We start from the raw sequence: 252848 nt of genomic DNA, 5'->3' as shown, positions 1-252848 counted from the left end.
TATTTTTTTTTCAGGGTATTTTTATTCAATCTTGTGCTTACAGTTGCTCAGCTGTTTACAGTAAATTAGCCTGCAGAGCTCTTAACTTCCTATAGAGCAGAGGCAAAGGTAAAGGCAAAGGATTAAAATTCATCCATCCATCCATTCATTCACTTCCGCTTATCCTTTATCAGGGTCGCGGGGGGCGCTGGAGCCTATCCCAGCTGTCATAGGGCGAGAGGCGGGGTACACTCTGGACAGGTCACCAGTCTGTCGCAGGGCCAACACACAGGGACAGACAACCATTCGCACTCACATTCACTCGCACATTCACACCTAGTGGCAATTTGGATTATCCAATTAACCTATCCCCACAAGCTGCATGTCTTTGGACGGTGGGAGGAAGCCGGAATACCCGGAGGGAACCCACACAAACACGGGGAGAACATGCAAACTCCACACAGAAAGACCCCGGCCTTATGGTGGAATTGAACTCTGCCAGAATTAAAATTATGAATGAAATTCTTTCCGTCCCTTCAGCAAAAGAGGATGAAAGCAAGGAGCGAACCCTGGAAGATAGACAACTACCCCCTAAACAAAATCAGAGGGGAATATATATTTTAGGAGCAAAGAAATCCTGTCTACTCTGCACCTCTCCAAATATACCATCGCAAAACTGCACCTGGTGCAAAAGCCCTCGATCTGCAGGCTATAAGAGTAACAGCTGTGACAGGCAGCTCCTGGTATACCTCCATTCTCCTGGGAGTAAACCAGCTGCTACAGATGTTAGAGAGGCAGATAGACGTAAGAGGTGAGATGCTTTATAGAAACCTACAGAGAGATTATGATGTTGAGTGTGAATTACAATCACTTGTGGAGTGGAGTTTTTCCTAAAAATAGAGTTCCATCCATCAGCAGCAAAAACAAACAAACACAAAAAAAAACATGGAAAAAATTCCTGCCAGATCAAGTGACTGTCACTTATTCCACACACTGCACGAGAAATAAAAAACACTGATGTGATGTGTATATCTACACAAACTAGTTAAAAGCCCACGAAACAGCAATGAATAAATTAAGCTATCAAACACTGTTAGACTTTTATTTGTTTATTGCTCTTAATTAATATTGCTGTTTTATTAAAGCAGTATCATACACGGTTATATTCCTATACTGAATATGAAAACTTGGCCTCCATTCTCATGTCTGTCACCAAATCACAGCTGTGCTGATAGTTACTATGACAACACTCCCTGTTCAGCTTAAACAACATTTGGGTAAAGATTAAAATTAAACCTGTGGATAGAGTGGTTAGTCTTGAACTACATATTATACACTGATGCCCTTCAGCAGCTGCTCGCTAACTGTGACACTGAAGCCACTGACCCCGAGGTTGTGGTTCAAACTTTTTGATCACTTAATCGATTTAAAGGTAAAGAGGAAGGGCAATTTGACACTCTTTTAAAAGTATCGTATCAAGAGGAACAATCAGTTTGTGTCTGACATGAAAAACAGCTTCTTCCGCTTCACCTCACACACGTACAGGTCGGCATCCATTGCTGTCACATGACCGAAAGCAGCAGATACTTGCGTTAGCAAGAGAGAAACTGAGAGCGTCTAGAGAGGGCCCATCTTTGTATGATGGGGCATAATTGAGATATATGACCAGTGCTTTCCATTTAATTCTACTGACTGAAAAATCAATTCACTAATCCAGTAATTCAGCATCAGATCGCCTGTTTAAATGCCACAGTGATTAGTGTAAAAGCATTTTTTTTTGAATGCGAACAATACAGATCCTACAAAGAACAATGATGATAGCAAACATGTCCTTAACAGAACAATCAACATGTAATCTAATATACAAGACACAATGTTATACTGTTTTTGTTATTATGATATTTGAGATCTGAGCACTTTGATGTTGTGAGACATTGCATGTTTTTTTTAATTATTCAGGATAAAAAAAAGGGACAATAACATAATATTTGTTGTCTGTTTATTATTTGTGGTGTCAAATTATCAAATGAAATATTGGCTTTTTCAGTGGCTTGGCAGCATCTTTTAGTGTCGCTAAATCCCATCCTTGTCTGCCTCCTGTTGTCTGCATTTTTCTGGCTGTTTTTACTTTTAATTATTTGAGCTTGCTAGACAGCATAAACCTACCAAACGATGTGTAAGTAGGGTTGCAGCAGTCCAAGTCTGCCACAGACACAGCAGCAGAAAAACACCCTCAGTCCTGTCTTCTTTCCTTTTTTTTCTTCTGAGGGCACAATGGCCCTTGGTTTTGCTGATACATACAGAAAGCTTCAAAGTTAGATGATGAGGACACCCGACACTCTACAGCACAATACCTGCCACCTATGCACTCTGGAGGATTTTGTCATTTAGTGTCTGCTTGTTCAAATTTGTATATATTTTATTTTTCTGATGATTTAATTTTAGCACCCAGATGTAAAAAAGAAAACAAAATGCATTAGCAAAAACTGGTCTCTGTCTTTGTGTATAGCTTCTCTGTGGTCCCAAAGCTGTGCATCAGTTTATTGTCTGTGCTTGCTGTTCGTGTACATATGTGTGCATGTCTGTGTACATGTTGTGGTTTGTGTAAGTGTGGGTTGTCTCTGTCTCTATGTTCCTCTCTCAGTGGGTGGTAACTGTTAAACTCTTCCATTTGCTGGGATTACTCCTCCAGTCAGTCCTGTGGGAGCAGCCATCAGCCCGTCATCTTTCAGAGCAACACTATACCTTCTGAGGCTTTAATCCCTTCTTCCCTCTCCTTCCCCTCCTTTTCCCACACTCAACCTCTGAACCTCATCTCCAATTTTCTTTTCCCCCCTCCTCTCGCTGGCTTTTTTTTCTTTTGCTGGGGCTGTCAACTTTTAGCTGAACTGGCTAAAACTCAGTGGATGCAGCAGTGATTGCATTAAAAGCTGTGATTTTACACCTTTTAAGATGCTACTGTTCTTAATCCTTTTAGGGAGAAACTGTCGGCTTTTTAGCACTAATCACCAAACTCATAAACAAAATGCTATAGAACAAAAAAACATTTATTTCATTAGTATTAAATATGTGCATTAATTTGTTAATCGTTACAAAATTCGTAATAATGGTCATATTATACAATAATATCTTGAATGCTGAAACTAAACTTTGCCTGTAGCACTATAGGCTAACCCTGTCCAGTACGGGCAACCCGGGGCTAGATGATGTGGATTTGAGATGGCTGTTTGTTACAGATAAAGAGTGATGCAGTGAGACAAGCACAACTGGAGGACAAGAAAGGGTCTAATTCTGTCTCTGCAGCTTGACCTGGAAACAACCCATACATAAAAATTTCTTAAATGAGCAGGAAATGTGTGTGTGTGTGTGTGTGTGTGTGTGTGTGTGTGTGTGTGTGTGTGTGTGTGTGTGTGTGTGTGTGTGTGTGTGTGTGTGTGTGTGTTTTATGTGTTATTAAGTGCAGGAAGTAAGTGGGTGAGAAAAACGAAGAAGAAAAAAATAACCCCTTTTAAAAAAAGGTACCTCCTGCCTGTGAATCTAGCTGCTGTTCTTGGCAGAGTGCTACATGCTGAATGCTATACTGCAGAGATGCTTACAATAACAATACTAATAATAATCAGTGTTGAATGACTAATATATATCCTCCTTGTTAACCTGCCACAGGTGTGTGTGTGTGTGTGTGTGTGTGTATTGGGTGGTTGCGTAGGAGAAGTTTTTGCAGGTGCTTCCATTGGGCAGCTACCAGTTAGCTATCTAAACCATTACTGAAATAATAATATATATGTTTGTAGTTTTTATCAGTATAATAAGGGTTTATTATTCTGTCATTAGGCATCCTTTCATTGTCTTTGAGTTCTTTCTCATCTACCTTGCTGAGCCATGTTACGTGACATATTAGCACTTTGACAGGATGTCACATCTGAATCCATTTAAAGCCTTGTCCAAGAGTCCCTGATGAGTAGTGAACTCTTTTGATGTTTGAGGCTGTAACCACACAAGAGTTTGAGCTCATGGGTCTCATAACAAAAGAGCAGTCTGGTGTGTGTATGTGTCAGTGTATGTGAGACTGTATGGGGCAGTGGAAATGATGCTGTGCAGTTTAGTGCTCATGAGGTTGTGACGAGGTCAGAAGGTTATTTTGTGTGCACAGTCATCTGAGCCCCCCCCTCCCCCCCCCGCCCGCCCAGATGACAGACCTACATGGTGCATTGTTCTCCATTTTTTGCTCACTCTGTCTTTGGCTCACTCACTCACACACACACACACACACACACACACACACACACAGACGTCACGTATTATTTTTTGCTGCCGCTTGTTGGTACGTATTTATTTTACAAATAAGCGTAAGTAAGAAAGCTGAAGTAAGCCAAAAGAACATAGAAACAAATACAGTGTTTTCACCCCTCCCCATGTCCTGCTATCCCACATAATTGTTTTTTAATCCAGCACCATAATTATCTCCGTTCTTGGTTTACATTGAAGGTTATTATTGTTGTGAGTATGATTTCATGTATTTACTCTGGTGATTTGGGCTGAGCTATGCTGAGTGACAAGTGATTATTTCCTGTCTTTTGATCGCTCAGAAAAACTGCACATAGATACCCACAACTTAATTCTGCATCTGGCTTAGTCATCTTGGAGTATTAAGAAGAGTTTATCCTGACTAAACATTATTAATGATGCACTGTCTCTTCAGGTGCCCTGTGTATATTTTAATGGATTACTATGTGGATACAACTGGCGTCTCTACTGTATTAAAGCATCCCTGTTTCGTGTAGACCTCTGTAGAAAGATCTCCATCTCTGCTGACTCTTCCAACACACATTACATATTTCTTTCCCTTTGCGCACTAATTGACTATTTTAGTCTCATCTCAACCCAGATTCGTGCTCCTACCATTGTGTCTTAAACCCACCTGATTCCAAAATAAATTCATGTTGACTGTAGTGCCCATCTTGTTTAATTTATCATGCTGTTTATCTCAGTATAAGCTACAAAAAGACATATAGTAAATTAGTTTAGTGTAGTAATGATTTTGTAGTGTCTCCAGGGAAAGGATTTGTAGTGGTTCTGCTGTGAGGGTCTAACTGCTACTTCAGTGTGTTATCTAATTAAGGGCTAAACATTGCTGCCAGTGTTTTTCAGTGAGTGCTTTATTAGTATGGACTGAGCTAGCTGTGTGAGCTAACTGTAATACAGCCCATAAATTTACAAAGGGAATCAGGGATTTACTGATTTACTCCAAGGCAGGCCATCAATGCCTCTGTGTTTATGTTTGTCTTGTACTGATTTTGAAACTGTTTAAAACTACTGGGTCTTTATTCTTAACATGACTATGTTGCTAGCTTCCACCTCACTTACAAAGAATTATTATGAACACCCTACTTTTCTGGGCAATCCAAAGTTGCTTAACTCAACTTCACGGAGTCTTCGGCAGATTTAACTGCACTGTGGCAATCGCACACTCCTGCATCTGACACAACAATGATGTAAATGACTAACTCCATTCTTTTAGACAGCAGGCAATGGGCTTACGGTCATGTTTGTCTTTGCTGTAAAAGCCTATTAACAAACCGTATAAGTGCAGCAGTGGTTTAGGAGCAGTAACATGAGAGTGACCAGAATAAAAAGAACAATATATAATGTTCCTGTTCGATAACCACACCGCAGGTAATGAACTAACCTCTCCCACATGAATATTCATTATAGACTCAAAGCTTTAGGCTAATGTGGTACTGTGTGACCTTGCAGTCTACGGGAAATAACCAGCTAGCCCATTAGTAATTGTTAACATCAACTCACCAGTATATTTGCTCTTTTTGTCCATCTGCTCCTAGGGGCTATCAGCTCCTAGGCTGATAACAGTGAACTAGAATTCATTCACTTGCAGCATCTAAAATAGAATTGGAAGCATATGTGCATCGCATCCAGTAATGTGGATCTTTATAGTGTTTCTTTTTTGTTGTTGAAATGATTACATGCATATACATTTATTTTATTGGTTGAGATGAAGATATTTGTCAAGAAACTGAGATAAATAAACAAGTGAAGGTACAGTATGTGTGCTCTATGTGCATACATGGTTGCATGTTGGGGTGTATATAACCCAGTATACTTGACAAATGGAACAACAAATATCACATTTTTTGCCAAACCCAAGATATCCAGCGTACGCGATATGAACAGTAATCTTTGAATTCAGCTGTCTCATTGCCAAATGTTTATAAAATCAAGCACCTAGCCATGCAGTCTGCCTTTACAAACATTTGTAAAAAAAAAGAAAAAAAAAAGGGGTTATTCTAAAATGCTTACTGAATTTAAGTGTGGTACCAGTGCAACGAGACAGTTTGTTAAAGTTCTTCCCAGTAGATAATTCACATTCACACATGGTACTGCTACAAAGTGAAAGCATTTAGGAACCACAGCAACTCAGCCATGAAGTCACACACCAGTATTTACATCAGCACAAACAGAGTGTGATGGGAGCTTCATGGTACAGGCTTCTGTGGATGAGCAGCTCCTGTGTATGTGTCATAATGTTAATCACTAGACAACCATGCAGTCTAACTACTGATGCTCACCTTATTTTAAAAGTCCAGTCAGTCAGATCTGTTGTCACTATTCACGAGTGAAGTTGTGTCTTCCTCTGTAGGCACGTCCATGTGTCTGTCTATTCAACACATGCTTTGTCCACATACTGCTCTACATGTGTCTTTATAGTGATGTCCCCTGCTAATGGAAAATGTAATAGAGACTAGCTATTATGACCCTAAGCAGTGGAAAGAGCAACCAGTAGCTAATATGACTCCTGGAGAAAGGTAGAAGGCCAGGAGGAATGTGCTATTGTGGACCAGCAATGCATGCATTATTCAACAGTTCTACTCGCATGGCTGATGATAATGATTTTATCAAATCTGGCACGGTGGATGTTGGCGGGTTGGGGGTGGGGATGTGCACTTTTTTTTTGTTCCCTTTCCAATACAGTATGTTCATGAATTTCAATATGATATGTTTGGCAACAGAGATGGCAGGAACCATCAAATGAGAAACCGATCTCATCCCGTCAGCTCTTAACTGATATTGCCACCCACACATACACACTGTGATGACATCTGATAAGGATCAAAAGGTGGAGTCTATTGTGCTGAAAGGCCAGCTCAGGTGGGGTGGAAGAGAGAGGGGAAAAACACTTGTGTAGTGGTGCTCCTACCAGCGTTTATTCAATAGAAAACTCAACTGGTCAATGGGCTTTGATATTCATTTACCCTGCCCTATCCTAAACTCTGACACACAGCTGACAGAAGACTGTGTGTGCGTTCTTATTACACAAAGATCCCACCAGATGATGAGTGCAGACAGAGCAAAACAACAAAAAAACACACCCCAACATCCTGATGTTTTTGCAGCCCCCCTACTTCTCTACTTGCATAACATTCTCCACCTGCAGTTGTTGTTTTTACCAACTCTGTTTTCTACTTTTTCAAACATGCCATCACATACAGTACATAACTTGGAGTTATCATTAAACTACTGACTAATTTCTTCCCACTCCTTGGATAATTGCATTACAGTCCAATAAAGGAATGTTTGGGTTGGAGTGTGGGAACAGGTTTCTGTTCATCCTCCAGGACCGGCTACTTCCTGTCTCAGCCAGTTCACAGCACGACACTACCTTCCCCAGTCATGCTGTTAGATAACACGGAAGACTGGGAAGATAATCGGGTCTGATGTGTAGACAGGGAAACTAGGAGACAGATACATAAGTGGACGTCCATGCATACAATCCTACGCAAAGGAATTATGTCATGCAAGAGGCACAGCGGTGGGATGGTCTCAGTAAGGTGCTGAAATGTCATCATGTGCCTGGGGGGGAAAGTGCTGTGAATGCATGTGTGTGTCTGTGTGTGTGTTGTCTGTGCATTATCATGTAATGACTTTGTACTTGTGACTGTCTCCCCTCTTTCCCCTGTGGAGACTGTATGAGGTCCTTTTGTTGGGTAGATCTGTAACCTCTCCTGGCCTTTGTCCTGACATGTTTGCCTGCATAAATGCTAGACACCTAAACACCAGCTATTTCAGTAACTTCACAGTGCAGAAAACAAAGACAACAGGGATCATTGGCCTATTATATAAATGCGGTTGTCTTTCCTCATAAATGTTCTGTTTTTGGTGATTAAGTTTGGTAATATTAAGAACTCCGAGAGCTCTTTTGCCAGACAGTAAAGAGCAAATTATCTGCAGACAGAGAGACAGTTACTGATTGTTGTAGAGTAATTTACGCATTTTTCTTACTGGGATTTGCAGAAACACTGAGCATATTTTGAGATGGAAAACTTTCACTAGTTCTGGATGAAACTCCCCACTGAATTTCCCGCACAACCGACAAATCAAAAATGTTCCTTTTGAAAAAAATGCCTGAAGGATATTACTTTCTTTCTTGATTGTGCTAAACCTGGTTTTAGCTCCATAAAAGCCCAAACGATCATTTCTTTGCATTTCCTGCTCTTTGATCTTGGCATTCCTGTTTGAATCTTAAATGAATTAGGTTAAAAAAGCATAAAACTATTAGTTACTAAAGAATAAACGAGGAGCCAATTGGGAAATACCTCATTATTGATACTGCTCATTATCATTTCTCAAATCCAGATCCAGGATATATTTAAAGATAATTATTGTTTGCCAAAGAACTGCCTAGAAGATGCTATTGCTGAACCATTAGGGAATAATTGGTTTAAAATATCTCTAATCAATCTAATTCCCCATTTTCTAAATGAATCACACCTGAATAACTCAGCAATAAAAATTAAGTGGTACAAAACAATACTCAAGATTACTCCAAAGTCAGTTGTTCTTTTTTAATGCTCAAGTACTGAGAAACTACTGAGTATGATTAATGTTTTTATGACTTAAAGTGATGCAAAATGAACTTTTTTTGTTTACTGCCACTTAGTTTTTGAGGCAGAGGCAATCAGTATTAAAACTCAAATACAGTGGGCAGTTAGATCTAAGTTTTACCTAATGATTCTCTTATTTAGTGTCTTACATACCGGTAGTTTATCCCCAGTTAATAATCAGCATCTCTTATGAAGTTGTACTTAATGACTTATTAGGAACTCATTGATGAATAATTCTTTCACAGTTTTGTTTCTTGTTCTTGGTCTCAGTAATTATGAAGTATTTATTATAAGGTGTGTCTGTGTGTGTTTGCTTGTGTTGACCACAAGGCAAATAGCTATCCCATATATGATGTAGTCCTGCAACAGTGATTTGGACTTTGAGGGTCCACCGTAGATGATGTTAATCCAAGCTGACAACCCATTTCAGAAGGCTGCAAAGGTTCAGCACCATGTTTCTTGATATTCAAAATAGTCAAATTGAGAGAAAATAGTCAAAAACATCAGAAGAGACTTAATCCTTTTTTATTTGATACTTGAAATAAGAATGCTGGCTGGGTTATAAAATAGTAAATACAGAAATGATGGAAGAAAAGACAAGATTGCAGCAGAAGCATAACATGAGCAACAGCAGCTTGTGCGAAAGGCTTCAGAGAGACAGAGAGTGAGAGAGAGATGCGTTTTTCATGTACTCCATCACGCAATATCTTCACCTTTCTATTCAAAACCACATGTGCCTTGCAGGGTATTTTACTTTTCTAAAGTTAGCTAGCTGATAAGTATTTCCTGCTAGCTTACCATCAGTAGAGCGTTGGTTTGGGCTATCTATTATCTTTCCCCAGAATTACTTACTATATCAGCCTATCTTTCCTTGCAGGCAAATATCGTTTTCTTGTGTGTTTGTGCATGCCCATGCTTGTCCACCCCACTCCACTGTGCCTTTGTTTGTGTTTAGAACGAGTCCAGAGAGCCAGCAATTAAAAAGAGGACTGGGACATTTAGGCTTAGAGGCACAGACCCAGCATACACGCTGGCAAGCCAGAGGAGGCGAAATTGGAGCGAGAGAAAGAGCGAGTGAGCTGTAGATGAGAGAGGGGAGAAGGAGGGCTGGGTTGGAGCGCATGTGGGAGAGAGAAAAGGGGAAACCAGAAAAAAAGGGGCGGGCTTACACTCAGTACACACACACCCTCCACTAAGCCTTCAGTCTGGTGTAGGCACGCAAAAAGACAGCAAGTATCCGAGTATGAGCTCTAATGTGTCTGTGTGTGCGTAAAAGCTGCGCTGGAGTCCGGGAGACGTTTCACTGATGCAAGGATTTCCCTCTTTTTAATTCTTGAAGAGGACGCACACAGGCTGTGTTTTTACCAGTTCAGGGGATTAACTGTAACACGCACGGGGACCTATTAAGTAAAGGTAAAGAGACCTGTTTCTTGTTTTGAGGACGTTTGGTGAGCTTTGTGAGAGGTAGAAACTGTTGCCTATGGTGACTGGCTTTGTGTTATGTGTGATTAGATAAGTTACTAACTGTGTGTAGCACGTGTGCGTCTTCATAGAGTATACGATTTGTGGCATACCTGTGTGTATGTGTATATGTGTGTTAAGATACACACATATACAGTGTGCAGTCCCACACATGGTGTGACTACTCTTCTTTGCTAGTACAGTATAGGCTCCGTTACTGTTTGGGGGATGCCTTTTTCTTTCTTCCGCTCTTTAGGTTCTCTTACACTTCTTGTCACACACAAATTGAAATAAATACACGAGAATTGCACAGAAAGCCCATTTTGCTTAAATGCTAATCCTGCATGGCCATTTTATGTGTGACGATGAAAGGAGCTTATCAATCATTAATTTTCTGTGTTGGGACTTTGCCTAGTTTCCCAGTGGTGCTAATTTAATGATGATAAAATACCTTAACAGCTCTGAACCCACAGCACCTGGCAGTGCCCTTTGAGCTGTGGCGTTTGTTCTCTAAGAGTAGGGGAAACACAGTGAGGCGTGTTATATCCAGTGCATGTGTTTGGTTGTGTGCGTTCACATACTGTAACAGATCTGATATGCAGAGTTATGAAATTTCTTGAGATAAAAGTGTGATTACTCTCATTTCAAGATCAAAAGATCAAGTGCTGCTTTCAGTAATTATGGCCTGTCAGAAGCTTGTTAGCATCTGCTCTGTGAAGAAGCATAAAAAGCACTCAGTCCTCGACATTATACCGTCAAAGGTTCACGATGGAAGATGTAGAAAGACAGATTCACTGAGAAATTTGGATAAAGACATCAGCCTGCTCTGTGCATGTGCGTATGTGTGGGAATATTAAGAGAGGAGAAAAGCAAAAGCAAAAGAGTGAAGCGGAGGATGAGACTGGCAAAGAGGGAGACTTTAGAGCTACTGAAAGTCTTGAGGGAACAGCAGTTAAAGGCAGATTGGTACAGAAGACTTAGCAGAGTTGCAGTAGGCAGCAATACATGATAAAAAAGTAGGGAAACATTGTAAAGTAAGGGAAATACAGAAAAATTGGTGGGGATTCCTCAAATATCCACTGTCATTTCCTACTGAACACTGCAGGCATATTTAGCATCTGTCACTCAAACGTGTGTGCATTAGAGGAGGTGTGAGGTCTCAGCTGTGCCAGGATCCAGACAGCAAAAGAATTACAGCGGATCAAAGGGCAAGTAGCCTCCGCTGTCCTTTCCTCCACCCTTAAAATCCCTCTTCGTTGCTGGGAAGGAAAAAAAAAACCTTTGGTGGTTGGCTTGAGATTTTTCTCAACACCAATTATCTACTCAGCAGAGACCATGTGAGGAATCCTTTCATTTTGCTGTCATTTTGTTGTTTTGGGACCTAATAGGGAAAGCAAACGCCTCACTGCCTATCAGCAGTATTTACAGTAGATGGTTTGATATCGGTGTGGTTGTTTGATAAGCCAAGCAAAGGGCTTACCCCAAAAGATATCCCTGTTATATAAAGTCAAATCATAACAGCTCAGTAGGCAAACTTTTAAAGAGACTGTTACACGCCTCTCTTCCACAGAATCCCGATAAGAGCTGTCACAGCACATTTTTGAGTCAAACTGTAAAACAAAGAGCTCTACAGCAAATCAATTTCCCCGCTCTGCCTTGTAACTTGGTGAAAAACTGTGTTCATTCTGTTAATATTTGCTTTTCTCTCTTTCTTCTGATGACTGTTAAACCAGATCTCTGTGTCGCTTTCTTGTGTTTTCTTCACCTTATCTGTCTCGCCTTCTTGCCACAATTCAATGCCTCAGTTGCCATGAGGAAGTTGAATATTGGCAGGGTCTTTTGAGGAAGCGATCCGTGAAAGGATTTACAGTGACAGATAAAAACTGGTGTGTGTGTGTGTAAGCGCATATATATGCGCACACTTTTGTTTATATATATATATATTTATTTATTTATTTATTTATTTATTTATAAAAATGACAGACTTTGCAAAAGCTGGGGGAAAAGAGGAGGGATGGAGCCATTATCCCATTCAGGTTTTTTTGTGTCCATTTACTGTGTACGCAAGCGTGTGCGGGGAACAAATATGTGCACATCCACACAACCACACGGTGCTGTGTATACTGTAGGCTAATAATGTGTGTGAGCATGAAGGGGGGATGGGACTTTGTTAAGTGAACCCTCTGGGTTGGTGAGTGTGTGTCTGTTTGTTAAGGTGTACATACTGACCCAGATTGATACACTTGCTCTCATGCTCTATCAGCTCACTTTTAAGGCCTGTATGTGCTCAGTTCAGAGAGAACATTGAATTTACCGACAGCTTGGATAGGTCTTAATCACAAAACAAGTTAACTTAACAATGACGAGTTTCCTTTGGGGGAAGAGAATTTTGCTTTCAGATGTAGTCCATCTCACGTGACGACATTAATACATATTCTTTATAAATGCACTGATACGTAGGTATCATTAGTGTATTAAATAAGAGTCACCAAATCAACTATACACTCTGATCTTTTCATGTAAATTTCAGTTTCCTGCATACATTAAATAACAAATATAGTATTTTTCTTCATCATCGTCTGTTGTGTGTTGTCTACTGCAGTGAATAAATCTAATAATTAAAGATATAACACACACGATGCAGGAACGGTCTTTATATGTGTCTTATTTTCTAAATTTACCTTTTATCCCTCTTCCTCTGTGGTCCACTCATTTCTGCTGTTAAACAAATGTGGGGCTTATGCTCTTCCCCACCAACCCCACCACCATCCCCACATGCAATCAAGCTGTTTAAATGTTTGTGTTTCAGTGTGCGCCTCTGGGTTCTCTGTGTGTGTCTTCTACGTGCGTGTGTGTTCATGTTTCTCACTGTCTGTTGCCGTCATTTGGAGCCAAGTAAGAAGAGAAATATCGCTGAAGTCTGTTTTGGGAAAAGCAAGAGAAAACTGACAGCTGAGGGTGGGGGGAAGTTAAAATGTTGTTTTTTCCCTCTCTCTTCTCTGGCTTCACTGAGTTTCTCTAATTACGCTGCTGGTTCAGTTCCGGCTACACGCAAAAGCAGAGGGAATCCCTTTGCAATGCAGATTGTAGCAAAAAAGGCCGTAGCTCTGAAACCAAGCGGGTCAAGATCAAGTGGATGAGATGAATCTGTGGGTTAGATGAGTTACAGAACAGGGGAAAATATGTTTATGCTGCAAAAAAATCAAAAGCAAAGATACATTTTTCAAATATTCCCCCAGCTCTTCTTTCTGGATAATTTAACTTCCTCAGTTGTATTTAATAAAAATGACTCTAATAAAATCTCGTAATGTCATAAACCGTGCAGTGGGGGTTGATGGGTCACACATGTTTCCCTATTAAAGTTGAATAGGTTGGAAATCATTTGGATATCACATATACTGCGTACACATCTGGATGTTTCTGGGCACTTGTGAAATATTTGGAAATTATGAAATGCGTATGTGACTATGCGTGATTATGTCATACTAACGTCTTTGCTTTTCCATTATGAAATGTCACTAGTCTGGTTGAGCAGGACTACTTTGTTGTTACCTAAGCACTGCAGATCAGGTGGAGAACATTGTCCCAGACTCCTTAACATTAACCCCCTGATGAGAAGTAAAAAAAGCAGAAGGGATGCCTCTAATTTGTAACGGGGGTCTAAGCAGGGGAGGGGTGTCTCACAGTTGACATGAGCTGGCATGTGCTCTCATCATTTCCTCCCTTTTGTCTGTTCTGTCTGCTGATGAATTGGGAGTTTCCTCCTTCCTTCCTTCCTTTACTCCCTCCCTCATTCTCCCATGCTTTATTTTCTCTTTGTGTCCCTCTTTCCGTCTCTTGCTCCATCATGAAATATTTCAATCCTTACTCTCTGTGTGACAGCATTACCACCCTTGTCATGTCTGCCCATTATCTCTGATCAGTGTGGTGTTCCAGCCCACACATCAGCTCCGGATACCAGCTGATGAGGTTGGAAACACGTTTGCGTGTGTGTGAATGCATTTTAGCGGTTAGATTTTATTTTCTAGGGCACCCTCAATTCATAATATGTATAATTTGGTATACTTTGCGATCAGTCTCCACAGGATGTGTGCAGTGTGAGATTATACCTGTCCTTCTAAAGAATATAGTTTCAAAGTGTGTGGTTTCATGGAAAAAGGAAGCTTTGCTTTGAGATAACCTGAACAGGAAAATGCTTTAAAAGACCTCAGAGTGCGAGAGAGGAAATGCACGTGTGTGTGTGAAGTGCTGAGTAGGGATTTAGAGCTAGTATTACTGCGGCAGTGCAGAGAACTTTTTCAATGACTGTGTTTATGCTTTGTTTGCACTGGGAGATTTGGCCTTCCTGGGATCTTTTTTTTGTTTGTTTTTTTATCTCTGATTGGAAATCTTTACTCTCCTGTTTGGAATCTGTTTCTCTGTCTAACTTCACACTCACTGGCTGTATAATTAAAGCACAGGAAACAGGCCACTTAGCCATTGTCTCTTCTCTTTATTCCTTCTTCGGCCCCATCGTTCTCCTCAACCCCCTCATAAGAGCTGGCAGGCGACTCAGTTCTCATCACACAGTCGCACTTTACGTCCCTGCCTGTTGACCTGGAAGTGATGCAGTGGGATATTGCAAGGCAGTCTGAAAAGCCTGTGTGTGCATTTGTAAGTGTGTGCAAATATGTACGTGTATGTACAGTATGATGTGTGTGTGTGAGAATGACAAAAGCAAGGGCTTACAGGCAAAGCTGCATGACTTTTCTTTGTTCTATGGAGCGAGTTTCTTTGGGGTAAGAATAGAAAAAGCTGTGATGAGTCCTTTATGAGGTCTCTTTCATATTGAGTGATTTTGTTATTGTCCTGTGGTGTGTTAGCTTTTAGGCACGTGAACGTGTGTGCATATGTGCTTGCGTGATGTCAGGTTGTCTTTGTTGTTCTCCCCTCAGGCTGGCACTCAGATGTCGGTCGTGTGGAGCTTTTACAGGTCACTAATGCACTGACAGAGGAGGATCTATTCACTGTAGCCACTCAAAGTCCAAACAATAACCCCCTAGCTTTAGCCTGCACAAGAGATCAACTCCAAGGAAATGGACCCATTGACCTAGATCCAACCCCATCCTCCGAAGAGATGCCCCGTAAGTGACATGCCGTTGATATCCTCATCTCAACAACAGTGTTGTGTTTGCCACAAGATATCTCATCCCCATTGGCTCGAATCAGGGTATAGTAATGTGAGGATCCGTGTTCTAACAAGCCCACTGTGGTTTTCTAGTCTTCATGATGTTTATGACAGGTTTTAGAACTGATAATCAGAAAAAAAGAAAGATGACTCAGTCGTGCATATAACCATTAGTTTCAACCCTAGACTTATTTTAGTCTTCCTGTGTGTGGGAAACTGACCTGTTGTCTACTAGAATTACTGGTGTGTGTGGTTTTCAGCTGGTGAAATTTGCAGAACTGGGCGTCGGTCCCCTGTGTCATTCTCTGAATGCTTCACACCTTACTGCCACGCAAGTTGTGTTTCTGTTCCTGCATGAGATGAACAAATGGAGAAAGAGACCACAGTTTGTGTGGTGATAACTGAGATAAACAAATTAGATCATATTGAAAATTATAGTATGTGTGTTGCAAACCTAGCCTTGAAATTCCAGCTTATATTTTCAGCTACTGCCATAGTTTTGTGTTTTTATTTTCATGTTATTTTGAACGATCTCGTCTTCTAATTCCTTTGAATAGTGTATAGGTTTAAGTTTCCCAGAACTAAACTGTATTGTTTTTGGTGGTTTGTGACCTGTGTTGACCCGAGAGCCGGCACAGTGAGCCGATGTTTGCCTGTCACATTCTTCCTGAGCATTTGTTACCCCTGTCCCTCGCTGCAACACATTGTCTCCTGTGTCTCCTTCAAGCTAAACTTTGTTTGCTATCCTTGCTATTGACTCAGGTGCACGGATGCACTAAGATAACTTCCAAATCCTGCTGTTCCCCTCCCCCAACTCCCTCAGGCCTCACTCTGTGCTGCCCATTCCTCTGCTGCTAACATATTTCATTACATTACCTCTGACAGGTTTATACTTTGATGTTTTTCCCCGCTTTTGTCTCAATAGCGTCTCTTCCCTTAATTTTTAATTTTCGCTTTCTAGTACTCCCACGGTACCCACTAATCTACGCCTTACCTAGTTTGTTGTTGTGCCAAAGCCTCGCTCTTGCTTTCTGGTAATGATTAGGGTAGTACTATAGCTTTAGCAGTAATCTTAATTAAGTGATAACAGTGTTGCTTTGCGTATTATTAACTCTCTTGGCATTACTCCGAAATGTTGAATCATTTTCAATAATATAAGTAAACTTGTACTGGTATAGTTGTAATAATTAAAGATTAATCCTGCTGTTCTTGTTTCACTGAGCTCAGGCGTGGAATTAGCACAGAAGGCCATTTACATATCTGGGTTAATAACCATTTTCAAGCAGGTCGTGTAAACTCGTATTTGTTAGAAAGACTGGATCCTATAAGTCCTGTGTAAACAACTCAGTCAAAGAATTACATCAATGTGGATAATCTCAGTTTGTGTGCAAAGATTAATTGTTTTTGTGTTTAATGTGCATAACTCCCATTTTCTGCAATCAACTTTTATTTTGAAAGGTAATTAAAGACTGCAAACATATTTGAGCTTTTTCATCAAAACAGTAGCAAACTACCAGTTTTCCTGGAACAATTGCTCCCATCATTTTTAGAGACAGTGGTTTGGTCACCTCCTAACTCACTGTAACACACACAATGGCCTCTTCAATGGCTCTCTTTTCTGATAGTCTTGCAGTCATGTCATTACTGACAACAAATCGGGTCTGTTCACGTCTGGCCTACTTTGAACTGACACAACATCCATCTCTATCAGCCCCTCAGGACCTATCAGCACCACTACACCTCTTTACCTCTCGTGTCTCCTTCCGCCTCAGCACACATCATTCTCATTTGTCTACCTGTGGCCCAACACTCGATTCCACCAGCTCCCCGCCGCATTAACAGCCTCTCATCCCCCTTTCACCACCATCATCATCTTTTTTTTCAGACTCTCTTGCCTCTCTCGTCTCATCCCCCTGTCTCAACCTCCCACCTCAATCAGTCTACCTTTGCCTAAAACCCTCTTATCCCTCTCTCACACCCACTCAGCCGCTCTGTTTTTTCACCGTCCCTTCCGCCAGCACAGAGCACAACAGAAGTATTACCCGCCAATTTGGCTCCATTGAAAGCACTTTGTGGTTGTCTTTGACTGTTGATGTGTGTCAGTGTGTGACTTCGTGGCAGTGCCGGGGGTTTGACTTACATTTCTGAAGATGCTAATATAAAGATTGTTTGGATTTGGCCATGATTTTTTTTTAACCTCGGTGAGGTGATCAGTTCAGACTTTATTCGTCACCACAGTTTGAACCCTTTTAGGCAAGCTTTCTTGTAATTTCAGGAATAGTTTTCCAGGCTTCTTAAAGGATATTCAGAGCTATTATCTGTGTGTTCCCTGCCTTTTTTTGTTCTCTGTCAAGATGAAAATTTCCCACACTGTTTGATTAATGGTAAGGTCCGAGCTCTTGGGAGGCCATCACTGATATTTATGCTTTTACTGTATTGGCAGTGTGTTTGGGATCATTAACATACTGAAAAATAAAAGTGCTGCCAATCAGATGCTTTGCAGATGGTATTGCATGTGTTAGTAATTTCAATTCAAGTCAGTTTTGACAATACCACTGACTAAAACGCAGCCTCAAACCATGACAGAGCATCCGTGTTGCAGATAGCTGTAGATACCTCTCTCCTGACCTTTCCTGTTTATATCGCTGATGATTTGAACCCAGACATTTGAATTTATCACTCTGTAATTCCTGTTGTTTTCAGCCAAGTTCTGGTGTCTTTTCCGAGTTAAAAGTGTATTCTTGACAGCTATCCTTGGACTGAGACTGTTTCTGATGAGGCTTTGGCAAACTGTAGATGAATCAGCTGACGGGCACGATGCATCTCTCAGGTCAGATGTTTAGTGGAGTTTTTCCACCAAGTTTCTGAAGGTCTTGACTTTTTATCTGGTGGAGATAATATGTTAGGCCTGCCATGTCTTCTGCTGTCTTCTTTCTTACAGCTCTTTGGGATTCACCTTGGTGCAAAAATACTATTATATGCCTGTCAACCTGTGTTATCGTTGCATTTTTTTGGAGATATAACAAAAGAATTGTGGATAAATTGCACATTTCTGCAACAGGCTCCTAGTAACAAATCACCTAGGGGGTCAATTTCAAAAAGATTATTTGCTGTTGTCTGTTATATCTGGTGATCCCTTGAGTTAGGTTCCATTTATGATTCATAGATCAGTGTTAAATGACTTAACAAACAAACAAAGACAATGAAACTGAAAATTAGTGATTGCCAAAAGATTCAAAACTGTGAAAGACCTACAGAAAGACTGGAGAACTATTACCCAAGAACTTCTTTTAAAATCATTTGGAAGTCATGCTCCTTGGAGGCATAATATTTGAGACTTTTGTATAGTACTGTACTTGATTAAAAATAGTAACAGATTAGTTGTATTTTTGCCTCGTCTTGACTCCAATTTTTAGTTTAATGCGTCATTCTTTTTTCATCTTTTTCTCCTTCTTTTGACTCATCTTCCTCCAACATGTTTTCACGCCCATTTCTTTTACTCCTCCTCACATATTTGAAACAGAAAATCACCACATGAATATTCAGTTGATTGATTTTGATGACTGCGAACCGATTGTCTGCGCAATCACCATCTCATCAGGAAGGACGAGTGAGCGTTGATTGAGCAATGGCAAAAAAGGGGATGATTTATTAATATTTAACAAACCGCACACGGTAGTTTTTCACGTGCCAGTCAGTCCGCTACAACATGTGGTTTTGACCTTATCATGTCACATATTAACCTACAACAAGAGTCTGAGTTGGATGTAATACAGAGATATCTTGATCTTCTAGTGTAAAAGCCTTGCATTGTAATGGAGGTTAAATTGTGGGGTTTCCTGACTTTGAATTCATGCAGCGACTCCCGATAGTTGAGGTTGTAGCAGTAGCTACTGAGCAGAGCATCAAAATCTACACACTTTCATTGACTCTCTCAGGGCTCCTCGCTCAATGGAGAGCGGGAGGTAGAAGAAAATCTTCTTTAAAATATGGTAATCCCTGACTGCACCCTGCTGCAGAGACAGTCAGCTGAAATCTGAGTTAAGGAGCATATAGCGTAAGCTCTTAGAAAGCCAGAGGAGCGTATTTAATGAGGTTAGTGACACTTGAGGAGCCAAGCAGAGTGAATTGGCTGACAGTGAATTCCACTGGCCTTTATCTTTTTTTTTAAAAACATGATCCTCGGTTGCCACACTGACCCCAAATCTCAAGTCTTTTACGTCACATTGCCAATCTGTGCTACATTTTTTTTTCTAGCTTTCCAAAAACATTTTTTTAAGGAATTGTTTTGTTACTACTAAAATAAAACCCAGTCTAATTTTCTCCGCTTCTGTGTTAGAGGATGACAAGCAGTGGGGAACATAGTGAATGAATAACAATCATCTCATATCCTTCCACTCCACTTTGTTCTGTCATCTCTGCGTTTTGCTTCTGTGGTCTCAAAATCAAAGCCCTCTTCAGGAAGGAATTATCATTTGTCCCTCGCCAGTTAAAAGAAATTAATGTTTGATTTAAGGAGTCGAGACTCGTGCTTGCAGCCACACACTGTTTGTGTATCTGCATGTGTGTTTAAGCTTAGAATTGGGGCGCGTGCCTTGTCAGATCCCGGAAGGATGAATAGAAGCTAATCTCCCTCTTCCAGGGAATTCTGCTGGTGATGTCTCAGGCAGTCCTGTCTCAAAAGAACTGTGGGAGTGCGGCGGAGCGTGCACTGCCGTCGCAACAATGGTATATTTTCAAAAGCATATCTGACTCTTGTCTTGGCATTAGATAGACGTGGTTCCTCCTCAAATGTGAACAATGTGCCCACCTATGTTTGCAAACAGATGCATACTTGTGAATAACCCCAGTGATTCTTATTCATTTGGACCAAGAGGCTTCCTGCACCCAAACATGCTCTTATTTTGGTAAGTTTGGTGGTTTGCTAACATGTGGTGTGTGCAGGTGCGCATGGAAAAAAAGAGGAGCATAGAGATCCTCTGATAAGGCCTTGTTGTCACATTCCCATGGCAGTCTGTCTGGACTTGTTTTTGGATTGAATTTTCCTCCAATAGTAATTCCTTTTTTTTAACTCCCCAGAGTAAGCATAAAACCTCACTCCGCCAAGTGGGAGGAGAAATGGTAACAATTCAAAGAATGTGAGAGGTGCAGGAGAAAGGCCTCAGGGAAGGGTGATTCCAATAATTACGTCATGCGTTTTAGAGCTTCGTGGGGGGGGTGTTGTAGTTTGAAGATGTAAAGAAAGGTCAGTCAAGCTGGGAGCTTTTCTGGTTTCAGCAATGTTTAGCATAGTCACTGTTGCAGTCTTTAGCAGAGATTGGATTTATTTCTTTTGAGCTCCTTTTTTAAGCATCATTTTTTAGGTTTTTGGATGAAGCACATCTAAAGAGTGTCTTTAAGGGCTTCAAAGCGGCCCAAAAGCATGTGAGAGACTGTTTGCCGCCATAGAAGTAAATTTGTAAAATACTATGATGTCGTGATGAGTTGTTGTCTTTAACAGTGAGCTCAGTGATTCACTTGTGAAAATTCAGTGTCTGGTTGCAACATTTTCCAGAATACAGTCAACACAGTGACGAGATGAAAGACAACAAGTGACATGTTTTGTTTGGCTTCAGTTGCAGTACAGTGTAGAACTACATCAGCATCACGTACAGTTTGCGTCTGCTGAGCTGAGCTGTGTGTCACGTAGGGCGGTGCTGTGAGACAGGTGCAGAGATGAAAAGATTGGCAGGGGAGAGTAGGGTGTGTCTCCTTTGAGTGTGTTCTGACAGGCCTTTGGTATTTTTCCAAAAAGTGTGAGTGCATGCTGTGACTCGGAAAAACCAGCTCTCATTTCTCTTGGGATCCTGCAGGTGTGTCTGACTGAAAGTGTGCGCCTGCCTTTATTCCACAGTACTCCGCCGTGTGCCACAGCAAACTACGTTCATGCGTTAGGTGATAGACGTGCGGGCCTATAGGTGTTGAGCAACTGATTAATGCAACAGTCACAATGTGGCACAATGAATGTGACAGCTCCAGTAGAGAGCTGTTATCGGCAGCGCAGGTAAAAGGAGCCTCCAGTCCCGGTAATCCTTGGCCCTGTGTGGTTTGTAGTCAGACAGATGTGAGTGCTGCTGTTTGTGACATATTTAGACAATGCTTACCTTTTTTATCTTCAGTTGTGGAGATTAAATATGGAATTTTGTTGTCTCCAGTTTTCTTTCTTTGTCCCCTCTGTGTGTGTGTGTGTGTGCATGTGTGTGCTTGATTGCGAGTGGGCATGTGTGCATGGTAATGATGCTTTGGCGGCTGTTGCACGGTGCGCCGTGGTAATACACTCTCCCGATGCGTTAATATACTGCGAGAATGAGAGGCTGAGAGAAAGAGAGCGAATAATTATGTTTCCCCTTTTGTCTCGGCTCCCTCAATTAAGCCTGAAGAGAGGCAGACTGAGCACATGTCTACTTATCCACTTAAAGCTCAGCAACAATAGGACCCCCCAATTTCTCTGACTTTATCTCTCCCTCTCACGCCGTCTTTATTTCTTCCTCCTTCCCATTTTCTCACTTTTCCCTATCAAACTTCTTTTCATACCCCAGTATTTTTTTCCCCTCCCTCTCTGTCTGTACCAGACTCGACCTCCCCCCACCCCTCTTCATGTGTTTCGCCTCCAGCCTCGCCTCACCTCTCAGCTCTACAGGGGTTTAACAGAGAGCTCTCCCTCCTCTCCTTGTTACCCTTCTCCCTCTGCGGTGCCTTGCTGGGGGGCACCGGGAAGAGGAAAAATGAAGAGACTAAACATTTTAGACTGTACACTGCCAGAGGAAAGGCAGTGGTTTGATTTCCCCTGTGTTTTGTCACTCAGGATTGTGTTGTTTGTTTGACCCCTGTGCATTTGTGTGTGTGTTTTGCACCTTCCCGACATAGCCTGTATGTTATAGAATATATGGGTTTGCAAAAAGGATGTAAATTCAGTGAAAGGGTCATCAGTATTTTTGTGTGTTAGTGATTTGCATTTACTCCACATGTTTATCTATCTATAAAACACTCCAGCTGAGACAATGAAGTCCTGTTTTTATAGTAATTGTTAAAAATGAACCAGCAGAGGAGCCATAAGCCCAAAATGAATATTCAGCCTATTTTTTTTAAGGTGGGTGGGGGGCAGCATGTGGGTCAGCCTCAGTGGGACAGAGGGTGTAGGAGAGATGAGATATAAAGGACTCCATGAGAGGCAGGAGAGCTGTATCAGGGTCAAGTTCAGCTTATGTAACTGCTTCCCACAGCTGGGGTTGGGATGCGCTGCACTAGCCTATCTCGGATGCGTTTGCACACATGGTGTTGTGGTGCAAAGTCAGAGTTGAAAATCCTCTTTGTAGTTTCCATCAGGTTTCTGATCAGATGCCTTCACTTCTCTTATTGTCCTGTTTACTTCTTGTTATCTAAAGTCTCATTTCTGTGTCATTTCCCAGAACTGTAACACGGTTGACTTATTGTTTTTGTGCCCCAGAGAATTAAAAAAAAAAAGATTACTGTATATAGAACAACAACACTAATAGAAAAAAATAGCAGCTGCAGTCAAAGTTTAGTAAAATTAAGATTTTACTTAAACCTGCAACATAGACCTCGGGGGAACAATTGATGCTTTTGCATTCGAAAAACAGGTGACTCACCAGATGTGGTATCTCAAAACTGATGCTCCAAACAGTGCGCTAGTGGCCATATGCTTTGAAAGCACATTGCTGTACATGGCAACACGAGGGCTTTCTTCCATCATTTTTCTGCTTATTGGCTTATCCGGCTGCAGTCAAATGCGTTTGCAGCAGACTAACTACTGGGCAAATGTTCACAACAGCAAGCATGTTTGCTATTGCATTCCTTCACACTATACATAGCACATTATGGAAATCTCGGTCTACTCTGCGCAGCTCAGGGCTGGTATTAGAGAAAATTAGGTCGTGTTGGCATGGATCATTTAATTGAGTCTTAAGCACAAAATCGTTCCCATAGCTTCTTTCATCTTCTGTCATTTTGCTGTTGGTGTGTATGTGTGTGCGCTTCTCTTTGTCTGCACCGAAATAGGGGGTGTTTCCCAAAATGTTTTGTGCACACGCCGGTACACGTCTGCGTGGATTTGGTGGGCAGTGAGTTTCAGGGTAGAGTTAGAAGAAATTGTGGTTGTTTGTGAGTCCCCCCTTCCCTTCCCCCCAAAAAAACCCTTCAGGCTCAGACAATACGTCTTTTCTTTGTTTCTGATGAGCTGTTTATATGTGTGCATTTGATTATTTCTTGTTTCTCTGTCTTTTTTTTAGTCAAACTGCATTATCTTAAAAACCATTGTGATTTATTCCCTTTTATCATCCACATTCATATTCTACAGACCGTCTTATATTGCACTCTTCACAGCTGCCTTTTCAGCTTTACTTGACCAGCTTTATGTGACATACTGGGCAGGTACTCCTTCCTTCTACTTGTCTTCTCACTTCTTCTCTGTGTGCGTTTGACACATCAGGTCACTTTGAAGTTGTGAGAGCACTGCTAAAGATCTCTCTCTCTCCTTGTTTCTGTCAGGGCAGACTGACACCACCGTATGAGGATGTGTGGAGGATTATGGGATCGCAACGCTCTGATGCGGGGAAGCTGGTGATGTGGCTGCTTAATCATCGGTAACTACAGTTTTCACACTTTAATGATGCACAAATCTCCAGAATTAATCGTTTTTTAAGGACTGATAGACTAAACACAAGCAAAAAAACAACTACTTTTTAAGGCAGATTTTTTCACCAGTGTCTTTGCAGCTCGAGCCCACACTGAGAACCTGATGGTGTGGGTTTGATGATGTGTGACTCTCTGAGGACAAACTGATCCGACAGCCTTTGACTCAGCACTTCCATGTGCTTGTGTAACAGAGAGATTGAGGTGAAGTGGGCTGCTGAGATAACTTCATGATGAAAATAACACAGCTCTAAAGTGATTTCTTTGATTGTTTTGATTCTCTGTGTTGGGAATATAGCTAGTGCATAATTTGAACACTGCTCAGGGAGAAAAGGCGCTGCAGTGCATTTGTGTTGGAGTTCAAAAGTGCACTGGCAGAACACTTAAATTAGTCAGAGTTGAGAGATTTATAACTTCAGCTATTTAATTTTTTTGAAGATTTTATAGGCACTTAGAAAAGCAAAGAAGATTTTGATGCATTATGAACAGCAGGCTGGGATAAAATGGAAAAGCAGGAAACTTTTAACAAACCTTTTATATAATGTGCGTACACATCCAAGCATGCTGTGCAAATCAAATGAGACCACTGATACTTTTGAGCCGTAAGTTTTAATGTGCCATCAAACCTCTCATGCAGCACACTGATGGACCTCATTACCAGCAATTTAAATCTTGCAGAGGGCTGGTTCAAACCTTTTTACTTTTAGAAGTATGGCACACAAGGAATATTTGTTTAAATGTTTTGACATTGCAATTAAAAGACAGATTTGTCAATTTAATATTGATTCAGAAACAAGTTGTATATCTAAACCACTGCTTTTGCCAGTTGTGAGGTTATTTTTCTTCTTTTCTTTTATCAAAATCGACTGACCTTACATAGATAGATATTCTAGTACAGAATATCTGACCAGGGGTCTGGCACCTGCTTTGAGTATTTGACAGTTTTTGTAGTTGAAATGAACACATTTTAAGGCTACTAACAAAATCTCAAGGCCAGACGCCTCCTTTAACAGAAAGGACTGATTAAGTTTTTTAAATCTTTTTTAATTTTCTTATTTAATTCAAACTCTTTCTTCTTTCTTTGATCTCCACAAAGCAAGTCATCCATGTACAACAGATGGCAGATATGCGTGTTGTCTAAAATCTGTGCTGCTACTTGTGAATTTGACACTGTTCACTCACCATTAGATAGGACACCAGCTCCCATTTATGCAATTTGTGTGTGCTAATGACTTTCTGTGATTCATAAACTTTGTGCATACAAGTAAAGATGCAAATATATTATCTTAGACCGTATGATGTGGCAAACATTACGGAATAATTTTAAACTACTTTTGTATCTGGTTTCTGATCTTTTAAGAAGAAGTTTTCTAAATTATGTAATATGCAAACTTTATTACTTGATCCACAGTTGAATCATGGGAAACGTGGAGAGTCAAAATGGAGAGAGTAGTATCCATGGTGATGTGCCGAGACATCTCTCCCGTAAGCACACGACCCGCTCACTCCGTATCTCCAACAAGCAGCAAATCAACCGCCGTTCGAGGCACTCTTCCTCAGTGAAGCAGAATCACAGAAACTCTGAAGCCTCAACCCGTTCCTCCAGCACCCCGAGCATCCCTCAGTCCTTGGTAGAGAACGGACTAGAGTTTTTCAATGCAGCAGATGAGTTTGACAAATTTGGCATCAACCCTCACTGGACCCAGCGTGTCGCTATGACAATGAGGCCGGAGTCCTATCAGCACGATGATGACCCCTTGGCCACGCCGACTCCCGAAACCTCAGAGGCAGACACCATTGCCCAGGATGGAGGAGAGGACTCAACGGGGGAAGGGGACACTATTGGAGAGGAAAGGTTCCTGCAGCAAATGACTGAAGGACCCCGAGAGGGAGCAAGTAATAAAAAGAAGCGATCAAAGTCAGCAGACATGTGGAGAGAAGACAGCTTGGAGTTTTCTATGTCTGACCTCAGCCAGGAGCATCTGACCAGCACAGAGGAGATGGTCGATGGAGGAGAAGAGGAGGAGGGGCAGTTTAGATGCCCTAGAGGCAGCAAAGGCAGCACAGGTGAGAATGTACACAGAAGCAAAAGCATCATATTTACCGGTAGATTGTATAGACCTGCAGAGAGCATGTGTAGTTTTCTCATGCACACATTCAGAAATGTAGACATCATTAGTGACAGGATATGTGGGGCCTATGCTTTTATTTGATGACTTGAAGTCTTCACCGACATATTTTCTGATACAATAGAATTAAAATATATTTCAAGATTTCTATTTGTATTATTTAAAAAACAACAACAAATAAAAGCAAAAGACAAGACAATGTAGCTGTCCAAAAATAACGACAGCTACACTGGTGATGGCTAATAAGTGGGGGGAAAAAAGTTCTGGGGAACATGTTCAAAGCTGTTGATTTGATTCAGTGAACAGGTGATGAGGGGGAGGGTAGTGGGAAAATTGCAGGCACTCACTGAGCAGGGAGAAAATGATCTGAGAAAATCTGCTGATTGAAGGTTAGCTGCCGTCTATCAGTTGCAGCAGTTCAACTGATCACAGGGTTGTTAGCTTAACTGGTTTTGTGCAGGAGCTGCAGGGGTTCAGTGTGACAGCAGGCGGTACCTGGTAACTCAACCGCTGAAGGTCTAAGCACTGCCATAGGTGGTCGTCTCATTCAGAATAATGTATGGGTTTGCCTCACACACACACAGATTCATAATCACTCAAGAAAAATCACAGTTTCACTGAAGGACACAGGCACATATGGAGAAGGTCAAATGTTTCAGAGGTAACTGAAAGTACCTGACAGTAATCAGAACTCATCTTGCCCACAAATACACACTGTGCTCTGCAATAACCACCTGTGTGTGTGTGTTCCAGGCTCAACTGAGAGGGCATCGTCTCTGGACCATCTGTGCAGCCAGCAGAGTCCGGGCTTCAGGGGGCAAAGGAGCCGTTACATAAAAAACTGCAGAGAAGCCGAGTGCGACGGAGACGGGGAAGTGGAGGAGGGTTTGATGTCTCCAGCAGAGGATGATGGTGGGGGGTATGGAGCTTTCACGCTCCCCTGCCGACGCTCACACTGCCTTTCTGAAGGCTTGACTGGGCTCGGTATTCCGGCTACACCTTGCCCTACCTTCCAGGGACGACGCGCACAGACTACTCAGGTATTTCATGAATATATATACCGATAAGTATTGAAAGCAGATGGAACAGGACTAAGGGTAAAAGTCTTCTTGCTCTATTTTTTTCCAGTATTGGAAAAAATACAGACTTCTAAACTTAGAATAATAGAGGACTTTGTTTACCAGTGCTGTCCAGGAAGTTCAGGGGCATCACAGACATGACACCAGTTCATCAAGTAATTAACATGTTGTTGACAACCAGCGGAATTTCCTGTCTGTGCTCTGGACTGGTGTATATGCATGTTATATCTTTGCAAATCCAAGCATCCAAGCATGTTTGTATATTTGTGCAGTTGGGAAGAGGATTACACAGAAAGATAGTCAGATAGAAAGTCACCGTGGGACTTCTGCTCACATACTGAGCTTTGAACGACAAAGACATTTTGAACTTTGAACTTTATCTAGAGGATTTTCTTTGTCATCTTACTAAAACAGATAAAATCAAAGAGTAAGAGGAGGAAAGTAAAGTTTATGTAACGTTCATGCAGGTAAACATAAAAGCTAAATTAGTAGAATAAATAATAACATCCATGCCTCCCCAGTTGCCGTGCGTCACTGATAAAAACAAAGTTGCTAAACAAAAAGTACCAAAATACTGAACCAAGCTTTTCTTTCAATGCATTCCCAGAACCCCCAAGCACCCTTTGATAGAGATCGCCATAAGTGCTTATTATATATTCATCTAGTCAGGCTGAGGGGGTTGTTAGATATAAATAGACTGACAGCACAGCGAAACAAAAAGAAAGAACAGAGGGAGACTCAGTTTGGTGAAAGCACAGAAAATTTCATACTCAAAGTGGAAAGCCTTTTTTTTAAATCAGAAATTCATACAAAAATGAGCACAAAAGGATATTAAAGTGCACTTATGCAACTGCCAACTCATGTATACAAACAAAAGTAAACCCAGAAACCGCTTGTGCAGCCTACGCTGTCAGTTCTGTGTGAAAGAATTAACTTCTTGTGTTATGCAGATTGAAGCTGTTACTTCTCTGTCTGATTTTGTACAAATAAATCAGTTTCCGTCCATTAATAATGCTTAATCTGTTTCTACCCTGTTTTTCTGGATGACAGGACATCTCTGGTGTTTTAGGCGAGGGGAGCGAGTATGGCGACAGTGGAATTGATGGCGTTGCCCCTGAGATAGATGGAGAAGGAGAACTGCTCTCCCGGCGGTGTAAGGCCATGTCTGCCTCTTTTTCAGTGTACTCAGCTACAGAGAGCAGTTTTTTTAATGGCAGCGACAGTGGGAGCAGCAGCGCTGGAGGAGTTGACGGAAGAGGAGGCGAAGGAGGCAAGGGGGGAGTTTATGAAAATTTCCGGAAGGAGCTAGACAATCAAGCCTGGGTTAGTTACACTTTTCCTATGTTATTAAAATATAGGTAAATTCCGTGTATTTCTAATTCCTTAATCTTTTCTCGTCAGACAAATCGGGGCCGAGACTGCACAGAGGAGGCAGGCTCTGCTGTAAGTGATGAGCAGAGTAGCGGCACACTCAGTAGTATGTATCCGCCTGACACTCTGATTAGCTGTGCACACGGCACAGTCAGGAAAGCAGGGACTCTGGCTGTGAAGAACTTCCTGGTTCATAAGAAAAACAAGAAGGTGGAACCTGCAGCGAGACGCAAGTGGAAACAATACTGGGTTTCTCTGAAAGGTGTTGCACAGATTTTCAGCACTATTATCTTTAATGTTTGTGTTGGATTTTACCTGCGTGTGACTGATAGATAGGCAGAAACTGTAAGGCAGCAGGTGTCCATCCAGCTTCAGTCTGAGTACTTTATGAATGCATAACTAAGCACAATTGTTAGTACATAAAAATGCTTCTGCACCTTTACTCTTTTGGCTGCTGCCTTTAGGGGTCACCACACTGGATCATCTGCCTCCATCTTACTCTATTTCTAGCATCCTCCTCTGTCACGCAAACCAAGCATGTCCCTCTTCACTACATCCATGAACTTACCATGTGGTCTTCCTCTTTCCTTCCTGCCTGGCAGCTCCTTATTCAACATCACTTTTCCAAAATATCCTCTGCACATGGCCAAATCATCTCAGCCTTGCCTCTGGAACTTTATGTCCAAATCCAACCTGAGCTGTCCTGCTGATCTACTGATTTCTAATCTTTCTATTCTTTCTCCTTCCAGCAATAAAATCTTAGCATCTTCAGCTCTGTCTCCTGTGTTTGTGTCTGTTCCACCGTCTCCAAGCCTTACATTATAGCAGGCCTCACTACTTTCCTGTAAACCTTCACTCTCAGTCTTGCTGCTATCCTTATCTCACACATTACCCTTGACATTTGTCTCCACCCACCCCACCCTATGTGCATTCCTTTCTTTAACACCTCTCTTGTGCCACATATTTGAGTTGGCACAGATTTTAAGTTGAACTTGCTGGCGCAATCCAACCGACACTAGCAGCTTCCTGGCTTGTGGCCTCTGTGGCTGGGTTTCAAATGCTTCTGCAACTAAGAAAATAATCTTAATCTCATTCAGATAACCAACCCAAAGCTGTTTAATCTCTACACTCTCTTTGCTGTTAAACTACATTCATATAAGCTTTAACACATTCCCTGCCCTTGGTTTTCACCTCTGCTGTCCTCTCTCACGCTCTTCAATACAGCCTTGCATTTTCCTCCCCTCAGCTTCATCACAATTTAATTTTACGGCGAAATCCATGCCTAATCCAATCCTGTCCTGTTGAAATGCATAAGATAGAGCATCTCTTCTATGCATCATGCTAAAAATAAATCAGTCTTATCTTCATAATGTAATGTTATAGGTTTAGTTGTACTGATAGCAAAATAGGTTCATGTATTAAACTATTACGTTTTATAATCGTTGTTTAAATAAAGTTCAGGGAAAGGAAGGATGTTTAAATTGATTTAAGGGTACTTATTATAACCTCTGTAAAAAAACAAAACAAAAAAAACATATTTTTGTCTTTTTTTTTTAAACTCCTTTCTTTTTGTGCGTTCTTCAAGGCTGCACCCTCTTCCTGTATGAATACGATGGCCGTTCAGGTATCGACCACAACAGCGTTCACAAACACGCGCTGTGGGTGGAGAACAGCATTGTCCAAGCTGTACCTGAGCATCCCAAGAAAGACTTTGTCTTCTGTCTCAGCAACTCAGTGGGAGATGCTTTCCTCTTCCAGGTGAGAGAAGCACTGGAATTTAAAACATCGGCTACTCTTAAAGCTGAGTTGGCATGACAATATTTTATGCAAGTTAAAGTTAAATCAGGTTGGCATTAATGCATACAGGTTCTGTGTTTTTATATCCTGTCTTTGTTATTTGGTGCTACTGTACATACCAGCATCAAACATAAAGAGAAACAGGAAACTGGAAGCTATTTTCCTCTAGGGGATTTGCGTGTGGCACACCAATACATGTTCATCATGTGCTGGAGATAGGCAGCCCTGTGTCCTTGTGTTTATGTTTGACATGTTTAAAGGCCACGCTGTCACACCGTGACAGTGATCCACCAGACTGACCATTGTGTAATATTAAAATCTGTCTATTTATATTCATGACAGCTCTCCTCACTGACATTTAATTCATGAATGGGAAGAAAGTAATAAAATGATGATGAGATTATAATGACCATTCCCTCCCAGAGGCCGATATTGGAAGTCATGATTAAATTCTTTCAGCTGTCAGTTTCTTTATTTTATCTGCTCACTATCGTTACTCACTTTGTCATGGTCCCTTCCTTCTGTTCAGACATCAGGCCAAACAGAACTGGAAAACTGGATCACGGCGATCCACTCGGCGTGTGCTACTGCTCTTGCTCGGCAGCACCACAGGGAGGACACCGTGCGATTGCTGCGAACTGAAATCCGCAAGCTGGAGCAGAAGATTGATATGGATGAGAAAATGAAGAAAATGGGAGACATGCAGTTGTCCACTGTCACTGATGGCAAGAAGAGAAAGACCATACTTGAGCAGGTATGGGGTCAATCGGGTGGTCGTTTGGGGCTAAAAGTGGAGCTAAGTGTCAAGGAGTCTGACATACTGAAAGCGGTCAAACAGATTAAAGCTGTACATGAGGTGGTGGAGCATTACAGAAACAACACCTATGAGACAAATACCCTTTAATTTTGTCATATTATTGCAAATTAATAACACTTTATGCCCATAAAATGCGACTGTAGGGAGGTTTGTTATCTCATAGCTAAAAACCGTCCTCACCTCTTTATCTTCCAGTTAATTTGAATGAAAACACCTGAAGGCAGTTTATAGATGCACATCATTGTGACTTAAACTGCACCGACACTCTCCGGCACTGAAATCATGGCACTAAATCATCTTTACAGCATGCCGTCATCCAGGCAAAAATGCTCTAAAGCAGCCTTTCCAACCAAAAATGGTTTCACTTATTCCAGCTGGCGCTCATTTAGAAACACATGCGAGTCCACTTGCACGCAGTGCATGCAGACACATAGCACACAGGTAAACCTGACTAATCTTTTTAGATTCAAGAGGTCTTTTAAGAACATTGCAACTTTTTCAAATCTTTTCCAGAACCCGTTTTTGTTCAGTTTCAAAAGAACATTGATTTAGGCTTATTCCATGCAGGATGTCTGGAGTTGCTGGTGATGGTAGCCAGTACTGACTGGAAAATCTTTAAAAAGAAAAAAAGCCTAGAAGTGTGGTCATTAACAATAAGCCTCCTTGTCCTAGCAAGTCTTTGCAAGTCTATCTGTCTTTATACTGGTGTTGTTGCATAATGCTCTTTCTATTTCTTGTTATATGTAACATAAAAGGAACTAGAAAGCACTTAATCCTCATCAAGTAAAAGAGCTGCAATTTAAAAGGAAGCACTTTGATTGCCTGCTGTAAAGACATAATAACTGAAACTGTGGCATCAAAGAAGAAAACAAGCCTCAAGCAGGGTTTATGTCATTGACTGACTTCTTTCAGTTGAGTCACGGAGCTGCCAATAACGATATAGTTGTGGGACAAAAAGAAAATGGGGATTAACCACATAGATAAAGAAAAATAAAAGATCAAAAAGTGGAAAGTGTGGAAATATAATGACATACAAAACATATAAGAGTTGTTGCAATTATTTGTATGATAATTATATTCATTTATTTTATCTGTACATATTTATGTAAACCTTATAAATAAATCTGAGGAGAGGTGAGGGGAACAAACAAATGTGAAAAAACATTAAAACTTCTACTTCCGTAATTCTTTATATTTTTTAATTGTGTTAATATTTTCACACTTCCACATAGGTGACCACGGGAACTAATGCAGTGTTAAGTCTAGTTTTGTGTTTCACTGTGAGTGTGTGTCCCCGTGTTTCACCTCCCACGGCCCACCCTGTGATACATTGCACGTAGAACAGCAGGTCACCAACTGGTGGGGGCTGTGTTGGTGAGTAATACCTCTCCACAGGGGCTGCAGTACTCCCACATCTCACTTCTCCTGAAACAGCCGAATAACCACCTAACACAGCGTCGGTTCTTTATCTTTTTATTTTTTGTTGTTGTTCTCATTAGAGATAAAACTGAATAAATCTGGATCTCATCAGCAAAGTTTGTTTATATTGCATAATCATAAGCGCATGACTTTTTACTCTGTAATCTCTGCTGCTTATAGATCTTCTTGTGGGAGCAGAACTTGGAGAGATTTCACATAGATCTCTTCCGCTGCCGCTGCTACCTGGCGAGTCTGCAGGGCGGTGAACCTCCCAATCCCAAACGCCTCCTGGGCTTCGCGTCACGTCCCACAAAAGTTGCCATGGGACGACTGGGGATCTTCTCTGTTTCTTCCTTCCATGCACTGGTATGATTAGACATGTTTAGTGCTGGTATCTGACTATTCACTCAAGGTGTTTTTCAGGTTGCGATTTTTCTAGTAAACTCGATCAGAGCTCATGAATCCAAACCTGAAAAGTCAAACTCACGTGTCTCTACATGTTCCGTGTAGAGATTGCATGAGAGGTTTCCAACTGTCGACCCTCAATAACAGCCCAGCTTGAAGAGTGGGTGTGTTTATCTGCCTGTGAGTGCCTTGTCACATACGCCTACTGAAAGCAAGAATTTCTGCTTGCCTCACAAATGTTCAAAGAAATAGATACTGCCATATACCCCAAGGTTATGAAACAAATGAACAAACCAGGTATGCTGGTTTGATTCTCAGGCCCAAAGTTAGCATGAGCGCTGTAAAGTGGAGTGAGTTTTTATCTGTAACACGCAATTAGCCACAACATTAAAACTGGTGAACAAGTGAATTATAGCAATAATTTTCTCATTATAAAGATTTTGTTTAAGTGATGGAATTTAAGTAGATATAAGTAAGTGCCAGCTCTCAAAGTTGATGTGTTGGTAGCATCAAAAATGTGAAATGAACACCTACATTATTTCTGCTTTCTGTCATAGTGATGCATGCAAGTTTTTTATTCTAAGTGTGCAAAAACAGCTGTGACTCTTAAGCCTAACACTCAAGGCTAAGGTTACATAGATGGTTGACCTTAACAAGATGGGTAGAGATTCAGACTTGCGAAGCAAACACACACCACATATTAAAATGTATCACATACACGCTATCCTAAAAGCTTGAGAGAAAAGTGAAAGCAAAACATTCTACCTATAAATCCTCTCTGAAACCCAAGTTATTATCTCAGTGCTGCAGAATGTACAGAATGAAACCCAACCTGATCTCTATGAGATTGTGTGTCATTGAGCTGTAAGCTCTGCGTAGTATCATCCAAAGAAGAAAGAGCAAAAACGAAGAGCAAAACATGGAAAACGTTTCTCTACAGAGCAGTTTTATACGAGCAAGCTAACGGATATGCCAAACATACACTAGCACGCACACACAACATCAAGCACTGACAGTGTTTTTTGTGATTGGTCGATCAATACAAACTCTTTTAGCAAGCTAGCATCCCTGAGGCAGTTTCCCACAAACAGGCTTAACACTCTCTGGCCCTTGCTCCCCCTCCTTTTACTGCCTACACCCTCACTTCCTTTGTTTGTGTCTCGCTCCCTCAGTGTCTTCTTCTCCTTATCTGCCATATTTTATACCGTCCTTTTTTATGTCTCTCCTGTCCCTTTCATATTCTTTTTACTCTATTTATTACCACATCCCTTCTGACTAATTTGAAATGTCATTATTGCATCGCTTAAATATGATAAATGTGGCATATTTATAAGGAGAATCACATTTATAAATACATGTAACGCAAGACTACAGAAATGAAATGAAATGCAATTAAAATAATTGTTCATGGCTACTAATTAATGAATTGCAAAAATATTCAAATGAACTCATTTGTCTTGCCTAAAGGGAAATATAATTGTTCTCTCTCTCAGCTCTGGTATTCAAAGTTTTTGGTCACAAAAGCAATATTTCTGTTTTTTCCTTCATTTACTTTCTACAGTAGATTCGGGCTGTAATAACAGTATAAAGGCCTCTCATGTGGGGAATGAGAAGATGAGTCTAAAAAGTGGTTTAAAATGTTATGTTTGAAGTGTACGTGTCTGATGTCTGATCAGCTCTATACTAGTGTAATGCATAGTTGCTCATACTATTTGAGCTCTGATTTAACCCAGAGAAGTCAAAAAACGGGAACGAAAAGTTTCCCTGTGCCAAGTTGTAGGTGACTGAAGGAGATTAGAGGTTGAAAGTATTCAGTAGCTGCTGCAAATGATTGCTTTTGTGTGTCAAACTGTTTTTATTCGGGTGTTAAAGGTGTCTGTTTCATTTCTGTTGTGTTTTCTGTAACTGTCACTGTCACAGGTGTCTGCCCGTACAGAGAGCAGCATGAGAAGGCGGAACCAACCTTTCCCTCGCACCTTCAGTAAACGTCGAAGCCGTTTCTCCTCACTCTGGGGTCTGGACACCGCATCTAGGAGAAAGAGCAAAGGACACCCTTCAATTGACCAGGTACGTTTGACTTTGAGTGACTTTGCAGTGCTTGATGTTTAATTGAAATCTGTAAAATTAGATTTTGGTGAATAAATACTACTGCAGCTAATTATCTGCTTTCAGTAATCAATAAAAAATATTGTGTGTTCGTAAGTTTACGCTTGAAACTGCTTCTTGGTGTCAAAGTAATAACTATACTTATGTGTGTTTTAATTTTGCGGTGCTTTGTGTTATTGCAGGTGTTTGCTGATGGGGCGGAGCCAGTGAGAAAGTCTTTGCAGAAGGTGTTCGAAGACTCCTCCAGTGAAAAATCTGTAAGCTTTTAACTCTGTTTGTGTAAAAACCTACATTTAGATTAAATTTTGTTGTCGATGTAATATTTTATGTCTGCCCTCTTTTAACATTCCAGAAGATGAAGCAGTTTTGCTGTTTCTGCTGAACATTAAGTAATAGTGCAGCTGAACGTCTCCTCACTGGGTGAAATTAAGTGCTAAATACATATAATCCAGTATCAGCTTGTTCCCACTTCTGCTGTACAGTGCAATCATTTCCCATCAAGAAATTAAAGGGAGTTGACAACCACATTGCACCATTTACAGTAATAACCTCCCTTAGGCTAAACATGAAGCTCCTCCTCCCTTTATTAGTTTGGTATTCACCACAAATCAGCAGAGTTCGTGTGGCTGTGGACTCATTTCTTCTCATTGTTTGCTTTTTGCATACACCAAGAGGAAAAATCACTGGAGCATCAGATGAATCTTTGTTCTTGTATAATGGGTAATGGGCTTCTTAAGACCCCGAGGCCAGCTACATCACTAGATTTTCCACCTCCTTTCACTTAACTAAGATCCTTTTGGGGCTCTGGCTCTTTGCAGGGTGGGTTATCTAAGGGAAAGCACAAAATCCCTGCACCCTTCTGCACCATTGAGCATTTCTTTGAGGTCGTTTTTAAAGCCCTTGCTTTAATATTTTCAGACGTTTGCTTCTCTCCTCAATGAAGAGTGATTGGAGACATTTGCAGACTCATAAAGCTTTAAAAGCGGCAGAATATCTGTGTCTCTCTCAGCGTCATTGGACAATGCTCAGGTTTATTTGTGTTGAATAAACAATCCTTGTCATCTTCTGCAGCAGTTTTTTAATATTCTGAGCAGTGTGGACAGAGTCCCTTTATTTAATTTGCTTCAGGCAATTCCATCTTTATCAGTATCAAAAAGGCTATCAACTGGAGGGATTTTCTGTCTGCTAATCCCACAGAGACAAATTTAATCTGATATGTTCACATCATTAGTGTTCTGACGTTTCAACAAATATGCAGACATTTGCTACCATAGGACTCGCTGGTTTCACACCATCTGTGTTCTCTTGTAACTGCTGTACTGACCACACTTGCACACAATTGCAAATAATTAGCTATATATCATAAGAAAGAAAAACATGTTTCCTAAGACAACCATATCAATGTAGTTTTCCAGTATGCGACAAATCTATATGAATTTTAAGGAAAAATGTCCAGTTGCACATAGGTTGTATAGGACAAGCCTGCTGGATCCATATTTTATGAGCACTGGTAAAAAGCACCAGAGATGAGGAGAAGAGAAAAGATAGGCTTTAGTCTGAACCAAGCAGACAGAAGCTAAGTCTGCAGCAATAACCTGCTCTGGCAGTGCAGGCCCCCAGTGGCACAAAGAGAGATCAATTTTTTTTTTCCACCCACGCCAGGCTTCAGCTGGCAGTGTATGGGATGACTGTAAAGAAAAGCATAAGATGTAACGTGCTGTAGTTGGCAGTAAACTAGAGCTGGAAATGCTTTATCAGTGGCAAAGATTTTCCTCATTGAGCATTTCCAGCAAGAATAGCTCCAAATGTTCACATCTGATTGACTTTCCCAGCTTTAATTTGCTGTTTGTTCTGGGGAATCCCTTTGTTAGCATAAGCTGGAAAGGAGAGTTTAGCAGGGATCTGAGAACCCCGCCGCCCCACACACACCATCACCACCCTCCAGCAGAGGCATCCTAGATAGGCCAGGAGGGGAGCCAGATGGTGCTGAGCAGGACTGGGAGTTCAGGGAGTTGGGGGAGGTACTACTTACAGGCCCCCCAGTCTGTTGTCTGTCTGAGATAATGTGTGCGCGTCTGTATTTTGTTTGCGCATGTGAATGTAGGCCTGTTTGTGTTTGTGAATATAAAAATGTGCTGTTGCATGTAGTTTACTGTGGCTGTTTCCCTCTTTGTTTCACTTTATCTCTACCACGCAGATTCACACACAGACACACACGCGTACAGATACAGCCAAGTCGAAGTTCATTTCGACAGGGACCACCGGGCCTGATTGTTAACTGCCGGCAGATTGTATGGCGTGAATGAAAGATGGGGAGGAGAGAGCTGATGGAATGATGTACAGATAGGGGGAAAGGGCACCAGAAGGAGAGGCAGTGATTAATTGGAGGCTGGCGTGATAGAAGAATGAAAGAATAAATGTGGATGCTGTTACTCGATAGGTGGAGATATATTACAGATGGGGGGAATAGAAGCCAGCAAGGCGGCTGACAAGGCTGCCAGATTGTTGGAGGTCAGACTGATGGGCCGAAAGGTTACAGATTATGCTTTAAAAACAGTAACACACCCATAAAAATGCAAGTGTAAGCTATATAACATGTGCTACATGCAATGCAAAAAGCTTGTACTGCAGTACAAGTGTCATTACTGAATTACTGTTTGTGAGTTTCACGATTGCATTAAATCTGCCTTGTCTGTTTATGCTTTCTGCCACTGCAGCTGCTCAAAGATGCATAAACTTAAACTTGCTGAGTGTCTGTGCTTGTTTTTATTTTCAGAAGGAGAGAGAAGCTTCTGTGAAAAGTCTTCCTCAGCAAAATGTAGACAGTGATATTTGGGTTCCTGAGTACCTGAAACCCTCCTGGGTGTGTTTGCCAAACAACCAGCCCATCCTGGCCGTCATACAGCCCGGCGAGACAACACTGGAAGTCTTGAACACTGTCTGCAAGGTGGGCCATTAAAAACAGCATTGCAAATATTGCATTACCAGAGACTGCACATAAGAGAAATGCATTTTACACAGTGCACTGCATATAATCACCAATGTAACACTGATGTACTTTAGACTGACAGTTTGCAAAGTGACAGACTGCACAATGTTTCCTCTTTTTATTGCATACACAGTAGCACTTTATAATACTGCAAATTTTAGTATTGATCCAAAGTAAATACAGGGCCAATATTGCCAATACCAATACAGTCACCGATACTTTAAACCTGTAAAGGCAGCTGAGAGCATTATGTCATGATTCATGTGATAAATCATCATTAATTAGCAAATTCTCAATGGATTTTATGATCACTAAATCATTTGTGATTTGGAGGTTTTGGAAGTGTGGCTGTCTGTCACCCACCTCCAATATGCAGCTTTATTACCTGCTAGCTTGCAGACGCAGAATGACACACACAGCATTCAAGCGGCTAGGAATGCAATTAATTCTTCTCAACAGCTTTTTCAAAACACGGGCAATCCCCAAGGTATTAAGAAATTAGACACAGCCCTGTAGAGAGGTCAGAATACCATTAAGTTATATGAGGAAAATGAAGATCTGCCATATTACTGTCAGCTGTCATTGTTGACAGCACATTGATGCACATTATCAGCGGTTCATATACGGTCTTCTTCAATGTACATATATGAATTTGAATGTAACCGAGTTCTTTCAGTTCTACTTCAATGACAGTTATCACAGAGTCACAGATCTTTTAATAATGCTCTTACCTTTCAGGATACACTGTATATTGCTGTCATTCACAGTCCATCACTTGTTTTAACTTCATTACCTTTTCTCCTTAATTGGCTTCAGCAAGAGACACATAATAGGCGTAATATTGCCTAATGACGCATATGTGCATGCAAGTCACAAACGTAACAGAGTGAAGCAGAGCATCCATCATCATCATCGTCCATAATTTTGGACCAGCATGTTAGACAGCATTCCCCAGCACTATTATTAAAACTCAATATAGGGAATGTCTTTTTGAATAGAGTTCCAGTCATTTGTTGAACTGATGTCAAAGTGGACTGAAATTTGAAGTATCTGTGGTAGGCGGTGGCATAACATTTTAATGACACACTTTATGTTGGTTTCTCTTTACCTTTCTCCTTATTGCCAGTCACCAGATACTTTAAAGCTTAAACATGTACTCGCATGTACAAGTAATATGTTCTTGTTGCCCCCAGACCCATAAGATCGATCCCTCTGGCCACTACCTGCGTTTGAAGGTGCTGGTTGACAACCAAATACTTTATTATGTTCCCACATTTGAAGAGGACATCTCCGATCTGGTGAGGAAATACACACTAAGCCACATTAGATATATATTTTTAAGTAATAACCAGGTGAATATCCTAGGTTTAAATATCCATATAAGTTAATCAAAGACATGCAGCACACATTATTATGCTGTTTGTGTGATTCTAAGTTTATTGCAGTATGTTATTTGGATTTGCCATCTTCTTATTCATATTGTTATTGTCAGATATGGATGAATGCTTGTGCATTTTTCATGAGTTGGTTGCCGTTTTGATTTGCCGTGCATACAAAATCACCAGGATGGAAAAGAAGCACTATTGCATAAACTATAAATTATGCAAAGTAGCATTTCAAGTCCATTGTGTGCACTACGAAGTCGCCGTTTGTGTTTGTGTGCGTCTGTTTATCATAAGAACAGTCACACTCACTGAAAGTCCCCACCACCACCGCATTATTCATCTGCTGTAAACCCCAAAACAAATCCTCTTTTTGATTGCGCCTTGTAGGTGATACACTGAAATCTTTCTCAAAGCGCAATCATTTTTATAACTCGCTCTTTTCCTCAAGAGCTCTTTTATCTTCCTGCTTTGATCAGTGACTCATTTCACCCGCTTTCATCCTTAGTCTATGATATTACGTTATTATTTCTCCTCAGTGAAGGCTACTACACACTGCGGACTTCTGTTCCTGTCTGTTGCTGCATACACACAGCTGTGTCCATGTTCTAGGCTTTTGTGAGCTCAGGGTCTCGTCTGAGCACCCACTCACTTCATAGCCCTGACCTGGATTTTGACCCCACAACCTTCAGATACAATTGCTTGGCTAAGGAGCCAGAATAATACATGAACCTGTTCATTTCTTATTAATAACAACAGCATGACCTTGACCTTATCTGTCCAACAACACTGCTACCCATCCATTTTTCCCTATATATAGATATATCTATCTCTATTTGTTTGTTTCTCTTTAATTACAATTATTTATTTATATATGTGCTGTTGTGTGTTTACAGCTCTACAAAGAGATTGAGATTTATCCCAAAAGTACCAAAGTCGTCCAGTTTGACAAAGCCGAGTTCTGCAACAACGGATATGGTATGCTTATTTCTGACAACAGCAGTCAGTTCTTGACACACCCATAAATTCTGTTTCAAATTGATTTTCTAATGGACTTCATCTAGTCATGCTTTGTTAATGAATAAAAGGGAATTACCCAAATGAAGGGCACACATGATATGGAGTGGATTTAATTGCTGTGGTTATACAGCAGTTTACGCTGTCAAATAGAAATATTTCAAAGACGACCGAAGGAATTAAATGAATTTCTCTGTGTCTAACTATCTATGTCTGCAGGTTTTTCTGTGGCAGTTTTAGAGGAGGATGGGGTGCAGCAGCTCCAAGTTACTGAAGTGAAAGCAGGAGGAATGGCTTCAGCGAAAGGTACACATTTTATGCATACGTTGACATGTGTAAAGGAGATTAACCCGTTACTGTAGCACACTTACAAGTGATGCTTATAGAGAACGCATTCCCAGCCAAGAGATGCTAGAGTCAAGAACAATGGCCAAAGTGATGTTTTTATGCTTTTATTCTGAAGGCATGACGTTCCAAAACCTTTATCCATAAAATAAAAAAAAACAAACAAACCATAAAAACAAGAACAAAGAGATTTTATAAGGCGTTGATTTGTGGCTGTTTTCTATTCTACTCTCTGCTTTGCACTGCTGGGTCTGGAGATCAACCCCCCCCCTCCCCTTCACCGGTCCCTATCTTCTAACTGAGACAGTGACACTCTAATGGGTTTGAGTTTGAGAAACATATGGCTGCTTGGTAGATACAACACTAATGTATAGAAAATAACATGCCCCAAAACTAAGCCCCAGGGTCAGACCAAGGTTACTCAAGTGTGAGATTGTGCCCTCTAGTGTATTAGCAATCTGAAAGCTGCTATCTTAGCAGGCTGCCAAAAGACACAGGACTCAGTTGATGTTAGAAGTAGAAAAAGATTGAAGCATCCACATACGACAAAGCATCTTATTGCAATCTGGGCACGATATTCTGCTGAATCACAGAGTTAGATGCAGTTTAGTGGGTCCACATGAACACTGTGATGAGCCTGTGTGTATGTGTGTGGTTTATTAACAGTGCAGAGAGTGAATGGGGAATTGAAAGACATCACGCTTGATTTTCTGCAGGGTACATGCAGAAACCAGGCCAGCACTGGACAAGGAGCCCCAAAGGGTCTATTTCTCTCTCACTCCCGCTCTCGCTCTTTCACTGTAATTCCCGTTTCCCCTCCTCACACAGCAGCACACACAAAGGCACATCCATGCATTGCACACAGGCATACACACGCAGCAGTATATGACCAGAGGGGTTATCTCTCTCTGCCCAATAAAGCCTCTGCTACAGCTGACACTTCACATTTCAGACAACTAGGTCATAACTTAAGGCTAAATGTGTGCCTTATGCGTCTATATGTATGTAACTGTGTGTTGCTGTTCTATGAGAATCCTACTGAATAATGTCTCTGCTGTCTCTGTTGCAGCAAATAATTTAAAATGAGACTGAAATAGGAAGATAAGCTCATACTCACAGATGACTGCAGTCAAAACATGTCCATAAATCCCCTTGTGTGTTACTAGATGAGATGAGGCTGCTGCCACATCTCTAAACAGCTGTCACAGCCAATTGGGTTTATTGATAAGGTTAGCTGCTAATTGGATTGCTGATTGAGTGATGATTCTCAATTAACAGAATGGGGCACAGGTGCTTGAGAGGAGGAGCAGCAAGACAAAGAGCAAGGCCCAAACTGAAGCTATGTTCCAGTGTTTTGTTTGTTCACCTATTGTACCATGAAGAACGTATACACACAGTGGGCAGGACAGGACAGGAATAGACAGACATTGTACTTTGCCTCTTAAACCCACCCCGTCTTGTTAGATCAGTATTTGCCTCAGGCAAGCAATCATAGAAGGATGCATTTTTGATGTGATGGAACACATTTGCATCTCGGAGCACCTGATTAGTCTCCGAGGTGCTGCTGGGAAGTATGGTGCAAAAGTTTTGTTTACATAAGTCATCTGTGAGCAGTGCTTTTGAGCGGCCCATAGGAATTCTGCTGTTGGTTGGATGTTTTTTGGGTCATGAACTCACAGATAATGCTTTTACTGACTCTGCATTGTTTGAAAACTTTCTCTACAATAATTTATTTCATATTGACTTTGTTTCTTAAACTGTTTTTTACCATATGCTTAGTGAAATTTCACATTTGTTACATTTTTTTGCCCGATTCTCTGTCAGGTTTGAAAGCAGGGGATGAGATTCTGTTACTTAATGGTAAAGAGGCATCTGCCCTCCAGAAGGATGACATGATGTCTGCATTTACAAACCAAACCCTGACCTTGAGCATCAGCACCCTGCCCCAGTTGGATCCTCGGATGGTGTGCTCCTGTCCACCCCGGCGCTCTGATGTGGAACAAAACCTAGCCACAGACATTTTTTCCCAGAGCCAAGGTAAGGTTTCCTGTCCCAAAAGATTTGGGGATCAGTTGAATAAGCTGTTTGCTTTTTAAAATAATCTATATGTAAGCAGTTTTTCTTAGTTGATATTTATATACTGACATATTTACTTAGACATGCATAGTTCTGAATGAATGACAATAAAGGAAAAAGAACAAAATGATTCTTCCTTTTTTTGTCCTTAGCATTGCATTCACATATCTTGTGTTGCGTGATCATTCACCCTCTAAAACCCAACTTTCTGTGGTGAAAAAGAGAGGTTTCAGATACATCTTTTGCATGCAGTGAGGTGAACAGGGCGATCTACTAATTATGCATGGATGCTGTCTGATAACTAACCTGCAGGCAGCCGCCATCCTTCCTTTGACCTGCTCTTTTTATTTGTGCAAGGGCATCATTTGTATTCCTTATAAACCAGGACTTGCAATGCGCAGCCTGACAAGCTGGCATTGTTTGGAACTCGGAGCAATATGAATATTAATATGAATCCTTCAGCAGCGTGGAGCTGTCATCATGCAGGATATGCCATATGCAAAGGGTCAGATGGAGAGAAAAACACTTAAGCAGCCAGATGGAGGTTATTGATGATGTCATGCTTTGAGGACACAGGTGTATAAAAGAGTTCTTCAGCACAGAGACTTTAAAATGGAAGGAATAATAACTAATTTTACTAAACAGTGATATCATAATAAGAAACACTAAAGGTTATAGGAATCTTTAATTGCTGTCACTTTAATCCAACACAAAGAGGATGCTATTAAATTATTATTTTCATTAAAAAGTTACGACTACATACTTGTTACCTTTTAAAAATCAGCCAGACTCACCCAGGCTCTCAAAGTAAATGCAGATGAAGTGCACAAATAAATGAAAGCAGCTTGGTATAGGTATGTGTAGTCTTCTTTGTCAGCTTTGCCTTTTGTCCTTTTTGTAGAAGACATCCTGGATGATGTGTCAGGTTTGCCACTGGAGAGCCCAGATGATACTTATGAGGAGGAACCTTGTCTGCCCTTGCAGAGCCACAGAGATCATCAGGAAGATAAAACTTGCATTGGGACTGGATACAAAGTAAGATATGTTTTACAAAGCCACAGTTTCACACACCAAGCCAGGTAAAAAATTCAGACATGCAAAAATAACAGGGTATTAACAGTTTAGCCCAACAGAGGATGTAGTTTTTGGTGCTCAGTGTTTGATGTTTTGGCAGCTTTAGTCTTAGCTTTCTTAGTCTTTGATTTGTTGCATTGTCATCTTGCAGCCTGACATCTTCGGGGACATTTCTTACATTTCATGCCAGACAGCAAAGGAAAACACAATCATTTGATCAACAATCCAACACAGGCTGGATTTATGTTTGAACAAATTTCAGCAGTCGCTTTGCTTTCATGTTTTATATAGGAAGAGTTTGCCAAACTAAGTCTGAACAAAGCTAAAGGGTTCAATAGAATGAGTGCTGGATCAAAAAATTCAGCAGATACGAGAAGTGATTGACCGGCACACCAGTAAGCCGTAGCATGATACATAATGTGCGATGTTTTTCCTCAGACTTCTAAAGAAAAGATGCACTATGATCTCATCTCCCCTGGGTTACAATTGATCAAACAATGTAAAAAATGCATCACTATCTACACAATCAAATGTATCCAAGTTATATGTTATATACAAGGTATCTAGTTTAACATTAAAAAAAACCATACACCAATTATTGTTTGTATTATATACAGGACTATATACAGAAATAACACTATGGGCAAAATTACACATACAAAAAAAGGTGTGTGTAAAACGCCACATAACAAAACGGCAGTGTGGCTATTTTTGCAAAAGGCTGTCACAAAAATGTTGTAATATCAAATTTCTTATTCATTTCTTTAGGCATGCAGTGTGTTTCTCCAGAATAGTTTGTCTTTCCCTCTGCGTGAATGATTTATTATCTCAGCTCCTACAATATCCAAGAACATTGTTTTGCTGAAAAACTCACAATTAGTTGTTTCTGATGCACACTGTGGTATTTAACTATACCTTTTTAATGAGCTAGTGATTTGCTAATCTATGCCAATCCATAAGGATATGTATGCATGTATATGATGCAGAATACAAACTGACCTTCTTTATTTTGTAGTTTCCCACATGGGGGTCACTGAATAACTGTGAAATGGCATTGTTGGCAATGACCACATGGGTCATTTCCACAGGGGGTCACAATGACACAATGATCCGCTTCAGTTTCTTTTAAACGTGTAGTAGCAAGACACAGTTAAATATGTACAGACACACAACAGTTGATTTATGCTCTTTTTTTGTGTAATTTTTCCAGATCCTGTTAAATGCAGGAACGTGTGTGGATTTTCTGATTACTTTGCTTTGAATTGTTTCTGCATGTCACATGAAACCAGAAAAAAAGTGTTGGTCTAAAAAGATGGGAGATTCTCAGTGGATTTTCTGTTGTCACAGTCATAATATATATAGGGCATATATAAGCCCAACATGATGGTTACAGTGAGTCTGTGAATCCTACGGATTTAACACTGTAATCATAACCATATTCTTCCTCCGATAACAGTTTTCTGTGGTGCTGACAGCATATTGCATTAGCAGCACTGTATTCATAGCAAAATGTAGTGTGTATGTGTCTTGGCACATTAACAGATGTGCACATAGTACGTGTTGGGTGCGAGTGTGCGTTCTGGAACACTGAACTGGAGACAGGTGAGTGAACAGCATCACTTTCTAATTAAGATTATGTCTGGACTGATCAGGGTCGACGCAGTGATTGCTGGGACAGGCCGTGTGCCATCCACTCTCCCTCTGATATGCTTGTCACTTCCATTACCTTGGCACTGTCTGATAGCCAGTAACCACCGGAAACATTTTTTCCTTTTTTGGACCAATGTTGATAACCTAGGCATGAACAAAGAAGAAAGGGAAGGGACATCGCTGTATTCACTCTTCATTTTGTGTCAATGAGTTTCAATCTCAAGGGAGAGCTAATGGGTGAGGTCAAATGCAGCTTCAGTGAAGACTCCTCTGTGATTCCAATGTGCCAGTTTTAGAAGTGAGTGAAATACTTAAAGAAAAGCTTGCCTTGCTGCTTGATATAGAGGAGACTCTAATTTGAACTCATGATGAAAGAAAACATTTAGTTGAAGATGCCGCACAAAACTTTCTGAAACTCTTCGCAGTTTTTAATTAACATTGAAAATTGCTTTGCCGTTTTAACCTCACAGTTGTTCTTCTGTGTATCTGCTGTATGGTTAAATTCAGTAATCAGTCAAAACTGGGATCCGAAATATATGGCCAACAAATCCAAAGCCTTTTCGGGGAATCGACCTCTTTCAGCCACACAGCCATACAGACTAATGTACTTGACTAATCGGGATTGTTTATAAGAGGAAAAAATATTCACTGCAAACCAGTAAACAAGAATAGAACACAAGTGTTAAGTCAGTGATCTTCATCTCACCTTTGTGTCTTTCACCTCCTGCTCTCGTCTAACACGAGCTGTCTGATTTGTGCCCTGCTGCTTTTTTCCATCCTTTCCTTTCATCTTTACCTTTGCTGTACCCCTAATTTCCTTAGATTTTTGATTTACTGTCATATTATTTTCCACATTGAGAGCAACAATGTGACCATGACCATCAGACACAGCAGCTCTTTTCTTTTCATCCAGCACCTTTATCTGCCGTCTTGTTTTGAATGCCCTTTCTTTCCTTCTGTCCTTGTAGTTTCATTCTGATCTTGGGTCTTTTTCCACCCTCCTCCTCACGAACCCCCTGCTGTTCATTACCATAAACAACATGAGGATGCCGTTGGCACTTAAAACAGCCCCGCTCCCTTAGCTCTCCAGCCGGCTGTGGGCACTGACCTTAGCCTGAACACTTGGATGCTCAATCCAAACTTGCCACAGACTGCCAAAACTGTGGCATTTTCTTCAAAAACAAACACACATTCACCCAAACTATTTGTCCTTTCTTTATGTTGATCAGCCTTTTGTTTCTCAAGTCTCCTGTTTGGAAAAGCTTCGAAGTGCTGCGGATTGCGTCTTACCTCATTTCACCCAGCGCCTGCGGTGCCATGGTGGCAGAGGAGTGAGGAAAACGAGGCAAAGTGGGACAATTTTAATTATCCCCACATTCTAATTACTCCATTCTCCACAGTGTTTCACATCATTTAGTGGAGATAAATGAGTGTCTGGCTAGCCGGGGGATATGGGAATGTTCATTATTTTAGACAAAGCACAGAGCAACCTCCCCGCTATGATAAACCGACCAGAGAAAAAAGCGCCGATTTCTCAGGATAACGGTGATAGTAGAGATGTCGGTGATTGCTAGTGTTCTCCAAGGTGTAGTCAGCCTCACTGACAAGTGTGATAATAATTTACAAATGTCTAATAGTTTGGCTTGAGGGCATTTGAGATAGAAAATACATTATTCAGTGTTTGAAGGGTGGTGTGCAATTTTTATCAAGGTTTGTTTTGATTTATTCTTGATGATATAATTCCAGTTGTTCATTTGGAGTTAGTCTATTTGTTTAATATAATTATTATAGCTTCTGGCTATTATGACTGTATAAGGGGCACAAGTCTTCAGTTATGCTTTCACTTGCCCCCCTTCCCTCCAATCGGGCCTTTTCACCTTTGTCTCAGATGCTGTTGTTCTTCCACAGTTTTCCACTGGAGGGAGCACTGTGCTGATTTATGAAGCCTCTAAGGCAGCAATAATCTTCACAAAGTCAACACTGAGGATGCAGAAATAACACATCAATTTGTATGTTAGTGTTAGAATATTTTGGTAAACACACACCAAGAAAACACATTCTTTCTGGTGGTTTTCCAAAATTTAAATAAATTCAAATGTACACGACTTAATCCTCTAATGCTGTGTTATCAGAACTGGCTGGTTGCTGCTGTTTAAGGGAATAAAAAAAGTGCCTCTAACTTTTTTCACCCATTACAACTTTGAGTTGAAGCCTGTAGTCTGCAAATCCACGGCTCTGAATTCGAAATGTTCCTGTGCAGATTTATGAAGACTCATGTCGTAACATAATCATGCTTTCAGATTATATGATTTAAGTCTCTCTCTGTATATCCCATCAGTCCTTGCAGGGATTTATGGATTTGCATGTTTTCCTGATCTCCAGTGAAATTGAACTTCAAGACATATCCTCCTTTCCTTTCCTTTCCTTTCTCCTCCCTCCCTCCTTCCTGTCCATGCTCAAATATTGACAAGTAAATGCTTGTTCTTTTAGACAAACACTGTGCAAGGAGGCATTGGAGGCACGTCCGTAAGAATTGCTAGACATTTCCATTTACTTATACGTGTGTGTGTGTATTGCATGTCAAAATTCACTGCATAGCTGTGGAATGATGTGTGTGCTGTGCTTCTGTGTGCCAAGTGTGTGGATATGAGCAATCTCTGGTTATTCTGGCTCTCGCTCAGCATGGTTTCAGCTGATGGGTGTGAGAGCAGGTTTGTGCTTGCCTCCATGCTCCTCTGTCATACTAGACTTTCCTCCCATTCTGTTCCGAGTCAAGGATATAGTACATTTAGTCACTGTGCTAATAAGGACAGCATGTGCTGGACTTGGAGAAAAGCTGCTACTCTCTTTCTCCACTCCAACTGTTGTTTTTATAAAAAGGATTAAAGTTTATCGTTTATGTGGAATATACTTATTTTTTGCCATTTTCAATGTTCAGAAAGAACTTATTCTGACCTGTGTGACATAGTTTCTGGAAATGGCAAGAACTGGTTTGACTATGGGATGCATAGTTGGTGCATTAGGGCACAAACTTTTTCTGAGTTGGTTCCCACGTGTTCTTTTTGTCGTTATTCTAGAAATAATTGCATTAACCACGGTATTTCTTAAAACCCATTTCCAAACGGAGCGCAAGTTCAAATACAAGCATGTAGTGACATAAGTCTTTCTCAGCAGTGATGAGTGAGAGAGAGAGAGAGAGAGAGAAAGAGAGAGAGAGAGAGAGAAGGCAGATGCCTGTTGGAGTGTTTGGCTCCCACCACCCACTGCCTCTTCAACACCCATTCTCTCCTCCCTCCTTTCTCCTCCCATCTCTTCTTACATCTCTCATGAGGGTGTGAGGTTTGATCTTGTTATTTAATGTTTTGTTCTACGCCGCCTGCCACCGCTCCTCTCAAACACCTGGACAGAAAAGTGGAAGAGGCAACGAGTACAGATACGAGGCAAAGAAGAGAGTGGAGACTGGCGCTCAGGGCAGCATGCAGAGACAGCCGGTGGATTGAAAAAATAGAAAGTGATTGGATAGACGCTGTAGGATAAGGTGACATGGGAGTGCTGTTGTTCATTGCAATCTGTTCTGTTCAGTCTGCCTAATGACCCATTTGTTCAGCTGCCACAGTAATGATTTTACCAGCTGCAGTGTTTTGCAGAGCAGGGTGAGTGTTGAATAGCAGGCATCTCCTTTAGCACTTCTGATCAGTTTAGCTGGACAAGTTCGGCAACTCTACATTCTGCACAGGGCAGGAAAACACAGCCTTCCCGGGGCAGAGGAAGAGTGGAAGCACTCTGGAATTGAAAAGCAGGACAGGAAATGAAAACCTGATTTCTCGTCGAAACTTCACCTGCCAGGATGTCCGCTTTTAGGAGAAGAAGAAATTCTAAGCCACCGACCGAATCCATCTATGACATGTTACAGCTGGTGAGCTGTGCACTCTTGTTTTTGTGTGTGTGTGTGTGTGTGTGTGTGTGTGTGTGTGTGTGTGTGTGTGTGTGTGTGTGTGTGTGTGTGTGTGTGTGAGGTGGCTTGTGTTGTGGATGCAATCCCACAAAGGTTAGTGATAATGTCATGGTATTGTACCAGCAATGCTAAGCTTATGCTTAGTGCAATCCCTAGTTGTACAACCCTTTTTAATATTTTATGTAATATTTGTATCTTATCACACATTTTGAGTGTATGAGCTACCCTTTTTTTTAGACATTATTATTATTATTATTATTATTTACTATATCGTGTTTATATCTCAGTGGCATGGGGAGTAAAATGGCATCGATTCTGAACAAGCTAATAACTGTTATACTGCACATTAGAATCTGCGATCGAAGCTTGCACTTGTTTGTTTTGGGGTTTAAATAAACCCCAGATAAATAGTCATTGAATCCTATTAGTTATGCTCTTCACAATTTTCTCTATGCCACTTAGATTGCCAGTGTGAAAGTTAGTTATTGGTCATGGTGCGGCATCATGTTGCCATTCTTCTTTTCCTTCCTCGTTCCCCATCTCTTGTCATCTGTCTCTGCCACTGCCCCATCTGCCACTCAGCAGTCAAGGGCGAGACCTCGCTTTTAGGGCCAAAAATGGCAGTGTCATTGCTCTGCTTGTTGTGTTTAGAAACACGGAGGAATTCTCACTGCACAGATCGCAGCACATTCATCCTTGCATGCTTTTCCGGTCCTTAGTATTCTGTTTTCGGTGAACAAGATTTAATGTCTGATAAAACTTGTTCTCGGCGATGTGTAAGGTCAGTTTGGGGAGTTTAAAGGGTCTTTATTGTGGATATGTTTTTTTTTTATGCGGTTATTACCTTTGTAAGCAATGTAAATTATTTGGATGCTACACAAAATTCAGTTACCTGTGTCATTTTACTTGTATTCAGACTTTTAGTTCATTTTGTGGTAAGTGTTTATTATTGTGACTGTAGTTAGTTAGTGATAGGAGGACTGTCGATAATCTCTTTGTTTGCCCAATTCTGCTGTGCAAACAAGTGTGTGTGTGTGTGTGTGTATAGCAAACTTGCAAAACTGGTTTGAATACCACAATGGAAAATTATGTTTGTCATTGCTGCAGTCCAGCAGGAGACAAGGCATTGAATCAGTAAAGACAAGCCACTTCCCCAGCTGACCAGTTTATGTAAATCAGCTATCAGCAGCACACAGTGAGGTGTACTGCCATATCAGAGATTACAATAAGTAAACACTTTCACTGAACCCATAAAAATGATAGTTTTGTAACATATGTTCTCAAAAGCACTTCTGCGAGTAACACTGGTGGCATCCCGTTTAAGTAAATGGCGATTGAAATAGGATCAAACCCGCTTTGTGCTGCCTACAGATAATACAGATTTAAACTTGCATCATCAATCAGCTTGACACGACTCAGTTTGTAGTTTTACTTTGTGATGGTTTTAGTGTCTTTGTTTGTCCCTTAGAGTTTAAATTACCTGTAGTTTTCTTCTCGATTACATTCTTTTGCCTTTCTTTAAAGGTTGCTTTATAAATGATTAACATGTACACTGGAAATAAACAATAAAGGTTCAGTGTCATCTCTGGACAGGAGGACTGGTAATTAATGAGATTTTTAGAGTTGAGCTCCCTTATAGTTGGTGTTAGTAAGAGACTCTATAATATGCACATGTACATCTATTTTTTTCTAGATTTCTCAGAAGAACTCAGTCCTTGTGACAGCCTGCCTGGGCTTGCAAAGAAAACTATTGAACTCTGGGTTTGAATTCAGAGACACCTCTTTACCTACAGGAAGTCTGTTGTAGAAAGTATTGGCAGATGCTGGAAAGACTCATAACCACTGGTGCAGCAGGGAGACATGCTGCTGTATTACTTGTAGAACATTTGATTTTTTTTAAAAACACACTCAGCCTGTTGGTTTGGATGCTGCTGCTTTTTCACTTTGTCCATTTTTCAATATGCAGCACTCTGTTGTGTTCATGTTCACTCCCGTGAGGCTAATAAAGAAACATTTTGATGTAAGCCTATAATATATAATATATTCTTCTCAGTGTTTGGTTCCAGTGTGTAATGTTATGGATGATGTGTGACATGTGTTTCTGGTCATTACTAAACAAGTTCTAAGAGTAATATCAGAGACTGCTGGTTTTATAGTTGCAGAAAAGGAGCAGGAGGCGACAAGTCCCTTATTAGGTCTGCTAACAATTTGAATCTAGCAGGTTTCTTCATGTTTGGTATGTCTGTGAAGGTTCTCAGTCATCCAGGCCATTGTAGTCTAAGGAGCTTGGAAAGAAAAGCTTCTGGACTTCTTTAAGTTGTTTGAAGACGTTTCATATCTCATCCGAGAAGCTTCTTCAGTTCTAGGGTCAAATGGTAGAGAGTCCCAGTTTTAAACCCTGTGGGAGTATCCCCCCAAGAGGGACAATGGACCCCCCTAATGATCCTCTACCTAATCGCATGAGCCAAGGTGTCAAAATGGGTGTGGGTCACAATCAGCCAAGGTTTCGGGTGGGCTCATTGTGAAACCTAACCACACCCTATCATTTCCTGAGGTCAGATGGCCCAGGATGTGAGTGGGCGTTAAGGCGTCTGGGAAGGGATCTCAGAAATGGATGGCAGACAGTTCGTGTCGCAAGCCACCGCCTCTGTTCAAAGATGGTCGTTCACAGAGGACATAGATGGCTTCTTTCTCTTCCTCAAAAGAGGACCCTCATTTGACCCTAGAACTGAAGAAGCTTCTCGGATGAGAGGTGAAACGTCTTCAAGCAATTTTAAAAAGTCCAGACTCTTTTCTTTCCAAGCTCCTTAGACTTCATGTTTGGTGTCTTTGATACATAGCAGACTGTAGGAATGCGTTTAATGTCTTGTTAATGATGAATGCGTACGTCTCAAAATAAACCTACATATTATAGTCATTTAGTTATTTTATTAATTTTTGTGAGTGGTTTTTAAAGCGGTCCCTTAAAAATTCTGCATGCTCTGCTTCCTTTTCTTTCTGAGCAGAGCACAGAGCAGGTCACTGTTTTCTGCCGCGGCCTTCATGACATCAATCCCCCCGAGTGCCCGATGTCGTCGTCCTCCTCATCGTCTTCGTCATCCCTTTCTCCAAGTCCTGTGTCGGTTTTACCACCCACAGCAGCCGCGGCCACACAGAAACAGCTCTCCCACGCTGACAAACTGCGCAAGGTCATCAATGAATTGGTGGAGACGGAGAAGACTTATGTCAAAGTGAGTACAGGGTCTCTGAAGTGTTCTTTGAGCGTGCCGCAAGAATGCAGCTACGGTCTCAGACTCACAAACGTTTTGCCAAGTGTGTTCCTGTGTCATCGTTGCTGAAATACTTTTGTGTCAGTGTGAGTTATGTTGAAACCCGCAAGCGGTTGACTTCTTTCCATTCTTTAAAATCTTTGCAAATGATTCATTAAATAGCCTTCAAATCAACAGACACAAGACATGCCTCATTCCTCCTCGAGCATCTGATGACAGGCTGATCTTGTTTATATCTGTCTCATTCAGGATCTGAACTGCCTAATAGAGCGCTACTTGAAACCTTTGCAGGAAAAGAGCTTCCTGACTCAGGATGAGGTACTCTTCACTTGATATTTATTATCCAAGAATTGAAATAAACTGCTTAGATACCATAACCTATACACGATTTTTGCTCGAAAGTAGTGCTGACAGTGATGTGTGTTGCAGCTGGACGTTTTGTTTGGTAACCTCGGAGAGATGGTGGAATTCCAGGTGGAGTTCCTACGCACGCTGGAAGATGGAATCAGGCTGATGCCAGACCAGGAGAGGCTGGAAAGGGTGGAGCAATTTAAGGTGAAGGAATGTTGATTTTAGACCCAACTGCTTCATTTGGCTTCAAATCCTCTAATTATTTTGTCTCATTTAGGGAACACTCCCCCCTTGGTACTGCTGTTTGTATAACGCATAATAAAGAGCTTATGTTAATCAAACAAAAAAAAAAAAAGTTGAGACTCTTTCTTATTTAGCAGCTTCTCAAAATTGGAATTTCCACATAATGTGCGTTGCCATCATTTAAACGCGATCATATAATCTTATGATTGTATGTTATGCTCGTCTGTTTTTGCAGAAGGTGCTGTTCTCGTTGGGTGGGTCATTCCTGTATTATGCTGATCGCTTTAAGATTTACAGCGCCTTCTGCGCCAGTCACACCAAAGTCCCAAAGGTCCTCGCTAAAGGTAAAAACATTAACAGATTCTTGCCTCATGCCAAGCATGCAGTCACCCCTTACTATTTTTAAAAGCAAGTCTTTGCGTTACCTTGTGCCTTACACAAAATAAATCTGTGTTTAAATTTCCGCTCCTCCAGCAAAGACCGATCCAGAATTCAAGGCCTTCCTGGCTGAGAAAAATCCCAGACAGCAACATTCATCCACTCTCGAGTCTTACCTGATCAAACCAATCCAAAGAGTGCTGAAGTATCCACTTCTGCTAAGGGAGCTCTATTCTCTCACTGACCCGGACAGTGAGGAACACTACCACCTGGATGGTAAGTATCCTTTTTTTCATTGAGCATTTAAAACTGTGGTGAAATGGTGCATCATCGTCTACTCGCCTGCTACATAGAACTTTGTATATTCAGGATATGGTGTTGGTGAATCAATGATTTGGGGTTTTAACTATAAATATTTGCCCCATGTAGTTGCAATTAAGGCCATGAACAAAGTTGCAAGTCACATCAATGAGATGCAAAAGCTTCACGAGGAGTACGGCGCTGTTTTTGACCAGCTGATCAACGAGCAGACTGCTGATAAAAAAGAGGTAGAACACATTAACGTATCAGCCTTAAGCCCAGTGAATGATCCTGTGACTTATTTGCTTTTTTTTGTAACATGTTTTTTTTTTTACTTTATGCATCACAGGTGGCTGACCTCTCGATGGGGGATCTTTTACTACATTCTACAGTGGCATGGATAAACCCTCAAACCTCTTTGGCCAAGAGCAAAAAGGACCCGGATTTAGCTGCTTTTGGTACGGTTTTATGTAGATTTTACCACCTGAAATTCAGGCTGCCGGGAATACCTCCTTACATAACACAGAGATATACCTACAATATGACAGAGTCTCCATAAAGTGGGGATTTGTTGTACTGATGTTTAATGTGATTACAAACCTAAGCTGATCAACTGTCTACATTTTGAGTTATCATAGGTTTCATTTTCAGCCTCAGCTCTTCTTTATGAATAATCAAAAAAGGTCAATATACAGTTTGTGTCTTTATGCACAGGATAGATTAAAAACCTGTGTAGACCAAGCATCGCTAATTCTAGTGCACTCTGCCATAGATGCAGCTGAAGCTGGAAGTTTGCATAATGGACATGAATGTCATTATTATATTCTATTTTTCATAATTTTAACAGGGTTTTTTTTTCATGGGGCAGAATGATTGTAGAACAAGCACAATTAATAGAAATCAACACCCACATAAGGGACTGCAGATGAAAAATTGCTGTCACATTTACACAATGGATCCAAGTACTAATGCTAAGTAATGTGCCGTCCTGTTTTAAATTGAAATGACGTAAATTTAGATTATTAATTTAGTGGTGCTGAAAGCTACTTAACTTTACTTAATGTCCTTGTTCTTAACTCCCCTTTAGTCCTCACAGTTCACAGCTAGTAGCTTCTCTATCGCAACCCTCAAAGAGTTAATTTGACAACTCTCATTGGCTCAATTGGCACACAGTGCAACGGGAAAGTCTCAGAAACTCAGTGTAGATATGACTGAAGATTAACACAACTCAAGAATATCTCTCGGAATAATCTACAACCCTCAGCGCAGAAGAACTTGGTTCTGATGGTCAGGATCCGTAAGAGGAACCTGAGTTTGCAGCTAACTGCACTGAACCCAGTATAAATTTGAGGTCAGATGAGATAAAGAGACTGGGGGTATGTTGGAGAGATAAAGGTGATGCATTCAACTCAATGAACACCTGCAGTGATGGATGAACAGGGCTAGGATAAACATTTTAGAACGGTCTCCACAAATGATGGCAAATATGTGGTCTGTCTGTGAAAGTTGGGTATTTCCCAGGAAACTAACAAATTTATTTATGCTGCCAAAACAAGTTGTTTCAAATATGTGACCAAGCAGAAGCTGTCATGTATGTAATAAACCACAACTTTTGCACCTTTTTTTTTATGTCAAAGATGTAAAAATATCATCCCAGAAAATAAACCAGTGTTGCCATGACATTCTTGTTCATCATGAACATTTCTAAACTTATCAGAGGAGCTGCATGCAGTTACATTTTTATGAAAGAGCACTTGCTCTGCATTTATGAATACTTTACTGTTTCGTGTGAGGCTTTACTGTCAGGCTTTGGTACTGCTCGGTGCTTTTTCAGTTAATGGGCAAATGGACCCAGTCATGCAAACTGGGATCTTTACATTGTTTTTCACTTTTTGGGTGAAGTGATTATTAATGGTGTGATATGCAGTTCTCACACACCTACTCACAAGTGCCTGGGATGTGTTTTAAAATGCACTCAGCTGAGACACTTTTGACAATAAATATTACATCTGCTTATTATATGTGCTTTCTTGGGCAAGGCGACAGTGAGTAGAAGTTGCTTGTTGCACAAAGAACAAATGCAGACCCTGTTAATCAATTCTCTCACTTCTTTTCTCCCCCTCTCTCTCTCTGCCCACATGCAGTGTTCAAAACAGCAGTTGTATTTGTCTACAAGGACTGCTCTAAGCACAGGAAAAAAATTGTAAGTACCTTTTTTGGACTTTTAATTTTAATTGCATTTTAAGACACAGTGATGGAGGGTGCACATCCTCTGAAGTGCTTTTAACGTGTTCTCTTTTTACATTGCATGGGGGACAGAAATAATTAGGCTAATGTTTCATGGTTGTGTGAGGGCAGTTATTGGCAGCTGCAGTAACTGCGTGTGTGCACGCTCCCCATAGTACAGTATAGTAGATACTTGTGTCTGTTCAATGAACCTTCTCTCTCCCTGCACTCTGATGCTCTCTGCTGTCATGTTGATGCACTGCAGCGGTTATGCATTAAATATCTGACCAGTCTCTATCTTTCAGGGTGCATCTCATCGCGGGTCTGGGGGCGATGAAAAAGATCCCATCCGCTTCCGTCACATGATTGCAACCGATTCTCTGCAAGTCCGAACCCTCCCAAGTGAGTATATTTAAATATACTAACATGCAGCAATTTTTAATATTTTCCCTCAGGTACTGTTAGCATTTTGAGGACTGATTTGGAGTTTTACATAAACATGAATGGACTAATTACACCAGAAACACATGGATTTAGTTATAGCATATCTTCAAATGTGCAATAAAAATGTATTATTTGACCATTAGTCTATAATGTATGAATGTGTTGGACAACAACTGGAACCCCAACATATCAACATTTTTTTTTATTATTATTTTTTTTAGGAAGAGTAGCGATAAGCTCAAAATTTACATTAATAAAAGTGTTTTCATGAAGAAACGAGAGAAAATCATGATTTTCTATGTGTTAGAGGCTATGACTTGTTTAATGCATTAATTAATTTATCAGGTCATCCAAAAACATCCACTAGATTATAGCCTAACCTTAAAGTGCCTAAAGCCATAACCAGACTATTCCAAGGCAAAATTGCTCTTTTTTAGTTTTTATGCCAAGATCATTGAAAAGATCATTTGCGTGTTACCCTGTCCCCCAAAATAACCGCGGTTATAAATCAGCATTTTGTGACAGACGCTTAAGATGCTTTGGAGGCCTGTCAGTGATGCTGCTTTCCTCTCCTGCAGAAAATAAATAACCTTTTGTAGACACAACAGATAAATACTCATTAGTAGATCTGCATGCCTTCTTTCTCACATCTTCTCTGTGTCCTAAGTGAACTTTAAATCACCCTCCGGCGATTCAGCCCAAACAAGGCTGTTTATCTGCCTAATGGCCTGTTGTTAAGGGAAAAGAAATTGATGATGGAAATTAACTGAATACTTCTGCAAATGTATTTCACATCTTTTCTCTTCTGGGCCTTTCTCAGACTCAGAGGCCACGGCGGACTGTGAAATTGTCCACACGAGGTCTGAATCTGAAGGAAGACCAGAGAGAAGCTTCCAGTTGTGCTTCAGGTAAAACTGCACATACAGATTCAAAACGTATGAACATGAATAATAAGGTTATTTGTATAGCACTTTTAAAAAAAACAGTTCAAAACATTATATTTTTTAAATTAAATGTACATATTTATACATGTTTCACAAAGTCATGGTCATTTTTTCCTGCATACACACAAAAGGCCACAGATAATTGGCAAAAGATTGAAGAAAAGAGAACCTATAGAAATTATTTTTAGCAGTCTTTCAAAACTAGGCACTGATTCAGCTGACCTGGTAGGCTGAGGAAGAGCGTTCCAAAGTTTAGGCGCTCTGGTTTTAAAACAAGAGCATGAAACAGTTAGCCGACCCCCAGCAGTTACAAAAATGAAGATTGGGGAGGGGGGAGTTAGAACCCCATCAAACTGAAGCTACCTCTCTCTTACAATATTTTCATGGTCTTTCATGTTTTCTTGTCTGATCTGCAGTTCTCCAGAGAGTAAGAAGGACTTCCTGAAAGCAGTTCACTCCATCCTTAGGGAGAAGCAACGACGGCAGCTGCTTAAGACAGAGTGTCTTCCTCCCAGCCAGCAGTATGTCCCATTTGGGGGCAAGCGTCTTTCTGCTCTTAAAGGGGTGCGGCCCACCATGAACAGAGCAGGTGACAGAGTTTGAATATATGTTCTGTTTCAATAGCAATGCAGACAAACATGCTTAGGCAGTAACAGATTGATTATAGTTCTGTATATTACTTTTTATTATAAATGCATCATATGTTGGCATTAGTTAGGAAAGACAGGAAAAGTCTAATTTGATGTTTATTTCAGTTAACTAAAATCTTCTCAGTTTAGTTTGGGTTGAGAGTAATGACCTTGACTGGTGACGCCTTCCTGTCTTTCTCTGTTTAGCCTCAGCTCCATCTCGAACGCTAGCTCGCAGGCGGTTGGTGAGGAACCGCATCACCATCGATACCGACCTGGTTTTCCACGGAGACAACAACAACAGCACTCATGAAGACCCCTCGTCTCGTTCTTCCCGCCCTTGCTCCAAATCCGACTTGTCTGATCAACTTCAGCCTTGCAAACCTCAGGGAGAGGACACGGACCGCTGGGTGGAAGAGCAGTTCAACCTGGGCTGCTATGAAAATCAATGTGAGGGCACCGATGTCGGGCAGGTGAAGGAGACGGACATTTTGAGCGACGACGATGAGTACTGCACGTCTGTCCGAGCCATGTCGACGAAACTGGACAACCTGGAGGAGCAGATGAAAGGACTGAACCTACAGGTCAAAGACATCAACCTGAATGGAGGAGCAGAGTGTGAGATCACGCAGGAGGAGGACGCTGATCGAACAAAGCATGGGGATGACTCCAGTTTGGTAGACTCCATAACTTCCTGCGGTGCCTCTCTCCCGAGCAGTGCAACCTCAACTTTAAAGGTCGCTTCCTTGAAGCAGTGTGCTGTGGAGGGTGCCACAAACCAGGACCACGATGTCATCTGGGTGCGGCGGGACGACTTTGCCAACAGTGACGTCTTCTGATAGATGATGAAGATTATGTAGGATAATGTAGGAGTCAAAGAAAAGGTGTGAGGACAGATAAAAGCTTTAAAAGTGTAGAATTTGGGGAACCTCAACAAATCCTGCCTGTATCTCTGCACAACCCTCTCCTTCCACCTCACCCACATCCTCCCGTGTTCTGACAATCCTGAAGTACTGAAGCACCCAGAGGGGGGAAAAAAGTAACAAGGAAGTGCAGGTAAACATATGAGGAACACAGCACTGGATGTGCACGCGAATCAATGAGCAAGCGTGTCTTCATGTGGATAAACATACAGTAAGTGCATGTGTGCACAGACACAGAAAGTAAAGGCAGCTACTGCACCACGCACACATTTTACAGAGGAGACATCACCACTGAACTGTGACCTTCAGGCCAAAAAGTCTATTTTTCAACACAGGAATGTGGGTGTTTATATTTTTCTGACGTTTGTATTCGAACACTCAAGGGCTGTGTGTTACTTTTTTTCTCCGTTTTTTTTCTTCAGGGGCTTTTGGCTTAACGACTGCTGCATAAAGGACGGTGACATCTAACTAGCTTTATTGTGCTTTGTAAAAAAAATAAAATATTTAACTTAATATCAGCTACACAACAGTGTATAATCAGGAGAACAATAGAGTGCTGTTGACTTGTATAGCTGTATAAAAAATATCACTGTCTCCTCTCATATCCTTACCTTGTTCTTTATTTAATTACTGCCTTCAAAAAAATACTGTAATTTTTCAATGTTTACATCACATACAGATGCCCAGTGTTACAAACTACCTTTTGTGTGTTTGCTGCCAGAAACAAGCTTCTATTTTTCCCTTTGTGTGAATGATGAGTCTTTAATTGTGTTTCTCAAATAAAATGTCTTTTTATTTTGGTAACTAATTGATTTCATCAAGTCCATTATTATTCTGGACTCTTCTTTTTTTTGCCACTGAGGCCATGTCGTCGTCATGTCTGTGATAAATACCAGAGTAATTTCTATAGTCCTGTTTACTTGAATTGTCTCTTGTGTTTGAAAGGACCATGTTAGTGACTGTACTATAATTTGAAGGGGGGGCCGGTCATGCAGTTGACCAGCTTCACTCAAATACAGGACTGGGCGATTCACCTCCCGTCAGGGGTCACAAATTGAATACTGATCATATCCATTCTGCTCAGTATTAATCAATAGTTCCAGCTTCTCATGTGGCCCCTTGAGGAAAATTATTTGCCCACAACTGCTCTAATGGATTCAGACGTCATCCTCAGCTTTCATCTGTTGCGTTGACTTTTATCGTGTGGCATTTTCTATGTATATTTCCACTTCTGCGTTACTACCCCTGTCCACCAGGCTGTGCTGTTTCACTTTGTCGTCACAACAATAACAACCTGCTGATTGCTGTGCTCAACATAGTCATGCGCACCTTAATGGATGTATCGAACAAGCACTTAATACCCAACTGTTTGTGTGTGTGTGTGTCGGGGGGATGTGTAAGCAGCTACGTTTCAGAATGAAGGGAACATGGATGGAAATGATATACTCTCTTCTTAATTCTGTCTTTTTAATGATGAAGCTGGTTTCTTAGATTTTAGCCAGTTGGCTCAGAATGGTCAGTACGGTCTTGAGACTGAGGTACAATCACTTGTCCTTGGAAGCAAATGACCTTTGACCCCCGACCCCATCCCTTTTGTACGTTTAAAACTGTGGAGCATTTTTGTTTTTTTTTTAAATGTAAAAATAAATCTTTTTCTAAATGTAGTTTGGTGTGAATGTTCCATTTCTTCATTGTCAAAGCAACTCATTTTCTGCAACCAACAACCACAATTTATTGTCGCATTATCTGTCGTAATTAATTTTCCCCACAAAGAAGCTGTACACACCAATTCTGTTTAAAATGTATCCTTGTTGTGGATACAAGGATACATTTACCCGTGCTTCTGCTGGAGTGTCAGGGATTCTACATGTGTGGCACAGAAAAAAACTTTACAAGGAGACGACTCTGCTCGGTATTCATATCAGACGAGGTCCCCCCCCACCTTTTTTTTTTTGTCCAGGACCATTGCCCGAGGCCTATTTCTGGAGACGCAGGCTGGTCATTTTCCGAGTTAATTAAGTTTGTCTATAGGCTGTTTGTCGGGGCTCCAGGTTGAGCTGGCTGGTTGTCTTAGATCACTTGGCTCCCATATTTTAGAGAGCTCGCAAACATCCTGATAAACAAATGTCATTTCTGATGTGATGGGTTTTTGCTTGAGGCTTGCAAGATTGTGAGATGCCAGCTTGTTGGTGTCTTTGCCCGTTTTTAAATGTCACAATATTAAGCAGTAGCCCAGAGTTGGCAAACCCCATGGTGCTTTCAGTCAAGTAGTGGACAGATGAGTTTCCTCCACAAGGTAATAAAAATGATTCTCCACCGGAAGTCATTATGATTGAGCCAATTCTCTTTCAGGGATGTTAAAACGCATTACACAACAATTCGTTATTTTTGCTGCCTTGTGAGAGTCATGGGACTGAATGGGAAGGCATCCAGTGATCCAATCAGATACAAACCTCGTTTTTGCCTGTAGTGAGAGATAATCTGGCCTCTGCCCTGTAACCTGAAGATTATTCTCCTCTCATCAGGACCGGTGGGGAGAACCGCTGCCAATCCATCTGCCATGCTCCTTAATCCAAAGCGACTGCAGCCAAACTAGCAAAAACGAGCTGAATCAGACCGCGAGTACCTTCAGAGTAAAAGCTTTGAAAGTTTGACAAAATTAATTCTGATTACCATTAGGAAAAAAAACAAACATGATTCAGTGTGATTCCAAATAGTTGATTGAAATACGGTAATAAATGTCAAAATCTTTATTCGAACGTTCATAAATATCGTCTACACACTTTGGGTCAATGCAGATTTTTAAAACAAGCAGAAAGAAAGAAAGAAAGAAAGAAAGAAACTCCATCCATTGCCTACTACGTATTTTTGCAAAACCTCCACGACGAGGCAGGTTTGAGTTCTATTCTGAAAATGCTCACCGGAAGCTAATTGAATTTAAGCTCGCTTGGCCCGACTCGTGCACCCTCACTCCCCTCTGGCATCTGCATCCTCGGAGGCGCACGGACTCTCGTGGACGCGTTTGCTGTAGCCCACCGCAGCCAGCTATGTTAAGAAGACGTGACTTGATTTGACTTTGCATGTGAAAGTTGGACACGTGGAAATTGTTGTCGTCGTCTTTGGTTTCTTCTGCGCGATGGAGTGATGCAGAGTGGGATCATCAAATTGGGAATAAAACTTGGGTTGCGCGCTGGCATGGCGCGTCAGGTGTGCCCGGGCTCGTTTAGAAGCTGCTTCTGTCTGTCATGGTCTCGACATTTGCCGTGACTTCGAGAACGAGAGGGAGAATAATGGAAGAAAGAAAGAGACTTTTTGGCTATTTTCTTTTCGCGGCTCAGCTCTTTCTGAGCTCCACGCAAGTCCTCAGAATCGGTAAGCGCAACAGTTTACGCACGGTGCTGATGTCGTTTCCCTGCGTTTGTAAATTGACTGAACAGTCAGGACGAAAGTCTAGCGTTTGTGTGACCTGTTTCATTTTCCCTTTGAGATTTAAGAACACTCTGGGTCTGCGATGGCCGTTTTGCATCCGAATTTTCAGCCTTTATACACATCGAAAGTGATTGTGCTATTATTATTAATGATTGGGATTAAGCTTCACTGAGGGTCAATACAAAGGAAACGATTACCGTACAGCTTCAAAAAAATACTTTGACAACTTTGCTCGCGTATTTAAGGAGATCGATTTGCCACAGATTCAGTGTTTTGCATTTTCATTACTATATAAACAGCAATGTGAGAAAGATAGTTTACATAGAAATCAATACAAGATAAATATCCCCTCTGACTAAAATAAAATTAATTTAAACTCACACCTCTGTTTAATTCATCATCTTCACTAGACACCAACTTGCTGGTAAATGTAATTATATAGAAAGTCTTGAAATGCTGCGGATCAATGTGTTTTTAATTACAAATGCTGCAGTTCTGACAGAAACAAACTCGTGAACAGTTGTTTCACCAACAGTGGGTTTGCACGACGTTTCACACAAACACGTAAAAGTAATAGATTATTGATTCTTCTCTGGATGTTGTCATGGCTTCACACACTCTTGTTGGAGACATTTTCATTCAAAATATGCCCGCCAGTTATTCTCAATCCTGCTGTCATCAGCTTAGTAGAGGTGAGGAGTCAGAAGGCTACACCTAGATTTGATTAGACAGGAGGAGCTTGGTGAGCACTGAGGGCTGTGTTCATTATCCAAGCATATCACTTTCAGGCTTTGAGTCAGACCAGACTCGAATATGTGGATCTAATTGACTGAATACATTTAGGATTACTGTCACTGCCACCCATTTGAATCTTTGGTTTTAGCAATAGGCTAAAGGAGTTATTTTATTTTATATTTTATGCATCTAAAGAATAAATATTAAAGTTCCATGGTGTTCAGCCACCCTTCATTTAGTCATATTTTGCTGGGAAAATGGAAACTAGATGCAGTGATTAATTGAATTATCTGCAAATATACCTGAAAATACAGTACTTGAGAAGTCTGTGCTATTATAATGAGCTTGAAAGTCTAATTTTTGGTGTGAAAACCTTTATGCTTGAAAATTTTTTGTAATTTCTGTTAGTAGTCTTGAGAAATAGTTTTCTGGGCTTCTTGAGAAGTATTTTTTACCCAGGTATGTTTGTTTTTTTACTGCATTGGCAGTGTGTTTAGGATCATCATCATACTGGAAAAAAAAATAAATCATTGGCTTCCTCCATGTGATGGTACTTTCCTGTGTTCATAATTCCATCAATTTTGACAAAATCTCCAACACCACTGGATGAAATGCAGCACCAAACCAGACAGTGCCTCCACAGTTTCTATGGACTGTTTTCCTTCTTTAAGAGAGACTTCTTGACAGCCACCCTTCCACTGAGATCATTTCTGATGAAGTTTTGTTGATCAGCTGAAGGGTCAGATGCATCTCTCATGTCTTATGTCAGTATTTCTCCTATTTCTTAAGGACATGACCTTTAGATACTGTTCATCTACTATAGATAGATTTTAGCCCTGCAGTGTCTGTTCCTGTTCTCACTTTTTCAGTTTCCTAATATTTTTAGTGATACTACCAAGAGATTTGCCAAGTTTTTGTGTAATAGTGCTCAGGGAATCATATTTTCGGTGAAAAATACGATTTTATCCCTGTCAAACTGTGTTATCTTTGGTATTTTTGTAAACTCAACAGAAGAATTTGGAAACAAATATGTTTTTGCAACAGACTGCTAGAAACAAAGTCCCTAAAGACACTATTTAAAACAAGCTCTTTGCTAAGTTGTCTGTTAAGACAAGGATTAAGGATTCTGTAAAGAACTGATAAATTTTCCATTTTTGTTCTGCTTTAACAGCCACACTGTCTCTACTGAAAAGCCCAATCTTGTATGTGGCCTGATGTTTCAAGTTTCCACATTACATTTGTAAATTTTATATTGGATCTACTATGTATTTAAGTTGTACAGTGAACCCACATTTGGTAAAGAGGCACTTTGGTTCTTCTGCAGATTAATTGGACAATATTGTCTCTTGTGTCAAGCTCAGCAAAACTATGCATCAGTCTACAAAGCAGAGGTTGCATGTTTAAGAAGTGAAGAAAAAATAAATATGAGACATTTCTGAGTGTTGGGGGTGGGGCCTGGGTGTTATAACAGGTTGCTAAATGGTTGATTTCTAAAACAGAGCTTACATTAGCCAAGTGGATTACAACCTGTCAGCTCCAATTATTATTATCTTTTAATAATCTTCATGCCCACACATTTAAATTTTGTTTTGCATGCACAGCATTGGTTCCTGTTTGTTGTGAAGTCCAGCTGCACATGCACATGGTTTTATCATCAGGAGTGTAGCCCTTGGTTACACATTAAAATTCATGATAATTCAGGACCGATGTGTTCAGTTTTGGTGGTTCAGACTTCTTAAACAACACAAGCCCAGAAATAATTCACAACTCCAAAACATTTACATACAGATACTATCAATGTCTTTGTGTGTGTGTGTGTGTGTGTGTGTGTGTGTGTGTGTGTGAGAGAGAGAGAGAGAGAGAGAGAGAGTGAGAAGAAGAAGGAGAAATCAAAGAACTGCAACGTTTGGCTCCAGGTGTTGCCATCTATTAAATCGATTTGCTAAAGCTGAGCAGGAGCTGTAACCTACATTTATAAACAGAGGACCTGATTAATATTATAGATTACCTGATTTTATTCCAACACTTAAGAAAAGCTATTAGGAAAATGAATGAATGTCTTCTCGGGCAAATTACTTCATTTTGGCACGTTATTGGCTTCTCTTCGTTGGCTTCATTGTTAAATCTAGAAGTGCATTCAAAAGCTTCTCACAAACAAAGTTTTAAATAATGTGACTCCAACATAAAGACCTCATAGTATTATATCATCCCAACAGAGAACTTTGCTCACTGACGCCAAGCTTACTGATTACTGGATTTCCAAAAGTAGGAAGGAAGCCAGAGCTTTCAGCTGTCAGACTCTTCTCCTCTGGAAGCAGCTACCATGTGGAGTACAGACAAACACGCTCAAAACTTTTAAAATTGTATTTGTTGATAATTCTTATATGTCTGGATCAAGTGACCCTGAAGCATCCTTATTATGCTACCATAGCCTTAGGTTGCTGGAGCACACCCCACGATGCAATATGCATTAGTTGCCTACGCCTCTCATTTCACTCCTAATGTCATTAAATTTTTTCTTCTCTCTTCCATAATTTGCATCTTTCCCTTTTTTTCCTCTTGCCACAGCTGGTTGAGGAGTAAGGGGAAAAGAGGCACTGGTCTTGCGAGAGGTTTTTGTTCATGTTAAAAGGGTTTTTTCTTCCCACTGTTTCCCCAAGTGCTTGCTCATAGGGGATCAGCGTAGAGTGGGGCTCTTGGTTAAAGTTTTCTCTTTGGTGCCTTGAAGTGTTATATAAATACTATAGATAGATAGATAGATAGATAGATAGATAGATAGATAGATAGATAGATAGACTATGGCTAAATGAGCTCTGTCAGAAACACAGTTATCAAGTAGGTAGCCAGTATTTTTGTCCTTGAGACATAAGAAGAAGCTGCAGACATGAAACTACCTGACTGACCTTATTTATTTGTATGTATTGATCCTCCAGTCTCATAAAACTCAGGATTGCGAGTAATAAAGTGGCATCTGTACATGTCCAGCATGCTGGCAGAGAGACTCTGTCGGGCATGATTTCAGCTATAAACATATGGCTTTCATATCTCAAAACCAGGGCCAAAATATGGCAAACGTCAACTAATAATTTATCTAAAGTCTCCTTCTTAGATGTTTATGTATTTTAAATTTGTCAAATATAGAGGATGTTGAGTGTCTTGGCTTTGATTTTCGAGATTTCTCTCTGTTACTAAGCAATATCAGACATCATGACATCATTTGACCTCACAGAGTTTTTGCACTTGTATTGAAAATGTTTTTAAAAAACTCGCTCGGTTGACACAGTACACCATGACTTCACTCCTTGCCCTTTCGGTGCCCTTGCAGTAATTTCTTGGTGTTGTTTCTCTCCGTGTCTCCCTATTTTCTCTTTCTCTCCTCAGTTTTTACTTCCCCAATTGCACGTTTGCCTTGTTTGCCCGTCACACAGCTCCCTTGATTTGCTCTTGAGAACAAAATGTTTCCTATATTTTTCCTCAGCCAGAACGACAGTGCGACACCTGAGGCCCCTTTTATATCCTCCCAGATGTATTTGCTCTTACCTGTGGCTTCATAGCCTGTCCAAAGTGTGTGGCAATGACTGTTTTCAGAGTAACTGATGGCTGTAGTTTCTGTCATCGTGAGCAAAAAGATGAACTCTCTTACTCATCCAGCTCAGTGATCTTTCAGAAGTGTTAGAAAGCGCCACCTTTCATCTACCTCTGGTACTGAGTGGCAGTTTGACGTCTAACTGCCCTCCGGTGACTCAGCTACAGTGTGTGCCAGACAAACTTCTGCAAACAAATTAGGACTGGAACACCCGTTTTAATAATCATGAATAAGAGTAGAGAAGAAGACAAGAGTTAATGAAAGGCTCTGAAAAAGACAATAAAAGAAAAAATGAAAAATATAGTGTCTTTTACAGTAAAGTAAAAATGGTGAAACACCTTAATGGATGTTGCTGTTTCCCCCAGTATTCATATTTATGTGGCAAAAAGGCTTTTGACATGTAAAATAGCCACACTAGATTTTAGTGGCAGTCCCCAGGACAGCTTGTTACAGCTTTAATGACTATACCGGCTTCAAAGAAAATTGATTTCTGCATAAGAAAAGAGCGCTAACCCATCAAAAACAATCGTGACTGACCAATAAAATCATTAAAATAATGACTGCTAATTTGTAAGGGTTACCGAAGCCACATTATTTGGCTGGCTTCATGTCTGATGAAAAATCGGTTAAATCGATCATCATTTGGAACTGTGTTGCATAAAAACAAATTGGGACTTTGATATACTGCAACACAGCAGACTAAGCTTCCCTCATTTGTGCACACAGTTTGTATCCAGATTGTGCCAGAGTACTGAAATATCTCAGTAATCTTTATGCAAATGGCAAACGAGCTCATATTGTCATCAGATCAAACGTCTTTTTGATGAAAAAGGAGAATCTTGTGGCAGTTCACTAAAACACATTGTTAACGTCTTGGGTTTTGTCTCTGATCTGGGATTTTTTTGGTATCATATTATTGGTCATTTTTTATGGCATCAGAATGATCATTAAAACACTGCTGAATAACACCCATCTTAGAAAAGCACTAATTTTCTCTTAATAAATTAAAAATAACTTAATTTTATGTTTATAGTCACCCTTATCTACACAACCGCTGTTCAAATGCATTTATAGAGCCCGTAGGTCCCCTGAAAACCTTTAACGTCCATTTATGTGCCAGGCAGAAGCGCATTCCTGTGACAAATTATTCTTCATTATTGGGATTGTAAACGAATGCTTTTAGTGCTCTTAGTTACATGAATTCATTTGCAAGGAAAAACACCTTGCTTAAAAAAATATATAACTTTTGTAAGTGCAGCAATCATAAGCCACAGGAGAGTTCAAGCTGCTCTCCAAGAAGGAATCACACATGACGGATGTAAAACATAATTGTTTGTAATTAGAGAGCAAAGTGAAGATGGATCATTCACAGTTCTTCATGCACCGACACAAACATATTTATCTCTCCACAGTGGGTTGGTGAAGACGCTGATCAGGTCTGCATGGCAGTCTGGCACAAAGATCAGATTTATTCTTGAGTTTTTGGAGCATCAGTGGCTACTCAGACACACAGTTTGTGCTACTGTTTTCCTCTGATTATAATTGGATTTGGTGTCATTTATAATGATTTATTTTAGGGATCCACCAATTGTGAAATTCTATGCTGATACTAATGATTTGCTGGGTAGAGGATTCAATTTGGTTACTTATTTATTTATTTTTGATATCAGATTATTAGATTTTGGCTATTTTTTAACCCCATTATGCAGCAGGGGGAAACAAACAATAGCTGACCTGTTTAAATGTGACTGTGAATTTTATGCGGGTGCGTGGGAATCTGTGGTGTTTGTGCTCAAATTAATATTCATTAAGCATGCACAGAATGCTAACCGTGGTTTTACAGATAAGTCATTTCTTATAATCCTGGAGTGGGCATTGAACCAATGCAGACCCAGTGAATACCATTGTTCACTTGGATTTGAAAAGCCTTTGTGTTGCATTTATAAGTGAATGCACCAATAACACAGTTTTTGAAATCCAAAAAACATAACGACTTGTGAAGAAATTAGTTTTTTCTAATTTTAAAGTCCATTTCACTGAGATTGAGATGACATAATTATAATAATTAATAATATGCTTTCAGAAATGTTCGTAGCTACATCCCATAAAGCCAAACTTTTTCTTTTTGCTTCTTTCTTTTTTGAGGATTTGTACAAATTGAAGCGATAAAGCACAGCTTGATAATTTGTATGTTTTTACCAGAGTATTATTCAGTTGTTTGACTCTTTTCTGCCTTTTTGCTGCTCGGAACTTTGATATTTTATGTACAGTATGGTGTAAAAGTCTTGAGCGATCCCTCATTTCTTTATGTTTTGCTAGGAAAATGGGAAATAGGTGCAGCAATTTGTTATGAAATGCATGTATAGTCCAAAGCTCTTCTTTTGGATGTTTGCTGCCCTTTTTCCATTCTCTATCAAGATGATGGAGGCCAGTCCATGACTGACAGTGTTATACTGTGTGTAAGTACGTTTTTACTACATTGGTAGTTTGTTTGAGTGACAACAAAGTTGTTGCTAATAAGATTTTGTGACAGGCTGCTAGTAACATAAATATACCAGTTAAAATGTAAAATTGTTGCTTGAACAATAAAATGTCTGTAATGTGCAGACACAACACTGGTTCGTCACTTTGGTTAGATTAGGTTTCTTTCATAGGTCAGTCTTAAGTGGCTTAAAAAGAAAAGAAGGGAGAATCCTCTGAAAATGGTCAGGTACAAGGAATGGACAGAAAACTGGTGAAAAATCAACCAATGACCAAAACAAAACTTTAAAAGATATCCAGAAAGCCCGGAAAAGTGTTGCTCAAGACCACTTTTAAAAAAACTTACAAGAATATCCGGTTGCTTGGTGCACTGAGTGTTTCTTGTTCTTACACACCACTCTTCATTTACAGTCATCTTTAGTTATTATTTATCTCTGTCTCTCTTCCACAGTGTGTCTTTTGTCCTGTCTCTCTATCATCACTCCCAACTGGTTGTGGCACATGGCTGCTCCTCTCTGAGCCTGGTTCTGCTGAAAGTTTATTCCTTTTAAAAGGGAGTTTTTCTTTCCCACTATCGCCAAGTGCTTGCTCAAAGAATCTTTGATGATTGGGCTTTTCTCTGTATTATTGTAGAGTCTTTACCTTACAATATAAACCATACAGCAGACAACTGCTGTTGTGATTTGGTGTCATATAAATAAAGCTGAATTGAATTGAATTATTTAAGGTATTGCTTCTCTTCTGTATGCTGCCTGTCACCATATCAGCATTAATATCATAAAAATTCAAATATCTTTACAACATCTCAGCTATAATTTAATGTGATTTTGTGGATGTAGTGAAATCTGCCCACTCCTTAATTTATCTCAGGCTGTTGTTGAACACCATCCTTGGAGCTAAGCTCATTATCTGCTTGGCCTTGACCAACACCACACACAATGTGGTGAGCTGTATTGTGAAGCGTGACAGCCTATTGATCAGTGATACAAAATCCCTGATCCACAGGGTATTATTATTCACATGTTACAGTGCTGTTTATTTTAAGACATGCAAACCTGTTAACTTGCATTTGAAAACCAGTAAATCTGTAGAAATAAAAAATAAAATGCCCTAAAAATGTTATAATGTTTTTTAAATTTCATTTTGTTTTAGGACCGGGCCAATAATTCAATATATAGATAATAGAACGTGTTTTAAATCAAGAAACTGCATCTGCAGTCGCAGAAAATTATCCTGATTATCTTTGTATTATTACAGGGTCTCTTTACCTTACAATATAAAACGCATCGAGACAACTGTTGTTGTGGTTTGATGCTATATAAATAAAACTGAATTGGAAAAAGTGAAAAAACCTACTAAAAGACTAACAGTTACTTCTGCTTTTCCTGACTGCGGTGCCTTGACTCATCTCAGGAACTCCATAGCCTTTTTTATTTCTTGCCCTTTCACACAGTGGAAGTAATTATACTTTCATTTCATCCGCCCTTTGAATTCACCCAGATCATTGGATGTTGATGAGGAGTTTAAGGGCAATTTCTGTCTGAACAGCATTGTTTCTACGACGTTATATGCAGCTTTGGGTCTCTGCAGTGTAAAAGTGAGAGTGGAAGAACAAGTACTTATATGAACCATCCTTCCTGTGTGAGAAGCAATAAGTTCAGAATGTCTTTTATGGCCGGTCACAAACTTTCGATTATTTACCTCAAGCTCTTAATATTCATCATCATTATCATGCGACCATGGCAATTTCAATTTCCTTCTCTGCTTGTAGAAAACTCAGGCTGAAGGCAGTGAAATTTTAACTGTGCGCATAATGGATTTACAGCGTTTTTATGACTCAGAGATATAGCTTGCGTAAAAAGAAAGTAAAATCTGACCAACATTAATGCAGAAAGCAGAGAATAGATGGTGTAATTGTGAAGAGGCTGTGTTGTTGTTGTTGTTGTTGTTGTCTTGTTGTTGATTTTTACAACAAGTATAGGACTTCAACCTGTCTATACCATCTATTAAGGAAAAGAAGTCTATGTTTTGTCTACTTTAATATCATCTCCTTATATTTTGACATGGCACATTTATCTCATAATTCTGTTCTGTCATTGTTAACTGTTAATAATGTTTTCATTCATAACTTTTTGCTTGTCAATTTGTGCTTTACTATTTAGTCCATTCATTATTATTATTATTATTATTATTATTACTATTGTTATTATTACTATTATTATTATCCTATTATATTCTACTACCAAGACTGGATGAATATTAATGACTTACTAACATTTTTAACAGCTTGAAAAGGTGATAATATTGTGATGATAATGTTATTAAGTGCTTATAATGCCAAAATTGTTTTTTCTAGTCCTACTGGCGTTGCATCTCATCTATATAACATCTTTAATGAAGCTGTTACCGAGAACAAAGCACATCTTGACTTTAATTCACTTCAGCTGCTGACTGAGGTCATGATGTTTGCTCCTCTGGTGGTGGTTTCCTATGTTTGATCAAGTTAAAATAAAGTGAAACTCAGTGCAGTAAAAGTGGTTTGGTGCAGAACACGTATGCACTAGGTGCGGTCTTTTGCAGCTGTCTCCTGATCTCAACACAAATGATTTCTTTTTAACCTTCTCGTCTGTCTCAATGTTCAGGTGGGATTTTTGAGACCCGAGAGAGCGAGTTAGTGAGTACGGACGAGCTGGCCTTCAAGTTTGCTGTTAACAACATAAACCGCAACAAGACCCTGATGCCCAACACCACTCTTACCTACGACATTCAGAGGATCAACCTCTTTGATGGCTTTGAGGCTTCCAGGAGAGGTAGGGAGTTTTTCTAAAACGCTGACTTTAACTAGTTTAAATGCATACGTTTTCCGCAAAATCCAAAAATGAAATGTTACTGGTAGATTCAGTATTTATCAAGCACATAAAGAACCACTAGCTTCTGGTTAAGAATCTGGTTAAGACGGACATGTTTTTTTGACCATTTACTTGTGATCACAATGAAAATAATAGCAAGCTATAATTCTGTCCTGTAGCTGGAAGACAATTTACTTTTTAAATCAAAGTCTAATGCTATCCCTTTAAATTACATAACCATTTTAACACTTGAATTTGGAAGCACATCAACAGTCTTCACCTGTAATCAAGAATCATCTGATTGCAACAATCAAATCCATCCAGCTGCTTTTCTGCTGTTCTGTTTTTTTCCACTAGTGTGTGACCAGCTCGCTCTTGGGGTGGTTGCTGTGTTTGGCCCCTCTCACAGCTCCTCGGTTAGTGCTGTTCAATCTATCTGCAATGCTCTGGAAGTCCCTCACATACAAACACGATGGAAACATCCATCGGTGGACAACAAAGACACCTTTTTCATCAACCTGTATCCGGAGTACACCGCTATTGCCAGGGCCATCCTGGATGTAGTCACGTTCTTCAAATGGAGGAAGCTAACGGTGGTCTATGAGGACAGCACAGGTAGGCTCTGTTAGCTGTTGTAGCTTTTAAAATTTAAAATCACAAGCACTTGATTAATACATTACTTCAAGGATTCAAATGTGAAGAAGATCAAAGAGAGCACTTTTAAGATACAGTCAGGTGGTTTTGGATAAAGTGAATTTGTCAAAGCTATTTCACTATTTTTCAGTTTATCTGTATGCAATAAATCAGTATGCTCAAGGAGAAGATTAGCCAATTCTACTGAGCTAACAACAGCCACAGTCATTGTGATGTTACCTGTTGCTGCACAAAGTCCCATTTTAAATTCTCAGTTTTCTCTTTTTGGGCATCATCACCTAATTCTTTCGAGCCAAAAGCCAAAAAACCCTCAAAAACCTAACCTACACAGTTCAATGACTCAAATTAGCAGAGACTAAGTGTGCTAAGTCATTGCAGCCACTCCCTAATACTGATATATGATACAAATACTTTATATGATTGGTGAGTTTGAAGAAAAGAAAAAAAACTGCTTTTCAAATAACTTTAATGACCAAAACTCCTGTATGCACCTGACTATAAATATTTATAATTCTGCCATAATGGTCTTTGCTAATGGAAACACCTGCAAGTGTCCGTTTGAGTAACTGCAGTATTTTAGTATTTGGAGCTTGGGCCATGAGTTATGTATGTGTGCATGTATTTTATGTAATTTGTTTATTTTTTTGCCCTGGACGTTTCTGCTTGACTGCACCTCAGTGATTAATCGCTCACAATATCTTATTTCCGTTATGACTTTGAAAAATAACTTTTACACCACGTGACAATAACCAGAAGTGCTATAAACATTTATCATCCAGCTGTGAAATATGAATATAGATATTTGTTTAAAAACAAAAAAACATAGTTTTAAGTTTCAAGTTCAGTGTTTTAATAATATTTGACTGAAGACAGCATTTTATCTTTGATTTTATTTCCTCCTGTAAGGCTGGTTGTCAACCTTAAAATGGCATGGCATTTAAAGTGAAGAACTGAGAGGGATAAGAGGTCAAAGGAGCTAGCTGGCGTTTTCTGGACCTGGCAACATATTCATATGTCATGGTCGTAATTACAAAATAAAATTCTGTCTTACAAAGTCACCTCCATCGCGTTGGCCAGTGAACCCAATCTGTGACAGGGCACCAGGGCCTCATATCAGACAGCTGCCAATGTTCCTGCCCTCTGACTTCCAACTGCAGACATCCAGACCACAACACTGATAACCTCCACATCCTGCGGTTTCCCATAAACAGCAACTGCCCACAACACAGAGAATATGAAATTCTGTTGCTAAAATGTCATAGCTTATAGATTTTACAAAGATTTATTCTTCCTGAAATGTCACATAAACACACACCTGCGCATTTACACTCTATTGTGCATGTACACGTTCAGGCTACAGGAAAGCAAGGCGTGCGTCCAGCTTATGTAACAGAATAGCGATCAGTCTGGGGAGAAGCTAAAATGATGTAGTGTATGTTTTGTATCTGACCACAAGAAGGAAGTAACAATTAGAATTAATGAGGGGGAAAGTATAATTTACTGTTTTTAAATTTTTTTAAAAGGTCTGATGCGGATGCAAGAATTGATCAAAGCTCCAGCAAAGTTCAACTTGAAGATCAAGATCCGCCAGCTGACGCCGGGTAACCAGGATGCTCGACCGCTGCTTAAGGAACTGAAGAAAGACAAAGAGTTTTTTATTCTTTTTGATTGCTCCTACCGCATGGCTGCTGAGCTCCTTAAGCAGGTCTGTGCAGTACTTTATCTAAGATTCATTTCAGTAGTTTATTTGTTTAGACCACGGATTTTACATCACATTTATTTTTTTGGGGGACAGGGGACGGGACGGTGCCCCGTGCACTGATTCCTACATACAGAGAGCTGAGATCGTCTTGCATATTTAATAACAACATATTTCTGCTGTCCTGGTACTTGCTGGGTTTCTCACACTACATTTGTATTATTTGCTTGTGTTGTTTCTGTATCCATTGTCTATTATTAAGTAATAATCAGTTTATTTCTTTTTTTTATCCAGATAGGTTTTGGTGTCAATCTTACAGAAACAGAAACTTAGAAAAACTTTTATTGTCCTTTTTATTCAGCTTCGGGGAATTCAGCTATTTAATTCATACCTAAAGACTGATAAATTTGATGAATACTCTTAAAGAAAATGCATGATATATTTGACGTGCTGTGCAAGAGAGAAATGACCTGCCAAATTACTTTGTTATCAAGCTCCTACATTAGCTGCAGCACTGGAGAAATCATGATATTTAAAAAAAATAAATTGTTTGGCAGTTTCTTTTTCTTACTTTATTTTTTCCTTTGTTGCAGCTTTCATCAATGGGAATGATGACAGAGTACTACCATTTTTTCTTTACAACTTTGGTGAGTTAGAAAAATGCACAGCTGAAGTTTTATTATAGTTTTTTAAGGTGATAGTAGGCAAATAAGTAAAATAAAGATCTGCGTATTCATTTTTCCTTTAACTGGCTTTTTAAATTTACTGGTTACACCTTGAACCAGTCCTTACATTTGTACATAACAGCACATCCTTCCTGCTATCTTGCACCTTTACCTTCATCTTGCGTCTCTTGCAGGATTTATATGCCTTGGATCTCGAGCCATACCGCTATAGCGGGGTCAACATGACTGGTTTCAGACTGCTGAACATTGATGACCCTTGGGTAGCATCTACAATGGACAGGTGGGCCATGGAAAGACTTCAGGGTCCCAAACAAGAAAGTGGTCTGATGGATGGAGTCATGACCGTAAGCCCTGTTGCTGTTATTTTACATAACAAACACCTGCACCTGCAAAAAGCCACATCTGTTCTATAAGCTGCATCATACAGTTGCAAACAAAAAAGTACGAGCTAACATGTAATGCTTTTTTAAGCTTAGTAAGAATTGAAATGCTGATTTTCTCAGTTATATTCATTTCATTGTTATAGCCAAACATTATATGTTTTGCACATTTTCCCAGAGGAACTTTTAGAGTTTTTAGAGCATTTTTATCTGCAAAACCTGCTCTCTTGGTTTCATAATTTAGCTGTTTACAACTGACATTTAAGTGCAATTTTATTACACAAAAAAGCAACTTTCTCTCACTGCATCCTCTACAGACAGACGCAGCTTTGATGTATGATGCCGTGTACATGGTTGCTGTCGCGTCCCAGCGGGCCACTCAGATGACCGTCAGCTCCTTGCAGTGTCACCGCCACAAGCCTTGGCGCTTTGGTCCGCGCTTCATGAACCTTTTTAAAGAGGTCAGTGTTAGATAAGTTATTGGGAACTTAAAAAAACATGCAAGATCAGCAGCATGGCTTAAGGAGCTTCAATTGCCTTTAGCCTAAACACGATGCATTTTTGATGCATGTTTGTAACAGATGCCTCAGATGCAAACATAAAAATTTACCAAAACTGGGTGTCAGATCATTTCTTCTGATATAATATTTTATAGGTCCCTTCTGACAGTCTGCGCTTTGCCTCTGAAAGCTCGCAACATGAAAATACACGGTATTTATGTACTTATAAGTTTAAAGCGTGCGGCTCAGCCCAACAGTCAGACTTGATGCCTACAGACAGAAATGAGGCCTTTGATGCACGAGTGTTTTGATCTCTTAAGTCTTAAATCCAGCAGAGGACCGTTGCCTGCCACGGAGAAGGAACATTATCATTCAGTCGCCTCACTCATATTTTCCTCTTCATGCCCCCCGTCTTCCTTCTCTCACACTTTTTCTTTATCTTTTCTTTTTTTCCCCAGCATCTTAGTGGCTCTCCTCTTCAGCTTCTCTTTTGTTTTCCGCTGCTCATTTTTTGAAGCATCTGTCCTCATGTGCTATTCATCACTTGATAATAGCCTTTTCGGGGGGAAAAACCCAAAGTGATATTTCTCTCACTACACTCAATTAAAAAGCACTGCTGACAAGAGAGCACAGAATATGAGGACACAGCTTTTATTTCAGTGACAGAAATCAAATCCTGGGCACTTTAACCCAAATGTTATCACTCTCCTCTGGCTATTGTGTGTGTTTCTGTGGATCAAATGAGCATATTTCTATTTGACATGTCTGAACACTTTTTTTCTTAGTCAGCTTTAATCAGGAAACACAGAACAAAGAGCCACATTGCACACTTTAAATGTTTTAGACATGTCCGTTTCTACAGTTGTGTGTTTTTTGTTGAATTTCTTTGAATGATGCTAGAAAATTACACTTCTGGCATGCATCAAAAGATTGTATTCAGTTTTTCTCATTATAAATAAGTAAAAGGTGGAGTGAACTTACTTTAACTTAGTTTGTATTTTTAGTACGCAGTTAGAAAAAAGGTTTGGGTAGATCAGAGAAAAATGCACATTTTGTGGATTTTGGCCCCAAACAGATGTTAAAAAAGAGTTTTTTGTTAAATGTGCATGAAATCTGCAGACAGATTAGAAACTGCAAAAGTCAGGGGATGACTGTTCCCACAGAATGTCACAAAATCATATGTAAGCCGGGGTGGTTTTGCAGACAAATGCTTTGGACAGATGGAGTTAAAAGTGAGCTCTTTAGCAAAAAAAAACAAAAGTAGGTTTGTGAAAAAACAAAGGGGAGAAGAATTTGTCAGAAGGACAAAAATATTATGCTTTGGGGTTGTGAGGCAGCCTGAGGCACAGGAAACAGTGCAGAGATAGAGGGAAGAAGGGATTCTACTAAATATGAGTAAATTCTGGATGCAAATGTGTAGTCGGTGAAGAAAGTGAAATGAAAACAAGGCTGTCTGACAGGACAATGATCTAACACAGACCTCAGACTCCACCATCAACTACTGCTAGAAACACAAGCTGAAGCTTTTGGAGCAGTTCTTACAGTCCCATGATTGAACAAATCTGTGGGTAGATCATAAACCTGTTGTTCCTAATAGACAGCCCTAAAAATATCTCAGCACTTGACGTGATCTGCAAGACAGACTCGCAGACAGTTCCTAAAAAGGCGACACATTATATGGTTGCATGTGGTGCAATTATTTTTAATGTTTGTGAAATAAAAAGGAACAGTCCATTAACATTTCAATTTGAAGTGCTATAACTGTAGGGTTTATATTTGTTCTCTTCTCTAATAAAAAAGAGGTGCCAGATGTACCTCCATCACAGTCTGTCAATAATCAGGACAAACAAGAAAAGAATGGTATACATGCAAAGCAAAGGGAATCATCCAATAGGAAGTATATTCAGAAAAAGGTAAAATATTTTTGGTTTTATTTGATTAAGCGAGAAAAAAAATGTATGCATATAATTGCTTTGGCTATTTTAAACAAAAGCTTTCATGCGTATTGAGACTATACAACCTGTTGATCTTCACTTGTTGTGATCCCGTGAGCCTTCAAGCTTCCTCTCTTCTTGCATGGACCTCCTTCACTTCTCCTGCAAGCAGCCTGTTCTAGAGTCCGACTTCCAAAGGTCTGGATAGACGAGGAACTCAGATGGTCTTCCAATTCTCCGTAAATCTCTCTCTCTCTGCCTCTCCCCTTTTTGTAGGCACAGTGGGATGGACTGACAGGGCACATTGTTCTTAACAAGACAGATGGCCTGAGGAGAGACTTTGATTTGGACATCATCAGCCTCAAAGAGGACGGCATTGCCAGGGTGAGCACAGAGGCCTGGAACAGCCAATTACAACGCTCTCATGCTGCTTTCGCACTGGCTTATTCGTTCCATTAGGGCATGTGTTTGTGTTTGTGTATATGAGAGACAGAGCGAGAGCGAGAGCTGATTAGTCGTTTAGTTTTCTGTACTTACATCCTTTTAAAACACACTTACTAGTTGTTTTAGATTGTCCAGCCATGAATATTAATAATGCTGCACTAACTGATTATTAATTTCCACGCTGTCTGTGCTTCACGTTGCTCTCATCACAATTCCTGAAGGGTGTTGTGGAGGGCGGAAGCCGCCTCACGAAAAGGTGGATCGAGGTTTGTGCCAGTGCCTTGTTTGGTGGAAGCCTTTGTTGTTTGCCCCCTCTTCTTGTTTGCCCTACTCTCACTCTACATGCCGTGCACCTTGCTGCTCCCTGCCTTGTCAACTTTGTCTCTCTTCACTGATTTTGTGTGCAGCAATGCCATGTGTTTGACGTTTCAGTTTTTCCCCTGTTTGGGTGCAGGCATTGCTTTGACACTCGTCAAAACTTTCAGGAAAAAAGGTACAAATTTACTTTGTTTAAATGCATATAGCTGTACCTCCATTAGGATTAGGAAGTAAGTGCTGCAATTTCACATTCTTTAATGGCAGGAAAGACGTAAGCAAATATATAAAAATAGCTCTCTGTCAGCTACTAAGCTATAATTTGCTTCGCTATTAGATTGCCTTCATACGTACTTTAATGGAAATCATGCAGGTTACACTCAATAATGGCCACATGTTTTTGAAAAATGATATTCACTGAAATTTTTCTTCTGAACACCACTAAAGAGGACTCTAAATCACATATTCAAAGTGCAAACTTTAAGCTTTAATTCAAGAGGTTTAACAAAAATATTGAATTAAAAATTTAGTGATTAAAACTGTTTTTATACATAGTCCCTTCATTTTAGAAAGATTAAATATAATTGAACAAACCAACATAACTGTAAATATAAAGGTTGTTTCTAACATCTGGATGAAAATCATTTGCAATCAACAATTGCCTAAAATCTAGAATTCAATTCAGCTTTATTTCTATAGGCCCAATTCACAACAACAGCTGCTCAAGGAGCTTTATATTGTAAAGACCCTACGATATTTAAACGAAAGAAACGCCAATAATTATATTATCCCCTATGAGCAAGCACTTGGCAGTAGCGGGAAGCTATTTTTCTCTTCCCATCATTCTGGTATAAATGCATCTTTGTTTTATTTGTCCAAATAATTTGTTTCACAGCTGTGCAGGCCCCTTTAGATGTTTTCTTGCAAAGCCTAATCTGGTCGTCTTGCTCTTGAGTGTCATAGATGGTTTGCACCTTTTTGTAAAGCCCGTGTATGTAATGTTATACCTACCACCCTTTAGGGTGTTTTTGACTTGGTTTGATGTTGTGAAGGGATTTTTCTTAATCTTGGAAAGATTTATGCTATGATCCACTTTAGTAGTCTTCGGTGGTCTTTCGGGGCTTTTGGTGTAGCTTGTCAGTGCCTTCTTTTTAAGAATATACCAGGTTGTTAATTTGACCACTCGTTAAGTTTTTGCTATGTTTGCAATGTTTTTTCAGCCAAATGATGGACTCCTTCACTTCACTTGCATTAACACATCTTTGGACCTCATATTGAGAGTTCAAGTGACCAGTTACCAAATACAAGTGAAGCACTTTGAATCAACTCTAGATTTTTAACTTGTCATGGAACAATGAGGGAACAGACCTCACCTGGTCATGAGACTGGGTTGTTATTTGTCCAATTAGGTTTCAGTTTCTGAACATGGGACACAATGTATAAAAAATGGCTGTAATTCCTAAACAGCTAATGTAATACTTTGGTTAAACTTCTTGAATTGAAGCTCAAAGTCTGCACTCCACTGTGGTGCTCTACAGAGGCGAAAACACAAAAATGTGCCATTGTCCAAATACCTTTAGATTTATTTGTACCAAAAAGAATCTGATAAGCATAAGCAACACCTCATCTCAAGTTTAAAAACTTTAAATCTATAAAAGGAGTAGATTTACTTTCCTGGCCTTTGATTGGCACAAAGAGCAGAGTTATAACACTCTCCGGTGCACTGATTATACAACAAATCAACTTCATAACTCCATCCAGATTCCTTTCTAGTTTAAATTAAGTTCAATTTTAACAGCAATTATGCAAAAGCAATGCTTTGATGATTGAAAGAGCGAATGTTCGATTCATTCATAGCTTCTGCGTCTGTCTCAGTTGTCAGACAGGTATGTAGGCAGGCAGGAACTGCCAATTTGCAAAAGCTCTGATTTATTTGTAATTTTAATTCCATTCAATACCTTCAGTCCTCAAAAGCCTCACCTCAGAGGAAATGCCACTATATAGTAAGCACATCACATAAATTGCCTGGCTTTATGGTAATAAAAAATGAATTATCAGTCCGTTGCAGTTGTGTTAGTTCTTGGGCACTGGAGTGTTAAATACACTCTGAAGAGGATGATGAGACAAAACAAAGTGAAAGTATTTTTTTTTTAAAGTTGTTGACTTCCCTGAAAATATATTTTTTTTCTCCTCAGCTTTCTTGGCCTGGCTTACTAAGTCTGTGGTAACGGTTTTCCACTCTGATTTGGTTCTGGATGAGGATGAGCGTTAGGATTCACAGATAACATTTTCCTCACAGCATATATGAGCCAATTCATGTCAGTTTTTATAGCACACTTAGTTGTTGGGAGCTCCTCTGGTGTACACGATAAAATTGCAAGGCTATACACAGAAAATCCATGACTCGGGGGTTTTAAAGATGCTGGCTGCATGCGGTACGGATGTCCTAGGCTATATTTTAGGATTAATTTCATTGACTTGGCTCGATTGCTCTTTTACCTAAACTTCAAACTGTGCAATCATACTGTTGATATTCGACAGAGGAGAAGCAGCCCTCTACAACAGCATGTAACGCAAGCTAAATGATGCAAGACCAAACAATTTTAGACCAAAATACTCTCCACATCTTTAATATTCTCACTCTGACAAATTATCTTTGAGATTGAGGACAATGCAATTAATTCAATCCATCCCCACTCACAGTGTTCCTCATCTGCAGTGTCCACAGATAAGACAGATTTATGGTCCCTTGCAAAAAGTAACTCGGTGGAGATATGGAGTGCTTTTAGCGAGGTTATAAGTGAACACATTTTCCATCAGTCGGACTTGGTTAACAGAATAAGACAGAGTGTAATGAAGAGTGAAAAGCATTTCATCTTTTGGAATAGGTAATCCCACCCAGCCATTTTCAGAAAAATAAATTGTAAAAATAAGACTGTACCTTCTGCAGAGCTCAGTTTAATGAGAGGTACTGATGCGTTCACTTCTCTTCATCCTCTTAGGCAGTGAATGAACGGAGAGGGCATTGTTTCTGAATAAAAATACTAAAAGGCACATTTTTGTTCACAGAATGACTCGCCAGAGGAGAAAAGCTTATCTGGCACTTACTTTAGTTCTATTAACAATAAGGCCTAATAATTTAATGTTCTTAGCTTCATTCCAGACCTGTCATGACCTTTGTTAAAGCAAAGGGAGTTGAAAGGTTAAAAAAAATCCAGCTGCCAGACATCTGTTGTAATCTGATAACTGTCTGGATTATGCCGCCTGGTCTGATGATTAAGACAATCTCATTCACAGTTACCATGTTGTCCTCTCTTCCTCCCAACCCTATCTACCCTTCTTTTTCTCTTGACTGCTGGTGTAATTTCCCTTTCACCACTACTTATTTAAGTTTACTAACTGAATTTTTTTTTAATTAATGTTTGGTTTTGATATTTTTTTTTGTAGTTATTAGAAAAAAATGGTCAGAAATGTAATAAATCCAAATTAATGCAAAAATAATTTCCCAAAGCCCAGCGTAATATCCTCAGATGTCTTTTCATGTAATGCTTTTCATCATTTAATTTCATGATCACATAAACAAAAAAGACCAAAAAAAATCCCAACAATTCTTATTGTTTTTGGGGTTTTTTTTATCTTAGATGAAGCATAATTGTTAATTTTAATTAAAAATGACTTTTTTGTCACGCTGCTAGTCAACTAATTGTTTCAGCTCATTGTTAAAATGACAACAGGGAGAAAAATAAATTGTTTAGCAGTTACTGGATGGTATTGTTGTAACACGTTTGCACTGTAGTTCTACTATTCAGTATTATATATTTATATATTTAAACTGGGCTTCCCTTTTGCTGTCAGCAGCAGTTATTTCAGGTTAAAGTAAAGGAAGTATTTCAGTAACATATTCAGTACTGTGCAAAGGTCTTGATCCATCCCACATTCCTTTATGTTCTTTGTATTGAAACATGTTCAAACATGGAAGTAAAACAGGACCAGCGTTTTTATAGTTCTCCCAAACTTAAAAATCAATTCTTGATACGACCACCTTTATTCTTCAACACGCAGCCTGAACTCTCTTAGGAAAGCGCTTTTGTAATTTTTTGTCTTAAGGAATAGTTCTCCAGGCTCCATTATAGATATTCAGAGTTCCTTGGATGCTGCACTTTATTCTGTTCTCTGTTAACATGATCCCACACTGCTTTAATAATGTTGAGGTCCGGGCTCTGGGGAGGCCAATCCATAACCGATAGTGCTCCATTGTGTGTTTTTCTATCCAGTTTTGATTTTACGGCATGGCTTCATCTCTCAGCATGAATCATTGTCATGCTGGAAAATGAACAGTATATGGATCAAATGGGGACCCAGATGGATCTCTCAGGTCCTGTGTCAGGTCTTAGCTGGATTTCTTTTCCTATTATTTAAGGGAAGAAATAATGCTCATCTTCTGTAGAAAGCTCCTCGGTCTGCCACATCTTCTTTTGTCTTCTCCTTTTTCATCTGATAGCTTTTTGAGAATCAAGTTGTTGGAAAAATACTATTTTATATCTTTCAAACTGTGTTATCTTTAGCATTTTTGTAGCTAAACATAAGAAATGGAAACAAATGGTATGTTTTTGCAACAAGCTGATGGCGTCTAAAGATATAATTTAAATTGGGTTCTTTGCTCACATGTATGCTATGTGTATACACAACCCTGGTTCATCCCTTGAGTTAGGTGTCATTTTTAATGCTTGAATGATTTATAGGTCAGTGTTAAGTGGATAAACCAACAACAAAAATAATTTATCTAAAAACAGTCCGGTACAAGGACTGCACTGAAAATGAGTGAAAAAGCAGCCAATGTCCAAAGAAACTTTAAAAGACCCTCAGAAAGCCTGGAGAACTATTCCTCAAGACCACCTTTTATAAAAAACTGCTCAAACGTCAAGCATCTAGGTTGCAAAATACAAAGAAATGAGGGGTGGCTCAAGACTTTTGCACATCACTGGATGCTACTCAAATACGAGTGCTAACTGATCCAATAATTGTCATAATGAAATTGTTGTACTCAAAATCTGTTTGGTCCAAACTGCTCCTTCAGTTTCATATTTGCTGTATATAAAATTACATTTTTTAGCTCTTTGCCCAAAATCATCAGAGCAAAGCTCAGCAAAGGGAAATGCTGTAGAATAGTGAATGAAGCAGAAAGTTGAAAAAGAGGCAGTGTCAGGTCTTTAAACCTTTATACTTCTTTTTCATTTTTCTGTTCGGCGAATCAGAAAATATGATTAATATGCGGTGTGTCAGAGCAAGTTCTATTTTCCCATTAAGATCTGGAGATTAAATCAACTTCGTTATTCTTTATTTTTCTGAAATAAGTGGGGTAATCAGTCAGCTTATTTTCCTGCACAGGTGATCGCTAATCATAAAAACGCAGCGTTGTTTAAAGCTTAAACAGAAGTAAAGGTCTATACGCTGCAAAACAGTCTTACACAGAGACTCCAGAAGGTGTCAAATGTAACATCCTGTGTTTGATCAAAGGAGCAAATGTGGTTCAATAATTCTGAAGCCCTGTTTGCTTTTGCAGATTGCTGTGTGGAACTCGTACAGGGGGATGAACCTGACGGAGGAGTCCAGGCGAGACAAGAATAACAATGTGACAGACTCTCTGGCTAACAGGACTCTCATTGTCACCACAATACTGGTGAGTAGGAAGGTTAAACAGAGGACAGCATAGAAAGAAGAAGGGAAGCACATATGAGATATGGTTAATGTAGATAGGGGGAACAATAGATGGGAATGCAATGAAAAAGGAGAAGGATACAAAGACAGAAAGTGGTGTTTAGGAGATGTGGCTGCACAGTTTTTGTCTCATTTTGTCAGCACAGAGCGAAGCCGATTCTTTATTAATCCCGTCCATAAAATAATTTGCACGTGCTCATGCAAAGGATCTTCAAGCTAAAATAACAAAACTAGTTCATTTAGGATACTAAGCATAAAAAAGGGTCAGAATAAAGAATATACCATAAAAAGATGAATGTTTTGTTTTACACAGGAAAATCCTTACGTGATGTTGAGAAAGTCAGACAAGGAGCTGGTTGGGAATGATCGCTACGAAGGCTACTGTCTGGACCTTTTGAAGGAGCTCTCAAACATCTTGGGTTTTACGTATGAAGTCAGACTGGTGGCTGATGGGAAATATGGAGCCCAGAATGATAAAGGAGAGTGGAACGGGATGGTCCGGGAGCTGATCGACCATGTGAGTTACTAGATAAAGTGTAAACCCCTCAAATTAAATTGGGAAATAAAGTAGAGTAACGTTTTCCACGGTTGAATTCACAGATTTCATTCAAGCCTGTTTGCAGGCCTTGTTTAAAGACCAGTACAAGCTTCTTTCTTTGATAAAAAATCAATGCTCCCTCTGACTATATTAACAAGGCTTCTAACAAAAACAAAGCTATCTGACCAGAGTTATGAGCTATAAATAAATATTACATTGCTTTCTAACAGTTTTCTCAAGTAAAGAAAATCTTTTAACGAGGTGTATTCATCATGTGAATACCTTGAACAGTGCTCACTTTACCTGCAGTGAGTTACTTTTGTTTTGGTTTTTTTAGGTTGCAGACCTTGCCGTGGCTCCCTTAACCATCACCTATGTCAGAGAGAAAGTTATCGACTTCTCCAAGCCCTTCATGACCTTAGGCATCAGTATCTTGTACCGGAAACCTAACGGCACCAATCCAGGCGTGTTCTCATTTCTTAATCCCCTGTCTCCGGACATCTGGATGTACGTGCTGCTGGCCTGCACAGGGGTCAGCTGCGTCCTCTTTGTGATTGCCAGGTGAGAGGATGCACTGATGCTTGAGGGGACGAGCTGAGATGTGATGAACTGTCCAAAGCCCCAGCTCAGCTCTGCCACACTCTTCTTTGGTTACTAAGGAATGCCACCACAGAGCTTTTTAGAACAATAAAAAGTGGGCGAGCCTGACAAGAATCACAAATCAGCTGTGATGTTTTGGCTCGGCTGTATTTTAGCAAATTTCTGCTACTCAGAAATAACGGAGAGTGTGCTTTTAGCCATCAGCTGCCAGAGTGGATTTGATTGTGGCTGTTAAGTAGCTGGGAGTAATTGCAAACTCTCCACCTTTTTCTACGGTAGTACGAAAAAGAAATCTGCCAGCTGGTTGCACCTTGCAACCTGTAAGTGACAATGAAAATGTGAGACTCAAAATACGTGTTTTGCATTCTGTGAAAGTGCAGATTGCACTGAAGCACTAATGGGAGCCTGTTTTAATGTGAACTGCATGACTGAATTATGATTACCTGCAGCACACTGGTTCCGTACTTCTTTTAATCTCGCTTCCTTTCTATCGTTGTCTTGCAGGTTTACTCCTTACGAGTGGTACAACCCACACCCGTGCAACCCGTCCTCGACTCTAATTCAGAACAATTTCACTTTACTCAACAGTTTCTGGTTTGGAGTTGGAGCGCTGATGCGGCAAAGTAAACTCTTATTTTTATATAGTCGGTTGATGAAATTGTATGTTGGCTGTCAAATTAACAAAATGCTTTGGTATGTACGGTGTCTTTGACAATCATGAAGAATGTGTTTCTGTTCAGACACCTGGCAAAACGTGCATTTACCAACATGTGTGTGCTTTAAAATTTTTATACTATTAGTGTGTCCCTGCAGTCAGATCAAATCGGAGGCCACCTGGATATTATTCATTTGGGGCTCTATAATCATTGACTCACTTGGGAAACAACCTTCACTGCAGTTTTTGGTAGTTCTGCAGTGGCTTTGTTTTCCCCCCAAAAAATAATAACCTAAAAATATTTGTGCATTCTTAAATTCTTTTTTAAAATATGGTTTTCAGCTCAGACAGATTTGATCTCACTCTTTGTACACTATGTACCCAGCAGCACACAGCAGACAGACAGTTAGCACAAAGCTGGTGAACATAACAAGAAACAACTATTTCACTCTGGGAGAGACCACATCAGTTAAATGTTTGATTTAAATTTATCAGGTTAGGACACAAACACACACAAACCAAAAATGCTATTGTTTAAAAAGTTAAAACTTTACTAATAGAAGCAGAAAAAACTGGGGTCTTACTGCAGAGCTACAGTAAATGAAAACCCTGCACAGCGGCTCTGCTGTGAGCTGTTTAATGCCAAACATCAATATTTTCCTCCTATTTTCTTTGAATGGCCTTTCCATGTATCCTGGCTCCAGTTCACATGAATTGCATCCAAACCCTATTATAAGAATTATGTTGCACATCATAGAGACTTTATCTCTCTAAAGGCAGGAGATTTGGGCAGGCAAAGTCTGACGTGCCTGATTGAGTGGTCAGCAAACCTACTGACAATATCAGCCGAGTGCAAGCCAAGTGTAACTATCAGTAAGCTATGTGTGTAATTTGTTAGCTCTTTAGAAAGGCAGAAAATGAAGAGATGAGCAAGTGGGGCTCATTTTGGATTCGTGCAAATTTCAATGTTGGTTTATTTTCTTATCTGTAAATCAGATTGCCGATAACGCTTTAATTACATGTCTCCTGCTGCACTGATTCCCTTTCAGCATTTATCAAAAAACAAGCTCAGGCAGGTTTTATACTCTCCGCACTGTAAGCTGCATATGCACTGTATTCTGCATATGAGCTTTTTGATGCTGTGGGTTCTTCTCTAGAAGCACATTTAGGGATTCTTTTCACTCAGAGTGAATAAAAAAAACGAGCACAGATGAATCCAAACCTCAAACCCTAAAAGTGGCAAATGTATTCTCCAGTTATCTGAATATGTTTTCCCCAATTTCCTTCAAATAAAAATATAAAGCACTTTGCTTATTTTGGTGCTTAGGTGTTGCACTTCATTACTTTTTACATGTGCTGCTACATTTTCTTTACTTTCAGCTTTCCTTTGTCAGATCTTCTAAAGTGTACCATTGTATTTACTGTGAATCTCACAATTAGGATTAAGAAAAAATATTGCAATTAAGAACAATGTAAATCGGTTTCTCCCATCTTTTAAACATGCAAACAACACCTATTATTATTCTAGTTTCACTATTCTGATATTAACAAAATGATTCCTGCATTATCAACATGTTTCTCACTCTCCCTTTCTTAAACCTTTACCACATGTGCTCGTTCTTAACCCCTTGGTTCTGTTTTCCGTGCTTCCAGGCTCAGAGTTGATGCCTAAAGCTCTATCCACACGTATAGTTGGTGGCATCTGGTGGTTTTTTACCTTGATCATCATCTCATCCTATACGGCCAACTTGGCAGCCTTCCTCACAGTGGAACGAATGGACGCACCCATCGACTCAGCAGATGACCTGGCAAAGCAGACCAGGATTGAATATGGTGCAGTTAGGGATGGATCCACTATGACTTTTTTCAAGGTAAACCTGCTGTAGTGTCTAGTATGAGGCTTTTAGAAATATGTGACGCAATACATATTACATTATATAATCTGTCTTTCAAGGGCTTTTCTCTCTCTTTATGTTTGTATTAAGCTGTTGGTCCTGTGAAAGTACTATATGTACAAACTGAATATGTGGTAATGCTGCTGGAGAGGAAAGTGATTTTTCACACTGAATGCAAACCATAGATATTTGATTTTTGCATCCTTTAAGAAAATGTTTTGTTATCTTTCAGTAAAACTAATTGCTTGCAAAAGGCTGTTTGTCCATCCATTTATTTTTTTCCATTTCTCTCCAATTCGGGGTTACATGCGGGCAGCAGGCTATACCAACTGTGCAAAAAGCAGGATACACCCAGGACAGGTCACTATTGGTTAATCACAGGGAGACAAAGAACCATTCGTATCTATTGCCAGTTATCCTAATGAGCATGTCTGTAGATTGTGGGAGGAGGCCAGAATCCCCAGAGAAGATTGTCAGCTGGTTGGTGGATTCAAACCCAGGATGTTATTGCTATGAGGTGAACTGTCACCCCATAGCAATAACATCCATAGCAATATTTCATATTTCTTAAAACTATGAGGTTTTAATATATTTAAATACATAACTCAGGAGTCACAGTACCAACCAAAATTAACATCAGCCATTGGGCATAGCCTTAGTGCCTCAACACTAAATTTGTAATTTACCTTTGTCAAAATGAGTTTATTACAGTTTCTCAACATAATTCACGGGAACAGATACTTCTTAAAATCATATAATTTCCTTTCTGTATCATCCTGCATTTTTGCCAAAATTCTGTTATAATGAAAATAAATAAAAATAAATAAATAAATAATTTCATGGCTGGTGATGTGAATCCATCAAGAAGGATTGTATGATGGGAAATGGAGAAGATGCATATCGAGAATTTGGGAGTGTCTGTGTTGAAGTATACGGTAATTTGTGAGTTCCTATTATATAATGCATTAGTGTACTAGTGTCCTTGGGTGGGCTGTCACTTCCTTGCCTCACAGCTACCCTCGCTCTGTGCCTCCTGTGGCTCAGCAGGGGTGATCCATGCACGGCTTTATCCTCCCAGATTGCAGCCAGTGATTATGGCTGCCTCGATAGGAAGAAGCAGGCTGTGTTGATGGCTTGAACAAATTGAATCAGCTGGAGGAGATTTAGAACACAGCTGTCCCATTTTCTCTGACTGAGCAAAGCGAAACACACACTCACACACATCGACTGAGACTCCCGCTGAAACACAGTCCCACACAGCTTGCTTGTTAAACTTGTATGCATTTATGGAAGCGTTGAAATCCAGTTAAGCACATATAACTGCGCTTGTGTAGACACGAACGCACAAAGTCTATTTTAAACACTGTACACTTTTTATTAACTTTTGGCTGCTTTGCTCCTTAGAAATCAAAGATCTCCACTTATGAAAAGATGTGGGCCTTTATGAGCAGCAGGAAGAACACCGCTTTGGTTAAGAACAACAGAGAAGGTATCACCCGCGTCTTGACAACAGACTACGCCATGCTGATGGAGTCCACCAGCATCGAGTACATCAGCCAGAGGAACTGCAACCTCACACAGATTGGGGGTCTCATAGACTCCAAGGGCTATGGAGTAGGAACACCTATTGGTAGGATGAACAAGAAAGATGTTTATGCCTCAACATCATCTTTGTCACCTAGCTCCGAATGAAAAGCCCCTGAAAAAGTAAAGAAAAAAGTCATGTAGAGTCACATATTTTGAATTGAAAACTCCTTGTGTTTGACATATTTCACTGCAGCAAGACTCATTTCTTATTAAATAAATATATCAATTAAAGCAAGCCATAGACAATTACTGCATATCTTCAAGCATAACAAATTAAATTCTGATTAAAAGATCCTGGTGGTCTTATTTTACTTGAAAATATTTTTTATAGAAACGTCTGTAAATGAATGTTTTGCATGAGAGATAGAAATTTTTATTTCATTAGGAATTTGCATATTTTTCTCAGGAGTTCAAGTGCAGAGCAGCTACCCTTTATCCTCAAAATGCAAATACCCTTCCATGAGAAAGCTCTGCCAGCTGTAAGGCTTTAGGCCAGTTTGTTAGAATTTGAACTGGAAGCAGGTCAACCTCTGCACTTGATGTCAGGACTGTTGGATGTTTACTCAAGCAATACTTAATATATATCTCTCTTTCTTCTCTTCTCTTATCAAGATGCAAAGGTATTGCAACTGATGTAGGTTTGAAACCCTCCGTCAGAGATTCAGGCTTATTTGATAACAGCAAGCCAACCTGACAAGCCTGTTAATTTTCACTCTGCTGCTCCTGTAGAAAACATTCTGCATTGTTGAAAATATTAAAGGCCACCACAGAATGGAGGAGCATCTGTAGCATAGTATGACAGAGAGGGCCAATAAACAGAAAGCCTCCCTGGGTAGTTAAGTTGGCATTAACTGTTCTTGTACAGGATTTTTCTAATCCAGTCCAGTTTGATGTTGACCTATTATTTCTCTGAATTCAGTTTTACTTCCCTGCTGGCCAAAAAAGCACAAAAATGAGATGTGCATAGAGTGGTAAAAGCAAGAGAAATGACAAACCATTATCTAGGAAGGCCAGACCAGGAATAGTCTCTCTAAATACTTTTTTGCTGTTGTAGTGGAGTGTAGTGGTTTAGTGTGTTTGGTAGGATGTTTTTTTCAGAGCACGGGAACTCGGTACATGGTCAGGTTTAGGTTAAAGACATCCTTAAGAGATAAACACAGATGAGCGGCTCACTGCTTTAGGCTAAATCCCTCAGAGCAGAGGCAGCTGTGCCCACGCTGTGCTAACAAGTTAGTCCATTCAGCGCTTTTCTCAACTGATCAATAGGCTCTGATGGAGTAAAAGTTGTGTATGAGTGTGGAAGTATAGTAGGAAAAGAGGGGGGATGCAGAAAATAACAGGAAATAGTGATTATAGGGTGTAAGAGTTCTTAATACTGTTTAAGAATTCTTAAACCTTATATACATATATATATACATATATATATATATATATATATATACATATATATACATACATATATATATATATACAAAAAAAAAAAAAAAAAACACCCAGCACGCCCCTGCGGGCGGTTTATCCTTCAAGCTCGGGTCCTCTACCAGAGGCCTGGGAGCTTGAGGGTCCTGCGCAGTATCTTAGCTGTTCCCAGGACTGCGCTCTTCTGGACAGAGATCTCCGATGTTATTCCCGGGATCTGCTGGAGCCACTCGCCTAGCTTGGGAGTCACCGCACCTAGTGCTCCGATTACCACGGGGACCACCGTTACCTTCACCCTCCACATCCTCTCGAGCTCTTCTCTGAGCCCTTGGTATTTCTCCAGCTTCTCGTGTTCCTTCTTCCTGATATTGCTGTCATTCGGAACCGCTACATCGATCACTACGGCCGTCTTCTTCTGTTTGTCTACCACCACTATGTCCGGTTGGTTAGCCACCACCATTTTGTCCGTCTGTCCGTTTGTCCACTTCATCCTGCAGCATCTGGACTCCCCAGGAACCTACGCCAGGATCCTGTTTGTGGACTTCAGCTCTGCCTTCAACACCATCCTTCCAGACCATCTCCAAGGCAAGCTTTCCCAGATGAATGTGCCTGATCCCATCTGCCGGTGGATCACTGACTTCCTGACGGACAGGAAGCAGCATGTGAGGCTGGGAAAGAATGTCTCGGACTCCCGGACCATCAGCACCGGCTCCCCTCAGGGCTGTGTTCTTTCTCCTCTGCTCTTCTCCCTGTACACCAACTGCTGCACCTCCACCCACCAGTCTGTCAAGCTAATCAAGTTTGCAGATGACACCACCGTTATCGGACTCATCTCGGACGGGGATGAGTCTGCCTACAGGAGGGAGGTTGAACGTCTGGTGTCCTGGTGCAGCCACAACAACCTGGTGCTGAATGCCCAGAAGACAGTGGAGATTATTGTGGACTTCAGGAAGCACACAGCTCCACTCCCCCCCATCATCCTGACTGACACCCCCATCACCTCTGTGGACTCGTTCCGCTTCCTGGGTACCACCATCACCCAGGACCTGAAGTGGGAGCCCACCATCACTTCCGTCATTAAAAAAGCCCAGCAGAGGATGTACTTCCTGAGGCAGCTGAAGAAATTCAACCTGCCAACACGGACGATGATGCAGTTCTACACTGCAATCATCGAGTCCATCCTCACCTCCTCCATCACTGTGTGGTACGCTGGAGCCACTATCAGGGACAAACAGAGACTGCAGCGTGTTGTGCGCTCTGCTGAGAAGGTGATTGGCTGCAGACTCCCATCTCTGCAGGACCTGTACACCTCCAGGACACTGCGGCGTGCAGCTCGGATCTCAGCTGACCCTTCTCACCCTGGACACAGTCTGTTTGACCTGCTCCCCTCAGGCAGGAGGCTCCGGTCCATTCGCACCAGAACCTCTCGCCATAAGAACAGTTTCTTCCCCTCTGCTGTCGGACACATGAACAATAACCATATGACTGTTCCCACCACTAACACATGACCCTACGCTGTGTTCACTGCATCATTCCATGTTTGGCACTGATCACCACCTGCACTCATGTATATATCATGTATATATCTATCCACTTAGCACTTTTAATTCTTATTCTTATTTTTATATTTTTATGACAGTATGTTGCACTGAAGCACCGCAGCAATTTCCTAATGTTGTAAACCTCCTCAACATCTGGCAATAAACCCTTTCTGATTCTGATTCTGATTCTGATTCTGATTCTGATTCTGTATCTGGAAGTCCCACAGGATCTTAGCTCGGTCATTCTCCACCACCCTTGGGGGCATCTCCCATTTTGACCTCGGGACTTCCAGGTTATACTCGGCACAGATGTTCCTGTACACTATGCCGGCCACTTGGTTATGGCGTTCCATGTATGCCTTGCCTGCTAGCATCTTGCACCCTGCTGTTATGTGCTGGATTGTCTCTGGGGCATCTTTACACAGCCTGCACCTGGGGTCTTGCCTGGTGTGATAGACCCCAGCCTCTATGGATCTTGTACTCAGAGCTTGTTCTTGTGCTGCCATGATTAGTGCCTCTGTGCTGTCTTTCAGTCCAGCTTTGTCCAGCCACTGGTAGGATTTCTGGATATCAGCCACCTCCTCTATCTGCCGGTGGTACATACCGTGCAGGGGCCTGTCCTTCCATGATGGTTCCTCGTCTCCCTCCTCTTTCTTGGGTTTCTGCTGCCTGAGGTATTCACTGAGCACTCGGTCAGTTGGGGCCATCTTCCCAATGTATTCTTGGATGTTCCTTGTCTCATCCTGGACTGTGGTGCTGACACTCACCAGTCCCCGTCCCCCTTCCTTCCGCTTAGCGTACAGCCTCAGGGTGCTGGACTTGGGGTGAAACCCTCCATGCATGGTAAGGAGCTTTCTTGTCTTTATGTCAGTGGCTTCTATCTCCTCCTTTGGCCAGCCTATTACCCCAGCAGGGTACCTGATCACGGGCAGGGCGTACGTGTTGATGGCCCGGATCTTGTTCTTACCATTCAGCTGACTCCTCAGGACTTGCCTGACCCTCTGCAGGTACTTGGTGGTTGCAGCCTTTTATATACATATACATATATATATATATATATATATATATATATATATATATATATATATATATATATATATATATATATATATATATATATATCTCGCGTTTATTGGCCATGTATATGCACAGACACATACAAGGAATTTGGTTCCAGTAGATGGTGACTCTCAAGCACAGCAATGTATATCTCAACAATGTAAGCAACACAATTCACCCACACACACACACACACACGCGTGTGTGGATATATCAAAGACTGTCGACTAGTTTTACTCAATAAAAATGTACAAAACTCTGTATACTGCAATGTAAGCTCCAACAAGGCAAAACAACAACAGAAAGGACAAACAAGGAAAAAAGTCTCCTTAACATCTTCCAGAGCTGGTCAACCTGAAAATCCCAGTGTAGTACAGACAAAATAGTTATTCTGGGAAATCTTGTTTGCAGCCCGTAGCCATGTTCCTTCTTTCTTCGCACACTAAACACAACTCTTTTGCAGCACTTCTCACAGGCCAAAAGGTGTGACACACTGTTCTTGCACGCAAAAAATACCTTCCAAATTTAGCGGCTGGAGAAAGAAAGATATTGGCAGTGTTTAGTTTTTAGAATTTTTAGTGTCTTGTCATCTCAAAAGGAAAATAAGATAAAAATGTGCACAGTCTCATGCAAGTGGTGACTGCCATCATGTTCACATGCATGTGGGTGGAGTTGCAGCTAATTGTTATTATTATTCCTGTTCTGCTAATCAAATTATGGTGAATCAGGTGGAAAATAATCTTCATCACTTAGTATTACAGACTTAGATCACTCAGATAAATTCTGCTTTAACATGAGAATGTGCCCTCCCCATCACACAGGAATGATTTTTTTTAAAAGGGCAGACGAAGCACATGCAGGACATGTTTTGACTTGCATGTGACATATTTTTTTTGCATGTTATGTCTGCAAGGTTATGACTGAGTCTTATGTCACATAAAAGTAAGGCTCCAGTTCTGGGGACTGTTGCTGTTTCTGAAAAAAAAAATACTACTTCAGAAAAACACAATAAATATTTATATCCAATTTAATAGCATGGATATTTAATGCTAGATAATGGTATTCGTCAACAAATAATAATGAGCAAATAGTGGCATATAAATGTAGTGATGTAAACTGTAAAGATTGACTTTAAAAACTTTTTTCTACCCTCCCTCTCACCAGGTTCTCCTTACAGGGATAAAGTGACCATTGCCATCCTTCAGCTCCAGGAGGAAGGGAAGCTGCACATGATGAAAGAGAAGTGGTGGAGAGGAAACGGCTGTCCAGAAGAGGACAACAAGGAAGCCAATGCCTTGGGCGTGGAAAACATTGGCGGTATCTTCATTGTCCTGGCTGCCGGTCTGGTTCTCTCTGTGTTCGTGGCCATTGGAGAGTTCATCTACAAGGCCCGCAGGAACGCCGACATAGAGGAGGTAAGTGAGGTGATGCTATAAACTGCTGTGTGATGATGCGAAATGACCAGATTAAAGGTTACATTTTGCTCTGAGTAGAGGGTTGGGTTTTTTTTTCTTTTCTTTTTTTAGAAAAGACCTAGTTTTTCTGTAGATCGTTTAAAAGCAGAAGTGATTAACGTCTGGAAGTATGCACTGACAACGAGCAAAATTTTGTTCAGTCCTTATTCTGCGTGTTGGAAGTTATGTTTTTTTGGTGAAATCAATGGCTCATCTGAGTGATATTACTCAAATTAAAATTTGCAATTGCTGCTGGTGTCTTGGCTAGACAGTCATTAGAATGATTTGTGACTTATTGCTTTGACACAGTGAATGCTGGGTTTTGATACAACTAGAAATTGCAGTCAACTAAAACACAAAGGTCTGTGTGGGGTGTTTTTTTTATATACTACAAATATCAGTACTGGATTATCCTTCAGTTCACATGATTTTAATCTTCTTTTTGGAGGTAACAAATATATTTCTCAAGAAAAGCATACCATTTCACACGTAACAAAGGCAGTATTATATCATGAAAGATCAACAATGCCATGCGCATGATTCGTGTTTTCAGTCTGCCTTATTTTTCTTTCTTTCATGTTGTTTCCATATTGTTATTTATTATCAGAATATTTTTTTCAAAGTCAGTTTTTCTGTGTTATCTTTTCTCATCCATCCCTTTTTTTTCTTTGCATCAGGCATTTTGTTTCTTTTATGGGGTGCAGTCTCGTCAGTTTCAGCGCCGTGGCTCCACCTCCTCCTCTGGCACTTCCTTATCTACAGATCTAGAGAGTGGCAGGCTACTGGGCGATGACACTGAGTAGCCATGACAACACAAATACAACACATGCTCACTCTTATTGATAGGTTTGTAACCGGGTGTCCTTCTCCCTGCCACTGTTCCCAAAATATGCCAGCATAGCTAAACCTTCAACCTTCAGCTTCACCTAATCCTTAATCATTTCTATAGTTGACCCTTTTTTCCTTCAGCGTGTACCTGCAAAGTGCTTGTTTATTTCCAAAGTGCTCCCATCACCCTCCCTCATGCAGAGCTTAATAAAATTATATAGTTCTCTTGAAACTTAACAGTACAATTTCAGTAGTTGGGTTTACAGTACTTGCAAGTGGTTTCTGTGCAGAGGTGACATCGTGCTGGCGTGTCTCTGTGATGACTTGCCCTCCCCTCTCATTTGTATGCTGTTTCTTATCTGTAAGGAGCAAATTAATGATTAGAGCCTTAAAATACAGCCTCCGTTCCAGAAAGCACTCAAAATATTTGCACATTTTTGGTAATGTGGAGTCTAAAAATCCTAAAAATTCAATATAGCTTTAAATTATAGCAACTAGTTTTACAATGTGCATTAAGTGTGGCACTATAGGGGAGACCGGGGATAGTTGTAACATGGGTCAGTTGTAAGACTTCCAATTTCTCCAATCAGGGCCAAGTTTCAAATGATGTGATTCATCCTGTACATGCCCAATTCAGTTCTTCTATCACATGTGAAAAATTAGCACATTTTGGCAAACACAGACAATCTAAGAAGATAAATAGTATTTTTTTAAACTTTATTTCAATGTTTAATAGCATTATCTGCTTTGCAGTTAAACTCATCAAACTTAAATCATGTTATTTGTATGTCTATGGGGATATATTCTGTGTAGGTCTTTAGTGCTAATGTTTTAGCCGTTGGCTGTAATGTTAGCTAGTTCATGGCTATAGGAGTCTGGGTCATTTGTAAAAGCAAAAGTCTGGGTTAGTTGTAACAATAATGCAGATGTTACAACTTACCACACTACTACTTTAACTTATATTAAACAAGTTGGGGCAATGACATCAGCAGAGAGGTTCACTGGTCACCTTTGTATATGCGGTTAATGCCATTGGCAACACAATTCCTCCAATGTTTGTGCTCCCACGCATACGTTATGCAGACCACTTTGTCAGAGATGGGCAGTAGGAAGTATTGGTAGTGGAAATAAATCAGGATGGGTGCAAGAAACAGATTTCCTCATCTTTCTGAAGCACTATGCAAACCACACCAAGGCCATGAAAAAAAGTATTTCTTCCCATGGACATTGCGATGGAATTGCAATACTGGTACACAACTACATTTTTTCAGCTTCGAGAGGTCTAGCTTATGTTCAAAAGTTGGTGCAAGAGTTGTAGGTTAGGCCCACTGAGCCAATGAGGCCAAATTCAAGGAAGACCAACCAAAATTAATGAAATATTCAGTTGTTGAAAATTCCATAATTTGTTTTAGGGGTTGGAAAAGCTAGATTTCTGCATTCTGTCACACACATAGCTACATAAATGGCTCTAAGTGCATTCAGGTGTTGAATAACAAAGATTACATGTTAAGATTTTGTCAGTATCCTTATTTCATTGCGTTACATTTCACCCCAGGATATGTTACAACTAACCCAGACTATGGGGTTAATTGTAACATTTCACTCTTTGTGTTTGAGACCATACCATGTAATGAGTAATTGTGCTGCAGAGAAAATAGCTGCACTATTTAATAGCAGAGACATGTAAATACTTTGCATTACATTTTGAATCCACTACCTTAAAAGAGCTCCAAGCTACAGACAGAAATGTCAAAAATGTTACAACTATCCCCGGTCTCCCCTACTGATGTTTTCTTCACTCTGGTTAAGTACCCTTTCTTTTGGCAGTGTAGTCTCAGTAGACTTTTGTGTATACTCTCAATGCCTTTTGGGAAATCAAAAGATAGGAAAACTTATTTGAATATTTCCTCCTCATTAAGCTCATTAGTAGACTGGTTTGGTTGGCTGAGGTTAGGATAGCAGTGACTGAACAATGTATTGAGTTAAGATGTCCCTTGACACAAATCCGGGGCCAGAAGTAAAGTCGTCCTTTCATTAATAACTTATATTACTGCAGAGAATTCTCAGCGAGGAAATGATGGATGGTATTGCAGAGGAAAATAATTTTCACTTTATCCCTGGACTGACCTTGTGTTCCTTTTCTTCTCTGAAAGGCAGTATGAGAGTGAATGTAATATTCAGTCAGATAAAGCAAATATTAACTACTACTGTGAATTAATAACTTTACTACTGTTACAGGGCATACAGTCGGTGCATGCAACGAGTGCATATCCTATAACCTACTTAGTAAATTGATAAGATACTTAAATTATACCAGAATGAACATTGTATTTAATGTATGCATATCCAGTGATAAATTGGTGTTTTCACAAGTAAAGTAAATATAACTTTTTTGTTGTTGTTGTTGTAATCAGGTACGATTTTGTTTTTACAACTAGTCACCAAAAAACTTGAATTGTCAGTTGTTCAGGTCAAAAAAGAAGAAGTTTTTTCTGGTATTCATAGGAAACCCATACTAGATCAAGAAGCCCGAAGCCCAAGGATGGAACAGGAAGGTTTTCTTCTATGTTGTAAAGCTCAGCAGATAAAAACTGGATGACTTTCTGCTGTGAATTATGATTTCATGAGCACGTCATCCAGAGCAGGGCAAAATAAAAGGCAAATAACTGCGATTGAAGATTAATGTGTTCAATGCAATGTACTGTTCTACAGATTCAGATAAGCCTGAGGCTTTTCATTTCAGATGGCCTTCTTTTTTATAATTTCAAATGATTACCATACTATAAATCCATAGCTCCCTGCAATAGAATGCACAGCAGACACTGTGCTTTATCTCTCATGTCAGTAATTGGTTTTCATGATGAGACAACAGAGTTTATAAATGTTTCACAACTCTTTCAGAGAAAATTTACAATATATGTGAGTTTTCCCATTCCTGGTCATCTGACTCAAACCAGTTCTCTAATTCATCTTCACCCAAACTCCTAGTAGCATGTATCTACTGGAAATCAGTTTATTTTGGTGTCTTAACTCCGGCCTTTAATTGTTTATCTCTCTGGCAGTGTGTGTCTTTTAGTGCCGTGATGGAAGACTTGGGGATCTCCCTGCAGTGTTACAAAGGCATCCGGAGGAGGTCACGACCTCACGGCAGTGCGAGGTCCGCTTGCATCTTCTGTCAACCCAAACGTACTTCAAAGAGGGAGGGAGCGAGACGAGATTCCAACACTTAAGCTTTGAATCAGAAAAGAAATGGAAATGCAGAGACTGGTATCTGATCATTTTCCAGTTCTCTTATTTTTTTGTGTGGGCCACCAGCAGCTATGACGTTATTTCCTGAGCACCTGTAGACTGCTTGTGTATGGATAACGCATCAAATACTGTACCGTAAATGTAGTTGACAACACTGTAGCCTTGTATCAACATTAATAATGTTAAAACAGGTGATGACCGCAAGAATGAAATCCCTGTCATAGTGCAAACCATCGATGTTCCCTCATGGCTGTAGTTTGGGTTAAGGCGTCCGCAGAGTTGAATCTGCAGACTTTATAGAACCTCCCATCGTTTAATGACAAAAATTCACTGATTTTAACAATAAAAAGACTTTTGCATTTTTTTAAATGGTTTTAAATGATTTCTTGCTCTTGTTTCTTGCTGGCAGCAGTGTGTGTGCGTTTCTTGTAGGCACACACTGAAGTAGCTTCAGGGAGGATTGCTGAGCCAACGCTGACCTGCGAAAAGAGATAACGACCTCTAAGGAAAGACACAAACACACCTGCTGTTTTATAGCCTTCCAGTACCAGCATCTCAAACATCAATCCTGACACACAGACACACACACAGACTCCTTACAAACACCTGTGATCATGATGTCATCCCGGAGATGGATCAGAAAAAGAATATAATACAGGGAGAATGGAAGGACAAAGTGAAAAGGACGTTTTATAATGCTGTAAGCTGTAAGGAGGTCAAAGGCAAACACAGTTTTTTCCTTCCCTTGAGAGTAACAGTCTTGTTTTTCAATAAGCCTCCTTTTTTTCATCTTGTATTTGTCAAATTTGACAACGTGAGGAGAAATCGTGTCTTCCAGGAGTGACAGTAGATCCCAGTGGATGTTTGCATGCCACAATGAGATTTGTTACATTTAAGTACATTTTAAGCTTGACATACACGCTGCAGTAGACCCATCAGCAGATTTAGAATTTACAGCACCAAGCCTCAGACTGAACCATAAAATTAATAAAAGCCTATATTTTGGAAATACAGAATATTCCCATTAGTATTCTTTATAAAAGCTTGGTTTTAGGGATGGAGGCTTATGACAGCTTCATTTAAATTTAATATTGTTTGACTACTGTACACATTCAGTGTGTCTTTATTCCCCTCTCTTACGTACTCAAACAAGAGAGATGTCTCAACTGACAGGTGAGGATTATGCTGATGAAAATGTTCTTAGGAGCCTCAGCAGTATTATCTCTCAGCATTACTAACTAATTCACGCACCCCTGCTGGAACTCTACTCCTGAGGACACGGTGAAGGATACCAACTTTGACACTTGACACACATCAAACGGATACCCCGGCACAGCACTGATTAACATATGTGACAACAAAGTCTTTACTGACAAATCCAACTCTCATTCCCCTTTTGGTCAGTCCCCACATTACAGTCAAAACTTCCCCATATCAACTTTTGTTCCTGTCCTCTTGGACTTTTTTTTTAAGATCAAAGACTGAATAACCAGCTCTTACCCAACCTGTGTACTTTTCATGACTGTGTCCTCCTTTTACCATTTGAGGCTTTCCACTCACCTGCCCTGAACTCTAGCTGGGTGTGTGCTCTGTCCACCTTTGTGCCTGAAGCCATCTGCTGTTCCTTTCTTTCAGTTATTGTATAAAAATTACTGCACTCGGTTTTAGAGTTAACTCCAGAATATTACAAACCAAATGATAGTAAGGAAGCAATTCCAAGGGGACAGAAACTAAGACAAACTGTTAATGGATCATCTTAAAGTTTAAGTCTTGATAATGTCAGGACATTCAAAACTGACCTTCACTTCCCTGATCTTAGCAGCTAATGCAATGACATTTCAAACAGGACAGAGCACTAAATGCTGTAAATAGCTTATAAATTGTTGGAGTCAGAGGTTTTGTGCTGTCGTTTCTCTCTGTAGACTCTGTATGCTGGTTTGTGTGTATCCTGAGAGAATTCAACCAAGCGTTTCTTAATCTCTTCATGTAATGAGTTTTCTCTTTTTTGGTATTCAGATTAATTCTGGGATTGGGCTCAGTCCAATGTAGCGTTTGGTTGCCCCTAATCTCCTAACCCCATAATTTTTAATCAAAACCAAAGGCAGTATTTTTTTTTATCATTATCTAATCCATCACGAATGAGGCCATGGATTACAACTCCAACCTTGGCATGCTGCTAAACTGACCGTTATTGCTAAGCCAGGATGACCTCACCTGACTAATGCTCTGTTGTCTCAGGCTTAAACTCTTTGTCGCAATGATCTCAAAGCACAGAGCTCTCAACCTGGGGAGGTGAAAGAGAGATGTGGAGACATGAAGGGATTGTGGCGTCTGTCTGTTTTTTCTGTCAGTAAGTTTGAAGTTGTGGGGGAAGAAGAAAGCTGTCAGAAAGCCTTCAGAAAACAAATTTAAAAAAAAGGTAAATTACAGAGCCTGCTGTTTTCCATTCAATGCCAAAATGGAGAAGTAGAATGCACTTTCTCTAAGGTGGTTTTGAGAGTCTTTAACAAAGAACAGGAAAAACTCAGCAGGACAAAGTTTAGATTTGATTTCATCACATTTCTGGAGAAAAGCTTGTTTCTCACCAATTTAAGTCCTTCAGACCTGTCAGACTTTGTCCATGTATTACAATATAAAGCTCTTAACTGTACATGCAAGTACAGAAGGCCCAAATCTAAATAATGACTGCGGAATAAAAGAGGCACAGACATTTGAGTGCGTCCCATCCATCACAATGTAATGAACAGTCTCTGGGGCTGATAAGGCACATCTCTGTCAACCTTCCTGTCAATGAAGACAAACGAGAGGGAGGAGGACTCTTAGAGGCGCAGAGCATTATTTATCTATCGCCTTCTGTTTCTCCCTCCCTGCGCCTGCCTTTCTCTCCTGCTATGTGAAGTCCTGGCTGCAAAAATTCAGGGTGAATGCTGCCATCTGCTGGTGTGCAGGGGAACTGGGCTTGTGAATAAAAAACTGAAAACTTTTGAAAACCTCTGCAGTTCTTACACAGGACGTTCAGTTATTTATTTATTTTTTCTTAAATAGACTTTGCAGACTCAAGCTTTATCTGTCGCATATTATAAATATGCTGGGATTTATAGTTAGCGTCCGATTTTGGACCCCTCTTTATGCATTTTCAGTAAAGTATTTTACATTTGAAAGCTTCATTAAAAATGGTTTCTCTCTATGTCTAAAAGGCTTTTTGGCTTTTAAATGGTCCCTATGCTACTGGGTCACAGCACAGATATTTCTAGATACACAGTTTTCCCTTTAATTCTCTGACAACGATAGGATGACGAAACCCCAACTTTTAATTTGTATCTAATGCAATAAAAAAAAAAGAAGCATATATCACTCTAAAGCACAATGTAATATTAACTTAACCCTTATCCACTACCAGTATACAAAACACCTAAACAGTGTATCACCTAACCCTTTTAGGTGTGAGCTGGAGGCTACTGCAACCCCATAAATCAAAATATAAACACACAAGGATGCCCTGTTTTGTCGTCCACATGAGCTATCATAACACGAGATGCTCGTTCTGAGCAACTGCCTCACTGCACAGCTATTGCAAAGCCCAACACCATCCGAGCGGTGTGACCGTGTCACTCATAGCAGTGCCGCAGCTATGGGCATTTTTGCGGGCTAAAGTCATGTCATCTGAGACTTTTAATTGGGCCCGGGCCGCCACAGGGGGACAGCGGACGGCATTCCTCCTCTGCCTGCGCCCTGTGTTGCTCTTCGCTGCGTGGCTCTGTGGATAACATGCACATGCCTGCGCAAACATGAGCTGCTGGAGTTCCTCTGACTGTCACTAATGTATTGACGCCTTGGCTACGTGCTGGAAAACGTAAACTTTGATAATTACAAAATAATAGAGTTATAGTCTCAAGATAGCGGAGGTAAGCTCTCGAAGAGACAGTGGTGCCATCTTTGCTGGGATTTGCGGATTGACGGCTGAGACGCCTTTCTTCTGAAGAGACCTCAACATTGACCTCACGGGAAGCGGACCGAATCGGTGTTGAGGACTCACACTGCTACCTGATTTAAAACTTTAACACTGACTTTTCTGCGTCGAATTCTTGCTGCTTCAGGTAATAATGACTTGTTGGCACAGACGGTGCATTTCAACTATTGGGTGCGTGCAGAAGAGGTGCATATTTATGGAATATCCTATAGTCTCCATCACAGTTTTGATTATATAACGTATAATACGGTTGCATTTAGATGCATCACCTGTGTTGATCTGTCGCCAAAATCGGACCTTCTGTTTCCCTACAGAAGGACGCATTATGGTATGAAAGAATGTTTCTTTGCAGTAGAAGGTCACTGAGGTGTGTTGGCTGAGACAGTGAGTGTACCAGGGTTAAAGCAGGCAAACGCACTGTTATAAAAAGCCTGTACATTCACTGGAAAGCGGAATGCAAAATCCAGACCTCAGAGCCAGTCTGTCAAAGCTCCCAAATTATTTAATCCCACAGCTACTCCAAATGCATGATGAAACCGACGGCTGTGTGCCTGTATGTGCGTGTGTGTGTGTGTGCTCTGATAGGGCTCCTTTGTAGTGGTTTTAATATCAAAGGGTTTGCTGTACACCTGCTGAGTTCAGTGTTTAGTTTCTCTGGTGAGGTAAAATCACATTAATATGCTGGGATAAAAAAAAGAGTTTGTGCGTTCCATGGCAGATAGAAAATTTCTAGTTCTACATTCTTGGTCTTACTACCGATTAATCTGCTGATCTGCTGAATAAGCTGAGATGTGGAAACAGTTAAAAAAAATTTATGCCTTTGAATTTCTTAGACAGAAGGAGACATTTAAAATCAAGAAAATGCAAATTTCACATCACAAAACATTGAAAAGATGGAAACTGCTACATTCACGAAGCTGGAAACAGTTCTTTCAGTTAGAATCTCTGAATTTATTAACAGTCTATTCGGATTTCTTTATTTCTTATTAGCTGACTAACTGTGTCATTGTAGCATCATCACTTGTCTCTCACGGGGTCATTTGGCTTGTGTTAACAGCTTTGTTGTGTGCCTGTGACCTTACAAAGGGATAAATGATCACCTCAACCAGAAGAGTGTCTCCTGATAAATCTGAAGTTAGAATTGCCTTCAGCCTTGATGACAACTCAGGTAAACACACACAAATACATACTGTAGGTGCACACTCATATTATGCTTAGTTCACTGAATTTGGAAAGTTACTTTAAAAATGATAACACGTTACCGATAACTTCTGTTGTCAATGTAAGCAATCTTTTTAATCATTTCAATAATTTAACAGTCACTTTATTTTTTATAACAAATTATTTTCATTTGTGAGAAAACAGAAATAACAACAACAACAACTTTCAGATGCTGTAGGCTGTAGTCTAGGTGTTTCCTCGGGTTTGCCACAGATGGTGTGCATGTGGGCCTGTGCAGGTGCTATTCCATCAGGGATGGTTAAATGTGAGTTATACAGCTGTCAAATCAAACCTTACCTTTACCACCCTTACTCTAAAAAATGCTGACTTCATGTATAGACAAAAGTGTGAATCTGTTATAGATTGAAGAGTTACATTATCCTCCAGTACGGTCAGTGCTGTATGTTTCTCCCAAGAGCTTAAAACACACTAAAAAGCAGCATAAGAACAAATATATATCACATTGTCCAAAGCTATGTATCCACAAGGTAAAATAACACAGTTTTATGATGAGTTTATATTTTCTGGTGCACATCAGTACTTCCAGTGTGTGTGCATTTTCATTGTTTTGAGGTGGTTGCGTGCCTTCCAGTTTTTATGAGCTTGTAATGTGTAACCTCGAGCACAAGTCTGTGAGCACCTCTGTCTCTACTCTCTAGAATGATCAGTGCAGATGACACAGAAAATGGCAGGAATTGTGGCTCAGCAGTGCATAGTGGGTATTGATTCTGGAGAGTATGCCAGTGTTATGGTTATCTATCAGCAATTTGTTGTCATTGTACAGACCTCAGTCCAACACTACATTACAAGGGCACTAACTGTGGATGTGCCCTCCAAGTGCATTACTGAGTACTATGAGGAGTACTATAAGCTAAGGAAATTTACATCACTCTAATCATAGCAAATGCACACATATGTTCAAATGCTTCGGGTATAGCACTGGCAGGTTGTTTAGACCATTTAGGATTTATATGATTGGCAGGTGGAGATTAGTAGCAGTTTGGTGCAACAGTTAGCACTGTTTCATTTCACCAAGAAGGTCCTGGTTTAGAGACTAGCAGCCTGCTGTGTGAAGTAGGCAAGTAGGTTCTCTCCAGCTTCCCTCCATAGTCCTAAGACATGCTTGCTAGGTTTAATGGTGTGAATGTGACTACCTGTGTTAGCCTTGTGATGGCCTGGCAACCTGCCCAGGATTTAAAGCACCTCTAGCCCAGTTACTGGTGGAATAGGCTCCACCTCCCCCATGACCCTGACTTGGAAAGCAAATTTTCATAGAAAAGGCCAAATGAAAAATTGTCAAAATGTAAGCCTATCTGTCAGCCTAGCTACGATAGCGATGCACTCAAATGTTTCCCAGCTTTGCTATTTCATTTTCTGGAAGGAATCCTCGCACAGCCGAAAAACTGCAAAGTAATGGTAACATGTTAAATTCTACAAGTACTTGGATTACTGCACCTGTGTAATCACAAAAATTTGAATTAATAAATGTAATCAGTCTACATTTATCTCACGGTAACTGTAAACAGATGTAAATGTTTACTTTGTATTTTTTTATGCAACTCTGTTAAATTTAACAAGCACAACACCAGCTATCGAATGACACACCCACAAATCTGTGTTGCAGTATCCGAAAATGAAGTTAACACATTATTTTGAGGATAGTTACGCATATAATTACCTGAGCATTCAACACCAAATAAATCCCAAGGTTCAACTTTCACTGCATTTCCAGTATGTGGGGAACATGTGAATGATACAACCCGCACACCCTGTGACTTTAACTGTCTTCATTCTTCTACACTGTAACTGAGACAGGTGCTCTCTCTATTTCTGTATGACCATAGCATATTAAAGAAAGAAAAAAATCACATGGGTTTGTGTATGTGCAGCTGTGTGCTTGCATGCATCTGCATGCGCAAACATATACAAGTCAGCTGATAGTCCGTATAATATTCCATCATTTATTAGTACAAACATAAACAGTTGTCTTTGTCCCTAAGTAACACACACATACAAACACATACACTACCTATGGTTCTAGGTGCTGTCTGTCAGGATATTTTACTGCAGTGGGGCCAGGCACTGGGACAGCAGCTGCAACTATGCAATGCCAGAGTCGGGTTTCCTCTCTAATACTAACAGTGTCCCGCTGCCTGATTCACTGTTCAGCTTTTAGAACACTGGTCTAAATTTATAAGCAGTTAACAGTTCCAGTCCAGCTCCACCCTCTGATCCCCCCCAATCCCTTGTCTTTCTCTTAGGAAACAAGATGAGGCCACAGAAGAAAGCAGATACTCAAATCTGTCTTTCAACAGAGACCGATCGTCTCATGATCATCTGCTTGTAATTCAGTGTCTCTTCCTGAATTATCATTTTTTTCATTATACTATATCAATATCCATTATCATTCATATCCTCCTGATAACTGAGGAAAAATGAATCTTCCCATTGAATGTTTTTTGTGATTTCCTTTCTCTATGGAGCTAAAAGAGGCCACCCAAACGCATGAGATATCAATGGAAAGACCAGAGTGTCCTCTATTTAGTCCATCTTATTAGGATAGCTCAAATAAGTCAAAAGATATAGACCAAAAACAATTGTTTATTACAGAGGACATAAATGAATAGGCTGGTTCTCAGGAGGATATTATGAGGATAATATATATGGATGGATGGATGAATGGTCACAGAGGTCGTAGGTGTAGCTCTGGAGCTGCTCAGACTCTAAACCTCCAAAGTCCAACTTTGGATCTTCCCTTGGCAATCATGTTGTTGTGTCTTTGAACTCATGTTTCTCAGCAAGGGGGCTAAGAGCTGTGCTCTGTTTGGGGATCATCCCCTAGGCCTTTCATGGCTTCATGCCTGGCATAGTTATAACCCCACACTGTGTCAATTCTAAGCATGAGAACTGTATTTGTTCCACATCATAATTGCCCCCATGGTTTTTGGCAGGCCCTCTAATTCTCCTGCTTTTAGAAGGTTGCATCATCCTGGGATTCTCCACATGTGTTCCACAACTCCAGGGGGCATTACTATCAGGGCAGAAGCTGGGGCAGACAACCTGTCTGTTTCTGTCTGGCTTCCTATTTATCTAAACCACTCGCTGTCTATACATCTGGTCTGTTTGTTCTGCTTACTTTGTTTGTCCTGCTTACTTTGTTTGTCTGCCTGCCACATAGATGTCCCTCTGTATTCTTATCCTGCCTGTCTTTCAACCTGACATCTCATTACTCCTGTTCAGTAAGAGGACGTGGCTCATTTATAAGTGCAGCGCTATGTTGCTATGTTGTGGTGTCATACAAGAGACCCATATAGTGTTTCAATTTTGGCCATTTTATGAGCCGGAGGAAAGCCTGTAGAAGAAGTGGTGCATCCAAGGAAAACACTGTTATCTGTCTTTTTATGGGAAAAGTTATAAAAAGTTAGAACTAAAAAAGCAATAACAATAATAATATTGACACATTTCTTACTTTACTGGCACTAAATTTAGCCATTAATGTTACCATGCAGAGTTTAAGATTACAAGTTTTCATTCACACTTTCTTTTTTTTTTAAGAGAGGCCTTGTGCTTCAGACTGTCCTTCACCAACAGCAGGTGAAATGATAAACCGTGCATTGTTTGTCTTGAAGGTTTGATCATTTAGAAAGTTCATACAGGTCTTGATTTTGCAGTTGTTGGAAAATTATTAGTTTTGTGCAAATTCCAAGCTTCTGTAGATGAATTATGATAGGACCTGATATATATGAGCATCGGAAGGAAGGAAATCAGCACTGGGTGACAGTGATCAGTAACAGGAAGAGACTTCTGAGAGAACTGGGCTGGTCCTGCTGTGAACAGCTGGAGATGAGGGGGAAGAAAAGATAGAAAACAGGAACGGTGAGGAATCATGAACAACTGCAGAACAAAATGCAAACTATGGGAGACAGCAGACAAGAAAAGTGTAATCGTAAAAGCAGAGAGGGTGTCTGTCTCCTGAACCCACACTGGGAGCTGGTTCCACAGGAGAGGCCTGATAGCTTGATAGCTGAAGGCTCTGACTCCCATTCTACTTTTAGAAACTCTAGGAACATAAAGTAAGCCTTCATTCTGAGAGCAAAGTAACACAGTACAGTGAGACACTGAAGATATGACGATACGTCATCATTCAGGGATTTCAACAGGATTTTACAGGCTCAACCGAAGGCTTTTCATTGAGGTTTTAGAACAGCCAGATAACAGGGAATCACAGTAGTTAAGCCTAAAAGTAGGGTATACGTATTAGTTTTTCAGCATCACTCTGAGACAAAAATATTTCTAATTTTATCATATTTTCCATGGATAAAGGCAGGTCTAGAGATTTGTTTAAAGTCAAATGACATATCTTGGTCAAAATTACACCAAAGTTGAGCTCATTCATACTTTTACTTTTACTTCAGTGTATTTCAGGTGAAAATGTTGTAGGTTTCGGGCAATTAAAATTATCTGACATCTGCAGTTACCGCGGTTACTTATTTTTAGGATTTTCAGCTAAACGTATAACTTCTCTGAAGAAGCATTTTACATATTGGAATACTAAGCAGTGTAAATTCATATCACCATCTCAGATTTACATGTGGTATACAGTATGTTAATGCATCATTAATACAGCAATTAGCACTAAATAAAATACACAAAACCTCTGTGCTATTCTGAACAGTTTTTTTTATCATTTAAATTCTTTTGTTTTTTCAGTTTTCTTTACAGTGTTTTCTGTTTACATCTAGTAGACTCTAGTAGATCTATACTTCTACTAGGTGGCAAAGGTAGTATAAAGTTTTATATCATTTGAAAATCTACAATTTCACTGTGACAAGCTTTCTTTTGCTATAAATGTATTGTAACATTATTTTGTAATGTTACAACATTATGTTGCGCAACATTGTAACATTTTTACTCTAATTAATTCTAAATGAAAGATGTCTCAACAGATGTAAAAGATGTGGAGGACCTCTCCCAGACTTTCCCAGATCTTGAACAGCGGCTACAGGTATCTGTTCACCATGCTGCATCCTACAGCAGTACTGATGCATTTGTTTGCAGTACAGCACACAAGAGGATGAATACAGCAGAAAATTCACAAAGCTAAGAATGTATAGCACTGCATGTACATTTCATTATATTGCTTTACTCTCACTGTTGTCATTGTTATTTGCTCCATATTGTACAAAGTTACATCTATAAATACTACACAATTTCTCCGACAACATTTTTACTGAGGTAAAAGAAGCAGATCAGAAAATATGTAAAAAATAGAATAGAAAATAAACAACAGTTAAAAAGAAAAAAACATACATTGGACATTGCTGGCTACAAATAAATTGGATACTGCTGGGATTTTCCTTCAAATCTCCATTGTAGTCAGGGAAGCAGTTGAATCTTTAAATATGAACCAACCTGGGTTGTAGTAATCAACCTCTGTAAATTGAAAAAACAAAACAAAAACCCAATTCACTCTTTGCCCTCCCCATACGGTTAGTGTTGTCATTGAATTATCCTTCATCGAGTATCATTGACACGGGGCACATAAATTGTATGTGGAATACCAAAACAACAAGAGTATCAAATGATAATGGTACCAGACCATTAAATATAGCTTTCAGACAGTGTACTATTACACACGACAAGCAAAGAAGAGGCTTTGGAAAGTTTGGAAAGTATTTTCTTGTTTACACAATATACACATATTAAAAAGATCACTTGTGGGACCTTCTGCCTTATTTAAGACAGGATTTTAGTGGTTATAAAAAATAAATTTACTCAAGCTGAAAGAATTAAATTAATCTAACTGGCTGCTAACTAAATGTTCTTCTCAGATATGATGATTTTAAAGCAGATTTACTCTTTTGGACTGTTGTTGAGACAGCCAACAACAAAACTGACGGCTCAAATTCCAAGAAACTGTAAAGGACATGGCGTACCATACTCTGATATGATTTAGAACTAACACTTCATCTCTCTCATGTTGCATGCTTTACATCTTTTATTTCTCTCTGACCTTTTGCAGCCAGTGCCTCCTTGTGTGTCTCTGAGAGAGAGCGTTCAGGTGTACAAGGAACACTGCAGGATGGCAAGAGAGTTCCACCAGGTCAAAAATGAGATTGCTGTGCTCGAGGATCGCAAGTAAGGCACTAGTACAGTCGCTTCCATGTTAATCGCAGCAACCCTTTTAGGCCATGTTAAAATACAAAGTCAGGGAGCTTCGACTTTGCGCAGCGTATCTCACTCCAAATTAGAGTGCCAGGACGTGTACTACTGAGGTCGAATTATTGCTTAAATCTCTCCGAACTCTCCAAAGATTTAGGAGTTCAATTCCCACTGTAGCATTACATTCACTAAAAATAGAACTGCAAGGTATTTTGGATCAACATGTCCACCAGATGGCACAGTTAATAGCCTGTATACAGTATTTTGCATGGAAACCACCAAGAGCATTTCCCTTAACATGTTGTTTTAAAAGGTGATAATTTAAGACTTTCAGGTGTATATTTCTATTTTTTTTTTTAATCCTTTCTAATTTTGTTAGAAACAGCATCAAGCACATGCGAAAATTACAGTGTGCTAGGTTTCTTTGATTAGTTCAGAATCATCTACTGGGAGGATATTACATAAAGTGCAGCTCTAGTCAGGTTTAATTGAACAAGAACTATTGTAAGCTTTAATACACAAACTCATTGTATGTTGGCATAAAAGTGGGGATGTGTTACACGCACGCAGTTGACAATGCACCCTGTGTCCCCAGCAGCTGCGGGTAGTTTTAGCAGTGGGATTTTCATGGGCCTTACTCTTACCCCACCACCACACCTACATACACACACAGACATGCACTGACACAACCGAAACCACTTCACAGTTCCTAAATACAGAACAGCATGCGGACTCCGACTTAGCCTTGAATCTAGACGAGGTGGGTAAGGCTGGTAGAAACTCCTGTTTCTTCACGCTAGCAGTCGGAGACATTCACGGTCACATTTATACTACACGACAATCTGCTTTGTAATGCTATACTATAAAATTTGATATGGTGACTTAACTTTAAAAATGTGCACACTGTTGTCCTCAAAAATAAATAAATACCTGCAGAAAATGAGGTGCAAGTTATACTAATTTATTTTGAGTTTGCAGTAAATAAGTTACATGAAAGTAGCGATACACCAAAATAAATGAGCCTGTATACTTCTTTAAGTTAAATACACTTTATACAACCAGCCCTAATTTTAGAAACAAACTCAGAAAATCAGTCCACATGATCTAGTTTGGTTTAGATAACCAAAAGAACTTAAACACTATATTTACATATTGTGTTTTAAGAGACAGAGATCTCATGTTGGGTTACATTCATGTGTTAGATACAACATGCACATACAGGAAGAACCGGTTTTTAACATATGAGCCACAATCCTGAACATGAGCACTAGCCAGGACTCCTTCAGCTCCACAGTCATGGACGCCTGCTCCACTTAAACCTTCACAATCTTCTAAACCACACAAACATATCCATAAAAAACAAAATCTAAACCTGAAACAACAACAGTACTTATTCAAACACTACTTATCAAGCTTAATTTTAACATTAACACCCCCATGAGTTCTGTCATTGAAGAAGTTTTAGAATCAGTATATGTCGGCTTTAAAAACTATTGCAAATTAAGCTAAAAGCTTTCATTGACATTAAGTCAGTACTTTGTGTTTACGGCATAAGATTTTCCTGATTTTGAAACTTCTCATTAATAGAAATGTTTTTTTCACCAAAAGGAGGATATGCTTACTCTCTATTCTGAGCATTAAGAGAAATACATCATACAATACTTCCTTTATGGGGAAGTGCACACAGAAAGAGGAGGGCTTGAGACATACAGTGAAGTTTTGCAAGGATGACTACAGGAACAACGCTTTAACACAGTGGGGAGGGATTTTCCAGGACGTACTGCTCCTTTTAGTCATTCTCAGACAAGTACACACTAGTTTGATGGAATTCATATTTCATTTACCTTCCAGTTTCTAGATCATCTCTACGTTCAGTGTTTTTGTTGCCAGTGGATTTAGCCTTATTCCAGTAAGATACACAAAAAGGTTCAAAGTTGGTCAAAGGGAAATACAAGAGTTTAGAAAAGTTCTTTGACTAATATTGGGGCTTTGGTTTTTGTTGGGTTTTTTTTTTTTGCGTGTGATGAAATCGTGACATGGCAGATTATGCAAGATAGAGGAGCTGACAAAACTGGTTTTATAGCCGATATCTCAGACAGTGTGTGAGATATAAGCTCACACACTGTGAGCTGATACACACTGTCACACACCCCCAATTTTTTATAAACTTTGGTACACAAAAGTAACAAACAGATGCTTTAATAATAAGAAGTTTATTTGTATGTATAGCACTTACACATGATTTAAAAGTACTTCACAGTTTAGATTAAACTACCCAGTAAGAAAGCGTTCATGTCCCAACATACAAACTCGGTTGACACATACAGTATTGCTTTAGTTCATACACACTACCATACAGACAGGTCAATTGAGATATTAAGCCTTTGTGAAACATCATATTGTAATACTGCAGGAACCATAAGCACTTTGCTCTTTTTATTCAAGCAACAAAGCATCCTAAAAGTTTTGCTTACTAATTCAGATCAATTTTCAGTCTGATTTAGTCTAAGGAACTGAAAAAAAAGAGTGTGGCTGTACATGCTTTCATCATACTTTGCATACTTTCGTACTTGCATCATATTTTCAACCAGTTTCTTTGTTTGTGGCTCACACATTTTGTTCAGGAAATAAATTGTGCAGACCTGTTTTAGAGTGTGATCCAAGGCCTCAGTGTATACCAGAGCTTCCCTAATACCAGCATTTCAACAATTTAAAGTCCACTACTACTCTCAGTTAAGTATGCTTCTCACTTAATGCTTTTATCCCATTAAAACTCCTCACTCTACCTGTTGTGGATAATACATATCATTTTTCTTTTTTTTTTCTTTTGTTGCTGTTCTGTAACCTAATAGTAGCTGTAATACAACACTCACATACATTCATAGATGTCAGGGCGTTACATGTAGTACCACATTGTACACATAGCATATCCATGCAGTACTGCTGACAATGTCTTTCAAAGTCCAAAGGCTGTTCGTTTTTTTTTTCGCCAAAGGAAGTCAGATCACGCCGTCTAAACCTGCTCTACAGTGTTTCAGTTCGGGTAGCTTTATTGAGGATAGTATTTATATTTGGTTTAGGAGGTTATTGTGAGCCCACAAGGACTGGAAAAAGCGTTCCAGTGGGCAGAGAAAGATTTTATTTCTGTATACATCATTACTCCTGAAGAAAACATTAGAAAGGGATGAGGTTTTATTGAAAAGAGTAGCTCTCGGAGGTGCCATCAGTATTTTTTATGTTATTTAATAGAATACAAAGGATAGAACAGAGTTTATTTACATCTTCCAAAAAACGGATGCATTCTCCAAATTTAAAAGAAATCTATTAAAAATACATAGGAGCGGGTTTGTGGTAGCCACCATGTTCCTCTACTATATTTGAATACGGTGCCTGGAAAGGACATCTCTCTTCCCGCTCGTGCTGTTTTACATATGTGGCTAGAGACCAGCCACATACGTAGTAGGCAGAGGAGAAGTCAAAGGCATTTGCGTGCCATGCAGGGACATTTGATCCATGCTTGCACCTTCAGACTCAAGATATGAATCATTATACCTATGTTTTATTGTCAGAGGAGTCCCCGTTGTCTCTGTCATAAAGGACAGAGACAACACCACTGGCCTCTTAATAAAATATTATCCTCTTTCTACCTCTTCCTTCCAGCCTAATCTCCCAAATTGAAGTCAGGGCTCTAACACATAAAAACATGCATAAAAATACTTATTTATTCCCAATATTGTCGCAATTACTTATTGTCAGTAGCTTAGACAGCTGACAACAGGCTAAACAACAACAACAACAGCTGATTATAAGCTAACATTATACCAGCTAATGCTAGGATCTTAAAAAAAAAAAATCACACTTTCCCACCGATAAACAAATTGATTAAACTCTCACATTGTATGAGAATTTATTCACTAAATCCCAGAGTGCAACAAAGTTACGTCCACTTCAAAGACAGTTTCACCAGTCCTGGCTAATAGCAACTAACATTGGCTAACAGAGGCTAATATTAGCAAAAACAGCAGTGTTACTGACAGAAAAATTCAAATATCCACAATAACTCATCTCAGTATGAATGGTCAACAATGAGCTCCGACTCATTGACCTCTATTGGATTCCTTTCACAAAGTTTTACAGCTTTTTCCAGTGTAAATAAATGTGGATGCATTGACAGCTGAAGTAAACAGTGGACTGAAAATCTACACAGATAGTTTTCCTCTATCTACCGAGAACCACCGATATGAGGTACAGGCTAAATTTAATGTTTTGCATCTTTCTTGGCTGATTAAAACATGTTTGTCCTAAACCAGCCACATAGCTAGGATTATGACTGCAATCTGAATCCTACTGACATTTAGCAGTGAAAAAATTTACACACTGTAAGTTTAAGTTAATAAACTGTGATCTTTAAAACATTTATTTTGATTTCAATCCATTTCAGTGCCATCATGACCATGAAGTCTTTTTGTTCAGGGAGCCAATAATAATGTACTTATGCACAGATAGATCTTTGATCTGTGGCACATAAGCCTTGGAGCACACAACATACTTTGTTATCTGCATTTATACCAGTCATCAACAAACTATATTTTCCTACATGTGGAAAATGTTGTAAATAATACACAGTATTTACTTCCACATAAAAATGTTAGTTATTTTTTCAGGTCTGTGAGTGATTTCCCCTCTTGGTCCTTCCTGTGAGTTTGCATTGTTTCTGTGTTTATTTTGGCTCCCCCCCCCCCCAAGTAACCAAAAAGCTGAGTACTCGAAAATGCTCATCAGCATGAATTTGAGAAATCTGACTTTTCCATGAACTGGTAACCTTTCCTGGGTATTTCCCTGCCTCAAATCGAGTTTATTCTTGGATGTCAATAACTGGCTGTTAACATTTTCCCATTCATCCATTTAGGCGCAAGTTGCTGGCGGAAATGGTGGAGGATGAGAAGGTTGCCATGGAGATCGCCCATTTGGAGGAGGAGTTTCGGCGTCTGACAGAGGAGAACCGCACCTTGGTCACAGTCCATAAAGAGCGTGCTAAGCAGCTGGAAAGGCTCTGCGTTAACAATCGAACGAGGCAAGACTCCTCGTGACCTCGGCCAGAACCTAAGACCACCAGACTCTAAGCTGACACTAGGGCCAGGAACCAGGAACAAATACTCAGCTAGTGCTCGTTTTACGCAGTCACAGTCTGTGAATCAGCTAATTACACAGAAAGCTGTGGTTTCTATTCATGTCTGAGTCATTTGTTTGAACCACATACATGCAGTTATCAAGTTGTTTTAGTGATTCCACCAAGCTATTACACACTGCCAGTTAACTGGGTACTGCTTTGTCTCTATATGATTATGCATAACCCTCCTGGTTGCCAGTGGAAAATCTAAAAATACAATATTTCCATACATAGTCAGTTGCTGTGACTCTGATATCTGTCTTAGGTCCGGTGGAGACTCAAATGTTTTATCTGAGATCTGCTGAGGGAGCCAAAGGTGGTACGATGTGGTCCAAGTATTTTATTTAAGGAGTGTTTAACCTCCTCTCCCTCTCTCCTACACCCAGCTCATGGATGAATGTTTCACACACTGTCAGGCATCTGGAAAATATAAGTATTTGTGAAGAACAGAAATATAATGGGTGACTAAGTATTTCACAGTATATGCTGCAACACAACACTGTAAGACTTGTACATTTTCTTTTTTTTCTTTTTTTTTTTTGAGGTAGTGTATGTAGTAGAAACAGGGAAATGTACAGCATGACGAACTGTTGGTTATTGTCCTCATACAAATAAAATGTGTTTTATTTTGACACTCGCATCAGTTCCCTATTTTCATTTCTCCAAGCCAGTGTTATGTGTGTGTTTTTATGTCCATAGTGATTACAAAGAAAAGGGAACTAGATTGTTTTTTTTTTATGTCAAGATTAGATCATTCTGGAGTTATGAAACTGTCACCTGATTGGCTGGTTTGACTCTTGACAGGCTTCCCTGTTTCTCCAAATCATGTGATATTAGAAACAGCACTTTGTAGTTTTACACTGCTGTAGCTCCTCCATTCACTGAGGCTGTCCCTTTTCTTTACAGAAAACCCATTGTCTACAGTAACATTCACACCATTTGTCTGACGTTATGACCTTTCACCTCCTATCACAGCAATTTCATCAGTATTTTCTTGGCCAGTAAAAGTTGCTGACACATATAATTATATTAGCTATTCAGATACTGTTTGATGCATAATAATGATAATGTGTAATTATATGGGGCAGCGGTGCTCAAACAGGTGCCGTGTGGAACCACTGGAGGATGGAACACAGACAAGTGGGTGAAAAATATGAAGTGAAACTAATGTGATTTTTTTCTTTTTTGGGGGGGGGATGATAACCAAACAACATTTTGCTGACTGAATCTTCTTCTCTTTTTTTGCAAATGATTCATGCAAATGGTTGTGTGTGTGTGTGTGTGTGTGTGTGTGTGTGTGAATTGGGCACTGAAGAAAAAAACTTAAGAAACCCTCCTCTAAGACATATAAGGGTGCAGAGTATTTTACACCAAACATAAAGCCTACCATAAACTAGTAAAAAGTAGATTTAAAATCATTCATAAAAACACCCAACAGGAGTGGAGTGTAAAACACAAGGCGTGTGGTGATGCTTAAAGTAGAGCCATGTAACTTCAATAATGAAAATAAAATGCAATGCAATAGGCACAGCTGTGACAACTGTTCAGTTCCTGTACCCCTGCCAGCAAAGGTTTTCTGTGCCTCTCTCTGGTACAGACGCATTTGCACTGAGCTCACACAAACACTTGGTGCTTTTAAAAACTGCAGCATATGAAGCAACACGGACCTGCTGGGAAACAATAACCGTCAGATTAGTCCCTCCTCCCCCTTTTTTTTTTCACCAAGAGGTGTTTGTCTTTACGCTTTGTTTTTTCTACAACAACCGCGTCTCATAATTCACTGTGTATGCAAATGGTTGAGTAACTCCAGGTAACCTTCAAGCCAAAGATACACACGGAAAACAATATCCTGTTTAAACACGAGCTTCGCTTCCCAGCCTGCCCCTTAATCTGTGAATTGTCCGCTCAAGGTACGTGTATAAAAGGATTTTCTGGGGAAACAAAACTGTTGGTTTACCAAACAGATCTGAGGGTGGGATTTGGTAAGGACGGGAAAACTGCTTGCTCATCCTTTATCAGCAAGAGTGCATGAGTCAGCGCCGCTCTGATACACCCAGGGTTGTTACAACACACATAGGCAAGCACACAGACGCACACTCCCTCTATGCCTCTCCCCCCTCCTCCTCTCTCTCTCTCTCTCTCTCTCTCTCTCTCTCTCTCTCTCTCTCACACACACACACACACACACACACACACACAGGCCATATGACTGAGTCAAGCTTAGATTTTCGTTTGTAGCCGACTCGCGATAAGGATTTATGGGAAACATAGTCCGGTTAGACAGCATTCCATGTAGAAAAAACATGTGTGTTAAGCTTGCTGGGACTTAGTTACACACCCTAACCAGCGCGGAAATCTACTCCAGAGTAAGACTAAGGTAGGCATGCTTTCGTTCCTTTGTTTGTTGTTGTGTTGTATTTTATGAAGTAACATTAAAAGTATATCATGATGTTGTGACAGAAGGGAACTGGTGAACTCTGACGGAGAGACTCTGTGTGTTTGCTGTACAAACAGATATCTATCGGTGGCCATGTCTGCCCCACGGTCGTCTGTGTTTACATTCGAGTCCACCGCTCATTCCTCCCATGTGCTGAGCTCCCTGGACGAACAGCGGCGGCGGGACGTGCTGTGCGATGTCACGGTGGTGGTGGAGGGCCAGAGTTTCAGAGCCCACCGCTCGGTGCTCGCTTCCTGTAGCGAGTACTTCGCGCAGAGGATCTCCTCATTCACACAACATGGGGCGGTCGTCACTCTTCCCCAAGAGGTGAGAAATCACGTCGTGACGCCACAGAGGTCGAAATTATTACACATGCACAAGCTCGTGATAACAAAATGTTTTCTGAAAGTGAAGTGAGAAAGGCGCTTGTGAGGCTCGTTTCCTGACAGGTAGTCGCAGAGTTGGGAATTTGTTTGTTGTTGTTTTTTTAAATAATAAATGAGACCGACTGTTGTTTTAAAACGCACGGAAGCGCCAACATATTATCTCTGGCGTCAGTGGACAAATCCATATAGGAAAGATCAGGTCAAACCGGTTAGTGGCTAAATTTTGGTTAAAAAGTCAGACTTAGAGTACTTTTTTTATTCAAGTAAAACCTGCTTTCATAGACAGTCAGAGACTGTCATCATGTTAACAGTTAATCCTTTTTATTTCCCGAAACTTCTTTAGTTGGCATAAATCAATCTATTTTCACATGTGGACATACAGTACTTTTCCCTTCATCATCTACTCTTACAGGAAGTACAGAATTAGGCAGAACATGCTCTTTTTAAAAGAAAATATGTATTTGACCTCTTTTACAGGTGACAGTCACTGGCTTTGAACCCTTGTTGAAGTTTGCCTACACGTCCAAACTACTCTTTGGAAAAGAGGACGTCCTAGAAATCCGAAACTCGGCGGTCATTCTTGGCTTCAAAGACCTAGATGAGGGATGCTTTGAGTTTCTGCTCCCTAAGTTCCTCTCCACCACCACCAAAGGCCCTCCTCCATTCAAGAGAAAGACCTGTTGTAAAGAGAAGAGCAAGCGGCCACCTTCAGAGGAAAACAGCAACACAGACTCTGACAGCGTATTGTTGGATGAAAAAGAAGTACAACCAGTTGCTGAGTCATCATGCCAGCGGGAAGTGGTTCAGGACTGTAACAAATCAGTGAACAACAAAGTGGGAAGTCAGAAGAGCACAGACACAAGTGCACTAGTAGCTGAGGGAACAAATGACAGTTTTATGCAGTGTCCAAAGTATCGCAAGTTCCAGCTAGCTTGCGGGAAGGACGCTTCTGTCACAGAGAAGAGCCTGGTCAAAACAGCAGGGGTCAGGAATGACTGTGTCATCTCTGACTTGCCGTGTTCCAGCAGTGCAAACAGTAAGAATGAAACCAAGGCTGAAATCTCTGGAAATTCAGTCTTAAGTGGCTACAGACAGAATAAAGGAGGGACTGATGAGCCATGGAAAATTCAAATGAATGATGGGAAGACAGAGAACTGCTTGGGCAGAGCGACAGCTCTTATGGTTAAGAAGGACACAAATGAAGGAGGGGGCAAATGGAGCGAGAAAGTACGAGAGAATGATATTGAAATGGACGAAGGGCTAGAGGGTGCAAGTGCAATCGCCTCCTTGGAAATATCCAGTGTCCAGTCAGACTCCTCAGAGTCAAGCGCAGTGCTGACTGAGAGGTCATCAGGGTTAATGCTGCACCATGGCCCTCAAAGGGCCTTGAATGAGGGTCCTGTAATCTGTAGACCACTGAGGCAGGAAAGGTTTTGTATGGACATTGAAGAAGTAATAAGCCCTATTGTACGATGGCCAATCTCCAGTCAAAACAAGGCAGAGGATAAGATAGAGGGAGAGGGGAAGAGGGTCGATAATGCCTTTCAAGAAGCAAGAAAAGAAGGAAGCAAAAATGGAAGAGTAGCCTTGCCTGTAAATAATATCACTGCGGAGAAGGAAATGGCTGAGAGCCTGGCACGGCAGCTGGGATCTGATATAGACCACTCTCAGCTCAACTTTCATGACCCCGAGGGCGGATGTCCCACCAATATAGGGGCCCAATGCCCGCAGAGCACATCATTAGAGTGGCCGAAGCATAACACCCCCAAAACAAGCTGTCCCCTTTTCCAGGATCTGGACCAAAGGAAATATTCATGGAAAGGAGAAGGGCTGTCTGAGTGTGAGGGGGCATCTCAGTCAGGTGTGTCCTCCTTTAACTCGGGGGAGGACGGCGACTCGGAGACAGAAACGGAAGGAGACAGCGAGTCCTCCGCAATAGAGAGGGCCAGGCAGGTGAGAAGTTAAAATGAATCTCTTCTCTTCTCCTCTGTCCGGCCCTGCTAAGCCACGACACCTTCTTCTGTAGTTCACGTTGTTCAGAAACTGCAGTGCCTTGAGAAGCATCACCACCTTGCCTGTGGGTGACTTCACTGTGCTTGTTATAGATACCAGTTTTTGGCACATTTTATCATATTCAAATTTGCTTTCAGGCAACAGAAAGGAGAGTTGCCGTGGAGGCTGGTTAAAAATTCACCCAGCTGCGTGTGCGTTGGGACCGTGTGTATGCATCCAACCAGCTGGTTCAGAGTCCAGTTTAGCTTATATTCACAGCTCAGCCTGTTGAGTTAGTAATAAGTGTGAGTCAAACAACAAGTCTGAAGAAGCTCTCAAGTCCAAGCTGACCACTCGGATTGGACAAATAAGGCAGTGAGTGTGCAGACGAAGCTAAGGTCATTTCAGAGGAAAAGCTTTTATTTATAGTAGATAAAACAGTACATGGCTGATACTGTTCCAATATTTCCTGTCCCAGTTTAGCAGCAGCAGGTTTTTAGAGTTAACAATTAACACCTTGGTAAAAATGTAACTCCTTGTTCACTTTTTTTTACCCGTTTACACCACTTACAGGAAGTCCCACAAGGGACTTTGAATAAAAACAAAGTAAATGAATTAAATTAAATTCGATAAATTAAAATATGCATAGCCATAAGAAATACACACTGGCCGTAATCATTTCATACCAATAGAGAAACAGTTATGTTTTTTCTGTGCCATCCTGTTTTTTTGTGGGTGTTCCCATACTCACATGTTATCTAACTTCCAGCTTTCTTTGTTTATTTATCAAAGCCTCTTGTAAGACAAACAGAGACAGTCCTGTGTTGTGATGTTGCGTAAAGATTTAAAAGTATGTCATTAAGGAACACTCTTTGTCTCATTGAGAAACGATGTCATGTAACATTTTCTTCTTCTTTTTTTTCCTGCTGGGCTTCTTCAGGTGCAGCTGCCATTCTCTGTAGACTGGATAGTGGAGCTGAGCCGAAACGACTTCCAGCAGCTGCTAAAGCAACATGCCTTTACGCGTGAACAGCTGGACTTTGTCCATGATATGAGACGACGCAGCAAAAACCGCCTCGCAGCTCAGCGATGCCGCAAGAGAAAACTGGACTGCATATATAATCTGCAGTGTGAAATCAACAAGCTGGTAAGTATGTTTTGTTTTGTTTTTTTTAATCAGTAAATTTATCCAAAAGATGCTCTCGGTCGTGCTAATCGGATTGTGTGTTTTGTGTATGTGTATCACAGAAGACGGAGAGGGAGAAACTGATGCTGGAGAAGAGCCAGTTGAGCCAGCTAAAGTTGAAAACGTGTCACAGTGTTTCTGCTTTATGCCAGAGGGTCTGCAGTGAAGCAAATCTACAGCCAGAGCAGCTGCAGGTGTTAGCCAAGTACACCTCCCCAGACTGCCCTCTGTCCTCTTTCTGTCCTCACACAGACACTCTTCTCTCACAGCATGGGTTGCCACTCCAGCCATAGGTGTCCTCTGTGGGTGTTGAACAGTATATGACAAATGAGGAAGCTCCATGAAGTTCCAGCAGGGACACAGTCACTGGACAACATTGACTTTAGATACAGAACAAGCACACTGATATGGCGATACAGGGTGTCAGAGGACTGCGGCTCCTGAGGTTTTTTATTTCAAACTGATTTTGAAGCCTTACTGTAACCCTTCTCATACATTATCTGAGGGCCTTTACTGTGTATTGTGGCCTGTGTGCAAGCTCCAGTATGAAGCAATGGCTTTGCCAAGTACGATTTTAATTGTAATCGAAAAATTAATTTGCAAATAGAGGACCACAATCAACTGCATTTTTATTAGCTACCCTTTGATTTCCAAATGTATATCGAGTGGGCGGGAATGTGTTCCTTGTGTTTAAAATCATTTCGATTGTCCACCGGTTAGAAGTCCTTCGATGGTGTGCTGTAGCAGATGGTTTTTTTTAACACTGTAAATAGCTTACTATAGTTGAATGTCTGGGGAAGCAAAGCAACACAGTCAGGGAGACATTTATAGTTTTAACTGTAACCGAATGGGGACATACATTTATAACATGCCTCACTGCCTGACTACCTCAGGATGATGTGTACATACTTTACAACACAGGTCTCAGGTGTGAACAAGACTATTTGGCCAAAATTACCTCTTGCCGAGGGTGTTGGTTCAGCCCTCTTACTCAGAGTTAAACACACATCAGCATTTTGGACCAAAACCACGCAACTCAACTAACAAAACAAAAAGGACTTGACATAGTGTGGCATGTTTACCTTTTGTCTGGCTCTCAGTTTTCTGGCTGTCATTGTGGTTTTATATCATCCGCATTCCACAATGACACAGCTCTTTTAAACTGCAAACGCCTCTCACAGTTTTACTGTAACTCAGTGAAACACACCTCAGGAATTTTAGCTGAGTCTTTAGCTCCACTGTGTGAACAAAGCACGCCCGTCTGAGGAAAGGGTGGAATTAAAATGATTGAACCAGCCTCCATGTTTGTCTAACCTTTCATTAAATGGAAATATTGTAAGTTATCCACAGCCGATAAAGTTATCTTTATCGTTCATATCTAAATTATTGGAAAAGATCAATAAGCACGCAATAAATAACGCAGTGATAGATTCAGATGTACAAACTGTTTTATGGTTGTCTTTTAGACTTTATTCTAGCAACTGCACTTTTTTTTCCTCTATTCAGCATTCCGTTTATTAATCTGCTTTCTGTAGTGTTTAGCATTTGTTGCTTTGCAGCTACTCTTCTGGTTTTTCTGTTCACTATTTGCTGTTATTATATGTTTGCATTTATGAAATTGTTGTCACTCATAATAATCACCTGAGCGTAGCTGGACTTGAACTGATTAGTGTAAAATTTGATTTGAACAATAGTGTAAATCAGATATGCTGAGTAACCACACTGTGTTTTCGATGACAGTAAGCTTTGAGGGACGATGACAAAACAATCCTTTGCTTTCGCTTTCAAGCTGACTGCACACTGCACAAGAAATGCGCGATAACTTAGGTGCGTATTGCCCTCTAGTGGCAGTATGTGTGTTTATGCAATCATTCCACTAAGTACAGACGAGTAGTTTGTACTACATTGAGCTCTTCTATTGATTGTGTGTGTTTTTTAAGCCATGTTCCAAAAGTACTGTTTCTTTCTATGAACTTTTGCAAGTGCATTCCCGATTTTTCTTATTTTTAGACCATATGTAAAAACAAACCAAAAAACCCCAATATTAAACTGAATAAAGAAGCATAAAGTTTCCCAAACAGTAAAATATGTTTCTTTGTCCTTCACTTTTAATCCCGGAAAACATCAGTAACGTTAATGAGATGTAATATTTCTTAGCATGTATGACAGATAGCTGAGCTTACGGGGTCTTCAGAGGACTCATCTTTCAAATTGGACAGACATATTAATGATTTATTACTACACTACATTGTTAATATTAGTCCCTTTAAATTTGTAGACACTCTCTACCACTTTGTCTCACCTCTGTGCTTTTTAATCTTCAGCCTGATCTTCCTTTGTTTTCCCCTCTTTCATCACTGCCCCTTTTCCCCCTTTTTTCTCTGTCAGGAGGCTGATTTAATTAGCAGCGTCTTTATGTCATCTCTTAGTTTTCTTTTATGTGAGCAAAAACAGCACGATAACACTACACCAAGGTTTTTTAATTGCAGCAATAACAGTCATTCTCGAGTGGCTGCACTTTTCTTTCTTTCTTTCTCTTTGTCTGCAGAAATTGGACAGCTTGGAAATGCACTGAATGAGTCATATTTGTATACGACCCCAGTTTATTGCAAGTAAAATATAAATGTAATTCATATGAACTGTTTCACTTCTCGGTCACTAACTGGTATCTGAGTCTTGAAGTAAAAGCAGCTGCAATGTGCCTAACGTTACAAGAGGTGGCTCCACATGAACAATTCTTGGCAGTGACCACAGGGAGAAAGGCACTGTCAGATCATCAGACCAAGTCATTTTTGTGATCTCCATACTCCTAACTGATTTATCAAACTTGTCACATGAGATTAATTAAGGTAGCTGATTGTGTGCTAATAAAGTACAGAGTGATCTGTTTTAATCAGTGTGAAATGTTTAAATGTTTTTTTTTAAAGCAGTTGTGATGACAACTTCAGCGTGTCTGTTGGTTTACCTGCACTGACTCCTTGGTAACCTTTTGTTGCTGTAACATTTAAGTGTCTCTTCGATCTTCTCTTACTACCACCTTCTCTCGCTTCCTGTCTCACAGAGAATATATGGACATTTTCTGTAGGTGGATCTTTGGCAGAGCCCGAGAGCCACACAGTGTGCCTTAATGTGCTCATGATTCCAAATTCCAGAAATCAAGAGTTAAATCTACCCCATCTCTCATCACACAATGAGTTTAAACTTTAAGAATAAACAGAGAATGAAATAAAAATGGCCATTTGTTTTATTTTGTATGCCATATTTTGTGACTAATAACCTCAAACAGCTTTTCAGTGATTCATTTACAGATTGGTGACAAATTAAAGGAAAAAACAAACCCTGACCTGTTTACAGTCGAGGGCTGTTTTGCTATTTGCGGATATTTTTCTGGTTTGATTTGGGATCTTAAGCATCCTAAGTGACAGAAATGCCATGTTGTGTTTCTATCCTGCCCCCTGAGAGCACAAGACAGCACAAGAAGGGTCAAATGAATGGTATAAATATGAAAATTATGATTTAGATGTTACAGCCTTCCAGAGTTAGACAATCCTCTTCACCATCACCATCAGAACATCAATTGGAGAACATAAGATTTTTCAGGACACCTGCACAAAGTAGTTTCCTAAATAAAGAATTGTGTTGCTGGAGGTTTCATAGAGAAAAAAATACAAACCATTTTCATGTGTTTTGGACTTCCCCACAACTCCAGCAACACTGGTCTCAGCTAAAGATAGCTATAGGAAGAATATTTAAGATAACAGTCCCCTTTTCTTTTGAGATCTTATATTTACGTTTAAGAGCAGATACACTGGATGAGTTTGAAAACAAATATCTGTACAAAATTTAATTGACTCCGACAAGAAAATGGTGAAAAACTGGATTACTGTAGTTCACGACATTTACATGATTGAGAAGCTGACATTTATTTTAAGACAGGAAAAGGAAAGGAAAGGAAAAGGAGCAATGTTTAAATCTTGGGATCCTGGATTGACGATGTATTATCATTTAGAGCAGATACTTCCGCTCTCTACTTGCTAACCTCCTCAAAGTTATGTTAATATTACCTTATTTACTTACTTTCTTCATTGGTGTTGGGTTTTCATGTGTTACCAAAGAAAATTATAATGTGAAAGCTGTTGTGGTGTGAACAGCATGTACATCCCTGATTCCAAATAAAAATTTAAATAACAACAACAACAACAAAAGATCAAATAGGTGTTTATCCTTTGGAAAAATATATTTCCAACCCTAGATTGCTGCTCCGCAGATTTATAGACAAAAGACAACTGAACCTCTTCTGGCTGGAAGCACATGGTAGCCCAGTGACTTTCTTTATCTTATTTTGTCCTTTGTCACTTTTCTGGAAATCCTGTTTCGTCAACATACAACTTGATAGTTTTCAGATGACTGAGCTCTAAAATGCTTTGATGCTTTCTTGGTAAGGATGCCTTAACATGCCACAAGCAGATGACCTAATCTTCTAAACCCTCGGGCAGAGATTAATCAACAATCATGTGGCTTCCTTATGAGAATCTTAGAGTCCTTACACACACACACACACACACACACACACATATACAAACTCAGTGTCTAATTTTTATTAAACTAATAAAAGTTAGACACTGATTTTCTGTTCACTGTCTTACAGTGGTCCTCAGAGTGATCAGAAAATAAATGTTTGTTCCAGGTTAAAGTGGATGAATAAAGTCATTGTTTTATGAAGTTTTATGAAAGTGTTAGAAAAACAGATAACATGGTTTATACGCGTTAACTGATTTCACAGCTTTAAAATAAATACACAAGTACAATCTGCACACAGCATAACAACTAAAGAAGTGATGTTAAGTCTTTCTTTGCTTCTCAAACACACCATACAATGACTTCTCACAGCACATTTTCCTGTGCCTGTAAAGTGTAACGCTGCCATTCTGATATCATATGAGAGATGCATGATGCCAGACGCTCTCATGATGAGCTAAAAAATGTGACATTTTTCTGTGGAGAGGCCCTTGTTTAAATCCACCCTTATGCAAGCTGTAAATAACCAATAAAAACTCACACTACCACATGACACTGCCATATAAACCTCAGTCAGCTATGGAAGCAACCTTTCATAGTACATTTGCAGAAATGCCAACAAACCAAACAATTAATTTAATCCAGATTAGTGGGCTGATCCAGATCAGGATATGAGAGCTAACTTAAATTTATATCAGGTCAAATCCTGTCTTAATTCACAGAAGAAGAAGAAAAAGAATGGCATGAATTTAGAGGCTAATACTAGCAAGTAGTACACAGGAGCAGGCTCAATGCAAGGCAACTGGACAATCAGGTTAAGTACTAAATCCCACAGTATGTAAAAGATGCTGTATACAGTATCTGCATAATGTACCTAATGTATAAAATGTAAATCAAAGAATAGAAGAAAGCAAAAGGGAAAAAAAGCAGAAAACATACAAAAGAAAAACTTCAAATAGCTAAGCAAGTAAAAAACACAGTGAAACAATAAAAAGAAGAGGAGAACAGGAACAAGGATGCAGAGATTACAGAAATCTGCCTATATGGGTATGAGCGTTGATGTGTGCCTGCAAACAGAGAGAAATAGCTTCACAAAGATGTTGGAGGATACTCCAAAAAGACTCCAGTTACCATGGATACAAGGGGTTAGGTTCTGATGAAGAAAAATTACATACACAGACACTTAATAATCACTTCTGATAAAAGTGTGACTCAGGAGGTAGCGTGGGCCAAACTAACACTGTGAAGTTCTGGTAATCGGAAACTGATGGTTTGGTCCACGGCTCCAGCTGAAATGAACTGAACTGTCCTTGTGAGTAAGATGCTCTGTGAGTGTAGCTTGTAGTGTAAGGCACTGTGAGAGATCAATAACAAAGCAGTCCATTTACCATTTAGATGTTATAAGCCTAAAACCCAGTGTTTAGCAGTATGACAACCACTCCCCTACTATTGACAAAGACATGTCTGGGAAATCTTTGACCACATAAACTTGAATTGCTCCAGCACGTCTGTTCCATGGCCATAAAAGTCTGTTTACACCAAGCAGGCTCCAGGATGTTTGTGTGCCTAAAATATTTCACTCCACTTCTTTGCAGCTTCTTGCCACAACCAAACTGTTACTACAGATATAACCAACAAATTAAAGTTCGTTAGTTGTGTGACAGATTTGAAGCAGTTTATCTTGATACATTACCCAGTGTTAAATACTCAAAGTTAATTATATAAACAACCTATTTGATTTATTTTATTTATTTTTTAAAAAGTGAAAATTTCACATCATTAGAAAATAGCAAAAAAATAAATAAATAAATGGGATCCTCTGAAAGAGGTCAGTACTGTTTTCTTTGGCTAGTGCAGAATAAAATTAAAGATGTGTATTTGCATTGAGTCCTTTGGGTGTGTTGCATCAAGCGTATCGGGAGAACTTTCATACCATTCATGAGGTGAAGATGTTGCCAGTCTTTTTCAAAGCGAGCTGTTGTTGTAAGAGTAAAAATTTAATTAGGTTAAAAAAAATAAATAGGCAGAGATGACCAGAGATTTGTGTCTATGCTCTCTGGCTCAACACACCACATCGTGACGAAAAGCACAGACAGCAGTGTTATTTCATTATTCCGGCAAAAACTTCACACTCGCAGCATGGCACGTTACAACAAAAAGTGTTAAATAAATGAGCAACTTCAAGTGACTTCAGTCTGCAAGCTTTGGTTTGCTCCTCAAAAGCGCAACAAACTAAAATGTTCAACTCTAGTTTGGACCAAAGAGCCTAAACTGTTCCAATCGTTTCATAGTACACACCACCACTGCTCCCCTTTCCTTGTAAGATTCAGATGGCTTTGCCTCTTAGTCCTGCTGTGCATCCATTCTTTTTCAGTTCTCACACTGATCTGTCCTTTCATTATTTCAAGCAGCCAGAGCAGCTCATCTGCCTGTTGGAGTTGAGCTGCGGAGAGATGGTGTCGGGTACCACAGTTTTCAGGATGTCGTTTTCTGTGGCCATGATGTGCTTGACTAGGAAGTTTGCAGCTTCACTGATGTTGAGATTGTCCTATATGAGAGAGAAGAACTCATTAAAACAACGTCCCAGTTTTATTAACCTTGTGTCAGAACACTAACAGAGCATTAGAAGCATTTACAAGATCCCACCTTTATAAATGTGACCGATCGGACTGCTTTTACCATCACAGAAACACCATCATGTATGTACGTCTTTAAATAAATGCAGTAAACGTTCTTCTGGCTGCTCCACATAAGGAGTGGGTACATCTGTTTGTATAGTCTACCTCTGACACTTCTGGGCAAATCTGCACCTTATAAACTTTGACCTTTCAGAATGTCGAGTCTTGATGCCACAAGCAGCTCCAACACGTCAGTGTCAACAGCAGATGTGTAAGTGCATGCAATATTAGCAGAATTCAATGCAGCAGCATAAAAGTAAAACAATTTTATGGCGTTCTTCTGGAAATGTCGACAAACACACCGAGTACTGAGCGTGAACATTTTATTTAAACCTAGTAATTTAAATGGTCAAGATCGCAGAACACCAAATGCATGTATATCATAACTACAGCAAATTATATGGTGCCTAAAACACAAATTATCCAGCACATTAAGCAGGTAGAAAATGTATATGTCATCAAACTGAGGTTTTATAATGCCCACTCAAGAACAGAACTGAAAACAGTGGGGTTTTGATTGGAAGCAGAACTCCCCGTAGGATGTGGGAGTTTTTGAACACCAGACAGTTAACAATAACTTATGGAATTTCTTCTAACCCTGCACTGTAAATGTATCTCATGAGCATATAAAAGCCCAGTTAGCTCTATGGAGATGATCATTTCTGACTAAAGTGACCAGAGTGTGACTCAGAGATGGCTGGGATTCTTTCAATCCTAAACAGTGCTTATATTTTGAGAAGTATCCTTAGTTGCACTCTTGCTCGGGGTTGTATGTGTTTCTTAAATGGTTGCTCTGGGAAGCAACTGATTACTTTAGTTTGGCTTCTCTTCTGACACTCAGGAACAAAGCTAAAAAAAGCTCTGTTTCAGTCAGATAAGACTATTTTAAAATGACTGACTGATTAAAGGAGCACAATATAGTCAGCATTTGGCATCTAGGCTCTTGGCTCATTATTCCCTGCTAATATATTATATGTAAAATTAGGGAGAGATGAGTCAATATCCCCCAGGGCTTACAGTTGGGTGCTATGGTGCTGGTGGAGAAGGATGCAGGGAAGCTGTGGCTACATGTTGGTGGGAGAGATGGGAACTATAACAGCTTAAAAAGACTTCCAATAGGAAGGGTGTGTTTGTTATACGATGTTAGGAAAATGAGGTATGTTCTGTGTTTGTTTAAGAATCTGTTTCATTCCATACTTCGGAAATGACTAGCAAACTGTAGCAAACGTATTATAACTGTACTTTGGTCGCACCTTGGCAGAAGTCTCAAACCAACCGACAAAGCCGTGGTCCTTGCAAAACTGGTCCATTTTAATGCCATTGTTGGTCAGCTCCCTGCCCTGGTCACACTTGTTGGCCAGCAGCACGGTGGCGATGCTCTTTCCATTAGCCAGCATTAATTTAGAATCCAGATCTTCTTTCCACTTAACGACAGCCTCAAAGGTTGTTGGCCGTGTCACGTCGAACGCTATGAAGGCCCCCATGGCTTCACGGTAGTACACTCGTGTCATGTTCCCAAAACGCTCCTGACCTGTGATTCACAAACACAGACAAACACGGAGATTCATTCATTCGTAAGACAGCGTTGTTGTTGCCAGCATCAGATCCAATGACAGATTTTCATTGTTCTTCCTGCATGTTTGCAGCAAAACAACTAATACAGCTGACTGCAGTCAGCAGTGCCTGCATTCCCATGAAACAGCACATTCCTGTAGTCTTACCATCATGTCGCACATAAACATATGGCCAATGTGACTGCTTGATTTGCTTAATTTAGACATGCAATTTGCAAGTAGGTTAAAACAGCATTTATCCCTGTACGCATGTGAAAAATCTATATGGAAGATGTATGCACGTGGATGTACGTGGGTTCATCTGAGCTTGTGCAAGAAATGAAAATTAGAGGAGCAGGTTAGCTGTTAACAACACATTCCCTCAGAGATGCGTGATGCTGTCTAATTTGACTTGTTGGTCCGGAACAGAGCGCGTAGGTGTGTGCATCCTGCTTGCTGTGCAGGAAATGTCCTCTCAGCAGAAAAGTTAATACTAATGGATGGATGAGAGGCCACTTCTGGCTTTAATAAAAGCTCTCTGAGAAAGACAAAGTGTTGCCATTTGCCATCATAAGTAAGGGGAAATTGATAGCTTCCTCCTTTCGTGCAAGGCTGTATATAAATAATTGCCATTGTGTAAGAGAAGTCACAGACAGACGTGTCACATTTGTCACTTGACAAACTGTCATTCAGTACGCCTAGGGTGCGCTTTAAAGTTTTGCATGACTTCCAATCAAAGCATATGAAATGTATTCCCCGCATGATGAAAAGAGGATTAATGTTTCACTCCTCAGTGCCTATCTGCCCATCTGGATTAATTCAACCAGGTAGACAAACTAAATCAGATGTGACTTACTATATTTACTTGACCCTGACATAATCATTTAATTTAATGAAGAAAAATTAAACCCATAAGGCATGTACCTCTGTGTGTGTCTCACTTTGCTTGTTGTGACTGAGTAAGGTGGTTTTGTTTTTTATTAGGGCTACAAAACACTCCTGTAACTCCTTTAAATCTCCCTCACATGGCTCTAATCACATGATGCAACATCATACCTTAAATGAATGACTGAACAACAGTGTGCTGGTCTTGTCTAAGCAGTGTGTGTGTGTGTGTGTGTGTGTGTGTGTGTGTGTGTGTGTGTCAGAGAGCGAGAGAGAGAGAGAGAACGTGGGTTGTGTCAGATACCAGCTCTCCACAGTGACAGTGCATCTCTATGTTGTGAACGTTTCATAAATATAGAAGAGTCATGCCTCGTTGTCACTTAGAAGATACGTGTTATCTACCCAAAGGATCTTTTTTTCAGGAACTAAGCAGCACTGCTACAAATTTTCTAACTTTTTCTTCCTCCACTAGTTCTTTTACATTTCATATTTTAAAATACCAAAAGGAGGGAAAATGGTGTAAACGGCGTACAATACAGATCCCTTACACCCCCCATAAACTTTTGTGGAGGAAAAGCAAGTTGCCAGTTTATTTGGCCTGCTGTCACACCTACAGACAGATACAACACGTAACACACACTCAGCTTCTTCACTGCCCTACCTGCAATGTCCCACAGCTGGAGCCGCACCGTCTCTGAATCCCAGTTTAACACTTTCAGGGCGAAGTCAACTCCGATCGTAGCCCGGTAATTAGTGGAGTAGGTGTGGTGGACGTAGCGCCTGATGATGGAAGTCTTCCCGACCCCCAGGTCTCCGATGACCAGCACCTTATACAGGTGCTCTTTCCGGAGACTCTGCATACCATTGGAGTGTGAAGGATAGTTGGTCATCCCACCTGTCAGAGCTCAGCAGCGGTAGCAGTTTTCAGTAACTCTGACCTGGCTCGAGTGCGTTCCCCTGGTCTCCTGCGTGTCTTTCTCCGCCCTCCCTGTGGCGAGAGTGTGTGATTGCTGTGGGGCTGTGTTTGGGAACTTGTGACCTCGCCTCGCCACTCCGATGAGACGTCAGTGAAGTAACAAGACTTTGCGAGTGTCTGTACTGCCCCTTTATACAACGGGTTAACCGTTTACGTGCTGGCATCACAAGTTCGTCTGACCGTTAAATATTAACGAAACTATAAGCACTAACTTAACAAGAGCAATACCCGAATCTTGCTCTTAAAGAAAACAAAAATTACAAAACAGACACTGGTGCCGTTTTGTATTGCGGTAGGGTAACTGAGGATAACTTTTAATTAAGAACATCACGGTGTTCTAAACATGGACCAGCCAAGGAGCAGAGGTGGATAAGTGAGTCTGTATCAAAAATACTCTTAGTGATTAGTTTTAGCCAGTTAACAGAAACGGATTTATTCTGTAACTTCAAATTTGAACCACATTTGAATTGGATATTCATCTGTTTGGGTAGTTGCTATCTGTTCTCTGGGGGAATAAAACAAACAAAAACAAGTGCTGGCATATACGTACTTAGGTTGGTTGCAGAAGTATACAATGGATGCAATAATATTAAATGCTTTAATAGGATCTACATGGATGCATATGCAGTGAGACTGTGAATCTACTGTACATATGTTCCTGCAAACCCAGCCCTCATGCCTTCAAGCCACATTATGTTATTGTGTGAATATAAAATAGTCTGGAGGAGTGCGAGAATCATCAAATGCCTGTGCGTGAGCTCAGCCAAGAAATATATGTTTGCATTTTTATAGCAGTATGGATAGGAGGCTCAAAATAAATAAAAAAAATTTTTTTATGTTGCACAGCCTTTTAGAGTTTTCACATACTGAGCAAACGCAGAGCTTTATGTTGCTTCAAAATATTACAATGACAAAACTTTTATTTAACTTTACAAGTGTATAGTTTTAATTTCCCTTTGTATTGCTATTTGACCCCTTTGCAGAGTACAGCTGCAGCCTGCATAGCATTGACAAAACATGATACTATTTAGCTTTCTGTCTAGCCATAAAACAAAATAACAAAATACAGAGAAGGTTAAATTCTTAAAAACAATATCCATCATATTCCTGGTTTTTGATCATTTATTGCTCACACGTGTATTTACAAAAATGGCACAAACATCAGACCTAAAATACTATGGCTAAAATAGTTGCAAAGCTAATTGCTTGTTTGTCCAAAAGCCTCTTGTAGCCTTTGTTTTCTCAGAAGAGATAATTATACAATAAATAATTTTAAAGTGTTTTTGTGGATATTTTGTTGACTCCATGTGGGGGATTTTCACATACTACTCTAATTCAGGTGTTTTCAGTCCCATTGCCACAGGTCAGTGGTGGAACTGAAAAATTTTATATGTGTGCCACTCTTGCCCCACATATAAAATTTTTCAGTTCCACCACTGACCTGTGGCAATGGGACTGAAAACACCTGAATTAGAGATTAAGTGATGTAACCCAATACTTTTGTCCAGGTAATGTTTCTATATGAAGAATTTATATGTTGCAGAAATGTAGCATTTGTGGTTTATTGGTCTGTAAAACGTAGTAAATCAGAAATACAAATTATAATAATAATAAAAAAAATAAAAAAAACAATTGTGGAAATTGGATCAGAGCATATACAGGATTATTTACTCAGGTTTTATGTACTTGTATTTTATTTAATTGTTGGTTTATAGCTCAAGGTACTGAGAAATATATTAAAATTAAAAGTAATTGAAATCATCAACAGCTACAACTGCAAAGCTATACACACAAAAATAAATCAACAATTGCCACCTCATTCAAAAAAAAAAAAAAAAAAAAAAAAATCCTGAAAACACCTTTAGACAGAGATACATTTGCAAAACTTCTGGTTTGTACTGGTTTCTAATTAGTAACAAGAGAAGACATGGTTTAAACCCTATCCCTACTATTACTTTACTTTTCAGCTAATGAACTGACATATTTCATATTTGAATCTGTGTCAAAGATGGGGAAAGGCTCTGTTGTAGTCTTGCTCTACCTTGCAGCTGTATACTTGACTAAAGCTGGAGGGAAATTGAAAGGAGGTGGTAGATCCATCCTAGGAAGAGACAGAGCACAAATATTGACTTGTGGCTTTGTTAGACAGTTACTTAAATCTATAAAGCATGTGCAGGTATTGTATGCACATCTATTGGCTATTTTGACAGATATCACTATTTTTTATGTCTTTCACAGAAAAACCAATGTAAGCAGGCATAGGACATTTAAATGAACAGATAGTAAGACTTTTACCCGTTTTGATTTGAGGCTTTGATTTTATAGTTTAAATGTCGTTTATTATGACACAAAGAGGCAAAGAGCAGCAATGAACTGAAGACGCTCACCTGTCTTCAAACTTGTGGTTGCACTGTGACCACAAACTCTTTGCGCACACGTTTGCTTCCTGTGTTGACAGTCAGTGTATAAACCCCTGCATTAGCATCAGTCACCCACCAGAGCTCCAGAGATTCAGTCTCTGACAACAGTTCATCATTCTGGGGCAAAGCATGATTATGTAGCACATAAAAACCTTTTATTTTGAAAAGAAGTCAGAGTTAAATTCAGTTTTAAATTCCAAGTTTCCTTTACCTTGGTCCATCTGTACTGTGCGTTTGGAAATGATGTGCAGCGAATTGTCACATTTTCTCCATTATGGACTTTAACAGTGCCATTCACATCACATGTTATTTTAATGTCATCTATTGAGGAAAACATGAGATTAATTAGATTTGTTGATCACACAAAAAAAAATGTAAAAAAAAATAATAATTGAATAAATAAAAATCAACCAATTGAGTGATGTGAAAAGCACATTTTTGTAATATGTCTTCTGCCAGTGTTGTGATCACAACATCCCTTCCGCTGAACAGAAGAGTGTGTTGTGTCGTGTGTTATGAGACAAGTAATATGAAAAAGAAAACTGTCTTTTAGCAGAGCTCCTAGATGTGTTCTTTTCGTTCTTACTTGGATTTGCTGAGTAAATAACTGCTGAGATTGGCAGAGACTGAGTGCTCTGATGAAACCACAAGTAATGTGAAATATTTACAATACAGCATTAGATAGAAAGATGTTGTGTATTTCTATTTAAATATTAAATCCTGGGTGGTCTACAAAGTCTGGTTTAGGTACTTAGATATGGCTTTGTGTGTACTAGGTTCTCTTACCTTTGATTATTAGCTGTGTTTTAACCTTTTTGGATCCATCAGGAAAGGTGGCCATGTCACAAACATAGATGCCTTCATCCGATTTCTTCACATCAGAAAGTTTTAGATGGGAACCCAGGACATCTGTACCATTTTTCTCAATCTGGATGGTAATATTTTGCCAGAATAGATGGAATCCATAAAATTGGCTGTACAAAACCAGCTTTGTAGTTTTATTTGTTTCCTTACGCCATTCAATGCTAACAATCTTGTTATCAGTAGCACTTTTTAAAGTGCAGGGTAAGGAAACATTCTGGCCCACTACAGCTTCCATCTTTTCATAATGGAACAACTCAACACCCTGGATCCCTGTCAGACACATCAGATAGTGTTAGAAGTCAATATTGGTATCGAATACCCATCTTTGCTGATTCATCATAACACGCAGGCACGCACAAAAGGATATATACAGAATATAAAGAATTACCTTGACTGATAGGAGCAAGGAGCAGAAGAGTGAGAACCATTCTCAATACATTTCCAGTCATTTTCAAGGTCCCGATACTCATTATGGCCAATCAGGCTGAATGTATTGTGCCTAACTGAGGAAAGACAGAAACGATACACTGCCTGTTAACTGAGGTTTGAAAACCGGGCAGCACTAGCAGGATGGCTTGTCATTACACGAAGCCACACAGAGACTCATGTGTGTATTTCTGAAGCTTTGTGATTAAAAAAAAGTTAGTTAGTTGTGACAAAAAGACACAACTAACAAATTCAGAAAGCTGTTGATGTTTGATTTCAATTAAAACCACCTGTCTAACGTACATTCATGCTTCCTCTCTTTTTGATCCTCTAGTACAGGGGTGTCAAACTCAAATACACAGTGGGCCAAAATTCAAAACTGGAACAAAGTCGCGGGCTAACATTAATATTTACTGGAAAAAAAAAAAAAAAAAAATCTTCCCCCAGATATAAGAATGAATTTTTTCTTATGGACTCAAACAAGTTTTGCTGAAAAACTGAATATGGAACAAGCAAAGCTTAATACTAAACAAATATATATAAATATACAAGCTGTATAATACCAGTAGGCCAGCTCTAATAGTAATTTGGTATGGCTTCGCGGGCCAGAGTTAGACACCTATGCTCTAGTAATATTACTGACTTTCTCTTTCCACTGTCATGGTTAGTATGGCCATTTGAGGGGTTTGTCACTTGAGTGTAAAAATACAGCTATGATAAACATTATTTGTATACATCAGTGTATGCTTTTCAAAATAAATAAATATAAATATGCTAAAAACAGAAAGACAAAGAGTTACCCAAAATCAAGGTTTTAAAAAAAAAAAAAAAAAAAAAAGTTTTCACAGAATCCACAGATCTCAAGCTCAAGGGAGAGAGTCATCTGGGGACTAATATTGTGAAAGCTCTGTCACCTTTAGCTCTCAGTATTGTATGAAGCACAGCCAGCAGGCCCTGGCCATATCAGCTCAGGGACATGCTGGGGATGTATTGATGAAAATGTTCACTGAGGTACATTGGAGCTCGTTCATGCAGAGCTCCAAAAGTCAAGCTCTGGGTAGTTACCCAACAATGAGACTGTGGAGACTAGTGGCAGACGGGGACGGCTATACGGTGGGGGAAAGGGGGCAATGCCCTCTTAAACAAACGTCCTGCCCCCTTAAGTCAACTTTTAGAAGTTGAGAAAGAAAATAATAGATTAATAATAGATTACCCACAAACTGAACATGGACAAGATTTACTACAGTAGCTGAAAAATCCGCTTGAAAAGGCACAAACGAGATGATAGGTTTCACGTGTCGTTCGTTCTTTACCTCCGTGCACTCTTTGTACGCAGGCTACCACAGCACCCCCAACTAAACATCCTGCTAAACGCATCTTGCCTCCGCCTTCAAGTTGAACTGAAGTTGATAAAGAGCCCATGTAAAAGTATTGTGGTTAAGTTAAATCCAATTTATTAACCTACCTCTGAGATGAAGTGCAGCAGCGAAGAACGTACTTTCTCCTGTTTGACTACGGCAGGCAATGAGGTGCGTTTATTGTCTGTCTGTCAATTTGAGTTTCCATGAAACCGTGATAAACAGGTTGTTTTTTTTTTATTACTATGCCAACCCTTTTTAGTTTTTTAAGTACTGGCTATATTGAGAGGTCTTATTTTATTCTTACTTCATTTTGAAAATTTATTTGAATTAGGCCATCCAATTAAGATATATTTTATGTTGTTGGTTGTAAAGATCTGGATGGATATTTTATTTTAGTCTTCTATTTCTATTCTTTTTATTTTTCAAAACATTGTGAATTCTCTCTCTCTCTTTTTTAGAACCTACCCTTTTTAGTTTTGTTAATATTGGCAAAAGTGTGAAGTGTTATTGTTGGTTTTGAATATATTCGATATAGGCTATCCAATTGAGGTAAATGTCTTTTTTCTTTAGTTGTTAGAATCTGATGAGCAATGTTTTATTTTATTTTATTTTAGGTTTTTTTTTTTTGCTTTTCTGTTTTCCCCCTGACGGTTTGCCACCTTAACGTGGTCAGGGGGTTTGCATGCCATAGTGACCATAAAAGCTAGACCATCAGTAGCTTAGCCTTCAGGTGGGACACCCAAGTTGGTCAGGTCTTAGGGTAGAGGCCTGACAAAGTGCAATCCAATTACATGACAAAAACAGTTATCCAGAGTAGGACTGCCACGATATTCGACTAGTCATGATTACGTTGACTATCAAAATCGTCAACAACTAATTTAATAGTTTAAAGCTTTATAAGATCCTGAAAGACGCAGGAATAAGTAGTAGGATTTAAGAGTGTAATAACGGACTGAAACAGAAGATAGCAGCAATGAATGTACAAAGATGCCAGCTGCCGTTAAATGCCAAAGAAGAAGAAGAAGAAGAAGCAGTCTCTGGTATCGTAGAAGCTGTGTCCAAATTCAGGGTCTGCATCCTGGAGGCCGGATTTGAAGGCTGATTACGTTACAGCGAAGCGACGAAGGCTGTCCAGATTCAAAGGCTCCTCAATATGTGGCCGACAAATGTGTCCTCTTTTTCCCCAGATTTTAAGCATGGGTCTGGTGTATCCTTCGTGGCCCAACCTATCCCAGAATTCATATTGCGGCCCAGCCATTTCCAGTTTCCAGCAATGGCGGCAGCTACTTAGTTTTAATATTACCCTTTCTGGGTCACAAAATAAACTTTCAAGATATTTTTAAGAATGTAGCTGTGTAAACTTCAAATATCTGCTCGATTTATCAAGATATCACATATTTGCAAAAGTGCTCCGCCGTTTTCGGAGACGTCTGTTACCCACTAGCTTGATAGCTAGCTGGGGGTTCAAGGCTCACTAGAGCCGGCGAACTCAGGTTAAACATGATATATAAGTCACTCAGATAACTTCAAAATGTTATTGTTTGTTTTTTTCAGTCAGTGTTTTATTTGTTCTTGAATAAAACGGTTTGGCTGAGATTAAAGTTATAGTTTTCAATCAGCTGAATAAACATCAAACAGAAAACCGATTAAACAGAAGTGTGAGATGGTTGAGAATTTACTCCAGTGTCCTGTTATAAAAAGAACACACCAGCACAGCTCAGGTTTGCAAAATTACATCTGAACAATCATCTCTAGGAAAAATAACCTGTGGACAGGTTAGATCAATGTGGAGATGTTTGGCCATAATGGTACCACATATGAAAGAGAAGCAAAACGTGTATATCGACACAAACACCTGATAACAACTGTCAAGCACGGTGGTTAAGGACTGATGATTTATGCTCGTTTTGCAGCCACAGGACTTGGTAAACTCCTCTGTACATTCTACAGTCAAATGTGGGGCCACCTCTCCGACAGCTTTGCTGAAATTGGCTCATGCCAAGACAATGGTTCAAAGCACAGCAGCAAATCCACAACAAAATAACTGGAAAAAAAAAGAATCAAGATGTTGCACATTTCAAGCCTGGACCTCAATCCAATGAAAATGCTGTTAAACCTTAAGAAAGCTGTCCATAAACAAATGCATGCAAACCTTGTAAAGAACAGAAGAAGTGAGTCTTGGATATCTGAAAAATGTCTGGCACTCACATAATCACTGTGATTAGTGAATATGAATTACTGTCACTATTATTCCCAATTCTCTCATCATTTACAGTTAAATGAAAATAAAGAATAATCACTGATTTTTTTCTTCCAGAAAGAAATTAACGCACAGTAACCTGCATTCCTACTAAAATTTAGGAATGTAGTGGAGACTGGCTGCAAGCCAGTTAGAGCCCTAAGAAAGCTGTTTATTTACTTACTTTACTTTAAGCTTATTATGCTCCAACTATGAATAAACCTTGCCCGCTATCTTTTGAACTCGTAATCTCACTATAAATTTTTGGACTACAGTGTATGGCATACAAAATTATATCACGTTATTTAATAAAGAACGTCCTAGAAATGCCTTTTCCCTTAGGTTTATAAAGTATTGCAGCATGATTTGACAGAAAGGGTGCACACGATCCAGTTTTCAGTGTTAAAAAGAGATGCGACTCATTAAAACATTGGTTCTCCAAACTGTGGAGCAGCCACCTAATCCAGTAGGGAACAGAAACCCACCATAGGGATTTGGTCAGCCAGAGGAAAAATACACTGTGGAAAAAACTCAGTTGCCAAACCAAAACGACAATAAAAACATAAATTCCTATAAAATGATTGCCATTTGTTAGTACTAGTTGTGAGTTATACAGAGATATTACATTTTACTTCAACTTTCTAAATATTAAAATTTAATCACTATTGTCATATTCATTGTGAAGCATTTCTGCATTCCTTCATTGTAAATAAGAGCTATTAACAATAATTTACAAAGCGCTAGTTTTGAATGTAAACCTTTAATGCAGTAGAAGACCAAGCTGTGAATTAAATCTGCAAATCGGATAAAAAACATAAGACAACCATTCTCTAAATCATGTCAGAAAATAGTGGCATATATTATAATGAACCTGCACGACTGGTACAAGCTGCATGCATGCATATGTGGCGACTATCCATGAACATTTTTTTTTATATTGAAAAAACATACTGCACATTTCAAAAAAACATTAACGCATTCCTGTCTGTATGGAAAAATCAGACAAAAAAAGAAGCTAGGGACTGAAGCCAGACTGGAAATAGTAAAAAGAAAAAGGTCTGATAACCAGACATATGTTAGCTACCATGTCAGTATAATCAGTTACGTCTTAGAAGCTGAAAAGCTGCAAACCTATGAATCCATATTATTCTTGACCTTAAACTTCAGAGAGGCAAAAGTGCAGACAAAAAAGAAGAACAAAAAAAAAGCATACCAAATGAATTAAAATATTCAGGCATAAGAAATTTGAATAGGCTTACAGTAAGATTTTCAGTAGCATATTTTACATAACCACAAAGTAATTCAATGCACTGGCACACATATAAGTAAAAAGCAAGGCTTAAAAAAACTGTTTTTTAGTAGAAAGAAAAATCTGGCGCAATTTAAATTTGCTTCTCTCCTCCTTAAACTAACCTTAAAAGCACATCAATATCACTATTAGTATTGTTACTGTGCTACTGTATATATTCATAATAGTATTTTGACATTACGATATTAAAAAGTAAATCATTACAAACATACCTCAGAGAGTGTAAACAAATCCTGACATCATGCAAACTGGAGACATTTTGATCCGCCACATGACGACAGTCATTCAGCACGTTACAGCTGAACACATCCTGAGGTGGAAGATCAGTTTGGTCCACTACAGATCTTGAAACTTATACATTCAACTGAGTCACAACTAGATCAAAGAATTAAAGAAGACATCCAAGTAGTCCGAACGCTGTTTGTGGGTTAGACACCTGATGAACGCGTCCACTGGGAAAATGTCTGACTTCCTTGAGACATAAAAAGCTTCTGTCCTCTTGGGATAGGAGGTGTTTGATCCTCAGTACATGAAAAAGGTCACTGAGAAAGAGAAAAACCTGATGGCTGATTTGCAGCATTTGACCATTTTTCCCCGTTTAGCATCAGGATACAAAATGCGCTCTCATGTCTTTTGTGATTGGCAGTAAATTGTTTGATTTTCGCATAAATACCTTCTTGCTTCTTCCTACAATCTGGATCCAGCGGGTCTCACAATATTACATGTTAGGGCAGTTTTTCAGTAGAAAAAGTGCATAAGGTCAACAACAAGCAATAAAAAAACACATTTACTCTCTATGTTAATGATAAAAGATAATGAAAAATATCCAAGTAAAACACAATCATATTTGATGTTGGGGTTTTGTAGTAATTTTTAATTTTTCTAAACACCTGGAGTCCCTAGACCAATAGCCGTATCAAAGTTGTCTTTGGAGTTTAAAACTGAGTTTGAAACATGTCAGAAAAGCAGTAAAAAGTCTTTAAAATGCCCTTATTTTTTATTTCAGTCCAATTTTTTAAATCCTTCTATTGGTATTCCTCTCTAAGTCCTTCAGTACTCAATGAGGTCATGTGTGGGTGTGCCCAGTCGCAATCTGAAAATAAGCATCTGTTCATTAAAAAAAACCTTAAACATTCATAATATCCACACGAAGAAAGGCATCAAAGAGATTGGTCCAGTGGGAAGTTTTGTCTCTTGGAGTTTAAAATACTCCCTGGATAGAAGATTAAAAAAGGAAAATAAGTTGTGGGAGGGGGGTGCAGGTTTAAAGAGAGGACGAGCTCTGGCTGTAATGTCTCAGCAGCAGCTGGTCATATTCAGCCTCAGAGGCAGGGGACAGGGAAGGGGGAGAGCTGCCATTGGAGCTCAGAGATGAGTCTCTAAATGGAGAGGGAGGCGTCAGAGCCATGAGCTCCTCCATATCCTTGGCCCGTCTGCTACTCACGCAAGTCCCGGCCAGGTGCTCATAAATCTTACCCGCTGGTCGATTCTCGCAGAAACTGGAGACAGCTGTTACCTCTGCATATGTGGTGACGGTGGAGGGTGTCTGTCTGTTCCTGGGCGCGAGGTACTGAGGTGGACACGCCGTGGTGTCTGCAGTAGCAGCAGGCAGAGCAGTGGTGGAGGGTGGGCTGACGGTGGCTCCCCCTGGCAGCATCATGGTATTCAGCTCACTGATGTTGGCAGTGAAACGGTTAACCACACTACTGATCTGGTCCATGATTGTGGTACCCTGAGTTTGGCCGCCAATCATCCCTATGCCAATGTCACCCACTCCTATGATGCTAATGTCTCCATCATTCAATGCACCAACACCTTGGCTGTTGTCCCCGCCCCTTCTTCTCACCCCAGCGGGGTGCTCGGGTAAATAGGTGGGTAAAACTTCTGCATCCTCGGCATCCTCTCCTCCCTGATGACACACCGCCTTCGCTGCATGCTGACTGATGGTGGGCAAAGGTGACTGAGAGGGTGTGCAGGTGAAAGACTGAGAAAGCTGTGGCTCTTCGTACTGCTCCTTGACACCGTTGTCTGCTGGTGTATCCCCATCTTTAGAGAATGGCTTGATGATGGCTGTCTGATTTGCCTCGACTGGATCCTTTTTCTTCACGTGAAATGACATCCTCTTCCACAGGTTTGGTCTGTATCCACGCTCATTCTGTGTCCATGTAACTGATTTCCCATTAGAACTGAAAATCACATGAATGGCAGTAAGTAATCTCATACTTATGGTGTAATACTGCAAGTTGTCAGTAAATATGTAAGTATTTGGTGTAAATATCTGTAATTTATTTCAACATCACACCAGGGTTTTTTTTTTTAAACTATTATAATCCATGATGAGGGTCATGTTCCAATTCCTCTCACGAGTATTTCTACTCTCCTATGTTCTATCTTTTGCCTGCTGTGTAATATTAAGTCTCTTTGCATGTTCTTTTATCCTTCCTCGAAAGAGAAATCCTTAAAGGCAGTGGGGATCCTTTGGGAGTGCGTAACCCAAATGAGGTTACATACTCCCAGCTCTGGGAGCAGTTTTTCTTGGCTTCATATTCAGCCTGTTGCAACAACTTCTGCTCTACATGTATAAAGCTTAAAGAAGAGATGTGGATGGCTGTGCTCTTAGCTGTACTATATCTAAGCAGATCTTCCATATCGTTTGATGGACTCATGAACAGAAACAACTAAAGAAGGTGACTGTATTTTCTTTTCCAATCAGCAGTTAGTTAAACCTCCTATCCACTGTATCACCCCAGCTGTCTGTAGCTGTCCCATTTTAGCTTCAGCTCAATCACATTTTTATCTTGTTGTACACTACGGGGCGATCGTGGCTCAAGAGTTGGCAGTTCGTCTTGTAATCGGAAGGTTGCCGGTTCGAGCCCTGGCTCTGATAGTCTTGGTCATTTTGTCCTTGGGCAAGACACTTCACCCGTTGCCTACTGGTGGTGGGCCTGGTGGCGCCAATGGCAGCCTCGCCTCTGTCAGTGCGCCCCAAGGCAGCTGTGGCTACAATGTAACTTACCAGTGTGTGAATGGGTGGATGACTGAATGTAGTGTAAAGTGCTTTGGGGTTCATAGGGACTAAGTAAAGTGCTATACAAATACAGGCCATTTACTATGGCACTGCAAATGTGGCGTGCAACTCCTATCAAACGTTATTTATTTATCGAAAATATCATTGGAAACTGTGCCAATATGGTCTCATATTGCTTGTTATTATAAATTAGCAAGCACTAAATATAACTTTCATTTTAAAAACATAAATTGATTCAAAGATTTTATCTCACAATGCGTCATTATACAGTTGCTAATGGAAAAAATAAGCTACTACTTAAGGAGTTCACTCTAGTTTAAATGCTATGGAGAGTAGGAAACACTTTAAAAATTCAAAACAGAGGTAGTCCTACAGTACATGACCTCATTTCATCTCATAGCCATACCACCCTGAGCATGCTCAGTCAGTACTTGGATGGGATATCACCTGAAAATACAAGATGCTGTAGACTTGGGGCATGTGGCTCAGGTGGTAGAGTGGGTTGTCTACCAGTTAGAAGGTTAAGCCAAGTTTATCATATTACAGTCATCAGAGTGTGTGTGTGAATGTTAGACACAGCCCTTGAACATAGACAAAATGTTAAAGCTATTGATTGATAGGCTCACAGCTATGTTAATAAAATCTTTGTTTGTTTGTTTTTATCTCTATATATATACGTTAATGCCAGCTTGTACCTTATGTTGTCCTGCGTAGAGCCACGACGTCGAAACAAGTTGGCCATGCTGCTAGAAGATTTGCCAGATTTGGCAGCTTTCTTAGCATCGCCCACATGCATGCGCACAACTGTGGATGTGGTGAAAGCGCTGCGGACATTTTTCTCGGGCTTGGCGAGCATGATGTAGACCTGATAATGGAAATGAGCAAGAAGGAAGTGTAAAAAAAATGTGTGAAAAGGGATAATGCCAAACCAAACAGAAAATCTTTAGATTTTTAGGTTGTTGTTTTTTTCTTTCTTACCTTGGGGACAAACATGCAGCAGAGAGCCACTGTGGCACTGAGGCTGACACTAAAGCACATGGTTATGATCTTGTAGTTGGAGCCAAAGTAAATTGGAACAAAGGCCAACCAGATGATACAGGTGGTGTACATGGTGAAGGCAATGTACTTGGCCTCATTAAAATTAGCTGGTACATTACGAGTCTGTGTGGGAAAAGGGAGTATGTACATTTTAAAGCAGGGCGTGGTAAAGTAAAACGAACAGTACACAGGAAAGAAAAGTGAGTAACAAAAACATATAAAAGTAACCGAAAATCTTAGTAAGCCTTGCATTATTGACTAATGCTATGTTGAAGTACCTTGAAGGCGTAGAAGGTGCAGCTGAGGATAAGCAGGCCATTGTAGCCCAGCGGTGCTACCACCCCCAGAGTGGTCAGATTGCAGATCAAGTGCACCTCACGGATACTGGGGTAATCATAGATCACCTAAAGAAAGGAAGAAGCTTCTCTAGTTGTATAAATAAATGTATATGACCATTCCCCACATTACAAAGGAAACCCGCACATACCTGTGGTGGCTCTATGATGAGAAGTGCCACAATAATCCCCAGCTGCAAGAGTATGAGTAGGAAGGCGATGACCAATTGTGCGCAGGCGGACATAAAACGCGGTTTCTTGGTACAGATCTTCTTTTTGCTGCCTGCCAGGATCCGTGCTATGCGGTTGGTCTGGATCAAAAATAGATCAAATGGTTATGCAGGCTTCAATTACATCGACTGTGGAGAATACATCTTGCACTGATTCATGACAATAATCCCCTTCCCAGTTCTTCAGCAGCAACCTCAGCCCACACTCAGACCCTCAACTTCTACCATGCTTCTCTTACAATTGGCTATCATTCAGTCTCTGGAGGTGGCTCTCCCAACATTACTCTAGAGTTGCCATTCTATTTATGCTTGAAAACATAAGACTACAACAGTAGATAAGCAGTTTGATAAAAAGTGGTTTATAAAGAGAAATTTAAATGAAATTAGAAAGCCCTTGCTCTGTCAAAATTATAAAGTCCTTTAAAGTCAGTCATTTGGGACTCATAGAAAAAACATCTTCTTTGAGTAATTTCGTCTTCCATCCCCTGAAGCTCTCTACGCACTGCTCTTGAGCTAAGGCCACATGAAGCTTGGAGGTTTGTAGCGACTGACTCTGCAGAAAGTTAGGGGGGCTCACTGTGCCCCTCAGTGTCCACTAACTCCAATTTTACATGGCCTTACACGTCATAGCTGTGTTGTTGTCATTCTCAATTGCTACCACTTTCATATAATACTGCTTACAGTTAACTGTGGAATATTTAGTAGTGAGGAAATTTCGCAACTAGTCTTGTTGCACAGGTGGCATCTTGTCACGGTACAACGCTGGAATTCACTGAGAGCGACCCGTTCTTTCACAGAAGCAGTCTGCATGCCTAGCTGCTTGATTTTATGCACTTGTGATGATGTAAGTGACTGGAACACCTGAATTCAAGGATTTGTACAGGGAAGTGTATACCTTTGGCAATATAGTGTTGTACGTTTTGCAGGCTTGTTTTGATAACTTCTTAACCGTGCAGCTCAATTCCAACATGTTGTTAAACACTGAAAGTGCCAATGAGAAAAAATGTGACAGTGACTATTACTGTCACAGTAACTACACTCTTTAGTATACTGTATATTCCACAGGTACAGTTAGGGATGGGAATCGAAAACCGGTTCTTGTTGACAACCGGTTCCCACTGTTTCAATTAATTTGAATTGTTTGTCATTTTTGCAAACAATTCCCCACGTTGCAGAGCGTCATGTACCTGGCAGGAAACATGGCGCCTAAGCGGCACAAATGTTTGGTTATACTTTACGAGAACGGATGACAACAGGGCGACTTGCAATACTTGAAAAGTAGATATTTCATTTAAGGGAGGAAACACTACGAATATGCAAAAGCATTTGCTCACAAAACACGCGATGACCTTAAATGAATGTCGTGTTTTTAATTCCGCTGCCTAGGACTCGTGAATCTCAACCCAGCAGCAGCGGTAACGGTAGCACATCCTTTCCTGTTAATGCGGCAGGTAAATAATCATCTAACATTGCATATTATGTTAGCGCGATCTGCCTTATTACAAAACCTGCTATTACTCTGCATTGCATTTTGGTGACCATGATGAGAGAGGCAGAGTCTGGTTGGCTCAGATGCTGGCAGTTCTCGCTGCAGTCTACCGGTAGCGTCTCCTTTTAGGCCAGGATAGACGAATGTCACCGAGCAGTGACTAAGTTTGTGGTCAAAGGCTTGCATCTATTTGCCACAGCAGATGGCCCCGATTTTGTGAATGTGAATGTGTTTAATTGTAGGCAGGGACATTACTGGATATTCTTGTGTAATTGCTACAGAATAATTTATGTTATACTTTGTTATTGCTACAGACAAATACTTATTTTATTATTTTACATTCACAATTTTTTTTTTTCTGGGGACTCCGTGACACCCCATCGAAGAGCCGTAGGCTGTGGATCTCTTAACATCTCACTGTTGGGTTACTCCTAAATTTCTTGTTCAAAGAGAAGATATAAAACAAAGTTCTAAGCTAATCAACCTGTGTCTTCTCCTTTTTTAAAAACAAGAATCGATAGGAGAATCGATAAAGAATCGAATTGTTAAACAGAATTGAAAATGGAATTGGAATCGTGAAAATCTTATCAATTCCCATCCCTAGGTATAGTAGTGATAGAGGGATGGTGATATAGGGAAAATGTGATCAGAAGTACACATATAAATTTGATTTTGAAATTTCTGATCTTAAAATTAAATACTGTAGAATACCTATTTTAGTGCTTAAAAGAACAAGCTGATTTCAAATGCAGCTTATACACAATGAGCACCTGTTTTAACCCACTTAGTTTCATAGGAAGTGAAAGAAGACGCTAACGTGCATATAATTTATGTGCTTGTTCCCCTACCTTCTGATAACTAAACAGAAAAAGTACCTTGGTGACGAGAGCAGAGTAGCTCATGGCAGGGGACAGTCCGATTCCCAGCCGCTGGAGGTAGCAATAGACAATGTGCGGCTTTGCGATAAGACTGAAAGTACACAGGTAGCCCAGACATATTCCTGCCAGAATAATGTAGCAGAGCTCCCGACTGGATGACTTGACCACAGGAGTGTCCCAAAACCTACAGATAAATGAAACATCTAGATTCACATAGCTGATAAAAGATACGCAGAGCACCGCAGTGACTGTTTTACTTTGTCTAATTAAATGTTAGTCATACAAAAGCATGAGACATTCAATACCGCAAAGGATGTATTGTATATATCACTAACAACCAGTTGCAAACAGGGACATCAGACTTTAAAAACATCTACAGAGTCACAGTAAAACACCAACAGTAGGTCAAAATAAACTGATGTTAGCCCTTGCTAGTCCTGAATATGTATGTAAACATCCTGTGCATTCATAGTTAAATGTATAGATACTGGCTCCAATTACTTGATGAAAACAGATGTAACAAAAAGTGTAGCCATGAGGCCCAGGCAGGCAAAGACTACAGCAGCAATGGGCTCTGGATCCCCCCAGCGGACATACTGCACTGGAATTGGCTCACAACCTGAGGGGTGCAGAGAGATCATGATTAGTGAGAGAAAAAACATGAAAAGTTTCATTCAAAAATTTGATGCATTTGTAAGCGAAATATTAAAACTAGTGTATTTATGTATTTTCATGAAACAAGCAACAGACTGTAGCTTACTCCAGCAACAAATTTTCACTCATGTTGCAACACTGTGGGCATCAACAATGTAACTGTTGTGTGTAAAATTTAAGAAAAAATATTTTTTTCAAACTACAGAGGAAATAAAATATGATAGGACAGTTTACAAAGAAATCTGGATCTAGGTCTCTTTATATGTGAATACTATCTCTGTGCAGTAGTGTGTCTTTGTACAGAATGCTAGGGCTGTTAACGGATGTGGTCCACCGTCACTGCGGTGGACCCAGATTTCGTGGCTCCTCTGACCGCTGCGGAAACCGTGTAAGTGTAAGTGAAAGTGCCACAGATGAAGTAGTGCATACCAGTGAGGTCATCTGTGGGCCAGGAGCCAAGCTCACAGGCTCGGCAAGTGTACTCATCAAACACGAACTCGTTCTCTTTGCAGGGAGTGCAGGTCCAACAGCAGCTCACCTCTCCTTTACGGATCACCTGGAGACACAGACACACCAGTATGAAAGACTGGAAAGGTCTCAATGCTCCAATGACAATTTCCTGTAGGTAATCTTACCCTCTGACTGCTCCACATGCTAAGAAAATGAGAATTTGTTCACCAGGGGAGCAAATGAAGAAGAAAAAAACGTCCAGAAGGTAATTGAGTCTCATTATTAACAAAAAACTTTCCTCACCATAGCAACACGTATATGAAGAAGTGTAGCTGGAAAAGGAAAAGTGGAAGTGCGGAGGGTTAGTGGTTAGTGGTCTGGAGTTTTAATCAGAATTACTAAAATTTTTGTGCGGAGTTTCCCATTTCCTTTGGTTCTGCCGCATCCTCTAATAGTGCGAAGGTAGGTTGCCTTTGTGGGTGAACATGATTGGGAATCTGTCTGTGTAGGTTCCCAGTCATCCAGGTCATGACAGTCTAAGGAAAGAAAACGACTGGACTTTCTCAAATTTCTTGAAGACGTTTCACCTCTCATCCAGAAGAGCTTCTTCAGTTCTGAAACCAAATGGTGGAAAGTCCCAGGTATTTAAATCCTTGTGGCACCACTTTTAATCATGTGCCCCACCACATGAGCCAAGATGTGGAAAAAAAAGCATGGGTCACTACCACAAGATCTGAGCGGGGGTTGAGGCCTCTGGGTAGGAATCTCAAGACTGCACTGTAGGTGGTGACAGTTTCTCTATCCGTTAATGGTGGTTCACAGTGGACATACATGGCCTCATTTACTCCTTTTACTCCCGGTCCAAAATATGAACACTGGCATCCTCAAAAGAGGGACCTTTACCCTTTAGATGTACAGCTGAGTCTTGTCCACTCCAGGTGACTGTTTGTTTTTTCCAATATGGAGGTTATTAACAGTCATTAACACAAGCATAAACTTAAGAGCAAATCTGAAATGCTTGTGAGAGGTGATCATATTCTCGTTCTATTTCTTTCACTACATGTATTTTTCAGCCACTATAAGAAAACTTACAAACCTATAAAATGCCATATGTTGTCATAGCTCTACAACGATTTCCCCACAACAGTTGAGAAACGGTTTAAAATGTAAATAGTACAAATTTAGAAAAAAAAAAGATTATGTCAGTTTCAGCATTTTGATATGTTGTCTCAGTACAATTTTCAACTAAAGATGGGTTTGATTGTTTTGCATTGCACTTCGCTTTGCATTTCATTCAGCATTCCAACAGGCTGCTTCTGTAGCGGTGCACTGCTGCACATAAACAACAGGGTGTCAGAAGTAAAGAGGGATTCATATTAGAACTTAGGGGAAAATACTGGAGAGGGACACTTCAGTGTTCTTCGTGATTTGAATTAGCTAGAGGAAGCTTAAAAAGGTCCAGATGGGAGATGATAAAAGCTTGAACAAAGAGCTTTGCTGAATCCCTGGCAGAGTACTCGAGGATCTGACTGGACCAGTTTTAGAAATTGTGAACCCGTGGGATCAATTTAAAGCTGCTGTGTGGGTCGTGTTTTTCGAAAGGTTTCTTCATTATAACTGTCCCGAGTTGTCTGGTCTGTGGTTAAATGTGGTCGTATGGCATCATGAATTATGAGTGGCATCAGAAAGAGAAAATGTTCATAATCCACCCTTTAGTTTGATGCACACATTAAAATCAAGTCATTTGCATTGTCTTTTGGTTTGATATATGATCTTGTCACGATTGTGTGTACAACTATTGCTACAAACTGTAAAAAAAAAAAAAAAAAGCAAATACATTATAGATTAAAATTTTGAGTATTAAACCTTAGAGGTGTAACTCTGGCCCTTGAGTGTGCTGAACGGGTTCATACCTTAATCTGTGCCTTCTGGCAGGGCTCAGAGCAGACTGACTGGATGATTTCACTGTTGTTGCTCCAGATTTCTTCATCATTCATCTTTAGGCCACCCTGATCCCAGCTTCCCACATGGATGTAAGCGTATTCATCTTCACCTGTCTGCTTGAAGTTCATGATTTCATACCTGAGGCAAGCATGCAATATAAACACACATTAAACAGCAATTTATGCTTTTCCTGCCCCCTTTTTTCTGCCTTTGCCATCTCAGGCCTTACCTGCCGGGTGAGTCTCCATTCTGGTCAAAGAGGATGGCCTCCCCAGATACACCAGTAAAGTTGGTTTTCATCAGGAAATCTAGCAGCTTGCGACCATCAATGGGACGCATGCTCTCACACAAACCCTGTGGAAGAGAAAGTGATGTCACTGCTGTTACAACTGATGTGAAAGCACTTAAATGTTTTCTGTCAGTCCTCATACCTTATATCCTGGACAAAGTGCTTGTTGCATGGCATGTAGGCCATAAGCCATCGAATAAATGGCATTTATGACAAAGCCCATCTTGGTGTCTTGAGCATATTGATGCCGCAGAGACTCTCTCCCTGTGGACAGAAAGGAGATAGACAATAGAAAACCCTTGTAATGATAGTATTTTACTGATTCGTTAAAAGTGTCTAAGTAGGTGTTTTACTAACAAGTGCAAGTGCGGTTGTAAGCAGTGCTCTCCTGTGGATGTCCCTTCAACCTGCACTGGAAGCGGTGCTGCCAGAACTCGGGGAACCAGGGGTTCCTCAGGTTAGCGTCAGGCTTCAGGTTCAGGTAGTAATCATCAAACCAGGTCACATACGCCGACTTTAACTTTATAGTGATTCCCCCGGCTGCTTCCTTCTGGTAGCCGTTAGTCACATCATACCTGTCAGCCCAGCCATCGCTGGACAGGAGGAAGGGAAAATTAGAAAAAAGTGCAACAGCTAGTTTAGGTAAGTACTGTTACTATTAGGATGTTATTCTTCTTATTTTTTAAATTATTTGCTTCATTATTTATTTTTATTATTTATTCTTTTTATTTCATTTTTTGGCTTATAAATGTGAGTATAAAGTATATAAAAACATAGCTAGTGGGACAGCTAGTTCCCAGAAAGCATTCAACGGGTGTAGTGCACACAGCAAGATTTGCTAAAAACTTGTTATTGCCTGTTATCTGTTAAGCACAGCTGGAAAACTTGACACTTTACACCAGAGAAACAAATTGAAAAGGGCTACACTGCAAACTGTAAAAGAGACATCTCTTTAAAGAACCATTCAGGACTATCAGATAAGAATTATTCCTTAAACACACTAGTACAGCAAACCTGGAAATCGAGTGTGAATGTCAGCGATATAGAACCCTGGTGCTTTTCTGCCAAGTAATGCTTTTCAACCCCTACCTACCTGTAAATATATATGGATTTTTATATGGATTTTTCAAAAACTGCCCAAGGGCAAGTGGCATCTTATTTCACAGGTAACAAATATTTTCCAATTTTCAGCAAAACTGACAAATACAATCATCACACCAGGAATCAAGAAACTTATGAAATTGATTTTTAGATTTCTGAGACTGTCACAGCTGAAGGAAATTATCTGCAAAGCCCACAAACAAGAAGCGTGATCATATTTTACTTCTGTTATTAATATATTTTCCTAAACTTGTTCTATAGATTCACACTCCTTCCGAGTTTGCCTCAAAAATAAATCTGGGTCAGTGTTGCAATAAGCATTCATATGTTTTCCTATGAGCGCTTGCATCTATGCTTTTAACATGATCAGATCGTGTTGCCATGGCAACTATGCAGTGTTGAACTGCTTCCCCCTCCTCACTGCTTGCAGATATCTTGTAGTGGATTTAGAAAGTAACATAACACTGAATTCACGATGGAAGGGATTTTTTTTTTTTTTTTTTTTTTGCTGAAAATCTGTTGTGTTGATAATAATTTATTGGCACACAATTGCTCAGACTGGAAGAGACCAGAGGTCTCTTCATAAATGAATGACTGAAATGAGAATAACATTTACAATGATGACTCAGATAAGCCAACACAAGACTTACAAAGTTATAAAAAATAAAGCATTTTTTAAGCATTTTCTATTGTTTTTGTTTTTTTTATTTCCCTATTTTATTCTTTAATTAATTTCTCAGATTTTAACAACTTGCATCTCTGCACCAATCTGTTACTATTCCTTTAAATCTAACTGTCAAGGTTCATAGTATATTGGAACTCAAAATTATGACAGAAAATATTTATTTTTGTTTGGCGAAGGACCTTAAAGGTCCTTTTTCTTAAAAAATATAATCCACCGCCGAATAAACTCCAAACAAACATCAGCAGACTGCAGTGTCTACACATCAGATGTGGTGTTTTTTGAAAAACACAGAGGTCTTGGAGTCAATAAGCTATATCTATCAGTGAACTGCTTGAAAAGATTTCTACTCCCATCTATTATTATCTCTCCCTCTGGATACTTGTCTACAGTCAGAAAAAAGGCAAAAAAAAGAAGGGTGATTACACATCCACGCATGTGCATACATGTAAAAATGCACACTTCACTGACACAAACAATTGCACTCTTCTAACTGAAAAAAAGAAGTCATTTTTGAAAACTTCGCTAACCAAGCTGGAGTTACACAACAGTAGTGTGGGTGGATTTTTTTTTTTTTTTTTTATGAGAGTGAGGTAGGAGATCATTTCATAACTCATCCTTAGAGAAGCAAGTACAGAAATGGTACACTGGCATGAAAAAGGCAGAAATGGATATGAAAAGCATGGAGGGCTTTGACTCTGGATAGTTTGAATCACACTTGAACGAGAGCTCTAAAACCCACACATCGACCTTGGAGGGCAATATGCTGTATGCAGCATGTTGCTACACCACCTACAGCCTGAAGACTCACATAAACGTGCAAGGATGTGCATTCACAGACACACATACCGGTACACACACACAGATACGTTTGAACACACATCGTTTTCTTATTTCACTTTAAAATACATGTATGAGCAGATTTTTATGAGGAAATACTTTAGAACTCCTCACTTCTATAAAACAAACTTGAGGCCACAAACGTTCCCATATCTAAAATCTGAAAATTTAACAAAAAACACATACAAAAAAAAAAAAAAAAAATCCAAACCAGCTGTCTGACCAAAAGAGAAAAAAAAACCACTCGTCCCACAAACAACCAGTCCAATGCATCACACCAATTTGCAGGTGAGAAGCCAGTCGGGGGTTGGGTTGCTATGCTAACACTAAAAACTCCAAGTGATTAGTTGGAGCGCTTTGTAAAGGAACTGATGGAGCGTGTGTGTCATGAGTGGGCAAAGAGGAATATGCAGACAAAACAAAATAAATGAAAAATAACCTTTTATTTGGTTCAAAGACTAAAAATGGCCCAAACTGGAAAATCCAAACTCAGACATAAGCATGTGGCACATGAGGGACCAAACACAGAATCACAAACAGAGAGAAAGACTTGACAAAAAGATCCAAGAAACTAGAAGGGAGGACAAAAGTAAACCAAACACAAAGAATCAAATATTAATAACACAAAATCTAAATCCTCAAAGCATAAATAGTCACAACACGATTACTAATCAAACCACAAAACTTTAAACTGAAGCTAAACCAGAGGGTATATAAAGTAACATTTCAAATGGCAAAAACTACAGGCCAGAATCAGCTCTGTAAAATGTAAAAGCTAATCTATCTAAATGAAGAGCAAGACACAGGTCAACCTCAAACAGTGGCCATTAACTTATTAAATTATTTTGAAATTCATCCAACAGTACACCCAGTCCAACATAGTTGGCATTCCCACTTCTAGACCACTAATGTGACTAAAAATAGGGAGTGTACTTATATAACCTTTTGCCTTTATATACAAATGTGATACATTTTCATTTATCCATAGATATCTATCTACATGAGCTCAGTTTTGGCTGCTGATCAGATGCAGCTGTATAAAACAGGCTTAAGTACCTCAGTTTAAAAGCATCCAGTCTAGGCATGTACTGCAAGGTGACAGATCTTTCAAGCTAATGAAAATGATCGTTTGTGGAGGCAGCTAACAAGAAATGCAAGAAAAATGTTGAGTGACGTTAAATACACATCACTGAAGGACAAAACTCATAAAACGCGTGCTCATTAATGCTTGCATGAATGCATCAAAAGCAACAGGAGACAAATCTGACACCTCCGCAGTACGTTTCGAATCTAATCACCCTCATAATGAGGGACATCTTAACAAATTAAGCACAAGTTTTAATAATGAGCACATTTCAACAGCACAGCTACCTGAAAGCTCTGTATGGATAACATAGATGGTAGAACACAGTGTTTTGCAATATGTAGTTCAAGGTTATTTTATGTTTCCTGCTGTCAGATTTGAGCGACAGCCTACATATGTGGCTCCTAATGAGGAAAGGCATTTATAGACCACCAGGGACAAGAGCGAGCCAGAGAGCTAAACCTTAAAATAAAACATGTTATTCTCGGAGAGAGTGAAACCTCCTGCTAAATCAACCACCTCTTTCTGCTTGTTTTCTCCCCTTGTGTATCTAATTGAATGCTTTCCTCCCTGCTCGGTTTTCACAATCTTTGACAGTTTCTTCATTTAACGTATCGTTAGAATGATCTATGCATTAAACATAGGCCAAATCAAGAGCAGATTTGATGTGGTATGGTGCGAGATCTCTCATAATGATGACTATGTTGTAACATACTGGACATCAGGAAAACAATGCTGTATCTAATGATTAGACTACTCAGATTTTCTTATAAAAGGGAAACAGAGTAACTGGAATACGTTGGTCTGGCACTATTTACTGTTGTGACAGCTATATAATAATAATAATAATAATAATAATAATAATAATAATAATAATAATAATAATAATAATAATGTATGGATCTGTTACCTTTTTCTCTATATGAAGCTGCAGTAGCAGTAGTAATTAAAATTGAATAAATGTTAATATAGTCACAACTGAACTAAAAATGTGCAAAAAAAGATGTAAAGAAAAAATACCTTTGATTCCCTAAGTTATCCATGATGTTGATGGATGCAATGAAAACACTGATGATAGCAAGGATAATGATGATGTTGGTGATGATGACAGGAAGACAACAAATCAACAATCTTCTCTTGATGGTGGATATCAGAAGAAAATCTGTATTGGCAAGTAGCACATGATACTAAGAGGATTTAACAGCTTCTGATAAAAGCAAAAACTCCAACAGTTAAGAAATGCAGTCTAAAGAATCCTACATACCAGAAGTCGCCACTCACCTTCCGACGAGGACGAACTCTCCCACTAGGCGTTGTCGTCTCATGGCCATCAGTATCCCTCGGACTGTCATGCCCTCACAGAAGCAAGCCACAACCCTGGCTTTGGGTAGATGGCCTCTGAGTTTCTGCAAAAGCTTGTCAAAGCTTTGCTCCCCTGCATTGCTGTATATCTTGTCAGAGTGGGCAATGCAGATCCCTTCTTTTGCTGCCATGTCTTTAAATGCCTCCATACCGCTCTCACCATAATTACCTGTGGAGGTAACCACATGAATGCAATGGTGTTCATAAAAACATAAAAGCTGGGGGTCTGTTAAATAGTTGTTGCTAACTTCTTCTTCTTTTGACTGCTTCTTATCCCAAGCATCCTCCTCTGACACAACAACTCTTTGAACATCCTCCTGCAATACATGCGCAAGTCTTCATCGTCACATTACCCCAGTTCTTGAAAATTGCTACCAGTACACTTCTTCTCCATTCCTGAGGCATTCTACAGGATTGTGTTTAAAGATCTGGCCAAAAAGTCCACTGTCATCTCTCTTAGACATCTCCACACCTCCAAAATGGTGCCAGCATTTTTTCCATTCCTCATCCTCTTCATAACTGCAGTCATTTTTTTCTTACTAATCTTCTGCACTTCCTGCTTCACTGACTATCTTCCATCTGTCCTCCTCCCTGTGACATTTTATTCATCAGCTTTAAAAGTACTCCCACCATCTTCTCAGCAAACTCTCTTCACATGTTAGTACATTTCCATCTCTGTCCTTAATCATCCGAACCTGCTGCACATCCTTTCCAGCTTGTGTATCATTCTCATCTAAATTTCAAATTTGTCTCTGACTTTTCCAACAATTTTGTTCACATTACTGTACAACAATTGCTTCAGCATCTTCATTGTGATGTTTCTAACACATTTACTGCTTAGCCCAATTGTTTTTAGTGTGCTGACAGATACAGATGAATGTATGAACACTTGCGTAATGCCAGCGCAGCACTTGGGAATCTGGTACATTTTCCCCCCAATTACAGGAATTGTCAGGGGTTAAACTTCCCTGTTTTTGCTAGAAATCAGGTCACCTACTTTCTCATGCTTCGCGAGGATGCTCTCCCTCTGACACTATTTGAAATATTTTTTTCTATCTCTACACGTGAGTAACGTTGCTTGCGTTCTTGAGTGGCAGCAGCAACAGTTTTAAATTGATTTTCTGTGCTTTAGAAATGATTAAATTCTCTGCCATTCATACTAGTGATGCTGTATTTTATATACACTAAAATTGCTTTATACTCTTTAATGTTTCTCTGTGTTTGTTCTAACTTTCCAAGAAACTGGTTAACCTTCCATGGGTCTGAGAGTCTAACTTTTAAAAGACTAATAATCAAAGCTCACTCCATTTCACAGATATTTAAAAGTGAAGACAACCAAGGATGAATATTATTTATATATATATAACTTTCCAGAGTGGCGAATGCCTTCTTTAGCTGATGTAACTGGTTCACAAAATTGTGGAAAACTGTTCAGGTAATATATATATATACATACATAGGAAAAAATCAAAGTGTACACATGTAATTACATTCATGAAATAAGAAATAGAAAGTCATCTGGATAACCCCCATTGTGGACTACATGTTAAAAAATGCTAGAAGAATAGATGTAGTGTAAACATCAGACTACTTTACAGTACCCTGGAGAAGAAAATTCAGCATGCAAAACACACTTACTTTAAATCCTCCCCTACAGTAGATTGGTAATTATACTAAAAAAAAAAGAAGAAGAAAAAAGGAACAATCCTGCCAAAATCTGGCACTTAAGAGCGATTTATTTCAGAATTGTATGTCCTGGAGCCACTGAGACATTATAAAAGAGGCAGTAAATACATGGAAACCCTTTTGAATAAAGATAAGAGTGATGCATTCGGAGTATATTTTCTTGTGATTAGTTAATGTTTGTTACACTGACGTTTGCTTTTTGGGGAGTATTGTGCATCGCAGCCTGGTGTGTCATTGTCGCCAGAGGACAACAATAAATATGAAAGTTTATTACTTTATTGCTGGAACATTAAGTAAAGTTATATACCTGCTGTAAGAATGTTAGGCAGAAACTTAAGCATTAATGAAATCAGGGGACAACGCAGCCTGATACACAAACAGTTCAAAGCTTGTGACAATGATCAATTTATATTTTTTTAATGATCAGTTGTACATTAGCAGACAATGAATTTGCCTAAAAAATGCACATTGATATGTTTGTGGGCGTGGATGTAAAGACAAAAGCACATTTTAGAATTATTGCATCACAAGGCATTTTGAATTTTTCGATATATTCAGCTAAGCTCCTTCTGTTGTGTGTTGTGCTTTTTTTACACCCCCTCACAGGTAAACTTAAAAATGCTTGAATCAGATGAATGAATGGGGAGTCACGTGCTTCCTGATGACTAAAACGCTTTAAAATAGATTCTTCAGATGCAACTGGAAAAGAGCTGTAGCTGTATGTATATATGTGGTCTTTGGCAGGAACAGAATAAAGCAGAATAACAGAAAAAACCCTAACACTCTGACATACACAGTCTTACCTTCAGTGTGTATTGCAGACACGTAGCTCCAGTTGTATCTCTTGACAATGTCCACCATTGCTCTGGCCTGTTGCATATCTGATGGTACTACTCTCATGAAGTATTTATACAGGCTCTGTTGGAAGGAATTTACATGATCACCAGTCTGGCAGTTTAGCTGGCTTATCTGCATGCAACAGCTCGTCTACTAGTTTGCATATTCATTCCTTATAATCTTTACACCATACCCATCGCTGTGCGCTAGCTTCAAGCAGATTCTCAAAATTGAGATCGCGTTTTATCAAACATGATGTAAACCAAGCTGAAGTTTTTAGATTGGTTTGTGTTTTTGTATTTTACATGAAATTCCTTTTTATCAAAACAAAAACAAAAAAACTCAAAGCACTAACTGTTTTTTTTTTTTTCTTCCCTGCCACACTTGCCACGCATGTCCTCACACTTTGATGAGGACATGCTTACTGCTTTGTTATTCAGTGTGGATTTAAAGTTTGCAGCTCTGTTGTTAGCGAGTTTGTTGACTAGCCTTACCTTGTCACTGAGATCCATGCTGGTGGCTGAGTAAGCTATCTGTGGGATGTTGAAGAGCTGGAGGAGATTTTGCACCTGGATGGCCACAGAGCTGGAACCTGGTCCAATAAGTCCCACAATAGGCTTCTTCCCCTGAAGAAGCATGCTCCCTCCTTCTGCCGTGCATCTGCCCTGGCTCTCCTCCTCGTCGCTGGACACTAGTGTGTCCCGAATAAACTCAATACTCTGTTCCAGTGCCACGGCAGAGTGCCAGCACGAATCCCTGGTGTAGAAAGACTGAGTTAGCAATCACACTGTTTTGGCAGGAATTATGGGAACATGAGGTGAGGATTGTACAGTCTGTGCTTCAGTGATTTTGAGGAAACCACTACACAAAGACAATTTCAAAATTCCTCAGAAGTCTGGAATTCAATGTTTAGGAAGTCTGCGCTAATCAGAGCAGATCAGTGTCTTTTAAGGTCTTTATAGTACAAAATTCCCACTTTGTTTTCCATGAGCTGTGTCAGGAAACACAAGCAGGTCATCACAAGCAGGCTTGCTGATGACTTCAAAATGTTGCTTTTAAATACTGCATTTACTTCAAAAGAAACTACAGTCTACCCTTACCTGTCATGCTGCTTTTGTGGCTTAATTCCTCCAGCTACGGTTCACTTGCTTGCACTCAGCCATCTTCAGAGTCTATTTGAAAGTTTGCTTGGTTCTCCTCTGATGCCTATAAACACCTCCCCCATGTACTTTGATACTGTCTATTCATTTAAAGCAACCAAAGTTTAGAAGCCTTCTTAAAATATCTTTCTGTGTTTAATATAATATTATACTTTATCTCATAATGAACCAGTCTGTAAGCCAAACCATCAGTTGAATAAAAATTCTTCATTGTGTAAATATTGTGTAAGGCTGACAACAATGTCCTGCTAAAACAAAAAGACAACACAGTGAGCCCTGTCAGTGCTGACCTGATCTCGCAGCCCAGGCTGATGTTGGGAAGGATGGTGGGGTCTGCATTAATTCGGTCCAGAGTGTGCATCATGGCTTCCACTCTCTGGATCCCGTACTGCTCACGGACCGCACCACACTTTCGCTCATGGACCTGATCAGCACAGATGGATCATTTACATTTGTGACACTAACCCCCTTAATGCCTAGTGTATGTGATTTCCCCCTTTTTTATCAATAAATTGCAAACAAAAAAATAACAAATGCACGATGGAGCAAATATGATACAAATTAAAACTCATATATGCAAATATTAATATTTTATTTGTTTTAATTGTCAGAAGGTTCAATAACCACTCCTGTTTTGCAAAATTTAAATTTTCTGGCGTTTATTTTATGACTCAGACTTTAAAGGGTTACACTGAGATGTGTGCAAGCATATGCACATAAACACATCAAAATGTACCTTATCTGCAGGTGGTTGGTGGTGGACAGAGAACAGAGCTCCTATGATGATATCACCAGGGATATGTGCCAATACCCTTCTCTCGTTGTTCTGGGCATTGACCCCAACCTGGTCTTTCAAGCCCAGCCAGCTCACATCAGTTCCCAGCAGCACAGCCAACGCTAACAGCCGCACATTCAACTTCAGGATGTGTCCCATCCCTGTAGTCCTCGTTACACCTCCCGCCATCTTCTGACCACTTATAGCTGAGGTTCAGCTGAGGATTTTGCGTTTGGCATTGTGCTTGTAGAGCCAAGGGCAAGGGTTGGATTCCTGAGCAAGAGCATTATAGAATTATTTTAAAACATAAAAGTTCAGACAGCATTTTTAGGCACGATGAAAATGAAAAATGTTTTCACTTTTTCTATGACATCCAGTTGCTGTCTGTGGCGCTGAAACGCCAGTGCATCCCGCAACTTGGGTAAAACTGACATAGAGCCAGGTGTTTCAGTGGAGTACTATAACCTACTTAAAACTCGGAAATCTCCTCTGCTTTAATAATTCATCAACAGCCACAGAGTGCTTCGCATATGCAAACTAAAAGATAGCTTCAACCTACCTTATTTCTGCCCGTGCAGATGATATTCCTTCCGAGATCGTTTCCATCACCAAGGAGCAATTTTTTAACAAATAAAAAGCGCGGCGCACTGCCTGGTTACAGCACACTGCAAATAGCAGCAGATAATGCCCGTTATTGGAACATGCTTGACTTACTGACGCACACGACAGCCCCCCCTCCTACTCCTTTACCTCCTCCCCCTCCTCCTCCACCAAAACAGTGGAAAGCATGGAGCATCAACAGAAGGTATAACGATGGAATTCTTCTACAGGGGAGCTACTTAGACGCACTATTAAAAGACAAAAACAAACGCGTGGAAGGGGGGGGGGGGGGGGGGGGGAGGATGAAGGGAAAACAGAGGTGGGAGATCATCGGCGTGCCTTCGTGTTTTAATTGTTACCACCTTTTAATGAAATCTGTATAACTAGACGGCCCCCGCTCATTTGAAATTTTAACAGTTCATTTCCTCTGATTATATAAAAAGAAGTTTTAATAATGAACGAAAAATGATTCAGGCTCATGCTCTTGTTTTTTATGAGTAATTGTGTTTTGAGCCCATTCACAAATCACCATCTCAAAAATACTTTACTTAGATTTGAAATTTAAATTCGTCATTCCAAAATGAGACCTGGCTGGAGTTTGGACTGCATGGAAAATGACAGTATCCACAAGAGAAGAGGAGATGAACTGATTGTTTCTTGGAATTCAACTGCAGCTTTTTCCCTCTCTTGCTTTAGGGCAGAATTTTAAATCACAGGTCTTATTTCTACAAAACTGACACCTCTCTCTGTTTCACTGCATTTCTTTTAATGACATTCTGTTTTCGGAATAATAAAAAGGGAAGAAAGAAAGAAAAAATAAACCTGTGGCGTTACCATGCAAACCAGCCTGCAATCTCAATGTTGGAAGTAGAATCCAAGACATCCCACAACTTGTGTGTTGATCATTTTCACCTCAACAAAAAGGGCGTTTAATATGCTGTTTTTGATGATCTTCATCATCTGCATCTGAAAATAGGGGGAAACGTATAAGAACGGTGGGATTCCCTAACTTGCTTAGGGAATATAAATGTGAAAAAATAGTCACAGATTTGTTTGATTTAGTTACTTGAACGCAACACCAAGCTTTAAGAGACCACACTTTAACTATTCACCTTAAAAAAACAAAAAAAAAAACACAAGCCACGACGTCAGAAGCCAAAGGAATAGATTTTGATGAGAAGATATTTTGTAAAATTCCATCTGAGCAATCAAAATCCAGAAATGAACGCTCTCATATGTGTACACAGGCAAATATAGAAGCTAACCTGTTCGCTGGTGTCCGATTTTGGTGTTTTCCTGTACATAAAGACAATTACATCATAAACTGGTAACCTAAACGTGCAAATTGGCGCATTAAAAATAACCAGATTGCAGGAAATTAAGTCTTTGATGCTCAAAATTATCCGGGGGAGGATTTCCCCGGATAATTCTGAAAGCCGTGTAAATTTGTCCACCCCCATTTAATGTCGCATCCAATGCACAAATGAAACCTATGCACACATATATCTAAGTAACTTGCAAGTCACAATCACCTATTTACATCTTAGTAATTTCACCAAAATATGGGTGCATTTTCTACAATGTGTCAGTGAACTCGAAAAGAGTATCTGCTCCTGAGCTGAGGCTTATTTGTTGCCTTGGGAGACGGGCAAAAAGAAAAGGTAGGCCCAGTGAACGAGCAAGACGATATTTATGGCTACGTAACGCCCTCTGGTGGGGACTCGCTTGTCGACAAGGGTAATGTCCCAATCCCGTGAACATCACATGAAAATTTTTCCGCAAAGTGAAAAAGTTGAACTTTCCAGTGAAGTTGAGATAGCAGTGGAGATAACACAGACATTTACCGCTTCTACTGAAAGAGCACAATAAAGCTTTCTATAATATTACCACAATAAAACAATTGCTTATGGCAGTTATCTTATCAGCTCGTCATATGAAGTCTCCTGTGTTGTGCACAATGGATCGTGACACCGGGTTCAGAATCATACGACCACAGATATTAAACGGTAAAAAAATCCACAGGGGACTTTTTGGAGAATGCTTGGTTACACAACAGTCTACATATAAATAGCCTACCACATACAAAAGTAGGAGGTCTGTTTTTTTAAAAAAAAATCATATATGCAATGAAAATGTTCATCTTTAGTGCATAATTTGAAGTTATTGGGTTATTTAGCAGTTATTACTCACTGATTTTCATTCATGTCACAAAAAGGAGAGAAATGACAACATGAAAGCAGATAAAAATATGAAAATGTGTTTTTATGTTTGCTTGTCTTTGTTCATATTTCTCCTGTGGTTTGGGTACTGTCATGGTGAGTTTCATCCCGTAATGGCAGGGAAAACTGTTCATTTTAGTATGTGAGTGTGTAGATCATGAGTTTGTTTTGTTCTCACTATTAGGGCTGTGCACGCAGATAGAATCTGAAACACATAACCTGTGAAAATAAAGAAGAAAGAACACTATTCTGATGTAAAAGTGGGCATACAGGTTTACAGCCCCACAGGCCATAATTATTTCAGTTTTACATCACTAAAGTCTGCAGGCTGTAGGCTAGATACTGTTAATCCCATTCAAAGTCTTATTTTTCATGGTAGAGTGCATAACCTCCCCCACCCCCATCCCCTGAAGTGAGGTGGAGCAGCATGTGACTGCCTCTACAAAAAAAAAACTGGTGGGGGTAATGGGCGAGGATTTAAGCCAAGAATTCATAACAGTTCTGGTTAATTTCCTGGTCTTGGTCTAACGTGAAAGATTGCTGTAATGTGGTCTCTGGAAATCATTTGTTTTCTTCTGTGTTTTGTACCCAGTTATCAACAGTTCCCCCGCTTGTGCGCAACTGAGGAAGCCCTGCGCACCAAGGAGTGCTGCCCGCCTTGGGAAGGAGACGGCTCAGCCTGCGGTGCCAGCTCGGGCAGGGGCACCTGCGAGGATGTGGTGGTCTCTGCGCAGCCCGACGGGCCGCAGTACCCCTTCTCGGGATTGGACGACAGAGAGAAGTGGCCCTTGGTTTTCTACAACCGCACATGCCAGTGTACTGACAACTTTATGGGTTTTAACTGCGGGGACTGCATTTTTGGCTACTTTGGTGAGAACTGTAATGAGAGGAGAGAGTCTCTGAGGAGGAATATATTTCACCTGTCCAGGGCGGAAAGACTCAAACTCGTGTCCTACTTGAACCTGGCCAAGCAGACAATTAGCAGGGACTATGTTGTGGTGACGGGAACCTACAGGGAGATGCAAAACGGAACCAACCCGATGTTTGCCGAAGTGTCTGTGTATGACGTGTTTGTGTGGATGCATTACTACGTGTCCCGGAATGCGCTCTTAGGTGGGCCGGGGAATGTGTGGACCGATGTGGACTTTGCCCACTGGGCGCCCGCATTTCTCCCGTGGCACCGAGCATACTTGTTGCACTGGGAGCACGAGATCAGGAAGCTGACTGGAGACACGAGTTTCACCATCCCGTACTGGGACTGGAGGGATGCCCAGGGCTGTGACGTGTGCACAGACGAGCTGATGGGGGACCGGAGCACACAGGATCCCAGTCTTATCAGCCCCGGCTCGGTCTTCTCATCCTGGACGGTAAACGCGTTCACTTGCTCTCACTTAATTAAAGACGAGACAACCTTTCTTTACGCATACGGCAATTTTTTTAAACATAAAATATACAATAATCAACTATACAACAACTGCAATAATACAATACTGCTTTTGCAGTCAGCTTTTGGTCTCATACAGTCAACTCGGAGCAGGACTATTTTCAAAGTGTTCTAATTTCAAACACATTTTCTTTGCATGCTCTGTACTGTTTACTGTCTGTCTGCATCCACAGGTCCTGTGCTCCCAAGCCCAAGACTACAGTGCCAGAGGTGTGCTGTGCGATGCTACAGAAGAAGGGCCCCTGCGTCGTAACCCTGGAAACCACAATCGCAATTTAGTGGAACGACTACCAACTTCAGATGATGTGGAGTTCACGCTGAGCCTGACCAACTATGACACCGGACCAATGGACCGCGGTGCCAACATGAGCTTCAGAAACACTCTGGAAGGTCAGATAAGCCTGACCACATATACAAACCCAGACTGCAATTTACCTCTCTGCACTATTTTTCACTATCACTCATACAGTCTTTGCTTTTACTGCGTTATTTTGATTCTCTGCCTGTCTCTGGGCACCTGAAATGTGTAGGCTGCCCTCGATTTCTTTGGTTATTTGCAGTTCATTTTGAGGCCTTTGAACTGATTTTTGCACATACAGTGAAAATGAAATTTGGTTAAAATTAACCTCAAATTGGGGTCTCCAGTGTTAAAATTCACTCAGTAAAGTGCATCACAAAACCCCCCCAAAAACTAGCCCTTCTTGGGTTTACTAACATATAATACCTGTGTAGGATTAAAGTACCTTCAGGATTACAGCAGTGTTTTGCACAAATTCAGCTGTCATAGAAAGAAAGGGACTACTCGATAAACATTTACAGAAATGTGACAAAATAAAGGACAAGTTTATCAGGTTGTTCGGACATGATGTTCCACCCAAACTGCATCAGTAACTTTGACTGTAAAAGCATCTTGAACCTTACTAGAAGGGATGGAAAGATATTCCCTTAATGAGCGTTTATGGTGATAACATAAAGCTCTGTCTGGCAGATTGGTCCAAAATCCTCAATAGCTGTGCAGTTGTGTTGAGAGCTGTTCCCTGCAAGGGCCACACCATATGATTTACATCATTTTCATACTTGCCGAACTAGTCAGTGAGCCCACATAGATCATGGAGAGTGCATTGTCATCCTCTCTTTTAAAATGTTTCATAAAATGTGATAACTCAGAACAGTTTATCACTGTTTTGCAGTGATCCTTCCTCTTAAGGAGACAAGTGGATAGACAAACAGATCCACAGGGCTTAAGGTTTAAAATTTATCCGTAAATGTCCTTTGACTGGAGCTGTATAGCTATATAGCTATAGCTACATTTTCAGACTTCTGCATTGAAGTGACATGACTTATGTAAATAAAAACAGAATTAAATTTTGTGTAACATCAAAAACCCAACTACATGCTACTATGTTTGTCAAGCTGATGAGACACTTTTCATTTTATAGGATTTGGAGACCCTCAGACGGGGTTGGGAAACAGTTCTCGTTTGGGCATGCATGCTGCTCTACACGTGTACATGAACGGATCCATGTCTTCAGTGCAGGGCTCCGCGAACGATCCCATATTTCTGCTTCATCATGCGTTTGTTGACTGGTGAGAGACAGAAACACCTTAAAAACACAGAAAACCGTACATTTGCACTCAATGCTTGAACTTAACACTGGTACTGTATTTGTTTTTGTCCCTGTTAGCCTTTATGAGCAGTGGCTCAGGAGGCACAGACCATCTCCATCCCAGTATCCGGAGTCAAATGCTCCTATAGGGCACAACAGCGAATACCACATGGCACCAATCCTACCTCTGCACAGGAACAGAGACTTCTTCATTTCCAGCAAAGACCTGGGATATGAATACACCCACCTGCTAGATGCTAGTGAGTTACCTTATGATCGCCTATGCCAGTCCCTTCTTCTTCTTATTCTTCTCGTCTCCACTCATTGAATTTTGCCCTTAGGGGCTTAGGTCATTTACTTATCTTGGTTTATTGAAACCTAAAAAGTAAACTCTACTGTTTTGCCTACTTTGACATAACCAGCTATGTCCTCTTTGCAGGTCAAAAGCTAGCAGAATCATTGCACCCTTCCCTCGACGAGTTGCGGGACGTGTGGCCGTGGCTGCTTCTTGCAGGGCTTTGTGGAGGAATTTTGACAATAGCCATAGCTGCTGCGGTCGTAACTACAAAACGATGGTACAAAGGATCATCCTGGTTGCGTGCTAGACGCTGGAAACATGCATTTGCTCTCCCTGAAAGACAACCACTTATCCGGAGCAATGAAATAGAGGAAACCAACCAACATAACTACCAAACAACTATGTGAAGGCAAAGCCTGTCTAGCTTAGCCTTATCGATCTATGAATTTTAATATAAAAGCACTGTGAATTTTTACTTTGAACTATATGCTAACTAAAAACAACTTCTATGATATCTGATATTTCCAATATATTTAACTGTATTACAAGTGGGAATAAAAACCTGTGCATGCAGTAACTTTCGAAAATGGATTATGGGCCATGTTAAGCTTTAAACATGTTCCTCCTACAACTGGTATCTTGTCAAACTCTACCAAGAAGATCATTTCTGACATGGTCTTTACAACGTTTATGGATTTTTTCAAGGGACTGTTCCACAGTGACTCGTCACATTTATTCTCTAGATTTCATACAGTTTAGTTGATTACCTTGAAAATCAGGTCTGGAGTGTGTTGCGTCAGCCATATGTACACAAACATTTATTATGGTTTATTAAAAGCATGTCATGTGCATATATACACAACTGCAATTCAGAGTAAAGAGAAAAGCGTTTCGTCAGAGCCTTTTTTTTTTCCTTGTTATGTTTATGTGGGAGTTGACTGAACCACATTTTGATTAATGTTTGAATTGATTCATGTTTGTAATGTGAAAAATGTTTTTTGGAAGAGAGAGAGAAAAAGTTTTATCTGCTTAAAAGTGAAGAACCGAGACTTCAACAGCAACGGGATTAGGTTCAGATTTCTAACCTATGACGAATGCAATAGATTAAAAAAAAACACAGTGACATTTGTAAAAGTCCTTGCAATTCCAAAAGTCGATGCAGTTCAAAAGCTTCTTTTGAAAGGTCACACCTACTTTTATCTAAAAAAAAAAAAAGCCATTCAGCTTCCCATACTCGTTCACTCATGAAAGAGCGTGAGATTAAAACAAAACCCTGTTCTGCATATGTTATACACCCATACGCCAATTTATTAGGTACACCTATTCAGTTTCTTGGCAACGCTAATATCTAATCAGCCAATCACATGGCAGCATATCAATGCATTTGCGGATGTAGAAATTGGTCAAGATGTCCCGTTTGAAGTTCACAGCGTGCATCAGAAATGGGTGGAAGGAAACATGAGTTTAAATCATCTGTGTGAAACAGAAATATGCTTTTGTTCTGTAGCTATGAGACTGAATGTACACTTGCTGACCACTTAAATAAGGTACATCTCTTTATTTATTTATTTTATGCATTTAGGCATTTAGACATAGCAAAGGTGACCTGCTGAAGTTCAAACCGAGCATCTGAATGGTGAAGAAAGGTGAAATAAGGATTAAATGACTTTGAATGTGTCATGGTTGATGGTGCCAGACATGCTGATGTGAGTGTTTCTGAAACTGCTGATCTACTGGGATTTTCCCTGCACAACCATCTCTAGGCTTTCCGATGCTTTCAGAGAATGGTTGGGAAAAAGAAAATGAGTTCCAGTGAGCTTTGCTAAAAAATGCCTTGTTGACACCAGAGGTCAAAGGAAAAGACTAGTTCAAGCTATTAGGAAGGTAACAGCAATTTAAATAACTATATTACAAAACAGGGTATGCAGAAGGGCACTGCTGAATGCACACGTTAAACCTTAAAGCAGATGGGCTACAGCAGAATAGAATAGAATAGCCTTTATTGTCATTGTACAGAGTACAACGAAATTGGAGTGCCACTCCCTTGGTGCAAGATTCAATAATAAATATAAATGTAAAATATAAAAAGTACAATAAAACAATCGCAAGTACTCAAACAATAGTAAGTACGATATATACAGGATAGCAGCATTAATATAATGACAGTATGAATAGCAGCATGATATAATGGCAGTGACGGTATGGTATAGCTAAGCAGGTTCAATTGTTTTTGTGCTTATTTACTACGGTGATAGCTCTGGGAAAGAAGCTATCCCTGAATCTGCTTGTCCTGGTTTTATGTGACCTGTACCGTCGGCCTGACGGTAATAGTTCAAACAGTTGATTGCTGGGGTGAGAGTAGTCCTTGATGATATTGCCAGCTCTGCTGAGGTACCGAGAGTTTGCAGTGACCTCCAGGCTGGGCAGAGAGCAGCCAGTGATCTTCTGGGCTGTGTTGATGACCCTCTGCAGTACTTTCCTGTCCGCAGCCGAGCACCCTGCATACCATGTTGTTATGCCGTACGTTAGGATGCTCTCTATGGTGGCTCTGTAAAATGTCACCAGCAGCCTCTCCTCCAGGTTGTTCCTCCTGAGCACTCTCAGAAAGTGGAGACGCTGCTGGGCCTTTTTTTTACCACCGCTGTGGTATTTGCAGTCCAGGAGAGGTCATCAGAGATCTGCACGCCCAGAAACCTCATGGAGTGTACCCTCTCCACACAGTTCCCGTGAATGTAAAGTGGGGCCGGGTCTGCTCTGCCCTTCCTGAAGTCCAAGATAAGCTCTTTAGTTTTCGTGGTGTTCAGTTGGAGGTTGTTAACTGAACACCACTCAGTCAGTCTGTTGACCTCATCTCTGTAGTCCGACTCATCCCCCCTTGAGATGAGTCCAACCACTGTGGTGTCATCCGCGAACTTTATGATGGTGTTTGAGAGATGGGTAGGGGAGCAGTCGGATGTGTAGAGCGTAAACAGGAGGGGACTCAAAACACATCCTTGTGGAGACCCGGTGCTGAGTGCCCTGTCTGAGCAGCAGACAGGGTCACTGCTGTGAGCCAAGAATGGCTAGTTTTATGTTGGCAAACTTTGAGTCTATTAGTACCAAGTGATAATTGTTCAAATACCACAGCCTACCTGAGCGTATCCACCCTCTGATGGACACTTCCAGCAGGATAACACATCTCATCACAAACCTCAAATTATCTCACACTGGTTTCTTGAAAATAGCAACGCGGCCTCAATTTAATAGAGTACCACTGGGATGTGGTGGAATGGAAAATTCACATTATGCTTGTACTGATGCAATCATGTCAATATGAACCAAAATATCAGGAGGGTTTCCAGGTCCTTGCTGAATTTATGCCATGAAGAATAAAGGCTGTTCTAAAGACAAAAGGTTTATTTAGCAAGGTGTATATGTTAGAATTCAAATTGCGACACCAACCATAGACAACCACTCCAGTTTTAAAATTTAATCTCAGAAGTTTATTTTTTGGTCAGACAAACTGGTTCCCTTTCCTAGAACTTTACTTTTCCATTGCTTCTCCTTTTGCCAAATAACACTTCATACAATCTAAGCCTAGACACATGCTTTCTAGCATAGCATTTTATGATACAATATTTTGCTTAAAATACTTTGTATTTAATTGGCATTACAGTACATTCTCATTAAAACCACACTACTTTGTTTTGACAAGAAATAAGATAAATACAGTATCTGAAAGCAAAACTTGTACAAAATTTACATCGAGTGTAGTGAAGTAAAAAACATAATTTGGAGCAAATTTACAATTTTTACTGAGAAAAGTATGGATAGTTAGAGTGCATCTCCAAAGTATATCTCAAGATAATTCAGCTGTGATAGTTCTCGTCTCACAATTGATTCAGAATACATTTCATAAAACACAAGTTTGGATAACATATTGATGTAAGCGGACAAATCAAGACAATCCGGGGGCAGCTTTTTGGTCTGATGTATTAAATTTATGAAAAACAAAAATGATTTTATTCCTGAAAATATGAGATCTGGTCACAGCCACGGTCCATTAGTGTGACATGGGTCTGCATGGGTGTGAAAGTGAGCAGAATTAAAACTGACAACTTATTTTAAGGCATGATGTAATTTTCCAGGGACTTCAGTGCAATTTAGCTGGGACTTGACTGGAAGCCTGCTGAAACTCAGTTTTTAAATCACTGTGGAAAAAAATTATAAAAATAAAAAAAAAAATAACGAAAGATTCTGTTACTACAAGTTGACCCCCCCCCCTGAAAAAACCCCCCCACAAGGGAGGGAGGGAGAAAAATCAAGTTCTTTAATTTGAAAAACAAAAACACTGATGTTGACAAAGAAAGGCTAAAGTTAAAGAGGTAACGAATTAACTGTGAGGCATGTGACCTTGGGTTCAGTTAAACATACACACTGTGTCTTTATTTTCAATCTTATCAGTCATCTTCATCTTCATCTTCATCCTCACTGTCAGATTTTTTCTTCTCGCTCTCCTTGGGTGGAGCAGGAGGAGGAGGAAGGTCCAGACGGGCCCAGGACATCGCCTCGGACTTCTTCATGGCTACCTCGATCTTGGCCGCCATCATGTTCACCAAACTTTTACTCACGTCTATCACCTGCAAGACAAAAGACTCCGTTAACAAACAGGGTGCAAAAGAAAAAAAATAAATAAAAAAAAATTTAAATTTGCTATTTTTCCTGTTGGTTTCAATTACATTACAATTAAAGAAAATAAATGAGTTCAAACTGAATGAAATGTAGTGCAGACTAATAACATAATAATAAATAAGACTTACTCCCCAAAGGCTGATTTTCTGCTCAAATTCCTTCTCTCCATCAAATATAATGTGTATGTCGAGCTGAAGGAGAAAAGCAAAAAAATCAGCATTAGATAATAAGAAGGAAAAAAATCCAAACCCAAGATGTTTTGATATGAAGAGGAACGATCGGATAGACTCACCGTAGTGCTGTTGGCATCCACATAGCTTAGCTCTGGGACTGCATTCTTGGCATAGATAGAAATGATGACCTGCGTCCCAGTCTGGTGCCAGTCAAACCGACACGGGACCACCTTCTTACCCTGTAAAGAATTTTCATACAAGACAAATGTTCAAATTCAGCTCTTCAGCTCTTCAGCCTCCGCCAGCAGACACCACTAGATGGAGTCACAGGTGAGTTTCCTTTATGCAAGCCTGCACACATAAATGATTACTTGCTGCCAAGCTGGCACACCTACCGCATCTTTTTTCCTCCATAGATGTGTTCCCTTTGTACAGCCCTCTTGAGAGAGGAAGGTATTAAAGTCTGAGGTTTTCCTTTTACAGCAGCTCCAGTATTTCATCCTGGAGATGCAGGAAAGATATAACACCTGCTGGATTTTTAGCAGTCAATAACTTGTCACTCAAGAGAAAAGGTAAACAAGACTAACAGGAGAATCCTAATGGTGCCTTCATGTTTCTTTTACAGAGAGCAGATCTAATATTCCGCATTAATGTAAGAAACACACATTTGGAAAGGAATCGGGTGAATTTAACACTCTCTACATAATAATTTGAAAACACGATCAGTAATACTAACCCTTCGTGAAAGATGGGAAATCCAGCATGGTATAGGCACACATCCGAATCACTTGCAGGTCCTTCAAAACTCTGAGGATAACAAGAACAGTTGAGCCCTCAACAAACACAAACACTTTTTTTCCTTTTTTGTCAGGCGAAAAAAAAAAATGCAAATGAGGCAATTAGCTCTTTTTTAACCATTAAATGTCTTGAGTTCAAGTTTTAGAATTCCAACTTTGTTACTTTAACTCTTGTTGAGTCTGAAGGCGCCCAACAACAACTTCCTCAACTGTCCTGCTTATAAAAATCTAAAGCTCAGCGGGGGAAATAATTATTTGATGCCCCGCTGAATTTGGAAGTTTGCTCACTGAAAAGAAATAAACAGCCTCCAATTTTTATAGTAGTTTCATATTTAATGGAGAGAGACAGAATATCAACCATAAATCCATGGAAACAAACAAACAAAAAAATCCCACGTTACATAAAAGTTAGAAGTGATTAGAGTGTAATTCTAATTAGAATGTAAGTATTTTATTCTGATACTGTCAAATGTTGGACGAGAACCTCCTTCAATCAGCCAGAACACTGAAGATGAATAGCTGGTCTTTATACCCCAGTCCTATAGAAAATCTATGGAGAGAGCTGAAGCTTGGAGTTGCTTATTAGGAGCATAGAAAACAAAAGGACTGAGTTTCTGTAATAAGGAGTGAGAGAGAGAAAAAAAAAAAAAAAAAAAAAAAAAAAAAAAAATCACTTCTGAGATATGTGCAAACCTGGTGACCAAATACAGGAAACATCTTACTGCTGTGCTTGCCAACAAGGGTTTTTCCACAAAGTACTATTTCATGTGTTTTGGGGAGATTAAATACTTGTTTCACCCAATGACATTCAAAAACAATTTAGAACTTTGATGCATTTTTTTTTCTGGAAATGACAGTCTCTTAATTTCTTTGCAACTCAGCAAACGATCATTTCCACTGACTGTATTCTGTAAATACTATTGTAATAGTCTATGTACCAATGTTTTAGAAAAATAGTTCCTGCTAAAAGTCCAAAAAAGTACCAATCCAGGCTTCTACAAAGACCCAATCTTATGGATAAACTAAAAGCAAGAAACCCTTGAGAAAATGTGTTGTGGCTTTCAAGCAAACAAGTTAAAGTACAATTATGTAAATCACTACAATCCCACTCTAAGCTTCTACTACGCATGTCAATGACAATTTTACTCACAATTTCTGTTCTAATCTTAGAGTTTCTGCTCTGACAGACCCGATTAGCTTGAGCCCCCAAAAACTTAGCTTTATATCCATCTCAGAGAAAATGCAGAGACAGAGGAAAAAGATCCACTTCCCCTTTTTCAGAGAGCAGTTTTGCAATACAATTTATCACGAACAACTTGGAATTACACATATACTTACAAAGAAACAATACAACATATGAAACAAATGTGACTTCATACGTTAAAGCTGCTGTTAGTACTTACTTTAGTACAGCCTCCGTTTTTACAGGACGTTCCAATTTTGATCTCGTCACTTTCTTCCTCTATAAAGAGAAAATAATTGAGCCCATGAAGAAAATTATAAAACAGTACATTGACTCTTATGAAGCTTTAACTCAAATTCTATTATGTGAATGACACAGACGATGGCAGCTTCCCAGCAGAAGTCCTACTGACACCATCACCTTTCTGTCTAAAATGTAAAAGGTAATGAGAGAAACAGAAAAATATATAAAAAAAAAAAAAAATTCAGCTCTTACCTTTTGTCTCTTCAGCATTTTCAGTTAGTTTAAGTTTCTCCAGAGCCTGCTTCAGAGATGCAGAGACTTTATGCTGCAATCTCACCGCTGGCTCATCAGGACTATAACAACAAATATATATTAAAATACTATAAGGAAAAAAAAAACAAAAAATGTGCTTCTGTGTGCAGTAATCATTTGGAAGGGTAATTTTTGGTGCAAACCAATCTAGGATCTATACTCTGCTTGAGAAGGGCTTTAATATTTCAGTGTTAAGTGCTTGAGCCTGTCCACTTTCTTTTAACAGTGGGGGAAACCACCCAGGTTATAAAACAAAACCCCAAACCTTGGTAAGAACACTTCAGAGTATCCCGTTGATGCTTAGCTTAGCATTGAAGATTTAAGTCCTAAAAATACCCCGTAAACAGAGCTTATTTTTCATGACAATTTAGTTGCCTTGACTTTAGATTTAACCAAACAGTAATCCGTTCAGCCTTAGGTCCAAGTGCAACACAGAACACACACACACACACACACACACACACAAAAAAAAAAATGACAACACAGAAACATGATGCCTCCAGAAATGGCTATTGCTCACATGAAAGCATTAAAAAACATAAAAATATGGCTGATGCCAACCTTGGTCTGCATATCGCCTCCTGAGGTTTCGGTGCAGAGATGATGTACTCATTAAACTTTGGCTTTTGGTCCTCTAACTCCTTCTTTTCTCCTGAAGATGTCACATCTGGTTTCACCGGCTCAGGGGGCTTCTCTTTGTTGTGGGGACCTTTTGTACAGCCCTGTGAGGAGAAGGTCACCGTGTTGGACTCGCACAAAATAAAAGCTCAGGCTGTTTTGGCCATGGCAAAGGTGCCAGTCAATAACTATGAAACAACAGACAACAGAGACATCACCATGGAGAATAGAGCAGAGAAAACGACTAAGGTTAAACAGAGAACTTACAACAATGCTGAGGAAGTCTGAGAAGTCAGTAGTTCTTCTCTTGCAGCAGGACCATCCCTGAAGGAAATAACAGAAACATTAGCTTTGATCAAATAACAGGAAGAGGACACAAGCTAGCTGTGCATTTTCGGGTGCTTCACCTTCAAGGCATCGTGGAATACTGGGACTCCTGGATGATAGGTGCAGCCATCTGTGAAAACAAAATGCATCTTTGATTAACTTTGGGGAGAAATCGTGTAGTTGTGGGAACAATGACTGTTTACAAGTCTGCTCTAAATAGCCGCTGTGGAAAAGTGTACGTTTGTTTTGAAAAATGCTGACTGTAGTTGTAGAAAAGTAGCCTGAACGCTTTAGGGAGCTTTATGTAATGATGGGTAGTTTGCGGTCAAGTTTGGCCACTCAGAGTATTTATTAAAAGGTACTCAGAATGATTTAAAGACATAATGCAAAAAATTTGAACTGACATTCTAATATGTGCATATGTAAACTGTAGGATTAAAACAACAACATATATACCAATAACTACAAGAAGTGTTTACCGGAAAGACAGAATGGCATGAACATCCTTAGTGTTCAAAAAACAAATTTTTATTACTTGAGCAATCTACAAAGCACAAAGTACAATATATACATACACATTTAACCAATATATTAAAATGAGTATGAATAGTTGAAAATAACAGATTTGTGATATATTTTAGTCACACTACCATCATCATTATTTGAGGTTTTACTGTAACTCGTATTCTATTTTCATCATCTACTCTTTAAAAATAAATCGCTGCAGAACGAATAAAGGAAATTGGCTGGTGGGTACCATAAATCAAGCATTTTCCCTGTAGTACAGCCGGAGCTGTGCCCAATCTGTGCTTCCTGACTTTGACACACCTTTTGCATACCTCTGAAGGTAAAGATAATATACTCTACTGTTATGAGAAAAGCAGCATCCCATTAAAATGGAAATCAGACTGGACTCCTACACAGGGGGTGTACACAATGTTAGATTACTTGAGGATAGAGGTGGACCATTCTAAAGAAAGGAAATAAGTCACTTTGAGGTTTCTGTCGTGGGAGCTGAAGACAAAATTGCGATCTTGAATTTTATTTATTTATTTTTCAATGTGGCTTCATATAAACACGAACAACACATCTGTTACAAGGAGAATGGCGTGGCTTATAATGACAGCGATCGTCTTCCTACTCCACAGTATTTGTGGGTTTTGTAAGGTGACTGAAAATACACATTTTTTAAAGAAGACAAAAAAGGGTAGAATTTAATTAGTTATCCTTTACATGCATGAAATATTAATAATCACAAATTCACCATATGTCAAATAAAAACTGGACTTTAACTGTATAACAGGCTGGAAACACCAACTGATCTTTGGGCCTCCTTTAAATTTGTAAGGTCTATGTCGTAGATCTATATTTTGCTAAAATTTAAAAAAGGTGTTTGCATGTACCTCTTCTGGGTACATGCAAACACATCATGTTTGCCTGTGTAAAATGTCCTGATTTCTAACTGGTTGCTCCACCTGCTCTCGCTTTCACATATCGATGTTTAGCTGCTGGCAGTGAACACTCTGGGCTCAAAACACAGTTTGGCTTCCCTCAAGGGTAAGCCTGGCAGTCAGAAAAAAAAAGATAATGATAAATACATTGCACTTCTTTTCATTCACTGTGTGTATCGCGGAGGACGTAGTTTCCCCCTACTAATTTTACATCTTTGACTGTCAAGGGAAGACATGCGGGATATACAACTGCTTATTGAAACATGCTCCAAGTACAGAAAACACTATCAAATATAGAAACCATGTAGGCTAACCAGCAGATGGAGTATCATCCGAGTTATGAGAATGATTATTAGTTCAACTTCCAACATCAGGGTCAGACAGCCAACCTCAGTAACCCCAAAAGTCACAAGGGAGCTCATCGCTTTTAGTTGGTGCATGTCAGAGTGTTATCTGTGTTTGTAACCGATTTAATCACAAATACGTTTCATAATACAGAAGCACTTGTTACCTAAATGTGCATGTATTTACTTGTGTTTTAAGGTTAGCCTCCCTCCCCGTTGTTGTGCTGGTATTTCTTAAGGCTTTTCTTGTATATATTTTCTTGCACACTGTGGTGGCGACTCTTTTAACAAGTGGTTAACTGCCTACTGGTCCCACTAGTCCCTTCAGTTTTCTCTTTAAATTGTTTGCATTGATTATGGAAAGCAGTTAAAAGCGAGCTAGCATCTACTTTCTTCTAAAGCCAAGTGGAAAAGTTCAATGATTCACAATAATTAATAATTCAGTCACATAATTACCAGCCGGATGAACTAAGATCACTATAAGGGATGCCGAGTGTAAGCAAGTGATTAAAACTTCCAACGTTGAATTGAAAATGTGACTGCCGCATTCACACTACTTGTATGGCTACACATGTAACGTTGTATACGTGAATAACGATCTTTAGATACTTTATGTGGAAGAAACCGGCTTTCTGAAACTTTAAACCGCTTACAGCGTCCGCACAACCGTCCCGCAAAGTCTAACGTTGCCTTTTAATCGCAAGAGCTTAACATGCTAACTACAGCATGATAAAACTAACTCACAGAGGGCCCATGTGTTATTTACCAGATATAAAACGAAGGAAACGAATGAATTAAGTTGAACAGCTAACTGACATAAGGTTAGCAACACGGGCCCATCGGGCCTGCTCACGGTAGAAATTTCCAGATGATGAGAGGTTAGCTTGCTAACACTCAGGGAACATACAATGGACATCGATAGTAAAGTAAGACCACTCACCGGCTGGGTTATTTTCTGGATCAAATCGTTGTCCACATCCCTTATTATAACACAAAACAGACATAGTGACTGATGGGAGAAGTACAACGAATGATCAGATTTCTAACTAACCACTACAGAGCTCGTGTGTCAGAGAGCTCGCCGCCGTTTGCTTTAAGGTGTTGAACATTACACTTCCGGATGTTGTCGGCTGCACTCGGCAAAGATCGGCGCTTGCCCGCCACCACCTCCAGCCTGTGAGCGCACTCCGGTCCCACACAGGCGACAGCTGATGCTGGCCGCTTCCAAACTTGCAATAAGCGACATCTTCTCTGGTTCACATCTCTCTCGGACTTTAACCTTATAGAAAACGAATGTAGAACTTATCTAATCTTAGTTTGGTTGTAACTATTGCAAATGCAAGCCGGGATAGCCCTCTGCACTCAGGCTTACAGTTATCAGGTGCATGGAACGGGGGCAATAGCTATATAGTTTTACGAGGATAGCTGCAGTGTACTAGATAACTGCCTATCGGGATATATCTAAAGGCTTTTTTTTCGCGCATCCATAAGCGGCCATTTTGCCTTTCTTTCTTCTTTTTTTTGTAATTATTGAGTGAGAATGGGACAGGATTTAATTTCACTGATTGCATCGGTTTCATCCAAAGGTAGGTCACTTTGCAATGTGTAAGTGAAGTCTGTACAAATGTATGCAGCACCGGTACTTAAGCGACACACTGTAGCAACAAAGTGTAAGTTAATAAACTCGTGGATTTTGCACAGAGACGCGTTTCACTGGATTACTGCAGGACACGATTGTGCAGATCTCCCGGCATAGCCTCTCAGCAGGGATGTTGATGTTAAATCGCTGGATTGTGATTGAAGATTTATTTATTTATTTATTTATTGCTGGTACAGTCCTATCTATAGATCCGATATATTTCAGTGTTTCTCGAAGTTGAGTCATGATCATGTAGAGACCTATGGTTCAGGTGAATGGCACGGTATCTAAAGCAATAGTTAAAAAACAGCAATAAAAATTTGTAGGCAACAGAAGAAGAAAATATTTTTTTAACTTCTTTGTTTTTATTATTTTGCCCTTTTTGTTGTCTGACACTTGTTAAATTGGTTTTGAATTGGTTGTCTGTGCTTTCACAATGATGTGTTTGTTGTAATTATGTTCTACTTTCTGAAAATATCACAGCCCTGCTTGTCTCTGTTAAAGGAGTCTTTATTATTATGACCCCTATTATTTTATTTAGATGACATGATGTGTTTCTGTGAGACTGTGCAAATGAGCTGTGGTTTGAAGTTGATTCGTTGCTTCACAGCCTTTCTCATTGTTTCAATGCAAAGTGTGAGCATCATCATATCAATGTAGTGATAATAACTCCCTCTAAAATGTTTTTTGTGCCTGATCATCCAAAGTTTTTTTTTTTTTTTTTATCAGCAGAACACACATTCCTACTGAATGACCAACTAAAATCAAGTCCTTTATTTTAATTGTGATTCTTTCCAAATACAGGGTGACTGGATGATGGGATAGTGATGAAGCCCAATCGGTGGGGAAATATGCACCCCCTGCCCAGCTTCTCTCTTCCTTTCCTTTTTATTTTCTTTTTCTTCTTCCTCTTCATATGTTTCCACTCAACCCGTGCCCAGCTTCTGACAGATTCTAGAGCAGGGCAACGCTTGCTGCTCTTCACTCAGCCTGCATATAATGTGTCCATTTTTGAGAACTCTGCTGCAAGAACCTATACCAAAAGTGAGGCCAAAATGGGCATCATTCTCGGGCCACCTTGGTCTTTTGAGATAAAATACTCCATTGTGTTGGGAGACAGTGAAGGCATCTTTCAGGCTGAAGATTTTGTAATGGGAGATTTTTGTTTTCTCCGCATATGCACTAATGGAGGTAGTGGTGCTATACTGAATCGGGAAGTACAGGATAATTACACTCTGACAGTTAAGGCCTCGGCCCCAGGAGGCCTAGAGGCTTTAACCACTGTTTATATCAAGGTCTTGGATACAAATGACCTTCGACCTCTATTTTCCCCAACTTCCTACGCATTTGTTGTTTCTGAGAGTGCCCCTCTGGGTACCAGCATAGGACGTGTGACAGCCACAGATGCTGACGTAGGCTCGAATGGAGAGTTTTACTACTTTTTCAAGAATAAAATAGATCTTTTTGCTGTTCATCCGACGAGCGGGGTCATCACCCTGACTGGTCGACCAAGGATGGACAAACAGGACCGATTTGAGCTGGAGGTACAGGTGGTTGACAGAGGGATGAAACTCTATGGGAACAGTGGTATCAGCAGCACAGCAAGGCTTGTACTAACTGTGCAGCGAGTAAATGAATTTGCTCCCGTTCTTAGTGCAGTCGCTGTTGTTCCATCGTGGGAAGAAAAGAATCCCGTGTATGCAGTAATTAATGTGGAGGACAAAGATGAAGGGATATCCGGAGATATAGAGTGGGTGTCCATCATTGAGGGGGATCCCTTCGAGCAGTTTGTGGTTGATCGTTCGCCTGTTGGGAACGAGTACAGAGTTAAAACGTCGGAAGCTGTCAGCTGGGATACATTCCCCTATGGCTGCAACTTAACATTTCAGGCCAAGGACAGAGGTATGCCTCCCAAGTTTTCTAATACCCAAATTGTTCAGTTGTTGGTTACAAAACCGGACCCAGTGATGGCGAGTTTCGAAAAAGATGTTTATATAGTCACGCTGAGTGAAATCGCTCCCCCAGGCTCTGTTATAGAGGTGGTGAAAATATCCCCGGCTCCTCTGAGAGTCAATTACAGCTTCAGCAACCCTTCAGATCCAGTGTACTTTGATATAAACCCTTTGACTGGAGTTATTATGACCACCAGGCAGCTTACAAGGATATCACAGGATTTCATGGTGATGGAGGTAGTTGATATGATAAGTGAGCAGCGAACAAGTGTCCAAATTCAAATCGAGGATGCTAATGACAACTCTCCAGTGTTCAACAAGCCATTCTACAATATTGTCGTCAACGAGAGCGTACCTGTAGGCACTGTTGTCCTTGTGGTCTCTGCTGTGGATGATGATAAAGGGGAGAATGGGTATGTAAGTCACACTATTAGTGGTGAACAGTCTCTTCCATTTAGCATAGACCAGAAAACAGGGGAGGTGAAAATTACTAGAGATCTGGACTTTGAATCATCAGATGATATCTACACTTTCGCAGTGCGTGCCTCTGACTGGGGTTCACCCTACAGAAGGGAGAGTGAGGTTAATATCACCATACGTGTAATAAATATCAACGACAATCAGCCTCTTTTTGAGAAGGTTTCTTGCAGAGGGATGATAAGCCGTGATTTCCCTGTCAACCAGACTGTTGTCACCTTGTCAGCAATTGACATGGACGAGCTAGGACTAGTTGAGTACAAGATACTCTCTGGGAATGAGTTAGATTATTTTAACTTAAATCCAGACTCTGGGGCTTTGTCACTGAAAAGATCGTTAGCAGTGGATAGTTTAAAAAGTGGTGTATTCAACTTCAAAGTTGTTGCAACAGATGGAGAGATGTTCTCTGATCCCACATTTGTGAATATATCAGTGGTGAGAGGTAGGATTCCCCCCAGAGGGTTCAACTGCAAGGACACAAGGGTAGCCCAGCTTTTGGCAGAAAAAATGCTCTCAAAGGCATCTGCTATGGCTAGACCGAGACCAGATGAGAGCTACACAGATATTTTCTCTACAAACAAACAGCCTCCACAGTTTGAAGCCTTGCCTACAAGCATTCTCGTGAGAGAAGACCTCATTCCCGGTGCCAGTGTATTTCAGGTGCGAGCGCGAGATGGTGACACAGGCTTTAATGGTCGCGTTCTCTTTTCCATTTCTGATGGTAACAAAGAAAACTGCTTCAATATAAACATGGAGAGTGGGCTGATAACTATACTGCGGCCACTCGACCGTGAACAAGTGGATCGTTACTTCCTTAATATCACCATCTATGATCAGGGCATTCCTCAGATGTCCAGTTGGAGATTACTGACAGTGATCATTGAGGATACAAACGACAATGACCCTCAGTTTTATCAGGACAGCTACTCTGCCCTTGTTTCAGAAAACTCAGCCATTGGCATGGAGGTTATAACCATCACTGCATTTGACAGAGACATGGGTCAGAATGGACAGCTCTCCTATATAATGCTCACCAGTGTTCCTCAGTTTGGGATTGACAGTGAAACTGGAAGTGTATTTGTTGCTAGCCAGCTGGATAGAGAAACATTTCCAATATTCATATTGAAGATTGAAGTCAGAGACATGGCTGAAAGAGGCACTCGAAGGTCCTCAGTGACTACTCTAAGTGTAATCTTGGAGGATGTCAATGATTGCGCTCCAGCTTTCATCCCTACCAGCTATAGTGCTCGAGTACTAGAGGATCTCCCGCCCGGGACTGTGATTACCTGGGTGCAGGCTCAGGACCCAGACATTGGACCTGGAGGACAAGTTCGATATTCCTTAATCAATGACTTTAATGGCACTTTTGAGGTAGGTGATGACACAGTGTGAACAGAATGTTGCACACGTTAAGATTTTTTTTTTTTTTTACATTTATTGAAGTATAGATTGTTTATGATGTAATTCTTTTTATAGATCGGTCCTATAAGTGGGGTATTGAGAATTAGAAAGGAGTTGGACTTTGAGAAACAACAGTTTTTCAACCTGACGTTGCTTGCTGAAGACAGAGGAATCCCCAGCCTTAGGAGCCAGACGTTTGTGGAGGTAGAGGTGCGTAGCACACATGCTCAAATATTCTACATCTCAGGGATCACCATAGCAGATCATCTGCCTCTATCTCACCCTATCCCTAGCACCTGTCACATCAATCCGCTACATGTCCTCCTTTACTTCATCCATAAATCTTGTGTGTGCTCCTAACTGGCAACTCCATATCTAACATCCTTTGTAAAATAATTTCATCATCCCTCCTCTCCACACATCTAAACAGTCTCAGTCTTGCCTCTCTGACTTCGCCTCCAAACCGCTTAACCGGGCCTGTTCCTTTGACATACTTTTTTCTAATCTTGTCCATTCTGGATACTCTCAGTGATCTTCAGCTCTGCCACCTCCAGCCCTGCCTCCCAAATGCAAATAATCAATTTTGTCAGCTTACATTATTATCAATAATTTGGGGTGTTAAGGTTCCAGTCTTTTTGTTAGTGCCACCGTCTCCAAACCATACATCAAAACAGGTCTCGCTACCATTTTGTGAACCTTCCCTTTAACTCTTATTGTTATTCTTCATTGGCAAATCACCCCTGAGGCTTTTCTCCACCCACTGCACTCTTTTCTTTACCTCTCTTGTGTGCTGTCCAGAAAAAAAATCCAATGATCAATTTTGTCAATTTACATTATCATTGATGATTTGGTTGGTTATTTTCAAGGTTGCAGTTGTTGACAAGATGTCCAATTGTATTTTTTTAGATCTTTCTTCCTTTAATTCTTCGCTCATTTTTATGACACTGGTTAGATAGATGATTAAATGCGTGACAGCATTTAGCTCACGGTACATTTAACTTCCAAGACAGGCAATAACACGTACAAAAGTGAAATATACAGATGGTCTACTGATGCCACACAATTGCACATTACAGATAATATCACACAGTTTTTCTGTCATAATTAATGTGCACCATTACATTTCTTCAGGTGGTGGATGTCAATGAGAATTTGTATGCGCCTTACTTCTCCGACTTTGCTGTGAGAGGCTCAGTGAAGGAGAACTCTCGTGCAGGAACAAGTGTCATGACTGTCAACGCTAAAGATGACGACAAGGGACGAGATGGCGTGCTGAAGTACTCTATCCAAGGTGGCAGCGGCCTGGGCACTTTTACGATTGACGAAGACACAGGTGTGACACAAGATCAATTTCTAAGCCTATTTATGTAAAGTGAAAATCCAATAACCCATAGTGCCATGCTTAGAATATCAACATCTAAGTTTTTGCATAGGAAATATTTTCACATGCCTTTCAAGATGGCTTGCTTAGGTTTTAATTTGATTTGTTTAATTGTAATTTGTAGAGAAAGTATGGCCACTTGTCAGTTCTTGAGTCAATGCGAAAATGTTTGTTACAGAAAGAAATTCAAAGAGCGTGCGAGGTATAGCGACAGTCACTGTGTTAATGGGGCCTCACGTGGGAGCTGTGTACTGGGAGATCATTACTGTAATGAGGGCAGCATGGCAGCCACATTGGCTGGGCCTCAGGCCGCTCTGTACAACTCATCCAGTGCTGAGCGGCTAACATTGATCAAGGCTCTCCTGCACAACAGCCCCGTCCTTCCCAAGTACGGAGAAATCACTATGACTTATTTAAGGAGGCCTGACCCAAAATAAGCATGCACACTCCAACTTTCCTGCAGTGTGAAACTGCTGCTGAAGACATGTTGATCCAAACAAGAAGCCATGACTCACTCACCCAGGGATAAAATGAATCAAATACCAAATGTGAAAATAGGACGCCTCATTTTAGTGCATATTGGGTCATGTACTATAGCTGTGCAACTTAAATTTTAGTCTTAACTGTGAGTATTGTCTGAATGTTAGGGGCTAACTACTGAAGATAGCACAGATACAAATGCACAAAACATCCACAGTGCCTCCCCCTTCCCCAAAAAGGTGCATGTCATTAAATGTAAAACTTGAAAATTAATAACATGAGCACATCAATAAGATCTTACAATTTGCTTTTTTTTTTTTTTTGTTAAATCAGATAAACAGCTGTGTTGTGGGCACATGGATGTATGCTTAAACATTTATAGCTACTGTCATCAATACTTTTTCATGAAAACCTGAAAAAGTGTGACTAAGAACTCTTTCTTTTCCACCAGTCATCATTGGATCATTGCAGTCTCTGCTTTTGTCCATCATACTGAAGCTTTTAAACCTAACAGTTCAGTGTCTGTCCATGGTGCTGAAATGCTGAACCTTCATGCTGAAACCAGACCCTCATTTGCTCTTCCCTACATATAGTGAATGAGACTTAATATACTTGCAGGTAGTGAGCCTTCGCGTTCTCTCTCTTCTTCACATGGCAGTTTTTTTCTAATCCCATCTTAAAATAAATATACAGCTTTTGCAGTAATCGCTGTTGTTTATATTTTATTTGACACATCCATATTTTAATTTTGAATAGGAAACCTAGTTTCCCAGAGTTAGTATTGCCTGTCAAACCATTCACTGCATACATGAATAGTTTTAAATAAAAGCCACCAATCACTGTCTAAGCAGATGTGGCAAAAGTAAACAATACAACAAGGACAGGCGATGATCATGTTGTGATCATCATGCTATTAGAAAACTGTGCATTAAATAAAATGGTTAATTTTTGTAATTGCAAGCTTTAAACAGCTACATTTATATATTTGCATACTCTATGTATGCTGTGTACTCATCAGCAAAGCAGTTTTACAGTGCATGTACTGATCCATACAAATGCCTGTAATAGTATTTGGGGTTTTTATTCCCTGGAGTATTAATACCTCAGTAAGGAGCATCAGAGCCAGTGAGAACGTTTACTGAGTGTAGATTTTCCAGGGGAAATCAGACTGCTTGTTAGAGCAGAAAGTGAAGGGAGAGGGAAGTGGAAGTGAAGCGAAGAGAGGAAGGAAAAGCATGCAGGGGAGTCAGGAGTACATAAAAAGTGTCAAAAGAAAATACAGCTTTCTTCCTCCCAGACCTATATATATATATATTTTAATGTCTTCTGGAAAGTTTTTCTTTTTTTAACTTAGAGTTTTTTTCCCTAAGCATGTGAAATGCTAATGCCTTTTACTATCGAAGGACACGATACAGTAAGAACATGCCAAGTTTTCCCTTATCATCAAGTGCTTCATTTTATCGTGTAGAAGTCAGCGTTGTCAGGCACGGACAGAGTTGCACTGCTTTGTACTCCCACCATGCATTTAGCTGCCATGTTGAGTGGCTTTGCTCTGGCTGCTTGTCAATCTGTGGCTCTTAGTGCCAGAACTAAATATGTGATGAGAGAGTGAGATGGACAGTGAGTGAGAGTGAAAGGGACAGAGAGAAAAATAGAAAGAATGAGAACTCTCTTTTGTTTAACCCGTCTCAGCTAATGCACCCCTTACTCCCACCCTCACTTGTAGTTTGTAAATCAGCTCTTTGATGCATCATGCATAGCCCATGACACCCCTATTGTCAGTCATAGCTGCTGTTAATGAGTGCCCTCTTTTCCCGCGTTTGATATTTAGATGTTTAAATGACTCAATCATACGTGGGTGGAAAACACATGGGCTAACAGAAAAGAAGACTGATCTTCTCTGGCTTTAAACCTTAGCTCTCTTGCACTTTGAACAAAAATTTGTATTCCTGTCATTGGTTTGGGTGGAAAGCAAGCCCTGCAATTTCTCATTGGACAGCTGTCAAACGCCACTGCTCCTCTATTAGTGGGTTTGCAAGCTCCAGGATTCGTCACAGTCAGGATAAAGCATTCTTTAAGTTACAGGCAAACACTTTTAAAAAGCACTCAGTCTTCATTTATTAAAATGAATAGGCCATATATTTTTCTGATGTCCTCTTTTATAGCACATTCAGAGCTATTCAGTTGTGTCTCAAGAGAGAAATGCACACAATATTTTGTCATCAATCTTAGGATCAATTATTTGATATGGAGACATTAATTTAAAAAATGGGATCACAAAACCTGTTTCTCAAGAATGGGGATGGTGAATAGACGCGGCAGATGGATGTAAACCCAACCAAACGCTGAAGTTCCAGATTAGAAAATGTGCTGTGACCCTTCAATTTTTTTTTGTTCACTATTTGAAGTGTGTTATTTATGGTGAGAATGGATGCTGTCGAGTCAGATTTATATTGAATTCACTGAATAGTGCCTGTCGGTCTTAAAGTTCAAAGAGCTTTGGAAACAGCCAGCTCTGTTTTCCTTGTCTCTCTGTCAAGCTGTCTGACAGAGATGAGGTTTGAAAAGGACATGGTCAAGGACGACAGGGTAAGGGTGTATCTTAGCAAACACTTTTACTATGCATTGTGCGTGTCCTGGGCAGCGGCTTAGTCATAATCAGACATGCTGCCACTTTCTGGTGAAACCAACGCACCCATAGTCTGATTTATTTGTGTGTACCTGGGGATGCAGACCTTGTGGATGAATTGAAGGCAAAGTTATGCAACAGATCTGCCGTATGACAAGCTTTCTTTCCTCCAACACCACAAACAAATATTAAATATGTCTGAAAAGATAAATCGCTGTCTTTTTCAGCATATTGAGAAAGGAGAACTGATGTCAAACTTGTTCTCGGGTTTCTTTGAGTACTTTGTTGTAGCATTGAGCATGATACTCCAGGGGTTGGAGTTCCTAGAGTTCCTCTTAGAGTTTTGACTAGAGGCGTTCATTTTTTCATTTGGTTAAGTGAAATGATACCCAGTTTAGCCTCATTTTTGCCCCAAAAGCCAAAATTTCTGCTATATATATATACATGTGTATGTATATATATAAAAATAATGAGCTTATATTCAGATTATGTACGGATGATCTCATGCACTTAAAAGGGTTTAAAGAGGTTTTTCTGCTCTTTGGTCTGTGCAAGAAAAGAAAAGAAATTATCGTAAGTATAGCCATCTGAGAGAACCACTACTTGTGTTTCAGACCATATTTTCTAAGGGGCAGCAGGAAGCTGGGAAGCCAAAACACTTTGTCTCAGAAAGTACCGTAGATAAATTGAAGGGCTGCATCAAGGCACAGCATAAGATAAATAAGGAAATGTGAGTTAATGTACTGCTACTTTAGTAAAGTCTGAGATTAAAACATGGAGCTGGAAATGAGCATAGTAGATCACCTTTTCCTAGCACTTCTTTAGTTATCTATAAAGCAGCAGCTTTTCTTTTATGGTACCTACAGTACTGTGCAAAGTCTTTGGCCATCCCTCATGCCTTTATATTTTGCTTCCAAGGAGCCAGACCTATAGTTTTTAAAGTTGTCTTAATCAACAGTTATGCAGACTTTCCAAAGGTCTTTCAAATTTTTTCTTTGGACGTTGGCTGCTTTTTCACTCACTTTCAGCCCAGTCCCTGTGACCATTTTCAGAGCAATGTTTATTCTTGTCTGTTAAACTGCTTAACACTGGGCTACGACTTAATAAGCCTTAAAAAGGCACCCAGCTCAAGCGATGAACTAGTGTTGGGTTTAAACATTAGACAACTTACTAAGGAACCAAGTTTAAATTGTATCTTTAGGAACTTTTTAAATAATGATGCAAAAATACATCATTTGTTCCCATTTCTTTAGTTTAATCTACATAAAAATGCCAACAGTTACACATTTTCACAGCCATGAAATAGTGTTTTCTGCACCAACAATGTAATTACTAAATAGCTTTTAGCTGAAAACTTGGCATATTTCAGTATGGTGTTCAGTGTTTCCTTATAAAAATGGACAAGTGGAGGACAAAAGAAACATCTACAAGGCATCAACAGTATCTGAATGTTATGTCCTTTAGAAATAGGAAAAAAAATCTGGATTTTTGCAATGTACTGTAAATGGTTGTGGTTATAGAATTTTTTAATGATTAGGAATTTAGCATCACAATAGGCTAGACCATCCAACTGCCAATACTCCTGTGCAGCCATTCTTATATAATGAAGAAGATCATAACCATGAAATAAAAACATTAAAAAACACAAATTAAATTTGAGCTTGCTCACCTGCCCAAGTTCAGCTTGTGTGACAGCTTGTTGGGTTTAAATGTATGTAAACCTAAGCACAAATGCTGTGCATGCTCATGCTGTGCAGGCTCTCTATGTCTCAAAGGAGCCTTTATTTAACAGGAGCTTGCAGATCTGGTGAGAGTTTGTGTTCCTGAGCTGAAACGTTTTTTCAGCCTGCGTGTTTCTGTCTGACTTGTCTTTATTTTTTACTGATAGAAATGATACTGCGAGTGTTAGTGTTCTTTTTTTGGATTTCTGCAATGTATACAATGTCACACTAATGTAACACATGCCGTTGTGTTTCTACAATGTCATACTCTTGGGAGCAGATAGAAAAGAAACAAATGAACCCTAAAACTGTAGACCGTGTGTGCACGTGTCTTTTTTTAAATGGTTTTGTGAAAAGTCCTGGATGACAGATTTTCTTTTTTTTAAAAGTTGTGTCCATGTGTCAACCATTGTAAATATTCTCTTTGTCCCCGAAGAGGTCACCAAAACTGTCAGCTACTCATTTTCCTTAAGGCCACTAAGCACACGCCAGTCAATATATGTGAATGTCTGGGTGTCTTTGTGTGTGCATATATATGTGTGTGTCTTTATTGGTGTAGGGCAGCTCAGGGTGCATTTAGCACTAAGCAAATAGCAGTGGGAGCAGTTTGGTCAGTTGTGATTAGCCGTAGAGAAGCTGAAACATTGAAGGTGACTACAGTGGCACCACTAATGCCTGTGAATGTCACTGAAGCCAGGACACAAAGTTTTAGTCTAAATTTGTGTGCTTGCCTCTGGAAACTTAGTATTCAAAGACATTCCTAAGAGATCTTTTAAGGATTGTAATGTATTTTACAGATAACAGCCAGTTTCTCTCTCTCTCTCTCTTTTTCTGGCACTCTCTCTCTCTCTCTCTCTCTCTCTCTCTCTCTCTCTCTCTCTCTCTCTCTCTCTCTCTCTCTCTCTCACACACACACACACATTCACACACACCCTTAATAGATAAGTATTCAAAGCCAGGTAAAAACTGCATTAATCTTTCTCTCTGCTTCAACAGGGGTGATTTACACTTCTGGTATCCTGGACTGTGAGACCAAAGACTCCTACTGGCTGACTGTCTGTGCCATGGACAGGGGGGTTCCACCTCTGTCAGCTTCTGTTGAAGTCTTCATCCAGGTATAGAATCCACTGCCTATTGAATCATTCTGTTAAATACATTTACCCACAGACTTTTATAGCATTGAACATAACAAGCAGATAATTTTCCCTTGTAATTTTAAGCCTTAAATGGATGTCACCATTACTAAATACACCTGGTACATGCTGCTGGTAGCAGTTTGGATGTCTTTTTGTCGTCAGAACTGCCTTATTTCTTGGAGACAGAATCAACAATGCTCTATTGGACTGAGAGCTGGTGACTGTGCAGGGCATTTGAGTACAGTAAACTCATGCCATGTCCCAAGAAACCAGTATGAGATGATTTGAACTTTGTGACATGGCAGAAGATGTGATCACTGTGATCATAAAGGGATCATCATCAGTCATCATCAATACTCAGAAAGGCAGTGGTGGTTAAACTATGTGGTGATTAAACTATGCTCTGTTTGTGGCCCAAGATATACAAAGGAAATATCTCCAAACCGTGACACCAGCAGTCTAAGCTGTTGATACAAAGCAGGGGCGTATGCTTTCATGTTTTTTAAGCCAAATTCTGACCCTGGTGAGGCCATACGGACTGTAGCCTCAGTTTCTGTTTCTTACATGGCTGGAAGGGCCCCAGTGTGGTCTTCTGCTGCTGTAGTCCATCTGCTTCGGCATTCAACCTGTTATGCATTCAGAGATGTTCTTGTATCCTTCTTTGCTGTACGGAGTGGTTATTTGAGTTACTGTTGCCTTCCTGTCAGCATATCATTTTGACCTTGTCTACATGCCTTAATGCATTGAATTGCTGCCATGTTTATGCCATGGCTGATTGGATATTTTCATTAATGAGCAGCTGAATAGATGTACAAAGGGCCAGTGAGTGTAGATACAAAACAAAAAAACAAAGTTCAAGTGATCTTTGTATGCCAAGTGCCATTAGATGACTGGTACAGCAGTCTTAGCCATCACTGAGCTTCTGTAGACAAGAAGTCTACAGGGTAAGATTGTTTTATATTCAAAATATGGTTTGCCAATGTGTTACTCCCTTAATTTCACTTCCAGCATATCCAATCGCATTTTAATTGAAAGTATACCAGTTTTAGGTCATTTCAAGTTTATCTGTGTATTTATTGTACATGGAAAAATCATATTTAGTTATACAGGGTACAGTTATGCACTTTTTATGCGTAACTTCTCGTTAACTACATTAAAATTATGTCAGGTTATAAACTTTTCAGCTTTTTTAACTGTAAAAGTAGCTTATTTTTCAATGGCAGTCACTGATAAAAGTTTACAGCCAGTCAACGTTACCCTCCAGGGTAATTTTGATGTTTATACTATAAAATTCTTGTAAAGCATTACATCCAAACAGTATGATGCCAAACGAGTGTGTTACTCTCTTGATTTCTGTACTCAGCACTCAGTCTGTAAGCAAGAGATACACTGTACGGGAATTCTCTGCTTCAAGTTTTTTCTAATTTATTTGCCCTTAAGTTTTTCCACCGTCTAAACACTCAAATACACACATAGTTGCTACATCACTGCTCCCCCTTTGGGGAAGAGTTCAGCTGTGTATAAAAGGGAAAAAAAAGACAAGCAGCCTTTTCTGGCTTCAGGATATCCACGTGTGGTTATGTCAGTGGGTGCTTTACTCCCGGCCTATTCATCACATGGAAAAATGGGGAGATTAATCAGGCACAGGTGCTTCTGTTCACCGGCTGAACTGTCTTGGCTCTCTGTGCCTTCCAGCAAATGCTCAATCAACCCACTGCTTGCCATAAATATTCTAGATCTATGCTGTTAGAAGGGAAATTAATTTGGAGTGTGACATCTTTGACATTTTCTGGCAAATATATTTCCATTTTGTGACTGATAACATATCAACCCAGACCCAGACTGATTAACAAAGATACTAAAATCACAACAGAGCAATATTACAGTGCGTGCAAATTCAGAGGGCTACTATCCATGTAGTTGTTGCCATTCCAAGATCCAACTCAAATGATGAATATTTATCGCCTTTTTCTCCTCTTTTTCTCCTCTTTTTGCTTTGTTGTTTCATGTCTTCTTTTCTTCTTTGTCTCTGCTCAGGTAGAAGATGTCAATGATAATGCTCCCCTCACCTCAGATCCTATCTACCACCCGACTATCATGGAAAACTCTCCAAAGGATGTGTCAGTCATTCGTATTCAGGCGCAAGACCCCGATCTCACTGCTATACCCAGTCGTCTGAGTTATCGTATTACTGCCGGCAACCCGCAGAATTTCTTCTCTATTAATCCAAAAACAGGTGAGGTAGTGTGTGATGTGGTACTAGTGGAGTGGAAAGGAATGATGAAAGAAAGAATGGCCTCTCATAAATGCGCTTCAGGCATTTCATTAACAAGCTGGGATTAAACAGAACAACAGATATTACACAGATACGAGCTGTATGACAGAGAACAAAGAAATGAACTGTATCTCGCGTAACAGCTTCTTCTACCTGATACTCCTCTGAGCTATTCACATGTTCTATTCACAGCAGTTATATTTGATTGCTTTTGATGATATGTATTTAAATGTTAAGCTGAAAAGGTGTAGAGTTAAAAAAAAAACCTGATGCTGGCTAAATGTTTGAGGAGTATTACTTTCAATTTGGAAATAGGATTTATTGAGATAATACCAACCCCGACAGAGGTTCACCATAAGCTCTCTATTAGATATTGGATCAGTGGAGGGTTTTAAACATACTGGGCTTATGAAATTATGCCCAGATAGCCTGTTGTTGTTTATTAAATTTGCTTAGAAATGCATGAGAAATTAAAGTCAGTGAATGTGTATAAAATATTTTGTGAAAGCATATTGTCTGCGATTAATTGAATAATTTTACTTCTATGCCAATATACTGTTATATTATAATATATCTGTTTGTGTGCAGGGATAAATTCTAATTGCGTGTTAAAACATGCTGATTTATGTATCAGTCAGTAGATATTTCATTTTTATGCAGTTTAATTGGATTGGGATGAGTGCATTTTTAAGGTGCGCCACTAATTTGGCATTGAACTCTTATAAATAATGTCAGAGTTGTGATGGATGCTTTGAGAGAGAATCAAAATAGAAACAAGAAAAAACAATCTTGTTTTGGTAATGGCGCTTATATAGCCTTGAGTCATAGACTGTTTATAGAAGACAGACGTACCCCCACCATGCTGTCAAACATTAGATTGTTGGCTGCTGTATTGGACCCAAGAAGTATTGAGGCCATCGTTTTTTGTGGGGGGTTTTTTTTTGTGAAGGAAAGGTTGAGAATCAGCTAATGATACCCATGAATAGCAAGCTTAGTTAGCAAGATTAATCTACAGTTCTTTATGATGTGAAATAGGTTATTAGTTTTGGCTAGCAGGAAAAATAAGCATAGAACCAAAAATTTTGACTGGGGATGTGTGCAACTGGTTGACTCAAGGTTTAAATGTTGCTATCCTTGCCAGTCAGTGCCAGAAATACTAGTTAATTAAGTGTACAATTTTAATTCTACAATTGCAGTCAGCAGGGCTGATGGTTGAGCCTCCATCTCTCTAACTTACTTTGTGAAAGAAAGTTGTAAACAGACGACAGTTGTTTTAAATGTGCTGTTCTGCAATACTTTAATACAACAAGAAAAAAAAGTTGCCGTATGTTAGGCTTTGTCAGGATAAACTGGAGTATAATTACATTACAAAAGCTAGGTGTACCATATTCTGCGTCTGGATTTGGGTGCTAGCATTGAAAAAAAAAAAGCAAGGCTACTGCAGCTATCAATGCTATTAGCCAAACTCTATAAACTAATCTGACTTTGTGAGTGTGCACAATGGTATACACGATGCAAAGTTCATTTAATGCATGATTTGATCAACAAAGAATGTAATTAACATTTTCATATAGCTCCTAAAATGCACATGAAATATTTGTTAGGTCAATGTTTAATTTTGTCCTTTCAAAGAAAAGGACAAAATATTTTAGAGTTTAAACAAGACAGCGCTGCAGTTGTGACTAAAAGTGACCATTCCGGTGACTAAACATTTCTTTGTGCTTAAAGTAGTAATACGAATAAAGACAAAACCTGTTATTTGTAGCAAACCTTGACTTGAGGTTTTTATGAAAAATGGATGCATGACTTTTGGAACCAGCAACTGGCAAACCCCTCGAGACTCAAGTAAAATGAGAAGTGGGCCACAATGGTCTAGTAATCAAAGATTTGGTCATTTTCAGGCTTAGTCTGGAGTCCCAACTGTCACTGCCTTAAATTTATCAGGCGATTTATCAAATTTATCACAGCTCCCCTGAGGCCACAGAAGGCTGTATATATTTCTTCACATATCTGGTAGAAGATCTGTAAATAGACTAAGTTGCAATATGCGGGAACTTTAGTTTTCTGCATTTTTTCAGATTTGTATTGCAACCTTTTAACTTTTTTGTGCACTTCTTTTTACACACGTGTGTCTGTATATGCAAAAAATCTTATTTAAACATTTACACATTTGAATTTCATATGCATTTTTAAGAATTTCTTAAAAGAAGCCTGACAACTGAATATCAGCTCGCAGATCCTTGTCAAACTCTCCCTTTACTTTTCACAGAGCTTCTGTATAAAAATGCTCTATAGTAAATATTCAGACAATCTATTTTTAAATGAATGATCAATTTATACTAATATAATGGACACATTTGAAAATTAGAAGAATCACTCAAATGTCTCTGAAGAATACAAATATAATCAAAGAAAAATAAATACATAAATGGTAAGTTTGATGTATTTCAGTTTTGGCTGTCAAGTTTGTCCCCATGCATTCTCAGTACAAGCATTGCTTGACGCTTATATTAAAGAATTATTGAAGAGGTAAAATGTTTTATTCAAATCTAGTAGGAAAAAATGTGAAGTCTTTGCAATCTCTGCCCTAGATTAAGTAGTGAGTGTTCTAATAAACAACAAAAGGAAAATTTCAGCTGTTACAAGGACAACTTTTCAGATTCAAAGAAATGTCAGTAAAGTGTTCTAAAACCAGGAGCCTATAGGTAATGCAGCAGGATCTCAGTGATCAAGATTATAATAGAAAGATTTCACTAATAATATGCTGCTGCATGTTCACCTTGTTTGTAAATGTTAGGGGAATTTCCATGTGGCGTCCTCTAATCCTCTGAATATTCCTCTATGCATTATGGCTATAATATTGACATTATGTAGGGAAATGGAGGGGGCTGAAACAGGGTGAGGGGACTAATATTGATCCTATTAGCGAGACGCTGATCCTCAAAAACTTATTACTATGTAAACTGTATCCAACACAGGCATTCTCAAACATAGGTATGGTCGAATAGTCAAAAGAATTTCCCTCCTTTTCATAATCAATTTTCCTTTGATGTTGGTGGAAAATGTCACGTACACTAGACACATAAGACATGCCATATTGAATACAATGTTCAGAAGATCGATTACAAAATATGCATCTTACTTAACCTCTTTGCTAACCTCATTTGCATACAAAAGAAAACAAGCAGTGCAATATTATATATATATATATATATATATATATATATATATATATATATATATATATATATAATTTTAGTTTTTTAATTGTGTGTGTGTAATTATGCATGACTCTCTGTTTAGGATTTTTAGAACCAAAGTAGAATTCCATCATTTAGCTTAACCCCACCCCGAAACAACAGAAAACCTTAGACACACCTTGATCAATTATTATAGATCACAAAAGCTCATAGAAATCTGTGTTTTTCATGCAAGAAGCATAAGAAGCAGCATTGCATGCTACACACTATTACAGCAGTGCAATGTTCATAGTTCAGCTGCTGATGAAAATTCAAAACAGTTAATGGAAATGGAAAATGCATCTATAAATAACATTTAAATGATCTGCATCACTTTGTCAGTTTCATTGATCTTTTTCACGAACAGTCGGACGGGTATGTGATGTAATTATCTTCTTTCCTTTCATAAAGGATAGCCACGTGTATACTACACTAAAGGAGGTAATAAAGGAAGCACTGAGGCACCGCCCCTTAATATTTCAAGAATTCAACTGAGATACTTCTGCGTCAGTTCCCTCACTCGGGAAGCTTAACTGTTTGACTGCAAAATGTTGTGTACCTGTAACAGTGAGTCAGAGTGAGTCATTGTGAATGTTTTAAAGTACCACTGATGTTAATGCTGTCAGTGCAGGTTCAAAATTATACTCAGTTAATTTACTTTTCAGCAGATTACAATACACATGCAAGAGCTGTATCTACAAATAATGTGTGTATGTGTCAGAGAGAAAAGAGACTCTGTGTGGTCATTTAATCAATGGATTAATTGGTTACAGCTTTGTTGGGTCTGTTGCAGTGAGTCAATAGAGATGACGCCACAACTGCAACATACAGCTGTATAAAAATAATTTGCCTTTGTGTGTATGATTGTGCGTTTCTGTGTGTGTGTGTGTGTGTGTGTAAGCTGTATTTCTTTTGTGCCAGTGTGCATGTCACAGGGGAGAGTTTCTAGCCATCTGAGCCCAGTTTTCTGTCTCTGTCTAAAGACCCACAGTATTCTGTTATCTGTTACTCATTAATTTTATACATAGAAACTCATTGATGACAGTATTGTTTCCAGTGTGATAAATGAACTACAAAAGACACACTGGGTTCCACCAGCTTGCCAAAGCCCATTAAATAACACAAAAAATATGTTTTCTTTTGTGGATAAACTTGACTCTGCAGCTTTAGGAAAACAGTCACAAGGTTTGAATTTGAATGCATCATTACCATAATTTCTATTGTTTTGTGAGTGACAGTGCCACCGTGTTAGTTTGGTAATAAGACATGCATGAATGGGGAGATGCATTCAGTTTAAATCAATCCTCACTGTTTGCACAGTCAGAAACTTTCCATGTACCAGAGTGATTTCATTGGATAAACAAAATCTAGCTGATTGATTTGCTTTCAGGATGCAAGTGGCAGCAAAAACTATGAACCTGAACTGCTGAAAAACTTCTTGAAGTTTTAGATTGTTTTTCAAAACTAGGTTTGGGGTGCTTCAAAGTAATATATTTTTCAGGTTTACTCTGGAAGTGTCATTTTGATGGGTTTGAGGTAGCACAACAATTCCCAAAATGTATTGAAGCCAAACTTTGAATGAGTGCAAAGTGTGTAAATGTGCTGTGACAGCTTACAGTGCTGTCAGTTTGTCTCTGGCTGAGTGAGTGAAGCCTACCTCCTTTGGGGAGGAAAACAGAATAGATAAGTGTTGACACAGGGTGTTAGATGGAGTGCTTCTCGTAAAATCACGCATGTTTGCAGAGTGCCATGGTGGCTGTGTGACCTTTTTTTTAAACAACCTTCTGTTTGATTGAATTGGTTTTGTTATGCCAGACACTTGGGTACACACACACACACACACACACACACACACACACACACACACACACATATATACATATATATATATATATATATATATATATATATATATATATATATATATATATATATATATATATATATGTATGTGTGTGTGTGTGTGTGTGTGTGTGTGTGTGTGTATGTGTATATATGTGTATATATATAGCCTGAAAATGACCATATGTATGTCTTGCCCTATGGTGTGAGGACGATCATGAGGAAGTTTGTGGATCAGCCTAAATCTAGCCTAAATCTTATTAATGTTCTTTAAGTGGGAAATACACCCCTCATAACACAGTATGTAATTTTGGATTGCCCACAAGGTTCCACTGCTCATGAAGGCAGATACAGGCCCAACTCAGTTTGTCAGTGGACATTTAAATGATTCAGAGAAGGCTTGGTAGAAAGTGCTGTGGTCAGAAGAAACCAGAATCAACCTTTTTGACATCATGTGAAATGCTGAGTCTGACCCAAAAAACACAGACCCCCTCAGTCATTTATGGAGGTGGAAACATTATGCATTGGGACTGTTTTTCTGGTATGGAACAACTTCTCTGCATTGAGGGGCCAATTGACAGGGCCACGTAGCATAAAATCACGGATGAGAACCTTCCCTGAGCCAGCACACTGATGAACATGGGTTGTGGATGGGTCTTCCAACATGACACTGACTCAAAACAGGCCACCAAAGTAACAAAGGAGTAGCTAAACGGGAAGTACATTAAGGTCTTGCCTAGCAACTCTCCAGACCTCAATTCTATAGAAAATCTGTGGAGGGAACTGAAATCTTGGAGTTGCCAAGTGTCAGCTATAGGATTGTCTGTAGAAAGTGTCTGTAAAGAGGAATGAGCCAAAATCCCTCTTGAGCAACGCAGTATCACGGACAAATGTGTAATAGACATGCCAGTCCACCGTATCCAGTTCACAAATACATATTTCACTTAATGACATTCAAATCACTTTAGAATTTGAAGGTTTTTCTTCAGTATTTTTAGTTTTTTGTCTTTCTCTATTAAAATGAAACGAACCATAAAAGTTGTTCATTTCTTTGTGAGTGAACCAACTTAAAAATTTATCAGAGGACCAAATAATTATTTCCCCCACTGTAAATATTCTACTTATGAATTCTCCCCATTGAATTCTTCCTGATTAGCAGACACGTGACAAGAAGGTTGGCAACAAAATGTAAACACATTATAGAAAATTTTAAATAAAAAGGGACGTGTAAAAAAAAGCATGTTTTCCACATTATGTTCCAATATCAAACAATAGAGGGAACCAATGCCACTTAAATAATGTATTGCTGTTGTATCCATCACGTTAACCTTGTTGATTTTTATTTTATAACATAAAGCAAAACCTGTCACTTTTGTGTAATATGTAAAAACAAAAAGTCATAATTTGTCATTGGATCAAACTATCTTTGGGAAAATTACAATCTTTCTAATGAATCGTTTGATTTTGATTTCTACATCTTAAAGGGATTTTAAAAAAAAGGAAGATGTTCCAGTATGAATACTTCAAACTTGAAATTAAAAATTTGTTTTTTTTAGTGTAGCTCGAATTAGAAAATAAATGAGGTGTTATGCGGGTAAGAAGAAAGCGGTGAACTGAAGTTTGTATAATGATTTAAGACAGACCACTGGACCATCACTTTTTGTGTGTGCATGTGAAAGTATGGGTGGTGAATTTTCAAATTATTGCTTCTTTGTCCAATTAAAACTGAGTGTAGTATGACTGCAGATGTGCTGCAAGCTGTAGATCATTGATTTTTATCAGAGTTGTTATTCGCGCCGTGTTCTGCTGAACAAGCCCCTCCTCCTCCTTCCAGTCTGTCTCCCAGAGCTCATGACCGCTGCTCTAGATTTACTCCTAATTTGCTTAATTGAAGTTAGCCTGCATAACAAGCTCAAGGTGACACTGTGATATGTGCAAGCTTGGGAATGTGTGAATGTGTGTGTGTGTGTGAGAGTGTGTGGTGTGTATGTGTGCGCACACCAGGATTTTAGTCTACCCATTGAGCGTTTACTGCACAGCATTTTAGGCACCCAGACTAATCCTACCCCTCTGCAACGCTTCATTACACCGAAACAAAAACACTCAAGCACCACCAGTCACCAGTCAAGCACACTTGCTCTAATAACTTCACATAAAAGTGCACGCAGAGGGATTTCTGTAATATATACTTTTTAGTTATTGTGTGTGTGCGCTGTGTATATGGATGTCATTAGTTGCACAGACATGCTGTTACTCTTTAATTATAAGCACCTGCTGTGAGTGAAAAAAAGGATACTGCAGTACAATGAAGAGAAATGTTTTTTTTTACTGAAACAAGAATCATCAGTGACTTTTTCCCTTTTGCATTTGTTTGTGCATCTTGGGGTAAAATAGCTCCAGGCTAAGACAAATGTTGACTTACGGTATCTTAATGTCCCGAATCTGCTTATAGATCAATGCTTATGTTTCTTCCTTAGTTTCCTTGTTTGTACGAGTAATGTCTGAGGAGCTTTTTGTTTTATTTCCAAAGTTTTTACTGACTGAATCTGGCAGTTATTAAGCAAATTCAGTTACTTTGCTGGGGCTTACCTTCCTATTAGGGACAAAAAGCATGTGGCCTCATTGTAAATCATTTAGGCAGGCAGCGTTTTGGATTAGCATTGGGAAAGGTTTCCAGGAATTGAAAGCTAATCAATATAGCATACTATGAAAAATCCTCAGCTACTATGAACTAAGTGAAAACATGGCTGTATTTGCATATATGTGTGTGGGGGGGGGGGGCTTTTTAGTTGTATAATGAAAGAACGTTAATAGTTAAATCAAATGATAGGAAAAAAAATAGCATCAAGAGAATATGAAGTTGCCATTGTGTCTGATTTCCAGTGAAGCCTGATACAGTTTGTCACACCATCCAACCATCATCTGAATGAAGCTGATCGATCAAAGCTATTATGTCCTGGTGGCTTGAAAGCCAACTAAATGACCCTCAGTTATCCAGTACCGTTTGTGCTGAATGTGAATGGCTCAGTTGGGGTTGTAGTATATAGTTTTTTTTGGTGATGCTTACATGCATGCGGGCTTACACATGCATAAATAAAGTGACTCTAATGACAGATATATATTTTTTTTCTATAAAGCCAGTGCATATTGTCATGTACAGTAAATGTATAGTGCAAGCAATAAAAGCAGTTTTTATTTGTTATATACAACTTTGCTTTTCTTTTTCTTTTTTTAAAAATGATTTTTAGGTCTGATCACAACAACAGCGAGGAAACTGGACAGAGAACAACAAGCTGAACACTTTTTAGAGGTACAGTAAAAGCTGAACCGTATTCATAGGTTCATATTGATATTATTTATCCAGGCCTGCCACTTGCCATAACCTACTATTAACAAAGACAGGGTGGAGGACAACCCTGGCAGACCCTCAAGGCTCCATAAACTGTGATGAATGGCTGTAGTTTTGGGCCCCAGGTTTGGGATTTTCTAAATGTAATCATTCATCATTGGTTATCTTCTCCACTCAGGACGGGAACAGGGAGGAGAGGAGTTGGTCTGCCCAGCATTTGATAAGTGCAGACACTAGGCATACAGATAGCTGGGTGATTACCATTTCTGTTGCTCCTGCAGCTCTGCATACAGATGAACCTGATAATCACAGATTCTTGACTTTGTGGACATGAACAAACTTTTATTCCCCCACACTTCGCTTACAACTTATTAAATGCCATTGAATTTACGAGCACTTTGCCTTTCTACAAAATGGAATGAAATGACCTGCAGTTGACCCACACGATTGCACCTGTGCGCTTTTGTTATGTGTTCTATTGTATGCCCGAATTGCCAATTGAGTTGTCCAGACTCATGCTGCCTTGTTTAGCTCCCATACTTAATAAATGTATGGCAGCACACTACAAAGTGAAAGAAACAGTAGAGAGAAAACTGCCATCAATAGAAAGAAAATATATTATTGTGGCCAACTTGGAAAGAAACAAGTAAAGAAGTCTTTGTTAAAACATTGTTCTGAATACCACCCATGCATGCCACCCACTGCTCAGCCTGACTGCTTATGCTGTCTGTAATTAATAGCCTAGTGAAGAGTCAGGCTGGCAGCAATGGTGTTCACCCCTATCTGATCCAATTGATCCGTGATCAGCCCTCTGCCACCGCCTCCAGGGGATCAATAATACAAAGAGATTTCCCGTGAGCTCAGCTCCACGTGGCCCTGCCCTCACACAGCATGAGCAAGATTTACGATATCAATAAAATGTATGTGCTCCCTAGTAAAATCCCATGCATTTGTGTGCTTGTGTTCACGTTTTTCCCAGATTACAGTAATAGATGGCCCGGTGACCACACGCCAATCTACTGTGTGGGTCATAGTTCACGTCCAGGATGAGAACGACAACCCGCCCACCTTCCCAGAGGTCACCTACCGCATCAGCTTGCCCGAGCGAGACAGGAACAAACGCGGGGAACCCGTGTACCGTGTCTTCGCTTACGACCGTGATTATGGCGCCAATAGCAACATCACCTACAGCATCATTAGCGGTAACGAGGACGAAAAGTTCAGTATCGACCCCAGGACTGCTATGGTGTCGTCAAAGAAGATGGTGACAGCAGGCAGCTATGACATCCTCACTGTGAGTCTCTCATATCAAATATAAAAGCTATCCTCGTTTTTAAAAGGAAAGCCTGTATTTTAAATCTGTGGGGAGATATGGCAGACAAAAGCCAGCACTCAGTAACAACAGTCTAAATTGCTGAAACGGCCTTCCTTGAGATAAGACTTTAAGGCACAGTGCTGCTTTTTTTCCATGTCTTGAGTGCTGCGTTTTCAATTCCGTTTCTTACAAACTAATCACAGCCAGTGTGCGCTTGTTAGCTCCTAAGGCTCTGCTTTCAGGGAAAGTTGGCAGAAGCAAACGCAGTAACTTTGCCATGTTTCATCAGGCAAAAGCCCAGGTACTGGAGCACACACATTATTCTATTGCCAATAAATTCAGCAGCAGAGTGGAGGGGTTGTGGGGTGGAGTGGTGTCGATGGATACTAGGTGGCATGATAAATCTTAGTTGATCTAGCATGAAAGGGTAGTTGTGGTCAGACTAATATTACAAACAAACAAAAATTGCATTTTTTGCATCCATATTTATGCACTGGCCAAACTAGTATTGTATTTGTGTTGGGTGTGAAAAAGGCAGACCAAGCTGAGTAGTGAGGCTCATCTCATTAATCTGCATTTGTTGGGATCAAAGTTTTTGTATGGATGGGATGTTATTGCTAGGCTATAGATGTAGTTAATCCACTCTAGGGGCAGTCAGTCAGTGCAGTGGTGATCAGTATAGATTATGATTGTAGGTTTCGTGGTCTATGAAGTGGAGAGGAAAGAATTCTAATGTACTCAAAGTTTTTGGTTGGCCTGAATACGTGCATACTAATACCTTAGCAAGTAGTAGTAAGTCCTCCATTTGCTTGTGTTGGTATGGTGGCCCTGAAAGGTCAAATGCATTGCAACTCAAAAAACAGAAAATAAAAAAACACTGTAAAATCAGACAAAACACAACAGAAATGGAAAGAAAATTAAGCAAAAATCATGAAACAAAATAAAAGTGTTTCTAGAGGGACACAATAATGTGACGGAACTACTGCAAAGAGTAAACGGCTAATACCAAACGTGTATCTACAATATTATATGAATCATGTGATTTTAATGCACATATTGATATGCAGCTTTTTCTTCTTTACATTACCGATGAACCCTCTGCTTTGTTTGAGTGTGTCTCAGTGCAGTCCTTCGTTTGTTTTGGTTTCTCTCACTCTCACAGCTTGTTTTGTTTCATGATTTGTTTTTTGTTTGTTTGTTTGTTTTTTTTTTATATTTCTGTTGTTTTTCATTCAGCACCCTGAGGCAACTGAAATTGTCATTTGTCTATTTGCTGGTGGTTTCATAAGTTGCAGTCCATTTGATCTCTCAGGGTTACCGTACTAATTTATCTATATTGTTCCTTCTCTTAGATAAAAGCGGAGGACGGTGGCGATCCGCCATTATGGTCTACTGTTAAACTTCATGTAGAGTGGATTCGTAAACCTGCCCCCTCACCAGTGTCCCTACTGTTCACCCAGCGGTACTACAATTTCTCAATTTCGGAGACAGCTACTGTTGCCCAGCCAGTGGGAGTCGTGGCTATCAGCCAGTCCAGCACACCTGTCTGGTTCACTATCATTGGTAAGAAAATTAATATAAGATGCTGAACTAACAGAGAGCCAAAGGACAGTACATACTCTGAATTTTCTCATAAAAGTGTCCTGGTTACACTAATGAAAAGTTACAAAGTGTTTCTTGATAGTGAGTTAGTAATAAATTGTTCTAGTTTTCATCATTATTGTCTTGACTCTGGTAAAAAAAAAAAACAGATCTCCTCCCTGGTTTTTAATAGAACAACTAAGGAATATTAATTTTTATTTGATAGTTAACATTAAATAAAAATATAGAGCTGTTAAAACAGGAAAATATGTTTAATATTTAATTGTTCTTTTTTTAATAGACAGAGAAAATGCAATGTGCAAATGTTTTTCCCAGTTCATTCTTAGTGTTAATGTTAGATGAGTAATCGTACAGAAAAGGTTATTCATATTTCAGATAGTTTTAAAAAATAAAAGCATTGGGGATATTTTATTTCAAACTTCCAGAAGTAAGCTCTTATCAACCACCCTTAGCTTAAGTATTCTAATGAAAAGTCAATTTGTATCACTTAGTGACACATATATATGTAAAAATGTCAAGAGGTCAACTTTGCAGTGCTGTATATAAATCATCCACCCTTTGATCACAGGGATATCCAGACTTCATGAATATTTATATTCTCTTTTTTCTTTCCTCTCTCTCACCTTTAAGGCGGGCGCCCTGCCAGAGAAATGTTCTACATTCCTCAGAATGCATGTGGAAGAAACTGCTCGCTTGACACAGGTCGGGTCAAAGCTAATTTTGCCACACCTTTTCCCCCAAATGCTGCAGGTTTGAAGAAATTAAGGAAATCAAGGAAATGTAGCACGCAGTTCCATGACCTTGTTTAGCCAAAGGTAGAAGTGATCGATCTGAGTTTGGAATAGTAATCTCACACAGCTCCACTAATACTATGCGGTATCATTATCTCTGCCCACACAAGACAGGTTTGTGCTATTAGTTCAGCTACATTGTAGCTACTTTGGAAAGTTGCTGCATTTCTGATAGAAGCAGCCTGTAATGATACTGCTCCCCCTTCCATAAGGCCTCCATACAGTATTTTTATAAAACAACAGGCTATTTTAATGTTTCCACTTAAGGCTGAATTCAAATGCACCTCACTGTTTTTTAGCAGTTATGGATAAACCTTACAGTGACTAAAACAAGTACTAAGAAATGTGAGAGGAATTGCTCTTACAGTATAAATGACCCTTCAGAGATTTAGCACCCACATTTTCAGATGCTCCTTAGATTTACAAAACTTCACAGAGCTCTAGCCCAGTGCTTTACTGTCAAGCCCGGCAGCATTAGTATTTCGGATCACTCTCACTGCTTTGTGCATCATTGGTCAGCCACTGCAAACAACTGTGGAGCTGAAACTGCACTGGAGCGTTTAGCAACTAAAGAGGCAGATTGTATTCCTCGGGTGGAGACCAAAGCCAGATCTGAAAATATGGGTTATTTGCTTACATTTGTTAGGGGCCATGTACAGTTTGAGAGTTTTGCATATAATTGCTTTTTTGCACTGCATTTCTTTTGAATCACACTGGAGAAATATTTGTGTTCTTAATCATTTTTATGGCACTGAATGTGATTTTGTGATATAGATAGACAGAAGAGTTTGATTCTTATACGGCTTTCTTATCAGGCGTGCTCTTCCTGGATTAATAACAGAACTCTGAGGCATCATTCCACCCCGACAGGAAAAGAAACTAGTGATTACATGCTGTAATTTTCTTTTTTCTCAATGCTGTGAGACTGATCCCTCGTAGTGTTGAATTGACCCACTGCTCTGCCATGAAAACTAGAACAAAAAATAAATAAACAATGTGAGAGGCTGTATTTTGCTCCCACTCAACACGCATCAGTGGTTGTGTGAAAAATGCCCAATCAGTATTCATATGCTGAGGGGTGCTCAGGCTCCCAGATATCTCGGGAGAGAAGCTGGAATGAGAGGAAGGATGGTACCGAATACCTAACACATATCACTCCCCTCCCTCACTTTAATCAAACATTAAGCCTTTAAACTGTACACTCGCCGCCCGTGGAAAAGACCCTGCTGCAGGTTTTTGATCTCTGAGATGGGTTGTGTTTTGGAGTGATAAGACAGATGTTTGCGTGGCTGTTAACAGCTCTCAGGCTGCCAAGTGGGTTTGGTGCTACATCACATTGCATTTCAGTTCATTTTATTTCACAGTCCCTCCAGCTCCAGACGAAGGCACCTGGCCAAAACAATTACACAGTAATAACTTAGAGCACCTGAGTCTTATATGCAGTGCGAATACTAAAAGGCTGACACTAAGTGTGTGTACGGGGGATGGGTGTGTGTGTGTTCATTTATTCCAGGGAGCTTTGACATGCAGTTTGACCTCCAACTGGGGGTGGGGACTCTAGTCGTGGCCAAGCCCCTTGATGCGGAGGTGCAGTCTGTGTACAACATGACGGTACAGGTGACAGATGGGACCAACTTTGCCACAGCACAGGTACACAGAGTTTTGATTTGTTATGCACTGGCGCTGCCTCTCATACGCCCCAGACCCACATCAAATTAAATTATTGTTCCCTCTTTTCACGGGGAACTGTTTACGCTCAGCTTCGCTTCCTCTGCTTGCGCTCGGTTTTTCTGAAATTATCTCATACTGACTATGAAATGTGCTTTTGTTGCCCTGCTTTGACATTCCCTGTGCTCCTGCTGTCGGGGCTCCCCTACTGGGTATATCTTGTAAGGGAAATCCTTGATATCAGAGAATTAATGGGATTACTCTAAACAAATAAAGGTCAAGATACAAAAAGAACGTCATGCCTCTTGGAGAACGCTCGCTCTGGCTTACCAGTCTGCCATTAATAGGGCCTTGTCTTAATGCAAATAGTGTTCAGTTGTGTCTGAGCCTTGCATTTACTCTATAATTGGATTGAGGATTGTCAGTTACCGAAGCTAATTCGACTCCAAGTCTCCTATCGCTGTTTGCCACTACGCTGACTATGCAGATTTCCCCTTTCCTATCTCTTCATCATTCAGGTGTTCATTCGAATACAGGACAGCAACGACAACCCTCCAGTTTTTTCTCTACCAGCTTATGATGTCAGCGTATCTGAGGACATACCAGTTGACATGGAGCTGCTGCGGGTCAGAGCATCGGACATTGATGAGCGTGCCCGTTTGAGCTTCTCCATCTATGGCAGCGTAGACCCGGCCAGTATGAGGCTGTTTAGGGTCAATCCTGGCACAGGAGTCGTCTACACCGCAGACAGGCTCGACTATGAAGCCCGGACACAGCACATCCTCACTATTATGGTGGGAAAGGAAGCATGGATGACAATCTGTTCGTGTGTGTGTGTGTGTGTGTGTGAGCTTGGATGTTACTGTGAGTCTCTATGCGCCACTGTGCTATCCAATAAATTATGTCCGTTTTGGCAACTGTGTCTGCCTCACTTAATTTTTGCTGATTTTGTTCTTTTATCACCTCGTACAGCTCTATCCATATTCATCTCTCGTTTGCTGCTGTAGGTCAAGGATCAGGAGTTTCCATTTAACCGTGACCTGGCTCGTATCCTGGTGGCAGTGGAAGATTCCAATGATAACATTCCCTACTTCACCAGCACCGTATACGATGCTACGGCCTACGAGACTTTTTCTCTAGGCACGTCTGTAGTGCAGGTGACGGCCCTAGACAAAGACAATGGGATTAATGGGCAGCTCACCTATACTATAGAAGCAGGTACGGTCCAATGTGCAAGAAGATTATTCTCATTTTGATTTGTATCTGTGCTTGTGTTTTAAACAATGTAGTGACCTGTGATTTCTTTTTGTATCCTCCTTTAATAGTGTCTGTAACCTTTCTGCTACTTTCAGGTAACACCGGTGGTGTGTTTGGCATTGATAATACCACAGGCCTTATCTTCATTGCCAAGGAAATGGACCTCACTTCTTTAGGCTTTTACACCCTCAGTGTGCGCGTCACAGACAGTGGATTTCCCCCATTAATGGCCACCGCTTCAGTTCGCATTTCCTTGATCCTCTCAGACTTCTCCAAACCGAAATTCTCTCAGGAGTATCAGGCTGAGGTAAAAAAATAAATAAATAAATAAAGTTAGAGATAAATTACTGTCTGAAGGGAGAAGGCTGGAGAGGGTGGGAGAGATAGGAGGAATAAAGACAGCTTGAAGGCGGTATGTGTGTATAGAGGTTAAATGTCTAGACAGATATACAGGAGGTAAGAACAGTATTTTTCAGGAAATGGTCTATACAACTCACTCAAGTTCTGAAAATCTACCTGTATATTTCTGCTCTTTGGCTTTATAGATTATGGAGAACAGCAAAACTGGAACTTACGTGATCACTGTTAGCGCCCTCAGCCGCTCAGCACTCATTTATGACATCACCAGAGGCAACGAGGAGCGCTGCTTCTTTATTAACCACCATACCGGTGTAATCACTACACGCAAACCGCTGGACTTTGAGGTTCGTTAATGTTTTTCTTTTTTGGTTATATATTAGATGTATAGATGCTTAGCAGTCAAACAGTGGGTATGAGGGGCTTCCGTTCTGTCCCAAGTGCATTTTGTAGGTGTGCCTTTGACCCAAATATATAGTCAGTCATAAAGAATTATATTCAGCCAAAAAAAGCAACAGCAAACAAGCAGTCCTGGAACAAATGGTGTGGCCCTCAGAGCCGTAATCAGCATTACATCTAATCACTCACTGTGATTAGATGAGAAAAAAGTAACTGAGAGTGCATAAATATGCAGAGGTTCTCCAAGATGCTTCTAACAAGCTGTCATTTCAGTCACTTGTTTGAATATACCCTGAGGACAAGGTATTGTTGGAAAGGGAAAGGATGGTAACATGAAATATTTATGTGATTTAATTTCTATTTACAAAGATTTATAGCATTATTTTTAAAGCCACTGTCACGTTCTTCTTTATGCAAAAATAAAAGCTGGCTTTACATCGGATCTAAATTGAATTCGTTTTTTAAACAATTTAACTGGATTTCTTTGTTTTGCCAGCAAACAACATCTTACTTTCTGGTGGTGCGTGCCCTGAGCATGGCTGGAGTGGAAGCCAGCACCTCCGTCATCATACAAGTAGTAGATGTGAACGACAGCCCACCTGTATTCCAACAAATCAGGTATTAGTTGTATCAGTTGTTGAGTGTTAAAAAGTGATTTTCTTGACCGACCTAAGAAATATTTGACTGACATCAGCGTTACCTTTTTCTCCTAACAGGTATGTCGGCGTAGTCAGCGAGGCTGCTCCAATCAACAGTGTGGTCCTGGCAGAGGACGGTAACCCTTTGGTCATCCAGGCAACTGATAAGGATCGCAACCACAATGCCCTGTTAGTGTTCGAGATCATAGGTGAGACTGCTCGGATGTTCTTCAGCGTGGACTCTGGGACTGGATCGATCCGGTAGGTGATAATGCTGTGCAGAAGTTGAATCACTATTGATCTGATTAATTTCCTTATAAGTTGATATATAATGGGTTTGTTTAAATGATTTTTAGAACGATTGCCAGTCTGGACTATGAAACCTTCTCCGAGTTCGTCTTTCGGGTTCATGTTAGAGATAGTGGCCAGCCTCCACGGGATGCTGGCAGCCCAGCAGAGGTACTTATAAAGGTAAGCAAATAACATATGAATCAGCTTTCATTGTCTCATAAACAACTCTTGACTCACTTTGAGTTCTGCGTTATCGTAGTCATTTCTCAACATTATTTTCACTCCCTGTGTACCACGTCTTAGGTGATCAACATCAATGACTCGCCCCCTAAGTTTTCCCAGGACACTTACGAGACAATCCTCTTGTTGCCTACCTACATGGGTGTAGAGGTTCTTAAGGTTAAGGCTCTTGACCCCGATATGACCTCTGACCCCACACTTAACCCTGACAAGTCTATCACACCACAGCTGCTTTACTCTTTGGTGGATAGCAATGTGGAGTTCTTTTCTGTTGAGCCATACACTGGACTTGTGACCGTCATCAATCAGAGCCTCAATAAAGACCGTTATCGCTTCAATGTGAAGGTAGGTCTTTAGTGGACATGACATACCATTTGAAAGTCTTTTCATCATTCTGCTATCTGGACTAAGCTGGGTAAACATAATAATGATTTCCTCCAGAAGGTCAGATTCCTGGGTCAGTGCAGAGTTGTGCACATAGAGCCCAAAATTATGTGGTGACTTGTTACGGGATACATCATCTGCATGACTCAGGATTTTCTGACCCAGGATTACATCCAGAATTATTTTACTGTTTTTATTAAGAAAATAAGGGCAGTCAAATTGAGCTAAGAAAAAAAACTCCAGCATTACATTCTCTGCTATAGCTAATTCTGACTCATTTATCTTCTTTCTTTAAGGTTTGGGATGGACGTTTTTCCAGCATGACACTGGTCACGGTGCTTGTCCGAGAAGCTATAGACAGCGGAATTCTCTTCACCTTCCCAGTTTACTTTGCCTCCATCCCAGAGAACATACCCAATATCACCTTAGCGACTGTGGTGAGCACAGTTGGTCACCGCCTCAACGAGCCACTCAAGTACACTCTGCTGAACCCCGTTGGGCGCTTCAGCATTTGGCCCACTTGTGGAGCAGTGTTCACTACCGGCGTGCCTTTTGACAGAGAGGAGAAGGACAGTTATGAATTGGTGGTGGAGGTCAGCAGGGAAGATGAAATATTGAGGGTGGCTAGGGTGATCGTGCAAGTACAGGTAGGTATGGAAATCATCTGCCTGCAAGCATGCTTCTAGTTGTTGCTTTTTCTGTCCATCCTTCACACTTACAGTAATGCAGACTTGGGCGTATTGGGGCAGTCCTGTGTTTTCAATTCTTTTGGTTTAGAATGCTTTAAATACGTTTTACATTGTTGCTTGAATGTGTTTTTGTTATAGACTAATTTGGTAGGACAGTGGTGCAGTGGTCAAGAGATTGCGGTGCAGATTTTGTGTTGCTGAACAGCATTAACCCTCCTGAGCTTTAAAATGACCCCATTATGTTTTTCTTAAAATCAAATCTTCTAGGTGGAGGATGTAAACGACAACTCTCCACAGTTTGTGAACCTTCCCTACTACGCTGTAGTGCAGGTAGAAGCACAGCCAGGATCAAGTGTTTTCAGGGTCTCAGCTACTGACAAAGACTACGGTCGGAATGGACAAGTGACGTACAGCCTTAAGGAGCAGCACAGAAACTTTCAAGTAAGTAAAACATCTTCCCTTATTTTATATGGGAGGCTGTAAAATGTTATAATTGTGCAAATTCATGAGTTGGACTGATTAATGTCTATAAATCCCATGCAGGTGCACCCTGTGACAGGAGAGCTGACCTTAAAGAGAGCCTTCGAGGCAGATTTATCTAACGCAGAGTACAAACTGATCCTCGTGGCGACTGACGGTGGCTTCCCTCCTCTGTCCAGTGAGGTGGAGCTTCCTGTTAGTGTAGCAAATAAAGCTATGCCAGTATTTGACAAGCCTTTTTATGGTGTCACCGTCAAAGAGGATTTGGATGTCTCCACCTCCGTCTTGTGTATCAATGCCAGTAGTCCCGAGGGCCAGAGCGTCATCTTCACCATCACAGATGGAGACCCTTCCCTCCAGTTTGACATTGGCTTTGACACAGGAATCATCCGTGTGATTTACCCGTTAGACTATGAGACCACACAGTATTACCGTTTAACGGTGAAGGCTACCGATACACTGACCGGAGCTAAGTCGGAGGTTGATGTGGACATTGTCATGCTGGACGTGAACGATAACCCACCGCTGTTCCTGAACACTTCATACTCAGCTGTGCTCTCTGAGAACTCCATGATTGGAACGCCCGTCTTACAGGTGTGTGTGTGTGTGCGTGTGCGCACGCCTGTGTTTGCTGAGTTAGTCCAGTGTGTACTCTAACTGAATGAGTGTTTACACTTAAGAGTCACTTCAGCAGCATTGCGGATGGCTCATTTATTCATGGGAAGATGGTTTGATATTTGCCTAGAAATTTCCCAGTGGAAGTGCTTGACCTTTAATACAATAGTGCTCTTTTTTCATTCAGGAACATATTTCTGTTTACAAGATGAGAACATCATATGATTGAATTTGGATTTTTCTCACATCTTTTTAAGTCAGTCAGCAAAATACTGTAGGCCCGTGTCCCTTTTTACTAGCATTAAAGTGTAAAAGAAGCAGATTTAAGAACAGGGGCTTATAATCCCTGAGCCTTAAAATATGCTTTGCTCTTGCTCTGTGGTACTGCAGTGTTGTTTACCATGTGGGTCGTATTTAACCTGATCAAAAGCACATCTCTGCCTCAGCAGTCAAATAACAAATTTCTGGACATCCAAGAAGGGATGCCAAATGGTTTGGTATCAGTACATGAAACAGTCGCTAAGAGATGACCTAAGTTTCTGTTTATTAGCTCTGAATGGCTATAATGGGCAAAATATAAAGATAACTTTGATAAATTAAAAATCTTGGTGGTCCTCCTTGATATGAAGGTCAGCTTTTTCAACTTTAGTGAAAATTGGGGAGAAATGTTTGGTCTATAAATGTACGGCATCAGTATGGCAACCACATCAGTTAAATTAACACAAGTGACCTGTGTTAACATAAGCCTGGTGAACTGAGTTTTCCCAGGTCGTTGATGAACAAGTAGGTGATCTGACTGGCGCAGCCTGGTGAAACAGTGCGGCCTCTCATTGTTTTACAAGACAAAATAATTATTTGTTTAAGTCTAAGAAACCAAAATGCCAAAATATATTTTTGCTTATTTCAGTGACCTCTAGTGGTTATGTGCTGTGTTTTTTGTAGTTTCTCAATATCAAAATATCAGTTTCTCGATACCTATTTGTTATAGGTACAGCTGGCCTTCATATATTTGAAAATCATGCATATGTTTTAAAAGTTAACTGCACAAACTCACTTCCAACTTTGACCCAATTGTGGCATTACATTGCTCAAATCACAGATATAAAAAAACAGGGGACCAAATTTCAAAACCTTTTATATTTGTTTAAAAGAGCTGCACAGACTCCGACAGAAGTAAAAACACTTGGAGCGCTATGGCCGACTAATCAGATTTTCTGTTTGGCTTCCATATGATTGTTCCACCTCCTTCTTTAACATTATATCACAACTTTTAATATTTTTATATTTTATTACTTTATTTTTGTAAATGTAGTTGTATCTCAGCAAAATGTTCACGCTGAATGTTAAACAAATGCTTTGACAAGGTTTTACATGTCTTTCTATCCTATTCTCAGTAAAATCTGGAATGTTATATACTTTTTCAATTGGCTGCAGTGGTGGTGTTGTACCCACAGAGTATGTGTGGGGTAAGCAAATCAGCCCTTATCTTGAATAATGCATGAGGCAGGACACAATTGAATGTAACTCTCCGTGTAGGTGTTTGCCCAAGACCAGGACACAGAAAAGAACGGCGTGGTGAGTTACCAGATCCTATCTGACATCTACAACAGCACCGACTACTTCAGCGTCGACAGTAACAGCGGGCTGATATACACGGCACGTCTGCTCGACTATGAGCTCATCCAGCGCCACAACTTCATTGTCAGGGCGACGGACAGCGGAGACCCTGCCCTTAGCAGCGATGTTACTGTCTCTGTGACTGTAACTGACACCAATGACAACCCACCTAATTTCAGCCAAATGCTGTACGAGGCCTTTGTCAGCGAGCTGGCTCCCAGAGGACACTTTGTGACTTGTGTTCAGGCATCAGATGCTGACATCTGTGATGCCAGTAGGCTGAGGTAAGGAAAAAGACGCTTTGAGAACTTACCGATTCTGTGTTTTCTCTGTAGACTTGATTTACCTTTGAACCTAGATGCAAATCCTCTTTAAGAATTTTTCAGATTGTCACCTCTTGAAAAGCACAGTGCTGTGTTTTGGTTTACTAAAATCCCAGTAATCCTGGTTCAGTTTCACACGAGGCTTTATTTAGATTTTTCTCAAGCAGTTTTGGCTCAGCACCCCCTCAAGACAAGTAGACACTTGTAATTTGCAGCACCTCTTGAGCAAAATAACTTTGTAGACCCTAAGCAACACAAGCTCTCTCTTCTTCCTCCGCCTTCAGGTACAGTATTCTCTCAGGAAATGAGAAAATGACTTTTATGATGGAGCCGGATACGGGGGTGCTTCGTCTGTCTAACAAGAGGAGACAAGGCATGAAACTCTCCTATCAACTCAATGTGTCCGTGTCGGATGGAGTCTTCACCAGCACTGCTCAGGTGAGACAACTTTTGGCAGTTACGTATTCGTTCTGTCAGCTGATTTGGTCTTTTTTTAAGTCTCAGTAGTCCTTATACACAGAAAATGGGCTGACCTTTTTCACCGGCCTGTCAAAATTATTACCAACCTTCGCTGCTGCTCAGTGTAACTGCTGTTTCTCACAACTGCCAGCTCCACAGTGGGAGGTTAATGTCTCGCCATATCAGATTTACTTTGAGGATAAGCTGCCAGCTGGAAAAAATACTCACATCTGTCTCTTAGTGGTAATTACAAATGGGAGATTTGAGGGGGGGTTGGGTCATATATCACACATTTCTGTTGCAATAACACATCACCCCATTCTTAAAGTTCTTCTTCTGACATGCATGAAATATGTGTGCAGCAGTTCTTCACGGAGGTGTCAGTATCTGTGGCTCTTGTGTAATTCAAATCAGTAACTAATTGTTCACAACCCTAGTGTTCTTACTACTGCTTTGCCTTTTTGATTTGATCGTGTTTGACAAATCAGCCGGTGATGTTTGTTGGGATGGCAACAGCAACATGTCAGCAGACAGTGAGGATAATGATGATGGAGTGATGTTGCGATGGTGATTCACAGGTGATTGTACGTGTCCTGGGAGCTAACCTATACAGCCCAGTATTTAGCCAGAGGTTCTACTTGGCTGAGGTCCAGGAAAATGCACCGGAAGGGTCAAAGGTCATTCAGGTAATTTCACTTTTTTAGTGCACTGAATTAATGAATACGAAATAACACAATGAGGAATATTGATGAATTTCTGTGTGGACATACAGGTCCGCGCAACAGATGAGGACTCTGGACTGTACGGACAGATCACCTACTCGTTCATCAACGACCTGGGGAAAACTCAGTTCACCATTGATGCAGATGGGGTCATTTCCACTGTTCAGAAATTAGACCGAGAAAACCCTTTCAACAAGGACATGGTGCTAACTGTGATGGCCCTGGATGGTGGAGGTAACTGTTTCCCTAAAAAGCCATCTTCAAATCAGCTAATAGAAGTAGAGATTCTCCGATTGCAATTTTCTTGGCAAATTTCATTTTCCTGTTTTATTTCTCCGCATGACCAAATTTTCTTTCTAATAACAATAACTGAGAGCATATAAAAATAAAAATCAACTTTTCTTCAACACAAAATATTTTTAAGTTTAAAAAGTTTATCTAAGTTATTTAACTTTACAGTTTCACCCCAAACTGCTCTCGATGAAATAACTGAAAATAAAGAGCTCTGCTGCTGGAAAGAGTTATAAAAAATTGACTGAAATTGAGCTGCTGTACACCCACCTTTACTTGGCCTTCACCTAAAAAAAGCAGGTGCAATAGATTTATATAACAAAAGTTGGTTACATACATCATCATTTCCCAGCATCTTTATCATTACAGGAATTATAAATAACAGGAAATCAACCCTTTCCTCTTTTTCACTTGTCTTCACAACTTTCCTGGTAACTGCATTGATGCTTCTATTGCTCATACAATTTCCTTCATTAGCTTTTTCTTTGCGGGGCTGCCCCTGCAGTTTACTTTGGTAAACGAAATGCCATCATTCACTTTCGGGAACGTCCATACTAACCATGCGTTAGCATGTTGCGTTGAAGGTGCATAGACTTTTTTCCTGTTGTGCATCGATTCATTAATCCTAAATCGATTTTTAAATATATATAAACTATTCCAACAACCGCCAAACAGTTAAAACAACAAATGAGAGCAAGTAAACGGATACCGCAAAAAGATGTAAACAGAAACTACTGAAAGCCGATATCTCACAGGTTCCGAAGCTGCGGGTTTCCTCACTCTCCGAACAAAATACATTGAACCAGCAGCAAAAGAAGATCAAAACTACGCTTCACATTTGATAAACATTGTCATGAATTCCCTCTTGCTTTGGCAGTTTTGATGAAATCACACTTCCTGCAGAGCTCTTTCACTCTCTCAGTGTACTTCAAGAACAGTTTCCCATCTTAAATCTCTGTTTTCTGCATTATTTGCTTGCGTTTTGCACACCAGTCTACCATTGTGTTCAGCGCTGTCGCCCGCTGTTTTTTTTGTTGTTGTTGTGGGTTTTTTTTTTCAAAAATGACCTCCGACAAGAAAGCCTCATTTCTGCTGTTCGATACTGAAGAAATTTTAAAAATTTTTGCCAAATTGGAAAACACTTAAATGTCTCTAATAAAACCTCTGTAACTGTAATGTTCGTTTTTTAAACTTGTCAAGTGTTCTCTGTCTGTGAGGTGCCCACACTTGAAAAAGACCAGACTTTGAATTTCACTCAATTTATTTTGACCAGCTAGTTAGATATGTGATAGGTAGATAGATAGGTAGATGGATAGATATAGGTAGGTAGGTAGATAGGTAGGTGAAAAACCTTTTAACACAAAACATAAAGAACATTTCATTAATCATTCAGATAAATTAAATGCATTATACAGAAGACAAATGAAATAACAAAAATATATACACTTCAGTAAAGCCATTTAACATAGCTAAAGCTAAATACTTTTGTCTAAACTATCATTTAACCCAGTTTAAGTTAGAATATTTTAATATTTCTGACTGTCTGAGTCAAAATTGAATCAAATCAAATCAAATCGAATTGGGACCTTGTGAATCAGAATTAAATCAGCTATAGAAATCAGTGACAATACCCAGCGCTAATCTGTATCATTTGTGCATATTAAATGTATGTGTGTTTTTATTTTCCAGGCCGTGCATCATTTTGCACGGTACGGGTGGTTCTTGCAGATGAGAATGACAACGCCCCCCGGTTCAGAGCAGTGGAGTATCGTATGAGCATTAAAGCAAATGTTGCCAAAGGTTCTCTTGTCACTCAGATCCAGGCCACTGACCCAGATGCTGGGTCTAATGGAAGGATCACATACTCACTTTACAGTGAGGCACGCCTATCTCTGGTCGATGTTCTGGAGGTCAGTGCATGTTGCTTTTCAACTTCTTTTTGACTGCCCTTTGTAAAAAGAAAATTAATATCTATGCAACACATAAAATCACATAAAAATGCAACCACATGCAATCTGCAACAAATTGATTTAAAACTCATTAAAGCACAAACTCTGTTAGCGGTAAACTTGATTTTCAATTAAGGAATGTTTTCACATGACCCTCCGTTCCCACTTCAGGGGATTAAAAGCCATCTGTTTGCTGTAGATTATGTATTTTTAATCATCTAATCAAAATGATGTTGCATTAGGGTTGATGCTTTGGTCAATTTTGAAAATACAATTAAATTTAAATAAATGTGGGCTATAAATAAATCGAAACACCATGGGATTAAAGGAATATAGCTGCAACTTATAAACACTGTATGTCGCGGTGAAGCTTGAAGGGCATTGCGGTTCAGTTTGTGCGCATAAAACCATGACGTTCTCCTTGTATTTTATTAATGTTAATCAAAATGATATAAAAATAGCAAAAACTTTCGTGGTTTGGAATTAAACACATAACTACAAATGTCAACAGTTTAAAAAAAAAAAACTCCCAAAAGCTGATTTAAATAGCCTTGTGATTTTGCTGGTGTTCAGGTGGAGCCAGACAGTGGCTGGATGATGACTAAAAGCACAGTGGACCACCTCCAGGGCACTGTGCTGTCCTTCTTTGTCAAAGCCACAGATGGTGGTTCTCCGGCTAAGCACTCCCTGGTGTCCGCCTTCATCCACGTAGTCCCTCCAGATGCATTCGTTCCCTCGTTCAGCCAGCCTCAGTACTCCTTCACCATCCCTGAGGACACAGCGGTAGGAACCGCCCTGGGGTCTGTGTACATGGGTGCTGGACAGACCGGGTTCTTTAGTGCAATCGCAGGGGAGACGCTTGACAGCAACCAGGAGGGGACCTTCCTGGTGGAGAAGGAGACTGGTCTCATCCGTCTGGTGAAACCGCTAGACTATGAAGAGGTCAGCATCTTCCGCTTTAAAGTTGCAGCAACAACAAGACGAGACCTGATTGAGTCAGTCTCCACTGTAGATCTGGAGGTTAAGGTTGGTACCACAATGCACTGCAGAAGGATAGCATTTGCTTTCTGTTTTTCAGTTGAATAGGGAAATGTGCATATGCAATTATGGATTTTATGAAATAATTGCAGATTTATGTGATAAATTAATTAAAATAGTAAGAAGGGGGTAATTGTGCTGTCTTTTCATTTAGACTTTGTTCAGCTGAAGCAGATTTATTGTTTTATAGATTCTGGACGTCAATGACAACAAGCCGCTGTTTGAGACCAGCACCTATGTAGCCACGGTGATGGAGGGGATGCCTGTGGGGACCAGAGTGGTCCAAGTGCGTGCTCTTGATCCAGACTGGGGCTCTAATGGGCAGGTGTGTGACAGTCAGGTTAAAGTGTGAATCATATGTTTGTGATACTTTAAAACAAGCATTTTTCTAAATTCAGAGAGCTACAGGTGCTGCTATGTATCCTTTATTTGAATTGCAGGTAACCTACAGCCTCGGTCCTCTGCTCACCTACAATCTAGACTTGACAAGGGATGCCAGCTTCTTCTCCGGGCCTGTGTCTACCACTTCTGTCTTTGCCATTGACAGTAAAACAGGTTGGATCACCACAGTGAGTCAGATGGACCACGAGGCCTGCTCCAGCTACAGCTTTGAAGTAGTAGCGTCTGATCTGGCCGAGTTACTGCCTCTCTCCTCCACCACAGTGGTGACCATCACTGTGTCAGACGTCAATGACAACCCGCCACTGTTTGAGAGGGAGCTGTACCGAGGTGCCGTAAAGGAGAGCGATCCCCTCGGTGAAGTGGTGGCCGTTCTGAAAACCAAAGATCGAGATGGCACGGATCAAAACCACCTCGTCAGCTTTTGCATCACTGGTGAGGACACTGAGACAACTAACAGAATGCTGTCCCGCGCACTCTGTGCTGCAGTGACTCTTCGTCTTGCAATGAGATGAGACTGTGCTGCATCAAAATCATTTATTGGTCTAACATGGTTTCTGTTCCAAAGGTCAAGTTATAAATTAATTTGAACTGATATGCCAAAAACAGCTTTCCTTTAACTTGTATTTTTTTTTTCATTTTAATATTACAAAGTGCCCATTATACTATGAAACAAAAATGCTTTGTAGAAAACCTTAATCTACACTCATGTGAAGAAAAAAGAAGTTTTTGCACTATGACAGCTGGGACGGGCTCGTGGCTGATGGATAGAATGATCAGGCAGGTGCTTCTAATGAAATGCACTTGATGAATTGATCATTCTCTTTCACAGCCTTACCTATTACTTTATGCGTTCGCGCTTTAAAAAAAAAAAGAAAAAAATAAAGAGCATTGCTTGGCCTCTCCAGAAAAACTCTGACCTTGATAATGAGTAAGAGCACGTCCATTCACAACACACTGTGTGTTAATGATTGCGGATGATGTATTTTGTCCTTGTTTTCTGGCATTTAAAAAATACAGATCGGACGAGTGAAAGTGTCATAAAAGGTCAAACTTTTAAACTTTGAAGGGCCACGGCCGCTGCCCTACCCGTCTGGTTTACATTATGAAGATGGTTATTGATTGCACCAAAGGGTGCCTGCATCATTTTTTATGTGCGGTTGGAGAGAATCTTGTTCTCATTCATCTTGCGAATGAGTAATGACTCGCAGTTTGTTTACATTTAATACAATACATCTTCACTCCTTTCTTCACTTTTTAGTGTCAGCGCTTTAATTCTCATCTGTATGACCTCCAGGGGGAAATCCACGAGGAGTGTTTGGCCTGGCCCTTGTGCAGGGGGAGTGGAAGGTTTATGTGAGTGGTCTGCTGGATCGCGAGCAGCAGGACTGGTACCTGCTCAACATCACTGCCAGCGATGGTCTTTATGTCGCTCACACCGCAGTGGAGGTTACAGTCATGGATGCAAATGACAACAGACCCATCTGCAACCAGGTCAGGGATAAAGACAAATGGAAAGTGTGCAAAATGAAAATATGCAAAGTAAACAAACCGAGAGGAGCTTGTGGAATGTATAGAGCATTGCAGAGTAAATGGCTCTATCTGCTGTTTGTCTCCATATTCCAGTTAATTTTCTGTCTATAAACAGAGAGAATGCATTGCTTGTGACCATGCATGCAGTCATGTATGCTTGTTATTGAAAAGGTAAGTTAGGGCATTGTGTTTGTGGACTGAATGGGGAAAACAAAAGCTGTTTATCAAAGAAGGAATTTTTAATCATTTTAAGTCTCATTTAAATTATTTTCTTTTTCAATCCCAATGAGAGCGTCAAGATTAGTGGAGATTCCCAGTTCCCCCAATGATGAACTTTCTTTTGGGTAATCTTAACGCTGGCTTAGCTCTGAAAATTCAGCTGCGTTGAATAATGTTCAAATCTGCATATTCATGACTTAGTAAAGAAAAGTCTGTGGCTTCACGAGTAAAACTGGATTTGCTCACTTCAAATATTGATACTTTGTTCTAAAGTGCATCGAAGTTCTAACTCGCTGCAAATGAATTCAGCCAAATTGTCTTTGTTTTATATTTCAGGCCAAGTGTTGTAATTTATGTATAAACTGACTTTTCCATAGTGCTTTTATGGAGTGCATAATGCAGTCTTAATCTAATAACGTACTAAACCGATGAATGGTTCTCTTTGAATTACACAAGTTTGAGAATTTACACAAATAAAAGACAGTAATCATGATAAAGCCAATTAAGTTGAGTCCCTTGTGCTATTTCCTACCTTCCAACGCCAACATTCACCCTACATTTAGAGTTAGCCTCAAAAAGACAATCTAGGAGAGGAAAATCTTTATGAAATGAGAGAATAATTGGACTGTGAAGTCTTCTGGGGACTCTCCTTTAATTTAGTAAAATTCTGCAGTTCTTCAGTTTCACATAATTAGTTGAGAAACTTTCTTTTTCCCTCAAAACTCTAAACTCCTTGAAATGCTCCCTTGTTCTCCTCTGATAGTCTTTTTTTCCCTTCTCGCATGAGCCAACACTATAACTACAAAGTGATTAGTCTGACGTTACATGGCGACAGCAGCAACTGGATCAAAATGACACTCACATTGCCACAGAATGAACTCTAACTGCTGTTTGGGCATCTTTTCTAATGTTTTTTTTTTTCATAGGAAGAGTAGTAGTAGTAGTAATAGTAATGGCGTTTTTCTAGTAGTAACGATTTCAAACTCTTAGCTGGTGCTTGCTCCTTTCTTGTTTTTTTTTTGTCAAGTGATTAATCAGGCTATAAATATTAGAAAATCCCCAATTTAATGCTTTGAATTTTTATTTTGTTCAACAAACAAAAATGCAAAGATGATATAAAACAAATTCTTGGCATTTTTCAAACCTTTGACTAGTTACTAGGTGTTTCACCTTTATATATTTTAAATCTGAAGGTTAGAAGATTCAGCAGAGCCAACAGAGCAGGGTGGGGTGTGCTAAATTGCCATTGCCGCTGCTGGTCCGTGTTTGATGAAATTGTGAGGCCACTAAGCTCCATTTCTCCAGTCAGTCACTGGCAGAAATGGACACCGGGTGATAAAACGGAACTTAGCTGACCCTGTTCTATTAGCTGGAATAATGGATCAAGTGCCCAGTAGTTGGATGTCTTTTTAATGTATTAGACAGATGCATTTTTTAACTAGAATGGTTAGTGTTACTATTACTGTGCACTTTAATTTCTGCATATGCTTTTGTGTTATCACAGGCCGTGTATAGCACCTCTTTTCCTGAGGACATTCCCATTAACAAGGGCATTCTAAGAGTGGGTGCAACAGATGCTGACTCAGGCTCCAGTGCTGAGATCCAGTATTCACTGTTTGGCATTGGGGTTGAAGATTTCTACATGGATGCAAACACCGGTACATTTAAATATTTAATTTCAAGGGCTTGTAGCAAAAACAAACAAACAAAATCTCTTTTTATACCTCCCCATTTATGCCCTTAGGTGAGTTGCGTACAGCCATTGTGATGGACCGGGAATTGGCCCCCAGCTACAAACTCATCGCCCAGGCAACTGACGGGGGAGGCCTGTTCTGTCGCTCTGATATTTTTCTCAAAGTGTTAGATGTGAATGACAATGCCCCCCTCTTCTCATCCACTCATTACCTGGCGAGCGTGTACGAGAATGCTTCGCCTAAGGCTTTGCTCACCCGTCTACAAGCCAGCGACCCAGATGAAGGTAAGCTGCTGTTAGATAAGTAATGTCAGGCAGTGATGATGAATTCAGAAAGTTTTAAGCTTTAAATTATTTTAAAAATAATGTACTGTTTGAGTGTCCGAGCAAGATTATGAGCCAAGATGTAATATATTGTGAACAGTTAGTATGAATGTGTTTTTTCCAGGTCTCAACCGTACAGTGCTGTATTCTCTGGTGGACTCAGTGAATGGGTTCTTCTCCATCGACCCGGTAACTGGAGTAGTAGTTCTGGAGAAGTCTTTGGACAGAGAGAGCCAGGACTCCTATCGTGTTCGTGTGGAGGCCACTGATCGAGCTGGACAACAGGGGGCGCTCTCCTCACAGGTTGGTGGGTAGTCCAAGTGACCCAGATTCAGTATTGATTGTGTCTACAATCAATGTTAAGTCTACCAAACATTACTGTAGGAAATATTTACGCCTGATGCTCCTAATACAAAAAAGCCACTTGTTCTGAAATGAATGAATAATTGAAAGACTAAATAAAATAATAAATAATAAAAATGCACTTTTGAACAAAACTGACATTTATAACAGTGTTTGCAGCATTTATGTTTTTTGGGTAACATAATCTTGTTTTTCTGAAAAAAATCAGGTGAATAACACATGATCCTTGAAGAGATTAGGTAAATCCCCAATTAGATTTTAATTAAGATAGCTCGTAGTCATGTGAACCGTGTGGAACAGAAAAAACGACGCAGTTACAGAGAGAAGCGGTGCAGAAAAGGTGGAAAACAGATATGTGGCAAATCTGAAACTGTGTTGTGTCTCACAGCGGCTATTTAAAAGTAAACTTTGTTTTATTTTAGAAGAAAACTTTAATTTTGCTCATTCACTGACTATAAATGCTGGGAATGGCATTATTTTTAGGAGTAGGTGTCACTTTCATTACAAATATAGAGAGGAGTAGTTGTTGTTCTGTTACTTGTAGTAGATGATTGTCATAGCCACAATGATATAAAAGCAAAACTACAGTAATAGGATTAGTGGTGTCCTGTATTAAGTAGGTGGAACTTGTGACTCTATATTCTATAGAGTCAAAATAGCATTCATGTAGTAGCCACCAAACTCTCTCACCCTATAGCAGGCACAGATTTTAGTTGGTTTTTGCCTCAGCTTCATATTTTTTTAGTAAAGCATATTTTTCTGTACAACTTCTGTATGCGCTTGTGGTCCCTTCTGCCTTGTGGTGAAACGGCACTATCGGTGCTGGAAGCAGTGCAGTAAAGTGGTTAGGTGCTGTTTTACAGTCTTGTGTGTCTTCCTCAGGTTTATTTGACCATTTTAGTGCTGGATGTGAATGACAATGCTCCAGTCTTCCAGAGAAGAGACTATGCTGTAACTGTCCCCGAGGATGTAGCCGTGGGAACCGAGGTGGTGCGAGTCCTGGCAACAAGCGCTGACATCGGACCTAATGCTGAGATCACATACAACATCCGGTCGGGTAATGAGTTAGGAAAGTTCACCATAGACAGGAAATGGGGTGAGTAGATATCTCTGTGTGTGGCTTGTGCCATGTTATTGTGAAATTTAAAGGCAGGGAATTAAAAAAAAATGAATATCTACTGATATGTGTGTTAAGGTTCTATTTCAGTGGCTGATGATTTGGACTTTGAGGTGTGTAAGGACTATTATCTCACCATCGAGGCCTGGGACAATGGCAACCCTCCTCTTAGCACAGCTACAATGGTAACCATTGAACTTATGGATGTCAATGACAACGCTCCAGCTTTCAGTCAGGACATCTACAATTTGCTGGTCAGCGAGGATGCATCTGTTGGGCAGACAGTTACAAGGGTAAGATTTAAGGCCAGATTTACTAAATGGGGCAAAATAGCCTATCACTCCAATAGAGACTAGTTATATTTAAAACAGGCTTCAGTAATTGATAGGCTCTGATGTAGGACTGTAAATTGTGTGACAACATTTTGAAATCACCTTCTATAGCATTCTTGTATTAAGACAACTTAAATAACTTCAAGGGGAAATCTGAAAATCAAATTTCTATGCTCTTCAACTGGTGCTGTTAACAGTACCACCGTATTTTCGATTTTGTGGATTAATCTTGTGTATCTGTGATCTATATCTCACGTATTGTCAAAGTGCACACTGCTGACTTTCTGTATATCCGCCACTAAAAACAGTTAAGTGTTAGGGCGTGGCAACCTCATGTGCTGTCCGTGGTCCTGAAACTAATTTGAGTGTAAAAAACCCTGAATTGGATGAGTGGAAGAGAATGGATAGATGGAAAACTTTATTCGACTTTATTTTGTTTTTTATTAATGCTAATACATTGATCATGTTGATGTCAATCTAATCCTGACTATTTTCAGGTTTAAAGTCAACGTTGTCATCCCTTCGTTCTCTTTGGTTTTTAGCCAGTTTGTATTTGACCCCAAGGAAATCAGGCCATTTTCTTTCCCTCCGGGTGTCTGTTTTTTAGGTAGTGGCTGAAGATCTGGATAGCCAAGTGAATGGGCGTATCACCTACTCTATCCTGAAAGGTGACCGAAACAACCACTTCTGGATTGACCCTGTAGCAGGACTTCTCAAAGTCAACAAGAAGCTTGACAGAGAACTTGTAAGGATGCATGTTTAAGTACAAAATCTCATAAACAATCAATTGTAATTTTCTGGTTCATGAGCACAGTCACGACAGAAAATACCAGGTCCCATCAAGGTCAACGCTCAATGAAATATCACATTATGCGAGCATAAGAGTGCTTGCCACACTGCCTGATGTACATACAGATATGGCAATCACATTCTCTTCTTCACCGCCTAGGTGTCCAGGTACTCTTTGTCGGTACAGGCGTTTGACAGTGGCTCTCCTGCGATGTCCTCCACAGTCACAATCAACATCGATATCTCTGACGTTAACGATAACCCCCCAGTTTTCAATCCTCCCAATTCCACGGTGGTCATACAGGTACGTTTGTGCGTGTTTGCTGTCTATATTTATATTATTAGTTCAATGTTGTCTCAACTTCACTTTCTTACTTCCAGCTAAACCAAGCTGCTGGCACCACCCTGCTCCAGTTATCAGTCAGCGACAAAGACTCCCCTAAGAATGGTCCACCCTTTGAGTTTCGGATCAAGTCAGGAAATGAGGGAAACTTCTTCTCCTTGGACCAGACTGGGACTTTGAGGTCTAACCGTGTGTTTGGCCCTGAAGCCCCCAGAGAATTCACTCTTGAAATCCAGGTTAGGAACTTTACGGTTTTAAAAAGTATCCTATTTAATATGAAGACTTTTCTTTTATGGAGAACTTTAACACCAGTGTAAATTCAATCCACTAAAGCAAGACCTTATTATTACTGTAGAACTTTCTTTGCTGTTAAGTGTCATTATAACTTTTTTTATAACTTTGTCTCTCTCAGGCAACTGATTCTGGCAAGCCTAGTCTCTCCTCCTCTTCCTGGGTATTTCTGAGGGTCATTGGGAACAGTCAGTACAAGCCGACTGTCTCCCCTCTGGAGATCTTCATCGTCATGGTCACGGATACCTTTCCAGGTGGCCCGATCGGTCGGATCTCTGCAACTGACCGTGACCTGAGTGACGTTTTGTCATTTACCCAGAAGCCTCAGCCCAAGAGCATGTTTAAGGTCAACAGACAGGATGGCAGCATTGTAGCGCTGCCAGGCCTGGAACCTGGCAGGTGAACGCTAGACCACACAAACACACAGGAAAACAAAACACTGATATGGAAAAAAGAAAACTTTTTGGTGTAACAATTCAGTATCTTTTCTTGCCTTTTCTCAGGTACCAGATGAACGCTACAGTGAGCGATGGACGTTTTGCTGTGATAGCTGACGTTTCCATCCAGGTCGAACAAGTGACAGATGTCATGCTGCGTAGCGCTCTGACCCTACGTTTCAACTTGCTGTCTCCAGAGGACTTACTTAGTCGCTACCTTAGCCAAATTAAGCTAACGTTACGGGGACTAGGTGGATGGAAGTGGTCACCAGGGCAGCAGGATCCTCTTCACATACTCGGTGTACAGCCAGTGATGGGGACATCGGATGTGGACCTGCTTCTAGCCATGGAGAGGCCAGAGACGCCGGGCAGTGGACGCATGGCTGTGTTCTACTCCCAGCAAGAGCTGTCTGCAAAGCTGGAGGAGGTGGCAGCGCAGGGTCAGATTCGAGGTGTGCTAGCTGGGGCTGTGGTGGTGAGCAGCACTTGTTCTGGCGAGCTGGAGTGTGGGGATAGAGTGTGTGAAAACACACTTGTGATGGACGGGAGCTCGCCTGTCACCTACAGCACAGAGAGGGTCAGCTTGGTGTCGCCTACGTTCAGCCGCAAAGAGACCTGCACCTGTCCCGGTTTGTACTACACTCATTTTTGAACCTTCACAGAGTCAGTGTCACAAACACGTATCATCAGTTCATGAACGGCATTGGTTGATAGTTTTCATATAAAAATCAGTAAAATCCTGAAATATCTGAATGAAAACATGGAGAATTTTTGCTTATGTAGTATACATTTTGCATTCTATAAAAAAGAAAATACAAAAACTACAGAGGCATATATTATGCATGTAAATATAAATAAATTAATGAAAGAATAATGTAAATCTGAAGGCTTTTCACATGATGACAAATAATATTTATATTTCTACCCCTTTTCAAACAGGAGGGACATGCCCCACCCCTGTGGAGCTCTGTGAAGGTCAGTCCTGTCCAGCTGATATGCAGTGTGTGCGTTCTGGTCCTACTGCGCCATCTGTCTGCCAGTGTCAGCCCGAGAGACTAGATGACTGTGCAGGTGTGTTTTGGCATGCCTGCAGTTTTTATAACTTCTGTCTTTCTGATTTAGCTTGATGAGGTTTAGTGTAACCTGAAACTTTTCCCGCTTCTCTGTGTGTTACAAATGTGCAGGCCAGACCTCGCTGAGTTTCTCTGGAAACAGCTACATCAAGTACAGAGTGACAGCGAGTGGCCAGAGTGGAGAGATGAAGCTCGGCCTCAGGATCAGAACACTTCAGAGAAGAGGAGTCATTATGTTCACACGGGTTAACCCCTGCACCATGCTTAAGGTACAGGTTACAGGGCTATGCTTTTTTGAGGGTCATGCAAAACACTGGCTGCTCATTTCCTGTTAGAAGGAAACATGTTTCTCAGTATATGTTTTTTAAAAAACATCATCAGGTATTATTCAGAAGATATAACTTTTTGTTATATAATATCACACTTCACCGAGTTCTTTTGATTCCTCAGAGGCATCCGATGGAAGACAAAACACTGCTCAGTAGACCATTTAACACTTTATTACTTCTAGAAGGGAGATGCGTCCTGCATGACACGCTGCTGCGGATCTCAAATTGGTGTTGTGCCACTAACAGTTTTATTACAGAAGCTTTCCAACTCTAGTCTAAACAACAGTGTCTCAGTAACTTCCACTAGAGATGGTAGCCTCTTATCTACATTTTCCCAGGCAAGTGTGAGTGAGAGTCTACAGCTTTCTACTCCCCAAGGACACATGGTCTTATGCCTTTATTTTTCAGGGCTGTGTCCACTTAATACTACACTATATAACTTTATAACACTTATTATTAATAAAAAGCATAGCATTATTGAGGCACTACAAATTATTTAGTTCCAACACTTTTCTTTCCTTCCACAGATTGAAGGCGGTCGACTCTGGTTTCAGTTGGACTGTGACAACACCCTTGGCATTATGGGTATCTCTGGCAGACCGATAAATGATGGCCTGTGGCATGCAGTCACTTTGGAGCTGACTATGAACTACACTCTCCTGTCATTGGATGACAGCTATGTGGAACGTCGCCGGGCAGCCAGAGCCCCGGTTCGTCTTTGGCCTTTGGCACCAGATTCATCATTTTTCTTTGGGGCCCAAGTCAGGCCACTAAATGGGCAAGGTGAGAGGCCAGGCCCTGGGTCAGGGAGGAGCCAGGGAGGGCCAGGGCTTGCAGAGCGTGGCGTAAGGGGCCCTCCGAGAGCTCAGGACGGCTTCCAGGGGTGCCTGGGCTCGCTGATGCTGAACGGAAATGAGCTGCCGCTCCAGAATAAAAGGAGCCGTTATGCTGAGATAGCAGGGCTCAGCGAGGTCAAACTGGGCTGCGTGCTTTATCCAGATCCATGCGTCAGTCAGCCCTGCCTCAACGGAGCAATCTGCAGTAGCCTTCCCTCTGGAGGTGTGTGTATATATACAAAAAAACATGATCATGTGTATGTGCCTTGCGGTGGGACACATTCATTACTTTGTTTTTACTCTGTTTTTTCAGTTTTTAATCATTTTATTTTGATAACTTGTTGTTGTATCATTGATCATTATCATTTATTAGAATTATGCACAATAGTTGATATTAATTATAATTTTCAGACATAAAATATCTCTTCCACAGGTTTTATGTGCACTTGCAGTGTTGGATTCACTGGGGGGCGCTGTGAAATTGAACTGACATCCTGCATGCCAAACCCCTGCCAGAATGCTGGAGACTGCAAGCCTGTAGGCAGCGCATTCCTCTGTGGCTGCCCTACTGGACTCGGGGGACTTATGTAAGATATAATAGCCTGGAATCGCTCACACTTTCTAGCCTTAATAACCGGCTGTAACAGCAGTGTTGACAAATGCTGTGTCCTGTTTAGAAAGTATGTAAACAATGAGAGCCGTACAGTGCTGATTATTAAGATACTCAACGTCTGTATCTCCCTCCCTCTCAGTGAAAACATGAAAGAGCATGTGCTGGACTCAAAATCCCATTCATTAGCCCACATTAGTTGTTATTGGGGGGGGGGTTAGTGGTTCTAATTTAATTCTGCATAATTTTAGTTGAAAAGCCCATAATCATTCTCTAGCTGTCTTCTTAATTACAGCTTAGTAATTGCCTTTGAAATAACCTCTCTGCTCATGCGGCTGTTCCACAGAGCCACCAGCAGAGGGCACTTTTCCCCCACAGAGGAATTTTTTTGTTTTGTTTTTGGCTTTTTTATGCTTTTGACTTGGATTTTAAAAATTCATTTGATTAATTTAAATTCAATTATCCTTACACTAATAAAACCATGGAAAAAAATGTATTGTTTTTTCAGGCACCAGATTGTTTATATCATTAATAATTAATGTTAAACACAGATTGAAACCAAACAAATAGCTGTTGAATTCAGTTGACTGTGGAGTTGTTGTTGTTTTTTTCTTCCAGCACTAAAATATATGCATTACAATAAAAAATACAATATAGAATTTTGTTATTGAAAAAGCCAGAAAACTTGACATTTTCTCATTATTACTCATCTATTTCATAGGTTAATAAAACTAATGTGAGACAACTTCATTAACTTTTTTAATTATGGGATAAAGTATTCATCGTTTAAAATAATAATGAGAGGATATCACTGGCCAGCACATCCAGGCCTTAATGAGTATAGTGTGTATAATTAATGACTAAGCTGTGACCTGCACTTTTATCATTTAAAAGCAAAACTTTGGAAAGTTCTGCCATGAAGCTTTCTGCAAAGTTCTTCTTCCGTCAGACTTGCAAAATGTTTTAAAAACCCCATCAAAGAGAAAATAATTGAAAAGAGAATTGCATGTATCTTCCATCCGCTGCACAGCAGGACACCATGCTTGAAATGACAAGCAGAGATGAGCATGTATGTGTCTGCAGTAAAATTACTTTTATGATGTTCAGCTGGAATTTGCTTCTTCAGTGGGAGTGTGTGTTCATGTTTTTTGCATTCATGCATAATTCTTTAAATCAGAACCGTCTAAATGTAAATAATGGGGAAAATTCCCAGCATTTGGGAAAAGAAACATTCTCTAAAAAGTTTTAAATGTTTTAGCTCACTCTCACCTTTGCATTCTTCCTTTTTCTTAACTTTGATAACATCATATTGCGGCCCCCCATAGCGGCTTTACTTACTCGTTTTTGCTGCCACAGATGTGACGACGACGTCAACGAGTGTGACCAGGAAGCGTGCGGAAATGGAGGAGAGTGCGTGAACACATTCGGGTCATTCTACTGTAACTGTTCAGAAGGGTATGAGGGTCAGCTGTGCGATGATCTGACGCCTGGTGATCCTGGGGATGACACACAGGTAGCGTATGAGTGACGCTTGGAATTGGATTTTTGTAGATGTTACAGAATAAATGAAAAAATAATCGAGAAAACTCCTCGAATTGTTTTTTTGTGCATTCAGCTCGCACCTAATTGGACTTGGCATACACAGTGAAATTGAGAATTTTGAGTTTACAGCAGCCCCCTGGAAGGCTTATTCCCCAACTTGGTATCTTTGTTCCCACAGCAGATAAATGAGAGTGTACTAATGCCTAAATTGCTGTTTCTATTTGAAGTTGCTATGCTCTTGAATTTATTGTGCCATATACCTTATACTGAGACTGCAAACCCAATTAATGTGGCACATTATAAGAAGGAAGGTACCTTCATTAATCCCTGGAGGACTGCAGCAGAGTTGACAAAATCTACTAAGCTTCCTTTACAACTAATGTATGTTAACTTTGTTCTTTGTTTGTTTGTTTTTCTTTTTAATTGAGTGCTTGCTTTAGAGATAATGTAGAATTTTATTGCCAAAACTTATTCATCACGCATTGCATTAAAACAAAAAAGCTGTGAGCTCAATCACTCCCTCCAAATTGGAAGACCATAAAATGTGCTCATAATCTTTTGGAGTAGTGAGTGCATAAGGGTTGTAAATATACCCAGCTTTAGATGATGAATTTTCCCGATACCAAAATTTCATTTGCTTCAATACTCAAAAGATGCTTTGTGTTTCAAAACTTTGCTAATTAGCGTCTCAGATGTAGCGATGAGATTCTTATTAATCTCATGTTTAGAGTAATAACAAACATTTAGAAATTGTTTGGGGGTTTAATATGAGCCCCCTTTGATAGTATTAAACATTTTGGGGGGTAAACTAACTTCACTATGTTCCTCTCAGGTCTTGTGAATTTTTCCTATTTCTTAAGGACATGACTTTCAGATACTGTTGTAGATATTTATTCTTTTGTCATTCACTTGTCCAGCTTCCTCAAATATATATACACCATGCCAAGATATGCCTATTTTTTGGCTAATAGCTCTCTGGGAATCTGCTTTTTGGTGCAAAAACAGAATTTTATATCTGTCAAACTTTGTTACATTTTCTGTTGTTGGACTGAACGACTGGGAACAAACGATGTGTTTTTATAATAGGGTGCTAGTAAAAAATGCCTAAAATTTAATTTCAAATTGATTCTTTGCTAGGTTTTCTGTTATATGTGGGCACGGCACTAGTTCATCCTTTGATTAAGGTGTCTTTTTTATGCTTGAATGATTCACAGGTGAGTATTAAGTGGCTTAAGAAAAAAAAAACATTCCTCTGAAAATGGTCAGGGACAAGGACTTGATTTGAAAGGAGTGAAAGCTCGTATCTAAAGGAAACGTTTCAAAGACCTACAGAACGCTCAAGAGAAGACAACTTTTGAACAATCTAAAGAACTGACTTTTGCACAGCACTGTATGTTTTGGCAATTCTTTTGGTGCTGGAAAAAGCACTTCATGTTCATGTTAATCATCTGACAACAAAGACCTTTTTTATGAAGTGTTATTGAATTATTTCTAAGCTTGTTCTTCTTTCAACTTTTTATCTGTGTATTTACTGATGACCTTAGAGTTTTTCTGACACTTAACTGTTTGTTATTCAACTAGAAAAAATTATTATAATATTATAATGTTTTAATCATTTTACATTTCTTGTTGTGCAGGCTGAGCCTCTGTCTTACGTTGGACCAGGAGAGATAATTGGCATTGGAGTCCTTGCGTTTGTCATCATTTTCCTCCTCATACTCTTCATCGTCTTTAGGAAAAAAATCAAATTCAGGAAAGACTCAGATCCAGGCCCCGGTGTTCAGACTGGGATGGGCATCTCGGCTATCTCCACAGAAACTAGCTACATGCTGCACAAGACTGGCATGGGAGCAGAAGGGATTGAGTTTAAAGCCGTTCGTGTATCAGGCTCACCAGCAACCACAAGCACCTATGGTGAGGTGGGAGGCAGCAGTGTGGGCCCTCCCCAGGTCATGGTGCGCCCAACTGCCCACTCCCCTCTACCAGGAGGACTCAGTGGTGACAGGACCACTTCCAGTGAAGGCAGTCAGGTGTGCATAGCTTGTTTTAATTATGATATTTATGTGTCTGCTTTATAGTAAATGCTGCGGAACAGACAAAATTGTGACAAAGTTAAATATCTGAATATGTTCATACTGCTAATATCTAAAAAAATAGTTGGTCAGACCATTTAGGAAAACACATGAATAATATGGTTGCTAAGCAGGAATTATATGCTTTAAAATAAGAGTATTTAAGTTTTAATATCAAACTATAACAATGAGCATCCAAAGTAATATCCACTTTATATGACAATTTCAATATTTGTGGAGCATCATATCTCCCAGCTCATCAGTCCCTTTTGACAATGCTGCACTTCCTTAATTTATCTGAATTTATATTATAATTTGAAAGAAAGAATATTATTTCTTATATTAGTCCTATTTTTTAAAAACAGCCACAGTGTGCTGGAGAAAGAATACATGGGCTCCACACACAGCTCAACTATAAAAACTGTGTTTTTATGGCAGGAACTAGGTTTTGATATCAAATATAACACGAGGACGATATAGGTAGATTAAAAAGTAGTAATGTTCCCAGCACATTCGCTCTATTATGTAGATAATCAGCTTACAGGATACAGAAAGTCTGCTCACATTTAATAATCATGTTCATGTCTTCTTTGTAGTCAATTCTGCATGTGATGAGCTAAAATAAGCTTCACAGCAGCGACTTCATCATGTGTGTGGCCCTTCAGATAGGGTGATGACCCAGTTCTTCTTTCATGGCAATAATTAAGAAAAACAATTAATGGTATCAGAAAATCAATTGGAATTGTTGGAAATATAAAACAGAAAGGTCGTACACCGGTGCAGAATATTGTATCGTTTTTACAAAAAGCAATCATTTGATAATTTATGTATGTTTCTGATTGTGCGTGTAATTGCACAAAGAATGAAATAATGATTTGTTTTCTAATAACGCATGAAATCCTGTATAAATTTGTTTGCATTTCGAGTTTCTGAATAGTAACTACCTGGCTTGCCCTTACCCGAACTTTCTGGGTATTTTCTTGTGTCTCTGCAGATTAGCAGCTTCCTCTCAGACATGTCTAATGTCCGAGGTATGGCCAATAGGCGGGGCGTCGCAGTGTGCAGTGTGGCACCCAATCTCCCTTCAGCATCTGCTTGCCGCTCAGAGCATAGCCCGGCCCACAAAGTGTCCTGGGAAGGCGAAGAAATGAGGGAGAAAGAGCTGGAGAGGGCTAGAGATGAGAGAGAGGAGGAGTGGGGGCAGAGAGCTTTTGAGCTAGAGAGAACACAGAGAGATAACAGTCCACAGGGTAAGACTGCAACAGTCTGCCTGCAAACACACACACACACACACGCATGTGCGCACACAGCTTCTAACCTGATCAAAAAGGCAAAGAGTACACAGGCCATGAACACATTGTGTTACACCAATACCACCATCTTCACTGAGAGAGCTCATTTCACAGTGCTCTATGCCTTTTGATCATACACATCAAAGAAAATGGCCCAGAGTAAGCAAGAGTGCTTAAAAAGTAATATTTTTATTTTGCTATCATTTCAGTTTTCTTATTTATTTCCTAGGAGCAATAATGGGTAATAGAACTTTCTGTTACACTGCTGAAATTGGCAATTATGTCCACTTGTATCAGGATAACTCTCTTGGATCTTGTGGGCACTTCTGTTTGAATGGTCAGGGTAATCAGCCAGAACTGATGTCCTATGTTCTTGTCCTACTTTTGCAAAAAAAAAAAAGAAAAAAAAAAAAAAGCAAGAAAGAAAAAATAAAGTTCAGTTAAAATCAAAGTAGTTGGAACACTCCCACACAAAGTCACCCAACTTCTCTGTCAAGTTTCCCTCTTTTTATTTTTCCTTAAATTTGCTTCACACCTACCTTTGTCAGCTGTACAGGCACCAAACCGAAGAAGAGAAGAATGTCATTGTAATTCAGCATCCGTCTGATATTTTAGCTGCCAACACTCTTCCCAGTCTGTTCTCTGTCGATGAAATAACCACGTTGCATTTCAGTGCGCAGGTAGGCGTCAGATATTTCGATCCTTTGTCCAGCCTGTTGTGTGAATAATACAGCTTGCGGTGGGAACTTCCTGGCTGTTAATGATTGATTTTTTCCTGTAGGAATGGGAAATAGGTTATTTTATTTTTTTGGTCCCCCGCTGAGTGTCTGTAGAAAAAAGAAAAAAAAAGAACCAGCACCACCTCCTCACATTTACACCACCAGTCTATTAATTTAATGATGATAAAACTTATAGAAAACTGACCTCAAGATTACTGTGTTAATGACTGCAGTGTTAACTGCCAGGTTAACTAATCAATTGCAAATGAGTTTAGTAAGTTATTTACACCACGACAGCCACAAGCAAGTGCAATAATGTGTATTTCAATAACAAGGCCACAGGTCAAAACATGAAATAGTTACTAACCAGGGAACATCCCTGTTAGTAACTGTGGTTATTTTCTGTCACTACCCGTTCAATCATAAATAAATAAAATGGGATGAATAATTAAATACTCTTTGAACAAATCAGGCCTCATACTGAACTCTATAGTTTGGGGTTTTTTGGTAACTGTTGGTAACTCTTCAGGATGTCTTCTTCATGGAGGAGTATTTTAAACACTAACTATGAACTGTTTCACTCACAGGAAGTCATTTCTGGAGACTGACATTGAAAAAAAAAAGGTTTGAACTGTACAAACTCTGTTTTTCCCTTAAATACTCTTTTTCCATGTATGTTTGCACTTGTCACGGTAAACTTGTGCACCTATTTCTTAGTTTACTTGCAAAATACTAAAAAGTGAAGGCAGACTCAAGACTTTTAGCATGTTCACAAGAGGACAACATGCCACAGAGATTAAAACCTGGTTCTAAAAATGGTCATTTCTGCTCTAAAGTTGGGTGTTTCAGAGTGAACTGATCGAGGCGTGACCTCGGGAGGTGAATATTGAAGCCAGTGCAGATGTGCCACAAACTGCAGTTCCTCTAGCTGTCACAATAGGCTGGCTTCAAGAGAGAGCTATTCCCCATATGCTTAAAATGTCCAACTTTACAGCATGTTTACGGTCTGGCTTCTATGGAGTGTTTCAACTCTGAGGGTTTTTTTTTTAACTCATCCATCTGGAGTTAGGAGCGCGGCCGCTTTGACTGACATTTATGTTTGATTTTGCTGAAAATGACTTTGAGTTGAAACTGTTGGATTGGCTCTGTTTTGCTTGGTAATTGTTAGTGTTTCAAACTGAAATGCTGAAAACTTGTCTGGAAAAAAACATAAAATAAGAAGGGAGCCAAATTGTAGACCGTATCACTTAAATCAGCGTAACATTATATTTTACTGAACTGGCTCGGCAAAGAAAATAGTTTGGGTGGGTCTTAATTATAGGAACTTGTAAGAAAAAAACAAAACAGAAAGAAAGAAAGAAAGAAAGAAAGGGTAAAACATTTTTGTTTTTTCCAAAACCTGATTATATTAAGTGTCCCCTTGCCTGCATCCTGAATTAGACCTGTGGCTGCTGCACTGTCTTTCTTGTTTAGTTTGATTGATGGTACTGCCTTACTGATCACATTCCCACAGGAGCGTTTCGCTTCTTCCATATGCATTGAACCATGACCACGTAGCTTGAGCTCAGAAAGCTGAGGTTGATTTCCAGACATCCCGGCCCTCGCGGACACGGTTGCAGAGTACGGATTTGGTCACAAGATGGGCCGAGCCCTGAATGCTTGCTTACCAAACGTGAAGTGAAAAACAAGATTTTTGAAGATTTGAAATTCTGTCACACCTGTCAGACAAGGGTAAGCTGTTGTGTAGAGGTGTGAGATTCAAAACGCTATCACAAAATCTCTGTTGTTATTATGAATTTACACCCACCCACCCTTTTTTTTTTTTTTTGGAAAAAAGGGAACAGGAGCAACTGTGTGCTGGGATGTATTAAGGTACAGCTGGAACTGCGGGAAGCAATTGCATGACATAAAATATTTGTATAGTCTTCTTGAAAAATGTATTTTTCTTGAGACGTTGCGTTAATGTGACACTGGCATCTTTGCTCCAAAATGAGCTGAATAAAAAGACTTTTGATTTACTTTTTTGACTTGATGCCATATAATTTGTTAGTGCATCTTTGTTTACTGTGACTCAATACAAGCATCTGGAGAAGAATTCATCTGAACAGATGCTCATGAGGAAATATTCAGAACCCAGACCATTTATTGCCAATCAATGATTCTCACATTAAGATCCATCGCTACATAGCAGCAAGGCAGTAAAATGGATTTAAATAGCTTTCTATTTTCTATTTCTCTCTCTTTTTTCTCTCTGTTTGTTCCATCTACTAAATAAAAGCCTATTTAGTTTTCCCAAAAGTTTGCTAAAAGTTACTTTTAATCACATCAGCAAAACTGGCTCTTTGCATGCAGTTTTATTTTGCACAAACAATTGATCTCACAGCTCAGCCTTTCCACTCTGCTGGTCCTCTGTATTTCTTTCCCAATTTGAGCAAAAATGAAGAAAAAAAAAGACTTCATTGCTTCTACATAAGGGGCACCTGGTAGAGAAATTCACCTGCCTCTGGCTGTGTTGTAAACAGTCTTTACAGCTTATATGAAGTCATAAGTACCTCCGGGCAGTTGTTTGACAATCACTCAGAGGACACTTGGAGTGATTTGAAGGAAACAAACCTTCAAATAACAGCTCGGCAAAGGCACGAAAAAAGACCACACTGACTTGTAAGCACCAGTTTATTTGAAATGATGCCTCTGCAGACGTAAAGGTTAAGGAAAACTGGAGATATTAGGCCTGGTAGATTTCTCCAAACAAAATTTAATTTGATTTGTGTGCGCAGACAAAATTGCAGGGTTGTAACATAAAAGAAGACCTTTGATTACCACAGTATGAAAAGCTTGACCCAAAACAGAAACCTACTTGCCACCCTACCCTGTAGCGCAGTGACGTTGTCATGCAATTTGCTCTATTTTGCTTTTTTTCTTTAAGCAGTTATTCAGCAGTTACATAACCACCAGTAACTCGGTGGTCTTCACCCCCTCCATGATAGTGCTGACAGCATTAAATGGACAGACCTGGATTTGCAGTAGGTGTACTGGGATTTGTGGAAAAGCAGCGAGGAAGCCTTTATGGGAAAAAAAATCATTCTGCAGGTCAAATATGTTTTTTAAATATGCTCTATCTGAGTCAAAAGTAGATGAATAGCATATTTAGCCTCTCTCTTCTAACTGAACACAGCCAGCTAGACAGAAAATGAATGGACAGGCGGAGTGATGGATCTGTGGACACATTTTTTCCCCATGAGTGCACTGAATGAACAAAGTAGAGAGTTTTCGGTCACTCTGATCCTTTCTTCTTTTCACCCTGATAGAAATCCAACTCAAAGCTGATGTGAGGTTATTTTAGCTCAGACTTTAGAAGCTTCTTATTAGCCGAAGTTAAGCTTTTAAATGTAAATACAGCACGAGCGTTACTGAGCTTTTCAGATCTGAACGATTCGGATATCTGAACACGTCTTTCAATTCTGAACCTACATTTAATTTACCATGAGTGAAAGTTGCTGATGTGAATGAGTGTTGTTTTGTGTTTTTACATTAGACGTGTCGGAGCTGGCGGACGGGCTGGGGTGTCTCTCGGACTCCACCTCCGAGGAGCACTCACTTAGCTCCTACACTTCAGAGTCCTTCGATGACAACGGTAAGGCTCTGATACTCAAATTAACTAAAGCGCATTTTAATTGCCAGAAGTTTGTAGGTAATGTTCCCCACACCAGTACCTTCTTTGGCCCACCATCATTTTAAACTCCTTCAACTAAAGCCTGGAACTTTCTGCAGAAAAAAAGTCCTAAAAGTGGACAGATTTGTCAGACATTCTCACTGAAACATGTAATTGTTTCTCGGTTTACCAGTGTCTTCCATCTTCAGTCTGTCCGCTGCTTCATGTTCTGCATGCATATCCTTCTAACCTTGTTGTCTTGCTGCTGCTGTTGTCTTTGCTCGCTGTTTGTGCGTGCTGTTCTTGCTTTGCTCTTGGTTGCCTGATGCTGTTGTCCGTTAGATAGACTGCCAATTATGTGTTGCTTGCTGCCACGTGTTATTACGTCTTGTGACTGTATTCAAGCAGGGAGTGTTTTAAATGGTTTCTGAATGTGTGCCGCCGTCTTTTAAGCATCTGACATTTCTTTCTTAGTTCCCTTGAGAGGGTTTGCCTTTCGCAGGGCTGTCACTGTGAATAGGAATTAGTTCCTAATGAATTGCCTGGTTAAATGAAGGTTAGTGTAAAATCAAATGCTGGGCCTGTAGTAATTATTGAAAAGCAGGGTGATATTAGAGAAGTGGAAATGCTTTAATGCAACCAACATGCACAGGTTGCCTGTGCATCTTTTTTTCAAAGCTACAATTCCCAGATAACTCGATAGCATTGATTTTCCACTGGCTAACTATAAGAGGGTGGAAGTCAAGCACCGTAATGATGCTGATGTGTGTGTGTGGTTGTGTTCTTTACATAGGAAATCTATGTCAGTGGTTTATTTCCTGTCTAATTAGTGTAGCTGCAAAGAGTCCTCGCTTTCTTACAGGACACCCACACACACACGCGCACGCACAGACACCACATGTATATAGACACGTTTGCAACATGCTTCCTCCGTGTTCTCAGCACCTCTGAGTCACCTCCACTGTATAAAACCTTGCCCTGTTCATGAATGCACTGAAATTATTTCCATTTCTTCTTCTCTCTTTCTGTCTTCTGCCTAGCCTCCATAGTGACAGTGATACGTCTCGTCAATGATACTGTTGATAACATTGAAAGTGAAGGTATGAAGGAAAATCCTCTGTTAACTCCCCTGTCTTCTTTGTGTCTGTCATTCCGACGCCAACATATTTGTTCAGCGGCAGAGCAAAAAGATTTACTGAATGCAGCCGAGCCGCTGCCATTCAGCCCCCGTTCTTATTACAAATTAAACATCCTGCTTAGATTTCTAATATTTGTTGTCAGTTTCTGACACCGGATTTCTCTGTGTTTCAGTTTTTCCCCTTTGGTTTCTGGGTTGTTTGTCTCGCTCTGTCTCTGACTTTCCCTTTCTCTCTGCCTTTGTAGTGTCAAACATGGACAAAGAACAGCGGCGTAGCAGCCCTGGTGAGTGAGATGCAACGCAATGGAAAAACATCTTATTAATTTGCCATTTCTTTGACTTCATTTGTCAGGGGTGAGAACCCACAACCTGACCTTTTGCATCCTTTGCAGTATTGTCTCTGAATACTTTCATCAGAGCCCAATAGTACAGATTACTATGTCTATTTATGCCGACTCTATCCACTCTTTGAATGTCAATGCAGGCTTCCAGTTTCCGATTATGTTTTCTGACCTCGGAGGTCGGGAAAAATAACTGGAATGTGAGTCAGTTTCTGTTGCCCTGTGTGTAGCAAACAGTGTAGGGCTTTCAGGTACAACATTCAGGCAGCTCTTTGATGAAATAAAAATATTATGTCCAGAGATACTTTTAAAACGTATTCTGCTTCATAGTTAATTAAGAAATTTTGAATTCTGATGACTGCTAAATTGGGCGCAGCAGTCCTAGCTCCAAGCAAAGCAAAGCTTTCACCCCGGCCTTGCAGAGGGTCTCAGAGGATTAGGGGCACTTTGAGCTAAGCCTCACATCCGCCCAGAACAGCAGAGGAGAAGGCAGCTTCAAACACTTTCTTTTTCAACATTTTTTGGGGGGGGGAATCATCTACAGTCTGAACACTGACTTTCTGCTCTTAGCGAATGCATGACTTTCCTTAAACAAACACCGGGGCCGTCACAATCCAGTTGCACCTATCCTTTAAGATCCCTACTCCGCTGTCAGTTGCTTGTGCTACACTCTTGCAATCAATATTAATTGGCTCATAGTTACCAAGTCTGTTTGTTCTCGGTTGCATGTAATTTACTAGGTCTACAAAGCATTTCGTTTCCAACCCAGAGCAAGAGTGTGTTTATGCCTCAGTCACTGCCAGCCTGCTGAAGCACACGCAGCTTCATTTCAGACAAAGAGAATTAAATGATGTTTGTCCAGTGGGTTTTTTTTTGAAGACATTCTTTGGATTCAGAATTTTCTGTTTTGCACAAAACATTTTTTTAATAAAGTTTTCAATCTCACAAGTTTATTTTCAAGCACAGCAAGAAGAAATGTGAAAAAAGCGAATCTGATATATCGTGGTATTTTTCCATTTTCTGTTTTTGTACACAGTTGCAGCATGATTGTGTGCATGTATTATCTATTATGAATTGTGTTTGTGGGTATAAGCGGCGTGCTAAATGGCTCTCTGCCAGCTTCCCTCTCTTGTTGTCGAAGCGTGCTTTCTTCTGTGTCATAATTCGCCGTCTCCTTTTTGCATTCACCGAGAATTTCATCATCAAAGGTTCGCCGTCCCATGAGATATTTGTTTTGTTTCCCATTTTACTGACAGCAAGTCATCACCTGCAGAGCAAAGATGAGATTTGCGTAGAGTTCATCAAAGAGTACATTGTGGATTGTAAGAGCATTCTTTTTTCCCCCCCCTCCCTTAACCCTTCGTTAGAACATTTTTTTAACCAGAGACAGATATTTGAGGCAAGCATGGCATGGCAGTAAGATCTCGTTGGCATGGCAGTCCGTTAGATATCTGTGTCCACACATGTGTCATGAATTATATAGTAGTGGCTGGCACAAGCACAGTAATTAAGTGTACTCTCTGTCCCACACACAGGGTGACCCCTCTGCCTCCTCTCACTTCATCAATATGATATTTTTTCCCCTCACAGCTCATTAACCTAACCATGAATTATGCAACCTGCATGCTGTAGTTTGTAGGAAGTTGTGGATTAGTGGGGAGTTCTGTGTCAGTCCATTTAGCAGCATGAACTGAAATCTAAAATAAATAAATAACTAAAATGTCGACTAATTTTATTTGCACATTAATAAAAAAGTAAATGAGAACTGGAGCGATTACACAAAGCAAACACGCTGGAGAAATCCCACGGAACAAACAGAAAGCCCCACTTTCTGGCACTTTGTGGGTCTCCTGCTACACCTCTCAAACATGCAGCGCACACATGCACACATGCACACACTATCATGCGTGCTTCATTTCTTGTGCAAAAATAAACCCAATCAAAGGTAGAGATAATAAGCATGGGGACAATTTAAGGGGAGAAGCAAAATAAACACGACAAGCCAGATAATATGCAAGCTATTCGGAAATGGGTTCAAAATTGATAATAAAATTGGCAACTTTTTTCCAGATGTTGGTGGTTTTACACCTTGAGAAAGCTTTTTTCATTCATTTTATTTATTTATTTTATTTGTCTTTAGTTTTTTTTGGTTTTTTTTTACAAGGGCAGCAGTAGAACCGTAAGTGAAAATGAAATGTGTGTGCAGCTGTAAGAATCACAACAGTCCTCCTATAACAGATGCACAGAAGTGTAGTTACTGGTGTCACCACTCTCTACCTGCTGGAGATAAGATTGCAGCGATACTGCTGTTTTAGACGAGGAGTTTATTTACCGATGGACACCTTTCGCCGGCTGATCCTATTAGACTGATTAGATCTGAGTCTTCATCACACTGTGCTGTAACACTGTGGTTCCTTAACTTGTTCTGGTATGCAACAGCTGAAAAAAGTTCATGCTCCAGATTTTTTATCAGTTAATAGCAACAATAAATGATACAAGCTGAATGAGGCCAGCGTGATAGCATCGCTGTGCTTTTCCTACATAAATCACATTTTACTGAGTAGATCTGTGTCCCACCGGTGGGACCACCACTGTAGTGCACCCTAATGCACACTACAGTAAAACTATATGCTTCCAGTGATTTAGGAGCAAAGATTTTTCCATGGAAAAAGACATATGTTGCTATTACACCATGTTAAGTTCCATTCCTTTCTTAGATTGTCCTTAAATCCATGCTGTTTATTACTGAAACTATGCCAAACTGTATTTTCAGCATACCGCTGGGAGTCTTCCTGTCAGACTTCAAGCTGGGTGTCGCCATCACGACTGCGTCCACCTGAGTTAGGATCCCATTATGAGCTTAATGACACCCAGCAGAACATCAGACGCGGAGGCAGCACGCGCTCTCTGCAGCTGGACTACAGGGTGATGGGCTACAACGCGGACAAAAGCCGTGAGAGGACCCAGGAAACTGGGAGGAGGACCTTTCAGTGGGAGAGGAATCAGTCTGGAGAGTGGGAGAGAAAACACACCCCGGACAGAAAAGAAAAGAGAAGGTACAAGGAGGAAGGAAGGAATATGAACATTAGGACCAAGGACATGGAGGGACACCAGGACCACGGAGATCAGCAGGTGCAGGACCAAGACAGCTGTGACGACAGCTCCTCGCCCGTGTATGAAGAGTACCAAGAGTCCAGACATGATCCGGAACAAAATGAAGACACGGAGAGCCTTTATGATATTCTACCCCCAACTCGGCGAGCCTATGAAGGATATCCGTCCAGTCCCCCAGGGCTAAACCTGCACCCAGCTCAACTTATGCCCCCCCTCAGGGCCTGGGACTTACAGACAGAGGAATGGAGGGGATCACGGGAAGACCATGGAGGGCTTGGCTCTAATAGTCTGGCAGGTTCTGGGGATGAGTTAGAAAGACTACTGAACCTGGTGTCACTGAGAGCCAGGAGAGCCACACGAATAAACAGAGCCTCTACCAGATCTGAACCTGCAGCAGGCTGGGATGGGCTGAAATGAGCTCACGCTCAAGACTCCTTAAAACAAAAAGATTTTCTGTTCCTTTGCAAATCACAGAGTGGCGGTGATCCTCTCTGGTTACGGTTCACATTTATAATCTACTCGAACACTGGTCCACCACTTAAAAAAAAATAATTGGACAAGAATGTTAACATACACACTTTTATTATCCGACATTATTATCCTTGTGTAAACAATCACTAATCCACCACCAATCCCCTGGCTCATTTATAAGCGGGAGGAATAAGAGGAAATATATGTGTCTCGTCACAGCTTCACCTGGGCTGCCATTGGTTCTGAATCAGTGCTTTTACATGTATTATTTAGAGTCACTGAAGAAGAACATTTGGAGCTTGTTTTAGATCGCGTACCCCTGTATGTGCAAATTTTCAAATCATGTATTTCGTTCATCGCTGTGTCGGATCGCACATGTACTGGCAGACAATTATTTTGTTAACTCAGCCGTGCAATACTTAATGCATTTATTATTTTTTACTGACGCGCGCTCAGGTTTGTTTTGCAGGGAGCTTTTCGCTCGCATCCCACACAGACACTGAGAGTATTAAGATTACCTGAGGTTGATTTTACACAATCATTTAATTTTCCTATGTGGATTTATTTATTTATTCATATTTGTAGCTTTGCTTATGAGTCTCTTCATGAGCACGTGTGTTATAGTTACCTGGCCTGTGTAGATATGATTAAATACAGGACTAAGGATATATTTTTTTATTTACTCAATCGGCTATTCTAAGTGAGTAGAAGGACACAGAGCTACTTATTAAAACACATTAATTTAATCAATATGTACATAATGTAATTTGAATATATTGAAGCTTTAGCAGTGCTTCAGGCAGACTGAAGCCCGCTTTACACCTGGTGTTAATATGTGAAATGAATTTCGGGGCATTATGTGCAGAACGGCTTAGAGAATTGTGTGGACATGCAACCGTGAAGTACAGAATCACTCACCCAGGACATGTGCTCATGGTTGGCTCGCTGATAACGCAGTGTAAATGCTGCTGCATTCCCAGTTCACACACAACAAAGGGAATGCAAATGAAAATAAACTCCACGTAACGAAGCTTCGAAACAGCGCTGTTCTCTGAGAATATTCCTAGTTGACTCCTAGTTGGCTAGGAGTAATTAAAGATAAACATATTCATGGTAGCTGTTCGGGTCATTTGTGGATTTTAAAAAAAAGACACACCGTGTGCACAAAAATACACACACCTCTTCCCATGCACAAACTGGTATTTGTAAAGGAAGAATGTGTGGACCGTGTTCGTACTCCAGACCGTGACAGACCATCGTGAGGCAAACCCGACAGAATGGAGAGAAGATGAAAAATGAACCGAGACAGAAGTGAAGAAAAACAGCCAGTTTGGCTGAGCTTTCATTCCCTGTTATCAATATATATATTTCCAGCTCATAAACGCATCATCAATAACTTAGCCTCTGCACACCACCACAGTGGATTTTAAATCAACCAGTCAACCTGTGATTGAAGTGCAGACTTTAAGCTTTAGTTCAAGGGATTTAACAAAAGTGTCCCATTAATATTGTTTAGGAATTACTGCCATTTTAATAGACGATCGCCTATGCAGTTGGGTGGTTGACTGACAAGCAGTTTTATGACCAGATGAGACCTGTTTCCTGTTCATTTTATTACAAATTAAGGAGGTAAAAAAAGAAACACGAGCAGATTTCAGTTCTAGATCTTTTATCTCCCTGAAGATGTTCTGTCAGATCTTCAAAGAGTCACTGTGATGGTGTACAGAAGCAAACAGTGAAACAATGTCCAAATACTTATGAACCTACAGTAACTGTATATGTACCATTTACAAATTTCCACTTGATCAGACCTTTCCATGTTCTGCTTGTTCTTTCTCTTCTTCTTCATCATCTTCCTCTTATTATTGTTATTGTTTTCGGTGTAATAATTGTGGGTGTAGCTGTATATGATGGCCTGCTTTCCTCCTGTGATCTGATGTACTTGTTGCCTCTTGTTTGCAGTCTCCGTTTTTTTTTTCTGTCTTATTTTGTTTTTACTTCTGCCAGGATCCTCTGCCCTGAACTTCCAGAGGTGAAAGCTTTTTTTCTCCCATCACTAGTTTCTCTTACGTTCGTGATTCCAGAACTGAGATCACCAAATACACATTTTAATTAGTCCACGACTCATATTAGTGTCTCAGTCTCAGATTTGGGGAAATTGCACTTCTTCTTTGCTGTGTTTTTTTTTTTATCATTGTCATGTCTAATCACTGCTTGATTTATATGCAAATGAGGAATAAGGGAGGATTTACATCATTCATTATGAAAGCTCTAAGTGGAAATCATGCACATGTGTAAAGTTTTGCTTTGATTGAGATTTATAAAAGAGCACCATGCGTAGGCACGGGTTTACAAATATGAGTAGAGGAATACAGATTCACTCGTAAATCTGCATAAACTTTTATGCATCTGGCTCATGTCAGAACTAAAAGCCACCTTCATGTCACAGTTACTACGCTCATCATCTCATCTGGTAAACATGCCTTTGAGAAAATGCTCAGCAAACAATATATGTACATCAAATTGAAAGACAGAGTAGATGCTACAAAGTAAATGCAAGCCGTCTATGTCTCTAAGTATGTAGTGAGAATCCAAGGCCGCACTTTTGTGTTAAATTAGCGCATTTGTTGTTGCAAAAGTGGTTTTCATTGACAGAGTTGAAAGATACTGTGCCGATGGACTCTTTGGAAATACCGTAACATCCAGCAGTAACAGACACATACCAGTTGACATGTCTTATTGTGATCAGGTTTAGTTTCACCTAATGTATTTTGTGTCTTATAATAGCATCGTCCATCTATTCATCCTCTCTATCCAATTCCTATTCAGTATTTGGGGGGCTGAAGCGTGCCACAGCTTGCACAAAGAAACATACCGGACAGGTCAGACTACAACATGGATAAACACATTCACACCTGTGGGCACTTTACAGTTTCCAGTTCACCGGGCCTGCATGTCTGCAGACTGTGGAAGAAAGCTGAGGCACCTAAAGGAAACCCACAGGAATACCGTGAGAGCATTCAAACTCAATACAACAGCTTCCACAGGCAGAGGTTTGCAACCCAGAACCTCAGTGCTGTGAATCAACGCTGCCAGCAACTGAGACATTTTTGCTGTCATCTTTTTATTCTTTATTGCCATCCACTGCAGTTGAATCATCTCGCAAACTACCATTCATTCCTACAGGATCATAAGTTATTTCAGGTCACTCACATGCTGAAGCGCAGCGCTGCATGGGTGTTTGAGTGGCTGCGCATTAACAAGACTTGAAGAATGTTCCCCAATCAAGGAGATTCACGTTTTATCGAGAATGAGAGAACGAGAACGGCATTTGTCCTCGGGGCGAATGTGTAATGGGTGTGTTATAGCAGGTTAGCTAGATCTCAACCTAGACTATGTGAGATAAATAATCCCCATAAAATATTTAATCCTATCAAGTCAGTCTTGTCATGCCTCTTATGTTTTTCTTTCCCTCCCCACCGGAATCTGGCAGATTCATTTAGCGGAGCTTAAAGTTGTCAATGTCCTAGGAAGACATGAAGGCATAATAATGTCCCCTGAAAATGTAAAGTGCACAACGTGTTTGATCAGTTAAACAATAAATTTCATTCTGAAATCATCAGAGGTGATTTGAAAAGGCTGTTAGGATCTTGGCTTAGATTCCCTTGCCTCTATACGCTGTCAACAGTTGAGCAGATTTCAGCATAATCTTCGCATTATGCCTTTTTGTTTACCTCAGGAACTGAATTATTTGCTGACTTGAATAAATGGATCCAGCTTATTGTGTGGTACTCTTTGTTCCTGGGAGTTTATTTCCATTCTGACCCATTGCGATGATGAAATTATGCAGACGGTGCATCTCTAAAAGGCATGTATCTGTGATTAGATAATCCTTTGGCTGTCTGCATGGAGATTTTTTAAGTCCTGTTCCTCGGGCATTGAAAAATGCGCCCAGAAAATATTAGGCACAATTTTCAGGCTTCTGTGCAGTTCCTTGTGCACTAATGCAGGTGGTATTACATGAAAAGTGGCACTGCACAAGAGCCAGGGAATTGTTGCAAGGGTATATTTTAAAATTTTACTGTGCACTTAAAAATAGTAATATTACAGTTACCATCTGCAAATGAAGTATGTTTTTTATGAAAACCTTTATCAAATATGAACATCTGGCATTTGCAATCGGGGAAACACCTAAAAGAAGACCTATTACCCTTTCCCTTAGTTTTGATACTGTTACAGAGTTGCCACAGAAAAACAAAGTTTTGGATAATGAAGTGTGGTTATATGTAAGTAAACCATAATCTCAGGTCTCAGACTGCTCAAATGCTCATTTAGAGTTTTCAACCCTTTTGTTTTTAGGGGCACTCAGCTGGAGGAAAGGGAGCTAAAGTGCAGGTTGTTTCAGGTTGAGAATGAACTGAGGGCTCTACCAAGCCCCAGTGCAAGGTAAACAAGGTTTGGACACGTGGAAACATCAAGAGCCTCGGGTATTTGGGCATGCACATCTGCACAAGATCCAAATTAGTGCGACTTTAATGTCACAAGGTCTCCTACTGTTGAGTAGAGTGGCATTTCTTAGTAGCTTTATCTGCATCACTAAAAGGTAAGAAATTAATTCTTGATTGTTGACAAAAAGGTTGAAGGCAGCCAGTCTGTGGCCCTAACTAACAAGGACACACACAAAGGAATCTTTGCGGTTTTTGATTATCCTCCCGACCCCCCGCGGAGTTGATACACAGACTTTCTCCTTGTTGCCATCCAAGCCTCCTCGTATAAACATCACCAAGCTGACTACCTGCCAGAAAGCATTCCCATGGCAACCAGGCATTCCCCCGATTGTGTTTTATTTTCTCTGGCACATACAACACATTTTGGCCAATTAAGGGTTGTGGATGTGTGTCTATGTGCATTTTTTTTGTAGTATTAATGCATGTTTTTCCCCTGCATGTCGCTCAACACAATATGCATGACCTCAAAAAAAATAGCATGTTTTTATTTTTAGATGCAGTGCCACGCAGGAGAGAGTTGTTTAGTAAAAGATTATCCACTCACCCACTCATGTGTGACAGATATATATGTAGGTGCTATGTATGCATGCACTGAGATAATGTGAAGTTACAAAGGGAGCATCACAGACTGTATATAAAAGATGGATGCCACCCACAGGTTAGTGAAGTCCTATTTACAAGTCTCAAGCTAAAAAATTATGGCTTTCACCATCTTGGTATTTGCAAATTAGACACGATGAGTTGAGGTCGATCTGACTGAGAAACTGAGGGACACTGCAGTTGTCAATCATAAGGGAGGATTGCCTAAAACCTGCCCTGCTTTATCATCCTGTGTGACTATCATGGAGACCAGAATTTATAAAGTTAAATTAATGTTAATACGTGAAAATAGTAGGAACATTACAAGTGCCAAAATGGTAACTGAGGCGGAAAAAGCAAATCAAGCACTCTGTGAACATGTTTAACATATAAACAACAGCTGAATCAGCAACACTTAAACTTAAAAATTAAATATACCATACCAATTATTTATTAAGATCTTTAAAATTTGGTGTCTTTGATGTTTACCAATCAGTCAAGTTTGGAATAATTTGGGATTTTCTCCAATCTTTACAGGGTCAAAACTGTTCATACAGGCTCAGATGTATGCATACATGATAACTAAAACTTGTTTAAATATCCCTTAGAAAGTTATATCTCCACCAGATGCTTTTGGCAACCATCAATAGGCTTCTGGCGGCTGGATATTTAAATAAGTCGGTTTCCTGGCACCTACACAGCTTTTAACCCTGGAATGAAAAAGGATTGAGGTCGGAGCTTGAGGAAGGCCATTCCAGAAGCTTAATGTTAACCTACTTTATTCAAATCCTAGAGCAGATTTTGTTTGAGATCATTGTCTTGTTGGGACACTCAGTTGTGTCCAAGTTTCAACTGTCCAGTGGTTGATTCAATTTAATTCAGTTGTATTTATATAGTGCCAAATTACAACAGTCGCATCAAAGCGCTTTATACTGTAAGGTTTACAATAATACAGTGGGGCAAAAAAGTATTTAGTCAGCCACCGATTGTGCAAGTTCCCCCACCTAAAATGATGACAGAGGTCAGTAATTTGCACCAGAGGTACACTTCAACTGTGAGAGACAGAATGTGAAAAAAAAATCCATGAATCCACATGGTAGGATTTGTAAAGAATTTATTCGTAAATCAGGGTGGAAAATAAGTATTTGGTCAATAACAAAAATACAACTCAATACTTTGTAACATAACCTTTGTTGGCAATAACAGAGGTCAAACGTTTACTATAGGTCTTTACCAGGTTTGCACACACAGTAGCTGGTATTTTGGCCCATTCCTCCATGCAGATCTTCTCGAGAGCAGTGATGTTTTGGGGCTGTCGCCGAGCAACACGGACTTTCAACTCCCGCCACAGATTTTCTATGGGGTTGAGGTCTGGAGACTGGCTAGGCCACTCCAGGACTTTCAAATGCTTCTTACGGAGCCATTCCTTTGTTGCCCGGGCGGTGTGTTTTGGATCATTGTCATGTTGGAAGACCCAGCCTCGTTTCATCTTCAAAGTTCTCACTGATGGAAGGAGGTTTTGGCTCAAAATCTCACGATACATGGCCCCATTCATTCTGTCCTTAACACGGATCAGTCGTCCTGTCCCCTTGGCAGAAAAACAGCCCCATAGCATGATGTTTCCACCCCCATGCTTCACAGTAGGTATGGTGTTCTTGGGATGCAACTCAGTATTCTTCTTCCTTCAAACACGACGAGTTGAGTTTATACCAAAAAGTTCTACTTTGGTTTCATCTGACCACATGACATTCTCCCAATCCTCTGCTGTATCATCCATGTGCTCTCTGGCAAACTTCAGACGGGCCTGGACATGCACTGGCTTCAGCAGCAGAACACGTCTGGCACTGCGGGATTTGATTCCCTGCCGTTGTAGTGTGTTACTGATGGTGACCTTTGTTACTTTGGTCCCAGCTCTCTGCAGGTCATTCACCAGGTCCCCCCGTGTGGTTCTGGGATCTTTGCTCACCGTTCTCATGATCATTTTGACCCCACGGGATGAGATCTTGCATGGAGCCCCAGATCGAGGGAGATTATCAGTGGTCTTGTATGTCTTCCATTTTCTGATGATTGCTCCCACAGTTGATTTTTTCACACCAAGCTGCTTGCCTATTGTAGATTCACTCTTCCCAGTCTGGTGCAGGTCTACAATACTTTTCCTGGTGTCCTTCGAAAGCTCTTTGGTCTTGGCCATGGCGGAGTTTGGAGTCTGACTGTTTGAGGCTGTGGACAGGTGTCTTTTATACAGATGATGAGTTCAAACAGGTGCCATTCATACAGGTAACGAGTGGGGGACAGAAAAGCTTCTTACAGAAGACGTTACAGGTCTGTGAGAGCCAGAGATTTTCCTTGTTTGAGGTGACCAAATACTTATTTTCCACCCTAATTTACGAATAAATTCTTTACAAATCCTACCATGTGAATTCATGGATTTTTTTTTCACATTCTGTCTCTCACAGTTGAAGTGTACCTCTGGTGCAAATTACTGACCTCTGTCATCATTTTAGGTGGGGGAACTAGCACAATCGGTGGCTGACTAAATACTTTTTTGCCCCACTGTACATAGAAAACCCCAACAATCAAAACCCCAACCCCCCAACACCCCCATAAGCAACCACTTGACAACAGTAGGACAGCCCGTTCTCACTCCCGGAGCGTAGTATACTGACGTTTTGTCACGTCCAGCAGCGTTCCCGAGGAACTTAGGGAGTGAGAACGTGTTCAGTAGGAAGGAAAAACTTCCTTTTAACAGGAAGAAACCTTCAGCAGAACCAGGCTCAAGGAGGGGCAGCCATTTGCTGTGACTGGTTGGGGATAAGGAGAGGAGAAGTGTAGAGACTAGAGTAGTGGTTAGACTACACACCTTTGGAGCAGAGGATTGCAAGTTCGGTGTCTGTCCAGTAAGGGTCTTAAGGGTAGGCTAGGGTAGGGCTAGGCTAGGGTAGGCTAGACCCATGCTAAGTGATCAACAAGGTCCGTGTCAGGTGTTGAGGAGGCATCAGGCACCCTGATGAGAAGAGAAGTACAAGATTAGGAGAGGACAAAAGACACACCGTGGAAGAGGGCCGGAGATTATTAATAACCCAGGTTTGAATGCAGAGTGTTGTATAAAGACATGGTGAATGAAGTTTGAGGTGAAGCTGAAGAATTCAGAGAATTTGACCACTGATTCAGTCTGCTATTCTTCTTGGATTCACTTCAGTGAGTTGTTTTGATTTTTCAATTGTTCTGAATATTGGTCAATGAAATGAGTGCAAATTAGTGATGTGCGATACCACTGATTTGCTTTATGATCCGATACCAAGTATAATTCAGGGTGGTATCGGCGATACTGATCTGATACCGATACTTTGTACAAAAACTTTTTTTTTTACTGTATCTTTTATTGTACCTCAAATTATAGCTTCATAATGATTACAGGACGTCAGATTACTTGTTCTTATCACTTAATAATGCAGAATTATCATACAGAAAACTGAAGTTGTGTGCCATTTGAGCATGTTGCCTGCCTGCAGCACTAAAGGACTCCTCGAGAGACGTCTGTCTCGCCCTAGCAGCACCTGTCCCCCTCCTCGTCTTTAGTTCGCCTCAACATACGCTTGTCATATTCTGTGATATGATTTACTCTGAGGTGTTTGACGAGGTAAATGGTGTCGCCACAACACCTCACTTTCTTGCCACATGTATCACAAACCGCATCTTGGCTGTTTGTGGAGGTAAAATACATCCGCACATGACTCCATTTACGCCCAGCCATTGTTGTGAGTGCGCACGCCAAGGGGCTGCAACACATTTATACAGCCGTATTTCGCACATGACTATTAAAGGCGGAAGATGAAGTAGTTCCTTCCAATGTAGACAATCCAAATGATATAGTTTCTTTCCACTCTGTTCCTGTTAATGATAAACTACAAATTTACCCTACATTACTAAAATATCGATATTTTAATGTGAGAATCGATTCTAGAACATAAATGACTGGTATCGGAAGAATCGATATTTCAGTATCGATCCACACATCAGTAGTGCAAATGCTTTTTACAGTCACTAAAGATGTATGCTGTAGACATATTCCACCCTGGAAAAAGAACAGTTCAAATTAATCATTAAAAGTTAAACATTTTTCATAATATTCATGTCCATCATCAGTGTATTTAACCTTCTGACCACAAATGCATGGTCTGATTGCTCTGAAGGAAACTCTCAGTTATCATGTAGACTCTCCTAGACTGGATTTCATTTGTTTAACCAAGTGATACACTGCATTTTATCATGTCAAGCTCAGCACCAGCAGAGGTCCAATTTCAGCTCTCCCATCATCCAAGACACCAATATGTGCTTAGCATAGGTATCAACCATAGCTAATCTAGCTAATGTTAACATCTGTTTGTTTAACTCCTATACTGTGTGCTCAATTACACAGTTTCCTGTTCTGCTTG

At 40.0% G+C, this 252848-nt stretch overlaps 10 protein-coding genes across 20 annotated transcripts; 6 read left to right on the top strand and 4 right to left on the bottom strand.

Annotated features, from left to right (window-relative positions):
• Positions 1-10069: 10069 nt before the first annotated feature.
• Positions 10070-61177, top strand: LOC120734394 (T-lymphoma invasion and metastasis-inducing protein 1-like). 4 transcript variants are annotated; one of them, XM_040033201.1, is made up of 30 exons: positions 10070-10289; positions 24052-24146; positions 24268-24399; positions 25607-26262; positions 27078-27364; positions 28454-28726; positions 28805-29036; positions 30360-30532; positions 31101-31325; positions 32988-33173; positions 35133-35279; positions 35501-35575; positions 38095-38265; positions 39501-39605; positions 40586-40667; positions 40926-41012; positions 42876-43088; positions 44029-44162; positions 52812-53036; positions 53325-53393; positions 53505-53630; positions 53905-54013; positions 54144-54323; positions 54477-54595; positions 54697-54805; positions 56492-56550; positions 56879-56975; positions 57838-57925; positions 58378-58550; positions 58798-61177. In XM_040033201.1, the coding sequence occupies exons 4-30, from the start codon at positions 25614-25616 to the stop codon at positions 59427-59429; spliced, it is 5025 nt and encodes a 1674-aa protein (XP_039889135.1). In that variant the 5' UTR covers positions 10070-10289; positions 24052-24146; positions 24268-24399; positions 25607-25613; the 3' UTR covers positions 59430-61177. The 4 variants fall into 4 exon arrangements, with proteins under 4 accessions (XP_039889135.1, XP_039889136.1, XP_039889137.1 ...); XM_040033202.1 differs by lacking the exon at positions 24268-24399 and having other exon boundaries at positions 24057-24146; XM_040033203.1 differs by lacking the exon at positions 24268-24399 and having other exon boundaries at positions 38098-38265.
• Positions 61178-61292: 115 nt separating this feature from the next.
• grik1a (glutamate receptor, ionotropic, kainate 1a) lies at positions 61293-101339 on the top strand. Of its 4 annotated transcripts, XM_040033206.1 has the most exons (18): positions 61293-62885; positions 72387-72554; positions 72951-73208; positions 74771-74952; positions 75540-75593; positions 75806-75976; positions 76330-76473; positions 78723-78830; positions 79112-79156; positions 84769-84885; positions 85237-85440; positions 85799-86022; positions 86566-86684; positions 88370-88587; positions 90016-90241; positions 95382-95632; positions 96349-96517; positions 99562-99677. In XM_040033206.1, the coding sequence occupies exons 1-17, from the start codon at positions 62759-62761 to the stop codon at positions 96472-96474; spliced, it is 2742 nt and encodes a 913-aa protein (XP_039889140.1). In that variant the 5' UTR covers positions 61293-62758; the 3' UTR covers positions 96475-96517; positions 99562-99677. The 4 variants fall into 4 exon arrangements, with proteins under 4 accessions (XP_039889140.1, XP_039889138.1, XP_039889139.1 ...); XM_040033204.1 differs by lacking the exon at positions 96349-96517 and having other exon boundaries at positions 99562-101339; XM_040033205.1 differs by lacking the exon at positions 99562-99677 and having other exon boundaries at positions 96349-97282.
• A 1592-nt stretch (positions 101340-102931) lies between these two features.
• On the top strand, positions 102932-116911 carry map3k7cl (map3k7 C-terminal like). Its single transcript, XM_040033199.1, has 5 exons — positions 102932-103845; positions 104776-104886; positions 109886-109944; positions 110962-111077; positions 116011-116911. Exons 2-5 carry the CDS (start codon positions 104811-104813, stop codon positions 116189-116191), a joined length of 432 nt encoding a protein of 143 aa, XP_039889133.1. The 5' UTR covers positions 102932-103845; positions 104776-104810; the 3' UTR covers positions 116192-116911.
• A 1525-nt stretch (positions 116912-118436) lies between these two features.
• Positions 118437-125169, top strand: LOC120734390 (transcription regulator protein BACH1-like). 2 transcript variants are annotated; one of them, XM_040033192.1, is made up of 5 exons: positions 118437-118648; positions 118786-119035; positions 119572-121047; positions 122027-122233; positions 122335-125169. In XM_040033192.1, exons 2-5 carry the CDS (start codon positions 118802-118804, stop codon positions 122563-122565), a joined length of 2148 nt encoding a protein of 715 aa, XP_039889126.1. In that variant the 5' UTR covers positions 118437-118648; positions 118786-118801; the 3' UTR covers positions 122566-125169. The 2 variants fall into 2 exon arrangements, with proteins under 2 accessions (XP_039889126.1, XP_039889127.1); XM_040033193.1 differs by having other exon boundaries at positions 118732-119035.
• Positions 125170-126176: 1007 nt separating this feature from the next.
• rab38b (RAB38b, member of RAS oncogene family) lies at positions 126177-133160 on the bottom strand. The gene is made up of 3 exons (XM_040033198.1): positions 132568-133160; positions 130722-130999; positions 126177-129338 (listed from the first exon to the last, which is right to left on the bottom strand). Exons 1-3 carry the CDS (start codon positions 132794-132796, stop codon positions 129189-129191), a joined length of 657 nt encoding a protein of 218 aa, XP_039889132.1. The 5' UTR covers positions 132797-133160; the 3' UTR covers positions 126177-129188.
• A 1137-nt stretch (positions 133161-134297) lies between these two features.
• Positions 134298-138167, bottom strand: LOC120734391 (nectin-3-like protein). Of its 3 annotated transcripts, none has more exons than XM_040033195.1 (6): positions 138058-138167; positions 136555-136669; positions 136089-136436; positions 135514-135623; positions 135270-135419; positions 134298-134983 (listed from the first exon to the last, which is right to left on the bottom strand). In XM_040033195.1, exons 2-5 carry the CDS (start codon positions 136634-136636, stop codon positions 135276-135278), a joined length of 684 nt encoding a protein of 227 aa, XP_039889129.1. In that variant the 5' UTR covers positions 136637-136669; positions 138058-138167; the 3' UTR covers positions 134298-134983; positions 135270-135275. The 3 variants fall into 3 exon arrangements, with proteins under 3 accessions (XP_039889129.1, XP_039889131.1, XP_039889130.1); XM_040033197.1 differs by having other exon boundaries at positions 135270-135328; XM_040033196.1 differs by lacking the exon at positions 138058-138167 and adding an exon at positions 137906-138006.
• Positions 138168-142365: 4198 nt separating this feature from the next.
• Positions 142366-162073, bottom strand: grm5a (glutamate receptor, metabotropic 5a). The gene is made up of 18 exons (XM_040033191.1): positions 161923-162073; positions 161325-161636; positions 160879-161012; positions 159923-160184; positions 159395-159509; positions 156825-157074; positions 152194-152429; positions 151979-152100; positions 151777-151901; positions 151517-151685; positions 149583-149709; positions 149001-149118; positions 148497-148683; positions 146055-146213; positions 145846-145971; positions 145508-145690; positions 145225-145394; positions 142366-143687 (listed from the first exon to the last, which is right to left on the bottom strand). The coding sequence occupies exons 2-18, from the start codon at positions 161550-161552 to the stop codon at positions 142766-142768; spliced, it is 3633 nt and encodes a 1210-aa protein (XP_039889125.1). The 5' UTR covers positions 161553-161636; positions 161923-162073; the 3' UTR covers positions 142366-142765.
• A 2577-nt stretch (positions 162074-164650) lies between these two features.
• Positions 164651-168428, top strand: LOC120733925 (tyrosinase-like). The gene is made up of 5 exons (XM_040032450.1): positions 164651-165549; positions 165800-166016; positions 167066-167213; positions 167312-167493; positions 167673-168428. Exons 1-5 carry the CDS (start codon positions 164728-164730, stop codon positions 167936-167938), a joined length of 1635 nt encoding a protein of 544 aa, XP_039888384.1. The 5' UTR covers positions 164651-164727; the 3' UTR covers positions 167939-168428.
• A 2557-nt stretch (positions 168429-170985) lies between these two features.
• On the bottom strand, positions 170986-178764 carry chordc1b (cysteine and histidine-rich domain (CHORD) containing 1b). Of its 2 annotated transcripts, XM_040033190.1 has the most exons (12): positions 178591-178764; positions 175936-175985; positions 175796-175852; positions 175472-175632; positions 174851-174951; positions 174576-174634; positions 173112-173182; positions 172771-172876; positions 172495-172614; positions 172331-172393; positions 171949-172150; positions 170986-171721 (listed from the first exon to the last, which is right to left on the bottom strand). In XM_040033190.1, exons 1-11 carry the CDS (start codon positions 178652-178654, stop codon positions 171971-171973), a joined length of 1032 nt encoding a protein of 343 aa, XP_039889124.1. In that variant the 5' UTR covers positions 178655-178764; the 3' UTR covers positions 170986-171721; positions 171949-171970. The 2 variants fall into 2 exon arrangements, with proteins under 2 accessions (XP_039889124.1, XP_039889123.1); XM_040033189.1 differs by having other exon boundaries at positions 170986-172150.
• Positions 178765-178793: 29 nt separating this feature from the next.
• On the top strand, positions 178794-248953 carry LOC120734386 (protocadherin Fat 3). Its single transcript, XM_040033188.1, has 52 exons — positions 178794-179236; positions 180094-183089; positions 183195-183329; positions 184251-184452; positions 190327-190445; positions 192504-192702; positions 201071-201132; positions 202151-202465; positions 203839-204049; positions 204719-204790; positions 206393-206529; positions 207066-207341; positions 207555-207765; positions 207900-208111; positions 208350-208508; positions 209057-209178; positions 209277-209459; positions 209555-209669; positions 209793-210074; positions 210410-210760; positions 211070-211243; positions 211346-211876; positions 213434-213798; positions 214122-214275; positions 214875-214982; positions 215069-215252; positions 216999-217219; positions 217832-218284; positions 218487-218621; positions 218737-219130; positions 219993-220189; positions 221952-222105; positions 222192-222425; positions 222589-222767; positions 223710-223923; positions 224023-224237; positions 224884-225021; positions 225226-225369; positions 225447-225644; positions 225821-226098; positions 226203-226765; positions 227076-227207; positions 227321-227478; positions 228066-228597; positions 228808-228961; positions 230341-230497; positions 232164-232556; positions 233593-233848; positions 238145-238243; positions 239302-239361; positions 239645-239683; positions 242514-248953. Exons 2-52 carry the CDS (start codon positions 180117-180119, stop codon positions 243269-243271), a joined length of 14307 nt encoding a protein of 4768 aa, XP_039889122.1. The 5' UTR covers positions 178794-179236; positions 180094-180116; the 3' UTR covers positions 243272-248953.
• The last annotated feature ends 3895 nt before the right edge of the window (positions 248954-252848 follow it).

The sequence above is a fragment of the Simochromis diagramma genome, unplaced genomic scaffold (assembly GCF_900408965.1).
Source record: "Simochromis diagramma unplaced genomic scaffold, fSimDia1.1 OVJJ01000216.1, whole genome shotgun sequence".
Taxonomy (NCBI): Eukaryota; Metazoa; Chordata; class Actinopteri; order Cichliformes; family Cichlidae; genus Simochromis; species Simochromis diagramma.
Note: the sequence above shows the minus strand (reverse complement) of the source record. Positions and strands in the feature narration are given on the sequence as shown.

Bases quoted from the DNA above. Each gene is read 5' to 3' on its own strand.
- map3k7cl (XM_040033199.1), top strand. From the start codon at position 104,811: ATGATCACCTCAACCAGAAGAGTGTCTCCTGATAAATCTGAAGTTAGA. The intron at 104,887-109,885 runs GTAAACACACAC...ATGTCTCAACAG, and splicing joins CAGCCTTGATGACAACTCAG to ATGTAAAAGATGTGGAGGAC. The intron at 109,945-110,961 runs GTATCTGTTCAC...GACCTTTTGCAG, and splicing joins ATCTTGAACAGCGGCTACAG to CCAGTGCCTCCTTGTGTGTC.
- chordc1b (XM_040033189.1), bottom strand. From the start codon at position 178,654: ATGTCTGTTTTGTGTTATAATAAGGGATGTGGACAACGATTTGATCCA. The intron at 175,986-178,590 runs GTGAGTGGTCTT...TTGTTTTCACAG, and splicing joins TCCAGAAAATAACCCAGCCG to ATGGCTGCACCTATCATCCA. The intron at 175,853-175,935 runs GTGAAGCACCCG...TATTTCCTTCAG, and splicing joins TATTCCACGATGCCTTGAAG to GGATGGTCCTGCTGCAAGAG.
- LOC120734391 (XM_040033195.1), bottom strand. From the start codon at position 136,636: ATGAGTATCGGGACCTTGAAAATGACTGGAAATGTATTGAGAATGGTT. The intron at 135,624-136,088 runs GTAAGAGAACCT...TTTCCTCAATAG, and splicing joins AACACAGCTAATAATCAAAG to ATGACATTAAAATAACATGT. The intron at 135,420-135,513 runs GTAAAGGAAACT...GCTTTGCCCCAG, and splicing joins CACAGTACAGATGGACCAAG to AATGATGAACTGTTGTCAGA.
- grik1a (XM_040033204.1), top strand. From the start codon at position 62,759: ATGGTCTCGACATTTGCCGTGACTTCGAGAACGAGAGGGAGAATAATG. The intron at 76,474-78,722 runs GTCAGTGTTAGA...CCCTTTTTGTAG, and splicing joins TCATGAACCTTTTTAAAGAG to GCACAGTGGGATGGACTGAC. The intron at 88,588-90,015 runs GTAAACCTGCTG...TTTGCTCCTTAG, and splicing joins CCACTATGACTTTTTTCAAG to AAATCAAAGATCTCCACTTA.
- LOC120734390 (XM_040033192.1), top strand. From the start codon at position 118,802: ATGTCTGCCCCACGGTCGTCTGTGTTTACATTCGAGTCCACCGCTCAT. The intron at 119,036-119,571 runs GTGAGAAATCAC...CCTCTTTTACAG, and splicing joins TCGTCACTCTTCCCCAAGAG to GTGACAGTCACTGGCTTTGA. The intron at 122,234-122,334 runs GTAAGTATGTTT...TGTGTATCACAG, and splicing joins AGTGTGAAATCAACAAGCTG to AAGACGGAGAGGGAGAAACT.
- LOC120734386 (XM_040033188.1), top strand. From the start codon at position 180,117: ATGAAGCCCAATCGGTGGGGAAATATGCACCCCCTGCCCAGCTTCTCT. The intron at 204,050-204,718 runs GTAAGAAAATTA...CTCACCTTTAAG, and splicing joins TGTCTGGTTCACTATCATTG to GCGGGCGCCCTGCCAGAGAA. The intron at 230,498-232,163 runs GTAGCGTATGAG...CTTGTTGTGCAG, and splicing joins ATCCTGGGGATGACACACAG to GCTGAGCCTCTGTCTTACGT.
- LOC120734394 (XM_040033202.1), top strand. From the start codon at position 25,614: ATGGGAAACGTGGAGAGTCAAAATGGAGAGAGTAGTATCCATGGTGAT. The intron at 28,727-28,804 runs GTTAGTTACACT...TTTTCTCGTCAG, and splicing joins AGCTAGACAATCAAGCCTGG to ACAAATCGGGGCCGAGACTG. The intron at 54,596-54,696 runs GTAGAACACATT...TATGCATCACAG, and splicing joins AGACTGCTGATAAAAAAGAG to GTGGCTGACCTCTCGATGGG.
- grm5a (XM_040033191.1), bottom strand. From the start codon at position 161,552: ATGGCGGGAGGTGTAACGAGGACTACAGGGATGGGACACATCCTGAAG. The intron at 161,013-161,324 runs GTACATTTTGAT...TGTGCTGATCAG, and splicing joins ACCAACCACCTGCAGATAAG to GTCCATGAGCGAAAGTGTGG. The intron at 152,101-152,193 runs GTTAGTAAAACA...TTCTGTCCACAG, and splicing joins TTACAACCGCACTTGCACTT to GGAGAGAGTCTCTGCGGCAT.
- LOC120733925 (XM_040032450.1), top strand. From the start codon at position 164,728: ATGTGGTCTCTGGAAATCATTTGTTTTCTTCTGTGTTTTGTACCCAGT. The intron at 165,550-165,799 runs GTAAACGCGTTC...CTGCATCCACAG, and splicing joins CGGTCTTCTCATCCTGGACG to GTCCTGTGCTCCCAAGCCCA. The intron at 167,214-167,311 runs GTGAGAGACAGA...TGTCCCTGTTAG, and splicing joins CATCATGCGTTTGTTGACTG to CCTTTATGAGCAGTGGCTCA.
- rab38b (XM_040033198.1), bottom strand. From the start codon at position 132,796: ATGACCAACTATCCTTCACACTCCAATGGTATGCAGAGTCTCCGGAAA. The intron at 131,000-132,567 runs GTAGGGCAGTGA...TGTGAATCACAG, and splicing joins CCAGCTGTGGGACATTGCAG to GTCAGGAGCGTTTTGGGAAC. The intron at 129,339-130,721 runs GTGCGACCAAAG...TCTCTCATATAG, and splicing joins GGTTTGAGACTTCTGCCAAG to GACAATCTCAACATCAGTGA.